This window comes from Cottoperca gobio, chromosome 9, assembly GCF_900634415.1.
Source record: "Cottoperca gobio chromosome 9, fCotGob3.1, whole genome shotgun sequence".
Lineage (NCBI taxonomy): Eukaryota > Metazoa > Chordata > Actinopteri > Perciformes > Bovichtidae > Cottoperca > Cottoperca gobio.
In genome coordinates, this window is record NC_041363.1 from 11,923,463 (window position 1) to 12,188,462 (window position 265,000).

Here is a 265,000-nt window from a genome sequence, read left to right on the forward strand (position 1 = left end):
AAGTTAAACAAGTATAAAAGGCTGACACATGTATACTACATGATGTACAGTGAACTGAAAAGTGCCGAGCATCACAAGGCTGTGCATAAGACAACAAAAACACAATCTTCAATATAAAATGAAAATTCCTATATTGCATACCAGAGAAAATGCATAAACAAATGGTTTGAACAAGTTAACAAGATGGGCTATTTATAGCACTGCAGGCCATCCTTACTAAAACTGTTAATTTAAATGTACTTTTCATTTAAATTCTTAAATAATATGCAAACGGAGGCGTTAAAATAATAGTATAGTATAAACGTATTAATTAAAAGTGTATTGGAATGAGTAGGAGACTTGAGCAGATGGGTTTACTTGCTGTAACCATAATCTATTTAGGAAACAGATATTATCAGTATTCGAAGCTCTATTTCAGCACTAGACAAACATATTTTAAAAAAACAGCTATATTTCATTCAGGATGCAGTGACGTTATGAGATGAGTGTGTATTTGACATGTTGTTGTCATTCATCATTGTGTGTGTCTGTCATCTGCAATGGGAAGATTGAGCAAAATGATACAAGGACAACAGTAATAAAGTAATTAATTTGGGGACATTAAAGCACTTGTCCTATATTAGCACACTGAACCCCACTGATTTACTGTTGACATATTTTTATGTCTTATCCATTTTTTCCAGGGAAGTGACAATGACTCTGTTGACTTGACCAGAACAGGCTCCCCAGTTCATCACAGAAAAAAACACAGCATGGAGTCCTCCAGATCTCCCAGAAGCTCCAAACACCACCATTCACGGTCAAGGTCACGCTCCAGGGAACGAAAACGTTAGTATTCAGTAACAGTACCCAGACAGTGCTGACAAGGCCAGAACACGTAGGGCCATGATATGAAATTCGTTAACAAATACACTCATGAGCTCCATTAGTTGAATTTGTGGAAAGATAAAAGACGCCCAATGCCACAAAAATAATGTATCCTAATATTTGACTGAGGTCTCTTCGCTAACATGTAGTTACATAAGCATGTGACAGTATGATCACATTTAACTACAATTATTGTTCATATAATAATACACTGTTGTGTTCTTTTTAAAAGTTCAGATTTAATATGTCCATAGAGTCGATAGCCCAACAGAAACTCCTGCACAATCTTGTCCACTAACTGCATAAAATACTCTATACGGTAGCTTTATTATGTGTTTGTGCTGTTCTCAACTTTGTTTGTTTGACTATTTTTGACGTATATATTTGTCAGCTCTCTGCTTTCTGCTGTTTTCAGGCGACAGAAAATACAGACGGAGTCGCACCAGGAGTAAAGAGGTAATTAATACATTCATTTCTAGAAACGCATTTGATGTGATTTTGAAGGCCTTATGTTGTATTCCTTGTTAGTTTTAGGTGAAGGTGAGTATGTTTTTATTAGGTTGAATATGTTACAATACCCAAAGTTAAGAACAAAATAAATAGATGGAAATGTGCTCACTCGCATGGAAAGGGTCCTTTTTTACCCTCCCGATGTTGACATGTCTCAAAGGAAGCTTTCATCCTTGGATATCTGTCATTGTTTATTACCATATTAAATGGTGAGGAGTAGATTTTTTGTTAAATCCTGTGTGTAGATCACATGATAACATTTCTATAATAAATCATACTCAGCGTGCTAATGCACGAAGAGACTGAACAGAAGACCCTGCTGACATAGCAAAATAATATGTCTACTACTGGGACAGGTAACTATCTGCCATTCAAACTCCTATTTATCTCACACTATTGGTAGAAAAAACAAAACTCTTGCATCGTTTTCAGCTAGGGATGGGCATAATTTCCAAACTGTGTTCCCATGACATACAGATGGTGTGACTCTTTTATACGAATTTGACACAAGATGGCTGTAGGATCTCAAACCTGGCAAAACAAAAAAACACTGTAGAAATGCATTAAGGAAGATAAACTGTGGTTTTTTTATATTAATTTCATCACCGGTGTTGTATGATTTGGATGCCGTAAGTAAAGAAGCTGTAAAAAAGTAAGTCTGATGCCCATCCCTACTTTCACCTTTCACTGGTTTCAAGTTCAAAGCAATTTGGTGACATTGAATTGTCGTTGTTGCTGAACTGACGGCTCACATTTAAGTTTTTTTCCTGAGAATCAGATTTTAGGAGTGCATGCACACTATTACACAGTTTTAATAATTACAGTACATTATTACAATACATTTATTTAGCTGACGCTTTTATCCAAAGAGACTTACAATAATTGCATTCAAACGTGGCTACATAAAGTGCAAGAATCAACTTCATCAAGTATCCTGATCTACTCCTAGTTCTACTTTTAGACTATAAGAGAAAGTGATTTGATTTTATGGACCACGGTGCAGTTTTCAGTCTGCGACGGAATTCTTATATTTACATTGAATTTCGCGTAGTCAAATGCGTCCATATTAGAGAAATGCCCACTCTGGCGATCATGTTCACAGGATGACATTCTGTTATGAAAGTGGATTTGAAATGACAAGGATTTTTTTCAACTTGTCAAAATATATTACATACCTTCTGCCCTAAGCCATGGTACTAACTCTTTTTGTTGCACTATTTTCCTGAAAGAGACAACTTCTTCTTAAAACAGGCTCGAAAGAGGGACTCTGAGAAGCCATCAAAATCACACAGAAAAACAGAGGAGCAGCAAGAGCCAGAGAGACTTTCAGCAGAGAGTGGAGAGGAGAGATCCAGACGCAAAGACAGGAGGCCCTCCAAGGGCCGGAGCATGTCCAGGTCACACTCACGAGAAAGGTTAGTCTGCTCAATAAAAATAAATATGTTCAGCAGGTCTTTTAACTTGTTTAATGACACAGAAAGAAATTCATTGTTGGCAAGGGGTTTTATTATAGTTTCTGGATTAACGATGCTTTGTCTAGAACTTTTGTTTTGATAACTGAAGCCCCACAAATAAACAAATGCATCATAATGTATTTTGTAGAGGTTCTGGTCTCATTAAGTACCACTCAATCATCTACAGTTGATCATCTACATCTTAACATTAACAAAGGATGAATGTATGGTCGCACTATGATTCATGCCAGTCATTTCTTTGAGTCACGATGATGGATCTTGTTGCTTTCAGGCGACCTCACAGTAAAAGTAAGGACAAACGACGATCACGTAGCCGGGACAAGAAGAAGAAGGCCAGGTCTCGCTCGGGTTCAAGGACCAAACACCGTCATCATAGCAGAAGTCGCAGTAAGAGCAGGTGAGCTTCATTAAACTGTCAGTATTTCTTTTACAAATTAAGTATTTTTGATCTATTGTCCTGCATGCTTACCGGTCTACTTGTAATTAACAGTATGCTCATTGATTTTTATTTTTATTTTTTCTACCAGGGAGCGAAAGAAAAAGAGTGAAAAAGTGCGCAGAAAGAGTCGAAGCAGGTCTGTTAATCCACCTGCCTTCCGGGGCCGAAACGCAGCTATGGATGCACAAGAGGCCCTGGCCAGAAGGCAAGGCAACAGTTTATAGGGCATTTACAATATAGATAGTTGCTCATCCTGTTCTGGCCAAATCCAAGCAATGGTAGAGGTGCTTATTGCATCTGTGTAATAGCAGCTACATAGGTTATCTTTTTCCAATAATAAACATACATTGTCAACTTCCACTGCTCTAATGCCTGACATTTTAAGAAGATGATATGGCTCGCAGGCAAATCACAGATTAAATAGCATTAATGGAACCAAACAGACTTAAACCATCAGCCACAGTTCATTCCAGAAGTTATTCAGATGAAAGTTGTAGACCTCTGGGTTTGGCTATAATCTGACTTCTCAACCATGTTGTGCTTGCCAGAGAGCATTTTTGTTCATAAACTGTCGTTGGTAGGGAAACAAAGGAAACATAACATTGTAATAGGTGGGGTGCACTTGTGGTCTAGGTATCTTAAGACACTGACCATGTTATTTTATGTAGTCTGGCCGGGGACCTTTGTTGCATGTTATTCCTCTTTTCTCTCCCTTGATTTCCTTTCAAATCTATACTGTCCCCTGTTCAAGGCAATGATGCTCAAAAAATACATATGAAAAAGTCTGGCTGATGTCTCCAACATGTTGAGCTATGATTGTTTTGCTTGCATGTCATATTTTCAGTTTTAGGTCCACAGAAGTTGGCACATTACGCTTTTAAACCACATTAGTTACAAGATCTCCTCTCTCTCTCTCTTTCTTTCCAGGCTGGAGAGAGCCAAGAAACTACAGGAGCAGAAGGAGAAGGAAATGTTGGAGCAGCAACAGCAGGAGATAGCTGCAGGTGAGAAGCGCTTATTGTGCTAAGTTTTAAAACCATGGTCATATCAGTGATGATTCAGTTACTTAGCTTCATTGTTCTGTGCATTTTGTTTCCAGTGGCTGCCCCTATCACATCAGCAGCTGCTGCAGCGGTCCCCTCAAACCCTGCCCTCAATGTGGCGGCCCTCCTGGCCTCTGGGACCCAGGTCACGCCCCAGATAGCCATGGCAGCGCAGATGGCAGCCCTTCAAGCAAAAACACTGGCAGAGACTGGAATTGCTGTGCCCAGCTACTACAACCCATCTGCTGTAAACCCCATGAAGTTTGCAGAGCAGGAGAAAAAGAGGAAGATGCTATGGCAGGGAAAGAAGGAGGGGGTAAGATTGGATTTTGCTTTTTTATTTTATTTTTATCCACCAGTTCGATGCCCTGCATTTCCACCGGGCTCTTAAATACGTACTGTATAGTAGAAAAGGATGATCTTTATCATTTCTGTTTTGTTTTTGTTTTTAAGGACAAGTCCCAGACAGCTGAGCTGTGGGAAAAGCTCAACTTTGGAAACAAGAACCAAAATGTTAAATTCCGTAAACTAATGGGTATTAAAGTAAGTATTTGTCATTTTACTTAAAGGCACAATGAGTAGGTTTTGTCAGTTGTGGTTTGTGAACACAACATTCAAAGTCGGCCCCTCCTTCCCGGTTCAACGAAGAGCACGGTGCTTGTTGGTGTAAGCCGGGTGAAAACCAACCTCAGATTCACGCTCCCTTTGGAACTAGCTTCGTCCGCTTGGCATTTTGCCTCGCTTTATTTGCGTTTTTTTGGCTGTGTCCGCTTTACGTAGCTTACTCTTGGGTGCAGGCTTAAGATCTGATACGTAGTTGCTACATTTTTACAGAGGTTGACTCCCAGGAAACATCCCGAACACAGCAAAATATGAACAAAAGAGAAAATTGAGGCAGAGGGCAGACACCGCCACACACTTCCAGGGGTCATAATTGATGATTGAAAAGGGTTTATACATTGTTTTTAATGAAAATCCTACTCATTCTGCCTCGAACCAATTGGTATTTGATACTGCTATTAAATCTTCAGTCCACCACTTAAGCTTTCTGATCTTTCACTTTTCAGAGTTAACTTGAATTTGCTTTCTTTACAGGATGAGGAAGAAGTCGAAGCCGCCAAACCGCTCAACGAGGATGGCTTGAAGACTCTTCAAAAGCAGGAGGAGATGTTCAGAAACCTTGACGTTCAGTATGAGATGGCTCGGTCTCAGACACACACCCAGAGGGGAATGGGCCTCGGCTTCTCCTCCTCATTCTCACGTGGAATGGATTCTATCTAGTGCCAGACATTGGCAGTCTTTGCCACTCATGTGATCATATAGGACCACCAATTCATCGCTAGCCCTCAAGCTTGCATGGATGTTGCTCTGAATCTGTAATTTATTTATAGACAAACATCTCGCATATTGGAACATTATAATGTAAATAGCCAGATGCTGAGTTTGTCTGTGTTTATTAATCTGTACTGTAATCTTTGCAAAAGGATGCATCAGTTTGACTAGTTGATACTGGTTAAAGTTAAATATGTTATTTGTTTGAATAATGTGGTAGTTTTTTTTTTTTTTTTTTTTACTCAAATATTTGTGATTGTTTGGACATTAACTGAATATAATGTGGTTCAAGTAAACATTGTTTACATCCATTTAGCGAAAAGGCATCTGAAGTCAATGTAGCATTACCAGAATCCCACATTAATTTCTCCTGATTGGGAAAAACAAAACAGTGGGTTGTAATGCATATTGTCTTCAGGATTGTGCCCGAAAGGAGAAATCACATATTTCATATGTTCAGAAATAAATTAGTTTTGTGTTGAATATGTTTTTTTTGATCCATCACCTCATTTGAATTTTTATGTTGTGATACCTGTGCGTTTTTACATTCAGTGTTAGGGAGTTACATAATTGTAATCCGTTTCTAAGACAAAATGTTTGTTATTACAAAGGGGTTACAGAATATATTCACCTGGGTGAAAAGCGTATTTGTAGAATTCATTCTGTTACTTTAATGAAATAATTCAAATCACAATGTAACTAGTAATTTGTAACCATTACATTTCTAAATTAACCTTCCCAACACTGATTACATGTTGGTTTAAATTAACTTAGTGTTGTTAGGATTGGGCATCAATGATAAAAGTATTTATTTATACAGCCATATTAAAAAGGAAAAATCATGGAATGAATGAATTGTCACCTGTTTTGTCAAAAATAACTTAATTCCCTAATTTTGTAACACAATAGCATAAAATGATCATGTCAGTATGATTCCACTGAAGGTCAACAAACAATATTGATTTGTAATGCAGCGATAATTGTTGATGGACGTATGTGCTGAAAAAGAAAAATGTCCAAAGCAAGAAATACAAGAAATGCACATTTATTGGAATACTGTAAATAGTTTGTGTTTGATGCCTGAATGGAAATCTTCCTCTATTTACATATAAGACTGGAGTACAGCACATGAGCCACACCAGTTATGAGGTTGTGGTTGGCAAACTCGAGGATAAGGAGCAGGATTGGGAACTCGCTGTGTCTCTTCTCCACAGTGGACTCCTCACTTAAGCCCATCCAATGAAGCAGCAGGGTCTGCATGGCTTCTGGGAATAGTTCTGTGGCTAGTTCCTCAGCAGGTGGCAAGTCACTAATACGTTCAATATGCTGAACTTTAAAGCCCTCCACTTTCTGGCTTATGCTGCTGTTTGCTGCATGAAACTGTTGGCCTAGCCAACGTCCTATACCACAAAGCAGGGAACTTGAATACACACAGCCCCAGTCTTGGGTCTTTAGCAGAGCTAGCACAGTTTCTGTCACATCCTTTTCTTTTAGATTCCCATTTATGTATTGATCAATGTTCTCCAAAAGCACCATGATAGTGTCCAGCTGCTCTGTGTAGCCGTGAGTCTCGGAGGAGAGTTTGTCATCCAAGTTGTGCAATTTTTTTCTCACTGTCGAAACAAGTAGTTGGCTGTGCTCAGTCTGCAAGCTCTGCTTGGGAAAAGAACAATAATCGTGATCTGCTGATGCATTACCTGTGTCACTGCCATATACATACACAGATTCCCTGCCAACCTGGCAATGCTGAGGTTGTGACATTTCCTTCCTTGATTCTGTATCATGCAGGCTGCTGGATAGTGCAAAGTCGAGCTGCACGCTGAGGCTGTAACTCATTTTCAGAGGGCTGTCATTTATCTGTGATTTCCAAACATCCTGCAAAGGAATGTAATATATCAAAAGATATATGTCGAATATATATCATGTAAAGACACGCACAATGTTAACTGTACTGCACCTGGAAGTTCTCTAGCACAGCAAGCTGCTCTTGCTTACTGTACATCTCAAATGCTACTCGAAAAAGTCCTTGAACGCTGTAGAACCAGAGGCTGTTGTTTGCAGTAGCTACCTTCAACCCATGGAACCTGAATGCTGCAACAGGAAGACAACATCGTCAAGTGTTGTGTACGTGTGTGTGCATTGGTGTAGGCAAAGTCATTGTTATGTCTTTGTGTTACTAATTTCTCTCGTGTATTTATTTTACCTGAGGAAAAATTTATTTTTGTTGCGAATCCTTTCTTGGCAAACTTGGCGTGGTATCTGGGGTGATTCTCTGTGCGGATGTCTGTGTTGGAGAAGAGATCAGCGCCTAAATAGAGAGGAACCACCGGACTCTGAAACAGATACAGAGATGATACACATGAACCCACCTGCATGTCTTCGATTGAGATAAGGACATACATTGTGAAATAACAATAATAATAATAAAATGTATTTCTATAGCGCCTTTCAAAACCAGACTTACTCGCTTTATAAAAACCAATGGTGGAAGAAGTACTCAGATATTTTACTTAAGTAAAAGTAGTAATACCACAGTGTAAAAATACTCTTTTGAAAGTAAAAGTCCTGCATTCGAAATCCTACTCAAGTAAAAGTACGTAAGTATTAGTGTACCAAAAGTAAAAGTAGGTAAGTATTAGTGAAAAGTAAAAGTACGTAAGTATTAGTGTACCAAAAGTAAAAGTACGTAAGTATTAGTGAAAAGTAAAAGTACGTAAGTATTAGTGTACCAAAAGTAAAAGTACAGAATTTCAAAATAATATATAAAATATTACTGGATTATATTTATTGATGCATGAATGTGTACATCACTTTAATGTTGCAGCCACTGGGCAGCTTAACCTATAATCACATATCGTAATTTATTAGCTGTTTTTATTTTTTAATAATATATCTGCAAAGTATCGAGTAACCAAAGCTTTATAAGTAATTGTAACGAATTAAAAAGTACAATATTTGCCTCAAAAACGTAGCAAACGTAGAAGTATAAAGCACCATTTTAATAATCAAATAAAGTACCTCAAAATTGTACTTAATTAGGCTGCAGTCTGTTTGCTACTATTTGAGTAAATTGGATTCATGTTAATGACACTACAAACAAAAAAGATGATGATGGCCAATATAGCACCCTCTAGCTGCTTTCAAAGGTTATGGGAAATATGATAACTAAAACAAAGCTATCATTAGACAGTAGCCTGCAGTAACAGCTTATATTTAGAGTTCATGAGTAACACTCACTTTGTGGGGACACTCAGTGAGCCTGAACGATGTCACATTCACCAGGTGAATAAAGCGAATTTTCCGTGAGCCCCCGTCACACTGCGGCAAAGTTAGGTGGATAGTTGGGCAACTTGACATTGCTGGAAGTAAAATTAGGCTTATCACTCAGTCACAATTGTCTCTTGTCCCGTGGAAAGACAGAATGTTTTACCAGAATAGTTAAACTAAAGTAAAAAAGTCCAGCGGCAGCAACAGCAACAAACAGCAATGACTAAACGGAACAGGAACAACGGGGTTTTGTAAGCCCTCGGTAATGTCTTAGGGGTCAAAGAAGAAGGCTATGACTCGTAAGCCCTTTTCCCACATGCAGCTAATTGGATTTCGTATCTCCATTTTAGAATAAAAATAAAAATATATTTATATAAACATGGAGAAGATGTATCTTGGAATATTTACAGTAATGTAATTATAATGATAAAGATACTAATGCTGAAAAAACAGAATATTTCTTGAAATGTATAGTGTAATACACCATACCAAGGTGATGAGATTATTGCACAGTTGAATATCTGCACAGGTAATATAAGTATAGTCCGTATTGCACATTTTAGGTATACATATCTACATATTTATTGTATTAAGTTTAATACTTTATATTTATTGAAAAAATTGTACATATCACACATTTTGACAATAAGAAACACAGTGCAAAATGTATAAAAATAAATAGATAAAATAGGAAAATAAATATTAAAAGAGTATTTAAGGCACAATTTGTGATTGTATATTTATATACATACTTTACAGGCAACACATACCCCAGTTTTTGTTTTTTTGTTTGTACAAGTTTTGATAGTTTCTGTAAAATAAGCTTTTATGTATATATAATGTGGCAAATTACATTTTCTGTCCCAAAATTAAAAAGGTTGCTCCTTTGTGTGCTACCTACAGATTTCCACGTTAGAAAAGGAGTGAAGTTTGATTAGTTTTACCCTTTTTCAATTTTCTGTCATCTGAAGAGATCTTTAGAAGCAGTTCCTCTAATATAGGCTTTATGTAGCCTGTAATACAATGTTATGGGCTGAGAAACCCTTTCACTAAGTCTGTCTATCACGTGATACACGGAGGACCAATGAATACGAAGAATAACTGATTTCACCTCTGAACCTGAATCCGTCCTGCACCACAGAGTCGCTAAAAATGGCTGAAGTTGATTTCGGCGACAGTGAGCTCTTTGAGCAGCTTGATGACTCCGCGCCGCCGACGGTACCGACACATATTCGCTTCACAGATGATGAGGAAGACCAGGCGGAAACGAGCCAGCTCCGTAGCCGACTGGAGAAGTGTGATGACCACATCCAGAGACTCACCGAGGAGAATATCCTTGTGTCAGTGTGTGCTAGCACTGTGGATGTAGCACTAGCTAACGTCTGCTAACACCGTGAGCCTCCTGTCTGTAACCAAAACAACATGAACATGTACGCTAATGGCTAGTTTGTAGGATGTCTGTTTATTTCCTTAATTCCTAGATTACATAAAGGTTTGAGGAGAAAGCTGAACCTTCTGACACGGCCAAGGTAATTGTTAGCTGACACTATGTTTGTTTCAAAACAAATGAAACGAAACTGATCATAACTAACCGTAATTTCCCTCTGATTTTACAGCGGCATCACAATTGAAGATGTCAACATCGACGGGCCAGCTCTTCAAATCCTTTATGCAAACAACATTATTTCAAAGTAAGCAGTCAAATGGGTTCATGTGCTCACTTGTGGTTTGCATAGTTTTGTCATGTCTTTCTTGGTTTACTGTCAATCAGCGGTGGAAGAAGTACTAGAAATACGTAATTTAAAAATACTCTGTCCTGCATTCAATTTCCTCAAGTAAAAGTATAAGACTAATAGCTTCAAAATGAAGTACCGAAAGCAAAGGTACTATTTTTGCAGAAACTTCAATTTCAGAATGATGTATATTATATTATTGGGTTATTATAATCTGTAATTTGATAGATTACTGCACGTATATTTTTAATGTTGGACCTAGTAAAGGTGGGACTAATTTCATTTGCTTTATATACTGCTGTGGAGCTTAATCTAAAATAATAATGTAACATTTTATTTGTTAATATTTTGTATTAATAACTTGAACCTGTAAAATATTTTTTTTAAATGTATGTAGTGGTGTAAAATGAACAATATCTCTCTGAGATATAGTGGAGTAGAAGTATAAAGTAATATAAAATGGTACTTAAGTACAATACTTAGTTACTTTACACCACTGCTGTCAATTTGGGGTTGTAATGGTAAAAAAATGTTTAACCATGTTTATGTAATTGGCAAAAAAAATTACGCCACCTGTTTTGGATTATACATTATGGCTAATAAGATGAAATGACAGCATTTTGATTACCTCGCTGTGTCTCATTGCTAAATTGTTTAGAAAAAACCCAACAATAAATATCTCCCCTTTTTAGGCAGTGTCGTCAAGAACTTGAAGATTGCATCTGCAGTTTGATTTTGAAGCACCAGAACCCGAGCAATGAAAAGAAAAACTCCATAATTCAAATGACACCTCAGGTATTTACCCAGAATGTTTTATTGTTATTGTGTTTTAATATCAAAACTGTTATGAATTAGTTCAAACATGTTCTATCATCTATGAAGAATTCCGCCTTTGCTATGGATGAAGATCTACAGAAGTCTTCTTCCGGTACCATAAAAACAACAACTGAAGCCTTTAAAGTGAGTATTTACTGTTATTTTCAGTGGTTTGCATATTGCACAATTTCTTACCCCATGGGAAAAGAAAATTGGATGTTTTCAAATATTCTACATGCCAAGTTAATGATTTAAAACATTTTCTTATGTTGCTTTCTTAGGTGGTTGGAAGTGTCTTATATTTCACTACATTCAGTGTTGATAAACTTGGACAGCCTCTGGTGAATGAAAACCCCCAGCTGACCGATGGATGGGACGTTCCAACGTATCTTTAAAATGGATAAATTGACACTTCATCAGAAATCGACGGTCTCGTCTGTCAAGTCATCTGTTTTGAACATGGGATCAGAATTTTCTCTTTCAAGTAAAGAGGTCCTGATTTGAAATGTGGCGATCTATTTTAAAATATCCAGCATATAAGTGGGACTATTAAGGTGTCGAAATAGAGAAGTTTGTCGCTTTTTGTTTTGTACAAACATGATAACATTTCCTGAATAGTTGCAAAGCTATCACCAGGTTTTCAACCAAGTCGTTGGCACAGATGGACAGGACCTAGAAATGAAAGACAAAAGGTATGTCAGGTTATTAATGAAGCTGTATTTAGTTTCCATCTTCTGATTATGACTTGTGTGGCATATACATGTATGATGAGCCCATTGCTGATCTGTTCCTTCTAGACCCAAATCAATGTGTTTCAACTGTGGTTCGACTGGTCATCAGCTGAGAGACTGTCCCAAGGTAAGAACAAGTTAGCAATATTATGGTATGTGCTTAAACACAAGAAGAGTCAGAACATGATTTACTACATTAAACATGTTTTCTTCCTAGCCTAAAGACATGGCTGCCATTAATGAGCGAAGAAAGGAGTTTAATCAGAACAGCAACCCGGGGATGAGTAACCAGCGATACCATGCTGATGAAGTGGAGGAACGCTTTGCTAAATACAAGCCTGGAGTCATGAGGTAGGAGTGTTATTTTGCACACAACAGACACAAACATCTAGGCCTGCAACCAATGATCATTTTCATTGTTGATGAATCTGCAGATTATTTTCTAGATTAATTGTTTGGGCTGTAAAATGTACTGAAAAATGTCCATCCCAGTTTCTCAAAGTCCAAGATGATGTTTTTGTTTTTAATGTCTTGTTTCGTCAGTCCACAACCCAAAGATATTCAGTTTAATATGATATGAAACGGGAGAAAAACATACGTGAGGCTGAAAACCGTGTTTTGGCATAAAAACTTAAACTTAACTAATTAATCAACTATCAAAATAGTTTTGTTTTCTTCTCGATCATCATTTCGTTGCAGCTCTACAAACCATAATTTATTCACATCTTATATTTAATGTACGAAATAAATGTAAATGTTGATGATTTAATGTTTTACACTGTTGTGCTTTTGAATAGTGAGGATCTGTTGACAGCTCTGGGAATTGAAGCCAACACCCTCCCTCCTCTAATTTATCGCATGAGACAGCTGGGCTACCCACCAGGTTGGCTCAAAGAGGCAGAGATGGAAGACTCTGGCTTAGCGATGTATGATGGAAATGGTATGTTTTTAAATGAAATTTAAACTTCACACTGATTTTCCTTTTTGACTACTGCAAAACAATGTTATCGAGTTGTCGAAATGTTTGAATCTGAATCTGTTTTTTCTGTTTTCTAGTTTCAAAGGATGGTAATATAAAAGACAATTCACAAAACATCTCTTATGATGTTTCCAAACTGGTAGACTTCCCAGGTTTCAATGTACCTGCAGCACACACAATGAAAGATGTAAGTTCTTCAATATGATCTTTTTCTTATTTATATTTCAGTCATATGAAGATATAAATAAAACATATTAAGTGTTTCTCATTAATCAGAAAGTATTGTTTTAGGATTTCTGATTCTTCTGATTCTTCAGTGATGATGTGATTACATCAGCATTTGTATGAAAATACTTGAATACTTGCATTTTAATCTTATCATTCTTATTATTTTCTGTCACAAAATCTTTATGAAAATACTGTAGTATGGAGTCACTTTGAACTACACCATGTATAAATCATTCTGTCTATTAAAGTGCTCTTTTTCTTTCGATTGTTCTGATCTCCAGGAGTTCATGCAGTATGGTTCTATTCCAATGCAGACCAACCACATGAAGCCAAACTATGCAGCTTACCTGTCCAACAACTTCCCTATGGTAATTATCTTAAAGTCCTGCAAGTGGTTACTATTTGTCAGATCTGAACTCATTGTCCATGATACCACTGTACACACATTTTTAATAGAAGATATTGAGTAACTATAATGTTACATACTATAAGAAATGTTGAAGGATTATTTTATCCACATATAAGATATTGCAGTGTTTCTTTGTTGTTGTTGTTGTTGTCCCTTTTCAACCATTAATTCTGCACTGGTTTGCTTGTCCCCATCCTCACTGCTCATTGTTATTCATTCATAAAATCAAATCATTAGGAAACAACCATAAAAGAAACGTACACAAAATAATATATTCCGCAAAAACAGGATAAGAACATTAGTAATACAACAGTCCATTCTGTTTACATGTCTTTTCTCTGTCATTCTATCCTCTGGATTTCCACTCTTCATCAATTAGCCTTTGGGAAGCGCCCTTAAATATTGTTGTTCTCCCTTGCCAACAGCCTGGTGCCACCTGCAACAAGAGACGGCATGAATCTGAGTCATCTCCCCAGCAAAGGAAGAAGACTAGGCCCAGTCCTGATCAGAACTCTGGCAGGAGCTCGGACATGGATATTGAATCAGGTAACTGTTCATCTCAGTCTATTTTTAAATGTGCGTCACAAGTTACTTGAACACAAAGTTATTTAGATAAAATGGAAGACGCCTGGCCACTTTATTAGGTACATCAGGCCACTTTTAATACAAATATCTAATCCTAGATCTGCTGAAGTTCAAACGAAGCACCAGAAGGGTGAAGAAAGGGGATATAAGTGACTTTGAAAGTGGCATGTCTGTTGCTGGTTTGAGTATTTTAGAAACTGCTGATCTATCTTTAGGGTTTACAGAGAATGGTCTGGGGAGAAAAAAAAAACCAGTGCGCAGTAATGCCTTATGTGTTAAAGGTAGATAACAGTCAAACACTCCTATGACTTCATAAAATACTGCTTTTTACAATGTTGCCATGTTGTAACAAGCAGGTTTTTTATTCATAGTTGAAATGCAGAATAATACACGGTAATACTTGAATCAGCTGCCTCTTTGTACGGGCCAACCCTTACTTTCTAATCTTTGCGTGTCTTCCCCCAGACCCAGGAACACCTTATAGTCATGGCCAAGGTGACTTCCAGTTTCAACCTCCACTGCCCCCTGGCTCCCCTTGCTTCAGTTCTCCTCCTCCTTTACCCCATGGCACTCCTCCAGCCACACCCACTCCTCCACCTCTCCCTAAAGGTACACCTCCTCCCACACCCACCAACGGCTCCCCAGCTCTGCGGGGGCGTAACTGGGTAGTAGTTGATGAGACTGTAGGGGGAACAGAGGATGAATTGTCATTGGAGGAACTGGAGGAACAGCAGAGGCTGATTTGGGCCGCTCTAGAAAATGCAGACACTGCCACTAATAGCGACTGTGAGACACCTGCAGCGGGAACACCTGTACCCAGTTCACCAAGTGTGTCCACGCCTGTACAAGTCGACACAGAAACGGAGGAGGTTGAAGAAACGATGGACACAACGAAACCTGCAGAAACTTGCCATAGCAGTGAAGATAAAAGTGAACCAGGGGCTAAAGAGATTCAGATTCAGACTCAGAGCCCTGAACCAGTCAAAGCTCAAGACGAAAGCCTGCAGAATCCAGGTCCAATTAAATCCCAGGATGACAGCCCGCAGAGCCCTGATCCAATCAAATGCCAGGAAGAAAACCCCCAGAGCCCTGATCCAATCAAATGCCAGGAAGACAACCCCCAGATTCCTGATCTAGATGTCTCTAATGGGGGAGCTGGAGATTGTGCTTCTCCTAACCATGACGAGAAGATAACAGCTGTTCCTCATCGGAGCAGATTTGCAGCTGGCATCGTTCCATTTGAAGATACACCAGAGTTCACTGAAGTTGCTGAAGCCACAGGGACATACCTTCGGATCAGAGACTTGCTTAAAAGTTCCCCTCGAAGTTTGGCGAAGAAAAAATAAAAATGTACTGTCTTCATTTGGAACACATGGATATTTTTTTAAACAAAAACTCTCTTTTTCATCTTCATGGCCATCCTATTAAGCATGTTTTTAGCTGTTCATTATTTTGTACCAAGTTGAATGTTTATGCTGTGTATATACATTTGATCTGTAAGCATACGAGGGGTGGGCATTAAGGCATCAATAGTTTGTAGGTATTGACCAGTTAGTTTTTTGTAGCAGTTATTCATGCTGTTCATTTTATTGTAAAATTTGTAAAATGGTAATTTCATGACCTGTATTAATAATTTTAATATGATGTTTAAATGTTTTATTTTCTATTTTTGTCCCACATGAATTGCTCTAAATTCATTAAGTAAACAGGCTTTCTCTTGCTTCAGTGCTTTATTGCTGCTGTCTGCCATGACAAGATGTGGGTTTGATTTAATGCTGTATCTTGGCCGCACAGATGGCCCTCTGTTACCATAATCAGCTCACTTGCTGATTTTGCTGCACATTGCAAATTAAATTGCATTTAATTTAACTGCACCTTCAATTAGAATTTTTTTCCTGTATGACTTTAGGAAGCTTGGTCTATATCTTGTCTTTATTAATTCATCAAATATATTCATATCACAGATGAAATAAAGTTCAATCTCCCCTTTCAAATTGATGTGCCAACAAAAAGGCATAACATGTTCAAATACAGATTCAACACAATTTAAAGGATCAATATGTTAAGACTATAGAGACTGCTTGGTGGGGTTTTCATTTGGCATGAAATAATAAAATAAATACTATTCTTATACATCAGGAGGACGCTTAATATAATTCATTTTGGAGCATGGAAATTTGTATTTCTAATTTCCAGATGTGGATGAAGTACTCAGATCCTGAAGTACAATTTAAGTAAAAGTAGCTATACTACAGAGTAAAGATACTCTGTTACAAGCAAAAGTCCTGCATTAAAAATTGTACTTAAGTAAAAGTACAAAAGCATAAAAAAATACTTAAATTACCCATTCTGTGCAACGTCCCATTTCAGAATAATATATATTATATTGGATTTAATTATTGATGCATTAATGTGTTTATCACTTTAATATTGCAGCTGGTAAACATAACATAGGATAACCTATAATATATGATAAATTAGTAATTGATATTTTGTATTATGCTGAATCCAAATCTTTACAGTAACTAAAGCTGTCTGATTAAAGTAAAGTTAAAAGTATAATATTTAGAAGTTTAAAGAAGCAGAAAATGGAAATACTTAGGTGAAGTAAAGGTACCTCAATATTGTACTTGAGTAAATGTACTTAGTTACTGTCCACCACTCATGATTTCACATCTACAATTGAGAATATATATTATTTAAAGCAAAAATATTGCATTACTGCTTCAAAGTTAAGGGAATTTCCCAACATGGGGAATGTTATGTGTTCACTCCATATTATAAACTCTTAATACAAACAATGAGCTGCTCATACATGCATACATACATCATTCATAAATACTCACATACACCTACATACAGTACATACTTATGCAAATATACATGCATACATACATCATTCATAAATACTCACATACACCTACATACAGTACATACTTATGCAAATATACATGCATACACAAACTCATGTGTCTATGTGCTGAACCTCTGAGAATGTCAAGAGAAGGACAGTTATTTATCCCCATGCAAATTAATGTGAAACTGATGGCGTCTACACTCAAAGCTATTACATTGCATTGCATTAAAATTAAGAAATTGAAGTCATGTCTTGGAATTTAGACTTATCTGTTTTAGATTTATCTGATCATCTGATTTTTCAGAATGTGCACAATTCCAGGTTTTATGATAAAATTCAGATCTGATTTTAAAATTCATAATTTGGAATATTCTCTGGAAAGTCTGAGCTAGCCAATGCTATGTCAATATATAGGATTAGACTGTGGGGTTAAGGGGTTAATTTCTCTACTTGCACATTTTATGCTTGAATAATAATGCCTGAAACATTGTTTGACAATATTTCAACATTTGACAAGTACAAACCTGTACTTAACATGAGCCAAATTTAACTTTTTGTTATATATCTGCCCATCCAATAAAAAGGTTTTGAGGGAATATATACTGTCAAAATATCCTAAAAATAATCATGTATCATCATACGAGGCTATATATATATATATATATATATATATATATATATATATATATATATATATATATATATATATATATATATAAATCTAAATTGTGTTGCAAGAAAGTGAAAACTACTGGAGATATACATTTTTGGAGATAAAAGATTCTTTATTCAGGTAAAAAAAAAGTTTCTTAATTTGAGTACTGTAAATGACAACATCCAGCAATAGCTATTTACATGAAAATATGTTGCAAATTATCATTAGAGTTTCCTTGATGTTCAGTACAAATTACAACCCAATCCAGTTAAAAATAAGCAATTAGTGAGACGTAGAATACACACACTTCCAAAAAACCATAACTAAAAAAGTATTTGGTTTAGAACTACATGATTTTGCAAGGTCCCCTGAGTTTAATAGAAGGTTTAACATGAAAATCCATGAAATTAACTGGGAGGTTTTATATGGATGCCCATTTCTTCCAATGTGATGGGGGAAAAGATCAGGTTTTTGTCATGTGAGAAACATTCTTGAAAAAAAGACTATCTCAGACAAACGACTTAGCAGGCTGTCTCAAAATCTCAAACTAATGACTTGTTGAATTGTAAGATAGTAACAAAATAGTAAGAAAATGTGTCAAAAACTAGAACTCAGTATCTCAAAATAAGTTTTCTTATTTTGAGATCCTAAGTCATTATTTTAAGATACTAAATCACTATGTGTCATTATAATAACTTAGAGGATGATTTTCTTCATCACAAGGCTAAGTTTTCATCTTTTTTTTTCTTTTACTGGTGTAAATGGGCTTTAATAGTATTAAGAAGAAGTTTTTTTGTGTGGAAATTGTTTTGCTTTCTCAGAAAAGAGGTAGTGTTCCATCTTACTGAACATATCATCTTTGGGCGGCACCGTCCTACCGTTGACGTTCCTCTCGGACGTTGGACAGACAGCTCGTACATTGGGCTGTGTCTGATCCCAGCAGTCGTCGTGGTTCTCTACTTAGCTTGCTAGCTGTGTATTTCCTGAGAAGACGTAGGCTGTACAGGAACATAACAGGTCAGTATTAGCTAACTCCGACGAGGTCGTGTAAACCATAAACTTGCTTGTCATTTTGCTGCCGATAAACCAGGAAATGAAACTCAGAGTGAAAGTTGTCGAGGTTACGTTAACGTTAGTGTTACTTGAGGTGTTAGTTTAGCTAGCTAACCTAGCTTACAAAACCTGCCTCTCTTGGTCCCGACCACCGGTTCGGGCCTCACAGCTAACGTTACTTAGCAACTAATCACGTATATTGTTGTTGTGATAACATACTGGGATTCATTTAAACAGGATATGTGACAGTACAGTCAATGGACTGTTAATAACCACATTACACGGCAAGGTATCTTAACAGGTGATCTAACGTTAATCTGTTACAAATGCTGACTCTAAACTTGTAGCAGCAGTGTGCCCTACTGGAGCTCCGGTGACATTGCGGAGACTTTCGGACTTGTGGAATTTGCTTCAGTCGCAATGGTGGTCGGGTTATTCCGATGTTATGAACACCTGCAAGTTACCTGTATAACTTATCATAAACAGGATATATGACTCACCCGACACGTCGATTTACCTAGTAAGGTAAGTTAGCTAGCTGCTATGGTAATATATGTATCTCATCTGGCTTCACTCTTACCAGATGTGCCACCTCATCGACAGCTCTCAATCCGTTAGCTACTGATAGAGGTAACAAGGCGAGGCACGTTCAAAGGCAAATCCGTTGCCCAAACTTCAGGATGACTTACTTGACTACACAGGTACACTGTGTAAAATGTCAGTGAAGCAACTGTGTAATAGAAGAGTCAATGCATTTGCGGTTTCAAGGTGTGACTTGGCTTTTAGCTTTTCTGTTTTAGACAAAATGCAGTTTAACTTGTTTGGACTGATTGACACGTTTACAGCTGTTATGGGTTGCAGTCTTGGGAATTGAATGCAATTACACTTGTAACTTTGAAATTCCGGTATTTTGCTACTCTTTAACTTCTCCATGTGGTTTTTAAACTCATGATATATGAGAGAAGGGCTAACGTTGGTGGGGAAGTCAGGTCATTTTACAGAAATATTATCTTTATTCATACATGTATCATATTAGTTGCCCACAGGAGTAGAAGCCATTATGTGTTATTTTAAATAAACTCTAATTAATACAAACACCCTAGCTGTTCTAGTGGAAGAGGCTCAATTAGTTCTGGAAAGTCTGAATTTAACATTGGGGCTGTAGTGGAAACTTTGACCATATATTTTTTTTATTATTTTAGGTTTCAGTTATGTCTAGGCCCAATTGCAAGTGTTGATATATACTAGTAGCTTGTTAATGTCTGCCTGTTGACAATGAGTGTTGTTAACTTAAAAACAGGTGGTTCTGTATTCACAGACACAGAGGACGCAGGATGCCTCCAGCTCTTATTTTGTGCTCATGTCCTGCTAGTAATTTTCTACACCTTCCTCTGTCAGTACTAGCAGGGGCCTAACAATCATCCCAGCAGATGTTTCCTCAAAAAGGAAGAACCAGAGCTTGTTTTGGCCTTGTGATGACAAAAGCAGGAGTGTATGAGGGTTACTTCAATGAATATACACCTCTGAAAATGTAAAGGCATACTAAACAGCTATGATTGTAGACTAAGACAATTCAGTCAATGCTAGACCTGCGGTAAAAAGATTCTTAGTAACAATATTGAACCAAGTACAAATAGATTTCCCGTCACTGGCTAATATTAGCATTCTGAAAAACAATGTGGAATGAAATGCTGGCTTGTGTAACCAGTGACACCCTCCCATCAGTTGACACATAGTTGGGAGGCTGAAATGGATGGATAGCAGTCTACTGTTATTACACAACAGGCAAGCAGATTCAGTTAACGTCTGTATCATAAGTGGTTTTGCACTTCTGGAATATGGAAGTTGAATATGTCTATGCAGTCATTTTGAGAAGCACAGTAGAGGCTCAGTTCTGTTTTACAGACTAACATCTACCCATTTCTATTTTTGCATTTACATCATGAAAAAACATTTAACCAGACTACATGGAATTTGGGAGTAGCTTAGTTCTAAATAACTTTCATATATTTAAAATGTTTACTTTTTAATACAACATTTATAATATTTCCATTTTAAACATCCTCAAAACATTAGTATTTGGCTTTCTTCCTAGCTGCAGATTAGAGTGAGAGTCAGTGGTAAAAGATTATTATTATTACTGTAGTGGGAAATTCTCCAGACTAAGTGGATCATATTCAGCTGACTGCTTCAGTTCACCAATCAGAACTGAAACATCCTCTGTTAAAGCTCACAAGACAGTCGTAGGCAAGCCTTGGTGACATTTGTCATATTCCAAAGGCTCGTGGGTCAATCTGACTAGGTATTGATAATATTGTTTTTATTTTGGAGTTTGAGTTATCCTTTTAGTTTTTGTGCAAATTGAATTATTCCAGATTTAGATGGTCACATAAAGGCGTAAAACATTTTTTTATGTGACTTTAATTTCCACCATGCAGTGTTCAGCCATTGAAGTGCTTTCTTTCAATGGCCTCTTGTTGACCTGAGGGCACTAATCAGTATCATTCAAAGCCACAGTGGGAGAAAAGTGGAAGGCTGCATTTGAATTAGGTCACTGCCTTCTGAAGGCCACCCTTTATTTTCTGCCGAGAAATATCTAGGAGAGTGTGGGACAGCGTGTCTTTGGTGAACCTACATACAGTAGCTCTTAGGCCCTTTCAGGAATGAAATGTATGTTTGTGTGACACTGTTTAACAAGTTCTATATTACATTTCTACCCTTTTGTGAGATCAAGTGTCTTTGCTGACTTAAAACTCATTCAAAACAGTTTCATTTCACAGGAGAGGTGAGAAAGCACTGGGTTTGTTAATTTGATATTTTATTGGTGTATTTCACTGTAAAGGAACTTTTTAAAGGGTCTTCCAAACAAGCACCCTTTTAGAAAATTCAAAACAGTTTTGTTACTCTGCCCCAGGATCCTTCACACGTTTCAAATCAATGATTAGGGTAATGACGGAGAATAATGAAACTATTTTTCCAAGCCATTAATAAATGCATACATGGCCTGTAGTAATATTCGGGATAAGTAAAAGCACTGATGGTGCTGGACTTGCATGCAGTGTGTCACACAATGATTCAGTTAACAATTATAGTCACACACCCTTATTAGTTCAATAAATAAGCTCTCTGTTCTCACCCGTAAGGCGCTAAAGCAAATTCCAAGTACAGAATTTACACAAACCCTGATCTCTAAATCTATCCAAAAGAGATGATGTTGTGTAACAGGGAGGTGATCAGCACATTGAATCCAATAACGAAACGCAGTATATTGAAAATCCTATGGTTACAATATTTTATGCATATTTTCCTGACTTATCGCAATTTATTTCTTTACTAATTGCATACTTTTTTAACCAAATGTAAGGTTGTAATATGGCGTCATCACAGAGGCATGTTTGTGCATATACACATTCCAGTAATTATTAGGTCAGGTTTTTTGACAAACAAGCTCATCCTTGCTTTAGGAATGCTATTTGTGTGTAGTTTTCTTTTACTGATTGTGGTCACACAATCAGGCATCAGCCTTGGTGTCCTTGACTTTATGTGCACCTGTTCTCTGCAGAGATCATGTTGGTGTGATACACCAACACCTCCTCTGAAATAGGCTGAGATGCTACAGATCTGACAGTAGATTGGTCTGAAACCTCAGTATCACATCAGTAGTTTTGTCAGTTTTGCTCTTGTTTAATTTAAAGACAATATATCTTTAATAGAATTGAAGGAAATGGGAGTATAAGAATCTGTCACGATGCCACACTGAGTGATGTTGTCAAACTACTGACAACAGGGGGACCATGCTTTAATACATTCAGACATTTTCTGTGGTGGGTTAATCTGACAAACAGGATAATCTGCTGCTGGTGGTGGTCTTGTTTCTACAGTTATCCTGTTTTAGGAAAAGCTGCCAACCAGACTTACACGATTTTATATGCCAGAATGATAGATTGAGTGAGAGACTGTTTGGGGTACTGCATGCATTGAGGTTAAGGTCACAGATGATAAGCTATTCAGAAGTTCATGATGGCATAACATAGACTACATGTCGGCTGGCCTTTGACAGGATATTTTTAGGTCTTAACTGTGACGTGGTGTGTGGTGAGCAGCTTGTTGTCATAACAGAAACAAAATGCCTCCATTAACAGAGTACTAAAAAACAAAGTTCATGAACATGCCTTAAAGGCATATCTGTAAATCTTATCTTGTATATCTCCAAATTAAATTATTGCTATACCCACAGCAGAGGAAGGAAAAGTCTGCAAGCAGTACATTTGTCTAAATTATTAATTTAACTTAGTTGCCCACAGGAGTAGAAATATCAAGTAATGTGTATTTTTTTCTTCCCAACAGGGTCCTGTACATGATCAGCACTTTTTCTCCCTCCTCCCTTTTCTTGTTTTTTTCTTTTTGTTCAACATTTTTTTTGTTTGTTTTTCTTTTTTGTTTAAATCATTTTGGTGAAGAGAGAAAATCGTTTATCATCAAAAACAATTGATGATCGGGGGTCAGTCTGTACCCACCGACGGACACAAGCCTTTTGGGTCTAACACATCACAGGAAGAAACATGAGCAAGCCCAGTGGGATCAAAGGGCCCAGCAAGATAGGTAGACCACCTGGACCAGCAGCCCCCAAGACCAACCCCAGCACAGGTAAGAATCTTCCCATTTGCAGCTTCTACATTTGCATTAAATCACAACTGATGTGAGAGCACCTGTTTTTCTGCACATTTTCAAATTGTGCAAATGAAATTTTGAAAAGCTCCTAATGTATCGCAAAGCGTTTTTGTGCTTTGTATAGATGGATAAGTTGGTGTATCCTTAAAATAATTGGGTTATAATTTGCGATACATTTGGATGGAAACCTGGCTAGTGAGGTTGGGAACCTCCTTGTTTTTTAATGCTCAACTAAACATGTAACCACAAAGAGAAAAATAAGTCATGTCTAATGGAGATTGTGGTGGATCCAACAAAGCAAGGATCATTGACTGGGCTTTTGGCATTTCAGAAACTTTCTTAAATCACTAGTTTTAAACTTGTGTGGCCATCTGGCAAAAGAAAATGACCTGGCAATTAAGACCTGAATTATGTGATCATATGTATTTTAAGACAATTCCCAGAGTGAATCAGATGCAAAATCCTATACATTATAAAAAATATATCAATATAATATAATAATAAAGAAAATATGTAACGGTGTTAAAAACAGATTTCTCTTGCTACAGCAGTATTATTGTCACTGTAGAATTTGTTCTAGAGACCGTGACAATTGGAAGTCCTGTATAAGTGTTCACAATACCTTTTTAAAATGGTAAGTGAACACATTTAGGCAGAGAAGGGATTACACTTGCATAGTATAATCTAGACATCAAATCACATGATATTGCAATGTTTTGCACTTCACCCATCTCACACAAGTCAATTGTGCAAAGGATTTTTATGACACTTTCGTCTCTTTCTCCTTATTCTTCAGCGGGAGCTAAAGTTGCTGCGGCCGACAAATCAGCTGCAGATGCCAGTGGAGAAGAGAGTGCTGGGGAGAGCTTTCAGGTCGGGGAGCGAGTATGGGTTAATGGGAATAAACCAGGCTACATCCAGTTTTTGGGAGAGGCACAGTTTGCCCCTGGACAGTGGGCAGGGATTGTTCTAGATGAGCCGATTGGAAAGAATGATGGGTCGGTGGCAGGGGTGCGCTACTTCCAGTGTGATGCCCTGCGAGGAATATTTACCCGCCCATCGAAGTTGTCTTCCACAGAGGGGGAGGCTAATGGAACTCAGACAGAACCCTCCTCCCGTGCTGCATCACCCACTCCTTCAGTTAGCAGCGTGGCTTCACACACACCAGCCACAAAATCAACATTACCCTCAACTACCACAGCAACTAAGAAGGCCTCCTCCACTACGCCAGCTACCCCAGCGATACCATCCTCCAACCTCGCACGCACAAACAGTGAATCTATCTCCAACCTCTCAGAGACTGGATCAGTGAAGAAAGGGGATAGGGAACTGAAGATGGGTGACCGAGTATTGGTAAAGTTTGTTACATTATCTAACAGAATTTTTAAAATATATTCTTTATACTCTTTATACATATGACTAACAGAACCCTCCTTTTCTACAATGGAGTAATCTCCGTTAAATGAGCACATAAAACATGGTCTCTTCCACTAAATGTCACCAAATGTCCACCTCTGATTCAATGGAAGTTCTGATACAGCACTGTTGAGTGAAGTCACCAACTGTGTGCAGTCCTGTATGTAAACCTGGCATTTCAATAATAGCAAGAACATTTTCTTTTGATTTCACATGTTGAAATTTTGGCCCCATTCGTTTCAAAGCTGGTACATGTTTGTTTCTGTTGCTTTGATGGGATTATCTCACTCAGGGTTTATTACCAGGCAAAGCTGATTGCTTTAGGCCTCTTTTATCTGTTGAGGAGATTAAATGTAGACTAACAGTTTAATATTTTTCTTCTCAGGTTGGTGGTACAAAGGCAGGAGTGGTACGTTTCCTTGGAGAAACAGATTTTGCCAAAGGCGACTGGTGTGGTGTGGAATTGGATGAGCCCTTAGGAAAGAATGACGGGGCAGTGGCAGGCACAAGGTACAAGAGCCACTGGATCTGTAAATAACTTCAAGAAAAGTTGTTATACTTGTTAACGACATGTTCACTATGACTTCCATTATCATAATTGTATTCCAATATGTGTCCCTAGATATTTTCAGTGCCAACCAAAGTATGGCTTATTTGCTCCAGTGCACAAAGTCACACGCATTGGCTTCCCTTCCACCACGCCAGCCAAAGCAAAAACAACGGTTCGGAAAGTAGTGGCCACACCATCTGGGCTAAAGCGAAGCCCTAGTGCCTCCTCCATCAGTACCATGAGCTCCGTGGCGTCCTCTGTTAGCGCCAAGCCCAGCCGCACAGGCCTGGTGAGATGGAACACACTTTTCATCCGTTTTTTTTAATGCTGTGTTTATTCACAACTCTGACGTTGTTTGTATTCTGTCTCTCCATAGCTAACAGAGACATCATCCCGGTATAACCGTAAGATTTCCGGCACCACAGCCCTGCAGGAGGCGCTGAAGGAGAAGCAGCAGCATATTGAGCAGCTTATGGCTGAGAGGGACACAGAGAGAGCTGAAGTTGCCAAGGCCACTGGCCATGTTGGAGAGATGGCGCAAGAAATTGGCCTGCTCAGGGACGATCAGGAGCAGGTCAGCTCACCCAGTGGTTCAGTAATACCACTCCGCATGAACCTGCTGTTGATCCTAAATTACTCTGAAAAATAGAGTTGCCTTGATGTCTACATGTTGTTTTTGTCTATTGAAGATGGAGACCAAGATGGATCAGTTACGAGCCTTGGTAGAAGCTGCAGACAAAGACAAAGTCGAGCTGCTGAATCAGCTGGAGGAGGAGCGTAGGTAAGGATTCCCAGAAGTGAGACTAGTCAAAGACGCACAGTCTCCCATGATAGTATGTCAGTATCTATTGTTTTCATTTTATGCGGTCAAGTTTGTTGAGAGTGAAAATTAATGGCGGCGAATATCAGAATACTGTTATACTATTACGGTCTTCTAAGGAAAGTTTGCTTAACCTTGCTCTTGATCATTGCTTATCAATATGTTATAGGTTATTAGTTCCCCATGTTGACACAACAACAACAACAACAACAACAACAAAAAGCTCAAGAAAGATCATTTTTTTCTGTTGAATAGGAAAGTGGAGGACCTTCAGTTCCGCGTAGAGGAAGCTTGCATTACCAAAGGCGACCTGGAGGTAAATGCACAACACAAATCCACACCATTGCAACTAACACACTTTATGGAATTTGTGTTGGAAATCCGACTGCAAATCAGTTATAGATATTTTTACATTTCTCCCACTGATTTTAAATCAAAATGTTGATATTAAGTCAGAAGCAGCAGGTGCTCCAATCACATTGCATCCTGGTTCCAACTCAGGATTTCAGTTCACATAAACTTTGCTCTATATCCATTACAATAAAGTGATTTCAGTTTTTATTTTTTTTTTTTATTTTTTTTTACTGTAAATCAGTGTGTCTGCAGGTCAAATGCGATTTAAGGGTGCTTTCACACCTGTAGTTCAGTTAATTTCCTCTGTGGCAGTACGCCGCCCGCCACTGGCTGTATGTGAGCTTGGAAAGACTCGCAGTTCTAGCCATACAGCACCCCTCACCTGGACCTTTCCACTTCCCAGGGCCGTGCTCGTTGCGCCACTTGAATACGATCTACACATGGCTTTATACAGATGGTAGTTTAGCTTTGAAATCATGCTAAAATCACACATCTGCGTTCATAAAATGACCTTTTCAGGAAGACTCAATTCGGTTGTTTGGTCCACAACAGGGTTCGATTGACAGCTTTCACATCAGCCTAAACAAACCGTACTAACTGGGCAAACAGACCAGAGTTGGAGTTGGTTAGGTGTGAAAGCACCCTAAGATTGCACAAGATTAACTGGTATCCCTTATCACAGAGCTTCAGTTCCAGACAGAGCATTTACATTATCTCTCCTTTATGTTGGCAGTGGAAACCAGTACCCACTCAGCAGGTGTTTTTGCATGGAAATGTATACAAATTAATAATTATATTGTCCTACTTAATTATCAAAGCTTGGGGAATTGTTCCAAAAGGCCCTGCATTTTTTCCTTCACATAATGTTAATAGAGTAATTTAAAACAGTAGGCTCTGATAACTCATTGTCGTCTTCTTAAGTGAGTAATGTTCTCATCCCAAGTTATGAAATGAAGAGTATTGGGGCCCAGTGGTATCTGTTTTTATATCTGATCAAAGGATTTGTTATTTATTCCACAGTGCTACACAGGGGACCATCTCATTTACCTCGAAGGCATCCAAGCTCAAAATAGATGTTTTAAATTGAGGGCTACAGGGCTACAGGGTTAGAATATCCCTTTATCTTCTTTTTAAACTTGTATACTAACAGTTTATTACTTACTCACAGCTGTGGAAATATTAAAACCGTGCATGAAGCTTGAAAGACACCAACAAAAAACTCAAAAATGCTTTGTTGACGTCAAGCTGTTGAAGGTGTACTAATGTTGTGCTATAACCCTCGGTGCCTCCCTGTTCAGTGATGTGATGTTATTGCTTCTTCTTCCTTCTCTTCCTCGTCGTTCATGTTGGTCCAGTGCTCAGCATGGAACCACTGGAGATGCTCCCTTGTCATTCCACTGCCCAGTCACAGACCTGAATTCTGTTTGCCCACTGCCATTTAAAGAGAATAACACTCAATTTAGGAATTCAAATGTAATGTATATATAAAGACAAATGTGCCAGGCTTCATTATAGTTGTTAAGTACTCCACGGACAATGAGTGCGCAGGGTATATAAGTAAGGAGATGTACAGTGAGCCCTAAAATGCCTCATTCATTACCTTTTGAGTGTGGTATATTAGTTAGTTAGACACGCATGACAGTTTATCTTGTCAGATTTTGTCAATGGAAAACCCAATATATGACCTGGGATAGGCTGTTGGCATAACATTTAAAATTGGTGCTATTTGCCTTTTTTCTTTTTATGAAACTTGAAGTTAACATACACTGGGTTACATGTAATACAAGAAGCACAAAGTTATATCAGGAAATGCGTCTGTAAGTTGCCATAAAACACTTATTCATAGAACACAATAGCAAGAGGTCAAATGGGAATCCTTTCTGTTTCTTGAGCCCAACAGCCTGAGCTTTTGCGTTACTGATTGATTTCTTTTAAGTTGGTCACACATCCTGCACATGGTGGTCTGATAACCTGTGGTTTCTTATACAATACTTACTATATACATTGTGGACAATGGCCTTATCACCAAAGGGAGAAAGCAGTGTGGTTATTGATAAGGCTACAGGCTTAATCAGATTATCAGTATAAAATCAAGATTGTTAAATACAATAAATGCAGAAATACGTTTTTATATTGACGTTATATTGTTGAAGCAATATGACAATTCTACATCATTAGATAACTTGTGTATGATGTAATGCATAGAAGTACAGGGGTCAGGAAACAACCTTCACTGCTTTCTCCTTATGTGGTGAAGTCATTTTTACTTTATTTACTTGCTGGCAATTCTCAAATCTTCTATGTATCGTAACAATCAATGTGCTGTTTTCACCAGGTGTCAATTTTGCATGGTTACTTATAAACTGCCTTTATCAACATACTCATCCTGCACATCCATAACACATGGCCCCCTCTTTTGTCGCTTGTCTTGTACTTCTCACCATTCTTCCAAGAACTTCCCTGTTTATTGCACAGCCTCAAAGTTCTGCATGGGGTGTCCTCATTTTCACTCATCCATCACTTCCCACCCAATACCCTTTCCCCAATACCCCAAATACTCACACACACGCAAGCACACACACGCAAGCACACACACTATCACACTATTATTGTTGTCCAAACCCCTCCATTCTCTCTCCTGTCTCCCTCCCTCTCTGTCTGCGTTGGGCTGGCATGTGATGGTGGCACTGGTGTGTTCTCTTCCTCTCCCCCTTGTTTACTAACAGACGCAGACCAGACTGGAGCATGCCCACATTAAGGAGCTTGAACAGAGCCTACTCTTTGAAAAGACCAAAGCTGAGAAACTCCAAAGAGAGTTAGAAGACACTAGGGTAATGAATACAGCTCTGCAGTGTGCTCCGTTGGAAAAGAGGGCCTGTGTCGGGGATAGTGGCCAAAACATTTGCAAGCGCTACCGAGTAGTACTGGGCAATAACCGGAGCTTTGCTTTGTATAAGCTTGTGGTGAACCCCACAAATGTATTTCTCAGGCTTCACATAAGCAAAATAATACTGATGATAAAATGAAAAATAGTAATACATAAATTAGGTTTATTTAAATGCTCAAATCAGTCTATCCAGTCTAGCATCACAATTTGTGGCTTCAGCTACAGAATCATTTTGTATAATCTTCCCTCACATTTAAATTGATCCACTCAAAATGATTTACGTTTAAAAGTATACATTTGACAACTGTCAAAGAATACAATTTACAACTCGGAAAAAGAACCACATGCATCTTTCAGCTGTCTTGAGTGAGGCTCTTTTACTTTTACTATTTTCCAATACGTAGCCCAACCTGAACTCACTCTTGCTTTACTGGTATCACTGCTTAACCAGACAGACAAGCTTGTCCCTTGTCCCAGCTAATCATTTTCTCAGTTATCCTGTTCTATTTCCCGAGTCCTTCCCAGCATCCATTTGTCCTGCTTATTTGGTGTCCCTGCGTTAGTCTAAAACCTGCTCCACCTCCCAGACTATGCATCCTTGTCTTCCCCGGGGGTCTTATAGTCATGAGGGGTGTCAGGAAAAATATATTTCTATTGTTTCAGGGCCATAGTTTTTACAGGTTCTCTTCTGAAAAAAAATGTTGAATTTAAATGAAATGATTCAGTTAACCAAGCTATTAAATAATAGGTTGAAGCAGCAAAAATAGATGCATGTTTGTGAACATTAGAATAAACAATTTGGAATATAGCTAGATTAACATAAACATTAAGTCATACTTCTCCTAAATCATTAGGTCAACATTAGTTTTAATTCAGTGATAAAGACTGTTAGTGTAAAGGATGGGGAGAAATGTCTTACACACTTCTATAGCTCCATACATGCTTTCAGTGTTCACTTTCATTATTTGGACCATACCCTTTATGGCCACAAGAGGTCAGTATAACACCTTGTTTTGGGGATTAATGTTTTTCATGCCCTCCTCATTTAGCAAGCAAATTAAACAGTTTCTCTGTCACAAACAGAGTATTACTATTACCAGGTGTGTTGTTTATAATTGCAGTTTAACAATCACAATAAAGTATAATTAAGTTTTTAACACAGTTGTGTCAGTGCACAGTTCTAAACTATGTAAGATACATCTTTGAATATAAGATTTCTGTTCCTAAAGGTTGCTACTGTGTCGGAAAAATCCCGTATTATGGATCTTGAGAAGGACCTTTCACTACGAACAAGAGAGGTAGCCGACCTGCAGCTGCATCTTGGGACCCAACAGGGCTCTGAGGACTTAAACTCAACTCTTTCTCCCCTTCTGGAAGAGATAAAGTCTCTGAGGGATCAGTTGGCTTCCCAAGAAGCTATGCAGGCAGAAGAGCTAGCAAAGTACAAGGAGAAGTTAGAAGTGCAAGAAAAGAGCCACAGTGAGGCAGCTGCCCAGCTTCAGGCTTCATCTGTAAGGCTCTCTGGTGACAACGAACAGTTGCAGATGCGCTTAAGCCAGGCTGAGAAGGAGAATGCTGACATTATTGAACTGTGGCGTTCCAAGTTGGAGAATGCCATTTCCTCTCATCATCAAGCCATGGGGGAGCTGAAGGTGTCCTTCAGCAAAGGCGCAGGTGCCCAGACAGAAGAACTTATTGAAACCAAAAGTGCACTAGAGAGGCTGAAGATAGAGCACAAGTTGGCTCTAGAGGAGGCTGGAGCCAAACATGAGGCAGATGCCGCAGCGTGGACTCGGGAGACGCAGGCACTGAAGGCACAGCTGTTGTCTTTGATTGAGGATAAAGAGCGACTGGAAGACTCGCTACGGTCCACCGTTGAAAAAACAGAGGAGCAACACCTTGTTGAAATGGAGGATGTTCTTGGAAAACTTCATGCTGCCGAACTTAGGGTGAAGGAGCTTGAGGATAAAGAAGTGATGCTGGAACAACAGGCCCAAGACAAGGATAGAGAAACCAAAGAGCAGATGTTAGAAATGGTGGCTCTGCGTAGCAAAGTAGCACAACGTAACCAAGATCTTTTGACCCTGAAGAGTGAATTAGAAACCGTTCAGGACCAAGGAAACAACCAGGGTGCCAAGGTGGGTTCTTATTCACCTCCTGACCATTTGTGTGTCTCATGTTTGAGACGATCTCCATATGTCTTCTGTTGGGTTATTATGGCATTTCTGGACAACAATTGTCATTGTTTTGTTTGTTTTTTAAGAATTTTTACTTGACATGTGCTTTAGGTTAATGAATTGAGCTCACAGGTAGAGAGCCAACAGCAGAAAGTCCTCTCTTTACAGCAGAGTCTGACCACTGTACAGCAGGAGAAGGACACCCTGGAACAAGAGCTTGGAGACCTGGTAAGGCGTGTGCGTGTGTTTGTGTCTCAACCCACCTTGATTATGTCTTTGCATTTCTCTACTGCAATTTCTTGTTACTTATCGACCAACAAATATCGATATATCTTCAATGAGCTAATCTATCTGCTCGTCCGATGTATCAGCTGGTTTCAAGACTAAACATAATTTGAATGCTGTAGAAACAAAAACCTTAAACAACACCTGAAATTTTGATTTGTAATTTAGTATATTGCTGAAAAATCATACACAAAAATGTGATGCTTAAGTATTTTCCCCCCACAGAAACAAAAGTTATCTGAAAGCACAGAGGAGCAGACTAAATCATCAAACACTATGCAAGGTAAATCAAATGAGCAAAAGTTCAGAATGTTTTTCCTTTGCCCTGCTACTAATTTGCCTCTTTCAGTCTTTAAAGGCTTCTAGGATCTAACGTGTAACATTTTTCCTTTTGCAGAAACACTTGAGAAGCTCAGTAAGAAGGAAGAGCAGTCCACTTCTCTGACCACAGAATCAGAGTCTCTAAGAAGTCAACTTGACGGTGAGAACATTAGAACCGCATTCATGTCATATAAGTATTATGTTTTTTTCCTTTCTGGTTAAATAATAACCTTAGAACATATGAATAAACTCGTTTTGTCTTTACTCAGGCCTGGAAAGGAAGCTCAAGGCTGCAGATGAAAAGCTTGAGCAGCTTTCAAAGGACAAAAGCAAGCTGGAAAATGATATTTCAGACATGATGAAGACATCTGGTGATAGTTCAGTAAAGCTGACCAAAATGAATGAAGATCTAGTACAGAAAGAAAGGTACCACACTTCATTATTCCCTGCTCCTATATTACAATACATTTCTTGCCTCTGTTTTATTCCATGCTACTGAACATCCTCCTCAAATGTCCTCTTTTTTTTTTGTCATCTCTCAGGCGGCTTGAGGAGTTGCAGAGTCAACTATCAGAGGAGAAGGAGAAGGTGGCACACTCAAAGGAACAACTCCAGCAAGAACAGACCCGCAAAGAGCAGGAGATGAAAGAGACCGGAGATGCACATCAATCTCAAATAAGTAGCCTTCAGGAGAAGATTGCTAACCTGGTTAGTATTGTTGGGCAGTCATGAAAAAGGTGTTTGTGAATTAAATGTCAGATACTAAAATAATTAGGTGAAAATCTTTTAATATGCTTCATATAGCTTTTTATATGTATTTATAATTACTTTAGGCTACCAGGTAGAGTGCACTGTGTTGTTTCCTTTATTGACAAATTTTCTTTGGTTGAATACAACCCTAATTAAAATGTGTATACTTTATTACTACACATTGGAAAATCAGTCACTGGCTGCTTCAAAACCAGTAGATAAAAGTTATTGTCTTTCTAATCTCCTGTATTCTAGAAGAAGACTGGTAAACAGGGTAAGACCTTGGTTGAGGAGCTCAAAGCATCACAAGAGAAATCCTTCTCTCAGGCTTCAGAGCTCCATGTGAAGGAACTTGAGGTTCTGCAGAGTCAGGTGGACACGTTGAAGCAGGAGCTCTCCTCATCCAAGGACAAAACCCAGGAGCTGGAGAAGATGGTATCTGAGCTGCAGCCATACAAGGAACAAGCTCAGGTAAGCACAAACCTCCGAAGGTACAGACACTTTAGTTGAAACAACATGTTTAAAATGTTCTGCCTGGAACTTGTTTCATGTAAGAAGGTTATTTTATTTATTACTGATTTTACTAATGTACAATCATTGGAAATAATCAGAAAAACAAACATAACCTTTTTATGAATGGACATTTGATACCCTACATTTTAAACGGTCCTTCAAACCTGTTGGATGTCAAAAACATCAACTCACAGACTTTGCACCAGTTTAAACACTAAAACATTTAACATTAAGGATTAATGTATATTACCACCAACATTTTCACTGTTAATTAACGTCATACAGATTATTTGTGATGAGTTTCTCATTTCCCCCCGACATGAAAGCTAATAACATCTTTTTTCATATTCATCTTAGCGATATATTGGATGGTGCCATGGGATATATGCTTGCAGGGGTACACCTGATTAAAATGATGTTTTCTAGGTTATTGGAAAAGCCAAATAATGTGTTGTAAAAAACATTTAACCAGTTGTGTTGTGGCTGCTAAATGGAAATGTATGCACTGGATAGGATCCAAGTTGAGATAAAGTTGAATCACTTGTTACTATTTACATACTTTTAGCTAATGATTTACATTTATTTCAAATTACATTAAGTTATAACTGCTTTTGCTTTGTACCCCTGCTAGCATTGTTTATTAGCCAGATCTTTCATTTAAGCAGAACATTTTCACTTTCTAACATAACGTTTATACAGTTTACGTTTTACCCTCATTTTTATTGTTAATAATGCACATAGAAAATACTTGTGCAATGTGGATTCTGTAAAAATTCAAGTAAGTGCTATATAAGATCCTGCAAGTGATCATAGTCATACACTCTGGCTTTCCAGTCAAATTTGTTTAATTTCATTAATACACTTATTAAAAGTAAGTAAGGGCTGAAGTGAAAATGTTCCACCTTTTTTACATGGTTGGAAGCCGCTGTGGTGTACGCTGTGGTGTGATCTTTTGCCATTTTTGATGCTTCTGCAGCTTAACCTTTCCAATTGCATATCACTTATGTCCATATCTGCTTGGTTCATTTTTGGATTCATCTTACTCTTCCCTGTATATATATTCCCCTCCTTTTTTTTTCTTTCAACTTTATTTTCCCAGTGTCTTTCTGCTGAGCTTGACTCCAACAAGCATGATGTTGAACATGTTTCCAAAAAACTGGAAAAGCAGAGTCTAGATCTGGAAAATAAGTGTAAGGAAAGCGAAGATGTTAAGGCTGAGAAAGACAAACTGGAGAAACTGCTTTCAGATGTGCAGAATAAGCTCAATGCCCTTGAGATTAGTCACCAGGAGCTTTCAGTCAAGAATGAAGAACTGTTAATGTCCAGAGATAAGCTTTCGAAACATCAAGAGGAACTACTTGCCAACAACAAATGCTCAGATGAAGAACGGATTTTATTGAACAAGGAGTTGCAGAAGCTCAAAGATCTTATTCAGGAAGTACAGACTGAAAACAAAAACCTGAAGCATGCTAAAGGTGAACTCCAGGCCCAAATTGAGGAGCTTCAAAAGCAAAATGCAGAGAAGAATGACTTACTCCTAAAGCATCAGCAGGACATCCAGCAAATTGAGGCTAAAAAGAAGAAACTACATGAGGACTTTGAAAATGTCTGCAAGGAGAAGAACCAGCTTAAAGACGACCTCAATGAAAGCAGGTCGAAGCTCACAAGTGAGAAGGACAATCTAATTTTAGAAAGAGATTCTGCTAGAAATGCCAAAAAATCTCTTGATGCTAAGAATGCTGAGTTGCAGGCAAAACTTAAATCCTTGAACTTAGAAAAAGAAGATCTTACGATGAAGAATACCCAGCTGCAGGCCCTCACAGAAACACTGACAAAAGAGAAAGTGGAGATGTCTTCTGAAATCAGTGGTGCTGTGCTGGATAGAAATAGCCTTGAGACGGTGAAGGAGGAACTCCAGAATAAGCTCATTATTACCAAGAAAGACTTGGAGAGCTCTGTCCGTGAATGTGAAGAACTTAAAGCCTCCAAAATGAGCCTGGCCCAGATGCTGGAGAAGTTCAAGACTAGCAGTCAGGTGACTGATTCTGAGAGGCTTCACCTTCTGCAAGAGAAAGAAGACTTACTTGCGATCCAAAGAAAAGTATGTAATGAGAAGGAAGAGCTCCTCAGAGACATGGAAGAATTAAAGGAGAAACTTCAAGTGTCAACAGAACAACTGTCAAAGTCCAACGAGAAACTTAAAGAAGCATTATCATCTTTTGAGCAAGAGAAGCAAGCTTTTCGCCTTCAGAATTCTGAAATTGAGATGGGTCTACATGTTATACGAAAAGAAAAGATGAGCCTGGATTCAGCACTAGAGCAGCAGAAAATGGATTATGAGCGTTTGTCAGGGGAGAAGGGAGAATTGGAAGAGAAGCACACAAAAACCGTATCTGAGAATAATGCTCTTTCTCTTGAGCGCGATAAGCTAGCCAGTGATTTCCGAACAAATAAGGACCAGTTGGATAGTTATTCTAGATCTAATGACGTCTTAATTCAAGAGAAGTCTCATTTAACAACAATGCTAGAGGAAACCAAAAGCCAAAAAGACAAAGTTGAAGTAGAAATGACCTCTTTGAAACGAGAAAAGGCTGACTTACAAAATGAGCTTCAGAAACACGACTCTGATATTAAAATTCTTGAAAAGGGCAAAGCTGAACTTGGTCAAGAGCACAGTAAACTAAAAACAGATTTTGAGAAGGCTAATTCTGAACTTGTTAAACAGGTTGATAACCTTACAAAAGATGGTCAGCGTTTGCAATCGTTACAGACCGAAACTGACACCAAAGCGCGCTCCTTGCAGAAAGAGAACCAAGGTCTGCTTCAGGATATCCAGGAGTTAAAATGTCAGACTGAATCAATGTCAGGGGCCAAGCACCTTCTTGAGACCCAGCTGCAGGCTGAGACCAGTGAACGAGATCAAGCAAAATCTGACAAGGATGGTTTCTCTAAACAAATTGAGGAGCTGCAGAAAACGTTGTTCAAAGTCACACAAGAAAATAAAGAGATTTCTTCTAACCTTAAAAACGCTGATGAGCAAAAGAAGTCTTTCGAAATAGATATGGAGGCTTTAAAAGCTCTATCGACGCAGCGAGAGCAAGAAACTAGTCAGTTGACAGCAGATAAAGAACAGCTATTATCTAAGCTTGAGGATATCGGCAAACAGATGACCTCCCTGGCCACAGAGAAGGAAGACCTTTTAGCTGGACAGTGCAAATTGGAGCAGAACATTTCTTCCCTCCACATAAGCCAGGAAAATTGGCTCGCAGAACGGTCAAGACTCCTTGGAGAGGGAGAGAAGTTGCACGCCAGCCAGAAACAACTAGAGATTGATGTCAAGGGCCTACAAACCAATAAAGAACTTTTGGAAAAGCAATACAAGAATGCTGTCGCGGAGGTATCTGCTTCCACCGTTGTGAAAGAAGAGATTTCCTCCAGCATCTCAAATCTCACAGCTCAGAATGAAGTCCTGCAGGTGGAGAGAGATGAAGCCACCCAGCAAGTCAGGCAGCTCGAGTCCCAACTCAAAAATGCCATTTCTAAGCAGCTTGAGGTATTCCTCCTCCGGTAGTATTCACTGACACACATACCTTAGAGTGGCTGGGGCTATGTCACCTTCTCACTGCATGCTTGCTAGTTTGTCTTCCCTTCCACTTCCCTTTTTATTTCAGTGTCTAACTTTCATCTTCCATTTACTAACTGCTGTAAATGACCCTCAGCTCCCAGCCTTTGCCTGTGGGTTTATAACGTGATCTACGGCGATTTTAAGGTGAAATTTAAATGACTATGTAGATCTAAACTGATCTGTAGCACACTTACCATGTGATGGTGGTTCATATTTCATTTGATTGTATAATTAATGTTAACAGACTTACTGACTAGTAGTTTTCCCCAATATAGTTTTTAGAAATTATAGCTCCAATAATCTGCTTTACAATGTCATTCAGTCCAATGTTTTAAGTTTTTGGTCTTGCAAACTCTTTTTGGTCAGAATTACACTTCAAAACATAGTTTGGACAGAATTGATGAAATGTGGACGTAAAGCAGCTTTCAGGGGTTATGGAAGGACAACTTACTTACCTTACAGGACTACCACCTTTTTCCTTATCTGATCTGATACACAAGTTAATGAGTCGTCAGATCCGTTCTGAGGCCACAGGTTGTAGAGCTTTAGAGTATATACTAATTATTTTCCTCCTTTAGTGTAATATTTATGTTGTTAATTCTCAACCGAAATGTACTTGACAATTGCAATGAACTGAGATTTGAATAACTGATTCTAATTTGGTAATTAAGAATACTCTGTAAGCATGCGATTTTAATTTATTAAAGAATATAAAAATCATTGGTTTAAGGTCAAACGATGCATTATGAGTAGCTTCATCAAATGACCTGCACATTTCTCAGTGGGGTTGGTTGAGGTCATTAGATATTGAGCTCAACCAACCATCTACTGCTCTTAATTTGAAACTGTTCTTAGCAAATCTCCTGCTCATGCACCATTTAGGCTACAGAGGTCTCTGGCAATACCGCTGAGGCTCTGCAACAGCTGACAAAAGAGAAAACCATTTTGATGCAGGAGAAGAACGAAGCCCAATCTTTGCTGAAAGAGCACCGGGGCTCCACGCAGAAGATGGAGACACAGGTAAGAGATGCTAAATGTCAGCTTTCAGTGGCTCTTCTCATCAAGCAATTTATGTGAGACCATTTTAATTTAGTGAAATCTTGAACATGCGTGTGCAATTTATAATAATAAGTACTTTTGTCGTTTTCTTTTAGCTGAAAACATTGAAGAAAAATAATTCTAAGTACCAAGAAGATCTGAATGTGTCCAAAGAGCAGCTTTGCATAGAAACTCAGAGGACTGAGAGTCTGTGCAAGGAAATGTGAGTATAGCCTTAGTTTAGTTCTGCTACAACAGAAGTCCCACTTGAATATAAGTAGTATGACTATAATTGTTTGGTTACAGTAAATCAAGAGACATGGGAGAAGGAATTTCTACAAACCAATATGTTGTCTTCACGAGTTGTCAACATTTCTTATATGATTTTAACATTTGTATTTATTCAGTGAGGAACTTAAAGAAGCAGTTTCTGGGAAGACGCAGTCCCTGCAGAAGCTGCAAGACGAGAACAATAAGCTGACACTTGAAGACCAGACTAATCTTTTGATGGTCAAACACTTTACTTTATTCAAAAACATCTTTCATGAACCTACAAGCATCAAACATTTTGTGTTTCAGCTATTGATCTGCTGACCATTATTGGCTTTTTCTTTCCTTAGATCAAGGATGAGCACTCAAAACTCAAAAAACAGTTGAAGCAAAGGTAAGGGGATGCATCATTTTGTGATTCTGGCAGTTTCTCAGATCTCTGCAAATTCACCAATATTTTGAAAGCCTCTTGTCTCAATAAACACAAATGCTTTCGCCTGTGCGACACTTGCTAATATGCAGTGCATTTATAAATAAGCAAATGGTATCTAATGCTGTTCTTTTCCTTCAAAGCCTGCCAAATAATGCCTTCAGGTACTTCACGCCTTCAGTACTATGTGAAGTGGGTCATCATCGTGTAATTGTACAAATATATGCACCACATTTACTATGTAGGCAGATAATTAGGAATAAGCAACATGTAAGGTCACGTTACGTTTCCTGTCACGTTTCTGATGCAGCTAATGAATACTCTTCTTAGTCAAAAGCCCCTTCCACACAGCCTGTTCAAAGCGGGACTGTTGAGCCCTTATTCCGCCTCGCTGTTCTGTATAAAAGGTATGGACACGGAAATGGGATGCAGCCCGCTGCTAGGCCGGAAGTGGAGGTAGTCACAGATTTTGACGTCTGGGGAATACACGCTCAAACCCACGAGACACTGTTATGCTACAAGGCACACCTCTTTTGCTCCCATAATGCCGGCATGCTATCTAAAATCACACACCGGGGCCGCAAATATTTGTAGTGTAGTGTGACCATTCCTAAAGGCCAAGCACAATACATGCTACGTCATTATACACAAACTAATTTAACCTACAGCCAAATCTCACGTGCTTAACATTTTCATGTGTTTTCACTACTGATTTTGCATGTTTGTTAGTTTGTTGCCGTTGTCCTCTGAATCTCCTTCTCCATGTATACCACATCGTTTGACCAAATGAGTGATTGAATTGGTTTTGTGTATTTGATAGTGAGAGCACCATGAAGGAGCAGTTTGACAAGGAGAAGGCTGCCCTCCAAAAGTCCATCCATAAAAACGGTGCCTTAATTTCTGAAAAGGACCTGCAGGTGGAAAACCTGAAGAGCGAGGTGAGAATCTACTCTCTTATTTTCAGCAGGTATGGCAGCACATTGACAGAACTGTTGAACATGCACAAAATGAATTCAAGCGAGTCAAGATTTGAGAGTGTGCACTCAAGCTTTGATTTCCTCATTTTATGCACCGTCCCTCGTAAGTCAAAATCTCCAGCCGTTGTGGCAGATTCTAAAGACGCAAGGGGGTGTTTGCCAGGACACTCCTGTTAAAGCCCAGATGTAGCGCAATCTACTTTCTAAAGTTGGTGAACGGATAAAACATTTGACCTTGCAGCAACATTTCTTACCAGAGCCTAACAGGATGTCTCTTCTAGGTCAGAAATGGTGTCTGGCTTTCGTTTTGAGTGTGCCTAACTTAAAACTTTGATGATTGTGATCAAGAAAACCAATTGCTGACGCAAACGTACTGACACATGTCTTAATGCAGTTTCAAAACATCGGTTAGGTTTCCTTTCTCATCAAACTTGTTTTGAACTTATGGGAACTGTGTCTCAGATCTCGAATTTGCCAATTACATTGTCAAATTGAACTTTTGCTTGTATTAGTGTCGTTGTCAATACACAATTCACGTTTGATCATAAGTTGATGTTTTAAAGGTATAATGTTTCATTCCGAAATTTTACTTTTAAGTTTAAATTCTGGCATATCTTACACATTGAACCTTTAAGAGTAGAGCTGCAATTTACAATTATTTACGTTATTTTTTAGATCAATCGTCAGAAAATAGTGAAATGTCCACTCAGTTTCTCAAAGTCCAAGGTTTAAATGTCTTGTTTTGTCAGTCCACATTTCTTTCCATATTGAATAATGTGGGTTGTTTTCTTCACAGCTGGTTGCACTGCGTGGGGAAAGTGCCTCAGTTAAGACACTGCAGGGTACAATTCAGGCCTTGGAGCAGGACAAGGCTAATCTACAGGAGCGTGCTCAAAGACTGGAGAAGGACCTGGCTGCAGGGCCTGACGGCATCAGAGAGTCCTCAGGTAAGAGTGGGCTTAACCCATGACCACTACTGATATTTCTGATTGCACAAAGGTCAGTTCTGTGTGAAGTGACAACCATAAGAAAACAAGATCACTTAGTCTACTCCTGAATTACATTTTTTAATTGACTGTTTCCAGGTGATGCAGTTCTGGACCAACTACGGGAGGATAAGGAGACTGCAGAGAGTCAGGTGTGTAAACCTTTCATCTCGTCCTGAATAATACTAATCCTAGGTCTGGATAGATTGAGGATTTTTGCCATTCATACCTTCAGTGTAAAGATGCTGCCCTACCCTGGCCCAAAGAATTGTCTGGTTTGACATTCACTCAATCTCATTTACATTTGTCATCATATTTGGGTCAGTGAAATGACTGTGCTGCTTTACCCAGGCATTTACTAACCAATACTGCGTCTGAATTTTACAGTTTATTGTTTACTCGTGTACAGTATAATATGGGTTTTAATTGATTTGAATCATAAAGCATACTGAGCTTCGGTCGGACATCCTCTCAGCTCTTACAGCGGTGACCGACATGACTCATGAATCGGTGTAACATTTGTATTGAAGCATTTCACACACAGTGTTGAGATGATGGTGTGTGTCTCAAAACCTTCATTTACGTCTCATTTCCTGCCTATGTTCGATTCTAAAATGTTATTCTGTATTATCTGTGTCAGTGATGACTTGAGTGTGTTGTCTGGCAGTAGGTGGGTCCTAATTTGAATCTCAAATTTTTTTTTATTCTCCTTCTCTTTCTTAAACTCCAACTCCTCTCCTCTGCCCTGTCTCTGATGTTGGCAATGCTTCAACACCATCAGGCAGCGGTTTGTTAATGTTTTTCATCAGCTTCACTTGTGCATGTTTGTCCGTCACTGTCACTTTAATGTGTCGTCCGGTGGATCACATGATAGTCGGTGTCAAAACTACAAACTGTCTTCCAAAGATGAATCAAGCTGGATGTCTTAATGCCTTTTTAGCGTTCAATAAACTCTCTGCTCTCTGCTTACATTCTTATAGAACATTACAGCTATTATAGAGGCTTAGCAGATCAGATCTGTTGAAGAGACAGTTCACCCCCAAATCAAAAATACATATATTTCGTCTTACCTGTAGCGCTATCAATCTAGACTTTTTGCTGAGTGTTGGAGATATCAGTCGTAGAGATGTCTGCCTTCTCTCAAATATAATATAACTAGATGACTGTCTCTGTCCAGAAACCAGGAACCAGTTACTCAAGATAATCCACAGATCTCGTTGTGAGCAGTGCAATTATTTTATTTTATATCGAACTACACACGGCAACCGTATGAGCGCGCAGAAGGAAACATGCATCTACTAATGGACGAGAGGTTTGGGCAGCGCTCGTGAAAGTGTGAGATTAAAACATTGAAGGCGTCCTCCTCGGCTGAGCTGAACGGTAGCCTCTCGTCCATGAGCACATGCACGTTTCCTTCTGTGTGGTGATACAGTTGGCGTGTGTAGTCCTACATGAAACCGCTTACAGCAAAGACTGGATAATCTTGAGTTAAAGGGTCATGATTTCAAGAAAGAGACATTGCGTTTGCTATTTTAGATTTAGGGGAGAATGTATTACTCTTACTTACTTAGTAAGACAATCATCATGTGGGTATTTCACTGACTTTGCTCGTGATTCATTCCAAGCTTGATGGGTTTTTTGGCTGACGACTCACAGTGACAATTCACCATCATAGTCAAGATTAGATAAATTATTTTGGGGATATGGCGGTGCATAGTTACTGTTATCTATAATAGTATTGAGGCAAAAATCTTGGCACATAATGCAATGTATAAATGTCACAGGGTATTGTATAAATACTGTAATGGATAATAGATGATCATGCACTAGCAGCACTGATGCTACTGTCGCGTATCTCCTTTACAGATCGAGTTCCTGAACTCGGTCATCGTTGACCTCCAGAGGAAGAATAAGGAACTCAAGGAGAAATTGGAGAAAATGGCAGCTGCTTCTCTCAATGGAAATAATCCAAATGAGCTGGATAACTATGATGGGTAAGTCCAATTCATAGCAGTCTTTTCAGACTTAAAATAACACCAACTGTGTGGCAACTCAATTTCTTTAGTTACACACTCTGCTTTCTTTTCTTTCTTTTTTTGTAGCCATGACCAGGAACCTGCGAAGAAGAAGCTTCCCCCGAGGCTGTTCTGTGACATCTGCGACTGTTTCGACCTCCATGACACCGAGGACTGTCCCACACAAATGCAGATGCCCGACTCCCCTCCACACACCACCTACCACGGCACGAAGGGCGAAGATCGGTCCTACTGCAACATCTGCGAGGTCTTTGGCCACTGGACCGATTCCTGTAACGACGACCAGACCTTTTAAGCCTTTTCCACCCTCGTTCGCACAATCAGTATATTTGCACATCATGTTAGAGTTACGCCGTGCTTTAGGGGTGCTTTGGTTTGTATGTGTGCATTTCGTGTGCTTGTTTTCGCGAAGCGTCTTTATCGTCCATGTCCTTAAGCGCTCTTATGGGAGAATGTCCTCCTCAGAATCTCTTCAGACATCAAGAAAAATATTATACAGCAGTTAACAATTTGTATTTGTAAATGAATTTAGAGCAAAACATTTTGATATCTTGTGTTTGTATGAGTGAGGAGATGCTGCAGGTGGATGTTTCATTGTGGGAGAAGCGATGATCTTCTTCGGATCGTTTAATTTATCCCAACATTGTTTGCACAGCTTGTTGGGGAGTCACAAAGATAATATAGTATCACGAAAGGTGTTTATTTGAAAGTGTAAATGACTTGATTGAAAACAAATATCAGTTTGCGCAAATAATTGGTGAGCTATAGTTTATTTTTTTATGCCTGGAAATACGATGTACTCTTTAAAGGTTTGATAGTATGTGTGTCATTTTGTGAAGGGTAATCACAGGGGGGAGACTTTCTCACTCTTGCCTGGAGTTCAACAGAGAAGCCCAGTGCTGTTTGGCTTTAATGGGAACCTTTGTTATGGTCTTCATGAAGGGAACTGATGGATGATTGTTCCAAGAAGCTGCAAAAAGTACTTTGAACTTACTGTAACCCCTCAGTTCCTGGGAAATGGCCTTTCCAAAAGGTTTCTTTGCAATTTTAAAAGAGCATTTCTGTATGAAACAATAAAATACTTTGGCATTTCTTAAAAAATGTTTTGAATATCTGTATAAAAATAAATGAAATTTATGTATAAATTAAAATCAAATATCTCTATTGATTGTTCAATGGAAAGCACTATGCAGTCTCAGTTTCTGACAGAAAAGATGCCATGAAGGAGAGTTCGATGGCATGTTTTAGATTGCGCTTTCACAAGTAGACCTCCGGCAGCTCGTTGCAGCGCTTATGATGGCTTCATCTTAAATTGGGTTGAGTGCCCCGAGTACATTTCTCTGTGTTATACATGCAGAACATTAACCTACATAAATAGCATGCACCATGACATTAAATAACTTTGAGATTTCAAAGCCAGATAATGTATTATTAGCAAGACAATTTTAATTTAGAAACTGTCTACGTGGACTATGCTACTGGGTTTGTGACATGATAACCTCCATGTGGTGGAAACAAATATCAATTAACTATTATCTGTGTATTCACCATCAGCATAATGTACAGAAGGTCAAACGGTAAATAAGTCAGAGATCCAGGCGCAGCTGCTCTAATCTTGCTTTAAGACGAAACAGGCTGTTTGCTTTAGGAGTGTTGATGTGGGAGCAGAGGTTGATGAGCTTCAGATGCAGACTGCCACTTCTCCAGCTCCACAATCAACTCCACAGTCGCCCGTTCCTGATGGACGGACACAGAGTTGTCTTTGCTGCCAACGTCCATCTCGCATTCCTTCCTTCCCTTTCCTTTGCCTACAGAGGACGATATCAAACAGGATTCATGGTTTCAGGTGATTTGAAAAGAAGAGTTTACTGATAAATCAAAGCAAATCCCTTTTAATTTGTCCTTTTACATTGGACGCCAAATACTTCTTAAAATGCTGCTAGCTTTCTTCATTAATATTCCCTATGAAATGTTAACCACATCATCGGCCAGCCTAAGAAAAGCACCGTTCTAGACATATTTTACAGTTTTTATTTGAGATGCAACGATTAGTCGGTTGACAGAAACATTATTGGCAACTATTTTGATATTTCATTAATCGTTCAAATAATTTTCATGCATAAATGGCAGAAATTCAGTCTCTCAAATATTGAGATGTTCTGTTTTATATCATATTAAACTGAACATCTTTGGGTTTTGGACTGACAAAACAAGACATCACCTTGTCCTTAAAGAAACTGGGACATTTTTCACTATTTGCAGCCTTAGTATTTATGTCAAAATAATTTTTAAATGAATAATCTCTTGTAGATTACATTATTGGGATGATTAACCTTTTAAAGCTGCTGTATTCTTCTGTTTAGTGCCGCTGTGTGCTCTCCGCTTTGATTCCTTGTCCTTCTTCTTGTCCTCTTTGATTTTCTTTCCCAGATCCTATAGAAAGAAATATCCCACATTAAAAGAATTATAATTTTTTCTCCCAATTTTAATTTGTTTCCTAATAATTCCTGTGAAATGCACCAGATAATTATACTATCTCAGAAACGGCCTGGCAGTTTAAACAGCTGTTTGGCACGTAAACTCGCCTTTTCAAGTGTTTGTGTAGCTTCCCCCTCAGACTCAGTGTGCAGAGCACCAAGGTCACAAAGGACATCCACCTTCTGATCTCTTTTGAACAGGCTTTGCAAGGGGACGTGAACGGAGCCAAGGATGCTTCTGATGGAGGCGTCCTGGACCAACTCTGGTACAGGTTTCTTCTTTTTGTCTTTAGACTTGTCTTTGGTGGAACCAGATTTGATTGGAGACTAAGGAAGATATCACAGACATGAAATTAGGATTTTTAGATGCTGTCTAATTTTGTCTCCCAAAACAGACTTGTTTGACAAGCTCCGGTGAACTTCCCTGCAGACAGTTTTTTAGGCCTTTGTATCTTAATGTGCACCACCAATGTATATATATATTTTTTTTTGTTTAACAATTTATTTAACTTTTAACTGCAAAGGAAGGCTGAACTATAGAAAATACATTTAGGAAGAAAATAAAAGATTCTGACCTGCTCGCTCCAAAAAGTCAGACTACACTACCGTAGAGATTTACTGGTATTGATTAACTGTGATATTTAAAATCTTAACTGAAAATAAGTGAAAATCTGATATCGTGAATGCCCTCCATCAAATCAAGTCCTGATCTTCAGCACTCTCTTCATCCCAATCGCCAAAGACTATTCACATTTCTCATCATCTTGTGCACATGTCAATACATTTTCATTCACTCAGAAATAAGTCTTTCTTGAAATCTGAACAGTCAAACATTCATTTTGAATTTGTCTTTTAACATCTGCAGATACACAGGGGGCATTTCAGGGGCATTATAGAGAGAGATGAGCATCAGGTCAGTGCTTCTCGTTCATTGTGAGGTTGCTTCAGGGCACATCAGTAGAATTGGCAGCTGTCGTAGATTCATTGAACGTTCTTGGGTCACTAGCAAATAACTGGAGCGAACTCAGGAATAAAGCTTGCAATCTTCTGGTTATTGGTCAGCCCAAGACTATCCAAAATGATAAAATATAAAATAAAAACATCTGTAATTATAACTATAATTTATGATATGTATAATACTAATAAAGGGTATTAAAAAAACAAGTGATTAACTATAATGTACGATAACTATAATGTGTAATGAGATGATACAGCCGAGGTGGTTTGAATGAGTGAGTTGGAGCATAGAAATGAGCCTGTGACCTGAGGTAAAAATCACAATACCATTTAGCACAAACAGTTTCTGTCCATGAGCCCCATTATGGGAATGAACAATACAGAAAACCTTTCAAGAGATCTGTTCACTCATTATTTTTCTAAAGCTTACTGACGCAATTGACGTTTACAGTTTGTGATTCAGTGAAACTCACTTCTTTCCCTTTACGGCATTTCTTCTCTTTTACAGTTCGGCTGGCTTTGCCCACCGGGGCGTCTTCAGAGGCTGCCGGCCATGACAAGACCTAAAATGTCAAATGCCAGAGAATGAGTCCTAACATTTTTTTTTGCATCTAAACGTTTACCAACTCAAACCATATTTTCTTGACCTTTTCCTCCTCTATCGTAAGATAAAGTCCTTGATTGAAGAATCTCTTTAAGCCTCCCAGATCACTCACAACGTGCGTTTGTGTGTCACTGAAGTCCATGCAGTCTGACCATGTCAGCTTTGATGTGCTGTGTCTTGACACTGTGGAAATCAGAAAGTGAACGTTTGGCACTCAGTGGCTACTGCATGTACAAAAACACAAGCTTTTGTTGAATCAGAGACACATAGTTGACAGAATAAGCAAACCTCAGATCGAGTGGAAAGTTAAGAAAAGTTACACATGATACTGTTTGATAACTCAAACATCAAGTAATCCAGATTCAGGGTGTGTACAACTTTCCACAGGCAGTTCTGACGTATGTTTCTCTGGAGGTAGGTGTGTTAATTCTAGAGAAACTGATAAGAAAAAGTTAATCCCATTTATACAGGATCATTTCTGAATGGAATCCGATCATCATACTGACATGTACAGTTTACTACTCCACTAAATGTCATTTTTTTCATTCTGTGCAAATCTACGTCAGCTCTATCAGCGTTTGTCATCTAACCCATTTTCCTGTATGAGGTCAAATGACGCACGCCCACAACGTGTTATTACCTTGTGCAATATCATGGCAGGTTTCCTCATTATCCACCATCAGGGCTTGTGTGTCTGGTTTGGACGATTCTTTCTCACAGCTTTTGTTTGATTGTAGGTCAGCAGCACTGGCGCAGTCTTCTGTCACAAGTGCTGCGTCAAATTTAGACTCACTGTCGAATATCTGTGAAAAAACGAAAGAAAGAAAAAGTGCTGATTTAAAAGATAGTTCCTTGACATGTTTACTCCACATCTGTCACATTCCCTCCTCGGTTGCTCTGCTTGAAGTTTCTTCCATTCCCCCCCCCCCCGTTAAATGTGGAGTTTCTTTTGAGGAGTTTTTTCTTGTGCGCTACAAAGGTCCTAGGACAGAGGGTGTCATATGCTGTCCAGTCTGTAAAGCCCCCTGAGACAAATGTGTAATTTGCGATATTGGGTGTATATAAGTAACATTTGATTGATTGATTGATTCCACAGTGTTTTATGTTTTTTAAGATAACCTTACAAATCAAGGCACACATAAAACTGATGTTAAGGTGCCATATAACAAAGAGGGAATTTCATACAAAAACAACTGAGACTTTGGAAGACGGATGACGGATGACTCCTAAAATAGGCATTTGGGCATATGAGTATTGTTTGAAGACAGACTTGAAAAAAATGTGAACTCATCTTTAAAGTTCTTGCATGTGCAACAAACATTATAACATGTGTAGGAAAGTGTAAAGTGTAAAGTGTGAAAAGTGTAGGAAGGATACGTCACCAGGTTGACAGTTTGATGACTAAGGAACTCGTATGTGATAAAATAGCTGTAGGTGACGACAGGGAAGTCAGGAGCGTTTTCTTCCACACTCATCAAAGCGGCTGGGATTCCCCTCATCCGGCCCACACTCACTCTCGCTGATGCCCGGTCCACTATCAGATCTGTGCATATGGATGAAATGACAAAGCTGCTAACTAAAAAAAGAAACAAGAGCCTACGTTCAGATGACTCAGATCTAATAATTAACAGCACAGCTCACGGTCTCACCACTCTTCTTGGCCATGCCCCTAAAACAATGTCTTTCCTCAGGGGAGATCCATGAGGCGTCCAGGCAAGAGAGCTGTGGGAGACTGTCTACAGTGAAGCCCGGGTAGGAGGAAGCAAGAGTGAAGGGGTTTCCTTCCAGCACCAGCGTCCTCAGACAGGGGAGCGTGCTCAAGGCGCTCAGCAGGGCCCGCTGGTCCTGAAACTCACAGTCACTCAGGTCCAGACACACCAGCTGGGGCCTGAGGTCAGAGAACATTTAACATATAAAGCTGCTTTTGTAATAGTAACTCTTATGTGCAGCTGGAAAGGAATTGTTTTGAAAGAGCACTCAAGTAACTTATTATTACACTTCCATAAAAGACACAACTTTTTTTTTTTTTTTTAATGACTGCAATTGAAGCAACAGAGACCCGAGATAGCTTCACTTATAAAAATACTGGAAACTACATTTCCCATAATCCGACAAGCATCTTTTATTCGACCCCCTTCTTCCTAAATGCCAGCTTGTTTCAAATGCCACAACTCCAGTAAAGAAATCACCCTGCAACAAAATGACTTCTGTTAACAGATGTATAGAAATACTGAGGTCCAAGCAGCATCTCCACCCCTAAATAAATTATATTCATTTTAATTTGTTCCCATTTCTATTTCCTTAAACTGGTCAAATGTTTTGTAATTTTTTGTATTCATTTAAAAACGCTGTATGTCCCACAGTACACGTACATGATTCTCTAAAAGTTGCTGTCCAAGGTTTTTCTCTGCTCCACCATGCAGGAATACATTCTTATCAAACTGCCATAAAATACACTATACAACTGTTTTCATAGGATGTGTGATGAATAAACTGAACTTCATGTGTTTAATTGATGGTAAAGAAGGAACGTTTAAGAAATGAATGAACCTACTAATATAATAACCATATTATATCAAGTAATCTGATCTGAGTGTTTACCTCCTGAAATTCATCATGAAACACAGGTCATTTTCTCCTCACTAAAAATACAAAATAAAACGTTTTGACCACCCATTGAAGTCCAAAGGTGCCTGAAAGCTTTAATATAATGCTTAAGCTGACCCATGTGCCTTCAAAGACGTTGCCATAATATTATTATATATATATAAATATTATTTTCCACTTTCACTGAGTTAAATTTTTAACCAACTTTAGTCCTTATCATAACTTCATTTATTTAATTCCAAAATGTAAAGCCTTTACAAAACAGAGAACATGGCTCAATTGGGTATAAAATAGTAAAAACTACAATTTTGAAGTCATGGCTCTAAATTACAAGCCTGATATAATATAAATTATGATGTTTTGCTGTAATGGCTGTGGGATAAAAAAGTATTTTGTGTTAAGGCTCTGAATGTCTGTATAATGGCTACACAGTTTATTATAGATCTATTACAGGAGCTGAGGTTGAACTTCCAAAATAAAAATAAAAACAAAAACTCACACCCTTGCTAAAATGAATGCAATATGCATTTCCACAGCCAAAATGTTAGAAAAATTAAAACGCCCAAAATTTCCCTAATGAGGCACAAAGAGTAAACGTTAATATTAGATGACGAAATAGGAGAGTGGGTGTAACTCCCCCTGAAACTACGGTGATGTGATAGGATCAAAAGATTCAACTGCTGTCATCGCCGCTGTGTCATCACCAGCTGCCCACTTTGGCAGAAAAACTCCCAGCACTGCCTCAGTAGGTGTAGTAAGGAAGACTCACTGCAATCAATCAGTACATGTGTGAAATATGTCACTGGTAGAAAAAACCTTCAATGAAGCACCAATGACATGACATTACATAACAATAAAAAGTACACATTTTAAAAGTGTGTGTGCGTGTGTGTGTGTGTGTGTGTGTGTGTGTGTGTGTGTGTGTGTGTGTGTGTGTGTGTGTGTTCGCCTCATGGGTACTGCCGAGGTGCCCTTGAGCAAGGCACTGGACCCCCACACTGCTCCCCGGCGCTATATAGTAGCTGCCCGCTGCTCCTAATACTAGGATTGGTTAAATGCAGAGTATAAGTGTGTGTGTGTGTGTGTGTGTGTGTGTGTGTGTGTGTGTGTGTGTGTGTGTGTGTGTGTGTGTGTGTGTGTGTGTGTATGTACACTTGTATTTGTATGCGTGCATGTTATCCTATATGTGAAGCACTTTGAATACACTTTTAATTAAAAGTATGTTTTAAAAAGTGTTATATAAATAAAATGAATACTATATTATTACAACAATGCAACTGTTTGGGGGCATAATATGCTACAGAAATGTGTGTCTGTGTGTGTGTGTATGTAAACATACCAGTGTCTTCCTGTAAGATAACATATGTCATCATCGGAGCCCAGACGGTTTGAGCCAAGGCCGAGGTACTGTAGGCGAAGAGGCGGGCCGTTGGTGGGACTGTTTAGAGCAGACAGCCGGTTGGCACGTAGCTCCAAAATCTAAAAAAAATAATAATTGCAATCAGTGTTCAACATCAGCACATCACAACGCTACACTTTGATGTGAGAGTTAAAACTTTATGTTGCGCTGACACACCTCAACCATTGACGTCACAGCAATGTGTTTTGGTTTTTCCCCTTTACCTTTACTCTTTTATGTTTCAATCATAAAATTAAACTTTGGGCCCCCTGGACCTGAGCCTTTAATGACAAACCTCAGCGGAGGAAACTCACCTTTAAAGTGCTTGGAAGGTTTTCTGCAGGAATTTCTGAAATGTTGTTGGCACTCAGCACCAATTCCTCCAGCTTTGAGAACTTTAACAGGCCGTCGTCGATGACTGATACCTGAACACAACACAGAAAAAATATCAAGTACAACAAATAAACTACTTCACCAACAAAATGACCGTTTGTATATCAATTACTCGTCCCGTGTTACCTTGAGTTCTGGAGTCAAACTTTGTTACATGCCTTCACAGTGAACAAAGAAGAAGAAAAAACAGACATTTCTTGATGAATTGAGGTAAATGGGGTCGACGTTTAACAACAGCAAATCTATATCAAAACATCTGTTTACGAACTCTCACACAACTCCTGCGGTATAATCCAAGTCTCATTAATCCAGTTGTATGCACAGTACTTCCCAAACACATGCATTTTCACTAAAACCTAAATATTCTCACGCTTGCACAGGCGTGCTACTCATCCGTGCAATACTGTGTTTTAAATAGTAAGGTTTGAGTGAAAATGCCCGTGTTAGGGAAGTACTGTGCATACAACTGGATTAATGAGACTTGGATTATACTGCACAAATTGTAAACGCATGAGGGCGAAGGGGCCATTGATCCCCCACTTACTTCAATTCATACAGACTCTTCTCATTTTCTTTGGATTCTTTGGTATCCATGGAGGCTTGCAAGTAAACAAAGTTTCCTTCAAGAATTTTAGGTAACACATTGTGAATAATTGATATACAAATAGTTCTGATGCAGAGCTGTCAGAGTCAGTTGGCGAGGTATACAGGAGTACACATACGAGCAATTTGACTCCAGTTACTGTTGTTATTACTCTCAATGTACATTTCACAGAAATATACAGACGGCTAAAACAAGGACAACAAAGCTAAACAAGTGTAAACATAAACATGTATCTATTATGTACATACAAGTGGGTGAAAGACAATTAATACATATCAAAAAGTATACATCATATATATATATATATATATATATATATATATATATATGTTTTCTGTAGGTTGTAAACAATAATACAGTAGTGCAATGGTGCAGAGTGAAAATATGCTGGAATAAATATAGAGTGACTGATGTACCAGGTAGCTTTATATACATGACGTAGGTGGATATATAGGCTACAGTATATGTATGTATACAGTTTATAGGTATATTCAGTATATACAGCAGCTAATGTTTATATTTGACAGCGATATGTACATGTTACACAACAAACAGTGCGTATTTCAACGATTAAATATAAAATATATAGTTTCATTTAACTGATGTTCAGTGTTCATCAGAGGCCGATGACTGTTGTGTGAAAACTTTATGACTCTAACAGACGGGTCTCTTGAGGTGCAGTCATTGGTGTAGAGGGAGAAGAGCAGTGGGGCGAGCACACATCCCTGGGGGGCACCACAACGTGCTAAATACCTAAGTTTTTACTCAGTGCTCAAACATAGAAAGTAAAACTAAATGCATATGCCAATTTGTATTGGTTGGTTTTTAAAAGCTTTTTAAATGCAGGCACTGACTCAGCTGATCTGATATTAAGGTGGAGTTTGTTCCACATCGTTGGAGTTAAAATAGTAAAAGCATGATTCCTGTTTTGTTTTCAAGACCTTGGTACTTTTCAATAGTTTAGATACTTCAGTCTGGACCAAAGTGACAGACTGACAAACCAACGCTAACATCCCTCAAACCATGGTACGCTGATAAAGTCATAAAGAAATGGAATAAGCCTACTTGTTCAACGATTTGAACTCCAAATAAGGCTTGAAATAAAAAGCCTGAGAATAACTTTTCTACATTGTGAGTAGTGAGTTAATTTAGGAAGAATAGTTTCTACCGTGGAATCAATGTATGCGGCTCTTAAATAACTGGAACATTGATGTATTTTTAACTCAGTTAGCCATTGCTAAATGATACTTCTAACCCTACTACACATCCTGTGGTGTTATCCACCTCAAAGAATCTTCGAGATAGGGTTCATGTTACCAGGAAATTCTTTATCAAACAAAGTACATTTTGAATTCTCCTGAAATTGGCAAAATTGGCATTTTAATCAAAAAACAATAGCGCTAAATTTTAACAACATTTTTGTTGTTTTGTTGTCTGATCTGGGTATAAAACATTTGTTTTTTTAAAAAGGAAATCAGTAAACTCACGCCCTTGTCCACGATGCGAAGTGTAGTAAAGAAATTGTAAATGAAGTTCGGGCGCAGACGTTCATGTCTAAGCACAGCCAGCTGTCTCAGGGCCGGAGCTTGAGGGCTCCATGCTTCATCATGCCGCCATGGAGAGTGAGGGCAGCTCAGCAGATCGAGGAGGGAGTCCGTCTCCTCTGTCTCTGTTCCTTCTGTACTACCTTTGCTCTTTCTCTGAGAACAAAGAATCTATTTTTACCATGTTTTTAAATATAATAAAATGTGACGTAAATCAGGCTGTGGATGATATATATGAACAAACCCCTCTGTAAAAATGAAATGAAACGGGAAGGTTTGGTGTATGTTACTGCGACTGAAGTAGAGAGTTCTGGCTCAGAGTTTGAGAAAAAACTCATTTTGGGAAAATGGCCTCCAATCTGTAGCCTATTGTAAAATTCCATACATTTTGCAAGACACTATAGGTGAGTAGGGTAAAACATGCAACTAATAAATATCACAATGAAACTTCTCCAGTTGATTACTGACATTAAGACAGTTATCTTTTGTAATAAAAGTTTTCTGAAATGTTATGTTATGCTAAAATGCAAATGAGGCATTAGTGAATGATAACTTTTGCTGAATGTAGGAGACATCTACAGATGCAAATCGACTAAATGAGGTAAAATAAACACTTAAATGTGTATTTTGGGTGTTTTCTTTCCACTAGCTTAACAGAAAAAATGTTATGGAAGCAAAATAACCCAAACTTTCACCTGGGCCCTTAAACCACTGAGTGATGATTTTTTTTAAGATAATCTAGAAAACCCTGCAACCAATTTAAGAAAGGAAAAACTCACCCAGGTGCCAAATCCACAAGGAAAGTCATCGAGACAGAGGCTGTGAATCTGCTTCTGTAACACCGCAGACAGCTTGTTTGAGCTCATGTCTGTCAACAGTTGTTACTGTATGACATGTCAATGTATGTGTTAAGAGAAACACAGCAGGTAAAGTTTTTCATTGGTTCGGTCTTTCAGGTAAAAGGTCCCATGTGTGTATTTATAAATGGTTGCCGGTTGCCTGGCAACAGCCGGGGCTCCCTCCAGGAACACCGCATGGAGTCGGGACTTCAGAATAAAGGTGGAGCAGATAAAACATGTTTCAGTTTGTAGCGGGGCGTATTAAACAAACATGATCGCTCTGAAATCCTCTCTAATATGCGTAGTAACTAAGAACATTTTTAGAATTTAAGAAGAAGAATTAGGAGATAAAAATGGAATTGAGCAATTTTCCTTTAAAGCGGGACATTTCTGTAGAATATTATGCCCCAAAACAGTTGCATTGTTGTAATAATATAATACTCATTTTATTTATATAACACTTTTTAAAACATACATTTAATTAAAAGTGTATTCAAAGTGCTTCACATGTAGGATAACATGCACACATACAAATACAAGTGTACACACACACACACACACACACACAAACAAAAATATTCCATTAAAGATTACAAATCCCAGCGTATCGAAACGTTTTCACCATAAATATGTCTCAAAACTATGATTCAGCAACGCGTTGAAGGGTCTTGAATATATAATCTTTGTTCTTATGTTAAACGTATGTATCTCAGGTTCTCACACTTTTGTCCCTGTTATGCAAGAAGAAAGTCGGACTTGATCTGACAATAAAGTCTTATCATCATCATCATACACCAGAAAACAATAATGAGAAAAAAGTCTTAAAGTCTAGCATCTATAGGCTGTGTTCAGACACTGCAGTTCTTTGTGCTAAGTGCTAACATGCTGATGTTTAGCAGGTGTGTAGTTTACCATGTTCACCAAAGTTTGCACAAAACACATTGTACAGCGGAGTCTGATGGGAATTCTGTTTATTTTGCAGATATTTGGTCATAAACTGAAGTATTGGACGAACAGAGAATTGTAATGGCGGTACTAGATGAAAGGTCAGTGAATTACCAAAGTGATTATATCATCTTGAGGGGAACATGAATGTCTGTACTAAATTGAATGGAAAGTAATATTTGTTGAGACATTTTGGAAAAAAACATACGTAACCTCAGAGAGACACTAGAGAGGAAACATCAGGCGGTGATTCATCGTCTGTGGACCATGAATGTCTTTCATGGCAATCCATTCAATAGTTTAGATACTTCAGTCTGGACCAAAGTGACAGACTGACAAACCAACGCTAACATCCCTCAAACCATAGTACGCTGATAAAGTCATAAAGAAATGGAATAAGCCTACTTGTTCAACGATTTGAACTCCAAATAAAGCTTGAAATAAAAAGGCAAAGAATAACATTTCTACATTGTGAGTAGTGAGTTAATTTAGGAAGAATAGTTTCTACTGTGGAATCTCTTAAATAACTTCTAACCCTACTGCACATCCTGTGGTGTTATTCACCTTAAAGAATCTTCGAGATAGGGTTCATGTTAGCAGGAAATTCTTTATCAAACAAAGTACATTTTGAATTCTCACGAAATTGGCAAAATTGGTATTTTAATCAAAAAACAATAGCGCTAAATTCCTCTGGGATAAGCAGGCTGACTGTCCCTTCCTTATACTTTTCATGCTGCTTTAACATTATACACTCTTGAGGTTTGATGGCATCGTGTCAACAATACCTAGAATACCCCTGCAACTGTTTTAGTTTTTTCATTCATCTGATAAACTTCAAATGTGTTCATAACTTTTTTGCAGTTTGCATTGCCTTCTCACATTAAACCACAGTGGTGCCCTACAAGTGCAAAATACAAACCTCTACGACAAGATCTTTTGGAAGATAAAGCCACAAAGGCGTCATCAACTCAATGATGCTATGCAACAAAAAACCCTCATGTTTAGATATATAAGCCACACTGTGTGCCAGTTTAGGAGCATTAACACAACAGCAAAGCGACAAAAGTCACACCATGTCTGTGGGTAAAGGTAAGATGATTTTAAATGAAAATGAATGATTTGGGATTATTATTTTCCCGCAAAGAGTAAGGACAATTGAAAACTTGTCAAACTTACTCTCAGCATCTCTCTGTAACAATGCTTTAAAGTGATTTTGTTAATTTTGTTGTGATGTCTAAAATCTGAAATAACTTCTAGTATAATCAGTATATATAATCTCTCAGAATAATCAGTTTTGACTCCTTGATTTTTGTAACATTTTGAGCAAGCAACCGGTTGACTTACTACGCAGCATCATTCTTTTTTGTGTATAACCTCCTGTAGAGATCCTGTTTTTCTGCATTGTGATGATGCACATCCCCTCTATGGTCTCCCTGTGCAATGAATTAAGGACTCAGTTAAACACAAACAACATGGTTTTCGCTCTGCGTAATCTAAGGGAAGCAGAGAAGGATTACGTAAGTAAACACATCATACTTTAACTTTAGAGTGCATTGGAAGTGAAGCAGCTTTAAGAAATGTATTCATAAGATGTATTCAGTGGTGAAAGCCAAACAATATAACACAACATAAAGATACTAAAAATGGAGGTTGCCTCCTCATCAGTGGTGGAATGTAACTAAGTACATTTACTCAAGTATTGTTCTTAAGTACGCATTCGAGATACGTGTACTTCACTTAAGTTTTATAACGCTACTTTATACTTTACGTCACTACATTCATCTGACCGCTTAACTACTTACTATTCAGATATCATTTCTTCATACCCTTGCTGTACAGTCAAATACATCTATCTCCAAATTTGGAGATTTTAAACAGGATTTTTTGTGATAAACTGAAGGATGAAGTTCCATTATGGGTTGAGAAACTTCTCCTGCTTCCTAAGAAAAGAACCCACCTCTTGGATTAGTTCAAGAAAAGTTGACTTTTTAGAGATACTTGGTTCTCACAGGAGAGCGACGCTACAAACATATGAGGATTTTAAAGAATATGATGCAAGGCTGTAGATTAAATGACCCAACAGTTTATAAAGAAGTTAAAATTAGCACAACCGTAAACATCTATAGCAGTGAAATGCAACATACACAGTAATGCGGCAGTAATATTAATACAAAAACATAAATAATAGCAAAACACTGACAGCCACCATTTTACTGCACAATGAGTACTTTTACTTTTCATACTTTAATTACATTTTGCTGATAATACTTTAATTTAGGTAAGGTTTTGAATGCAGGACTTGAAGTGGAGTATTCTCACAGTGTGCTATTGATAATTAAAACATTTAATGTAATCTCCATCACTGACTCTGTCATAATGACTCTCACTTCCTCCCCAGAACAAATTCATGTTTCACCGAAATATAACACCGGAATCCGAAATGAATAATCTAAAACTCCCTGAGGGAATATCTTTTGGAAACACCACCAAAGAAATCAATACCTCCATCAGTGCCATCCCCGAATACCTCGGCAACCAACTGCCGAAAATCCTCAAGAAACTCGCCAACAAGACGATCGAAGACCGCATCTTCAACAATGTCAAGATATTTCTTAATGTCTTCAACGCGTTTGTTGGAAGTTTAATAGACCATCAAGAAATCATCCACAGAAATATCACAGCTTCAAAAAAGTACAAATTGAAAGAAACTGGCCTTGAAATCATTCACTCTTCCAGGCGATGGGTGGGAATTTTCAGAGAAACAAATGTCACCTGTTGAGAACATCGAGAAAAACTCTTGAAACACAACATTACTTAGTAATGCAATTATTTATTTGTTGGTGTTTTATTTAAGGTTTTCTATATTTATTTATATATATTTATATTATATATTGAATGATGTCTTCCACGTTGTATTTCAGCCTTGTGCTTCATTCTGACTGGATGCTGTACTATATGATTATTTAAAATGAATATGTTGAAAATAATAAAATATTTAAATCAAACCACTTTTCTTTCTTTTTCAAGTAATTGTTTCATGTTTGATGACAATTTAATGGTTCTTCTACTTCATCATCATCATCATCATCATCATCATTCTGTTACAATGCACACACACACACACACACACACACACACACACACACACACACACACACACACACACACACACACACACACACACACACACACACACACACACAGCACGGTACTTTGCAGCCGTTTAGTCTCTTTTTTTGAACATCCCAAGGTGTTGAAGCCGTCACCCAGAAGGAAGGAAAGACCATAAGGCCAGCAGTCCGACCTCTCTCTCTCTCCTCAAACCGATAAGTAGTACAGAGCAGCTGCAGGATTTATTTATAATTACAATTACAATTATTATAATTAGTGAGGATTGTTTTTTACATAGGAACATTTTTGTATTATATAATCAATTTAAGCTGTATGCCTTACCCTTGCTTAATTCTGGAATAAAAATGTATCTTTTAGATTTAAAGTATAAATTGTGGACATTAAGATTGTTATCTTTATGAAGGTTTCACAAGGTTTGGAGCATTTAGTATCTTAAAGGTATCCAGAAAGGTTTTCTCTAGTCTAGCCAATCAATAGAACGTATCCTTGGGGCCTAATTCAGGTCGTTAAATTAAACCTAGTCATTAACAAGAGCACAGATCATTAGAGGAGAGCTGCCGTTGTCAGGCGCCACCGATATTATTCTCTGATTCAGGGCTATTCAATCAGCAGTGGTATCGACGCAAGCAGGGTAGACGCCTGGATGTAGGCAGTAATAGGTCACTATTAAGGTCACACTTGATAGGTATTAGGTTCGGACCCTTTAGACCAGGGGTGTCAAACTTGTTTTAGTTCAGGGGCCACATACAGCGCCTTGAGATTGCTTTTAGATTTGAAAGGCGCTTTATAAATACAATTTATTATTATTATTATTATTATTATTATTATTATTATTATTATTATTATTATTATTATTATTATTATTATTATTATTATTATTATTATTATTATTATTATTATTATACAGCCCAATTTGATCTCAAGTGGGCCGGACTAGTAAAATCATATCATAATAACCTATAAATAACAAGATCTCAAAATGTTTCCCTTTGTTTTAGTGCAAAAAAAGTACATTCTGAAAATGTTCACATTTAATTAACTATCTTTTTACAAAACATTATGAACAACCTAAAAGTGCAATTTCAACAATATTAGGCCTCAGTTTATCATTTAGTTGCATTACAACTTACAGATCAGTGTATCAGGCGCAAAACATTTAGTCACAGGTATCTGGAACAATATAGTATTTTACTTTATGATCAAAACAACTTGTCAAGATATAGAAATAATTTTAAAATTACATTAATTTCCACATCTGTGTAGTAATCCTGACACACCACACAAATATAAATACAAACTAAAGTGGCAACTATTAAGGAAGAAGGTTAAGTTATCCCCCTGCCTTGTAAATGTATATAATGTATACATGAAACATACATAAAGGTTGTGTCTCTTTGTACTGCAGCTGCTGACTGACATTATATTTCATATGTTCAATGTCTTTAAATATTTCCACAGTAAGTATTAATTTTCACAGAAATATATAACGTGCAAAAGTGTCTGAAGCAGCATTTGACATTAAGTAGGCTTACTCACTGTTTGCTCCTGAAACTTGGCATCTTTTAGCGTCACAAGTGCATCAATATCAGGCGTCAAATCCTGAGGAGCCAATTTCAGGATGTCATTTAAGTGCTTGTGTGTGAGCCTTGAGCGCAGCTTTGTTTTATTGATGCTCATTACAGAGAAAAGTTGTTCACAAAGGTAGGTAGTCCCGAACATGCACAAAACCTTTGCAGCGAGGGCTGTCAATGTGGGGTACCCTGGCAAGAGATGCTGATAAAAGGTGTCCAAGTCCGCCGAGGCAAATGTGTCCTTCAAATCTGAATCACACTGCAAGTTGATGACTTCAAGTTGGATGTCGACGGGCAGATCAGAAGCCTTGACCGTGAACGGCGAGCAAAACACTGCAGTATGGCTTTGATGCTAATGCTATTTCGCTAGTAATAAGGTAGCTAGCTTTCACTGCTGCATCGCCGATATCTCGGCTACGGGTAACAACAGACTGCTGTTTCTTCAGACCCACTAACAATTCATTTATCTCCTCAGTTGTCCTTGTTAGCTGTTGTATTTTTCGCCATGATGAGTCTCATAGTGACGCCAAATATTGTATTTTTTGAGCACTGAAACCTGCTGTGAACACACCGAGCACACAGCTTTCCCACTCACCTCTGTGAATGAATAGAAAACAGTCCATTTTTCTTGGAAAACTCTACACTCCGTGTCCACTTTTCTCCTTTTTTGACAAAGACATTTTGGGTAATGAGGCTGCGAGTGTAATGTTGACAGAACCCGTCAGCTCCAGAAGTTTTTTTTACCGGCAGCTCCAGCATGAACAGTTTGCTTGCTTGGCAGTGTTGTGTGCAACCCCCAGTGGACACATTTGAAATAGAAGTTACTTGTATTGAAAATGTGAAGTTAATGTCTTCGCTGTCATTTTTACACTTCAAAATCATCCCGTGGGCCGGATTGGACCCTCTGGTGGGCCGGTTCCGGCCCACGGGCCGTATGTTTGACACCCCTGCTTTAGACGGAGAGTTGGTCGAGACTGGCCCTAAATCCACCAGGGCGTAATCTACGGGATCTAACACCTCTTACGACCAACTTGTGAATGCGTTCAAGGCGGCCAAATATGAAATCAAGTAGTCCGCACCTATAACCCAGCTCTGAGATGGTATTTAGGAGTGGTTGGTCATTAATTTCTTTGGTCATAAAGGCTTCCTCTAGTGCAGGGGTCGGGAACCTTTTTGGCTGGGAGAGCCATAAAAGCCAAATATTTTTTAGTGTATTTCCTTGAGAGCCATATATTTAATAAAATTGAATGCAACTTTATGCGTGCATTTTTAAGTTTAACACGTCTCCGAGTACTAAAAGTGCTATCAGTGTTTCATTGAACAGGTGCTCTTTTATTAAATAAACTAAAAGCTTATGTTATTTATCTTATTTATGAGCATGTTTCAGTGTACAGGTGCACAGGTGTCAAACTCAAGGCAATTATATCCGGCCCACGAGAAAATATCATATGTCGATCAATACTGGCCCGCCGGTTTTGGTAATTAAATCAATGCATGGCACAACCACAGGGAAATACATTTTTGAGGAAGTATCTAAATGTGTGAGAAATGAAACTGACGGAACTGACGACAGATGGAGAGTCTGCGATGTGATGAAAAGAGCAGATTAGTGGGCAGGATGCAGTAGAAGATACACCGTCAGCTGCATTTTACACCAGGAAGCGCTGTGTTGTAAAGCTCTGGAGATGGAACATGTAATAAGCATCGTAACACAGAAAGGAAACGTTATAAGAGTCAATTTAAGTATTTTCTGAACATGGAAAGTGCTGAATAGATTTTTGCGTGAGGAAATATGCCAGTTTTTGGAAAGCAAAGGGAAAGACGATGTGAGCTGGACTGATGGACAAAACCAAGCATCTCACTGTTAAGCCTCCAGCTTCAGGGCCGTGTGATCACGGACATGTATGATGCAGTGAGAGCGTTTGGAGCTGCCTGTGGGAGACTCTGATGCAGAAGGAAACTTTGGTCACTGCGTGTTTCCAAACACTGACAAACCACCAGCTGTGTTCCCTACTGCACATTCTGTTCATAAACTGAGTGCATTTGCCGACTTTGCAGCTCAGGAATTAAAATTGAATTGCACAGCAATCCGTTTGCAGTTAACTTAAATATGTTCCATATCTTTTTGCACTTTATCCAATATGTGTATCCTGTTCAATAAATGTGGACCGTGTTTGGCCCTCGACGTAGTCCCAGTTTTTAATGCTGGCCCTCTCTGTGATTGAGTTTGACACCCCTGGCTGCTTGCTTTGCGCAGTTTCTCCTCTGCTCGGTTTCGCGAAGGGTGGGGCTTCGCTGCCGACACACACATGTGCGAACACCCCCACAGTCAGAGACAGGGCGGAGAAAGGGAGAGGGGAGAACTAAAAAACAAAAATCTGCTGCTAAAAGTTTACTTTAAAATGACACAGTATAATTAATTATTACTTGATAATCCAGCGCTTCTTAAAAAAAAGTGTTATTTAAATTTGACCATTAATAACACTTCTTTAATAAATATGATCAACCTATGTTTATTATCTGGCTGTGTACCACAGTCTTTCAAATACCTGTAATAAAACGTCTTCTTATAAAACCCAGTCTTGATCCAGAGGTTTTGACCAGCTATATTTAACCTTCCCTTTCCCTCTAGCATCCTTGAGAAAGCAGACGCAAAACAATTGTGAGATTTTCTACATAGCAATAGTTTATTTGAGGTTTTTCAATCTGGATTCAGAATTCCGTTTTTACCACCAAGCCATCAGGCTTCTCAACCTCCAGACCCACAGACACACCCTCTCACTGTCTGCACTACATAAATATAAATAAATATTATTATTTACAGTACTGCACAACTCTCCCTTCTTTTCATGTACATAAGCTATATTGTTTGTGTAATTATTGTTTAAACTTAAATTGTATAGTAGTACTCTTTTCTTCAAAATATTTGAGATATTTTATTTTATTTTTGACAGCTGAGCTGACATGCTGTCTCTCTCAGACACGTTTCATTGTACTGTTGACCCTGTGTTAACTTACATATGACAAATAACACTTGAAACTTCCCAAAAAGTCCCTTAAAGGTCCTACGAAATGATAAACATGAATTTCTACTGATGATAGTAAATGCTATTTGTGGTGTAAAATGATGTGTTATTTATGACACAATGATCGCAGTATTTAATAAATCACGATTTAGTATGTTGACCACCGATGTTTACATCGCCGCTATGGGAAACACCCGACGCCGTGTTCTGACGTCACAAGTAAAACACAGTCCACCAGTTGAATACACAGACAGCACGGCAGACGTGGCGATGTCGGACTCTGGCTCTGATATTTCGACAGAATCGAGTGACAGTGAGTCGTCAATAGACTCGTTGCACCTTCAAGAAGAGGAGTTTATTGAAGAGGATGCCGGTGTCGTAGATTTAGATCATGCGCCAGTTTAACGTGGTGGAAACAGAGCAGCTCGAGACACAGTGTTCAAGATGGAGACACAGACGGGAGCGAACATGCGGATGATGGTGACGGTGATCCTGGATTTGGGAGATCCTCTGCGGCAACAGAACACAGACAGGTATATACATTTGACTATAGTTCATAGAACCTCTCAATATATAGTAAATACATCATAATAAAACCTAACATTATACTCGATCTTAAATAGATCGCAAGCTATCCTATATCGAGTCGATAGCTTGGTTTCCTTGAATTGTTATGAACCCGACTGGTTGTCCGCAAATTGCTCGATAGCTAAATATTCAATTATTTCTCTACTGCTCTGTAAAGCTTGATAACTTGATTCTTTCTCAAAGTTTCTGCGGTTGAGGTTCTATCGTTGTGTCTGATGTCAAACGTCATTTATTACGAGGCTGTATATAAAGCAATAGCTATTAGCTAACAAACAGACCGGAGGACAGCGCTGGTTTATAAAGTATAGTCTGTATACTGACCGTCTCACCTATAGTGCTTACGAGCCTGTTGTCAAACACAGGCATATAAATAGTATGAAATTAAGAAGACGTTAATATTGGCCTTTTTCTGGATATTGCATATTGTGTACATGTCCTTACCACTCTTCTTTTGTACATTTAGGTGTACATGTGAAAACTGAACAATTATGGAAGCAATTGAAGAGCTGCTGCCAAGAAAAGGATGTCATGGAGGAACTCAATGAATATGAGGGACATGGTGCAAACAACCTGCATAACAGATCACCCAGGATTCAAATCAAAGTGTCTGGATGTTTGGGTGTTGCAGACAGCCTACCAAAGGTATTCGAAGAGGGACAGACAACAAGCAGGTGATCAGCCACGTAATGAGGAAGTTACTTGTGTTCACAAATGTGTAGAGCTCAGAAACTTTGATGTATTTTAGGGAAGTCGAATGGTCACTCTGGCACAGTTACAGAATACATAGATAAATAAGCAAATAAGGTTGAAGTGATTACCATTGACATGTATTATCTTGTATGTTACAGAATGATTACCATTGACATGTATTATCTTGTATGTTACAGAATGTATCACTATGTGGCAAACCGCCAGCTGGTGAGATTTTGTTGGGGAATACTTTGTAAAAACCACAGAATGCCATCATGTGCCATTCAAAAGATCTGTGCTACGTTTCCATCTGACAACTACACCTCGTTCAAGTATCAGCACTTTATTAGAGTCAATAACAAAACACAATGTCAGTTCAGTGATTGAATCTGCTTCTATACAGCACAACAGCACCCCTCTTGTTTGGTTCTTCCATCGACTGCTGAGTGGAGCTGGGACTTCGAAAGGTTCCTCATCAACATTGTCTTGGCACAAAGCATTGAAAGCATGTATGTATGTGTGTATATATCTAATAACATTCATAATAAAAGATGTGGTTAAATCGATTGAGAGAGCAATGATATCAAATTAAACAAATATATGAATTATGTACATGCATGTGGTGATTGTATGTTTAACACGTCATGTGCAGGTCTACTGGTACTACAACTGTAATGTACAGATGACGTACAGTCTGTATACTTACTGGTGTACAGCTTCCTCCCCAGTGTGGATGTCCAATAGATGGTCGCTGATCATACAGGTACCCTCAGTTCTGTCAGTGGCTTCATTCACCAAATGTTTCAATACCTCTGTAATAATAGGGTGATAGTTAAAAGTTAAATAGACTCACGCTTTTACTCAAACTACAGAATAAAATGGGGAAGCCTGTTATAAACATTGAATCTATACTTAATTAAGCTAATGAAGTGTAATTAGTTATTAATACTACAAACAATAACACAGATATCGGCTAGGGCCTGGTGTAAACTCGTTACATACAGTAGGCCTAGACCGATTATGGCTTTATGCTTGAAACAATAAATACAGACACCCTCTCCACATTTAAGAGCAGGCTAAAGACTTTCCTCTTAGTTCATAGTTCATGTCCAGCTCATAGTTATGTTGCTATAGGCTTAGACTGCCAGGGGACTGGACAGCTCTCTTCTCCTCCTTCTCTATGTCTCTGTATGCACTAATGTTCCATAAATGCATCTTACTTACTCAACATCCGGGGCACCACCTCAGGGGTGTTTGTGTCTCTTATCTGGCATGTTGCCCTTATTAAAGGTTACGTCTGGATCATGTATCATGGCTGAGCCTTTTGGCCTGGTCCTGCCTGACGCCCACGTTATTATTTTCAGAGGCACCTGGAAGCTTTATGACATCCTCCTTGATCCATCTTTTTCATATTCGATCACATTATCGTTTTTGTCATATGGGGTTGTTTATGTTGTAATTTTACTATGTTATTTTGTACACACGACATCTATTGCATCTCTGTTTGTCCTGGGAGAAGGATCCCTCCTCAGTTTCTCTCCCTGAGGTTTCTACCATTTCCCCCCCCCCCCCCTGTCTTTTGGGGAATTATTCCTCGTACGCTGCAAAGACAGAGTGTCGCACGCTGTACTGTCTTTAAAGATCCCAAAGACAAATGTGTCATTTATGATATTGGGCTATATAAATAAAATTTGATTTGATTTGAAATAATTTCTGTTTCTTTCCGTTCTCACTTTGTCTCCATCCCCTAACACACCACACACAAATTAGTTTAATTCATCTGCCAAAAAAGAAACAAAACGTACAATAAAGAAAGTTAAAGATGAATTTGACTGATAGCAGTATTTAAAAAAAGAATCTAATTTTCTATTGAAATCGTGATAATATCGTTTATCGTAATATCTTTTGGTCTGGCTTTTACTGTGAATGTCACAATGTACTCAAGCGCACACACACACACACAGGATTTAAATAATCGGATGCATCTATCTCACTATAAAGCAAGGAATTTCTATCCGTCTGTCAGATTTTCAGATTTAAAGATGTAATCATTGGTTGACTGAAGGCACGTTACGGTATGTGTAGGTGTACAGAGGGAACTCCCATGATGATAGTGTGAATCAATCCTGAGCTTGTATGACTTGTACTTCTGTGACAAATACACTGGAAACGTGCAGGGGGAATTGTTAAGATGTTGATCCTTATCTGAGGAGTCCCAATAAAAGGAATCATCGATAGAAAGATGGATCAGAGAAAGTTTCACATCAGAGAGAGACTGCTACTACACAAAACGTCCTGCTGTCATGGATTGCCGAGCTGGTAAGCATCCTGAGCACTCTCAAATCAGGCAATCTTACAACTTGAACTTCAGCAGGCAAAATTACACAACTCTGAAGCTTAGTAGCAGAGTGACTGAAGATCTGTCTCTCTCTCTCTCTCTCTCTCTCTCTCTCTCTCTCTCTCTCTCTCTCTCTCTCTCTCTCTCTCTCTCTCTCTTTATGTGTATGTGTGTATTCAAATCTAATTAATCTCCACTGTGTATTCTTTCATGTCACGTTTGCAGTTATAATCTTCCTGTGCCTGCTCATTGGACAAGCAGCCTGCAGACCTGTTCAAAGAGAGCCCTTGAACGAGAGCATCGATAAGATGCGGAAGGAGATAAATACCACTCTGGTCAAACACCTGGTAAATCTGTCTATTTTAATCAAAACAGCTCATATGGATATTCACATGCATTTCTATTTCCTGCTACTTATATACTTCTACTCCACTACTCTCAGAGGGGAATATCGTACCTTTCACTGAACTACATTTATTTGATACATTTAGATACTTTGAAACATAATCAACACATTATTAATCATGTATTATAAGAGGTTAAGATAAAACTTTATTGATCCCTTGGAGAAAATCACAAGCTCCCCGGCAGTAAATATAGCAATAAAGCTCCTCCTTTAGCAGCTGTCACATTAAAGTGATGGACACATTAATGCATAATTACAGGAAGGAAGTGGTCATACATAAATAGATCTTAGTAAAAGTGGTGCTGTTGCAACCACCCCGTCACCCCTACTTATCCTTGGGTATTACCATTAGCTACAGTATATGAGTTTTACTCACTGATATAGACACATACTGACCAAGTCTGTCTCCAGCAGGATTTCCTGTCTTCCAACATCCCCTGCGTCCTTAACACCACAGAGCTGGTCGGGGCGGAGCACCAGCGCTTAACCGCTGACCACCTCTCCTCCTTCCGTTGCCACATGAAGAAAATGTCTGACTCCAATCAGATCATGGCGCTGAATAAACGGCTGCAGAAACACAGCGAGCACACTCAGATTGTGGGGCAGCTGATGAGTGGCCAGATAAAGGATCTGGAGTGCAGCTTGCCCTCCTTTGAGAATCAAGTGCACCGTTTTTTACATATCAAATGTCTGCTGGAGCTTCTGGACCAGAAGCTCAGCAAAGCTACATTTTGATTTCACTGCATAGTATGAATGTTGTATGTATCTATTTAACACGTTTTTTTAATTATTGAAAAACATTTTGTAATCCATTTTTACATGGATGGAAGTAACTTTAAATGTCTTGTAACTTTTAAGTCTTCTTATCAGTATCTGATAAATTAGTAATATTTATTTAAAACAAAGTGACATTCAATGGAAATAAAGTAAGTCAAGATTTTCAAAACTGTTGTTTTTATTGTGATTCAGAATCATTTAAGGCATCTTAAAACTTGTTGCATGAAGACAGTTGGGAACTTCGGAAGAGGACAAAAAAAAAACACTCAGATGCAACACATAGAAAATATCTTTATGTCTTAAAACAAATGAAATTCAACACTTAATTGGGGGAGAACCAACATGGGCAGATCTAATCTGCAATGATATACTGTACATCATCAGGTACAAAACCCCCTCACAGAAACAGCAAACAAAAGTTGGAAATCCAACCTGTATGACAGACATTTTAAAATCAGAGGGCGAGAGAAAAAAACAAACCAATAAAATGAACAAACAAATGCCGAGCTGCAGTAGAACATAGGGGCTTTATGTCATAAGTTAAATAGGCCTATGGATCACTGTAACATTATTGCATTTTGATGACTGCTTTTCCCATCTTACTGTAAATTGAGCAGCCTGGACAGCGACAGGTAAATTAAAATCGGCCATTAAAAGACATCTGCAATCCACGATAAAACACACAAAAAGCTGCACATTCATCAAATAAGAACCATCATTGGTGCCATTTGCGACCATAAACCTAAAAGTAAACGGAGATGTTCTGCAGAAAAGAAGTAAAATCACAAAATCCCTGTATGCCTGAGGAGTACTGAACTGCAAAAAAAAGAGACAAAGACTAATGAGCCCGCAGAGATCACGGGTAAGGGCCATTTATTTGACCTTAAGGCTGATGGACGTCAGACATGGCGACTAAATCTGCACAGTGTCTTATACTCAAGCAGTCGACAGAGCAATGTCAGTAACACAAAAAAATAACTGAATGGACGGGTTAACTACATTTTATTATGTCTTTTGGTTGGTTTCTGAATGCTGCGTCTTTTCACGTGGCATTAACAGACGTTATAAATAACTAACTACGAGCAGAAAAAACATTGGTAAATTAAACCATGTGATCTAACCAACATGTTTTCCTGCTGAGAAGGACCCTGACTAGATTTGTTCATAGCTGAATGGAAAATAATTACGCTGACCAGCGCAGCCCTGAGTGACCAACAAAGACCTCTAAAACTACTGTGCTAAGATCTTGTAACACTGCACATGTGAAATATAGTGTGTGTGTGTATGTGTATGTATATATACTCTATATACACACATAATCGGTACTGCTATTTCAGTTATGCTCCCTATGAGGGATGTAAGCAATATGGCTCCATTATGCTGTGACCTGCCCAGTTGAATGTATGTAACATTCATACTGTATTTAAGATGACTGCTTTCTTGTACATTTTGCAGTTAAACTCACTAGAAATGGGCAGAGCAAGCACTGTATGAAGGAAAATGTTGAGCATAGACGGAAAACCACCAAGAAACCACTTTTTAAAGGGTAACTTTGGTATTTCTGTAACCTGGACCCCATTTTCTAATGGAGACAACCATTTCTGATATTAGTCATGCATTGAGGGAGAGCAGGCGGAGATGTAATCACAACGGGCAATTCACACACACCTATTCTACCTGCTTTACATCGGCTTCCCGTCAAGTTCATGATTAATTTGAAAGGTTCTTGTTTTTATATATATTTATATATAAAGCCATGCATGGTCAGGCTTCTGAGTACATCTCTAACCTGCTCCATCCTTACATCTCCAGGAGCTCACGTAGACCTTCTGACCAGGGCTTACTGGTCGTCCCTGGTGTGTTTCTAAGGTCTGTTGTTGTTAATGTTTTATTGTTCCTTTCTTTTACATATTTTGAATTACTGTAAAGCACTTTGTGATCTTGTTCTTTAAAAAGGTGATATACTAAATACACTTACAAATAGTGTTTGTCTTTGCAAATGACTGATTCAGAAGTCTTGAAAAGGACCATCTGGAGAAATAAAACATTTCCTCTTGACATGCTTTAGAGTGCCGGTGTTTTCAGAGTTTGTTGTGTTGGAGTACCAAAAGCGTAGCTTAATTTTATCTAAAAGATTTAGACAATGTGGATGTTAAGATTTCAGAAGGAGACTTTTCCGGGCGAGACAAACAGACCGGATCAAGTATTTTACTGTAGAGTCGGAACCATAACGTTGTTAGACACTTCTGAAAAACAATCTGAGTGGTCCGTGGCAAAAACGAGCACTTTTAGTGGACGCACATTGACGGTGTGTAATTGCCTTGAAGAACTACATTTAAGCCTGTGTAGCGACTGCTGTCTGCAGCGCTCTCCCACAATGCATGAGCAATTTCAAAACTTGTTGTCCCAATTCGTCACTTAGACACAAAAACATGAGAAAATAGGTTCCGGGTTGAAAAAGACCAAAGTTACCCTTTAAGCACAGACCACCTACGAGTGATCATCAACCTGACCGTGTTTCAGGCGATTCTTTCAATTCTGAAGTGAAACCTTTACGGGAGGTTTCAGAGCCTTCAAAAACACAGACTTTATTCACAGCCAGTCCTAAAAAAAAAATCCCACATTCACATTCCTAGCGAGAAAAGCATCCTATCCATACTCTTGTTGAAAACACAAAATGAACAATCACACAATATTTCCCTTTTCAACACAATGTTGTGCTTTTAAATCAAAGGTCATTGAAATTGAAATACATATTGTTGTTCAAAAAGCAAACAACTAGTACCACCTTCCAATAAAGTAATGAAGATCTTCACTTAAAGTAGGTAAAAGTAGTAGTAGTAGTTGTCATTAAAATACAATATGATAAAAGCCATTTTTGCACAAATGAGGCTGCACAACACAACACATGTCAGGCCATACAACATACAGAGTAAAAGTAAGCCTAGCTTGCATTTATAATTGTGTTTATTTTTCAGGGAAGCCGTGGATCTGTGGAAGACGTGGTGACCTTGCTGAACTTGCTGTAAGGTGAACTAGTGATGTCATTTTTATGATTTCTGTTAAAAAGTACAGTTGGTTTTTGGGTCGCCTCACCTCCTCTGAGAGTACGGCTACACATGTGTGTGTGTGACGGCCTGGATGGCTTCTTCAGGCAGGAGGGATGGATCACTAAGAATGGACGTGGTTGTGCTCAGCTGGCGAAGGGTACTCAGCACCACTGAAAAAACAAGAAACTGCATTTTAAAAACCACAACCGAACTGTCAAACACAGCATTTTCAAGCCAACTGTGCTACGTATCTTTACAGAGTGCTACACAGTAAGCATGTAACTTGATTCACAATTTTCAAAACTGATTGTGATTTGTACTGATCTAAATAATAAGACATAATCTAAAAAACTAAAATATTTGATATTTTCCAGGACGCCGTGGGCACATTTGTCATTTACCACAACTTTTTCATGACATTTAAGCATTTAAGGACAGTCACACACCACCAGTGATTTAACTGCGGGACATTATTCATCATCATTAAATTTGAGGGGACAGCCCCACTAGATATGGAAGCTGGAAACACAACCTCCTTAATTACCTCTACGGAGGAGGTTATGTTTCCAATTCAGTTTGTTTGTCAGCAGGATTTTTCAGAAAAACTAATGGTTTTCATAAAACTTGGTGGCAGAATTTCATTTTGGAGCGGAGTTTGTACACAAATTATTTTTTACTGTAACATTGCTAGTTAATGCATTTGGCCTTAGTAGAGGTCTGTTCTATCCGAGTACCCTTCTAGTTCTTTATGGTTTCCTGCAATGGTGAAGGCCCAGCCTCAAACTGCGACTTTCAAGATAAGAAAGTCTTTTGACGTCACCTTACATTATCAGATCCAATAAGTGTCATTGCTAAAGTCAGACTGAGGAAGGAATTAAACAAATCCAAAATTATTGGAAAGTGTGATGTCACTGTTTCTGCCTATGAGATTGAAAGTGTGAAAAAAAAAAAAAAGAGATGCACAGTTAGTTTCCTGTCATGCCATGGCTGCTTGATAACTGCCTAAAAAACCCGAGATAGTGAGAGATAGGAAGTCAATCTTTCTGTTGCAACCATAATCCCCTATCATATATGCACTGAAACCCTCAAATTGTCTAGAAATTAGCCAGTGGAGCTGTATGTGAGAATGCAAATGTCCAAATCAGTCAGACCAGGACATCAAACGGACTTCCGCCTGTCAGCTCCTGAGTAGAAGGTCTGTGTGAAGTCCGATTGAGCCCATGTGAGAATAGGCAAGACCTGATTCATATGAGAAAACAGCCACGGAGTAGGTGGGCTGGTGACGTTCAACATCTTTGTGTGTCTGTTGGTGCTGGATTTCTCAGAGAAATAGTCCTTTACTTACTGGGTCTGAGCGCTGGAAGGGAGCAGTGACGATCGAGCCATTGTAATGTGGTCTGACACAGCTCTGCCCTGCTTGTAGTTGACACCATCCCATTGAATGAATCAAAGAGTGGCTTGATAATGATGCTGAACTGAAAAAGGATAATGGTCAAGGATAAATCATACTGCAGAGTGAGACGAATGCAATTCTGCCTGAGCAACTGTTTGAGCCTCAGACTCGAACAGTCCCATCTGTAGCTTTACCACTTTAAGTATGCAACTCACAAAACTAGAGCTTCATTTAGGTTCCTTGGTAACTACATAAATGATCAAGTCATCAAAATACAGTTTCTACCTTGTCTTGGTACAATGTATTTATTACACACTTTTTATAGGGCGAAAACATGAGCTCTGTCTGAGATAATTAATGGTCACACACACACACACACACACACACACACACACACACACACACACACACACCTAGTATTCGGAGCAGCGGGCAGCTACTATATAGCGCCGGGGAGCAGTGTGGGGGTCCAGTGCCTTGCTCAAGGGCACCTCGGCAGTACCCATGAGGCGAACTGCTAAACACCAGGTACATATATATTGTGTGTTAGCAAGTTATGTAACACTGCTGTGATGTCTTGAAATGAATTACAACATGTGACATGCAACAGCGGTGCACTTCAGCCTCTTGTGGTCGAATTGAGTATTATAAGAACAAACAGGAAAGAAATCACCTGAAAAAACGATTCTTTCCACCCGTTTCACAGATGAAAACAAAATGTAGCTAAGAAAGATTTTCCTGGCAAAACCTTTTATTTCCACCTGTTCTTAAGTCATAAACACAGGAGAGAAAACTATTTAGATCGGGCTTAGAAACCTTTCTCACTTGCGATTCAGGACTTCCCTATCTAAAGGCCCTGTCACACAGTGCCGTATGGCAGAAACGTATGAAGGCGCATATGAAGATTAGCATATATATGCATATACCGTATACAGAAACTACTCATAGCGTATCACGTACTTATATAAAACGTATCAGAGCGAATGGCCAACGTATTTGACGAATGCCCAACAGATGCGTAACGCATTCCTAGCGTATTCTGAGGACATGAACATTTTTTGAGCATGTTCAAAGACTTTTCACGGCCTCAGCGTTAACAACGTACACCAGCGCATTGCCGATATTTCGTATATATCTTTAAAGAAGTTTGTCTATATAACCTGGACTAAAAGTAGCTTGGTTTTCTTCAAGATTTTAAAATGTTTCAGTTGTGTCACATTTACTGTCTATTAACTTTACTGTGCATGACACAGGATATAATAATGATGTCATTTATCGGTTTGATCTGAACAAACCAAATGCTCACACTGTATTCTGTGTTGTTAACAAGCAGCTAAATGTTTTGGCTCCTTTATTGAAGGATACAATCCAGAACTTCCAGTTCTGCAGAGTGCGGTTCTTCACATATTCATTGAACCTCTCTTGAATGTGGTCGAAGCGATGCCGCCTGATGGGCACCCCTGTCACAGGCAGCTGCTCCTGACACGAGCTGTGGTTAAGCAGAAAGAGTTGAGAGTTAATTTGTTAAGTATCTGTGCACCTCTTGTCTATCAGAAGAGAGGTGACGCATACACGATGTTTTGACGTACTTAATGGAGGTGTTGAGCTCCTCGATCTCCTCTCGTAGTCTCTTGACTTCTTCCTGCATCTGCTGCCTCTCCTGTTGGAGCTTCCCAATGTGATCCACTGTCTTTTGCAATGTGACTGCATTACTGATCTAGATTCACAAAGTTAATGAATATGGCAGGAAGGGAGAAAGCAAATAAAATATTTGTAAACTATATATGAAGCATATATATAGTGCAACTAAAGATTAAATTCATTATGGATTAATCTGCCACTATTTTTAATTGTTTGGTTTATAAAATCTAAGAAAACAGTTAAAAATATCCATCCCAGTTTCTCAAAGTCCAAGGTGATTTCTTAAATGCCTTGTTTTGTCAGTACAAAACTTGTATTTGTGCATGAAACATTATTGTAACGATTAATCAATTGTCAAATAGTTTATAGATAGATAGATTATTTTTCTGTCGATTGACTTGCAGCTCTAGTCCTGAATCTGTTGCAGATGTTTTATGAAGACACACAGGTACACATACTTACACTTGATTGTGACTTAAGAGTGGGAACCAGGTTGCAGAGTGTTTTAAAGCCAATGTTTATGTTTGATCGCCTCTTTTGCTCTGCAGATATGTGTGTTGTCCTTCGGCTCTGTCACACAACAGCAGTGGAAATGTTACACAGAGGCTTATTGAGATTGTGTCATAGATTACAGAGGAAAAAGGGAAATTCTACGGATGTAACTAACAGGGTTATGCATCTGCCAAGGCATTACATTCAGTCTTAATGCATTTTCAGCATCGTTTCAACACAAAGATAAACCTGTGAGAGGCCAGTATGTCTTTCAATGATAATAACTACACGAAAATGAAGCAATCATGCAAAAGCAAACCATTTATGTTATCAAACAAAACAAACCTGATTTTGTTCCGTCTTTACAAGAGGTGTACTGCTGCTGTTGATCAGTGACTGGGGACTGTGAACTTGATCTAAACCACACGGTGATCCTGGCTGACTCTGACCTAGAAAGAAAAAGACAAACACACTTGTACCAATTTGTGGGTTTGGAGTTAAGATGTGCTTTGTGGGTAGAGTGAAGTCTCACCGACACTAGAAGAGGCTTTCTGATTTTTGCGACTGGAAGAATAAGACTTTTCTTTGGGGACAATCGGTTGTGGAGACTTCTGAGACACAACGTGATATCCAGGAGCCTGAAAAACATGAAAAGAGAACAAATAGACAAGACATTTAAAAAAGAGGTACAAGACTGAGAAGCACTCAAATGAAACATGATCTTTTTTAACTTTAAAACTGATCACCTGAGTGTTAAGACAGGTAAAGTTTGAATTTCACATTCATGAATTATTCACATCACAGCAAAAATAAACAATGAAATGTAAATGTTGGGAGTTTTGTGATTCTCTATTTGCAACTCAAGTCTCGTTTGAGAACGAGACCCCGTGTCTCAATGAGATTACCCGTCTAAATAAAGGTTGAATGAAAAAAAATAAAGACCCACTGTGACGTCGGGGCTGAAACATACCCCTCCAAGTTGAGAAGGAGCGAGGACCACCCCAGTATCTGCTTTCAGAGGTGTTGGTGTAACAATTACAGCATTGGCATGACCTGGGAAAGGGGCTGAGAGGATGAACATGGACAGAAAGGCAATCAAGTGTTTGTTTTATGTGCATTCACACGTGAACATCCATAAATTAAACTGCCTTTTTCCTCAGTGGCTTTTCTGTCTATGCAGAAAATAAACTCTGTGGTTAACATAAGTCTTAAAAAGTTTTATTGCACAATTGAATATCTTAAAACCTAATTTTACAAAGTTAAGCTGTCCTATTAAAACAAAAGCAAGGGGCGCCTTTATGGCCAAGGGGGGTTAGGTTGTCGACCATGTACTGCAACCCATTGTTGTAGATATTATTAGCCTTAGATTAGCTTTACACAATATTAGAGCGATTAGGTATAATAACAGTTATTTAGTTGCAAAATATTGAAAGATATATTGAAAATGCAGTTTTTTCTGAACAAAATAAAGAAACAGATTGTGTTTGCTACGGAGTATTTTCCTGAATTTATCCAAATACTGATTCAGTTCCATTGGAAATCTACCAGCAGATGTTTTCTTCTGTGCATGCTAATAGACATGATCAGTGCTACAAGCTACAAAGAATACAAAACTTGTTGTAATTCACTATAACTGAATAAGAAAGGGCATGGCCGCTATCTTGTGGTATTTCTATTAAAGTGCCACGGCTCTACTGACAGATCAACAATATCAAATCCACACTTTCTTCAAATGCAGAACCAATATCTCGATCTTGAGATCAGAAACTACAGACCTGTGAGGATGAGGTGGGCGGGTGGGAGGGAGTTAGCAGGAGCAATCCTTTGCACAGGGCGGTTTTTGTTGGCACTGGATGACTGAAAGGGGCGAGGCAGGACAAAAGTCTGAGGGTGCTTGACAGGATTGGCTGGCAAAGGAGCCAAGTGTTGGAGTTGGGAAGGAGGAGGTTGTGTGGATATGGAGCTATACTCAGAGGCGTGGCTGAAGGTGGGGGCTGCATCGCTGGGTGGGACAACAGAGGAGGCCGAGTGTGTCTCATCCAGCGTTGAGGTGTTGTCCAAGGATGAGGGAACCATGGGTGCTGCTGAGGTTATGTCCTGACCCGGAAGGCACTGTGCCAGAGGATCACGAGTTAATGGCTGAGATACTGACGAAACTACTCTTTGACCACTGGGCGCCACCTGCCCAGGAAATAGAGGCATGTAGTTTCGTACATAGGCAGAATCACCACCGCCTGTTTGACTGGTATGACTGGCCATAGAAGCTGGGATGGGCAGAGACCCAGGAGGGGATATGTGGTTGCTTGTGAGCATTGAGGACATTAACTGGGCCTGGCAAGGGATGATAAAGGGAGAGGGAACAAACACACTTAGTCCTTTCAAGCGCAATATGAAACAGAAGAGACACAATTCTATGCAAGTTCATATTGTCGTGGAAATGTATCATGTAGTCTTCTCCTTATATTTTATCTCTATAAAGTTGTTTGGCCTTACAGTCACTAACCCTGTGTTTTCTCACAGTGGTCATACACATGTCTGATATCTGCTAGCATTTGACAGACAGTAAGGCGCCACTTTGACCATATTGTCAGGCAATTAGCAGACGGATGTTAACTGTTGTAATTAACATGTGAGATGTCTCTATGGCTTTTGTTCCCATTTAATAGACAGAAATGTGTATTACTGTATAAATGACTTGTGTTTCTGTATACTCGGGGTCAGATACTTGTAGCAGCTGCAGGTTATCTGACTCTTCATTAAATAACACCAACGCTCTAACTTCTATATTTGTTAATTTCTTACTGGCAGGTGATTAATTTTTTTATTACCACCACACATATTACCTGTAAATGTCAGAATTCAACCTCTCAGTCTGCCTGAAAGACCAAACTATGATTATCCAACTTACACTTCTGTAAGTGTTTCTACATTTAGCTAATGCTGATACTGTATTTATTGTATGTATTGTGTTAATTATCCCACTTCTATATGTTTCTGTGTGTTCTGCTAATGTTGTTCATTGCTGCGGTTATTATATATATATACACGCCTTTGAGGCATGCTTTGTGATATTGTGCTATAATAAACTTTGACTTTACTGGATGCGTTTGATTGACACTTTAGGATTACGCAATACATAAAAATGAAAGCAATAAAGGAGAAAACATGGCATCAGAAACAATAAATAAAACAAGGTCAGATAACAACATGAATATAATATGATAAAAGTTTAATAATTCAAATGATAAAATATTGATGAAACCCCAAAATATTAAGTAAATTGTAGCAATGTAGTAAAGATGTAGTGTTTTATTGGGCATCAACCTTGCGTTTATATGGATAGTGTCGGAAAAAATAGATTCCGTAAATGAGCGCCTGCACGGAGCCTGTGCAGACAGCGTGAGAGATGCAAGAAAATAACTTGTCTGTAGACGTGGGGTAAACCTTTCCTTTATAATTACTACTATTCATTTGTCAGAAATTCAATTTCAGTGGATTATGATTCAAATATTAATGAATAATAAAATAAAAAACTTAATTTTCCAACTTGCACTAAAGAAAACACTAGTTTTCCTTAGAGTTTCCTAAGAGGGGAGGGGAGGGGGGAGAGAGAAAGAGAATTGTGGACAAATCTCTTTCAAACTGGCTGCATTTATATCTGTGTTCACTTTCTATTCAACCAGTTCAGGCAGATGCAATACAAACATATCTTTGAAGTGTTTTCAGCCAAGTTAAAGTTAAAGAGGCCACATCACTGCCTCCACCGGCTTCCATTGAATTGAAGGACACCATTTAAGATTCTTTTACTTGTTTGAAAAAATCTGTCCATGAAAATTCCCTTAAACACACGAACATGCTGCCAAGAAAAGTCTTCTGTTCAGCGCTCAGATACAGTTTCTGTCACAAACTGTAACTGGACCGACGGTTAAGCTGTATTTATGGAACCAAAACAAATGACTGCTGGGAGAGCTTCAAGAATGAAAGAGCGGCATGAAAGAGAAGCTACATATAAAGCCACATTTTGAGTGTGTGTTTGATTCTCAAAGGAATATAAGTTTAATGTTAAGCAGTTTGAGAAGTAAGTCATGTATGAAAAGTGCTATGTAAATAAAGTTTAGTAATATTATTATGTTACATAGATTTGTATTGTGTGTAACTACAGTAAGACAGAAAGATGGTAGAAGAAGTGGCGGGAATTGACAAAAAAAAACAAAAAAACAAAAGTCCTTACATATTTCCGTATAACAGTTGAACATAATTTCATGGTGGTTGTGTGTGTTAGGGGCTGTGTCTTGGGTTGGTGTTTACCTGTGTCTGAGCGCTGCTGCTGGGTAGAGGGGTGACAGATGATGCAGTGGGTAAAACAGAGGGGAAGACGGGCGGACGGAGGCTGTGAAATAAGTCTGGAACAAGAGTCTCTATGTTAGCTAGAGGTTAGTAAAACCACACTACCTTGTGTGTTAGGCTAAGCCAACAGCTTTAGCAGAGTTACTAGAACATGTGCGCTTGATTGCTGTAAAGTGTGCACTATTAGTGTGTGTGCAGCACGAGTGCAGCTATGGGTGGTGCGTTACTCCTACCTTGCAGTGGATCAAAGGAGTCCATGAAGTCGAGGTTGGGTTGTAAAGGGATGAGTCCTGGTTGGATCATGTCTGCGTTCCCTGCATGAGCTGTGGAAGGTAAAGAGGCAAACAGAGGGAGAGTAGGGGGAAGACGGGCCGGCAGTGGCAACATTGGAGAAATTAAAACATTTTCAAATCAATATTTAAAGGAATATTTCAGCCCACAAAATGACCATTTGTATATCAATTCTCCGTTCACCGTGAAAGCCTGCGATTATTCATGAGGTAACACAGGTGATTACAAATGATCATTTTTGTGGGTGAATATTCCTTTAAAATCACATGTTGAGCACGTTTGAAGATTATAAAAATGTAATTAGGATGTCACTACTGATTTCATAAAATACACTAAAGATTTTCTCACCAATCTCCCTTGGATTAGGCCAGGCTATGTGCTGGTGCGAGGCCAACGTAGAGAACAACGTGTCTGTAAACTCAGACATCAGAACGTCCATGTCAAAGAGGGGGTCCATCTCCATAGGGGCAGGCGTTTCATTAAGTCTACGAGGCAGACGGCGTGCAGCAGTCTCTTCATCCTGATAAAAGGAGACACGGAGCATGTCTGGAGAGACTTCCCCAAACAGCGATAACTGCTCCTCTGGTCCCTTTGAGTGTTCAAAATGCAATCAGCAAGCCAGTTAATGACACACAAGCATGCAGTGTTGAGTACAGCAAACATGGGCTGGCACTACACTAATAAACAACACTTTGTCTCCACACTTCATGCACTAGTCTTAAAAAATAAATCTATATATGGATATATGAATATATACACAGTATTCTTTTTATTTAGCCTTTATTTATACAAGTAAAATGTCATCGAGACACAGGGTCTCATTCTCAAGAGAGACCTGATCAAATGGTAACAGTACCATACAAGTTACAGACTTACAGGACACTAAACACAGAGGCAACAGTCAAATAAAACATCATGAAAATATTGTCATTGAAAATGCACTTAACAAACACCGACAGCTGATTTCTCCAGATGTTTTAAAATGAGTTTAAAACGTCCCAGGGGGATCAAGCTGGAAAGCTTAAGTTCCTGCTGAAGCGTATATTTGTGTCTGTCAGCAAGTTACAAGATACCTGAAGTGAAACTAATCAAAAGGACTTTACATAGCCGAGGATGATCTATTGAAAAGTATATAATAATGTGAGGGGGGCCGGGTTAGCATGGGTTAATTCATGTTGGTACTAACAGCACTTTGTTGGGTTGAGCATGATGCAGTTTTGCATACCTTAAGCAAGCTTGACAGGTCATCATCCTTGTGCTTTTGTAACTATAAAGGAGATATAGAGTGTCACATTAGATAGTTATAAATGTTTTATGAGCAATAAAACAAACATATATAAAATGCACAGTATCCCTCTAAACAAGGGGGGGGAGCCTTTTTCATATCAAAGGCCATTTCTTTCAAAATTATTTTAAGACACAGCCCATTCATTTCACCTTCCTTTCATGGTGGTGGTCTACGCTTTCTCTGTTTTACACTCGCCATGCTGCGTTCACTGATGCCAATGACAGTCTCGTTTAATACTGAAGTTTTTTTACATGACGTGACCACGTGATGACACGTTCCCGCTCGTGTTGTGTTCAAGGACCCTGACCTTGGCCAGGAAAAACTGCAGTTTATTCTATTGCGGTTTTTATAATGTGTGTTTATGAATTACCTCGAGGGCCGGATCAAATGGTCTCGCAGGCCGGAGGTTCCCCACCCCTGCTCTAAACTATTACAGTGCATTGAGAAAGAACTGAACGATACGATACCCTTTTTTTAAAGTATGTTCTCCACTTGTGGTATTCTCTTATGACGATTTCAATTCTTCTTTTCCAGCATTTCCCCTCTGTGGCCTGCAGAAGAAAGAGGGAGATTTTAAATATTCTGACGTCCATAACTAACACACACAAAGAAAGGAAGTGACAAGGGAAACATAAAACTCAATGACAAGTAAGTGTTTGAGAGAGTGAACATAAAATAATCCATGGGAGGATTTCAGGGACAAGAAACAAAACACGAAGTCGCTATTGCTGCTCATGCACCATGTAATGTTTAAATTGTTGTGTCTTTACCGGTGCAGGACGATGGACGTCCAAGTCCATATTTCCATCAAGGGGAGTTGCAAAGTGGCAAACAGGATTATCCCTTTTCTCCACATCTGGGGGTAGAAAAACAACCTCAAAGTCACCCCCAGTCAAAATACACAGGAACTACAAATACAGTTAGGGATGAGGCGATATAGGATTTTATCGTGAATAACTTCACATTAGTGACTGGAAAAAGCTCGCTATCATGTGTGTCCCAGGTGTGATGCAATACAAATATTTGTTGTTTTTTAACTAAATGTAAGGTTAAATGATTCCAGTATGTTTTAGTGCCATTTTAAGAGTTTTAAGCAGATCGATTTTTCATATTTTCAAGATTATCGGGATAATATCATAAATCCCAATTATCTTGGCCATGACATTTTCATATCGTCAAATGCTTATTTACAATACAATAAAAAATTATAGCAACCACTGCTAAAAATGGACAAATGAACATTGATTGCTCAGCAAATAGCCCATGAACAGCTTAACCTCGTTTGTGTTTATTTTTGAGACATGAATGAGTGAAGCTATCAGTCACTGTCACAAAACTGCTCATGGTGTGTAAACAAGCCAATACTACTGCAGCAAGTTGCGAAGAGGCCACCAATAGAAAAATAAAACCCAGTTCGGTACTGTAGTAGTTCATGATTTTACAGATAATGTTGCAAATACTGTTAAGTGTAGACTGTATTAACTATACACCTTGGAACCGAGAGGAAATATAAAGCCTGGTGACATCCTGGATCCTCAAAAGGGAGATATTATGTGGCGAAATGTACATGTATCTATATAAAGAATAAGATTTATATCTGCCCACCTTTTCTGACTACAGCTTATTGAACCGGATCCTGCAGTCTACACACTCTATAGATACCAAATGAAAGAGGAACTCTTACACTGCATGTACCAGGCTCTCCATATGGCGTTGTTAAGGCGGATCTTGTCTCTCCAAAGCAGTTTCAGACCTTTGAAGTTCTTCCATTTGGGAGATACCAACTTACCACTGAGAAGACAAGAACATTTACAGTGAAATCATTTCCCAAGTGATTAGAGACACGAGACACTTTATGAAACAATAACGATGGCTTAACTTGAACAAGTACATCAATATCTCAACAATAATTAAAAACCTTCAAAGATCATAATGCTCTCCTCTGAGTGAGCAGAAGAAGAAGACGCCCTGGTATTCTAGCGTGTAGAGGATAAAAAACTAATTCCACAGACTTAAAAGAATTTCAAAGTTAGTGTTATTATAAATCTAATCTGCTCCACTTTAGAAACGTTGTCTCTGTAATACTGACACTTTACAATGACTCGACCCTAAATAAAATAAATAAATACAAAAGATATATAACTGTAACACTGAGCCAGCGTCCATCACTCAGGAGTTACATGTCTGATGACGGCCTGAATGTGAAAGTACTTTTCTCTTGCCACAGGAACAGGAAAAAAGCTAAACTCCACTGTGAGAATTTGAGTGTACAAATAATTATAAATAATACAAAAATAATAAAAAAGGTACAGGTCACATTGACCAACACTGGCAGTGTGGTGAAAAGACTTCAAGAGATAAAGCAAGCAAAACAAACAGGCAGGAATCTGCCAAGGTCACGCTCAGTTTAGAATAATAGTTACAAGTGGGATATGGAAACAAGGAGTGACATAAACAGAGAGGGGAAAGAAATGCGCTATTAAATGTAAAACAAGGCGACGTCGGAGGAATTCATCAGTGTGCACTGTTATGAGTATAGTATAACAGTATGTGAAATTCAGTATTACAGCACAGTGACATAACATTACTGGAGCCGTCTCATAAGATTTTGTTTAAGTCAAACAAACAATAATAAAAAGCTAAGTTGTCAAATATTTGGACTTAAACTTTGTGGACTCAAAGAATGCTTACATGAAGTTTAATGTATTAGTACTATTGCACTATAGCAGTAATATGCATCAACTTCTTGTGTAGAAGTCTTCTCCGGACAGTAGAGAATGACTACCAACAATGTTTTTTCTCATTTCCAATCTGCTTACATAGGGAAATGTTTATCACAATCCAAAAATGCTAACTCAGTTTCCCTTTTTCTCTCCTTCCTCTCCCGTTACAGTCTGTCCTTCCTGTCCACACTTTTCCCGTTGTCATTTGTGGTCCTACTCTTTGACTGTATAAGTCCTTGAGAGTTGAAAAAGCTGCTTCAATAAGTAGTCCGACTTGAATAGAGAAGAGGCAGTGTTATAGGGGGAAACTTTGCAGATCCACTAATGTATTTGTGGTGAGTAAAGGCTCTCTTGCGCACATAAATACTCATCCCTCGGGTGTATGACAACAGCAGAACAGTAACTGGTAGTAGTGCTTTCCTGCTCTATAAATAGTTGAGCCCAAGTTGCTGCCATTTGCAGAGTCAGAGGGAATCCTCTGAGCAGCTCTGAACCAGCTACAGTAACACTACAGCTGTTAACACAGAACCTTGAGTAAGATGAGCCCAACTTTTAATACCTTACCCAACTTTCATTTGCACCTTTTAGTTTGAGAATGACACTGCTTTAACTATCAGCTCATCAACATTCACAGGATACTGGGCTGCATTATAATTTACATCTTTTAATTGACATCACTCACAATATATAGACTAAATACTTTTTCATGCCGTTTGTCAGACTAAGTTAAATAATCGAGGACAAAGATCAGAGCTAACCAACTCTTCAGGGTCATTTATCAGTATTTGGGACATTTTATAGACCAAATGATAAATAGGAAATGATATCGACTGATATGTGAAACAATTATTTTCAGAGGGCGTGGTGAATTTGGGGGGGGCGGCAGCAAAACACATTTTAGCCACCTAAAAGAAAGGCTCACCTAAAAATAAAATTAAACCAACATCATTAAATTTAGCCTATATTTAGAATATTTTCCATGCTTTAGCTTCCCCTGAGACAGCACTTTATGAAGGGGAACTGAAGCTGTTATATTATTCATCTATGCTCTTGCCAAAGCCTCCAGACTCCATTAATCCAACAGTATTTCTTCCTCACAGAACAAGGGAGTTGCTGGTCTGCCGCTGCCTCGATTGATTAGTTAGTTTGTGGCAAAATAACACAAGCAAGCTAACCAGTAGAGTCTGCTGCCTCTGAAGAGAGCATTAATAGCGGTTTCAGTCCCCCGACTGAACCTCATACTTCACTTCAAACTATCCAAACAATCCCTCAAAATGTGAAAAATGTACTATACAAGTGTTGAACCAGAGTTTCAACAATCTAAACAAAGCCTATTTCTTCTGTCATGAAAGCAGGAATGATTTGTGTGATGAGATTTGCACAGCCTGTGGCAACTTTGACGAGACACGCTCAAGCTTTCCTGGCATCTTGTTTTGGCCCAATACCTCAAAAGATTAAAGTTTGTTCTTGAATGCTTATTAAACACGTTCTACCCTGAGTCAGAACAAAGACCTTTCTTTTTAAAGAGCAACAAGACAAGTTATCTGAGTTAATCAGGCCATGTCCTCAGTGCTCATAATGTCCCAAAACAAGTACATTTACTTAAGTACAAATTTGAGGGGATTGTACTTTACTTGAGTAATTCCATTTTACGCTACTTTGTACATTGTATAGCTCGAAATGACAATAAAGTTTTTTGATTGATTGATTTTGATTGAGGGAATTATTGTACTATTTACTTAACTACATTTATTTGACCGGTTCATTTTCAGAATATGATTTTTTTTTAAATTAAAAACATGTGATAAGCTTATAAAAAACAATGCATGGTTTAGGATGAAACCAGTGGTTTCCAAACTTTTTGGCTCAGAACTTCTCACGAAAAAACAGTATCTAGTTGGGGCCCATTTTCATGTTTAAGATGTCTATGTGTTGTTATCATTTCATTACATTACATTACAGGTCATTTAGCAGACGCTCTACAGGGACAGTCTCTCTGGAGCAACCATTACCATGTACTCTCTAAACTTCTCAAATTGCTTTATTCAAATAACTGTACGCACCCCAAAGAGGTAAAATTATGTGACCATTAGGAGTCCAACCCCTTAGTTGGGATCTACAGTACCAAACCAACTAATTTTTTATTACATTTAATTTGGAGATTTCCTGCTTTTTCTTTGAGAAAAGGGGATGGACATTTTGTTAACCATTTTCTAACATTTTATAGACCAAACGATTAATCTAGAAATAGTTAGTTACAGTCGTAGATTAAATTGTCTTAACCTTGGTTACATACAACAGTAAAATGCTTCCAATGCATTCATGCATTAGTAATAACAATCCGATATTCTTATATTTAATAATATATCAGTTTTACCTTTTATCTGCAGATTTTTGCACATTTACATCTGTATTTAAATTAAGTAAACTTTTGAGTGCAGCACTTTTACTTGTGATGGAGTATTGTTACTCTGTGGTATTGCTACTTTTATATAAGTAGAGTCAAAGTATTTCCTTTCGCACAATCCTGAGTGGTCAAGAAGGAAGTTACATTAAGGAGACTCGTGACAGCAATTTCACACCAGTGTGCCCCAGACACTGATTTTCTGATCCGCACAGGATTGAAGAGAGCTCAACATGAACTGTGTGAAGGGCTGCAGTGAAAATGATTGTGAATACACGGGGGGGGGGGGGTGTGTTATAACAACGTACCTGTACGCCAGAGTCATGCACTCAAAGAGTTTGGTCAGTGAAGCATCTATGGAGATGTGCGACATGCTCGCCTTGCCAAAATGATAGGTCTGACAGGTCTGTTTGTTGACAGTATCAAAGTCGTAGCCTTTCTTCGGAGGGTGCTCGATGTGCGGCGAGGACACCATGAAGTGTCCGCTGTGGATGACCTGAGAGTCCAGCCCGTCTGACCTCCTGAGACCCAGCTGAGTCTCCTCCGCGTCCGAGTCGTCATCTTGCTCCTGCTTTATGCTCGCCGGTGTTCGCCGGTAATTCTGCCGCAAAGACATCCCTCTCTGTCGGTAACCCACCAGACAAATAGCTAACGTTAGCCAGCAAGCTAGGACAATAAAAATCTCCCTTTCATGAGGCTTGCCAGTCGGCGCTAGAAGACGCGTTTTAGGCTGACTCTTCGTTAAAGTGTTTCAACTTCGTGCCATGAAGTCCAAATCCTCGGTGCACTCATTTTTAAAGCTCGCTGTAGGTAATTAATGGCCCAAGTTAACTTGTTGTTGTCTTGTTGGATAGTTGACGTAGCTAGGAATCGCAGCGACCAGCTGACGAAACAGTGCTTGAAGGCTCCTCTCTGTCCGGAAGTTCCTGTGTTGAAACGTTTCTGATTGGTTGGAGTCAGAGCCCCACCCGCCGGAGAACTCAAAATAAACCAGAAGCGACAGGTTGGACAGAGAGCAAAACAATTGTACTTGAAATGTGTCAAAATGATCTCGGCTTCAAATGACTACAGTCACGACTAATGTATAAGTAGTATTTGCTATCCGTGTTAATTATATAAATATATTACTCTTGCTTCTGAATGAAAACAACAATGAATTGATGGTCTCAGAGATTACCACTCCCTGATACTTCAAATCAAATCAAATCAAATTTATTTGTATAGCCCAATATCACAAATTATACATTTGTCTCAGTGTGCTTTACAGACTGTACAGGTTACGACACCCTCTGTCCTTAGACCCTCGCATCGCACAAGGAAAAACTTCCTTTTACATAAAAAACCCGGCAGTCTAAGCCTATAGCAGCATAACTAGGGGCTGATCCAGGGCAAACCTGAGCCAGCCCTAACTATAAGCTTTATCAAAAAGGAAAGTCTTTAGCCTGCTCTTAAATGTGGAGAGTGTGTCTGCCTCCCGAACACAAACTGGAAGCTGGTTGCACTGGAGAGGAGCTTGATAGCTGAAGGCTCTGGCTCCCATTGTACTCTTAGAGACTCTAGGAACTACAAGTAACCCTGCAGTCTGGGAGCGCAATGCTCTAGTTGGTTTATAAGGTACTATGAGATCTTTAAGATATGCTGGAGCCTGACCTTTAATTGATTTGTAAATCAGGAGAATTATATTCTGTATTTTACCGGGAGCCAGTGCAGAGCAGCTAATACAGGAGTAATATGATCCCGTTTCCTTGTTCTTGTCAATACACGTGCCGCTGCATTTTGGATCAACTGAAGAGTCTTAAGAGACTTTTTGGGACAACCTGATAATAATGAGTTGCAGTAATCCAGCCTTGAAGTAACAAATGCATGGACTAGTTTTTCTGCATCATTTTGAGACAGGATGCGTCTTATTTTTGCAATGTTACGTAGATGAAAGAAGGCAGTCCTTGAGATTTGTTTTTTGTGGGAGTTAAACGACAGATCCTGATCAAAGATGACGCCAAGATTCCTTACGGTGGTGCTGGAGGCCAAATTAATGCCACCCAGAGCTTCTATGTCATTAGAAAATGCGTTTCGGACAAACTGAGATCGCTCAGATAAATAGGACTTGAACGAGCTTAGTGCGGTTCCTTTTATGCCAACACAATGTTCCAGTCTCTGTAGTAGAATGTCCTGATCAACAGTGTTGAAAGCAGCACTGAGGTCTAACAAGACAAGAACAGACAAGTCCTTTGTCTGATGCCAATAGAAGGTCATTGGTAACTTTCACCAGTGCCGTCTCTGTGCCATGATGAACTCTAAATCCAGATTGAAAAACCTCAAATAAACTATTATTATGTAAAAAGTCCCATAACTGTTTTGCGACTGCTTTCTCAAGGATCTTAGCGAGAAAGGGTAGGTTAGATATCGGCCTATAGTTGGCTAAAACCTCTGGATCAAGACTAGGCTTTTTAAAAAGTGGTTTTATTACAGCTACTTTAAAGGATTTTGGTACGTAGCCCGATAATAGAGACAGGTTGATCATATTTAATAACGAGGTGTTAAACTTCTTTAAACAGTTTAGTTGGAATCGGGTCTAAAAGACAGGTTGATGGCTTAGACGATGAGATTGTTGAAGTTAGTTGGTTAAGGTTGATTGGAGTAAAACAGTCTAGATATATTTCAGGAGTTACAGATGTTTTTAAAATTCCGGAGGTTGAAGTTAAGTCATTACCAATTGAGGTCAGGAGGAGATTAATTTTGTCTCTAATAATTATAATTTTATCGTTAAAGAAGCGCATGAAGTCGTGACTACTGAGAGATATAGGAACAGAAGGCTCTGTAGAGCTGTGGCTCTCTGTCAGCCTGGCTACAGTGCTGAAAAGAAACCTGGGGTTGTTCTTATTTTCTTCTATTAAGGAAGAGTAATAAGCTGCTCTGGCATTACGGAGAGCCTTCTTATACGTTTTAAGATTATCTAACCAGACTAAACGAAATTCTTCAAATTTAGTGGAACACCATTTACTTTCAAGATTTCTCGACTTTTGTTTTAGTTTGCGGATTTGTAAATTAAGCCATGGAGCTTTCTTTTTCTCTTTTATGATCTTCTTCTTTAGAGGAGCGACAGAGTCGAGTGTTATTTGAAAGTTACGTTTCAATTACTCTTCTGCAACACTTTCTATGAAGACCACATCTATAGTGCATTAAGGGGGCATTCATAGTGAATTATAACGCATTCATTTGATTTACGACTAACCTATTAAACATAGTCCATGCCGTGTCATAAGATATCATTGTATTTATTAAGTAAACTGAAGTACATGTTAATGCAATTTACATGATAATGCAATTTATTAATGCATTTCCACAATGTAAATAAACCATGTAGATAAGTACAAGTAATACTTGTTCTGCTTTAGCTACTTTTTTTAAAGTCTTGCGTCTTTTTTTAAATTGAGCACTTAAAATATCATGGCAGCACATTTTAACAACACACTTTCCTCTATTCCAAATCACAATAATAGACAATTATTTAAATCGATATTCTATGTGTGTTTTAAAATTGTAGAACTTTACAACCCAGAATAAAGCTAGACAAAATGTACTTTGTATTTTTCTTACTTTTAATATATCATATAGGTTTTATACCTTAAGGTTCCATTCCTAAGCACACACATTTTTACTTACTTACATAATAATCACTTATCAACACAACTTCTCTTAGACAAGCAAACGGTTTCTTGCTTCCATCACTCTGGAGGGAAAGACCTGCCACTCTGCTCTGCTGAGGACGGGAAGCCCAGGATGTGAACTGTAAATGTCTCCATGGATATCTCATCTGGGATCTGCAGTGAATATTCTGAATCTCCAGCTGGACACACACATCAAAAAATTAAGGTGTTTTTTAGCTGTTAAGTGAATTCTAAGGTTATGGTTTGTGAGTGAATTTCTCTTTTACATACTGTCAGATTTATAAATGTCATCTTCAGAACGTTCCTCTCCTCCCGCTTCTTCTTCTTCTTCTTCTTCTTCTTCTTCTTCTTCTTCTTCTTCTTCTTCATTGAGGCCTAAAAGTGTAGTGAAACACTCTGCCACCTCTTCCTCTGTCATGTGTTCTCCTGTCAAAGATAATATCAACATTATGCATGTTATGATGAAAATGCATGTAGAATCTGAAACAAGAGGAACAAGATTTTCTTAGTAATGTGAAAGAATAGCCTGCCGCGTACCTCGAGCTTGTAGAAGCTTGAGCAGTTCATCTCTCTGCAGAACAGGCTGTCCTGTATTATCACGAGATAATCCATTGTCACCAAGGATGCGAAAAGCTTGAACAAGCTCATTGCTAGAGATGCCTAACGCTGGCCGGTGGTTGACATACAGCTTAATAAACTCCTCCAGGTCAATGTCGGTCACATATTTTCCTGTTTCTGCATACTTGCTGAACTTGACCTCGTTATGCATATGTTCTATCTGGTAAGAAATAATAAGGCAATTTGTTATCACAGGTCTGTTATTGTTAATGATTTTATATTGTCAGATAAAATTACATTTGCTGTTGAGAATTGTTGCTTCCTTTACACACATTGTACCTCTTGCTCAGTGGGGAAGTAAGCCAAAGCTCTCATTAGAGACGGAACCTCTGACAGGGGGATTTTGGTAGACAACTGTCGTTTCTCCATTGAGTCAGCGCCTTGATGGCGGACTTGGCAGTAATAGAAAAGGTTCTCCATCTCCTAAAGACAGAAAAAGACAGAAAATCTATGGTTAAAATGGTATCAAAAATGTCTAAAAGTCATAACTGAAGAAGAAATGCAAGTAGAAGCTAATACCTTGATCTAGTGGCTTTTTTGCATCCAGAAATACAATACATGTGTGAATATGAACAATATATCATATCATATGTCATAGCAAGTAGACAAAATGTGTAGGTTAAATGTTACATGAGTGTTATATTTCTTGCCACAAAAGATTCCACTGTCTAAAATAGACACCCACCCACCTTTTCAAATGTACTATAGTGTTTTACATTTCCATGATAATTAAGGTCATACTGAGGTACAAAGAGTACAAACTCTTACAACAAGTAACCAAAATAATTATGCAATGCCGTCATCTTCACTATCAAACAAGCAGATGTAAAAGGGAAATAAATAAGAGAATAAAATAATTATACATAAGGGTGCTTTACCAATACAAAGGCTCAATGAAACTCACTTTTTATCTTTTATTATTTTCCACCAGCAAACTCAAATGCTAACATGGACAAATGTTGACCACAAAAATGAAACCAACCAACGAAACCAAACCAAATTCTTAAAGCTAAGTAAATCAACATGCAACATGATGCATATTAACCTTGATGCCACTACATATTAGGGAATAGGACACATGCTTCCTCTTTCATGTTAATGGAAAACATTATCTGTGGCTGTTGTTCACCTAACACTTTGAAAAAACTTTGAACTGACCCTGTAGAACCTGCCATCTCTGCCTCCCTCTAAAAGAGCGTAAAAGGGCACCAAGTCCTTTCCTCCCAAGGAAGCTGCTGCCTCCAAAGCGCTGCACTCACAATAAGAGAGAAAATTAACTCCAGAAAAACATTGTCATACTACACTAATGCATTTCCCTTTGGTTCTCAGGTTGGTACAATTTAACCTTACTTTAAGCTGATCCCCCACGACAGGACAGTGCAGTCAGACCCTCCTGCAGTGAAAACAAACAGGCCATCGTAGGAGCAGGCAAAAGTAGACACGCCTGTCGGATGGCAGATCACAGCATTGGACTTGAAGGGGTTCCCATCCAGAGGCAAAATCTGGAGACCCACCTGGAAATATTAAACACTTCAATCATTTTGAATCACTGTGTCTTCTTACTAAAATCTTTTATCCATATATATTCAAGTTTCTACCACTGTTCTTACATCCAATGTGCCTACTTTACTCTCAACCGAACAATACAACACGACAACAAGCAATAGAGTAAAGAATTGGTGAGAATTAAAAGAGAAAAAGGTTTGCAGACAGTTTGTACTTTCAAAAATAAAATAAAATAAACAAGTTTTTGGAGTTGTGACACCACCACACTTATCCCGTGCAAATATGATCAAGTATATTTTATTAACACTGACAAGAACAACAACTTGTCTGAAAACGCTTATCAGTGTTACTAAAAAAACAATAATATAAATATATTACTTATTTGAGACCCAGAGCTCCATTTTGATTTTATAAAGCAGGTTATTTGATCAAATACCACAAACAAAATAAATTCAGCAATAACCTAATAATATAGTAGAAACAAATTCCTGCACTGACCTTGTCCTCTGTGATGTATGCCATATAATATGAGTTTGTTTCAGGTTCTTTACACATGGGAAGGACCACTGTTTTCTTAATGGGAGAGCCATACGTTGGGCCAAGGAGAGTTTTTCTATTTGGTAAAACACAAGTAATAATGTTTTCAAGTATTTGTGGAGACAACGCTTGGAGAAATACATTTCATAATAATAATCTGATGTTATTGTTGTTGTTGTTGTCAGTATCTCACAGACCTGCACATCTTGGTTGTGCTGTTGAAAAGCTTAATCTTGTATTGGTCTGAGGAAACAAGAAGAAATTGCTCTGCAGTGACAGGAGGATACCAAGTCATGCCCATTGGCATGTCGCTTTGCTCAATGCGCTCTGAGCTCAGGATGAGAAGCTTATTCACATCACTATTTTCCAGGTCATACTCCACCTATTAATCACAGAGAGGTGTGTGGCATTAAACAGTATCACAAAACACCAAACTAGTCCATAGTCCTACAACTTTGACAAAGCGGACTAACCAGTCGGCGGTCCATTCCCAGAGAGAGCAGTCTGGGTTGGGTGCTGTCCAGGTGAACCCCAAAAAGAAGGTCTTTGATGGGCTTGTAGTGGGAGTGGTATCTGCCCATATATGTCCAACGAGGCACAGAGCCTTTATTAGTCTGTAAGCGGAAAACCGTTACCGCATTTCCATCATCCTAAGAGTGAACAAGGAAATAAAACATTATAAATGTATGTAAAAACATAGAAGTATAGATTTGCAATATATATTATCAAAGCCATCAAACTATTTTATTTCGTAATCACAGCTTTAAATAAAAAGGCCAACATGATATCACAAATTCCAGTTGTAAATCACTGTTGCCAATAACTACAAGTTCAAAGATATTGCACTCAAAAAAGGATTTGCTCACCGCAGTGGCAAGATACTTTGAGTCTGAGGAGAAAGTGATGTGATGGATGCCGTCTTTAGTGTAATGGAAACACTCCTCTGGATGACTCTGTAAAGTGCTGGGATGCAGTATGTGAACCGCTCCACTGCCAAAGCCAACTGCCAGGTATAGTCCTGTTCAGAGACCACAAGGCGGCTCTTTACATTGTGAAACGTAATGACAAATTCATGCAGCAGCTGGGCAACACTGGTCATGTGCAACATTCACTGGTAAAAACAAAACAAAAAACAGTCAGTAGGCATGGTGGCTCACCTTCAGGGTCAAAAGTGACACACTGAATCTGCTTCTCTGTCTTGAAGTCCCTGCTGCAGATGATCCCTTTGTTGTTATAGTCCCACACTTTTAAAACACCCTTTTGATTGCCAATGGCCACAGTTGGCTGTTTGGGGTGGCAGGCCACTGCATGTATAGGCTCACATTCCTCATGTAGCAGGACGTGAGCGATGCCATTCTGTGTATTTACATGGACCACGGTGGAACTGACTGTGGACACAACGAAATTTCTGGAAAAAAAGTAAGGTTTGGATAAAGTACACATAACAGTTTAGACTGAAGACGTACTATATTGTATTTCTTCTACCTGATGATTAATGGTTTTTCCTCCAGAGAGAAGTCCTCCAGGTATCCCTCTGTACACTCTTTGGAAAAGGAAATGGAAACAATAGCATCCAGGTTGAATTTACTGTACGTAGTGAGTATTTTGAATTCTTCATCATAAAACGTGATGTCGCCTCGAGTGTCACCAATCACGATACAGCTGTGATATCAAAAGACACACAAACAAAGAGAAATTAAAGACCAATAAATACATGATACTTTTACGAAACATTATGAGTATTTCTCTTTCTCTCCGGCTACCTGTCAGTCAAGGTGAGAGCAGTGATCGGATGGTTCTGAAGGGTAATGACCCTGACTCTATCTTTGGGGAGGCTTTGGTTTGCAGATAATTTGCCCACCACATCCCACAACACAAGGCAGCCTGATGCAGTCGCTGTTAGGATCTGAGGCTTTCTCCAGTGAAACACAGACTGGCTCAGTGACCCGCCGGCCATGTAGCCAGTTTGAGAAGTGTCAGGAGGAGGCTGAGTGAATACAGCAGCATCAGATCCAGGGGTGGCGGTATCATTGAACTGCAATGTTGAACAGTTGAAAATTGTAATCATCAAAAAAATAATTTCCTTAAAAACAGAAACCTCTCCGACAATTTGATACCATCTTCCACAAAGGGTTGATGAATATTTTTACCATTTTAAGCTTCAGGGCGAAGTATTTCAGACTTACCCTGCTGTAAAATAACACCTGGCTTTCACTGCTGCTGAGCAGCTGAGTGCTATCATTTGGATTAAAAAGAATGTAGTCCTGAAAAACAATCCAACATTTTAACATTTGATCAGGTGAATGCAATATCTAAAAGATTAGGTGACGTTAACTTTTTAAAAGAAGACAAAATGTACTTACTTGGAAACCATGTTTAGGATTGAGTTCAGTAAACCACATAGGCTTATCTGTTTCATGTGTCCAATCCCAAATAGACACACACTGTAAAAAGATTGTCAAATGGTTAATAGATTGTGAGAAGATCTTTCATATTGTCAAATCGAGTATGCGATAGTAATCCTCTATGTTTTCTGAACATGGGGTTGTAAGGTTATATCTAGAAAGGGTACAGTCCTGAGATATTTACCATTTGATAAAAGGTTACATATTTTATATTTTTTTTAATTTATAAATGGTCCTGAAATCCTAAACCTAATCTTACAAAAGACAATAAAATCATGAAATAATGTTTAAAGATCCTAAATATATGGATAAATAAACACTATCATGTCATCAAGAGACACTTTTTGAAGCTCATACATTTAAAATGAGAGTAAGTCACACAGTGTTTGGTGGCGTCACGTTCTTGACCTTCATTTCGTAAAATAATTATCACTACTTAAAAGAAAAAGTGTCCTGAGTGTCTATTCATCATGAATGAAGACCAGAAGGTGCTACTTCGTAAAATCACAGATTATAAATGTGTCTTTATTCTTTTCTGGATTGTGGAGCAGAGAGTTTGTGCCAACTACAGGGGTATCACACTTCTCAGCCTCCCTGGTAAAGTCTACTCCAAGGTGCTGGAAAGGAGGGTTCGGCCGGTAGTCGAACCTCTGATTGAAGAGGAACAATGCGGATTCCGTCCTGGTCGTGGAACAACGGACCAACTCTTCACTCTCGCAAGGATCCTGGAGGGGGCCTGGGAGTACGCCCATCTGGTCTACATGTGTTTTGTGGATCTGGAGAAGGCGTATGACCGGGACCGGATACTATGGGAGGTGCTGCGGGAGTATGGGGTGAGGGGGTCCCTTCTGAGGGTCATCCAATCCCTGTACGCCCAAAGTGAGAGTTGCGTCCGGATACTCGGCAGTAAGCCGGACTCGTTCCCAGCGAATGTTGGCCTCCGCCAGGGCTGCGCTTTATCACCAATCCTGTTTGTGATTGTTTGTGGTTGCAGTTCGTTGGCCAGATGACGTGGTCCTGATGGCACCATCGGTCTGTGACCTTCAACAGTCACTGGATCGGTTCGCAGCCGAGTGTGAAGCGGTTGGGATGAGGATCAGCACCTCAAAATCTGAGGCCATGGCTCTCAGCAGGAAACCGGTGGATTGCCTACTCCGGGTAGGGAATGAGCCCTTACCCCAAGTGAAGGAGTTCAAGCACCTCAGGGTCTTGTTCGCGAGTGAGGACACAATGGAGCGAGAGATTGGCCGGAGAATCGGAGCAGCGGGGGCGGTATTGCATTCGCTTTACCATACCGTTGTGACAAAAAGAGAACTGAGCCAGAAGGCGAAGCTCTGGATCTACCGGTTGATCTTCATTCCTACCCTCACCTATGGTCATGAAGGCTGGGTCATGACTGAGAGAATGAGATTGCTGGTACAAACGGCCAAAATGGGTTTTCTCAGGCGTCTCCCTTAGAGATAGGGTGAGAAGCTCAGCCATCCGTGACCGACCGACCCCAGATAAGCGGTAGACGATGGATGGATGGACATTCTAGATTAAACAACACTGTTAACTTTATTATTATTATTATTTTTTAACTGCTGTGATACTCACTTGAATTTCCTGAGCCCCAAGGGTTACCAGATGTTTTGAGTCTCTTGAGAATGCCATTGCAATGACACCCACCTCAGGGTTGCAATCAAACAATGTATGTACAGGAATGCTGAAATATGTATCATTCATGTGGTTACCATCAAGAGCAAAGGTTAATACATAAAAAGCCTTAATACATGTAGAATCAAAAGCTACCCAGAGTAGGAGTCCCATATCATCACTGTACTTTTCAGCCCCTGGTCTGCTGTTGCAATCCAGCGTCTGTCTTCACTCACACACATACATGAGATGGTGTGGCAGTGACCCTGAGAAGATTGAGTATATACAATCAACACTGTAGTACATATATTATATCATTAGATCTGTATTACTCATGCATGAATGTAAAAGCAGGATTTTACTGTTTTAGTTGGTTGACGTGGACGTCATTTGAAATATTTTGTGAAATCGCAACAAACTGCAATTAATGATTATTTTCATTATGGATTCATCTGCTACTCTGCTTAATCTGTTATTTTCTCCATTAATAAATTGATTGTTAGGTTTGTAAAATAATTGTATTGAAGTAAAAAAGTAGACTACAATATTTCCCTCTGAAAAGTAGTATGCGGCATGAAAAAAGTACCTCCAATCTATACTTACGTACAGTACTTGAGTACTTATTTACAATTCTGACTTCCTTAAAGAAGTCAGTGGTATGATGATGTGATTTTGTTTTACCTGAAGTATGTGCTGGGAGTTGGAGGTGTGATTGTAGATGACCCCAACATGAGCTCCAGCATAGAGGACCACCAGCTGATCGTGGTCTTGCAGACTGAAGGCAGGAAGAGCAGGATTCATCCCGAACACCCATTCTAGTGACTGAAAAAGGAGCAAAGTATTGTTATGAGCCAGTGAAAGTTTTTCAGTTTCTTCTTTCTTCTTTCTTGACTCCAAGTGCATAGGGTTAATAATACAAATATTACTAATTGTGCACAAATACAGGCTACATAATCGACAAGATATGCTTACCAATGCATGTGTTCTAGTATGAGTTATCTTCTTTGAGAAAAGTGTGTCTCTGGTTGCAGTGTGGACTTGAGACTGCCCGGTCATTTCAGCCTCCGTTTCTTCTCTGCTAACTCCTGAACTGTTCCCAAACTCTTCCTTAGCTTCAACATCTGACATGATGTCTAACCACTTCACGTCTTGGACGATAAAAATATTTTTCTATATTTTCTAGATTTCATAGAGCCTTTTCCATTGTCCTGTCGAGCCGAAGTCTCTGTTTAGGTTACGAAACATACGAAATTAAATGAATAAAAAACGCATTAGTTTATGAAGTCAGCTCTTGTACAATTGGCCTCATTCGTGTCGAAAGAAAACAACTTTATATCTAGTCTTAACTGTTCTGGTGTATGAAAAAGCACAATCTCTATCATTTAGCTTGCTCCTACGAAGCATTTAGTTGCCTAGTAACCGTTGAGAGCGTGGGGGACGAGGGAAGCGTTTCCTGTTGAACCGTTTCAAAATCAAAGCACGATTAATAACTGAGTTCATCAGTTCGCTGCAGTTCCATGTTGCTTTGCGAGTTTAACGTTACATTCAAAACATGTAGGGCTTTATTTCATCTTATTATATTTTATTTGGACATCATAGCATTAGAATTGTAACATACATTTATGCGCAAGCATTAGATGTAGGCTTACTGTGTTTACAACACTTAGTACAACAATAGAAAAAAAGGAATGACGAATACATCTACAAACTGTCAACACTTAAGAATAATTGACATGCTCGTTATCATTTCTATTAGGTTGTAATCGCTTTAGTTCTGGTCAAAAAACAAAAAAACATAAAACGTATGTGGTTATGCACTGTGACCGCTAGAGGGCTATGTATACGCATGACTTTTATTAATTATTATTTTTACTCATGACTTTAATTAATTAATTAATCATTATTATTTTAACTCATGATCTTTATTTATTTATTCATTATTATTGTTATACTCTCATGACCAACATCAACCCCAGACGTCAAAATCAAGGCAGACAATAACATATTAATACTTCCGGCAAAGACTTTCAAAATAAAGTATTTATGTATTCAAATTAGGCAAAAGTGAGGATACTCAATGTGATTGCGAAATATGGAAAGTTATGGTCGAGGGGGGACGTGACGCTGTCTCAATGTTCGCGTTGTGCTCGTGATTCTGGCATGTTAAAGCGGGGGAATTGGTACAATCTTTCCGCGATACTTTTGCTTTGAAGGGTCGATGCCTTGTCGATCACCGCTTCCAACTTTAAGTATATTTCCACAAGGCTTTCCGGTTGCACAGGTTTGAAAGCAGCTGATTTTTCTCCCTGCGTTTTATTTAATACATCGTGAAGTTTCGGTATCTCTGTTTCTTACTTTTGTAACAACATCTATTTGACCGAGAGCTGAAGGATTATCGTTTTCATTGTACAAGTTATGATGAGTTTGTGACTGTTTATAAACCAGAAAGGGGGAAAAAAGCACTTCGATAAGGAAGCGGCTAACGTCAGTAATGATTTTACCAGCTGACAGGTGAGGTGGCATTTTGGTAATTTCGACCTTATCTTTACGGATATTTGTGTTTTACTGCGAGACAAGTTTAATTAGTTTGTACATTTAACCGAAATAGTTTTTAGCTTTAGCCACTCGACGTTAGCTAACATTAGCCAGTGATTCTTATCTCCAATCCCCTCAGCTGACAGTCAGCTCTTAAACTGTTTGCTAACAATTTAGCCAACAGTCATAAACTGTTATTGAGCTTTTCATAGAGAATGAAACCCCGAGGTCTAGCTTCTTTTTACATTAGGCTCCTGACGCTTTGATGTAGTATTATTATGTGTTATGAAAAGCTTCTACATAATAGTTTTAGCCAGACATATGAAAGAGTGAAGGCTATAAAAGCAAAGGAGAAAAAGGACAAACTCACTGTCTATTAAACTTTGTATGACTTAAGTATTTTAAAAATGTTATACGTTATTGGACAGCATTTCCTTTAAATGATGAGCATTTCTGCACCAGACAAAGCAATCTTTTGCCCCTGAGTGCAAATCTGCAAATTACTGAATAACAAACTAGTTGGTAATTTTCAGTCCAAAGCAAATTCTCCATGTAAAATTAGCAATATACACAACACTATATTTGTTAGTGTTTTTGATTCTTGTTTTCAGCTCGTTGTGAAAGTAGCTGTAGTTTTTATTGAAACAAAAATATCTAATTTAAACCAGTTTAAGCAAAAAATAACAACACAAATGGCAACACATTTAGAGATCATAACACTTTGAGCATTGGAAAGGAGCGTTCCTGGGTTTTAATGTGCTATATTGCAGCATTGTGTGTCCTAGATGACTGGATGATGCATCAACAGGGCCAAGTAAAGCGACCTGAGGTTATGTACCGAGTTTAGAACAACCAGGCTCTAGCGACCACTTGGATTTAGGTCCCTGCAGTCACAAACACAGGACAAACTGGGTTAAACTCAAACATTCAAAGCACTCATATTAGAACTACAGAGTATGTTGAGATGTGCTTGAGATATAAATGTTATGTCCAATAGGTGGGAGTAGTGTATGAAAGTGCTCTACAATGTGGACGGATAAGCAAAGAGGAATCCGAGTTTCTCAGGAGGAGCTGCTCTGCAAGAACGCCTGTGGGTATTATGGAAACCCTGTATGGCAAGGCTTCTGCTCCAAGTGCTGGAGAGAGAAAGCACATCCAGCTGGAGCCTCGAGGCAAGACACAAGGTACAATCATTACCTGTCATTCTGACTCGAAGGTACATTTAGATCCTGACATTTTTGTCAGCTGTGGTGATGTTATCAACCTAAAAGCAGCACATGATAGAAACTTCATAGTTACAACATTAATGATTACCTGAATAGACATTGTAGGAAATTATAACACATAGTAATTACACATATTTAGGAGAAAATGAAATACAATAACTACTAAATGTTTTAATTTATAAAGTTAATAGTAGTACCAACTGGATATGTAAGCGTAACTAGTATATTTACAATGACATAATTGCTACTACATATAATAAGTAACTATCAATGGACTCATCATAAATGCTTTGCTAATATAACTATCTTTTATTATAACTTGAGGCAACTTACGTGCTTTTGGTTTTAAACTGTGTTTAGATTTGGATGTCTAATGTTGTCATTCCTTGTAGGCCGAGAAATGATGGAACTCCTCTCACATTCTCCAAGTTTGAGGAGAAGAAAAGCACTGAGAAAGGTCGTCGAATCAACACAATGAGGAGACTCTTCTGGGGCAGCCCATCGCCTCCTAAACATCAAGGTAGTTCTGTTTGCTTTGTGTACTTCAATTCAGTGTTCTCTGTGCCATCGAGTCAAAAAGGAATGTTTGGTAGTGTTTCCTTGCAATACAAATCCCTTTATCGGCAGCTTTTTCACATTTGTTTAAAACATCAGCTGTATTAGCAAAGGCAACAAAAGCCCTAAAATGTCAAACCCAACCTAACTAAGAGACCTAGTCACTGACTTACAAAAGCAGAATAGAAAAGTGCAACCAATGTATGGCTCAGACTGCACACTGCTGCTAAATATATGTCTCAAAATCCTTATAAGTCTAGATCAAAGCAATAACATTTACTTTATTTTTCCCTGTGCCGTAAACCAGCACATTAAGCATCGCTGCTTCATGAGACAGAGCCCAGATATTTAACAGGAACACGAGGCACCTCCTCAGCACATGAATTTGAGGTGCCGTCATGTATGTTTTCCTCATGTGCAGATAGGGTCCCATGTGCATATGTATGGGTAGTATAGCGCCTTTATCCCTGCAGGTTGACAACTAACCACAAAAGGATTGAGGTATCTGTGGAGATTTTCTCCACCTGTTGACTCACTATTTTACCAAATGCAATGACTTGGCCGGCAGTGTTTCGAAAATATTGAGCCATTTTGAGTATCATGTTTTATCTGGAATAACATCCACCTCTGGTCCCTCTAGAGTCTTCTGAAAGCCATGCTAATGTGTTGAAAGCTTACCAGAGCCTCGAGGCCGGGGACTTCACTGGTTTCCTAAAGATACTAAAGAGCCCTTCCTCCCAGCGCTTGCAGTCCCGATGTACAGCCTTCCTCAACACAATGGAGGCTTACCATGTAATTATTAGTTTTAAAGATTTAACATTACACTTTCTAAAACTTCTCTTTGATATGTCAGAGCTGTTCTGATCGTATCTTCTTGACATCTTTACAGGATCTGCCGGTAGAGAAGCAGTCAGATCTTGTGCAGGATTTCTACCAGTCTTTTGCTGAATATTTTAACAGTGAGTACAGATCAGTTAAACATTTCTTGGACTGTTTATTGTTATTGTATTATTGTAATTACTTTTGAGTTTTTCTTCTATAACTATATATTTATTTCTTTTATTTTCAGGTTTTCCTGAGGCTCAGGTCACTCAGATAATGGAGCATGTAGAGAAGTTAATAATGACACGGTTGCACAAATGGGTTTTCTGCCATGACAGCTGTGATGACGAACAGAAGGACCTGGCTCTCCAGAGGAGGATACGGTAACCCTTAATATCTCAGAAATCTTGTGCTGTGTTTGAAAACTCCTAACCTCCACGCCCGTTTTGACACAGATTATTAATTTTCTAATACTTTTGCAGCTCCTTAAACTGGATCACTCCGCAGATGCTGAGCGTACCTTTTCCTGATAAAAAGACTGCAGTCACAGGCGACCCCTTTCTGCCTGCTATAACAGGTGATTCACAAGTAATCATTTGTCCTTTTGGGAAATATGCTTATTTGCTTTCTGGAGGAGAGTTAGATGAGAATATTGATATTACACTCATATCTGATGAATGAGAGAAAGGTAGGGGACGGCCACGGTATAAGAAGATCTGAGTAATGTTCCTATTCTTACATTTTGATTTAATTTAGGTCTCTGTTATTTAGTATATACATGTTTGTTTTATCTTTTGTTAATTCAAAACATAAAAAAAAATGCAATGCAGTGTGTTAATAAGTGAGCTTTGGAGGTGCTGGAAGGAAGATTGTGTCACCTTTGGACAGAGGCAGCTAGCTGTAGCCTTATATTTAATCGACAGACATGAAAGTGGTGTTGATCTCCTCATGTAACTGCCAAAAAGCAAAGTAAATTTCCTAAACTGTTGACAGACAAACTGCAACAAACATCTAGCGGCTCATAAGTGTTGATTGAGAGGGATTATTTATGTATGAGTCTATAATTGTCTTTTTTCGTAAAATCCTACTCATTCTGCCTTTAAGCTAATGTATGTAGTATGTTTCCCATATACTGTACTATATGCATCATTAAAAGGTCTGAATCAATAGTCTTTGACATTTTGTTCTGCCATCTTATTTTTTTAACAGCTATAATCGAGATGGATGCTAAACGAGCGCCTCAGGACAAACTTGCATGTGTGTCCAAATGCAGTCAGCATGTCTTTGAAGCGCTCTCCACTTCAAACAGTGAGCCTGCTAATGCTGATGACTTCCTGTCAGGCTTGGTTTATGTGGTGCTGAAGGCCAATCCACCTCGCCTGCACTCCAACATGCAATATGTGATTCGTTTTGGTCTCCCTCACAGTCTGATGGCAGGAGAGAGTGGCTACTATTTCACAAATTTGGTAAGTTTATTGCAAAGTTACTCATCCAGCATACACCACAGGATGCTGTGTAACATGGTCAGTTGATTACTTGCATCCTGTCCCCTGTTTCAGTCTTGTGCCGTGGCCTTCATCGATAAGCTAGATGGACCAGCTCTCAACCTCAGTCCAGAGGAGTTTGAGGGCTACATGCTGCGTCAGCGTGCTCCCTCTGTAGGAAAGAGGCAGCAGGTTGCCAGTGAGACACAACATCTGTTAGAAGACCTTAAAGGCAGACAGGAGAAGCTGGACCAAGGGATGGATTCTCTTAATGTGCAGCTACAAAATTGGGTCCATGCTGTTCATTCACAACTGGATGAGGCAACGGCCCAGTTTGCTCTGGGACAGAAGGAGATAAAAGCTCAGACTGAGCCCTCACATGATTCTTCATCCTCATCTCATGACTCATCACCGCAAGGCGACGACAAAGACGAGTCTGTGTTGAAGCTTACGGATCAACATGCAGGTTCACAAGATACAGACTGTTAGCTGTATTAACAAAAACACCTGATCTGGTACTTAACTCTTTTTAATCATCAGCACTAAGGAAAAAAACACAGATTTATATTCCAAACTTGTACACATTCCATTCCATAGAAAGCTGGGATTTGTAAGCCAGTTGAACATGAAGGAAAACTTCTTGAAGGAAACTATTTGCTTTTGGTAAATGAAGTGCATTAGAAATACATTCCAATTTATAATAACAGATGTGATCAGAATTCTTATTTAAGCTCTCAGGATGCACAACACTTGGGGATATCACTTAACACTTATTTGATAGTCACTTTTTTCTAATGGTGTATACCAATGTGCCTCTATGTAAACTGCTGTGAAATAAAAAGTAATACAAAATGATACAGGACAAAATGTTAGATGCCAGTTGTAGACCACTACAAGTCAGAGTGTATTGAGTTAAACTACATTTTTTTAGGTCTGTGGAACTGTTCTCAACAGGCTGCCTTGAAGAAGAAATAACTGGTGCAAAAGAATTTGCATCACATTTTTCCATCTGCGATAGTGTGCAGAAGGTTTGTGTATTTACAACTGTTGAAAAGTTTCTGAAGTAATTATAGGGGTTTATGCTATGATCAATTATTGTATTCAATATTATATTAAAGTTGACTGATTTATATATTAATTATGTGTTTTTGTGTTTTTTTTAAAGGGGATTTTTGAGCAGACAATTCTTTATAGAAAATTCGGAGTACAGTACATTTTTAGTTATTTGATTCAAACAGTTAAGTATTTTAATATCAGGTTAAATCAATTGCGAAACTGATATGTTCTTGAATGATGAAAATTGAATATAAATGTGTGTGTTTGGAATTGTTTTCATTTGACAGGTGTGCTTTAGCTTAGCTGTGGGAAGTGGAACAGAGGTTTTGTTGACTTTTTACTTTTAATTGTGGTAAATGTATCACTTAAAAAATTATTTTAAAGGGAAAACTTAGTGAACCTAACGATGACGTTATACTGGATATGCTTTTCTACTGCTTAAGTTATTTTTAATTACTTAAACTATTACATGTGTTATTGATGAACATACTATATATTAATGTACTTAACTGTGAACGTATGTGAAAATAAAAGCATATGATATTAGCAATCAGATTAATATAATTTTCCAAAAATGTTACACATAAGAATGAAAAGATTTTAAAATATATTTTCTGACTTGTTTTGTTTTTCCAGTACTGCACATCGACCGGTAGGGGGCAGTATAGCGCGAACACTGACTTAAACCCACCAGAAAGAAGTCCCAGTCCCTGGTTGTTGTAGCCCGGATGTACGTGCAACCATGAAGATGACAGGCGAAAACAGTGCTGCAAATTCGGAATTAACAATGGATGATGTTAAAAACCTTATTCAAAAGAAAGACGAAATTGAAGAGCAGATAAAAGCTTATTACGATGTTTTGGAAGACGTATGTTTGTCAATTAGACATATTATGTATGCGGCACAAAGCTAATCCAAAACTACAGACGTTAGTTCTGAATTAGCTAAATATGCTTTTCTCTCTTTATTTATGTTATGTTTACAGCAAGGTGTCGGAGTTGAAGGTACCTTGGTTGACGAAGAGGGCTTCCCCCGAGGAGATGTTAATGTATACCAGATCAGGACAGCAAGGCACAATATTTCATGTAAGCAGCGGCGTGTTTGTTGTTTTTAGAGTTTGCTCTGATACCAGGGGACATCTGGGCAACTTCGTCTGTGATGGTAAAAGTATTGAGATTCTTTACTGAATTTAAAAGTACTATGTTACAAGTAAAAATCCTGCATTAAAAAATGTGACTTAATTAAAAGTAGGATCAGGAAAATGTACTTAGAGCATTAAAAATAATACTATTCGATGCAGAAGAATCCTCATATTTGAGAAGCTGGATTTTCTTTTTACATTAAATAATAATAAACTAATTGATCAATTGGCTAATCAATTCAGTTGTACTTGTGGTCACGTATATTATTGTGCGGTTTATACAACATCCATCATATCTTATAAACTCTTCATATGTTTAAGGTGCTAAAATCCTAACGTGTAACTTAAACTAGTGATTAAAGCTGTCAGATAAATGTTGAATAATTCTTATTTAGAAAGTGGCATGAAAAGAAAAGATTCAAGTGATACAAAAGTACCTTAAATGTGTAGTGAAGTGAAGTACTTGAGTACTTCCCGTAACCCACATATTAACATAAGGTCTGTTTCAGCAGTTGGACTGATACTTTTTTAAGATGACACCAGTTTATACTTATAGTATGTCAATATATAAATAGATCGCGACTAATTAATATTTTAATTTTCAAATTAATGCTTTGATCTTGTCTTCCAGGCTTGCAGAACGATCACAAGGACATCATGGAGGAGATAGAAGAAGCCCTTCACAAGCTGCATGCTCGAGAGAAAGCCAAGCGGGCAGGGGATGCGGCAGAAGCTCAGGATGAGGCGATGGAGCAACAGGTCACTCTTCCGTCTCCCTTTGCACGGGTGGACGCTGTGACACAAGGCTCACCCGCCTGTGGAGCTGTGAGTGATGTGAATTCTGCTTTTGTATCTGGTAGTTGTTTCAGATACACCATTAGAATTATTTGAAGTTGAGACCTAAATGAACCAAGCTGTTTTTGTTCCTGAGATTGTAGTAACTGGTTGTTTCTTTTCAAAGGGGCTCAGAGTTGGTGATGAAGTCTTTGAGTTTGGTTCTGTGAACACGGGGAACTTTCAGAACCTCCAGAATATTGCTGCTGTGGTACAACACAGTGAGGGGGTAAGATACTCACATAATCTACAGCTGTTTATCATTTGTCACTCTAAAGGCAAAGTCAATCTGGGATTGGCTTTCACTCGCTGGCGAGCTCCTTAACCCTCGTTGAACTGGGAAGTAGTGGCCCACTTTTAATGTTGTTTTGAAAAAACGCAACTGTCAAATCCTCCTCATTGTGTCTTTAATTGTGTCGTGCTAATTGTATTGTCTTGTGATGCAGTTTGATGTCTAAATTAACCAAAAAAACACGATATTACTAACCCAGATTTCTTCTCAGAATGATTGGTTTGACTTCCATTCAAATGTTTTTTCTATTAGATTTATTAGAGTCCGATTATCTCAGACCTTTTGTTTGAAGAAAATGTCTTCTGGTAATCACGTTACAAACTTCTTCCTCATTGCCTGACCATGGGTTACATTTTGCTGAACAGACTTAGTATCTGGAGTGTAAACTGTAATATCGTTTCCTTTTACAGAAACCATTACGTGTTGCAGTCATCCGGGATGGCCAGAAAGCTCAGATGAGCCTGACTCCACAGCGATGGTCAGGCAGAGGTCTGCTGGGGTGAGTGATACAGACACAATCGGTCATATTCATGGACTGGCACCGATTTATCAGTTAAAGGTCTAGTTTATAAGATGATATTAAGATATCGGTAAGATAGTCTTTAGTACATCCACATTACAATGCTTGATTCCTGAATGGCAGGTATAAAATGGTTCACGTCAGTCACTAGTCTGTCCTTGTTCTCTTCTTCAGATGCAACATTGTTCCAATCCATCGATGATCTCTGACGTTGTGCAGAGTAACGCCTGGATGGTTTCAAACTGACTTTGTACATACTGCAGACATTTCCACATGTTAAATCTCAATATCTTAATCAAAACGGATTCTATTTTCTTTATACTAGGGCAAGTCTTCAGAATGTGATTTATGAAAATAAAGTGTCACAGTACTTCTGTTAAAGAGTTTACTGAATAAACATTGGTCCACCGATGTTTTTATTTTATTTCCGATGAGGATGTTTTTTTGTACCTGATTAAAATACAACAACTTAATAATTAGAACAAAAGGAGAATGAACTTAAATGAACATGTATTTAACACTGTTGTCTGCACAGATATCCACATCTCCTTGTTGCTGAGAGACAAAGAGCATTTGTAAACTTACATAAATAAAAGAATTGTATTACAATAGTGGCCTTCCCGGGTGTTGGCTCATTGAATTACTATAATTAATAAATAGTAGGTCTCATGAGTGCAGGCCTCGATTAATCGGTCTACCACCAAGTCAGCTGGTAATGTTTTCACCTCGTGAGTCCGTGTGTGTCACCATGGCAAAATGTGCTCCTGGAGACATTACTGTAGCAGGAACTGCCACGGAAGAGGTTTTGAGTAGTTGGCCAGGTGTTTATATTTCTGTCTCTCTGGATGTGGACAGATTTTAATCTACACAGCTATTTATGTAAAGCCCTAACTATAATGAGAAAGGCAAAGAACTGGGCGACACATTTTCTAGCATGTTTTTCTTTTTAATATATATAAAAATGTACATCACAAAAATGAGCAAGGTTTCTTTTTCAAAAGCAGTAACTCCATTTACATGTAGGCTCAGTGAATTATCTTTACCCAACAGCACCAACGACTCAATTGTGTGCCAAATTGTTTTGATCAATATGAACAAAACAATCGCACATAAATTAAGACTCGTAAACAATTGTTAAATACTAGGGCCAAATGTTTGAGTGCATGTTTTATACGTTAAATATTTGCATGTATTCTTATTGACTTGTATTTTTCTGGAACAATTGTTTTTACAAATAAAAAATATTTGTCAGGTTGAGATTAATTTATAATCTTTTTTTTAAAAAGTAAACTAAATTCCCTACATTAGTGTAATCCTAGCAAAGATCATGTAGGCTGCTTGAGTTTCTTCTTTTTGGGCTTGACCATCTTTGGTAGTTGGATTTTGAAGGCAGTCCTAAAAAAGAGAGATTTCAGATTAGTGTGCAAAGGAAAGAGGTTTTGTGTATATATATATATTTTCTTTTTTAACTCACTCGCAAGTTGTGCAGATGGGGCTGAAGTTGCAGAATACTTAGAGATACAGAGAAGACAGGAGAAAGCGTCACCACAAAAACATACGGTACTGTAACTGCAGCTTTTGCCAGTGATAAAGAATGTGGTCATGCATTTCTTTCTTTTAACCGGGAATCAAACTTACTTGACAGACAAACTGAGCACACGTAACCGATCTCAATGAGGTTCCTGTGGCAGAAGCATGCAGCTCTGTAGTCCACATGTACAGGCGGTGGCAGCACCAGCTGTGAACGCTGCTCAATGTCGGGCAGGAAGACCCACTGTTCAGAAAACACCATCAACGCTTTTTACAGAAACATGAGATGAATGATACTCAGAAATGTGATCATCTGTATTGCACTCTCACCAAAAGGTATTGTGCCAGAGCAACTTTCTGTGGTATCTTTAGGTACAATCCTCCAGTTATATCGCAAGCCTACAAAACAAACATCCTAAGGTTAAAGACCTGTGTATATAACACACACACACACACACACGTTCTGAAAGCCTTTCTTTTTTTTTTTTTACATTTGAAGTTTCTATTTAAGTTTTCAAATGTTTCATCACATTTTATCACAATAAAAAATTGTTTTAAAATCCTCGAACAAAATAGAATTTGAATGTCAAAATTATGAATGAAGCTTCAAACTATTCGTAACAACCCTACTGCAAACCCTATGCTGATGATATTAATAAATAAATATAAACACTTATAGACAGTATATACAAAGTGTTGTGAGAGCTTCTTAACATGCATGTTTGTCTTACTTGAATTCTTCCACAAGTTATCTAATATCATTGCATAGATTAGTTTGGTATTCTCAGGTTGAGCTTTCGGATGGTACTGGTTATTATGATGAAGGTTGTAGCATAAAATAACAGTATTGTCAATGTTGTAAAAATGTACCTGCTGAAGGAGACCAGAGTCTGAGTCCAACACACAGGCATCTATCAGGATGTTCTGTTTTAAAACACAAAACAAACGTATGTATTTATTTTAAACATGTGTACATGTTACAACAAGTAAACTGGAAAGAAAACACAAGCAAGATCAAGGATTTTACCTGCTTCTGGGACGCAAAAATGACATTCATGAAGTTCATGTACTGCAGGGCACAGTCATCGGCTGCTTTTATCACCTATCCAGTAAAATACAGAAGTTGTGTTCAAAGTCACGGAATAAAACAAAAGCACTCATGAAATAAGACCATTTAGGGCTTACCAATATTCTGGATTTTATCTCTTGTCCTAAACAAAGGGAAAAAAGCAACTTTAATAAGAATTGAAAGGAAAAACAGAACCCATTAAAGAATAGCATTAAGCTAAAAAAAAACATTTAATTACCTTCCAGATCATTTGAGACTCTGTTAATATCTGAATTTAAAGGATTAAGGAACATTTGAAAAACCCCTTCGCCGCTCTCAGCCACACTCTTTGCTGTGAACAGAAAGAAAATTAGCAAAACTGTCTGCAGACATTACTTTCAACTTGACCAGAAAAGGAATCCATCATCTAAGCAAGAGAACGTCTTAACATATAAAAGCAATACTTTTATCTTGGAACATATACACTTTAGTGATGCCATTCATTAAAGTGAATGTATTCATATGTTAGTTGCTTTACTTATTCTTAGCTGATCTTGATTTGTTAAAGTCCAAGTCATGTCATCAATGATAAAACTGTAAATAGTTTTTACTGAAAGGATACAGCACAGAGCTTTAGCAAGGGATCCCGCCAACAAAGTGTCCGTAGAATTTCCCTTCACATCAGCTGTAATCACATGAGAAGCATTGTAAATTTGAAGACGTGTCATTAAACACCTGAAATCAAAGCTATAATACAACACATTAACATATAACACATTAACTGTAAAGACAGCAAAGTTTTTGGATTTTAACATTTTGAGAAAGCCAATGGACTTAAATCTACTGTATATATATTCAATGTTAATGTTGCCCACACAAAAACAGACTTGTACTTACTTTTTGAAATAACCTTCCTGATCTCTTCTGCAATGAAGTTATTGGCGACTGACAGGAGTTCATATTTTCCATCCCCACTGGAGGATGCATCATCCCCACAGCTGTCCCCCGCTCTCCAGCTCTTACCGGGATACAGGAAGTGACTGAAATAAAGGAAGTTGGAGAGATGAGGGACCGGAGCAAAACCTTACATTCATTAAGACAGTCAGCCCTTCAGTCCTGGAAACTGACAGTGGTGGAGGAAGTAATCAGATCCTTACTAAGTTAAAAGTGCCAATACAACAATGTATAACTACTCCATTACAAGTAAAAGTGCTGAATGGCTACTGTCAGTGTTAAACTGTTATATTATGGGATCGTTGTTATTGATGTATTAATATGTAACCGGCACTTTAATGTTGTAGTTAGTTGAGCTGATTTTATCATTTTAATCTGTAACAATTATATTTTATATACTGATCATATGTTATGATCAAACTTTATTTGAGAAACTCTAAATAAATATGATGCAATAAAAAGTATAATATTTCTCTCTGAGATGTAGTGGAGTAGAAGTAGCAGAAAATGGAAATACTTAAGTAAAATAAAAGTACCTCAAAAACTGCAATTAAGTACATTAATTGAGTGAATGTACTCAGAAATGTTCCTCAACTGCATTAATGTGCTAGTTTGTAAGTGCAAGAATAACACTATTTACAGCAGCACTGTCAATCTTTACATATTGAAATATGTGTTAATATTAAGAATTCTCACATAATAAGCAGCACCGAATACATTATAATAGTCTAACAAACAAAGTAGTGTATTTTATTACCTCTTCATCTTGATTGTTTTTAATGTAAATTCTTCATCTGAAAAGTCACTACAGCTGTCAAATAAATGTAGTGGAGTTACATATAATACAATATTTCCCTCCCACTTCAGTATGTACTTAGTTACTTGTCACCTCTGTTAATTGTTACTATGATAAAGTTACCTGTCTTCACAGTGGCTGGCGATGACAGCCAGCTTGTTTGTCCTGGCCATGGCCATGTGGGAGTTCCCCAACACCATCACTGCATCCAGACACTTGGACAGGGTGAGCTAGACGAGCCAAGAGGACAGCACGTGTTGTTTAGCCATTTAAAAACTACAAACTGAAACCCATTCATAAAAAGGTCAGAATAATATCCGACTTAAAAAGCACTACCTCTGTCTCACGTTGAGCTTGCTGCCCCCACCATATCGGATTTACATCCACGACGATGACCAGCAGGTTGATTTCATCTTTTGAAGAAACGTTAGAAGTAATTTAACTTTATGCAGCTCAATGAAGAAGCTAACCAGCTCCTCTCTAAAACTCCGAGTGTAGCCTACAAAACATGCAAACTGCGAAATAAGTGTATTATTTTCATCACATACCTGATGCCATATTTGTTTGAAACGAAGAACCAAAAAGTGATAAGTGTTGTTCTCCTGGAGCTTTATCTTCTGGTAGCTTCCATCTTTGATCTGAAACTTAAAAAAAGTTTTTAAAAACTGAAATTATTGAAAATGCAGCCAGTTTCGTTGACTGCTGTTGTAACCCACCATATTAGCATTAGCATTAAAATTAGCCTGCTATGTTCGTCGTCTTCTTCTTCTTCTTCTTCTTTTTCCGGCAGACTTGGCACAGTTTAGTGCACTGCTGCCTCCTACCGGTGTAAAAAACGACATTGCTGTTTCTCCCTCTTTCTGTGGTCTTGAGGAAGTGTACTACTTCCCTGGCTCTCTCTTTTTGAGACTCCCCATCTCCAAGTAGTGTTCTAAAGGAAAATGTTTTCACTCCCAGTTTGCTTAATTCTATTAATAAAATCCTCCTTTCCCCTGCATAGAGCGGGCAGTGCATCAGGACATGTTGAACAGACTCCAGCACTCTCCAGTGTTCACAGTTGCCGTCTCTGTTTCCCCACTAGCATCGACTCACTAGCTAGTCCACAATGTCCCAGCTTTATCCTTGTGAATTGGATGTCATTCTTCTGAGGCATGTTCAAACTATTGCCAGGTTGTGTCAGGTAAATTAATCCATATTGGAAAGACTATCGTATGTATTTGTTTACCTCAATCAATATATATATATCTACACTACGAATATGTTTCTCTGCAATTATGTATTTTCTGCACTGAGTGTATTACAAACATAATAGGGGCACTTCCCCTTTAAGAAAACGGGTCAACAAACCATTACTTCCTGACTGCTGACGGAGGATCGTGTTGGCGCCAAACTGGGACCAATGAGGAGAAGGTCAACGCCTACTCCTTGTATTAGATGCGATGATTTCAAATGTTTCGGGACACACCTGGAGCGGAGCCGTGAGACCGCAACGATGGGGCTCTTGGAGCCATGCGGTCTATGGAAACGGCGACGCGAAATGTGTCCTCAGCTGAGAATATTTTCTATGTTTGACTTATCACGTTAAATAAATATATCGATTGAACTAGAGGATTGCTGTTTTGATTCGACATTTAAGCTCCGAGTTCTTAGCTTTTTCCTACCCTTTAGTTGCACTGATGGTTGGATGTTGTTTTTTCCTCGGCTGTCTGCATCCAATTCTTGTTGCCATTGAAGTCTCTCTATCCTGCCAAATGGCACCCGCACATCTACACTACCTCTGCCTAAACTAGCCTTAGCTGCCATATCTGCCACCTCATTGCCTTCAACCCCCAATATGTGCTGGCATACATAAGGAACACACACTACATCCCTGCCTCTCCAGTCTAAGAACCATCATTACTACCTCCCCAACTGTGTCTGGTCTAGCTCTGCCATCTGAGGGTATCAAGGAGTTACTACAGTTATTAGCTGTAGGTAAGAGATTTAAACATATTGACTCAGGGAAACATACATTTAACAATTTACTTAGGGAAAACACATTGCTGAGAACATCAAATAATTTGAAAGGTCTCCATAATGTGTCATTAAAAGGATATTGAGCTGTGGATTAGGATCCTGGGAACATATATAGATCCTGTTGGTTGAGGTGTAGCTCTTTTTGTGCACTGTGTACTGTTGGGTAGTTTAATATATTTTATAATCTGGTTCAATGTCTTGGGTTTAAGATCAGCAAAGTAATTAGTATATATAGTTCTCAACTTGTGTTTAGAAGAACTAAGATGTATATATATTGACAAATGACACAATGGCATCACAATGACAATGGGACATAAATATATTGTCTTTTTTTCTACCAAAAATAAACAGTACATTTGTACACCATTTAATAATTATAAAGCACAATATCCTGTAGCAGTCCCAGTTCAGTGTCAAAAACTGTAAAACAAGGTGCTATGAAATAGAGTAATTTCATACAGTAAATGCCAGAGAATTCTACATCATACCTACTGATTTCATCAATGTTTTTTGATCTTGCTAAAGCAAATTGTGTCCATCAGAGCAAGAGTACAGTACTGAACAGAGTACAGAGCAAAACTCAAAATGTCTCAATGTTCAATTGAAGCAGTGAATTCCACACATCCTGCAACTGCTGTTTAAATGTCTGATATTCATTTAAAATGAATCATACATTGTCAGATATTTCCCTCTTTGTCATAGTGACTCATACAGATCTTATTGGCTCACACACTTAACAGTTTAAAAAAACAAAACCACAGTTATTATTGTGACAAACAGATTCTGAAGGGTTTTGATATGTTTTCCAATAAAAAACAACAAAACATCCCACAATGTCATTGAAGCATTTAAGATGTGTTGGTTGATTAATCAAACACCTAAGAAATCCTCGAGTGTCCGGTTATTCATTGGACTTGGGTTTTGACGGAGCCTCTCGTAAGCCAGTCCTATATCTCTCAGTCTGGTAGCGATCTGACTCCATGGCCTCGCTGGAGTTGTTCAGTGTTACGTATACATTCCTGTTGACCTCAGTGACTTTGTGAATCCTCTGTTTGACACCCTTGGAGCACCAGTGTGTCCTCAGGGGTTTGGCTGTAGGGTTATCCACAGCTTGGTAAAGCCCTTCCCCTTCTGCTAGTGTGATCTTGTACTTGTGCCACGGACACACGATACACAGCCGTCCATTGAACTCCTGATGTTTGCACAGCATGAAGGTGAAAAGAGAGTTAAGACAGTACAGTGGCATTTTCATGATAACTTAAGAAAACACATTTTATACACAGGAAAGCTTAAACAAGAGCTTTGCAACAAACAGTAAAAAGGTTATAAACATTAAAAATCACGGCAATATTCAGATAATATGTAACTGACCTCGATGTCTCCATTCTGTAATGGACCACCTGAATCTGTAAGTGGAAAAAAAGTGTCATTATAGACAGCAGTGTTTCAAACATGTGATGTGCCATGGCAGAACGTAAACTCTGCACTTGCACAAAATGTGATTGATGAATGTCAACATCTTTATAAATGTTTAAACAGGACAAACCTAAAGGTGAGGACAGTTATAGTTTACAATTATATCTTTATGCATTATGTCAACACAAACAGACAGAGCTTACGGTAGCAGCGCACATCCATTGCATGAAGCTGTCCCTGGTGGTGCAGGACCAGTATATCTCTGCATCCATTCACCATCTTTGTCACACGTCCGGCCTTGACAATGTCCTCCTTCCTCCCGATGAAGTGGGAGGCAGGTGGCAGTGAGGTGGAGGGAGGGGAAGAGGAGCAAGAAGTTGATGAAGTTAGAGAAGTCTCCTCCTCAGAAGACATCTCTTGATCACTTCTTACAGCAGTTTTCCTGATATGAATAAGAATACAGTTTAAAAGTAAATGTCGTATTGAGGATGAATTGCAAAATAGAAAACATTTAATAAATGTTGTTTTATTAGACTTTCACTTTAATTCACTCGCAATGTAATTCACATGAAAAGCATACGCCACAGTGTTTGTGTTTGTCTAAATAAATCCCACTCTATCTCAATTACCACATGATGCTGAGGTAGAACACTGTGTTTTAAAAAGTGATGGTTTCTTTTTTAAATATAATTCTGAAGTAGATACAAAACGTAATTCTGCATAAACACAAACTATTCAAGAGTAGTTCCTCTTTATTTCAGCTCCTACAAGTTTAGGAGTAACTACTCATTCAAAGCATTAACTCCACATACTTGTTATGTCGCCAGTTTACTTTCCTGACACCTCTCAGGTCTGAGTGGCTTTGGCCGTCATCGTTCACGGGATGGGTCTGGTAACCTGGCAACTGGTTGCTGGTGAATATTGATGAAATACTTTACAATCATGAATATCATCTATTGACTTATTTGTATAATAAAAGACCGGCTATATTTATTTGGACATGGATTAAATTATAAAATGTAACCCAAACGTCTTCAGCGTTTCAAATAAGCTATTTGTCTGGTCTGGTAGGTTTGAGCAAAGACGGTTCGAGGAAGTGCCAATGTTTTAGTGTTACGCCCAATGTTGTCCCCAGTGAAACCCGAGTTGATGAACTTGATTCCATGACGTTTTTCCCCTTTATGACTTAACATTGTTTAACTAAATGTCAAACAGCTGTGTAGTGCAGTGGTTCCCAAATGGTGTGCCGTGAGACACATCTCGGTGTGCCGTGGGATTTTGAAACAATTAGGTCTATTGCATTTAACTGTACACAAGGTTATGAATGATTTTTGTATTTACTTCAGTGTTTCCCCTAGGTGTTCTGCTCTGCGGGGTGCTGCCTGGGCTGGATCAGGTCCGTGCGTGGTGCAGATTTTTTAAATTCTCTCCTCACCTTTCCTCCGCTCGGTCTCTGACTGTAAGTGTGTGTTCGTGTGTGGGTTTGGAAGCGGAGCTCCACCCTTCACGAAGCAAAGCAAAGCAGAGGAGAGGAGAGAATGTAAATACGCAAAGCAACTGAAACGTGCACATAATTTAGATAAATGACATAAGCTTTTAGTTTATTTAATAAAAGAGCACCTGTTCAATATGAAAAGTGAGTTGTGAATATATATTTAAAAAAAAGAACGTCTTGAATTTCAGGGGGGAGGGGTGATGGGGCGCAGCGCAGGGAAGCACTGCACTTTATCGGTACTCTGTCCTACACACTTATTTCACAATATAGAAACAATAGGTCTTATATACTTTGGCCTAAATATAAATAAAACAATGATAAAAAAAAAAGAAATCTGTCAAAGCGAACCCGTTTTAGCCATTTGCGCATGGTGGGAAATATTAGAGTGTGACACATCAAAGGCTCTCTGCTAGTGTGAAGGAGAATAGCTTCTTACAAGGACTAAATAAATGTTCACAGAGTGATAACAGTGATACGATGTGTTATAGAGGGGATTTTGCCCGGATATGAACACAGGTGTGTCTTGAGATTTTGGCTTGGTTTTTGGTGTGCCTTGGCCACAAAACGTATTGGAAACCCCTGGTGTAGTGTACCAAGTATACACAAAGTATGCATGTATATATTCGCTGCATGGATGTATAAATTATTGAGGTTAAGGTATATAATATAGCCTGCCAATATACTGTATAAAGGATAATGGCAGAGACTTAGGACCTATGAGGGTAAATAAATACAATTGTAATGATGAAAATAAAGAATAAACATTTTAATTATTACTAAATATCTTTACATTATGTAGTCTATATCAATCAAGCTATGTATGTATGTATTTATTTTTCAGGGGATAAACAAATAATTTGCCATTTTAGATTGTAGTGTAATGTACGGAGCATATAACCATGTTGTCTATAACCATGCTCTATACAATAAATTAAATTGCGCAAAAATAACTGTGTTTTATCATTAATAAACCCATAAAATATATCTCCATGCATTTCTTAGCTCTCTTTACAATACGTTGTAAAGCCAGTGGGGCAATTGTCCTAATGGTTTAGTCTGAGAAGGCTTTTTGTCTTAGCAGGTTTGTTGGTGGGCATTAAGCCCTCTGAGGGATTATCTCTCTTTCATTCTGAATTGGGCGTAATTTCACCGGCTGTCTTTCTGAATTCTGCATTTAAATCAGATACAATATCGTATCCTAATTTCTGCCACCTGGCAATTAAGGCCTGCCTGAAGAAGAGTCGTGTTTACCTACAGCGGGAAAAGAAAGCGCCCTCCCCAAACCGTTTTGGTTGCTATGGAGACCTACTTTGTGTACGGAAATAGTGATACTACTCAAGCCTGCAACTTTATCAAAAATTAATGCGTTTTGTTAGTTCTGTATGTTTGTTCAGATAAACCGCCGGGTTCACTCATTTGTCTTTTCAGGTAAGTTTTTATTATTTTTTTATATTCTTCTAATTTGGAGACACGTTACAGATTTACAGTTAGTCATTAAACTATTTGGGAAGAACAGGCACTCACTTAAAATAATGTATAATGTTTGATGTTTCTTTTGATTTGACAATAATATTAAAACCACAACAACCTGTCCTTTGTTTTGAGGTGTGGGTTTGTCTAACAACAGTCAACAACCCTATTTCGCTTTACTTCATGCTCTGTGGCTAAGCCAGCCATTAGTGTAATGTAAACTGCTCTGCTGGTTGTCTTCGTGTAATTTAATTAACAGTTGCTGACACTTAAATTCCACCATGTGTTTACTGTAGAGACTGTGGCACAGCCTGAAGGAAATATGAACCTCTAGGAGGGGGATGATTTGATGTGGTGTACTGTTTCAGAGATGAACAGCACTCTCACCTTAGCAAGCATATGAAGAGAGTCATATGGCAGGGACTATTGCAGCTGCCAGCCAATTTTACTGTAGAAGTGAAGCAACAGTTGCATGCCTGTGTCTGCTATATTTATCATATTTGCTACGACACAGACATGTGTGACATGATTGCACTGTGCTGCCATGGCTCCATACTGACCAAGTGTCAAATTTCAGTATCATACCAGTGTGCTTTGCTTGACACCACAGCTGTGCAGCATGGTAGTAATGACAAAGTGACCGACAGGACCTTTGGCCATCAGTCTCTGACAGGAATCACTGAGGGAGAGATAACAGCAAGGGCTTGCTGTCTTGGAAAAAAAGCAGTGTGTCTGCTGTGGGGAGCTTGTGTAGGGGGATTTAAGTTTGTAGTTGTTTTGAGTTATTATCTGTATGTTTAGCCTGTGTCATAGAATTACTCTAGTTAGACAGTCACTTCTTGCAAGCCTTTGCTTTGTGTGACCAACTGATGGAGAGACTAAAGCGACATGTCTGCCTACTCTCAGGGTAGATGGAGTGAAGGAAAAGAAAAAGAGAGAGAAAAGGGAAGGGAGGAAATGCCACTTTGCCTGTATGAGTGTCTGAGGGCTGTTGGGCTACAGCGTCACTATGCTAGGTAAGCTCACTCACATCACATCCAAACTCACACTTGCCCTGCTCCCTCCTCCTCTGACCATCTGTCTCCCTCTGTTTCCTATTCTTCAGGTTTACCTCAGTGGGTATTTGTCGTGCAGCCCACCTTTCAGTGCTGACCATGGAGGACTATCCTATCCTGGGAATCCGCTCCATGGAGGAAAGGACTCGACTCTTCCAGCTTGTCCAAATGGTCAAAACTCTTGACCTTGAATTTGAAGATGGTGATGATTACAATGCTAATGGTGGTGATGAAGGCTACACTGTAGCAGATAGTAGATTTACTTATGTTGGTTGTGGAGATGATGAAGATGTATATGAGAATGAGGATGAGAAGAGTGCTGCTGTGAGTAAGCTAAATGCAACAAGTTTTTCCAAACCCTCATGCGTTCGCAGACGACTTGATTTCAGTTGTGAAACCGTCGATCATCATCTGAAGCTATTTTCTCGTCCTGAAGGCACTGTTTATAATAGAAATGACGTGGCAGGGCAGGGCAAAGGATCGGCCCTACCTGTGCAGCTTGGCACGGAAAGTGCTGCGGTATATGGCTGCAAAGGGAAGAACCACTACAGGCTGGATTTCCATAGTCATCAATCTGGTCATCAAACAGGAACAAACACTGAGCCAAACATGATGGAGGGAAATTCCTTGTACAACTCTCACACCAAATTATCACCAAAATGTTTGTCATCCCACAAACCAAAACCCTGGCCTGCAACAGTGGCATCAAAGAAGTTCAGCAACAAACCAGTCGGGCACAAAGATAGAAAAGGAATCTCTAGGAAGGAAAAACTCAGAAGTGCAGAAATGAGCAGTAATGGTGCTACTGAACACATGGCTAAGCCACCACCTGTTTATGAATCAAAGAGAACAGCTGGCTACAACTACGGACTACCACTGAGTTCCCCTCCTGCTCCAAACAAAAAGTGAGTGGTAGTGGTTTGTGTTGTCTTCACTGGTAACTCCCTGCCAGTGCAGCTATATTATGTTAAATACATTTATAGAACATAAAAAACATTCAGAAAGTAATATCGAGTATCCAAATGGCTACGACGCTTGCATCGAGGCAAGGATGCCTTTGAATGCACAATGTAATTTATATTATTTTTTATTATTGTGTCTCTTTAAACTATAAAGTTTGCATATGAGCATTGTTTCCTTTGCTCATGTTCATCCTGATTTTGATTGTCTGTGATTATTGGTGTGTGTTACAGGCAACCAGGTGGGCAGCGGATCAGTGTGTGTGTGAGGAAGAGACCTCTGACACGCACAGAGTGCAGGAGAGGAGAAGCAGATGTTTTGACAACTCCGAGTGGAGAGTGTGTGATTGTCCATGAAAGCAAAGAGGCTGTTGATCTCACCCAGTACATACTACAGGTAGATATAATGTTCAGAGAGGAGACAGTGTTCCTACACAGCGTTTAGTCATACTGTACAGTTGGCAGGCAAATGAACACATTATCATCAAACTGTGATGATGTTAAATAAAGCCATTAACTACTGGAGTTGTGTTTAAGATGTTTTCATTGACTTTAACATCACCTTGTCAGACCGTGCCCCTTTGTCTTTGGTCCCTGCAGCACAGGTTCTACTTTGACCAGGTTTTTATGGAGGAAAGCTCCAACAAGGAGGTGTATCGAAGAACAGCATATCCGCTGGTGCAGCACATGCTCAATGGGTAGGTTAGCAATGATGTAGTGGTATTTATGGAGGTGTGTGTGTTGTCAGCCTACCGTCCTTTCTATCCAAATGCCCTGAAGTCCAAATCTGTTTTGAGGATTGAATTACATGCTTGTAGGTAGTTTTGGCTCTGTATTTCTGCTTATCTGTGCTCCCTAACTATCTGTATTTGTGTTGTGTATGTGTCCATAGAGGCAAGGCCACCTGCTTTGCATATGGCCAGACAGGTGCAGGGAAGACTCACACCATGTTGGGCTCTCCTGAGAGACCAGGATTGTATGCACTGGCAGTCCGGGACATTTTTGCTCACCTCTCCACCACACACATGCACTCACCCTTGCTGGTGTATGTCAGTTTCTTTGAAATATACTGTGGTCAGCTGTATGACCTGTTGGACCACAGGAAGAGGTGTGTGCTTGTGTCAGTGTACGTGTATGTGTGTGTGTCTTGTTGTTGGTAAAAGAGTTTAACAATGTTAAGAGGGTAATTATGTTTTTGGTAAAAGTGAACCTCTATCTAATACATTTATTTTATTTATTCTCCCTCTAAATCGCTCTCTCTTTTTCTTTCTTCCTTGATAAGGTTGTTTGCCAGGGAAGATGGACTAAAGGTGGTTCACATTGTTGGGCTGCGTGATGTCAGAGTGGACTCAGTCAGCTCACTATTGGAGGTTTGTCTTTAGACAAGAGCTAGTCTTCTGATTAGCACTAAAACTTTTTAAACACTTTAATACGAAGACTTTGATTCCAAAATCAGAGATCTACCATTTAAAAAAGAAAAGTATCATGGTTGAATGTTAAAATTGTGACCAATCCTGCTTAGCAAATTCATGGGAGATTACAGATTTATTATATTTATATGATATTATTGGGTTTAAACTGAGTTTTTGACCCCAAAATGATTTTATATCATGATATAATTAAACCTTACCTATTATATGTAGCTTCCTTTATTTAAGTTTATGTTCATCTCAATAAACACGATAGTACTTTTAGGAACTTAAGTATTCAGTTAAACACAACAGTAAATATACTTACTTTCAAGTCCTGATATCAACTCTGGCACCTCAGGTCATGTTTACACCCTCACAGATGCATCAGCAGACTCTTGAGTACCTTAAATACTTGAAATATTACCAAAAAAGAAACATTATTTTTCCTTTGTCTCCCTCCTGCATTCTTTGTTGCCCTCACAAAGGTGATTTCACAGGGTACAGAGGAGCGCACACAAGGGATGAGTGGGGTGAATCCACACTCCTCTCGTTCCCATGCCTTGCTTCAGATTCAGCTAAGAGATGCAAACCAGCAAATAGCTGGAAGGTGAGTAACAACACATGTTTTATTATATTATAGGTTTATTATCGTGTACACGATTTTGTATTTTTTCCTTAAAGCTCTACAAGTGTTACTGTATAGTAGAACAAATAAGCCCAGTAGTATTGGTGTGAAATGACTGAACTAAGGTGCGTGTGTTTGTGTGTGTGCCTGTAGAATGTGGTTTGTGGACCTGGCAGGAAGTGAGAGGGCATCAGATACCAAAGAAGACAGGCAGAGTCGCATGGAGGGAGCAGAGATCAACCAGAGTCTGTTGGCTGTAAGCCACACACACACACACACACACACACACACACACGCACACACACACACACACACACACACACACACACACACACACACACACACACACACACACATACACACACACACACACACACTTAGAGATCACACATAAAATAAAAGACATTCAAGAAGGTATGGTGGAATTTTACATATTTTTTCATTTGTTTTATTTCTCAGCTTAAAGAATGTATCCGGTCCCTTGATCAAGAGCAGTCGCACACACCTTTCAGACAAAGCAAACTTACTCAGGTACTAAGACGTTCTGTTGTGTGTGTCAGTGTGTCTAAATATCATGGTTGATTTTTTTCATCCAGTTTGATCAATAAACTCTTCTGTGTTTTGGACTATATTGTTCCCTTTCTAGGTTTTGAAAGACTCATTTGTTGGTGACTCAATGACATGCATGATTGCCAACATTTCACCTGGTCATTTAGCAACTGAACACACACTAAATACACTGAGATACGCCGACCGGTAAGTGTGTGTGTACAATACATGTGGTGAGATATGTAATATGGGATATGAATTGCTGGAAAGATTTTTTTTTTCTTACTGCCTTAATGGATTTCATTTATCCTACTTTAAATGGGGACTTTGGGAAACTTAAAATAGGAAAGTGTTTTTTAAATACAAAGTTTATTTTTTCATCTTGCTCCCAGTGTTGACAACTTATCCAGTCTTTATTTCAAAGTGTTGTGAGTGACTGTAGAGGCAATAATTAGTGACTGGTACCTGAGATATTACATCTTCTTAATTCTTCATAGGGTGAAGGAGTTGAGGGGACAGGGAGGACTACGAGGGGGAAGAAGGGGCAAGATAATTCCCTCCCCCAAACGTAACCTGTCCAACAGCAACAGCAACAGCAACAGCAACAGCAACAGCATCAGCAACAGCATCAGCAACAGCAACAGCAACAGCAACAGCAACAGCAACAGCAACAGCAACAGCAACAGCAACAGTGGAGGCAACAGCGTTGGCACCCGAGGGAAAAGTCCCCCTAAAAAGCCAAAGTTAGGGAGACAAATGGAGGATTTTGGACCCATCATGCCTACTATGAGGTTGGCGTCAGGGGGCGCAATTCTCTGCTCCACACCCAAAAACAGCAGATGGGGAGAGGAAACAACTGCAAGCACAAGAAAGGGTATTGGTGAACACATAACACCTGTCAAAGGTTTGCTGGGAATGGATGATAAGAGGGAGAGAAGGGAGAGAGCAGGAGGGAGGGAAGGTAGAAGAAGAGAAAGGTATGTAGTAACTGACAGTGGAGGCCACTCAGTTTGTGACCAAAACTCAGAGGCTGGGTTGGTCTTGGGACAAGCATCAGATGAGCAGGTCCACTTGTGGGAGGCACAGGGGGAATCTGGTTTCTACCACAGAGAAAAAGAGAACCAAAAAGATGAAAGAAAAAAAAAGGAAGTGGGAGGAAATAATGAAAGAAGAGTGATGGAACAGAGAAGACAAGTGGAAAGCACGGGACACACATGTGGTGAAGAAGAAAGGTTTAGGGAAAGAAATGTGCAAAAGGTTGATGAAAGGGATAAGAAAAGGGAGAGGCATCTGAGACAGTATCACCAGCAGCTGCAGCAGTTCATGCCCTCATCAGCTTCTTCATCTATCCTCTTCTCACCCTCTACATGTCCGTCTTTTTCTTCCTCTAATCGGGCCTCACTCTCTTCTTCGGTCTCTCCATCTTCCTGTTCTTCTCTCCAACAATCTTCCCGCCTCTCAGTTTCTGACCTTCAGTATCATGGCTTAGAAGAGGTTTTAGATGCATACAGAGCCAGGGTTGAGGTTAGGGCTGATGGTAACAGAGGACAGTCATCTTTCTTCCCCATTGGACAGATTTGCTTACCAAATGAAACCTCTCCAAGCTGCAATACAAATAAGGATGAGGTAGGTCATGGTGACTTAGGTGCTGTTGTCGAAGTTCTGAGGGGATCTAGGGGAGGAACAGAGGCAAGAATTGGACAAGACAGAGGTAAACGAGAGAAGAGAAGGTCAGTGAAGGCAGCAGGGGAAGTAGAGGTCAGAGTAAGGAGGGAAGAGTGGAGGCCATCTGGGATGGAAGGAGGAGGAGAGAGGAAGTGGGCTTGGGTGGCAACAACAGAGACAGAGCGGGCAGATAGGATGACAGGTGCAATCCCGGCTGATGTAGAAGCATTAGTGTCTTACAACTCTGACTCAGAAGAGGGGAAAGAAGTTGGTGAGGAAGAACATGAAGCTTCAGATGTCCCTGCTGATGGACTGTGGAGTGCTGAGGAGAGAGAAGGAGCTGACAGCCTCTTTAACCACCCACCTGTTGGGTCATCGCATCAACGAGCTCCAGCAGAACGACCCCTCTCCCCAGCCTGTAGACATACCAACGCACTCCTGACCCCTAATAAACTCAGTGATCTCTCTTATAAGTTAAAGCATACCAGATGCACCTCAAACATTGTGCCTCTACCATGGCAAAAAGCTCAACAGGGATCATCAAGTAGCTGTAAGCAACCATTGTTTGCTACTCATGACAATATAACTGAATTTCCAAATGCTCAAACGGCCACACTACCTCTCACTACTCCCATCACACAGAATGGATGTAAAATACCAGCTGAACCCCTAAACATACTGTCTGAAAGTCCAGCTTACACTATGGTACACAAGCATCAAGATGTCAAAGCCAAAATGTCAGCTTTACCCCAGGAAGAGACTGCAGATTATCTCAGGTACATCATGGACCCCCTCAGCATCTCCTTGCTTCCAGTAGACCAACAGGTCGCCACACTCTCTTTCCTCCAAGGGGAGCACAACAACGGCTCACTCTGTCCGCTTGAGAATAAAAGGGAAGAAGATAACAGAAGGGAAGTGGCAAAAGAGTGTCTCGCATGTGCTGAGATGGTAGTGGACGAAGACGTGGAATTAGACTGGTCCATTTCGGAGCTGCCACAAGAACAGACCCACTGTTCTCCTACCTCTGACACCATGACAGCTACAAATCTCACTGAGCGAAGAAAAGACATGTGTTGTGCCACGTATGACTATTGTGGAATAGGTACGTTGTGTGTGTTTTTTGATTCTTTGTTCACCGTATAGGCATGCAAGAAAAACCAAGTTGTTCTTCAAAACTTATAGGTAACAGGGTGAGTAATTAGTATACAAATGGTCATTTTGTGGGTGAAACATTACTTGACGAACTGCTATGTGAACATTTTAAAAATATTTTCCAGGTATGATGAAGCCTCCTATCCCTGAGGTTATGCTGGTCTCTCTCCGGGACCAAGAGAACACTCAGAAAGCCCATACGCCGGTTTTTGAAGTCCTGGGCAACAGAACCCCTGCATCCCCACTTAAACCCTCTACATGTGCTTCTATGCAAACTTCTGTCATGCAGTCCATCTCATCCTCTGCCCAGCAGTCTGGGAACACTGGTTCACCAAGCTCCAACAATCTAATGACAAATGGCGCCACCCAAATACCACCACAGTCAGAAAGTGCCTTGGGCCAGTTGAAAACAGTGCCAAAGCATTGTCAAACAGTACATTCAAACCATCTCAACTCAAACATCTCACTCAGACCAAACAGTCCTATAGAATCAAATAGTCAAGAGAGCACCAGCAATCAGCAAATTAGACCCATAATCCATCTGCCTACACTGGAAGAATTGGATCACGGCAAGTAAGTACCACAATTTTGTTTACACAATCATTCTAAATGAGTGTTTGAGAGGTCCGTGTACATTATAATGAGACACAGCTAGTATTAAACTACAAATAATGATAATACCCAACTGTGTTCAGGTGATATTGAGATCTGGTTACATGTTAATCCTACAAACATGATACAGACCTCTATTGATGACTGATTTAAAAAAAACCTGCTGTGTATTTCGGATTAATGGAGTAATCACAACCTACAGTTAGTTTTAACAACATACTTCTGTCTTTTTTCTAATCCAATCCAATTTAAGGTGGCGTGTTGTCCAGGCCCATTGGGAGCAGCTAGAAGAGATGGAAGCTTTATGTCGTAAAGAGGGGATGCTTCTGTGTCAGCAACCTGATATGGTCAGAATAACTCAAAGCCACATTTATTAGCTCCTTCCTTTTTCTAAATTACATTTGAACCCTTTCCCCCAATCCCCACCCCAAGCATTAAGGCTGCTTGTTATAACATTCTGCAACAGACACCATCACACATATATGTATTTATTGCTAAGTATTGCTGAGTACCATGCATTGTTGTGATGTTTTGTTTGGAAATGGAAGAACAATCCACTCGTCACTTCTATTACTGCCACGGATTTTAAGATGCATAATTGTTGTGTATTGTTGTGTATGTTGTGTGTTGTCTTATACTGTGTGACTGTGCCAAAGACGAATTTCCATTTTAAGGTAATCTAAATATATTTCAAATGTATTACACACTCGTGTCTGACCTTACTCTCTGTCTCTTTATCTTAACAGGCATTTGGGGATTATGTCCAGAAACTGGAGGATATCATGGAGAGAAAGGCTCAGTGTGTCCACATCATGATAGCTCAGCTGCAGCCATATCTTAAACCCAGTCAATCTAATGGACCACACCACCAAGAAGAAGATAATCATGATCCAATTACTTGAATTAACTAAGTTCATAAGCCATTAAACAGCAATATTTGGCATTTTTAAGTGCAGACTATATACTGAAGAAATGGCAGGTATGCAAAGCCGGGCTGTTGATGAGTGCTCAATACATTTTTCATTGACGACACTAGATACAGTATTAGTTATTGTTATTATTATTATTTATATATATATCACTTGATGTGTGTGACATCAAGAGATGTGTTACACAAGTGTTCTTTTTGGGAAACTTGTCAAGAGACATTTCCCCATGGAGATAAATACACATATTAGATAGAATCAGAAGGGAAAAGTATGTATAAAGGTATGTTTGTGGATTCTGCAAATTGATTTGTGTGTGTGTGTTTGTTATTTTCTTGCGTGCAAGTGTTGTTGTTTTTTCCTTTTTTAGATCCCCAGTGCTATATACATATAGTATATTTTGAAATTCTTACTTTAGTTCTTTGAATCATAATTTATTAAGTTCATTTTAAGATTGAGATGTATTACACTACTGTGTGGAAATGTAGATGACTGATATTTAGAAATGAAGTTATATTAATATGTGCTATTTTTGTACTATATATATATTCCAACAGGGTTGGACTGTAAGCCAGTCTTGGTCCAATCTAGAGTTTCTCCTCGTACCAGACTGATAATTTCCCCTCAGTTTTGGGTTTTTTATTCTTTCTTGAGTTTTTCCCCCATGAAAATCCCAGCACTTGATCATTTTGAGACAAGGCATTGGTATTGGATTTGATCAGGCAGTTTCCCTGGTTTGAATCTATGTGCTTTACCTGCACTCCCACTCTTATTGGACAGGGACCAGGCCAACCTGATTAGGTTTGGGTTTCTGTTTAGCTATGAGCTTTACTAAAATCCGGACTCTGGAATAATGATACACTGAACCAAAGATGCACAACTAATATTTTGCTATCCTACTTCAAACTTGAGCTCATGTTGTATACTGAGCTGTTTGCCTGGCAGATGGCAAATCGTTTTCCACTGCTTTTTTTGTTGTTGTAAAAAATGCAATTTTTTGTTTTGTTTTCTAAAGCAATAAGGCTATTTTGGTGTGTTTTAGATGTTTAACTGAGGCTATTTGTTGCTTTTTTTTATTTTAATAATTATTTAAATAAATGTGCTTGATGATCAGACCATGTTTTCTGTGTTGTGAAATATTTATTTCAGGTAGTGGGCAGATATGTTCTTGTTACCTGAATCTATTTGACTATATAAATAATATTTTATTATAAAAATGTATATGTCCACAGAAAGCAAAAGTGAATACAATTGGAATAGAATATGCGAGCCGAAATACAGTGCATTTAGTGAATCACCTCTGCTAGTATTACACATCTATCAAAGAATCTCACACAACCTGTTTTGACTCACAAATAAACCTCCATCATATGTACAATATCTGAACCTGACGTCAGAACTTACCTCCCTCCCCTACTATTGTAAAGCAGCTTTGAGGTCTCGAAAATTAAATGTATTATTATTATTATATCTGATCTCACACCAGCAAATATATCTGCCTAATCTAGCTAAATATGTGAAAATCACACCACATAAACTCTTTGTAAAGAAATGAGGGTTGTTTAACCAGGTTTTTACACGTCCTAAAACTGTGAAACTGGAAATATCACAGCAAAGCGCGCTCCCAGACAGGAACGGGCACGTAAGGGCACGGTGTTGAACCACGGGACCAGCTCGGTGGGATTTGGTTGGCAGTGTCATCTTCTCAACGTTGAACAACGGCGCGTTGGGTCACGTGACAGCATCTGCTGCTGCTGGCTGAGCGAAGCGTGTTAGCAGGTAAATTAAAGAATATACATTTGTTGTGGTAATGCTGTCGATTTAAAGCCGATTAAACGATCTACGCGTCTTATCGTCAACTTTTACATTAGTTTAAGGAAAACCAATCGGTCGATTCAGAGAAACCGTTCGTCCTTATCTGTGGTTACCTAACTAGCTAACTAGCTAGCTCGCTAGCTAGCCAGCGAGCCAGCGTCGTATGCGTAATTCATTGTATGCGGACGGGCCGTTCACATGCCGGGGCAGTTAGCCTAACGTTATTGCTGATATCTGTCGTAGCTTAACATAAACGGGCCACGCGTTTTTTCGACAACTTCCCCCCCACCACACCGTGTTACAACCATATTACATAGTATTGTATACCGGCCGTTGTAAATGTTTATAAGGCGGCGTATGTTCGTTTAGTTTCAGTTATGTTCGCTGCTGCTAAATTTAGCCTTGAGTCACTAACGTTAGCTTCCCTCTTGGTTTACACAAAAGGGTACATCGCCGCACTTTGTTTATTTTTTCCTTGGGTCTGTGTGGCTATACGAGCAAGGATCACGTTGGCGGGCCGGTTAACTAATTATATGACCACACTACTGATTTTTTGACATTAGTTATATTATGACATTTTAACGTTATGAGTCGTGTGTGTGTATTGCACACGGAACAAAGACCAGCGGTTGGTGAGGCTAAAGCTAGCCTGAGCTAACGTTAGTTGACATAGCTAACGCTGATGTGAAAGTTAGCCATTGCGGCTCACATTTCCACCGGGCTTCTTGTAACGTTCACCTAAATACGGTTACGATTTAGTCTGATCACAGCCGGTGGATCTCACTTGTAGTGTTTCTATGATGAGAAGTTGTCAATTGGTAGTGTTAGTATTACTACCTAAAGTCAGTCCCTATGTGTAATATAATCTAACCCACGGTAATTGTATGCTTGCAATTTCCTTAGACACCTTTAGCATGGCGTAATGACCAGGGTCCTTTGTTGTTAGGTTACTTATAACTTTTAATCAAATGCCGAATGGCGGTCGCTATCCTGACGTAATTAATGGGGGAAAAGTGTTATAATTCTTAATAGCTATAATATATGCTGGTGCATACTCTCTATGTTTTTGTGTTGGAGACTGAGGGAGGGTTGTAAATTGACACCCGGACAGTCCCCTCTTGGCTGGCTATATTTAACCGGGGTGGTGGTGGTGGGGGGCGACAGATGGGATTATAGTCTTACATGGTATACTTGACAACAGTAAGTCCCAGTCTGCTCATATTTAGTTTATTGTAATGGCATTAGACGTTAATTCAGTATTTTATTAGGAATGTTGATGCAATGTAACCACCACACAGTAATTTAACATAGCCTCTCCATCCTCTTTCTCTCTCCCCAGATTTTTCTATTTTGTACATACATTGTTTTGTATATACTGTATATGATGACTTCAGTGGTCAGCAATCCAGCCCGGGGCACTCGGGACAGAGCGCTGCCCACCACCACACAAACAACACAGCCACAGAAACAGATACAGGTGGGTTTACACCATTGTACATACAGAGTTGCATTCAGACCTAATGAATTGTCCTGCTCAAATATGTTTTTAGTTTTTTAGTACACTCCAAGGTTAGAAATGAATGTTATACTGAATAGGGATGGAATGATATGGGATTTTATCGCCGATCACGATAAACACAGTAATTGTGTTAATTGCGTTATTACATGAATATCCTCACGAATGACTCAAAAAAGCTGTCTATCTTGCCATCATTATAGAGAAGTGAAAAATAGTCTGGTTTAAAAGAAATGGGGATTATCAAGTACAAGTATTGTCTCTAACTGAACTGTTTGTTTACCAGGCCACAGCAGAACAGATTCGTTTAGCCCAAGTGACCTACGACAAAAATGATGCTGACTTTGAAGGCAAGGTCAAACAGGTAATGTATTTGTGCATGTACATATATAAAATATATTATGTCAAATATTTTTTCTGGATAACCAGCATATCTTTTTGGGATTCTTGAACATTGTGACCCCTTTTGCATCATGTGACGATCTAACAACACTGTTTCTGTTTACGCTCTCATAGCTGATTGAGGTAACTGGGAAGACTCAAGATGAGTGTATGGTAGCCCTCCATGACTGCAACGAAGATGTAAACAGAGCCATCAATTTTATGCTGGAGAGCACTTCTGACCCAGTAAGAGTCTATATACTAATTTACAAACCATTTTGATACATGCATTATATTTATATATATATATATATATATATATATATATATATATATATATATTTATTTATTTATTATTTATATATATATATATATATATATATATATATATATATATATATATATTTATATTATGATATATTTATTATAATATATTTATTATAATATATATATATTATATCATCATATATATTATATCATATCATCATATATATATTATATCATATCATAATATATATATTATATCATATCATCATATATATATTATATTATATCATATCATAATATATATATTATATCATAATATATATATTATATTATATCATATCATAATATATATATTATATCATATCATAATATATATATTATATTATATCATATCATAATATATATTATATTATATCATATCATAATATATATATAGTATCATATCATAATATATATATTATATTATATCATATCATAATATATATAGTATCATAATATATATATATATATATATATATTTATATTGTATCATAATATATATATATTGTATCATAATATATATTATATTGTATCATAATATATATATTATATTGTATCATAATATATATATTATATTGTATCATAATATATATATTATATTGTATCATAATATATATATTATAATATATATTATATCATAATATATATTATATCATAATATATATATATATTATGATATATATATTATGATATATATCTATAGATCTATAGATAGATAGAGATAGATAGATAGATATAGAAAGATAGATATATATACATAATATAATTATATATATCATAATATAATTATATATATATATATATATATATATATAGCATAATATAATTATATATATATAGCATAATATAATTATATATATATATATAGCATAATATAATTATATATATATATATATATATATATATATAGCATAATAGAATTATATATATATATAGCATAATAGAATTTTATATATATATATATATATATATATATATATAGCATAATAGAATTTTATATATATATATATATATATATATATATATATATATATATATATATATATATATATATATATATATATATATATATATATATATATATATATATATAGATTTATTTATATATATATTAATTTAATTAATTTAATTAATTATCATAATATAATGATGTATATAAATAATCGTCAACCTCATTCTCTATTTTACCCCTGTCAGAACTCCTGGGAGACTGTGGGGAAGAAACGGAGCCTTGGGAAAGAAGGAGGACCCTCAGAGATAAAAGAGAGCAGAGAGAAGAAAGGAGGAGAGAGAGAGGCTAGTCGCGGACGTGGGGTGTCCAACAGGAGGGGCAGAGGCATCAGTCGAGGGCGTGAAGGTATGTCTGTCTGGATAAATGGTGTCCTGTATTCAATGTTTTTGACAGTTTATTTGGAATTGCCAACTAAATGTTTCTCATTTTTTTTCAACTTTGATTTATCAGCGGGTTTAATTAAAAAGGCACAGAGGTCTTTTGCCCAGTTCAGTATAAAAAATAGTTTTTAATGTCTTCATTTCCTTGCACCTCTGTTATTTGTTGTGTTCCAGGTCGGTTAGAGGAGAATGGGTTTGAGGTGGCTCCTGGAGAGAGAGGGGGAGATCGTGGGCGCAGAGGGCGCGGCAGAGGTGAGCAATTGCACCTCTTTAATTAATTGAAAACACAGCTATTTTGTTAGCAATGACTCCAAAGGGGCAAAGTGATTATACAAAGATATCCATAAATTTAAGCTAATTCTAATATCATCTCTTTTTCTGTCAATGGGTAATTGTCTCAGATGTTGTTTTGATAATGTAGCTGGCAACATATCTATTTGTGTCTGCAGGCATTTAGAGTATTGCAGCACTCAACATGTTTGGAATGTGCTCAGTCCCTGCAGCTGCTTGAGTGTGGGTTTGGTGGGGCATGGAAGGTTGTCGATAGATAAAGAGATTACAGCAGGTGAAAGCAGTAGAATCTGACTGGATTTGTAGGATTTTTTGTAACTACATGTGATCTAAGAATGGTGAGGTCAAAGCTAGGTTCAGAAGAACTTGTGAGGTGGCTTGTTATGCCTTAACAGTGATGAAATCTATGTATTCTTGTTGCTTCTTTATTTATCTGTCTATTATTTTAAATCTTGAGTTCAAGATATACAAGCAGATCTTTTCGATTATTTAGACAGCCTGTCAACTGTTGCCTCAATGGCCCATGTTTGTTTATTTTGATTGATGTGATTTCATTTTGGTTTAGTTAACTGTACTATGACTTTGCAATGTATTACTGGTACTTATTGAGCACAATCATAAAGCAATGGAAAATTTTAGGAAAAAAAGGTTCATGGCTGAAACATTTTTTTTCAGTAAACAAAGAAAACGGTCAAAAAAATATTCAAGACTCGAGCCTGAAAGGGACCAATCAACTGAGTTAATCAGGTTGTTTCGTGTGTGTCCTCAGGGGCAGGGGTTCGCGGTAGAGGAAGAGCAGCGGTTGGCAACAGGTTCTCCTCCCAGGGAATGGGGTAAGAACGTGTGTTTAGTGTGAATCTTAAGCCTGAAGTAGGATGAGGAGGTAGTGATGTTTATAACAAGCACATATCTAAAAAACAAATGTGTAGATAAATTACGTTTCTGAATCTCCTCCATTTAGTAGCAAAAACAGACCAGACAGTATTCTCTTCAATTTCGCTTATCTGCTCCCCTTTCCTGTTGTCTTTTCTTTCCACTCTCTAATTCTTTCAGCACCTTTGATCCGGCTGACTACTCGGCTAACTCTCGAGCCCGCCAAGAGGCATGGGATGGCAATGAACCTGCTGATGGTACTGATATAAAATAACAGAATATAAGCTGTCACATTTTGATGCAGACGTTTAATTTTAGCTATATTTTGTATCACTGCTTGGGGCGGTTAATGGTGGCTGAGAACATGCCATGAGTATGTGTGAACATGGCAACACTGACTTGGCTGCTGTTTTCGTTTCTTTTCCTTTTTTCTTAGGAACATGGACAGGCAATGTTGAAGACTGGGCTTCAGAGGACTGGAATGAGGATGTAAGACTGCACTTTTGTAATGATCTAAAAGGGATTTGAATGGCTGGAGTTTGAGGGCCTACAGAAAGTTTTGTTCACTTAGGTTGCTACGGGCCTGCTTAATTAATATCTAGTGTTTTTTTAATTTGGATTATGACTAGTGGCGTAAATAGAATTGGTAAGAGTCAGTGATTTTATGTGTTGTGACTATCTATGTGGTTCTGAATGGTTGTGGATACACAACACAGCACATATGACTATATTAATCTGATGGTTGTTGGCGCTTCCTGTCCTTTTTTCCACAGTTGTCTGAGACCAAAGTATTCACTGCCTCTTCTCCTCCAGCAAAACACATCACACCTGGGCACAAGTAAGCCATCCTTCTCAATTGTCCAGTCAGCTTTAAAAACACTACAGAGAACAAGATTTATTTTAGAGTGTAACTTTATCTGTGTGGTTATATTCCTTGTTGACCTACTCTTTGTTTCCCCCTTCTTCCTGCTCTTATCTTCTGATTCCCCTCAGTGTGGACCTACTGCCTAATACTGGAGTGGCTGCGGGGGGTCCTATGGACTCTGACTTGGGGGCAATAGTCGATGGACCCTCAGCTGAGGATTTGGGCCAAAGCCTGGTGTTTACCAATTCCCATATCAATGGACGCACTGCAACACACAGCTACGCACACGCAACAGCCAACAGCTACGCCCATGCCGCCTCGGCTAGTACCACCTACGCACATGCTGCACTGGTACAGACAGCACCAGCAAACACATGTTTATGTGCCTGCACACTGATGTATGGTATCGGTGTATTCAGTTCTTGTTTCTCTCATCCTCACAGTCCTCTGTCCTGGGTTCCGGTTTTGGGTCCCTGAATGCGCCTAAGCCGACACCTGCCTCTGACATCAGGGCGTCGGAGCATCTCACAGGGGCTCGGCTTGGTCAGAGAGCCAGTCAGACGTTGGCAACCGCCAGCAGCATTGTTTCCAAAGATGCAGGGCCACCTCCAATACAGAACTCTGCTCCTGCCTCCGCTCCCTCTGTAGAAGTCAAGGCTCAGAGAGTGGAGAACGGCCCCGTTACTGCCCAACACTGTAAGTTTACATTTCCAAAATGTTACTATGTGTTCTTGATGACAACAATACAAGAGGACCAGTGCACTGCAGTGCTGTATACATATATTTATCTGCATTCTCTCCAGTGGCGATGAAGTTTCAACCAGAGCCATCAGCGGTGCTCAGCCAGCTGTCTCAGAGGCAACAGTCCTCCATCCTTCCCACCACAGAGCCTCTGTCACATGCTCCACAGGTCCCCACACCGCCAGGTAGGTCTTAACGGTTTTAAAGTGAATTTTATTCGGCGCTTTGAATGAGAACAAAGTCAATCATCTAATTTTATGAAACAACCTCTAATATAACCTTCTTTCATGAAACATTTTCAACTTTTCTTGAAAAGCCATTTTTAGCCTGCTATACAACTACCTGCTCAATGAGAAGAATGTTTCAGCCTACTTGCATAGACCAACAAATATTTATCTTGTGAAACATAAATGTAAAAGCGATTAGAAACAAAGCCGTGTTTCCCACACTTAGACTTTACTTGAGCGGCCGACCATGTGTATTAATGACCGACCAAGTTTATTTGGTGACCTATTTTCGTGCTTGTTTTTATCCGTCCTAAGAGAGCAACGCAATCCGTGGTCGATTTTAACTAGTGGTTGTGGGGAGCGAATGGAGAGCTCTGCTCCCTGGCATAACCTCGGATCTCTCTGCCCGATACCAATATTCACCCGATGAATGGGTGCCTCCCTAGTAGTAATAGTATCTGTTCTATAGATCATGGCAGTATAATCACATTCATTGTGTCTTGCTCTGACTTATTTTGATAATAGTGCTGTGTATTTTAACAAATTGTCAAATTTCCTTCAGGTCATGAGTCCTCCCTCCCTCCTATGAGAGATGGAGCTTCTCCGGGAGTAAAGTTTCCAGGCATGGAGTCTTCCGTCACAGAACCCCCTCAGCGGCAGCTAAAGACACAGAGACGCAGAGTACCTCCTCCCTCAAAGGTAAGCTCTTCCGAACCTTTTTATCTTGACAAAACAAGTGTGATAACCCCCATGCAACAGTAACAAAAGAGCAATGTCACTCACAAGACATGGTAGAAACTGAAAGTATTTTCAATAATTGATCTGCTGTCACATGCTTGACAAGACACGCCCACTAGTTGACTGGCTATGTGACAGGGACAGACTGAATAATGTAGTTTCCTCAAACTAAACTCAACTCCCAGGACTTTCTCATGATGAGAGTTAATATCTTGTCAACAAACACAAATGATGCAGATAAGTAAACGGTTCCCATTTCAGTATATCTATCTCGTACATGTTTTCTCCAGAGCATGCTTGCTCTCATGGCAGTTTTAAATAGTAACACTAGCCAGTTTCTACATTCTACATTCATTTTTGACTATAAATAACTTTGCACACATTTTAACAACTTGATTTCCAATATGCATTACACTTGGTCCAAAAACAAATTCAAAATAATCCAATTGGCTAAATATATTGGCAGAGTTCTAATTATTTCCCTCTTGTCCCTCCAGATCCCGTCGTCAGCTGTGGAGATGCCGGGCTCCACTGATATTCCTGGCCTGAATGTTCAGTTTGGGGCTCTTGACTTTGGGTCTGAGGCTGGTAGTGGAACGGTAGACATGGGACAGAAGGAGTTGGCCAGGGAACAAGCCCTGACTCAGTGTCCAGCTTCAGTACCCATGCCTGTCACTACTGCTATTCCCACACAGCAGCCACAGAACAGCCTGTTCTCAAAGCCAGGATCTGTGAGGTGTGTGTGTGTGAGAGTTGTTTTGATGTGATTTGTTGTTCTGTTTGTTTGTTTTTAAGATTTTAATTTTTGTGCAGCATGAAATCTTGAGTCGTACAAAAATCTCTGAATCCATGTACGCGCAATCCATCAATGAGATAAAAGAGTTTAGAGAATTATGTCTTCATTTTAGCGCAGTTACAGCGATGAAACCACTTATGTTTGAAATTAAACCAGTAATAATGTATCCCACTTCTACTACTTTCACATTCTCTGTATGTTTATTGTAAATGTATTCAAATGTCCCTTTCTTCCTTTCTCTTGGTCCTGTGAACAGTGATCACATGAGCAGCTTACCGACCTTACCCGCAGCGGTATCAGATCCCAGCTTCCCATCACCATCCTTAGGCTTACCCAGTGCCACGCGTTCCCCCTCCATGGGTCTTCCCAGTGCAGCCGCTCCACCTTCTTCTACAGCCCCTACCGCAGCCAGCCGTGTGGAGATCAGCGCTCCAAGTTCCATGTCGCCTCATCATGACTTCTCTCAGAGCAATGATGTCCCCTCAGCTGCTTCTCTCACAGTGAGGATAAAGCTTTTTCTCTATGAATGCATAAGGGACCCAAATGACAAGAGGATGTTGACTCAGGCTGACTTCACTGTTATTTCTCAAACTCAGTCTTTTTAATACCTGACAAAAAGCCGAATGATAAAACTAAGACTTTGATCATTTCCTCTTCTCATAGAATGGCTACAATGGCATGAAGACGCAGAGCACACAAGACCGTAAGTACACTCAGCAACTGGAATAGCAAATCAAATTTGATATGATGAATATTGAGTGCTAAATGCATCCGATAGGAAGTGGAAAGTATTAACGCATACTCAACCCATCTCCCTGGTCTAACTTTGTTTTATTTATTATGTTTTAGTCTTTTATTCCTTTCACAATCAGTTTTTAAAAGCAACACACAGATTTACGTCAAACTAATCTTTTTTTCTTTTATCCAGCTACGTCAACATCTAGAACGGTGATAACGGAGTCTCCCATTATGACGAGTGGCCACCACATCCCCTCCCCCGCAGTCACACCTTCCCACTCAACATCCATCCCCTTGCTCAGCAGGTAAGGCATGGGTCAGATACGCCGCAGCATCTTATATTGCACATTGATTCATGTTTTTTGTGTCCCCTTTTCCTGGAGATGATGATGGTTACAAGCACATATCTTAATCCTTATGTGGAAATATAATTTACTGAATCTCCCATCTTCCTGCTAATGTTTCCTGGGTAAAGTGATTTTGCAGGCTGATTGAATCATTTTACTCTTTCTAGTCATGTGACCAGTACCCACTCATCTGGATTGGCACTCGCCACAAGCTCCTCTCTCACTGTAAGTTACACAAGATTACTTTAACATGACTCTGCATTTGTGTCAATAAAAGGACATGGCATATTTCTGTCAAAGAATTAGACACTAGAAAACATAGTTTTATTTATAAAGACATCATGCCTTGACCTACAAAAGAGTTGCTGGTTTTATTCCCACTCACCATTTTTGCTCTTGTGCTATTACTCTAGATGAGTAATGAGGAGAGCAGCAGTAGCGGCAACCTCCATGCCTTTTCATCGTCATCCAGCCAAGCTATCAATTCCAATCCTTCAGCTCCCATGGCTATCAACAACTCAATCACCAATGGTCTGCACCACTCTGGAGCACCGGGTCTAACTCCTAATGGCACAAACGCTGCACTCTTAGCTGCAGGCAACCGCGCGGCCCCCCTTCTCGCCACCTCTGGTACGCTCATAGGTCGAATCACATCACTGTAACACAGAGATGAATTGAAATGAATAATATATCCTCTTCACACTTCATCTTGTAATTAGACTTTTTGACACTCTTCTAAGACCGTACGGATCTGATGAACAAACACAAGTTACAGGATGAGTAATTACTAAATTAATGGCCATCATTTATTTCAAGTCAAAAATTCTTGTTTCTCCTCTTTACCAGGTAAAGCTCCTCCTAACTTGGCCCAAGGAGTACCGCCTCTCCTGGCCAACCAGTACATCATGGGCCCCGGTGGGTTGCTTCCTGCTTACCCGGTAACTATAGACTTTCCTAAAACCAATTACGTACTTGTTTGTGTATTAATTAGTCCCCAGTGTTGGAGCACTAAAAACAGATGGCATCTAAAGGGAATAACCTACCCAGAACTGTTTAGCATTGCCTTATGTTAATGTTATTTGTACACCTTAAATAGAAGAGCCCTGTATTTATCCACGAGTTGATGCATTTAAATAAATTATGGTAGTGAGATATTCTGATCTATAAAACTTTGACGTGTCGATGATGACTGTGTTTTAGTAGGTTCTGATCAAACATGACTTCTAAGAAACGCGCTGAGACACTGATTTAAAACTGAGTAAAAGATGAAAACTAAAGTTGAGGTTTAGCAACGTCTCCAACATGATACTATATTATCACCAATTCTTCTCCATTATCTTTATTTCAACAGCAGATCTATGGATACGAGGACTTGCAAATGCTGCAGTCTCGCCTCCCTATGGTGAGTTCTTATATGGTGAGAATAACCCTGGTTATTCTGCTCTGTACCCTGCTGCATATAACTTTCTACTTTCTAGTATTTTTGTAAATCAGCAATGGGCTTTTTAAATATGTTTCCTGTATATTACATTTCTTCTACCCATAGTAAAGTAACCACTCAGAATATGTGTCCTCTTTTCAATTGCATGGCAATATCACCAAATTCCAAAAGTAGCAGTCTTAGATTTACTGATGGAAAAAGCAACAAAATGGGGAGGGCTACGTTTGGCATTAAAATCATTATTTAAATGTTTTCTTTCTACTCAGGATTATTATGGTGTAACATTCCCTGGTACTACGGCTGCTATGCCTGGAAGAGAAAGCCTGGCCAATAATCCATATTCTGGTAAGTCAAATTTTATGATGAGCTGTAGTTCTCCCCTCTCTTCGTGTGTGTGTGTGTGTGTGTGTGAGCACGTGTAGGTGTGTGTCAGCTGCGAAGCCCCGCCCTTTGCAAAACGGCGCGAAGGAGAGCATGTGAATGCGCAAAGTAGATGGTACAAACTGAAACGTGCACATAAATTAGATCAATAGCATAAGGGTTTAGTTTATTTAATAAAAGAGCACCTGTCAATGTGAATGTGAGTTGTGAATTAAAGAAATATAATTTTTTTTAATTCGAGCAGTGCCCTGCCAAGACAATGGTAGGGGAAACACTGGTGTTAACTCGCACTGAACAATTATAACGTTTCATGAAACGACACATGTCTGTCCGTACTTTCTTTAAAGACTATTTTATTGCAGTTCAACAGATTAAGTTTAGCACTTATTGATTACATCAATTTGGACATTTTGAGCCACCAAGTACTTTTTTTATTTTTCTGATGGCTTCTTTGATCATTTCTTATCTGCTTAACTGACTTCAGTTTTGTCTTCTCTGCTGTCATTTTCTGACCAGGTGAGGCCACAAAGTTTGGCAGGAATGATTCGTCATCTCCAGCTCCCCCAACCAGCCTGTCAACAGCTGGGGTGCAGTCACAGCCGCAGCAGGCTCCGCAGGCAGGGACACAGGGACAGGGCCAGGGGCAGCAAACGCAGAACCAGGCCTTCCTCAATCCCCCTCTGCCCCCTGGCTACGGATACACTGGTAAGGAATAGAGATGCGATGGTGAGGAAATTTTCCCACCAGTTAACAAAATTGTGACACCGCCAGTGTCGCCTATTTCACCAGACATTTTACAAGAAAAAATATTCGTTGATGACTCTCTGCGTGCTTACTTTAATCTTTAACATTGGATTTTTGACCGGTCTCTCTGGTCAAGCCTTCGCTGCAGAGCCCCATGTTTCTACCCGGCGCCTCAGCACCATGTTCCGGCAGAGACTGCTCCATCCTAAGCACAGCTTCATACCAAAAGTTTACACTCATTCATTGTATTAGTTTCACTATTAGCATTGGGTTTGTATCTGCAATACTTTTGACACCAAATCCTCTGCCATAAAATTTGACTCCTGCTACTCAGTGCTGCGACTATAGCTGCTGTACGGAGCAGACACTTTTTATTTATTTTATTGTAGCTCCGTTATCTGATTAGTACTGATGAGACACTTCACAAATTAGTTTTTTTTAATTTGATGAAGTTGGCACTGATAGTCTGTGAAAATTCTTCTTTTTTTTCTTCTTTTACGACCGTAGGGGTAATGTGCACGTAATGTAATCAGTGAATGCCTTAACACCGGTAACAGACTACTGTGGCAAGCCTAGTAAGGAAAAGTAAAATTATGTTTAATGTTGGCCAAATGTATTCCCAGTCAACTCATCCATGCACTTAGCATTTACTCCTTATGTTAATTGACACTATGCTAAGTATCTTTTTCTTAGTACTTTTCGCTGCAGAGTTAGACACCCTGGATATATCCTTCAAGCGCATATTGCAGACCCTTCTCTCTGTTTCTCTCGGAAATTGCGTCTGTCACTAACTGCTCTCCCTGAAGAAATATTATCTGTGTGAGCTGCTATGGTAGCTTCAGCAACTTGACTGAGTAGCTGCGGCGGGTGGGGTTTAGCGAAGGGTCAATTTGGGATGGGAATTGATCACTTTTATTGCATTTGGATCTTTTTCCTAACTTGCCATTTTACAGGTCTTCCATACTACACTGGTGTGCCGGGGGTTCCCTCAGCTTTCCAGTACGGCCCCACAGTCTTTGTGCCTCCTGCTTCAGCCAAGCAACCTGCGATGGGCCTGGCCAACCCTTCCAATCAGTATCACCAACAGCATCAGCCCAGTTATGGACAGCATGCATATGGCGCAGGTAAGCCCAGGACAAATCAAGAAGGCTCTGTCTCTCACTGCTCTCATTGTTTTTGGACAATTAACAGAGCACATTTGTTTTCAAAAAATGATAAAAAGTTTGAAGATTATATCCACTAGTTATAAGTCTGCTTTTTGATTGATTTAACTGACTTGTCTGTTTGACAAGCACAGGTTTATCTAAAATGATTACTGCCAAATTATCACAGTACCACACACTGTCACAGCAACTTGCCACGAAAAGTAGGTGGGAAACTTACTTGATCGACTTCTACAGTTGGACTAGTTATGGTGACATTAGTGGGTTATCTGGCTAGTCACTTCCGCCTGATGTGTTTTGATGCTCAAAAGTACACAAGCTCCTGGCTTGTAGAAGTGGAGAAGTTTGGCAGGAATGACTCTTTGTAATCCGTTATGGTTAACGGTACAACTGTATTTTAGAAGTACATGTATTGTGAGAGAGACGGGGTGTGTGTGTGTGTATGCAGAGACCTCGGCATAAACTGTCTGGAGAGTGTAGAGGGAGGCAAAATGTATTAAAATCTCCAACCCTTTTATACATGTACACCAAATGCTGCATGTGCGTGTGGAATTGGGCCTGTGTGTGTTTTTGGCTTGTGCTGCATGCATAGCTCAAACCCCCTGCTGAAGTTGGACACGGCTCAATATAGACACAGCTGCCATTTTAGTCAGGTTACCTTACTGCCTCTCTCTCCCTTGCCCCCCTCTTTACTCTTCCTTTTCTTCTCCTTATCTGTTTCCCGTCTTTCACTTCTTTCTTTCCTTTGCTCGCTCTGCATCCTCTTCTGTAATCCTCCTCCTCCTTCAGCCTTTGATGACCTATCTCAAGCCCACGGTGGGGAGTACAGTAAGGGAGGGTACGGAGGCTCTGCCCAGTCACAGGCCAAGTCAGCGGGCAGCGGCCCAGGGAAAGGTACATACACAACACATGTGCGCACACTCTAACGACACACAGTCAAAGTCAGTGGGCATTTCCCTGTGGGGAAAAACAGATGCACTCACAATTGCAGATGATTCTACAGTCAAGAGTGTTCTGGAGAAAGGTGTGTATATGCACGTGCGTGATTGCACTTTGATGTGCACATAAAAGGATACATGCAAAAGGGTGAGAAACATGCCTCTGCGCCTCCTCACTTAATATGCTTCTTCCTATTGGCTGGCCCCCCTCATACTAACAGTGGAAATGGACATTCAGTGCTTAATATTCAATCATCAGTGAAGTGACACAGTTGTACTTCTTCCCCCTTAACCCCTTTACTTTCCTCTCTATTGTGTCCCCCCCCCCCCCACCCTTCTTTGCTTTCCTCCCTTCCCTTTCCAATCTTTTCCCCTTTCCTATTCCCTGTTCTCCTTCTTTTCTCAGCACCAGGACTGTCGGTATCAGGTACCAGTGGAGGAGTACCTGACATGGGAGGTTCAATCTACAGCAAATCTCAGGTGAGTGACCTGTTGTATGCCTGTGTTTAGACCAAGGCTTAATTCTTCTGCTTGTTAGAATATTGTATTCTTAAAATAACCCCTCAGTGACCTATTCTGCAAATAATTACCTTATTTGAAACTAGAAAATATCTACACGTTAACAGCACATCATTTAGCCCCTTAAGTTGTAAATTAAGCTTGGATACAGAAACATGTTTGCATAAGCAAGCATCTTTATGGAAAGCTAAATTAATTTGGCATTTAAAACATTTTCTGAAACTATTGCACATGCATGTACGTGTTCAAGTTGACCTGTATTTTAACCTCTTGTGTCTTCTCTTGGTTCTCCTCAGACATTTGACAAGCAGGGCTTCCACACGGGTACACCGCCTCCCTTCAACCTGCCTTCAGCGCTGGGGGGAACAGGGCCCCTGAACCCCGGGGGTGCTCCTGGCTATGCCCCTGCTCCGTTCCTGCACATCCTGCCACCGCACCAACAGCCCCACTCCCAGCTGCTGCACCATCACCTCACACAGGACGGGCAGGTAAATTGAATTTTTTATGTATTACATCAAATTCTGCCCATCAAGGGTTTAACAACACACGTTTCCGTCATTAGAGGGGTTTGGCTAATCTGTGTGTTTTATCTTTGATATTGTCCATTATATAGACACTATTCAATATTCAGCAACTTAATGTCTTTACGACCAAATAGTTCCAGGAATGTTTCGCACCAAGAACTAAAAAGTCAGGCACTTGAAAGACTTTAGTTTGAGCTGTCCATATCACCACAAGGACCAAAACAAGATCTATAGGGTCCTGTGGGTTGTTGTGGGAAGCTCGAGCCCCTCAAAAATATTCCTGGAAATGTTCCTGCAGCTGTGAGGGCTTATAAACTTCCTGGGAAATTAACTAAACCTGTTAAGTAGTTGCATTGTTTTTGAACATTTAATTGACTGAACGGCCCTTCTCTCCCCCACAGGGTGGTCCGGGTCAGCGCAGTCAGTCCAGCAGCATGCAGCAGAAAACCCAAGGCAGCAAGTCCAGTTATGGCAGCTCCCCCTACTGGGCCAACTGAGGAATGCTTCCCACTCCCCTCTCCCCAAAAGGCTGTGTGTGCGTGCGTGTGTAAAAAGCTAAAACAAAAAAACGGAAAGACACACTACCCTCACAATGAGCAACCTTGGGCCTCCTCGCCCCGCTCCCCCCACCTCCACAAGTCCTCATAAGTCTTTTGGATTCTCTCTTCCCCCCCTTTTCAAAATTGGTTGTACATGTAAGATATTTATGTATGTATTTATATATATATACTGTATATGTAATAGTAGAACATGAAATGTGGTTGCTGCATTTTATTTTTGAAGGACTTTTTGTTTACTTTTTTCAAAACTGCAGAAAAAGATGTTGCATTAAGACAGAATGAGACGATAATGATGATGGTGAGAAGGCGAGTGAAGAGAAATTATCTAAAACTTCCTGTAAGGAACCAGAAAAAGGAAAAAGAGAGAGCTATAGCACTGATTGCGTATGAGGACATTTCAGATGGGGGTGGGGTTTATAATAACTAACTGCATCTGTCTCGTCTTTTTTCTTTTTTTATACATAACTTCCTGAATGACCAGGTTCATCCCCCAAACTTAATTTTTGTAGCTTCCTGTCTTTCCCCTGCTTCTCTCCCACCCTTCTGGAGGGCAGCCTACTCCTCGTGTCAACTCCTTCCCTTAAAAGACAGACCTGCCCATCTAAATTTTATATTTTTATTTAATTTTAACCCTGATTTCCCTCGAAATAAAAGTTCTGAGCAGTTGGAAAGCTGACTTGAGTTTTTTTTTTGTATTTTGTGCATGTTAGTTTTTTTGATAAAACACTATCATGTTAGCAAAAATGTTTTAGTATGCATATGTTAATTATTATTGACTTTAGACCATGAAAATCTTCAAGCCGAATTGGATATGACAAAAATCCTGAAAGGGATTTTCATTTCATGATTTTGAGTCAAAATGTAAAAATATATAATGCATTTGAACCAAATCTGCAACAAAATCTTCAACAGTTTTTCTTTGTCTAGGTATTTAACAGATTATGGCGTATTTGTGACGATTCATTAACGTACCTCCATGAATTACTCACTCGACCTATGTTATGCACATTAGCATAGGTTGAGTGAGTATTTCACATTGTCACATACTTGATTAAAATTGTTGAATCTCAACTAATAAACTGTTGAAACATTGCAAAAAGAAAAGAAGCACTTTGCATATGTACGGTAATATAAAAAAAACAATAACCTTGGGGCATCTTGCCTCAATAGGCCTAAGCAAATACAGAAGTCATTAAGCTGCAAAAACATAGGATGCTAATTGAGCAATGTAATTTGTATTACTGCAACTCATTCAATATTGCATTAGTTTTATTTAAAATCGTTACCTTGTGTGAGATTCTGCTGAGTGCATAGTTGTGTGAAATGACTCAAACAAACCTAGAAGAAAAATATGGAACAGCTCCCTAAAACTGAAATGAGCATTTTCTGTAACCTGGTTGCCATAAGGTTCTCTGTAAATCTTTTAAACCAGATGGCCATATGGTAACCCAGCTGGGGTGAGACACAGGTGGCTACATCATAAGAAACTTCCTGCACATATGATGCTATTAATTTAAAACTTACTACAAAATCAAAGGAAGGAAGACTAAACATTTTTTATTTTTTATTTTATAACTCCATATTACTAATTCATTTGTTCTTGGCTCATGACTCAGAACAGCACTTTTATTTCAAAATCTGAAAAGACGAAATACGACAGCTGGAGACTGATTGTGCTGATTCCCTACTGTAATTCAACACCATCACATTCACTAAAATGTGACACGTATGCAGTCATGCAGAACAAATGTGAATAGATGTGGAAAGAAAATGGGATATGAATTAAAGTGGGATATCACCCTCTGTTTTGGATTGTCACAGCCCCCTTTGCTTTTTTAAGAGAATTAGTAACGCAGAAGGGATGGGGATACAGTTTAAACACAATGTGCTCAGGAACAGATGAGAGTAATTCTTCTCCACCTGTTGAAGTGTAAATGATCATGAATATGAAAATATTGATAGAAATCAACTCTGATCTCCTATGTGTAATCTTATCAGTCACCACTAGATGGTAATGTATAGCTATGTCTTATGAAGTCAATTACTGGGGCCATACCATACACAGGAACATTTTTTGGGAAAAGGAGACCAGACCAGGTACATAGAAAATAAGTCCTCTTATTTAGAAGATATCTTTCCGTATTCATACTGCATAATGTTGACTGATTAAATGCACAGTTATGAGTCATATTTGGGACACAAGATTGAACAAACCTAGTAAACACAGCCAATTAATACATAAACTAAAGAAAGTCATGTAAACCACTCAAACAAGTATGTGTTGACCTCTGTGTAAGATAATAAAACACACTGTTCTAACATTATTTGACTTGTTTAGTTGATTACCATATTGAATGAGTCCCATGGAGATTAGAACTGACATTCCTCCTTGGATGCAGGAGACCAAACCTTTACTTGTATGGCTATACCACTCTGTGTCTCCCTTCTCCCATCTCTCTCCACAGAATGTATAGTGAGTGTGTGCCCCCAGAATAGCCTGTATAACACTGGTATGTGGCTGACAAAGGAGAGGGCGAAAAGAAGAAGAAGGGAACGGTAGTGATTGGAGGGTGAGATGCCGAGCAAAGAGGATGGAAAGTTGGTGAGTGGCAGGTGCTATTGTGGCCTAAGTGCAGGAGCCTACAGCTACAAGGTCAAAGGTCAAAGTGAAGTTGAAAGGTCAACCTTAACTCCCAGGAAGCCCACCCAGTGAGAGATACAGATAAGGGGGGTCAGAGAGCAATGACCCTGAGGAAATAACTGAAGGAACAGAAAGGTATATGAAGGAAAGAAAGAGGAGTAAAGACAAGATTTTGTAAACCAAATTAATTTGAAAACAAAGAATAAAATACAGACTATAAAGAAAAGAATGGATCCAGATTCATTAAAAAAAGAAGATGCATGCAAAGGAGAACAAAGCAAAGCAAATGATAGAACAGTGAAGCAAAAGCCATTCATGGGTAAACGTGGAGACATTAGAGAGGTATGCAGGAGCAGTGGTGGATGGGTAATCGCAATGCATGTAAATGCAAGATGGGCACACGTTTGATAACGCCCCGTTCTGATGGGACGAGAAAATCATGTGGGAGGTTCTCTCCGAGAAATGTTGGGCTTGATGCTGAATGAACAAATTAGCTGTGTCCTTGGTGAATAAAGGTAGTTGGCTGCAGTTTCCAATTGGAGCCTTCCATTGTGTCGTATCAGGGGGGTTGTGTGGAGTTTTTTTTAAAGTTGTGTTTGGCCTAAACACGCGATGCGCTCTGTTATTTAATTGAAGAGGTGCAGGAATGCACACAGGAATGCCCCTCAGACTGTTTGTTGACACTCATGACCGATCCGCTCTCATATGTTGACAAAGATGTTTTGTTGGGGTTCATTCGGTTCACTCCCAGGAGAAACTTCGGGGAGCTGTGAAGCTGTCACAAAGGATATCGCGACATTTCAGACCTGAATGGAAATTGGGGGCCCTGGTTCTCAAGGTGGCCTCGTGACCTGGGTACTTGATTTGGACACTCAAATCAATTTCTGCTGTGTTTTGTTTCCCCCTTTTTTTCTTCTTTAAATTACAAGCCCCTCCATCCGGCTGAATGAGAATGATCACTAAGTGTTTTTTTTTTACTCCCTTTCATCTCCATCTGGGGGACCATGAGATGTTCTTGTCCCCCCGCTTGTTGTGAGATGTGACAGCGGGGTCCATTCAGCGAGAAATTGGCTGCAATTAGTGCAATTATGCTGATTTTCACTTGTGTCCCATGCAGAACAGAGTTTTCGCTGTGCACAGAGACATCCCCGAGAAACTGCTGCAAAACAAAAACCCATCAATCAACAAAGGCCTTGAATGAAAGGCTCAACTACAGATAATACCGGGCACATTCCATAATGACAGCGTTTAGTCAGCTGTGACCTGTGTTGCGAGGAGGGGCATAACATCCAGAGCTTCACTGACGGAGGGGGAATATGCAGTAAAGCTGGTATGAAGGGCAGAGGGCCTGCATGGCAGTGGTGGACACCAAGGCATACATGGTTATCTGTGAGGTTGGTTACAGTATGACAGTGTTAAACACATCAGAGTTGAGCTCCTGTCCAGGGATTAAGCAGATGGTAAACCCACTCAATCTAATCCAGTCACTTTTCTGCAAGCAATCGAAACTATCAATCATGAATCATGACGGTCACAACTAAAATAATTATGAAATTGATGAAGTTGAAATAGGGCTAGGTGTTTTATGGGAGAAAGAATAATAATGTCATGTTCTTGTAATATATCTTTTTTGTGTGGCTGTTTCCAATTGGATAATAACTAAGGTAGAGGTCGTGGTTTACCTAACTTTACACTGGTATGTCTAAGTCAATATTGCCCAGGAGACCGACAGGCCTCTCATTCAACTGCAGATTTCAAGATGTGGGACGGGGGAGCAGTATCCAAAATGTAATGCATCCACTTGTTAACTGGGCTACTTTTTAAAGGGAACTTTTAGGAGGGAATACACCACTGCCCTTACTGTGCAGCGGTTTGTATCACGAGCAAACATACAAGCATCTCAGTCACTCACTGAAAACGAGCACAATGATTGATGGTTAGAACGTAACTCTGCTGTCTGTAAGATACTAACACAAACAAGTCTTGAAATCAATACATAGACATACTGTATGTTCACTGGTATTGTCTCGTTGTCTACAAACAAAAAAGAAAGAAAGAATATGTTACATGACTCTGCTCTTTGTACTTTATTAATTTCTACTTGATATCTGGGATTATGAATACTGTTAGACCCGGGTTATAGGGTCAGAGCAGGGTCAGGGTCATGGGTTCAGGGTTATGGTTACTCTGTAGAAATGCAAATCTACAAATTCAACCATATTGTAACTTTTGACGTCAGTTGCGATGTAATGCCTACTTGCTATGGAAATAGCCACAGTGACATGAAGAAGGTGACTGCATAATATACACATTGATTTAGATATTTTGTTTTATATCAAAATAAAGAATAATTCTTTACTCGAACTACGATAACTGCCAGACCGTTTGTTTTTAAGTAAATTATTCTTCATTTTCACCCAGGTGCCCTCCTGGAAAAAGTCCTTGAAGCTAGTCCCTAAGTGGCTCTCTGGCCCCCAGTTTGACCCCCCTGTCTGCGTCTGGCGGACGGCGGTCAGCGGTGGATCCGAATGGAGTGTCTTTAAGACCCAGCGGAGCTCGGCAGGGAAACCCCGCGGCTTCAGTTGTTTCTACTCTCCAGAGTGTCAGCTAGTTATGTGTGGGGAGGCGCTGTAGCCATTTCGCCACAAGAAAGCCCGATGAGCTGAACGACCAACATCCGAGTTGTTCGTGGAGAAGAGAAATCTGCTTTGGGGAGCTCCGCGCGCACAAAGACGTACACGAACTCGCGCGCACAGACGCACGGCGCGCAGACACGTACACTTCCTTCTCCTCCGCCGTGGAAAAAAGACAGAGAGAAGAACAGAGAGAGGGCACACGAAACGCAAACTTCCAACTCTCCCATGTGGAAAGCCGAGGTTTGAGGATAAGGTATATTTTTCCTCCTCGGGGCTCCGTTCCTCCCCCCCCCCTCTCTCCCCCTCTCTTTATCCCTCTTTAAGCGTTTTTGCCCGGATAGTTGTGTTTCTATGAGAGTCTTGCTTGGCGAGAAGAGAAGTTTGGTTGTTTGCCTGGTCGGCTGAGGAGGAGGAGGAGGAGGAGGACAAGAGTCGGGTTAAAAGTGGGGGAAGATGGTCCGCAACGCCGCTTGGAGAAGAAGCTTGCTGTGCATCCTGGCGCTCAGTCTCAGCTTTGCGTGTCCGCCGTGCAATGCTCGGATTTACACCAACCACTGGGCAGTCAGGATAGCCGGTGGACCCGATGTGGCCGAGTGGATAGCGGATAAATATGGCTATAGGAACATGGGACAGGTAGGTCGTCTATTGCTCCATCAAAAGTTGCCTCTTATTTGTATGTCTTTTGTCATTTTCTTTTTTGTCAATTACTCTTAAAAGTCTGGCATGTCATGATGGTTAGGGTTACCAAACGTCTATAGTCTGAAGTCCAAACCTGAGCCATGAACCTTCTCTGTCATTCTCTAACTCAGTCTGTCTTTCTGTAGCTCCCTGTCTCTCAGACAAGGAGAAAGAAGCGGCAGGGAACAATTAAAGAACACAGAGAGCAGGATGGCACAACAGGTGCCTCTTCACTGTGTTTCTGCGGATCATGTTTAGCCACAGGGAGCTCACTATCAGCCTCACAGCCACAGCAGTCTCATGTGCTTGGTCCTTCTGACACACAAGTGAGACAGCTACTGCTGTTTGGTTTGTGGGCTTGGAATTGACATCAGAAGGTCTTTTTTTATAACACTAAAACTGTATTTGTGCATACTATATATAAATGTTTGACTCAAAAACGTCCACTGACTGCTTTACTTGGCAATATTTACTTTTACATTTAAAAAATGTTTACATTACATACATTGCATAGAGGAAGAGATGGAGATCTGAGTGTTACACTTACTGAGAACATTTTAAATAAGCAGTGTTTTACAGTATTGTGTTAATTGCCAAGCATATGCATCCATCTACAGTGTAAGGTCCTACAATTTTCATTAGATATGACACTCAAGGCCAAATGCAAGCAATGTCTAAATTAAATCCCAACAGCTGTAAAAATATACACAAACGGGAGAAGGGGAAACACTTGTGTGACATTTGTCTATCCCTCTTCACATTATGTCATTTTATTATTCAACAGAAGTCTGCACAGGTCCAGGAGGAGGTGTTTTATTGGTTACTTAAACATGTGTTTTGACAAAGTTTAAGGAACAATTTTGTGTCTTTTTGTAGGGGGAAGAAATGCTCCACACAAACATGGACCCCACACATACTTCAGGGTATCGTGACCAAAATACGTGGGTAGTTCAAGCCTGCACTTGCTAGCGCTCGACGTGAAGACAGCGTGGAACAGAGGGGGGCATTCTGACAGGTTGTTGTGGGGTAGCCTAGTCAACAGCTATTGAAACCCCCCCCTCTCCTCTTCCTCTTCGCCTTATCCAGCCCGCCCACCCACTATACTCCCCAGAGAGCAGGCCTTAATGGCCTCGTTTATCCCCTCTCTTTGACGGGAACTAATGTGTGGAGTCCTCCCCCCCTTTCCATACCAGCCCCCCATAGGAATTCCCCTGTGGAGTGCAGTGTCGCCCCCAACCCCCACCATTCGCCCTAATTTCCATCTCAATATGGAACGTTCATTGGACTTTGACACCTCATAGACAAGAGTTTTACTTCACTTCCTGGTTTTGGGGTCAGCGGAAAGCCGCTCCCATGGGAGCGATAACAGCACACTCTGGTTTCCTAATGTGAACTTTGACATCCCCATGATTAACCCCCTCCCTCTTATATCAGTGCAGCACTTATACATATGGACAATGGATTTAAACTTATGGAGTGGGAAGACCTATTGCACAGTTGTTTTTGCAGTTGGACACTTATGTATATTGCAAAAAATACCCTACAAGTGTTTTTCAAATTAATTGGCTTGGGATATTTCTAAGCATTTGTAAGCATTGGACTGTTTGTGATAAATGATTTGGGGATATGACTGCTAAATGACGAGAGGTTTTATGTTGTAAAGGGAAGCAAAGTAGTTAAAGAGAGAAAACGGGGGATGGGTAGGAAAACATGTGACATAGGGACAATATGGTCTTCTTGACAGGGGTGTAAAGAGGAGAACAGACAAAGATAACCACACACTGAGAGATGGAGGGAGGAGGGAGCGAAAGAAGGGACGATAGATGGACGGATGGATGAAAAGAGTTGGCATGGAGTGAGCGAGCACCTCGTTGGGGAATTCTGGGTAATCCTCTTAACCATGGAGCCCCCTTCCCAGACTAAGACAGTGGCCCAAATTGAGTCTAATCAGCTGACAAGACCCTAGATGTGGATATCTGTTCAAACTGCTGTTTTGAAGAGAGGAGTTGGAGCCATTTAGAGGGAGAGTGACGGTTTGTAGCCACACATGGACAGGAAGGGGTTGCATCAATAACAAATTATGAGATTATTTAAGCGGGTTGATACGTCAATTCTTAAAGGCATCAGGCCAATGGGGTTGTTTTTGGAAAGTATCTTACTCATGCTGATCATTTCTATCATCCAGTGACTGTTATGACCAGTAAAACAATCAGTGTTTTTTTTATTATGCTTTTTGGTTTGTTGATTAATCCTGAATTGATGATTTGAATTCTTATTCCGGACCAGATGGGGCAAAGGTTATAGTGTGAGGGGGATATGGATGGAAGTTGGTGCCGATTTATTTTTGCAGTGTGACACGCCTGAACATTGTAGAACAGAATAAATAAATCTGAGTGTCAGCTTGCCTCTATCCACATTTGTATGCAAATACAAGTGAAGTGGAATAAATATTGTATCAGTTTCATCCTTGATGTCAATTATAAGAGTGTAGCTGTAATAACACTGCGGCAACTGCACCATGTAGCAGGAAGTAAGAAAATATTTATTTTGTCATTCCATTCACACTTCTGTAGAGCGCTCCTCTTCTTGCGTGATGTTGTTTTTGTATCTGAACCACATTTATTCTGACCAAACCTGAACCTGTAGTCTGACCCAGGTATGACACACTTGGTAAAGTTGTATCACCTTTAGCAATTCTTGTCAGGATTCTGTATCAAGTAACATAGAAAATACATCCAGGAAAGAAAGTCTGTGATGCAAGACAACATGAATCACTGCAGTTCCAGTGGTTTGGCTTCAACACACTTGTTACGAAATAATTCCCAGTAACCAAAGGTTATGCTAAAGTGAGCTATTGCATCAGAATGAAAGTTCAGTTGACTATATAACCCTGCATTTTTATTTCAACCTTTTATTAGGTTGCACCCCTTGAGAGGCACCACCTCGTTTTCAAATGGGGGTCCTCCGGCACAAAACGTGGAAGTTAACAAACATTTAAGCACATAGATAATAGTAATAATTAAAAAAACAATTCAAAAGCACAAACAATCAACAAGGGCATACACATAAGGGAGATGTAGTGCAACCCTGAAGAGGTGTTGAAACTATGATAAAGGTTGTGCGTTTGTTTTGCAAAAGACAGACTGTAGATGGCTTTAAAACGAGCGGTGCAGCAGAAGTTTAAAACTGGGCTTCAGGGTTTTAAAATCCTGTGAGTAGAGCTTTTCCAGTAGCTCCCCATACGCAGACACTCCTAGAGGGAAGAGTGGCCTGCTAATGGCAGTGCAGATGTTGGGTAAATTAAATAGGCACTGGAAGCACGATATGTTTAGACCTGTTTACACGGGAAGCATCCAAAGTGGTAGCCGGCTGTTGTGGAGGCACATTTTGTTAGTATGTACGTAGAATGCTTTTAAATCTGATTACCCAAGACCTCTGACGTGTGCTGCGTGTTTAGCTAATGTTTGCTGTTTACTGAAATGGGATCCAGCATGGCCTAGTGGCACTTTCTTGTTTTTTCATTTCATCAGTCTGGAAGTTGGACAATGTGTGTATGTGCATGAGCGTTGAGCTGAAAGCTGATCTAATGGGTTCTGTAGCGGTGGAGCTCAGCCATGGATCAGTGACGCACCACAGGACCCTTGGCAGCCATGACAGTTTGATCATCTGAGGGATTGTATGGTCTTTATCAATTATTAAAACTAATCACCACTGTCCAGCAGCTTGCCGTCTGCCTGTCATTGTCCGTCTGCGGATCCTTTGTCACTCAAAGTCTGTTTTTACATTTGTCTGACATTCAGTCCGTCTCTTTCTGTCTTCTTGAGTCTCTTTGTCTGTTTTTGTTTGACGTGTCTGACCTTTCTGTCTCACCTTTTAGTCCATGTGTTTTTCTCTGACAGTTTGTAAGACCTCAACAAAACTATGTATGACACTTTCAAGTTTATTTGTATAGATACAGATATGTAAAAGAAACCAATACCACACACCACAGCATTTATAGCCCAGGCTAATTTAAAATGCTCGTCCTTAGATGAGCATTTTAAAATACTGAAAATCAACAAAAATTACACATGAGACGTATAAAACACAATCTTAACAATAGCTACGTACATTATAACACAAGACTTTAGAATTCCACAAGAACACACAGACAAAACAAGACAAGACACAAATTCATACAATAAAGCTCCATAAAACAAGAAGCACCAGATGATTCATGACTACATGAGTCATGGTCCCTCTCTAAGATGATCCCAGTCAGGATCCAGTTCTGTAGGTAAGGAATTGTTAATCCCCAAACAGAAATTTGTTCATCCAATTGAGGATTTATGCAAGAGCACCATACAATTCCTGTTGGATGCTCCACGTGTTAATGAGCCCGAAGCTCTGAGTGGAACCACAAGGTCACAGAGCACCTGAGGAGCCTGGCTATGTAGGCATTTATAGATGAGTTTAAGATTATTGAATTAAATGATCAAAACTTAACATGCATAGAAAAACATGGACATCATTAACATAAACGGTCTAAACTTTACTACTTTCAGAGAATTAGTGACTCCAAGTACTTTAAAGTCACTTGCAACAGGAGTTTCATTAACGACTACGATAAACTCTGTCGTGTATGTATGATATATATATCTATATATAGATATATATATATATACAGGACATGTGTCTGATATCTGATTCAACTGTGGAATCCAAACATCTCTACAAGAATAAAAATGCCAGAGCAGTTACTCATTTTTAGGACACTGTTGAGGAATTTCTTTTTCTTTTTCTTGTCACGTATGATACTATAATGAGTAATGCCGAGGTAGAAAGGGTTATGGAATGAATAAATATGTTTCTTAAGTCTGTAAATGTGTTTTGCAGATCGGGGATCTCAAAGATCACTATCACTTCTTCCATAGCCGGACCATCAAGAGGTCGACGTTGTCCAGCCGTGGTCGCCATAGTTTCATCTCCATGGAGCCCAAGGTAAGCCTGTTGTACTGTTTTGTGAATAAATAAATGTCTGTTAAGTCACTATCGAATGCTGAATGAGGTAACACAATGATGATTGAGTCCTCTGATGAATACCATGCTGTGTGGTTGAAAGCCCTGGACAAAAGTGAGGAAGTGGACATGTCAAACTGCTTTTTCCAGGGCATAACATTTTTGTACCTGACAAATACTTTACTTGTTGACGTCTGCCTGATTGATGAGGTGGGTTATTTTATTGAGCAGGCTGGAATTTGATCCTGAAAAAAACCATTACAGTAAAACTCCTTAAAGATATTGTCTATTTGGGGATTTCATCCAGCAGCAGCAGTGTGTGTGTGTGTGTGTGTATGTGTGCGTGCGTGCGTGCGTGCGTACGTGTTGAACAGTGGATTCTAGGGAATGCAACTTTGTTTGTATCTGTGCATGCACATGAATGCATGATGACTACTGAGGAATAATAATGATGTGGAGATTATAAGAAGTGAGGATGAAATGGGAAGAACCGATCAAAAATGGTGAGGGAATCGGACAGAAAAGAAAAGATAAGACAGTGCCTGTCACCTTCTGTTATCAACTTATCTTGTTGTCCTCTATCTTCTTGTTTCTTTTTCAATTCCCTTTCCTTTCTCTACTTTTATTTTTTGTCCACTCAGCTTGTTTTGTCCACCTGCCGTCCTTACCTGTCATTGCGTTTCTCTTCCTTGGACTCCCTCTCCTATCTCCTTTTATCACTGTTGCTTTCAGCGCATACTCGTCTCCCTCCCTCCGTCTTTGGTTTTCTCGCTCTCCCGGGCCTGACACTGTGCCATGGTGGAGGACAGTTTGTGTCCTGATGCCAGCTGGCTGAGAGACTGAGATTTTAAAGGACTAGATCAGAGAGGAGAGGTTAAAGCAGAGAAAAAGGAGCTATTACAACAGAAGGAGAAGGAGAGAAACCAAATAAAGGAAAAACGGAGTGGAAAGGAATGCAGCTGTCAGTGTTTTCCTGCTGACTCGTTAGGCTTTCAGCGTAATCTGCGACCTGTCTGTGGACTTGGGATCAACATGACGACTAGTTTGGCACTAGCGTAGTCTGGCATACTGCTAATGATGTTTTGCAATCAGGTTTTGTAATAATGACAGCGTGTGTGTTTATGCGTGCGTGAGTCAGATGGGTGTAGCGGTGCCATGAAAGGCGCGCCCTGCCATCCACAGTACTCACGTATGTTACCATGGTGATGCAGCACAGCACAAATTACCACTTTATGGCATCTGCCTAACTCCATTGTCACTTGCCTCGCAGGTCAAAGACCACTTAATTTTCCAGGCTGGTGAACGACTGGAGAGTGTCTTCAATTTGACAGCTTCACGTTTTTTCCACCCTAAATTTAACGAAGTTCAAATTTAGATTTTAAGCCGGTTTATTATGATTACTAACTTTATGATCTCAAAATAATGAAATTACATTTTAATTTAAACATTTTAAATGATCAAACTTCACTTTACAACAAGACAAAATCATAGAACAAGTGTTTGTACTCGTTAGGTATTGTAATGTTACAGTTAAAGCTCAAATGTACAGTTCAAGTTTGTGTTTAGTTTTCCATTTGGTGTATCAATTTGAGAAAGTGATGAAAAGCTGCTGCAGCAGCGCCAATTAAAGCTACATATACAAACCTGTATCAAGAGATCTCCTCTCCGTGTCTAAAGCAGCACTCGGCTTGCACCTTGCACGGCTCTGCTGAAGTACGCCCATGACTCATTCATACTGGGAGTTCCAAGAATATTTGGACAGCCAGATCTTTATCTTGTAGCTGCACTGTTATTAGTTTTTGGTGTGAAATGAGTTCAAGTATACTCGGCCCACTTTGTTTAAAATCTATTTCCAGCTATTTCGAGTTTACTGTAAACAACAATTAGAGTACTACAGTGGTTGTTTCTTTTATTTTTTTATTTTTTATAATGTCCCTTTTGAAGTCTGTAGAGAGAAACAAGTGCTGAATGCACTGTGTCTGTCTGTCAATGGTGTTCTGTTGCAGGAGCACGGCGTTTCCAGACTGTTTCACTTAGCAAGGCTCTTATTTACTTGAAGTCATTTATCCAGACATGTGCATGAAAACTGAGAGCCAGGTGTGGTCCGCAGCTGAATCCTCACCGGGATACACTGAAATGCAAAATGACTTTGACGCCAAAATTAAATTTCAGTGTTTCGTGATGTTTGAGTTGCAGGCTTCTAGAAGTCATACCACATAAGGAAATATTTGACCACCTAGTAAAATAACTTGAAAGATCTCAAATCCAAATGTTTAAACAGTTGGAAGTCTGGAAGATTTATTTTCTTCATCCAACTGCCTTTAGACATCACTGATATTCATGAACATGTGTGGAACACAAGGACACTCGCAGCATCACGGAGAATACGCAAAGGTGCTATGAGGCTCTACACAGTCCCAGGTACAGATTTCCCAAAAATCCAGAATGCTTGTGAGACATTGTGCCACAGACTCCTGAATCTGTTTTTGCCTTGAATTAGTTTAACAGATGAACCATTAAGGAGGCGACGCCCTGAGAGGAGCACCTACAGCTGGCCAGCACAGCACCACAGGGCTCAATTTGTCTGTGAAAAGTTGTGCTGAGGTCCTGAATTGCACTTAAGAGAGCAAAAGAACTGGCTTCTCATGTCAGTCCAAAGGTTGTTGTGGATGTTCTTCTACACAAGTCTTTGACCTTTTTTTTTTTTTTTAACTCCCACATTTCAGTTATTTTGCCTGAAACTCAAACAACGTCTCACAAACAGCAGTGAAAGGGGATCAATTTGTTCCCATTTGTTCTTTTGAAGTGAACTCTTCCCCAGTTTCCCCTGGTTACTGACCCAGCCAGCAAGAGCCACCTGCTAACTCTTACACAGAGCGAATCAGAGTGAGGAGGGAGGAGGGGGGGGGGGGGGTGGAATGGGAGCGAGAGAGACAGACAGGCAATCTCAAAGAAAAATGGGCATCTGCAGAGAAGATGACCTGAAACTCAACCAAGGAGACACTGCAAGAAAGAAGCATATGAGGGAGTGAGATGAGAAAAGTAAAAAAGTGAGATAGGAGAGGGTGAAAATAAAAAAAGCAGGGCGACGCTAAAGGTGCTAGCAGATCATTCATCTGCTCCACCAAGCTCGAGTTCAAAAAAATTGAGTAGATCCAATCGCCATGCCTCAGAGCCTGCCCGCAAATTGGCATAGAAACTAAAGCAGTGATACATGGGCAAATTTTACAGGCAATAATAGAAGGCAATATTGTCTTTGTTTGGATAGGGATTGGCAAACGTGACACAATTGATGCGGATAACTGCAGGCTGTTACCATTGAGTGATTTTTTTTTTCAGCAGAGATAACAAAGGATGGCATTGCCCATGATTGCTTTAGAAAAACTGTTGAATACCATTTATCCACTTGAGGTCATCCTGCAAATAGAGGACAAATGTGTATTTTGTTTAAATAAATCCATGGAAAGAAATGCAAAGCCACCTAATAGTGACCGAGATTAAACATTAAACACAACCGAGGACCATGGAACAGTAAAACACATGCACACTGTGTTTTTAGTGGATACACTCTCCATCAGTTAGCGGTTACTTGAAGTATGTATTTATATGTTACAGGCTGTAATATATATATTTACTTCAAGTATGTGCTATGATAGGGGTGTGTGTGCGTGTGTCATGTGTTATTATTTTATTTTGGCTTTAGACGTGGTTTCTGTCTAAAATAAACCCTGTAAAGAGTAATTTTTTGGTTGGATAGTTTATTTTTCAGAAAGTGTCACAAAAGCTTAGGAAAGATCAGACGGCAAACCAATATCATATGGACTAAACTGCATAAAGTAGATGACCACTTCAGAGTTTCAGCATTAGAAAGGCGACATGACCCTTTTTTATTCACTGCACTAAGGCTGTATGTGGGATATGAAGTACTGCATATAGAAATAATAATGCCTGATCCTAAATTGCTTTACTTAGCATCTCCTCAGGGAGGATGGAAGTCATCATCTTCTGCAGAGCAGCACCTGACAGAGGTGGTATAGTGAGTCAGTGTCTTACTGAAGGACACGAGTGGATACTTGCCAGAACGCAGATGCATGAAACTTCAGCTTCTTCGGTTGAAGTCCTTAATCATTAGACGACTTCAGCAAAGCGTTGCGAAATCCTTATTAGAGACATCTGAGGTGAACTACACACTGATTGGGATCCAACTTCAGCAAACTCATTTATTTTTTCTGCCATCTGTTAGGTCTTTGCTTCGTGTTGTCGGTCTGTACAAGAATTAATGACGAAGAGGATTTGTGGCGAGATGAGAGGCAGCGATGCATCAATTGTCAGACCTTCATTGAATTATCAAGTTACGGAGAAAAGCAGTTAAGAGTTACACTGCGATCATAGATTGAGGTTGATGCGATGCTAATGTATGCAAATTGTAATGATACGCCAGTGCTTTTGCACAGACGCACAATTCCTAATGACAGTGTTGTTTTGGTGCTAATGGCGTGTGTAAACGGTTGCTTTGAAGCTGATGGTCCTGACAGAAGTTGCAGTGAAATGAGCTGAGACCTCAGCAGACATGGGAGCACCAGGCTCAAACTAAATATCTTCCTGTGCTTTTACTCTTCGTCTACGTCTCCTCCCTGGCTTGCCATTTATTTTTCTCCCATAGCTGATCTCTTATAAGGGAGGCCTCCACTCCCATGAGTATGTCATTTGAAGAATTGTTTTTTTTCAGCTCTCCCTCCTTTACGATCTATGAAGAGCTACATACTTGAGTTATTAAATCACTATTATTTATAAAATCAATCATCCTCTCTTCACTTGCTGTCTTTTGGTCTCACTTGTTATTTGTTTCTCTTTCCCTCCTCCTCCAGCTCGCTCTTTTTTTATTGACTCTCCTGGGACTTGTTCTCTTCAGCTCTTTATCACCTCTCCTTCTCTTGTCTTATCTTGTCTCGTTGCCTCCCTCTCCAACTCTCCGGAGAGCCTTGCAGATTATTTCAGTGCATGGGACCAGATAATCACTCTGCAGTCATTATGTCAGCTTTTCTCTCCTCTCTGTGGGCTGGAGCTGTATTGATGTGAAGACATGCTTTTTTTCTTTGCAGTTGGACATTGTTCACTAAAGCCTCAGACTTCTGAATCTGGCAAACTGAGCATCAAAGCAGTTTTTTTCAGTGTGGAAATTATTCTATTGATTGATCTGTTATGAGCAGATTTTCTTTGTGTGTGCATTATGCATAGAAACTTTTAGTTCACAGTAGATGGTGTGTTGATCGCTTCAGGAGGAGTGCACATTTCTTACTGTATAAATAAGCAGTAGCTCAAAACCTTTTCATCTGAACTAGCTATATTCGGGAAGAATATTGAAAAGATCCTACTGTAGTCTGTGTAAGCTGTCACTCAGGATGCTCTCCTACACCTTGACACGTTGTGGCAGCTTTATGCCTGCTAATATTTAATCTTTTGTTTTGTCATCATTGCTGGTAGCAGTGAACTTCTCATGGAGTCTCTTTCGACATATCAAGTCTGCAGCACTGAAGCTAGACTAAACACAAGATGTCAGGGTTTTAAGAAGAGGTGACCAGGGCCAAGCGAGTTGTTCAGATCCAACAATGCTGATTTTGATATAGGAAAAATTCCGCCTGAAATTGAAACGAGATTCCTGCCAAGGAATGCCTTGCGCCTTGAAGCGAGTCCATAACATTTGAGAGATTGATGTTACCTGAGAGACATTTATGTCTTCGGTGCATATGTGTGTGTATTAGTCTGTCCTTAGACGGGAAGAAATGAACTGATGCAACATTTCTTGTCCACTGCAAAACTCTTGTAGGCTAACACTGGAATGCATAGAAAGTCTAACCTTTAGCTAAAGATTCTGGTGATGCGGCGTCTACTTTATGTGCTATACCTTTTCTCAGTGTTTTTTAAATGTATTAAAAATAATAATAATTTGCTCCCCCTTGTTGGCTGAAATTACTTTACAGCTTTTTATTTGAAATGAAAATCACCATTACAAGTAAAAGACTGCATTTCTAATCAGCATGCCCTCCTCCTACAGTTAAAATGTCAGCTGGATTTGTGGCACACCCATAACAAAAATCGAATTCTCTTCTCCTGCCGGTCGGGTGCCACAGTACTAGCCATATCTATTCTCTGGAGATGGTCTCTGTGTGTGTGTGAGAGTTCTTCACATAAGGAGAGGAAATATAACCTCTATATATTTCCTTTTTTATTGAAGATGCAGCACCCATTATTTAAGAAGATCCCAGGTTTTCCAGAATCTTATATTTTCCTGAACATTGTGTTGAACCATGAACACATCATTTCAAAGATAGTTGGGTGAAATTCCTGTTGCCTGATTGTACTTTGTGTGAAGTAATTATACTACTGTGTGGTATTACTTGATGCCTACTCAGTTTTTGTGTGTTTCAGGTGGAGTGGATACAGCAGCAGGTGGTGAAGAGGAGGATCAAGAGGGATTACAAACCAGCCCCGCCCCTTTCCCTGACAAGCCCCGCCCAAAGCAACCCGGCCCAGAACAACATATTCTATAATGACGCCAAGTGGAGCAGTATGTGGTACATTGTGAGTACGCTGTATACTCGTGCCAGAGAATTTTACTGCACCAAAACAATGATATCACAAGTTCTGGGGAAAATGGAGCTCAATATAATTTAGAGTCATCTATTCTGTTTTCATCTATTCTTCTCAGAGGATTGTGTGCTGTTCTTTGCCCACATTTATCGAGTTTGTGGGTCAAAGGTCAGCCAATGTCACGGCATGATCCTGATTACTGCAGGGTCAGTGGAGCTGAGGGATTTACGCGTGTGTGTTTTACTGAATGAAAGACTAGAAGAGCTATAGTGGTGATATTTTTTGGTTTTCCTTAATTTGAAAGAATACAATTTAGGGTCAAGGTAAGATATTCTGTGTTTACTCATAAGTATTTGTCACAGGAAAGTCCACATCGGTAGAAACATTCAGGTCTTGGTGTTCCTGAATTTTCTTATTATTCGGCAGTGTTGTGCATGCCCCCATTCACACTCACACACAGAAGCACACACACTCGCACGGTACATTCAAATTCACATTGCAGATATTTGCAGGCTTATCACAAGTGTTTGCATACCCAGATCATTGATCTCTTAGCTTTGTATTCGTTTGTGCGTGGTTGAGTGTCCTCTGCTCTGTCAATCGTTAACTTAGTATAGATAACTCTTAATACTTTGACCAGAGGTTTTAAACATTTGTTTCTAGCTGTAGGATAGAATTCTCTGAACTTGATGTTTGTTTTCAGGTTTACTTGGAAACAAATGCTTCCTCTGGTAATTTCTAACAAAGCACCTGACATAGCCTACGGTTGAAACATTTCTGTCAGTGAAACGTTTTGTCCTTGTGTATATTTCTGTATCTAATTTCAAATGAATCGTGATATTAACCAGCATCAGTGACCTATGAATGAGTTTCAATTGCACTGAAGTTGCAAACAAATTGTCAGACATAACTTGGATTTTAGTGACTCAAGAGAAGTTTGATTCTGTGATTCAGTAAATAATATTGAAGTGCACAATAACTGAATTATTGTAAGCAACGTTTACATGTTTTGTGACGGGTTGAGAGCCACCCGAGTAAGATTTAAGGTTTTCCCAAGCTGCCTGAAAATGTCATGATGTGAACACACTTCTTTTTCCACTCTTCTGTTATTTATCACCTTCTCTTCCTGCCCACATCTCTCCAGCACTGTAACGACGACGTTCATAACTGCCAGTCGGACATGAACATCATGGGGGCGTGGAAGAGGGGCTACACGGGTAAAGACGTTGTGGTCACCATACTGGATGACGGCATCGAGAGGAACCACCCAGATCTCTTTCAGAACTACGTGAGTGCGTGTGTGTGCGTTTCTGTGGGCATGTTGAGGCCTAAGTCGTCAATGAAATTGTGTGAAAAAGTGTTCATCTTTTTACACGTGTGTGTTGTGTGTGTGTGTGTGTGTGTGTGTGTGTGAGTGTGTGTGTGAGGTCTGGGGAGTTATAAAATGGCTACATGTAACCCGCTTTTGTGTGTATGTGTGGCTATGAGAGCGCCTGATTTGAGGATTAAACAAGTCACATGCGTAACAGCATTACAGTTGTCTGATTAGAAATATATCAACAGTGATATAACGGTAGTATTAATAACAATAATTAGTTTGTTTTTTTAGTATGAATTAATGGAGTTTTTGAGCATGTTACTAAGCCATGTTACAGAAGTCAAATAATCTTACTAACTAGATTCCGATACTGCTTGTAATTTGGAGTAGATCGTGCGTCATGGATTACATTTCAAAGGAAAGCTTCCTCAAACCTGTGGGTGTGCAGGAATGCTGACATGTTTATTTGTCTGTGGCTACATACTTTATGTGCATGCAGAGGTATGTCTACGTCAGACCAATGCCAGATAGTTAGGCTTGGGGCAGCAGGTAAGACCATCAATCAACTGTGCAGATACAATTATTCACACCCTGTTTGACAGCACCTGCGTTGCTGTTATTAGCTACTCTTAATGCCTGGATTTGTTTATGCCGAAGGGTGAGCGGCGCAGCAGATTGAGTTTGCTCTGCATTTGATTTACAAAACTGTTGTGAGTGCTGCTAAAGTGAACAGTGTGATTGGGTTAGAGAAGCTTATTGGCGTTGTACATGTCTATTACTTATACATACAGACACACAAACACACGTTAGACCTACCGGTTGGATTTTCTCTCCCCCCTGATCATTATTGCAGTTGTCATTTTGGTGTTTGATGTACTTGCGTTGACCTCTGTGTGTCCTCCAGGACCCTCAAGCCAGCTTTGATGTCAACGGCAACGATATGGATCCCATGCCTCGATATGACGCAACCAACGAGAACAAGTAAGACAAACAATCTATACCAGATCTAATGACAAAGACTTTTAATTGTAACTGTGACAATATGGTTCAGGTAAAAATTGGGATGTAGATTTTGTGTTTTGGGGTTACGGTGTCCCCAAACAGAGTCAAACGTTCTTCAGGTGTGTGTTTTTCTGATTGATTTTTATTAGAAGTTCTTTGCCTCAATATGTTTGTGTTTGCTGAGCCCTGAACTTGTTGTGGGTGCAATGAGTTACACCAGTGAATTAGTTTGACATTAGTGTGTGTGTGTGTGTGTGTGTGTGTGTGTGTGTGTGTGTGTGTGTGTGTGTGTGTGTGTGTGTGTGTGTGTGTGTGTGTGTGTGTGTGTGTGTGTGTGTGTGTGTGTGTGTGTGTGTGTGTGTGTGTGAGAAGAGAGGTTCGCTTGTCGAGGCACTTTGTCTTGTGCCAGTTTGGCTTAGTGAGTGATTTTCTGTGCGTGTGTTTGGCTGCAGCAGCCCAAGTGCCTTGGCAGTGTCTCAGTCCCTGCTGGTAATGCATTGTCTTAAAGAGACATGAGGCCTACAGATGCAGCCTAATGAGCTGCTTTCCTTTTTTAGGGCTGAATTCATAGTTTCCTATGATGTTATGTGTGCACAGAAATCTATTTATATTACAATTTTTGTGTGTGAACCAAATGGTCAAAGCTCTTCATCTTTTACCATTCTCTAACAGAAAGTAAATGTTTGTCTCCATATAGATCTAGAACCATAAATGTTCCCCAGTGGCCTGCCATACTAAAACCGTCTGGGGGGAAAAACAAACTACCAGAAACAAACTAAAAACTACAAAAGAATATACTGAAATTGTATTAAAGAAAGCTGAGGCAGAGGAAAAGCACAGCTATATAAAAAATGGATGTGTACCGCAGAGAGTTAAGTGTGAGTTTAAGTGGCTGATTCCTTTGAAACTTTCAGAAAGTTCAAAAGTGTTTGCATTTCAACAATTACTCTGTGTGAGTGTGTATCGTTCCGCCTAAATATTATCCATTGCGCAAACATTATATGGCTCTGGCTGATCCACAGAGAGATCCCTGAGTGACACAGATGTGTAGAAAATGGAAATTACAGGCAAACACAAAGACTGGAAAGACGGCCAGAGAGACGATTTTATGGATTAGTGGAGTGAGGACTGCTGAAGTGCTTTGAAAGAGGGAGCCAGCAGTTTGGTTCATTAACCGAAGGTGCCTATCACTGATTTGCAGCCATTTATTATGTTACAGCCTACTTTAACCCACAGTTTAATTTTTGTTAACGTTTCTGTAAACTCTTGAGGTCATTCATACCCTACAGAGGATAAAGCTCTCCATATTTATACAAAGGCTGTCACATCTATTATGTAAACTGGATATGAATTTAAAATGAATCCTTGTTGAGTATTTTCAGTTTGAAATGTAGAAAGGGTACTCTGATATCTGTGAATTTTGGAATGCCAAAAATCCAGTTAACGGCAAATACCTTGTAACACAAGTGATCAAAGGTGCTGTTGACTGAATAATTAGTGACTTTAACTGATTACATTTTTGGGGATATAGAAGTAATTTTTCCTTCGCAGCTTTAATACCGTTTAGGCAACACAGAGAGAAGGTCAAGCTAAAGTCATTTAGTCAGGAAAGGTTGTAAAACACACTGATTTCATGATAAATTAAAGGAAAGTGATCAAAACCTGGAAGAGTATGTTGTGCATTTTACTTGCCTTTTGTTTTGTATTGCATCAGTGTAGAGGACTGTATAGCCTGTAATTCTGGGACAGATTGTAGGCGAAGAAAAGTTAAATAAGAGATTTAGAATTCATACTTGTGAGCCTTTTCTATTAGATTTTTTTTAAAGAAGTTGCATGCATGGATGTTACAGTACACACCGCTAAGCGAGGACAGTGATGCTTCAATATTATTAAATAAATGTTACCTTGAAATCATGAAGTTACTGTGAAACGGGGAAGTTTTAAAGTCCAGGGAAGCATTTGGACTGAGGACAATCTGTGTCTTCCCCGGGGGTTTGGACGGCTAGATGCTGGGTTTCTATGGCAGCGGTCAGAGCTGTTTCCGGGGGTGTTGTGATGCAGATGTTCTCTGCAGGAGGTACGTGTGTCTGAGTGTGTTTGTGCCGATCCAGAAAGTGGTGTTTTGAGGAGGCGGCGCACGCAAACATACTTATGTTTGTTTGCGCTGGTTGCTGACTCTGTGTGTGTGTGTGTGTGTGTGTGTGTGTCTGTGTGTGTGTGTGTGTGTGTGGCAGGATGCGCAATATTTGTTAAAGGCAAAATATGCGTCAAAATACCATTCTTAAATTTAGAATTGTGGAGCTGCAGAGATGTCACGGACTACACATTGTATTTTGAAGATCAAAGAAATGTAAAAATATTTCGTACATATCCTTGTAAAACAATCACACCATGATCATTTTTAATATGTTTTCAATGAGAATAATGACGCAAAGATTATAATTCTCTCTAATATTGCAATTGCGGTACGATTTGCAATATTAGAGAGAATTATAATCTGTCAAAATAATCGCAATTACTTATTATTTCCAAATCGTTCAGCCCTAGTTTCAGCTATCGTTGTTTTTGTGTCTTTATGTCTGTGTGCGCATGGCTACTCTACTCAGATAAAGTCCAGAAAAGATCCAAACTGTGCCTCTGTTTGTGTGTATTTGCTCATTTGAGGACTATTGTCATCGAAGAACTCCACATTTGTCCTGACGGCGTGAAAGATGTTGACTTCTTCTTCTGTTGTCTGTTAGCACTATGAGGGGAAAAAGTAAGAATTGTAGAAATATGTATAAGGTTTGCTACATTTGTAACACTTATTACTCTTAAACAATTTTGTTCAGGATTGCTTCAACAGGAATGTACACGTCTATCTGTGAAAAATGTGTGTTTACGTCTCCTTGCTTTCCACTTCAAAAGCTGCGTGTTTATCTGGTAGTTTGTGTGTGCTCTCCTACTCGTGTATACACAACGTGTGTTTTAGATTTGTGTAATAAGCTTCTCATTCCCGCTCTTTCCTCAGGCACGGGACACGGTGTGCGGGCGAAGTTGCTGCAGCCGCAAACAACTCCCACTGCATTGTGGGAATTGCCTACAATGCCAGAATAGGAGGTGAGTGATATTTATCTGGTTATAATTCCACCAATCTGGTTTAATTTAAATGATCTCTGTGCGTTACGTTTGTCATTTTGTCCCTGATTGATCACATGCTTATGTCCCACACACCATTGAGATGTTGTCATGGTGGCATCTGACTGCTTCTGCACACACGCAGACTTGTGAACGGGACAACTAAAAATGCTGTCAATCTGTTACGGTCACACAGTATGCACACAAAACTGGATTTAAGTTTTCAGATTTGGATTTTTATTTCCATGAATATAACCATAATTATAACCATATAACATCAAAAACAAGTTTAACACGACAATTAGTTAAAAAACACACATTTTATTGCTGACCCACCTAAATGACCACCTGTGGGCTCCGAAGATTTACTACATTGAAAACCTATTCACATCACTGGTTATGTGGGACAAGCATACTGAAATACTTGGTAATTAATGTATTGATTATCCTAATTAATAAATGATTTGCCTCACTGTTTAATTTATTATGTTAATTTCTGTTGAAATCCATAGGACATACATTAAACTAGTTTGTGCATGTTTTATTTCGGCGTGTGTTAGGTGTGCGAATGCTGGACGGCGATGTAACCGATATGGTGGAGGCCAAGTCTCTGAGCCTCCAGCCGCAGCACATCGACATCTACAGCGCCAGCTGGGGACCTGATGATGATGGAAAGACCGTGGATGGACCAGCGTCCCTGGCCAGGCAGGCCTTCGAGAATGGCATCCGCATGGTAGGCACATGAACACCTGCATACACATTTACATAAAGATCAAGGTGCAAATGAACATGTGCTTCATTGCTCAGCCAAGACTTGGACATTGGTATTCATATGGTGAGAAAAGATATAAACACACACTCCAACCAGATGTGTGTGTTTCACGCTCATATACTCTTATCCCAAAGTCTTCCCTGGCTATCTCTACCTGTGAAGCTCCTCCTGACATTACAGAGCTGCCCTGGCCTATTAGCATATATTCATTTACATATTCATAGATTATTTTGCATAACTGCAAGCTGCCACTGTGTTGTTGGCTGAGTAAAGTGGAAAAGCTATAAAAGAGGTTAAGAGGGGTGAAGTCATTTACTGGTCACGTCTTTCACACACACACGTACATCTTCCCATTTGCAAAGTTTGCTACGACTGGCTTTCTTCCATTTGGTTAAGCAACCTTTAAGGAGCTGAGACAGAAACTGAAAACTGTGACTTGAAGGCTGAGTGCCTGTGGCATGTTACAAAAAAGAGACAAGAGAGAGTAGAAAAGGGACAGACAGACAGGTAGGGAGTGTGAGTAGAAGAGAGTGTCCGTCGCCCCTGACAGGCTGGCCTTTTAAAATGACAGAGGTGAGGGAGATATCTGTCCAACTGTGTGTGTGTGTGTGTGTGTGTGTGTGTGTGTGTGTGTGTGTGTGTGTGTGTGTGTGTGTGTGTGTGTGTGTGTGTGTGTGTGTGTGTGTGTGTGTGTGTGTTGTGGCTTTTGAGTGGAAATGACATGCTTGTGAGTGTTATATGTACTTATGTGACACTCTGAAGAGACAGTTTATCACACAGGGCCGAGGTGTTAGATGGCACTGACTGCTGTGGAGAGGGTTGTGCTCGGCTTGTCCTGCTGTGTGTGTGAAAACTGTGAGAAATGGTGTGTCCCTGTGTTACTTATACACAACATGTTGTTGCACAACTGTTTTTAATAAAGCTAACCCTGTCAGTGTTTATATAGCTCTCAATTATAACAGTGATGTCCAAAAATATTTATTAGTTTAAAACTCTTTTTTTAGGGCATTTGGAAAATAACTTCAACTAGGGATTATTTTCATTGTTGATTACCCAATTTTCTGACTTACTGTACAATCAGTTTTTATATATATATATATATATATATATATATATATATATATATATATATATATATATATATATATATATATATATATATATATATATATATATATATATATATATATATATATATATATATATATATATATATATATATATATATATATATATATATATATATATTATGATATGATATGATATTAGAGACAAAAGTCGAGGAAAGCTGGAGCGACTTGGTAGTCGAATGGTTACATTGCATGCCATATAACAGCAACGTCTAGGGTTCCAGCCTTGGAAGCTTTGTTGCATCTCATATCCGTCTGTAGCTCCCATTTCTACGCTGTCCTTTACTTGACATTAAGCCAAAAATGCCCCCAAAAAATAATTAAACAATAAAGAAGGAAAAAGCAAAACAATCTACGAATGTTTGGCATTTTAGTTGGATAGAAATGCCAAACATTCATAGAATCAATCATTGAAATAGTTAGTGAGGAATCTTCTGAGAACTGAAAAATTTATTAATTGGCAATTTCTTGAAGCAATAAATCTAATAAACCTTTTATCTTTGCTCTCTTTCGATCTCTTGATTATGATTGCTATCCATCAGTTTCACATTGTGTTTCACCTCTCCTCTCCTTCATCGTCCTCTCCCCCTCGTCGTCTCTACTCACTGTTTCATCGTCCTCTCCCTCTCATTCTTTGTCCCCTCCATTCTTTCAAAGCTTCATCGCTCTCATCTGTCAGTGTTTGCTCTTGTCTGATCCCCCTCTCACTCAGAGGGCCTCCACTTGCTTATCTCTGCCTGACAGAAGCCCCCTTTTGAAGAACTTAATTCCACCTTTTATATCTTTTATATCTGTGTGTGTGTGCACAAGTGTTCTTTAAATGTGTGCCTTGACAAACGGTGTGAATTGCAGAGTCAGTCAGTTTGTCAGATGTCGTTTTTTGCTGAATCCTGGCTGAACTTTGCCTTCACAACTCAGTTGGACATCACCAGCACTGTTACCAGCTCAGTGTGTGTCCACCAGGCCTGGGTTTAGATCGTTTTCAACCCTGCCAACTTTGGACGTACAATGTCTAGTTAAATAGTGAAATGCATTTGACTTGAGAAGGTTTCCAATAAAAAATAATTGAGACTAAATACTCAATTGAGAAGCATCCATTGAATACATCTAGGATGAGTTAAAAAAAACCAAAAACATTATAACCACTTTTGGAAACCTAGATTTAAATATTAAAAAGCTGCCTAGCTGCAAATGTATTGGGCGTCAGTTATTACAAATGTTCGTATATGTTTCAGCCAAAACATAAAAATCATTGTAAAAACACTCTAGTCTTAACTGCTGTAAAGATTTAGAAAGAAAATGTTGCGGAAAACAAACTCTTGTCTTTACATGCAATATTTTTGGTGTGGCTTTAGGAGGAGATTTAAAAGATGAAACAAAAAAGTAAAGTACAATAAATAATATATATATTTTTATATATATATATATATATATATATATATATATATTAATATTATATATATTTATATATATTTTAATATTTTATATATACATATATTTTATATTATATATATTTTTAAAAATATTTTATATATATATATATATATTTTTTATATTATATATTTGTATTTATTTTTTCTTTTATATTTATGTATATAGACGAGATTAAATTCTTTTTAACCTATATTTCAAGAGAAGAGATGGAAATGCACCTCAGTCTGACATGAATCCTCTAACGCAGCATGGCACTCATGTCAACTTTTAAAAGGAAAAAAACCACCACTATATTTTGCCCAGTTGAAACATTATGATTACTGAACTCATATTAAATCACTTCATATCTGTTGCCAGACACTCACAAGACGCTGAGGATTTACATAGTCTTTGCTGCCAACTGATCTTTTCATCTTTATACTGTTATTTCTGAACACAGAACTTGTTACTCTGCCTTTTGACAGACATTAAAAGAACATTTGAAAATAAAGCCAAAACGAAGTCTGGTGAGGAGTAATTGCCTCTAAGTACTAACTCAAATCTGCATCCTCTTACTATTTCCTCTCTACATCTTTTCCTGTCAGGGGAGGAAGGGCCGTGGCTCCATCTTCGTGTGGGCTTCAGGCAACGGCGGGCGCAGCAGAGACCATTGCTCCTGCGACGGCTACACCAACTCCATCTACACCATCTCCATCTCCAGCACAGCTGAGAGCGGACGCAAGCCATGGTACCTGGAGGAATGCTCGTCCACACTGACCACCACCTACAGCAGCGGGGAGAACTACGACAGAAAGATTGTAAGTACTGAAGAGTGTGTGTGTGTGTGTGTGTGTGTGTGTTAGATTTCAAGAACTGCTGCTGAACGTGCACACACATAAGCACATTAGTTCTTGAAAGGAGCACCAGTACCCATGGCCTAATTTTACTGCAGGGCCAGAATTCTTATTCGTTCGTCACTGATGTCCAATTTGGACAAGATTTCTGTTTTCCATCTTTAAATGTGTGACATGAGACATCCGTAGGTACATCTCCCTGTCCTAGATAACCATTAGTTTACATTGGATACGGCCCATGTTTTGATTTGGAGCTTAAACATTAAAAAGAAATTGCACATGCAATATATAATTTCAGTTAAGAATACAGCATGATACTATTTGGCTTTAACCTGGCCTTGTTTGTGTGCGCTTGTGGGTCCAGTGGTGTGAGCTGGTTTGACCCAAATTGACCAAATCCCTCCCATGATCCAATGGGATGGACAGTGACAGTTGTCCACTGTGAGCTACCTTGTCTGGCAGTGTCTTGCTACATTCCTCGTACTGATGCTTCAGACGGTTACACACAAACATGCAAATACGTTCATTACCGTTTCCCTCAGGCATTGTACACTTACAGTAGAACCTCATATATCTGAATGTCAGTCTAATCTACTTGAGCACACACTGTCCTGTCTACTAAATGTTATTGGACCACTTCCACTTCTTACTAGACCATTTTAGATTTTCTGTGTGTGTGTTTTCAGTCAATCCCTCAAACTCCAGGAAAGGCCCTTTGATGAGGGCTCAAACTGGAAGTCAGCCAAGCTTTTCTTGGCTGACTGACTGTCAAGCTGTCTGACTAGTTGGCTGTCTAAAGTCCATACAATCAAAGCGAACATAAAGCACTTTAACAACATGTTTTACTACTCCTTCTTCCTTCGTACTCTTTGTCCTTGGCTTCTCCTTGGGGTGGGGCTGTACCGAATGTCGTTTTTATACATTGAAAGTTTCTACGGGGGTTTTTAAATGAAGCGCTGAATGTCTTTCGTCATATTTTATGATGTAATCGCCCTAAAAACTTTTTTTTTCTTGAAGTTTCTTGAAAAAAATCACAATAAAGTGATTCAGCTGATTAAATTATTTAATCTTTTTAAAAAAACGTTTTATTAAATCAACTTTCTTTAATGAATATAGCTCGTCAGTGCCTTTCTTTGTGTGTGGGAGAGCAAACAGTGGCCGCAGTGAAAATGTTGTTTTTGAAAGGCTAAACAACCAACAAATATGGATTGAAGCAGAATATTTAATTAGATAAAAACATGTTCTGATTACATTTGTCAATAAGTTTTAACTTGAACCTTCAACCAGTTCTGTGTGTGTGTGTGTGTGTGTGTGTGTGTGTGTGTGTGTGTCACAGCTGGAATGTGAGTTTCCAGAGTTTCAGCAGTGTCTAAATCCTTCTGGCTCTCATGACTTACAGCTCTGTCTGTTTCTTTCTCCCCCTCCTGCCATCACTGTCACTATTTTCTCTGCTCTTCCTCCACCTCTGTAACGGTCTACTCCTCCCCTTCTGCATCTGTTTTCTTTTCCCTCCTCTTTCCTGTAATTCGCCTTCATCTCACTCTCCGCCCCTGTCTAACTCTGTCTTAACTCTCCTTCTATCTTCAGATCACAACAGACCTGAGACATCGATGTACAGACAGTCACACAGGGACATCGGCCTCGGCTCCCATGGCTGCTGCCATTATTGCTCTGGCCCTGGAGGCAAAGTAAGATCCACTTAACCTCATCCCTTTCCTTTATCCCTTTGTCCCGCTCTAACCTTCTAATGCCCTCTTGTCCTCTGGCCTCATTGATATATAAGGGGGAAACATGTGAAGCATTTTCTCACAAATACCGCAGTGGAGATGCATTTAAATACTTTGAAAAGCTATCTTTTTTAAGTCCGTTTATCCAAACAACTTGTGCAGAGATGCATGTATACCAAAGACGTACAGGGTTTCAGAGGACTTTACATAGACACTCCTGCAGGACATGCATACTCACAGATCAGGGTTTGAGCAGTGCAACAAATGTAAATAGACGGTGGGCTAGAGAATGTAATGCTTAGAGCACATTAGCTTAGAGAAGTACATTATACACCTGCATCCGGTCTGTATAAAGACAGGACTCTTTCTGGTTTGTCTGGAGAAGATTTGAGTGTCATAAATATCATTTTAATAGCTGATTGTTGGGGCAGATGGTAAAATTGAAAAGCTTGAGTTATCAGCTGTTAAAAGTTACCGGGTATTCCGGATGCCAGGCCAACGTCAATCGTGGACAGTGTGTTGGGAAGTCATTCTTCTGTATTTGATGTGTTTTTGATTGTTTATGAGCAAACAAAGAAGTGTTGTGTTTTATTGCTCGGAGCATTTAAACAACATGTTGTTAGCTGTTTCTGTGAATCTTCCCAGTCTGGATTCTTTCCAATTATTCTGATACCACATGAATGCAGCACAAATGCCTATCTCGTACAAAAGTGAAACTTAATGCTGTTATCCAGCCGTGACTCGAATCTGATTAAAAATGTAATGGGTTCTTCCTTGGACCATGTTACACCCTACCTCAAAGTTTCTTGAAAAGAGTGCAAGTAGTCGCTCCTTAATACTGCTGATAAACAAACCAAACTGAAAACATAACCTCTTTGGCGGAGGTTAATATCACAGTGAGAAGCAGAGACTGGGGTGTTTGTCTTTTGCTGCAGACATTTGACATCTGAATTGTTCTGCTTTCTGTTTATGACTGTCCCAGTGATGGCACATGGCACTTTGGTACACAGTGTTTCATCTCATGTCTATAAAAATAGTCCATGTCTATAAAACAGAAGGCTCTTCATGAAATCATGGATAGATTGCTTTATGTTCCTGGTTAATGTGCGTTCTAAAACATACGTTTCAGTTTTAAAGGTATAAATGTATCGCAGATGGTTGTCTTGAGATATATCTCTTGTAACAGAATCCTCTGTATAGTGATGTCATCCTCATTGTGGGCGAAATATTGGGATATTCATTTCCAAACCCGATTTCCCCCCTTTTTTTGGTTGCTTTTAAACATATAAACCATTTAGATCTTGGTTTTGTGGCAGAATTTCATGCCGTCTTTAACGAGCAAGGCTACCCACAGACATTTTGGCGCCAGATGCTTTCATGCCAAACATTTCTGCTAGAGGGGACTGGAGTCAAGAGTGCCAATTTCTAAGTTGGCACTTTGAAAGATGAGAAAAGTAAAACAGATTTTCAATTACCATAGTTTCAATGTCCTGTCTTGCCCCTTATGCTTTCTAGATGACTTGATGCTTTTTTTTGTGTCAGACACCGCAGATGCCTGCCCCACATCCTCGTTGAAACTTGTTGATTTGCTTTATTTCTGATAAATGCATTAATTGGAAAGAGTGCAGTGCAGTTGCAGAGACTCTGAATTGGGCTTTACCCCATCATCACATGGTGAGCGGCTCAATTAGCTCAGGTCACTTCATTTAACCTGGATAATCCAATCCAAATCCTCCCCTGTAGAAAATATTCTCAGTTTCCAGGCAGTGCTGGGGACATAAGCCTGTTTCCTCAACAAGATTATCACACACTGCTTCTTGCCTGTCTGCTTTCTTCTCTTCTGCTAGCTCTCACCTTTTCTCTGTCGTGCATGCTGCGCCTCCACCCTCACGATGGTCTTTTATTTTCCCTCCAAGGCGAACGCTTTCCTTCTATCCTTTCATTCACTTTCTCACATGGATAAACTTGCATGCATGCACATGCAGGAAGAGCGGCGCGGATGAAAGAGCGAGAGGGGAAAAAGTTTAGACAAACTCTGGGCAATACCGATCGTATCTGCTCTCATCTGGTGAATGAAGGCGAGCAAACTCTGTGATCAACATGTGGAGACGCCATTACGCTAGACTTCTTTAAACTCTCTATTGCGAGGTCCTTCCCCTTGGTATGAGAGTGGATTGGAAAATGTTACTTCAAAAAACTGTCCCATGCTCTGAGGATTTTGCCAAGTTTAATATGTTTTAAGTCGGCACATGATTTATCCCTTTATGAGCTGGAGTCTAGCACGGCAAGCAGCAACGTTTAAGAGCTTCAGAAGCTTTTATTTCTTTCCCCTTTCCCTTTGTCCTTGGAAGTGAAGAAATGGAAAAGTGAACATTTGAGATTTTAGAAATTAGGAGGGATAATCAAGAAAAGAGCAAGGATAACCCACCATAAGAATCTCATTTACTGGGAGGTTTTAAGCAACCAAAGCAGGGAGAGATGAGCAGAAAGAAAAGTCGATTTCTTCTGCATTCGTCTGCTTTAAAATGCAAACTAGAGAGGCAGATTTTACAGTTAAAAAAGATGATTATAGTTTAGTGGGTAATCTTCCATCACTGGACGGATCAAGGTGAGATGGAGATGGACTGTTGAAATAATTTTGCATTTCTCAGTCTCTTCCTTTTCCTCCTTCACACCCCTCTTTGCTTTCTCCCTGCAGATTACCCATGTGTGTTTTCATCCATAATTATACTTATAATTAGAAGCACCACGTAACCTATATTAGACATACTGATTTGCTGCTGGTTTTCCCTAGTATGCAAGCTACTCCATTCATTTGTATTGGCTTGTTTATGGGAAGGCTGTCGTGGCCTAGATAACGATGCCAAAGTCACTTTTAATTAATGACCATAAAACATGTATGGAACCATAATTACACAGTCGCAGCTAAGCCTATTAATATTGATCTGAACATTAATTATTCTGGCTTTTCATACCACATAACTGTGCTATCATCCTTTTAATTTGGTTTACTTGATATTTTACTTTCAGCTATTTAGTCTATGTTCTAAAGTTGGATTTGACAAGTCTGGGCTCAATTGGTGAATTTTGAACACGTGTAACAGCCATTTTTTGTGTCTTAGCTACTGTTGTATTTTGGGCATCACTGGGATGTGATATTTTGGATTCACTTCAAGCAGGACTTCCCATGAATAGAAGAAATCTTCTTTCAATCTAATCCTGACCTCATCCCTAAAATCAGAAGTTTGTCTTAAATAAAAGGCTGACCCGACACACCTTTAAAAGCCAAGAAATGATGATCCACTAATATGAAAAGATATATAAAAGCTATTTTTCAGCGCTGTGAGAGATTGAGAGCCAGCTTCCAGCGTTGTTCTGCTCGTACTAAAAACGTTTACTACTCTGTGTAAAAAAAAATAATAGGGCAGGTCAACGGGGACAGTCGGAACATATTGTCTGTAGTGTGCAAAAGTTTAGGAATCAAAATCCTTATGTCCTAAAGGTCGGAGACTGATCTGAACGAGATCCTGCAGCTTGACATGGTTAATTACTAAAATCACATCACACTTCTAAATATTGCTGGCTTCAAATATCCATGAAAGGATACACACTCGGCAATCAACCTGGGATTGTTCCATATGGGAGAGATCTGACTCTGATTAAAGCAAGGCATTTTCGTAGAGCACATTTCATTACAAGTAGATTAAAGATTCAAGAATCAAGATACCATGTTGTCACTACCATAGTATACGCTTGGCATACATGGTAATAAATAGGATGTTAAGAACTTGTGCAATAAAAAAAGGGTGGGGGGGGGGTGGAAGGCTGAACAGTAAAGCCATAAAATATATAACGTAAATATATGCATTGATCAATATAACACACAAGCAAACGTAGCAGATGAGCGATGAGCAGATAAAATTGCCAGAACATTTGCGGAATAAAATGCATATGTGAAGGATTTTGGCTTTAATCTGTGAAAGTCAGCAGCTAAATATGTGATGCTCCCAGATGTTAAGGATTTTAAAAGTCTTCTTGTGCATTTTTGGTTTAAGAGATCACAGGAAGATGTGAAAGAACCTGCTCTTATGCAAGCTGCTCAACAGGCAACCAGACAGTGTGTTCAGGTTGGACTCATGTTCGCTTTCCCTCTTTTACCGGCATATCTTCTTGAATTCTAATATCCGAATGTTGGGTTGCAAACCTTTTTAAAAATGAGTTTTAGGTCAACCGATTCAGAGTAGTGCATACTCTGGAAGTCTCAGATGGCGAGGGAGTGACATGATGGGAGGGAATGGAGCATCTGGCCAGCATATGAGATGGAAGGGAATCCCAGGAAACTTGGTGACCCACTTCTTACTGGTTTTTCCTTTTTAATGTAGCGTTTTGACATCAAAGCATTTGAGGCACATGGCTGCCATCTCGTAATGGATCTCACGTGAGATCTGAGAAACTAGGGATGGATGAACGGGCATCTATGCTCTCCATCTATGCCTCTCTGTAATTTTCTCCCCCAGTAATCTTCTACCTACTGTTTATTACTATGTTTTATTTACCTTGTTTTACATTTCATCTGCTTTCTTCCTCCTTGCGCGGTGTTTTTTTTAAAACTTCTTTTCCCTTTTATCCTAAACTTTTAATGTTCCTCTTTCATCTACCCATCCTCCCCCATGCTCTTGTCTGAGTTTACTCCCTGCCCAACTGTCCATTCTCCCTCTTTTAGTCATTTGTTTTTCCTCTCCATGTTATGCTTTTACTTTCATAACATATTGAATTATTCAAAACATTTTCTCATCATTCCCGTTTTTAAATCGTCCGTGCTGCTTGACTATGTCATTTATGAATGTGCATGTGTGTAGATTATCATATTTGTTATTTCAATGTATGCGTGTTTCAGTATGTGCATATGAAAGCAGGTCTTTGTCACTTAGCTCAGTTATGTGTTCCTACTCCTTGAACGTTTTCCATAAAAGTAAATATGTTAATGTATATATATGTGTGTGTGTGTGTTTTTTTTTCTGATAGTCCTCTTCTGACATGGAGAGATGTTCAGCACATAATCGTAAAGACCTCTAGAGCCGGACATCTCAGCGCCCCTGACTGGAAGACCAATGCTGCTGGTTACAATGGTACACACACACACACACACACACACACACACACACACACACACACACACACACACACACACACACTGTCTATCTATAGATCGATATAGATGCAACTGTTGCACCTAAGATTCATAGTGGGGTGTAGTGTGCTTGAAAGAAAAATACAAAACAGTTGCAGAGAAATGTATATGCAGTATCATTGACTCCTGAATAAGTTTTTTCCAATCAAAAGAGGGATGATGAGCTGTTCCCAAAATGTTTCCCTCTTGCTTAACTACTGCGCCACCAGCTGCCATCTGTCAGGCTCCATGTGGTGGGTGCTGTTTGTGAGTTTGTGTTTAAGTGTGTTTGCATACCTGTGCGTGTGAGCGTGCAAGGGAGCGAGCGTGCGAGTGAGGGACAGAAACCAACACAGTGAGATCTTGGGGTCAGCCAGGCTGCAAGCCCAGTGTGCCTGGAGATTTTCCAAGTGACTGTTTTTTCAAAGAGGAACTAAAGAGAAACAGAACAGGGAAGGAGGGGAGGGGGGAGGAGTATGGAAGGAATTCATATTTGAGCTGCTGTACCCATAAGTTTAGCGGGTTCCAATCTACTTTATATGTCCTCAGTATTTTCATCCGCCAGTAGAGAATACCTGGTAAAACAATTGATGCTGTGAACAATTCTTTGGACCTAGACAACAGTCTTTACTATAAATATATAAACGGTACAATACTAATTGCCTGATCAGCTGTGACTTGTCAATGTTTCTTACAGTCAGCCACCTGTATGGCTTTGGTCTGATGGACGCTGAGGCGATGGTGAAGGAGGCGGAGCGATGGAAGCAGGTCCCTAGTCAGCACGTCTGTGTGGAGAGCGCAGACCGACAAATAAGGTAAAACGAACAAACACGCAGACATATCCTGACATACTAGCTTGCAAAAAACAGTATTACATTTCAAGTGCACGTTCATCTGAAAACCCTTTGCACCATCAGTCTGCTTTTGCATTTCAATATACCACACATGGCCAAAAGTATTTGGACACGCAGACATTTCACCAATATGTCATTGTTTAAACCTCTGAGCAGGCAAAGCAATGGAAGGGAGCTCGCCAAACTAATACTCTGGAAGCTGTGCCACAATAATGGATGGCTATTTAATCTACCAATCAGACTTGCACAACCCCCCCCCCTCCATTATATTTTTGTATTGTATGTTATATGTTTGAAATTTAATAAAAGACTCTATATTAATAACAAATTAATAAAATATAAAAACATGAAACAAGTAAAGGCTATCAAGATGATCCTCAATATATAGTGAGGAAACACCAGAGGCAGGATTAGATATAGATAAAAACTCTAACTTAGTACGTACCAATGTATACCACGAAGCAAAACGGACTATAATACATGAATAGATGGACGGATAAATAAATAAATAGTGCTCAATTAAAAGCCAGACTAAAAATGTCAAATATAATAAGACAGATAAATAAATAAATCTCAATTAACAGCTAGACTAAAAGGTCAAATGCAATAAATAATTGGACAGATAAATAAATCTCAATTAAAAGCCAGGCTAAACGGGTAGGTCTTGAGTTTACTTAGATATTAACCCGCTGCTGCCTTCAGTAATTCTTTTGAAATGTCAGATAAGCGAGTCAACTTTGAGACCAACATAAGTGACAATAGATCTTTCGTTCTCATTTTTTTCTTTCCCTGGTGTTTTATGCACCGGCATGTGTTTGAGATTGCGGTTGTGCAAGCTGTACCTTGATAGGGGCCAAGCATTAGTTCTGGCAGGGTGATTCTCGCATAAGACCTTCACTACGCGCACACACACACACAGACGGACACACACGCACGCACGGACACACACACACACACACACACACACACACACACACACACACACACACACACACACACACACACGGACAGAGCCAGGGATCCACAGCTTGTTATTCTTGATGCAGCTGGAAGCCTGAGCACTGTTCTGTGTTAGGCTGACTGAACTTGTCCCTGAACTGGTTAGCTTTCAGTCGAAGGCTCGATGGCTAGCGACTGCAACATTATCAGTGTCATTCTGTCTGTTCTGCTCCAGTGGACAAGTCGGTCCATATGAGGCTTATGTAAAATCCAGCTTGTGTCAGAGGCAGTCATGCTCAGACCTCCGCACTCATGTAATTTGTTTTGGCTCGTGGAGAGATTACCAGTGTTATTGTGTGAAATAAATAAAACGAACCCCATCATTTTTGCCTCCTTTTTCCATTTGTAGTTTATCTATGAGTAGCCTTAGAGATGTGTGAAATGGTTAGTCACACATTTGTCCAGTGCTGGGAGCTTAAGCCATGTATGTATGTATGTATGTATGTATGTATGTATGTATGTATGTATGTATGTATGTATGTATGTATGTATGTATGTATGTATGTATGTATGTATGTATGTATGTATGTATGTATGTATGTATGTATGTATGTATGTATGTATGTATGTATGTATGTATGTATGTATGTATGTATGTATGTATGTATGTATGTATGTATGTATGTATGTATGTATGTATGTATGTATGTATGTATGTATGTATGTATGTATGTATGTATGTATGTATGTATGTATGTATGTATGTATGTATGTATGTATGTATGTATGTATGTATGTATGTATGTATGTATGTATGTATGTATGTATGTATGTATGTATGTATGTATGTATGTATGTATGTATGTATGTATGTATGTATGTATGTATGTATGTATGTATGTATGTATGTATGTATGTATGTATGTATGTATGTATGTATGTATGTATGTATGTATGTATGTATGTATGTATGTATGTATGTATGTATGTATGTATGTATGTATGTATGTATGTATGTATGTATGTATGTATGTATGTATGTATGTATGTATGTATGTATGTATGTATGTATGTATGTATGCTTTGTAAAGCCTTACAAATACGTACGTACGTATTTGTAAGGCTTTACAAAACAGCCCTTTAAAAAGTCTGGAAAATGATTTTCCCTTTAACAAACGACTGTTTTTGTAGTAAAGATTTTTGTACAACTGTCTCTGTGCTCACTTGCATCATGAACATGTGACTGTGCATCTACAGACATGTGTGTGTTCTGTGCTTCTAACTTGCTACACGAGTGCAGCCGTCACCTCACTGCTGTGTTCCCACACACCCTCTGGCTGGCCCCTCTGACTGCATTTGGTAATGTCTGTCTGCAATCGCTCGCCTCACTCCACTTGGAGCACGCACCAGGAAAACTGCCTGATCTGTGTGCAATCAGGCTGGTGGTAATCAGCTGTGCATCTGCTCCGCTCGGTCCCATGCGTATGGTTCAGTTATCTGTGTTGTGTCATGGAGAAGTCAGAGCTGTGATATCAACCCGAGACGCCCCAGCTATTACTGCTGTCCGCTTTCCAAACAGTCATCGACTACTTACAAATGAGACAATCCGTGTTTTCTCTCCATTAGTCATTCCCTCACGTCTGCTTGAGCTCAAGCAATCTTCTTGCATATTTCTCTGTTTTCAGTTGTTTTAATGTTAATTGTTTGTATTGACCAATTGTCCCTCAAGAATTATGTAAATGATTAGAGATGGAGTCGAAGGACAAATGGAGAAATTGTTATGGATTGTTTACCTGCATAACGCTCTCCTTTAAATAATAATAAACCCGTTTGACTCATTTCACTTAATACTAATTTGCTGATTGAATTGATATATGATGGATGAATTTGTTTCACTAGTGTTAGGAGTTTAAAATACACTTTAACAATACATTTCTCAAGGGAATTCATTAAGTCAGTCTTGCTGGCAAGTTTTGGCCTTTCACAATCAAATTGGTATATTTATCTGTAATTAATAATCGACAAACTAATTCTGTCCAGTCAACACAATAACACTCAGACTGTTACATTCACACGAAACCTCTGAGAAAACATTTAGCTGAATGATTAAATCTGGTATTTATGACTGTAATTGAACTCTCTGTGGGTCTCCGCACTATTTGTTCTAAATAGCAAAAGAGAAAAATGTTAGTAATCAAATACGCCATCGTGTTGCGCTTTGTCTTAATTAATCCTTGAGCCAAGTTTGAGTAATATTTTGTTCCAAGAAAAAAGCCTCATCTTCATTGCAACAGCTTAAGGCAATCTCTACCAGCCGATGATTGTCTTTGGGTTATTTTCCTCTTAATGATAAACATCTGTGCTGTATCACTTAGGCCCTAAAAATGTCATCACCGTCATTGTAACCCTGACAACAGGGAATCTAATAAAACAGTTTCCAATACAGGATCAAACGGCACCAGTCACTGGCAATAATTGTCTTTCAACCCTCCACCCTACAAAAAGATAATTATAGTAATCCTTTTTATATGCCTTTTTGCTAGGAAGTTTAATTCAACAGCTCTGTTTTAGTTTCCAGCGAACAAACCCTTCATGTAATTCAGTACTGCAGTGAGTTAATGTGTCGAGTTGGCTCAGCTGCTTCATGTGCAACAGTGTGCAGCAGCAGCATTATAGGACAAGCAAGATGCTTGTTGTCCCCCTGTACGGGACCTGTCCATGTTTTTACTGTTTTGGTCATTGTACTGCTGTTATATTAGATTATACTACAGATGTTATTCAAGGGGTCATTGGATGTTTGGTTTGGCTGATCGGTGATCTTTCTGTTGCTGAGCTGTGCATAGCAGACAGAACAAATAACCTTCTTTGTCTTTCTTATCATGCTCATGGTTCTTGGTTTCTTTGGCTGGTTGAAATGGAAAACCTTAATATGGACTTTTGGTTTTTGGAGAAGGTTAAATCAAAGCACACATGACTGCTTTTAGGGAAGCCTCAGTGTATTGAAATCTGATATTGAGTGTTGTTTCAGCCACGAACAGAATCTTTGGTGAGAGTTGACGGAGCAGAATGTCTCCGTGTAGGGATTCAGCCACAGTCCCCAACCTCACTCCCTGAAAGAAAAACCGGACTGCTGGTACATTAAGGCTGAGGGCACACAGAGTTACATTCAGCAGCTAAATCCTGCGTTTCAAGAACCGCACAGTTTAACTTTAAACAGCTGTCCGGTGTAAATCTGTAAACGACACCTTGAAATGACAGCTCTTGCCAATTAGTAGCTCAAATCCACAGTTCCCCTTAAAATGTGTATCACAGGTAGAGCTGCACTGATTAGTTGTCTAACCTCTTAGTTGATCCACAGAAAAATAATCTTCAACTCTTTTGCTAATCGACTAATTGTCAAAGTCATTTTTCATGTAAAAATGGCAGAAAATGCTGTTTTTAGCCTCCCAAAAATGGAGGTTTCCTCCTTTTTTTCTTTTTTTAGATCATAATAAACTGAATATTTGTTTTTTTGAGTGACACAAGGCATTTAAAGACTTCACCTTGGACTGGGATGGATATTTTTCACTTTTTACTGACATTTTATGGACAACAAATCATTTGTTGCAGCCTTTCTTAAAAAGACTAGTTGTATACTCCCTGAAGCTACTGTAACTAGAGCACCCGTTTTATCTTGAGTGATTTGTACCTTATCTTTGATAATCGTTGCTGCAACGAAATGTACTTGTACACCCAGTTCTTGGTTAATGTCACAATGTCCATGTTATGGTTGTTCCACCCTTTGTCAGTGGAGTTGTTTGCTCCCAGAAATGACTAACTGTGGATATTTCTGTCTTAGTGAGTTGTTTCTTCACATTTCTACCTTTTTGATTGGTTCCCATCTTGTCCTGCAGAACTATCCGTCCGGAGCACGTGGTTCGGTCGGTGTACAAGGCAACAGGATGCACTGATAACCCCAACCACCACGTGATCTACCTGGAGCATGTGGTCGTACGTATTACAATCACACACCCTCGCCGTGGGGACCTGTCAATCAATCTCACCTCACCCTCGGGGACCAAATCTCAGCTGCTTGCCAACAGGTAAAGAGACACATGTTGAGATTTTATCTGCAATGTAATGTAACAAATGAACAGGGAAGACGATGTAAAATAAAATTGTCAGGATGTCATCAAATAGAATTACCCATGTATATTAAACTGACTTTTATTTTTTCAAATTACTTTTTACAAATTACAAAATCATTAATGCGACAAGAAAATGTGCTTTCCTTGTTGTGACTCATGGGGTTAAATACTTACAGAAGCTAAATTAGATGTTTTTGTTATACATTTAAATAAATTTGCATTATTCTCTCTAAAAATGTGGATTCAAAAGAATATTTTTTAATCTGGGCTGAAACACCATAAAATGTGGTAACCTCGAGGGGATTAGATTCTGAATGTAGTGTAAGCGCTTTATGTAGCTCCCACATGTTCACCTCAAATAAACTACAGTCCTGTACTATGTCTGCCTATGGTTCATTACAGACTGTTGCTTGAGATTATTTATTTGCAGTACTTGAGTTGTTTCCGCATCCGATATTTTGTGTGTGTGTGTGTGTGTGTGTGTGTGTGTTTGATGTGCAGGTTGTTTGATCACTCCATGGAGGGTTTTAAGAACTGGGAGTTTATGACCACCCACTGCTGGGGAGAGAAAGCAGCAGGCGACTGGGTCCTAGAGATCTATGATTCACCTTCTCAACTCCGCAGCCAAAAAGTACCCGGTATGACACTGTTGCTCATTTCTTTAATTAAAAAGGGAATCATCAGTCTGCATACTCTTTTGTATTTCTTCTACAGAGACAGTAGAAATAGAAGACACATGGGAAAGTTTTGCCTTGCAGTGTAGGACCAGCAGGAGCACACATGTTGCTCTGGAGGCAGTGAACTTAACTGCTCAAATGACCCACTAATTTAACAACATAATAAAGTCTCAAATGGAGAGTAGCAGTTGCTAAAAAGCTGTTACGTCGATTGTATACGCCCATGTAACTTTTGCCTAGCTTTCTCATGTGTATCATTATGATGTACTTATGGTAGCTGAAAATACCTGAGAATATAGAAGAATTTAGAGAGTGGCGAAGGTTGAACTGCCCCCCCCCCCCCTCCCACAGCTGCCTGACATTACAGTTTTCTTTGTGGACCATAAAGACAACTCCATGTATCAAATATACAAATCAAATAGATAACAAAGGGTGTTCAGCTGCTCGCCATCAGGACACTGAAGTGGATCTGTGTACTTTTACAATGCTTCTGTTTCCTCAGGCAAGTTGAAGGAGTGGTCACTGGTGCTGTACGGCACCTCTGCGCACCCGTACTCGTCTCTGCGCAGCGATAAGCCCCGCTCCACAGACATGCTGACGCCCACCGATGAGGAGTTCACAGAGGAGTACATCGGTATGTAATGCATCCAGAACTGCACACAGATAGGGTCGCCACAGTAGCAACATTGCAAATTACGTAACTATTCGCCAGCTGCTATTTATTCTGTCCTGTCACAACGATAGCAAGGTGTACTGCCACATTAGGAATAAGGCTATAATTAACATGCAATACAATTTAATTAATAAGTCCATAAAGTCAGTTCATATTGACAAAGTTATTACACTATAAAACCTACTCTTACGGTCGTCATCTCTTTACACTGTTAGTTGCTTCTGTGTGTCTCCAGGCGCCTGTGACTCTGAATGCAATGAGAACGGCTGTGAAGGCCCCGGACCCCATCACTGCATCAACTGCCTCCACTACTTCCTCAAGTTCAAGAACAACACCAGGTCAGAATACATAAGAAATCGGTATTATGTAGAATATTGTGTTGGATATCAACAGAAGGTGAATTAAGAAATGATGGCAGCTTTTTGCTGACGTGCCAGAAAAAGGTTCAGTATCACAATATAACATGAAAGGTTTACTGTCATATATGTTCATGTTATTATGACATACAAACTTATCAGGTAATAACAAGAAAGTTTCTGTCTTCATAAAAAGAAACATTTCTTGTTAAAACAATATAGTATTTATCTTGTTATACCGTAATAACTTATATTCTTATAACATCCAATGTTTCAAGTTATATCAAGATAAATTGTCTTGAACGGAGGTGGACTCTGGTTGTGAGCTGGCACTTTGCTCAAGAGAAATGACGTCGGACTCATTCTTCCTTCTGTACAGCCTCATTTTAAAATGCTTCGTACCTTTCTAGATCACACATTACAACAAAATACAAACGCAAGACATAAGGTAGAGACACAATGTGTAAACGGGTGGACTCTTAAGGTTTCCACAGTGGGAGCCACAACTTTAAAGGAACAAAGTTAACGTTCAGTACGTTGTTGCTTATCATTATGTCACAACTACAGCTTTTGTAAGAGCTTTTTGTGATATCCTGACCCTGCGTCATGTCTTGGTTGAGCTTTTTGTCCTGAAAGTCACATAATGTAATCTTTTTGATAATAATAATAATACAGACTTCTTGTAACTCAAAGACTGATGTATTCATCAGTGCTACAACTTGCTCTGGATAATTTGGAATTTCCATTTTGCTACATTAAGGTCACAGGTCAATGCTTGCCCCTGTTAGTTGTTGAGCTTAATGTGAATAAGGTTAAGAAACAGCGCAGGTGATGCCCTGAATAACTTGAACTTTTCAGTCTGATAACAGAGATGCTGTTTCCTGGCTGTCGTATTAGGTTCAGTCTCTCCCTTCCCCCTTTTAAAATGGTGTGTGACTATGTGTGACTGTGTGTGTGACTGTGTGTGTGACTGTTGTGTGTGTGTGTGTGTGTGTGTGTGTGACTGTGTGTGTGTGACTGTGTGTGTGTGTGTGTGTGTGTGTGTGTGTGTGTGTGTGTGTGTGTGTGTGTGTGTGTGTGTGTGTGTGTGTGTGTGTGTGTGTGTGCCCTTAGGATCCCATTAGGATCAAAGTCTGTTGTAATTGCCTTTGTGTCGGCGGGTCTCTGCACTAATAAAAGGCAAACAGATGCAGGTGCATGAGAATGTGCAAGCTTAGGTGCTGCCTTATCATTAGGCCACTTTAGAGGTGTGCTGCCCTTTTCTGCCACCACAGGGAGCAATTGATGAATAAAGATTGGGGGAGTGGTGGGAGGAAGGAGGAGGGATGCTGGTGGTGTTTAATGTTCGGATAATTACACCCCTACATATGTGTTTGATGGTCTAGACTCAACAAAAGGTGTGTGCGTGGGTCTTTGAGTGTGTGTGTGTGTGTGTGTGTGTGTGTGTGTGTGTGTTCCTTATTTTTCTTATTTTTCTTTGCCTATAAGTGGTCAAACATAATACCTTCTATAAACTCTATGTGCAACTTTAAATGACTAAATGTAAAGCGCATGTTCCAAGAAAACATAGTGAGGACACGACCCTCTTTGGGTATGTTCATGAGTATGAAAGTGTTTCATGCATTTGTAAAGTAGCTCAATTCAGAATATATATTGTTGAGCTTTATTGTCATGAAAGGTAAGCTCATGTTTGGCTTCAATAGTGATTTACAAACCCTGTGCTTGTCTGACCACTTGTGTTTCTTGCCCTGTTAAAAGAAATGTTGCTCCGTCCCCAGATCTTAAGGACCTGTCGCACATATCCGTATGGCAGAAACGTATGCTGGCGTATATGAAAATTTGTCATTTGCCAACTTTTCATCGGATCGGATCAGAAAAGTGAACATATACAGATACGCATGTCTAACCTGTTGATAGCGTATCATTTACTAATACAAAATGTATCAGACGAATGCATAACGTATACAAAAATATGGCGTATACAAAATATCGGCAACACGCTGGTGTACGTTGATATAAGGTAAGGTATAAGTAGTATACGTTAAGAGCACGCACTGTTACGCTGGTGTACGTTGATGTAAGGTAAGGTATAAGTAGTATACGTTAAGAGCTCACTGTTACGCTGGGGTGCGTTGTTGAACGCTGATGTTTTGAGCATGTTCAAAATTACCGGACGTACCCGACGTGTGCTTCATAAGATATGCAGACGTTACACATAAGTTACGTTACGTTAGACATGCGTGAATACAGAATACGTAGGTGAATATTTACCTACGTAAATATAGTACGTGAATACCTACGTGAATACCTACGTGACTACGCTAGAGGTACGTTAGATATAGGCTACGTCGGTTGACGGTGAACCCTACACCCAATTTATTGATAACGAGTGGATAACCTATTCCTAACCTATGTTAAGCTTATCCCTGACGACAGAGTAACTTATTAAACGTGTTTCTACAGTACAGCTAGGGTTTTGGGAGCTTATTGGGTTTGAATATAGTATATAGGGTCCCTATGAGTAGCTCATCCTCACTTCTTCACAGCACGTCTTGATGAATAGATCAGCCAGCATCAGAGAGCATGAACGATGCTGAGAGGCTGCGGCAAGAGTACATTCCAGCCGTTCTCCAGCATCAGCATGACGTGAACCAAATGGCACTTTTCCAGCTCCGTTGTCCAGACGCTCTTGATACGTTTTGTATAAGTAAGTGATACGCTATCAATAGGTTAGATATACGTATAATAATTTGTTATGTATACGTCAGCTACAACACCGCTGTGGAAAAGTTGGACGTATTTGGACTCTGACACATTTTGAGCTAATCTTCATATACACCGGCACGTTTCTGCCATACGGAACTGTGTGACAGGGCCGTATGTCTGGCGTGTTCGGCGTATCGTCTGCGTCCTTCAAACGATCACAACATACCCTTAATTTATATCAACCTATTGCCGATATTTCGTATGCGCCGGCATACGTTTCTGCCATACAGATATGTGTGACAGGGCCTGTAGTAATGAATACAAAATGTTATGTTGGGGAAAAAAACCTTGACATTTTCCATTTCAAATGATTTTAGCCCAAGAAGGACTTTTCCACTCACATCTGCTGACAGTGTGGTCAGGAAAATGCTGTTTAAAGTTTTTCTCACATTTAGTGGTGTCCCTGGTGTAGGCGGTGCATTATAGTGTTTTTGCAATCTTTATTGGTTAAATAATCATTTCAGCGGAGCAGAGAAATGGTACTGAAGCTGAAAGGACAAACGTAAGGCAGTGTATACGTGCACATGTGGATTATGTGTTTCACACGTGCTATATGTGTTTCTTGGCAGAAAACTCTGTAGAGTGTGAATAAGACTTAAGTAGTGTGTACACATGTGTGTGTATTTTGTGCTCCTGAGGATTTTGGAGATCTTTTTCACCTTTTAGGAAGGGGGGAGCCTCAGGGTGAAATGAGGGGGTGACGGAGGGCTGTGAAGTTATCCAACAGATGCTACACCTGTTCACCATATAGCACCGGCACGCACACACTTTGTCCCTCTACTTCTGCTTGTCCTAACTCATTATGTGCTATTGATACATGAAAAACAGGTTTTCGTTTACAGTGGGTGATTATGAAACAATATCCTATAAAATGATATTCTTTACTCAAGTTTATATTTATAATGGCACACAATATTTTATGCCCTCACACAAGAGGCATATGCTTTTTGTCAGACATATGTTTTGCATTTGGAGCCTGCTAACATTATATTGAGCTGCGTGATAGAGGGTGTTAATCTTGGAGCAATGAGTTCGATTTGGTTTTTATTATGTTTAACAGCGTGAACTGAACACGTCTGCAAGAAATACAAATTGTCCATTCTTTGTGTTCCACTTCTGCCTTTTTATGATGCTCTCTTTCTGTTGTGTCCCTCCTTGCTCTCCCTTTTAATTACCCCTCTCCAGGATGTGTGTGTCGGAGTGCCCCAGTGGCTTTTTCCGTGACGATAGGAAGCGCTGCAAGAAGTGCTCCTCGTTGTGTGAGACATGCGTTGGGAGCCGTAGCGACCAGTGCACCACGTGCAGGGCTGGTTTCCACCTCAACGAGGGCTCCAACACGTGTGTCGCCAACTGTGGCGACGGCTTCTACCTCGACCTTGGTACGTGTCACCGCCGGCCAAATTCTACAATGTACAGATTCTTAATTAATTAATGCACGCATGACAGCACAGCACCAAACTCTTGGTTTTCTTTCATTGTTCCTCGGTCTCATCTTGGGGATTTTCTAAGCTTCTCCTGATTTTAATATCGTTTTCTCGTTTGCATCTGTTTTCTCATAGTGCAACAAACAACATTTAAACTTGACAGAACGTAACAGTCTTGGGGATGCCTTAGAAAAAGCACAAAACACAGCCGTGATTGCTACATGCCCACGCAGGATCAATGCTTTATGTTAGTCTTTTGCTGCCCACTGATCAAATTCTCAAAATGTGAAGTTTGTAAGTTTAAAGAAACGCTACTGGAACCATCAGTGCTGTAAACAAACTGGACAAACATCTGTGACCTGCATCACAAATAATGATGTTGTTTGACGTAACGTATAGCCAGTTGTTTATTTTTATGCACTTGCTGAACTGAACAGGACTTGAAAGGACTTAGTAATGAGCAGATTTCTTTAACCAGTTCAAAATGTTTACGAGAAGTCCGCTTGTTTTCCGGGTTTATAATAAACAGGGTAGTGCAGTGGCATAACATACAGTATCTACTGTATGAATATACTGTTTTCTATTGTTCAAGATGTATGCCAGCCTGAATGAAGAAAAAACAGGAATGAGAGATTGAAACTATGTATATCTTATTAAATTATGTATATTGGTTTGCAGCCAACACAGTGTAAGTCCTGGCAACCCTGAGAGTCTCTGGCAGTAGATCTGATGTGATCTGTTCCAAGTTCAATCATAACATTTCAACAGGCCAAGATGTAGTGGATATTTCTTTCTTTTCAAATGTTGGCACCGCTGAGTATCGTGTTGTGTTAAATGAGCTATCGAGAGTTAATTTTCTCTTTGCCAAGTGCGACAGCAAGCCGACGTGAATTCCTGCCTTTGTCAACACTTTCATGTAACAATTTCATTACTGGTCAAAATGACTTTTTATTTTAGAGTTTGACAGCCTTATTATGGAAGAATGTGTGTCGTGTGTGTTATCAACTGAAGCAATATTTGACCATTAAAAGACCATGTTAAATCACCGTCTGTAAGCACAGTGTGGTACAAATCTTCAACCGGGATTGCAACTATTTTGAACTTATTTTCCTCATTGATTAATTGATGCAGTGGTTTATCCCTCAATGTGTATATATCACAATTTCCCAGAGCTTGTTTTGTGAAACTGTCTAAAATGCAAACAATACTGTCTAACATACTGTGATAAAAAAGCAGAAAATCTTCCAACAAATGTTTTCCATTTCTGAAACGACAAATAATTAATTATCGAAATTGTTGATGAATTTTTCTTTTGATCAATTTATCGATTTCATCAACTCATCATTTTTTTTTCATCCTTTAATGATTTTCAGATTCCTGAAACTCTAACCAACAATCGTCACTTACTCTCATGTCATACATAAACGGTTGTGTCTTTGGAATCTATTTGGCAATCCTCATCACTGCTGAAGGCAGAAATGTCCATGTGCATTGTGCCATTGCCTTTAGTCTGCCTTTTGAAATATTCACCTACATTCCTATCCTCCCTCACCAACAGTACAATCTTCTTTTTCATCCCCACACCTTTAGCCTTTTGTCCTCCTGTTTTACTCATCTGCCCCTTCTTCTACTTCTTCTCTCTCCTTTTCTCACTGGTCTTCCTCACTCTCTTTTACCCTTTCTCCTCCTCTTAATCCTGTGCTCCATTTCTTAATCTCAAATGCAGCCAGACTTCTGGTTCCCATTAGCCACTGTGTATGACTGGCTCATCCTGTATCTTTCAGATTCCAACATTTGCAGGAGATGTCCAGAGAACTGTAAGAAGTGCACTTCCTCCAATATCTGCACAGAATGTAAACCTGGGATGAGGTAAGCTGGGGGTCAAGTCACTGATTACTGTTGATCCTTCTAGTGTCTTGACAGGAAGGGATTTCAGTCATGCTGTGTCTGTTTCTACATAACTTGTCGTTATACACCCTATAACCTTCAGTGTTTACATTTTTACCATAGTAACGGTATAGTTAGAATCGCTTCAAACACATTAAAATCACTGCATTTCCTCTTAACTGTCGCAAAAAAAGTTAAGATCAAAGTTGCATTGTGGCTCCATTTCAACTACTTATCCACTTTGTCAGTCTGCTTAAAAGGAAGTGCTTTTGTGAGTCTAAATCCCCCGCTCCTCACACCTTTCTGTCGTTAGACATAAAGGGGCTGCGTCTAAGAACTTTTGTAACTTTCCAAAACCAACAGTCCAACATTAACGCCCTCTTGGCGAGCTGTGTGGAGGCGAAAAAGTAAGCAGGGTTTGAACTTCTCTCTCAAGCTTTCTCTATTTATACTTCACACAACTAGTTTTATTTTTTGTATAAATGCAACAGTTTGAATTTCTTCAAGGAGAGATTCTCACTATGGCTGGGTGATAATCCAAAATGATCCTTTATCGTCTTGCAATAGAATTGCATTGTGATGAAATCATATAGCGAGATATCGGGACACACAATAATGTCGTCTAAATAGATAATAATAATAATAATAATAATAATAATAATAATAATAATAATAATAATAATAATAAGCACATACCAACTCAAATTTCTCAGAAAATCTGAACAAACTATAAAATCAAAATTGTGTTTTAATCTGATTACTCTCTATTTGTGTGCATTCATGTAAACATAGTGAGTGTAAATCTGGAAACATTTATTTATTTATTTTTGGATAATAAAAAAAAAAATAATAATCTTGAAACTTACCGCCAAGCCCTAGGCCGCACTGTGATGGCGGGCTTTTTCCGTCACCTTTAAGTGTGGCTGTTTGGAACAGCTAAAAACACGTCTGTCTATAAACGTTAATGTTAATTGGCTGCACTTAACTAGCGCTTTTATCCAAAGGCCTTTACAATTTACCATGCCACGTGCTGGCCTAACAACCGGGAGCAACTTCAAAGGAAACTTCGACACAGGGGGAGCTGGGGATCCAACCTCCTGAGCCACAGCCGTCCCTAATGTTCCCTATATGAACAGTTTTGTTCATGTGCAACTCTCCTTAATATATGGTTTAAATGATTTATTAATTATGTTGAAAATGTTGGCACCATTGTGCCTATGGGGCTCTGGTCTGGGAAAAGCCTTTAACAGTCAAGAGGCAGTCAGTCCTCTGTCATACTAGTACAATAGCTCAGGTTTTTCTTTTTTTGCATTAATTTGGCTTGAATTTCAGTGCTGTGGTTTCAGCATTAAAACCTTTTTGTGTTCATCCTCTCTAACGCTGCAGGAACACAGTGTTGGTAAGAAGCACATTGTGTTGCTCTGTGGTTTGAGGTCACAGCATGAACCAGTGAAACCAGGGCTTCCCAAATGTTTCCCACTTGGGACCAAATTGAGTAAACAGAGTTTCACCCTGTGACCCAGGCTTATTAAATCCCGCATATACTCATGTCATGCGGAGACCCACAAGAAGTGGAGCTGTTGACCATTTTGGGTTGTGGTACTCACTTTGAAGAAACTCCAATCCAAGCAATTTAGTTACCCATACAGACATGTTGCAGTTCATTTTATGGCCACTTCCACAGCAGCCTCTTCAAACCGCCCTAACTACACTTGACCTGACAAAGGATAGGGCGTTTCAAAGTGCTGGAATTCCTGATAGGTCATGAAGGAAACACTTGTGAAACGTTTAAAACATATTGCGGTCTTGAACCCAGCTTTAAGTGTTCAGTGTAGCCAGAGGTGGAGGTGGGGACACTTGTAAGCCATAATTTCCTCTGAATGCCAGCGAGACCACAGTAAGACACACACACCACACACACACACACACACACACACACACACACACACACACACACACACACACTCCTATTCAGTACTCCATTCATGGTCGGTTAGGAGGAAGAGAGGACCAGACGAGATCGTTTCTGGGAAACGTTAGCTAACACAGACCAGCTGTTTTTCAGTTTAGCGCGGTAAGCTCACCAACCTGTCCTCACTGTGACTTTACAGAACTGACTAAATAACCTCCACACCTACTTCCTAACTGACCTCTACTCCTACATGTGAAGTCTGTCAAATGCTCTTGTATATATTTATTCTAAAAGATGTTATATTCCTGTACATCTGTGCAAAAAGTGAACTAGGTCAGCAGCTAATGTCTACACCCACATGTTATCACTGAGGCTGCAGTTTTTTTTTTTCTTCATGCTTCCTAAATATTTGCCCAGAAAGAAAATTCGAAAGAAAATTGCTCCATAGCAGCTGGCTTTTACCGGCAAACTTTAACTGATTTGCAGCAAAATATTTGCAAACATGAGTGTTTTTACGCAGTTTTACTTTTCTTAAACTCACTGCTGCCTTTATAGATTTTATGTTACTTACTTTTCCCCCTGGTATTTACTTTAAAGGTATGAATGTGTATCTTTTTCTTTTTCTCCTTCCAGTCTTCAAGGAAACAAGTGTCAGATGACCTGTGACCCTGGGACTTACTACAACGGCCACAGAAGGACTTGTGAGCCCTGTCATCGGGCATGTGCCACCTGCGCAGGTAGAAAGACTTAGAATCACATTTATTATTTATTATTATGTAGATCAATGTTTAATTTAGTTGTTTAGCTATCGCGATGAATAATGTGTTTATCATCTGATTTTATAACGCCGTAACAACATTCCTGAAGTGTGGGTCGATGTGTTTTTCAGGCACAGGTATAGAGGCGTGCACAAAGTGTGCAGAAGGCTACTTACTTGAGGACTGGCGGTGTGTGTTGACATGCAGCACTGGCTACTACCTGTCAGAGCAGACCTCAGACAACGGGCAGGTGCAGAGGTCCTGTAAGAAGTAAGTCAGCACACCTGCCAACACCTCAACACCTCTAAAGACAAACAAGGAACTCTAAAGATTTAGCAAGTGAAGTGCAACTTTCCTAACTATTCCCAGCACTACTTGGTCTCTCTGCAGTGCCATGCCTACGTTTTGAGTCCGGGCGGGGGGGGGGGGGGTGACGTTGCCTTCGATGCGTGCGAACACGTGTTAATGTTTAGAGGAATAACTGACTGATGTAGTACATTTTCTATAGTTAAATCTGAAACCTCTGTGTAAATAATATTACAGCAGGATAAACCGTATGATTCATATAATCAAAGGTATTTAAATCTCCAACAGGCTCAGCTGCTGCTGACTTACTGCATTATTAGTGATGCCTCATGTTTCAGATATTTGTCCATCCTGTCCATTTCTCGTTTTTGTCCACAGAATCGGCATATGTCAGTAATTTCTTTGGTCTCCTTAGCACAGGTCGATAGTGGGTTATTAGCTGCTCTATGTGCACGAGAGGACACAGAGATTCTGTTTCAACAAATTAGAGAACACTTGATTTACAGGCAAAAGGTCGGCACCTCGCTTCCAGCCATCTTTTCGTTTTTTAATCGGGTAAAGGTTCTCATTTAACAGTCTGAGAAAGTGGCCAGCAGATGATTCAGACACCGAGCCGTCCTATGAAACTGAAATGTTGTTGCGCTATATCCGTATTAAAACTGGGACTCAAACAGGAATGATGTCATTTGCTTTGGTTCAACAAAATTACAATCATATCAAGTAACAATAATAGTAAACCTATTGTAGAGGACTTTGTCTCTGATGTGGAGTTAGTCTTAAAGCATGAGACTGGTTCTCCTCAACTGTTTCAACTTTGATGAATTTGCGCCATTTTAACAAGTCGTTCAGAACTACCCTTACAAGAGCGTTCCTTCCCTCCAGGTTGGTGAAGACACCAATGTTAACCTGGAGGAGGGAAGGAACGCGTTAACGTACTCCTATTCCTGTTTGATGACTACTTTGCCTCCTATCACACCCACAGTCAAACTCCTCCACAGATTCAGACATTGGCTGCTTTTCTTATCCTTCCTTGAAGTGAACTTGCCTTCCTGATATTTCTCTCTCCCACCTCAACTTATTAATTGCTCACTTGATCCTTTACCTTACTTGATTTCTTACTTCGCTGTCAGCTACCTCCTAGTCAGATCATTTCCGATAAAGGCGTTGACCTATTTTCACACTAAATGTGATAACTGTGTTGTCTTGTTGCCTCATGTAGGCCCTCTGCTCATAAAGAATGATTTCAGATACAATCCAGTTTCTCTCGTGATATCGACAGTTTTTGAAGAAATGTCATCTGTTGCGTCACTTCCAATTCTTTGCAAGCGTTAACTCCCCAACACGCACTGAAAGGGCCAAAGCAATTAACTACAGTTTATAAATGAATTTAAGCAGATAGTATTAAGTTTTGAGCTGAGGTTGAACATATAAGAGTAAACACTTTTAATATGCTGGTGGGTCTGCTCCTTTGTCCCTGGTTGTGTTTACCCACTTCCACAGTTTATGATCCACACAAATTATATATGTTTAAATCTTTTCTTGGGACACAAACGGTTTTCTCTCTTTGCAGTTGGCATGTTTGCCAAATCAGATATGGCTGCATTTTATGCTAAAAATAATTCAAAGTATATTTCAAAGTCCATACAGATTTGTGTTACTGCGTTAAAACAATGTTTTGATCTGTTTTTGGAGCTTCATTATTGGAGACTGCGTTGCTCAGTTTCCTTGTAGTTCAGTGGTTTGAGTGTTCATAGGATAGAAGCAGATTGGACATGTGAAAGCTCTGCAGGGACAAAATAAGTGAAAATCAATCACTCTAAAGGCAAAAACTAGCAAATGATCGCTGACATATCCTTAAAGAACAGTTCTAACATTCAAGAGGATGTGTGAGCGCAGTATAGTGCTGCATAGATTATAACATAACTAATTCTTCATACACCCATCGACAGGTGTGACCATAGCTGCTACGAGTGCTTAGGGCCCGGTGAAAGGAACTGCAGCAGCTGTGTCAGTGGTTACAATCTGGAGGCAGGAGCCTGTGTGGTCAGCACCATCTGCAAAGATGGTGAGTTGTCAGCTTTCTTATCTAAGATGGCCTCAATGTGTTTATTTTACTTGTTGCATTGCCTCTCAAAGGCAGTATAGAGTCATTATGCATACTAGTATAGTCCAGAGGGAAATATGTAAAAGCTTAAACCAGCTAGATCATTGAATTAAACAGAAGTCACAGAAGAAAGAAAAAAAAAGCTTTATAATGCAATTTGATTAACAACAACGCTTTTTCAAATTGTTTGCAAAAGTACACACATTGTGGTCTAAATGATCCTAATCAAAGAGCCAAAGAACTCAGAGGTACCGATTTACATCTCTACTCTCTCTGAGACGATTTTGCACCTCCAGATGAATTGAATTGAGTTGTATCCCGTAGGGTGTGAAAAATTAAAGCAGAAGGTAGTTTTGTGAAGTAAAAGCAAAGGATTCATCCGTGGCCTTCTTTTTAATTTTTAAGCTTTGTACTAACTCCTTGATCAAACTGTTTCAAAGCAGGAGGACGGTCTGTCCTTGCTTTTTCCTTTTGTGCTCTTTAACTAAAGGTCTCATTCATGTTTTGCAAACTACTAATACAGCATCACTCTGGGATTACACACTCACACAGTCGTGTTGTTTTATTTTTGACATAAACTCACACTATTCCTGGTTTGTACTGTCCTTTACTGTCACTCTGCATAAGCTGAAAAGTTTACTTACTCTTACATTTGTCTTACTTTTCAATGTTGCATATAATCTGCTCCTCTACAACATGTTCCTTATTTTTTATTTCTATCCTACTATTCTATACTATTTGTTTGTCTTTTCCAATTTGTGCACGTTTGGCTTCTGGCTCTTTTAGTGTAAATATTCCTGTTTCTCACTAACTGCATGAGGTGATGATCTGATTATGAGGCTTTGACTGCAGCGTGTGACTCGCCGCTCTTGTTACGACCTTCTATTTAAAATGAACCCGTGGCCGAAAAGTTCTGAGGAGAAAAATGTCTTTACTGTGTGACCTTTCTGTTGATGAATACTTTACTTAAAGTGCACACTCAGTCTGTTTACAACATTCCTAAACCAAAGCTCAAAAGTGTTAATAAATGAAATAATTGGCTTAAAGCTTTTACAGACTGGTGGTCCACTTTTAAGTTTTCTGTGATACACCAAGTTTTGAATTTCAAAAATCTTCAATTTGCTAATTGTGTGACGTTTGTTTTTCTCTCTCTCTCTGTTTTTCTCCCAAATCCTTTTTTATTTTACACTCTACTCTACCGACGTGGATCCAATCACTCCACTGGACGACAATAATTTTCCACCTCGATGAACATCACCTGTGATTGGATCAAAAAACTCTTCCTGTCACCTGAACCCTCTCCTGACCAATCACACGGCTCTGCCTGCCATTCAACCATTTCTAATGGTTCTGCCCTGTGTGTTTTTTGTGTGTGTTTTCCACATGCATTGGTATGTGTGTGTGTGCGCATGTTTTCCCCCCTCCCCTCCTTCCAAACTCCCCTTGTATCTCTTCTTCCTGGTCTGTGGAAAGCAAATGAAGAATCTTGGGCGGAAGGCAGTTTCTGTGTGCTCGTTAAAAAGAACAATCTTTGCCAGAGGAAAGTGCTGCAGCAACTGTGCTGCAGAACGTGCTCGCAAAAGGGCTGACGGGACGTACTCACTGGGCGTAAAGGGAGTGCGGGGGGGGTGTGGAGGCACAGGGGGCACCCCTCCTTCTCAAACCCCCCTGCTCACTCATTCACAGTCACATAATTTATAAGAGAATCTGTGCCTCTTAAAGGGACTGCATCGGAGGTGCGATGGCAGGACTACAACAAACCTACCTTTTTCTGTACTGGGACACACACGTGGTCAGGGTGTAAAACGACTGGGACTTATTTCAAGAACAAATGAAAACAAAAGTGAAAACAAACAAAAGAATAAAAGTGTCGGTATTTTGTGACCAAAGCATCGATGCCAAAATAATTGAACCTTCTTTTTTGTTGCCAGTGTAGGAAGCATAGCTTAAAATGGAGCCACTTAGCCTGTGAATCTCTGAATACATCTGTGTGCATTTTTATTTTGGCTCTTCTTCTTCCTCGCTTTCCAGTGTTAACGATAAACAGATGGGAAGTGAATATACAGTAGGAAAGGCCCTGGTTTTTCTGCCTGTAAATATACATAAAATATATTAAAAAAAAAAAGAAGATAACTCAGTAATGTGAAAATAATGACTGTCTGGGCTGACTTTGGCTGTGTAGGAAAGGGAAGACAAATTCACACACAGGTATACATGCACACACAGACAAAGATACATATGTACCACACACATACTCTAATAAACATGAACTCGGACACATAAAACAGCCACCACGAAGTTACATACTAGAGTGTCACCGTATCCCAAGACTGATGCACGTTACTAACCAAAATCACCTCATTTCATTTATTTAAAAACATAAACCTGCCCTCTGAATAGTGTGTGTGTTTGTCTTTATTGGTGTGCGTAAGTGAATGCCATTAATTCTTAATGTAAGCCCAGACAGCATTGATTCATTCCAGAGGTTCTACAAGACGAGTCGATAGTCAGTCCTTCCGGAGCTTTCTGCGGGAAAGGAAACGCTGCAGTGAGTTGTAATGAATTTGTGGTACTAGGGATGCACCGATGCCTATTTTTCACTCATGATGCAGATTCTGGATTCTAAACATTTTCCCAAAACTGAGTATTGATTCCATCCGTTATTGTGACAGAACAATTTAAAGCTCCACCATTACTTTGTTGTCACTGGATTTAATAATTGAAATATAACTCGTATTTGTTACAGGGAACTGCAATTCTTCTGTGTTGGTTTGGTTTCCCACATGCCATATGTAACCCCGATAAAGGGAATTTTGTCCAATAATTATATTCGATCTGTATCAGTGCATCCCTACATGTTACTGTTCTGAAATAAAATAGAGTTTTAGAAGGTTCTACTCTTCGTCATTCCATATAAAGGCAATGCATATCAACTGAAGTATTGCTCCACACTTTCAACGCAGAAGGTCCGTGATCGGCACAGAAAATATTCTGACGTTCGCATGTTTCATGTTCAGGTAAGGTCTCTGGCAGGCAGACAGACGGCAACCTGCTGTGGTGCAAATCAGAGCTGTGAAAGTTTAGCTTTTAGGTGTTTCAGAAATGGGATTTTGGAAATGTTGATATCGTAACACGTTTGGGAGTAGAACTTTGGATTCTTCAACTGAAAACAAACCCAATGAGTAAATCAATTATGTTCTATTTACATTTTAACCTTTGGAACTGAAAGTGAACTGACGGCATCGCTGCAGAAGATGTGTCTGAAATGTTAAATCATTAAATCATTCAGACAAAGCTGTACTGGTGTTGAGGCTGACGGACTGCAGATGTCTGGTTTCTCCTTCTGTCTGTCCCTGGACCTTACCTGATGAAACTCAAATGGTTATTCTGGTGGTGCTGGTTTCTCATAAAGAACCGCAGTTATAATGTTTAAGATTCTTATTCTATTTGTGTGGGTTGTCACACCTGCAACTTGAGCATTTACAGTATTAGATGAATTGTTGTGCTGTCAACTGGTTATGGTTCTTGATGATTTGTAATAAAGATTGATGACTCCCCTGTTTTGGTTAACAAAAACTTATTCTTGGTCATTGTTTAAGATGACTTGAATTGACTTTAGATTGTGTGGTAGTAGAGGCACACAAACACACACACACACACACACCCCTCGTATAAAAGCTGTTTTTAATGTGTACCTGTGACATATCTGTGACGATGCATTATTAATGTTACTCAAAGTCCTAGTTTTGAAAATCTTTTTTTACTTAAGTGTTCTTATTAAAATGTTTAATCTGTTCATGTTTTTGTTTTGTTTTCAGTTTGTATTGATTACGTTGACACTATTAATCGGTATTATTTCCCCATTAGCATTTTGGTTCATCAGCTTCTCTCTTCTTTTCCAAAACATGTTTTCACTCCAATGGGTTTTTATTTATTTTTTACAAATTCATGAAAGGGAATAACATCATTGAAATTCATATCATTGCTTTCAGAAACCTTTAGTTTTCCAGCACTCGATCGGATTGATTAAATGAAAGTCCCACATGCCCCAGGCAGAGCACTTAAAGGCAGCCATGTGCACTCACTGACAATTAGGTGGAAGTTAAAAACAGGTCAGCAATGCAAGAGTTTGCTGCTTCATTATAGTCGCAATTTAGTTACTCTCTTTCAGCATTTTGTCTTCTTGCAACGCAGCAGCAATTAATATTGTAGCGGTATGTATATATATATCAACAACTGCAAGGCTATACTTTAACCTGTAAGATCTGTATTGTGTTAAATAAGGATATGAGTAGTAATATTAAACATTCATCCAATAGCTTTCCATGACACACGTCGATGCTAGCCTTGATACACTTCCAGTATATAGGATATGTGGTGTGTTTTATAACTAGAGCCGTACCATTGACAAATGTGTAACGGATGCTGTTAAGGTTACACTGTCATATTCATTTCTTTCACACTGAAGCAGGGATGTCCGTGACATTATTTGCAGAGTATGAAGTTAATATATCTGCACACACAGGTGTCGAGTGCCAGTGCCAACTGTGAGCAGTGCCTCAGACTAATGCACACACTCTTCATAAGAGAGCTTGTGTGAGAAAAAAGCTCCAGTGTGATTCTGACCTATTTTATGAATCCAGCGAACAGCGCTGTGGCTCAGTGGTAGATCAGTTTCCATACCAAAATACATTATTCGGTAATAATCCTGACATTCACCTTGAACAAGCCATTGGGTTACTAAATGGTTAGGCTAGGTGGACAAATGACCTCACGGGGATTACTAATGTCTAATTTAACTCTGGTCAAGAAGAAGGAACACTTCCCTGTGGTAATAAATGCACAATATTAGATACATGATGTGATTAATATTCTCTTGACCACCTGGGGGATGTAGTGAATATATCTTTTTTCTTGTACTTTCTTGGGCCAAGTATGTGCAGGTATCAGGAGGTGGAAGGGCTAGGGAATTGGGATTCAGGGCCAGATGTGTTGAATGTCAGTGTGATATCTGCCAACAGCTTTCTCTCCTGACAGAGTAGACTGTCAATGTCCTCCCAAGGTCAGCCGAGTCCATAACAGAGGAAAAGTTTTACTCCCCTGAGTGACAGGCTCTCTTTCTTCTACGCTCCATTCTTCTTCTGTCTGGCAGTGGGAGTCCAAAGTGTCTGCTTTTGCTGAGTGGAGTTGTGCAGCTTTCCGTCCCTTGAGAACTTGGCTCCCTGTTTGTTTGTGTGCGTGAGTGAGGGGGAGACAAACAGAAAGACAGGGAGACAATTTGTGTGCGTGTGTGAGAGAGGGAGAGTGACGGTGTTTATTCGAGGGCTGTTTGAATGGTTTCTGCAGAGCTCTACTGAATGGGAAGCCACCGCCTGTTGTGTTTGTACACAAAGAAGCTCTTTTGTTTTGAAAGGAACAATTGAGCTTTTCACAGAAAGCCAGAGAGCACAGACAACCTCGCCGCTGCCTTGTAGGATGCTCTCGCACACACACACACACACACACACACACACAAAACCGGCTCGGCTCCATCCTTATGCCTGAGCCTGTCACCTTTGTCTAATACAAAGGTGGGATAGGAGACAATGTTTACGTCTCTTTTGTTTTGGCTCTTTGTATTGTTGCCCATGTGTAAAGCTGAAGGTTGATGGCTTTTTTGTAACTTCTTTCTCAATCCTTTTGCAACTTTGGTCACAATAGTTGCTTAATAGTTGCTATATATATAGTTGCTATATATACAAACATATACAGTATATACTGTGTGTGTATATATATATATATATATATATATATATATATATATATATATATATATATATATATATAGGATGTTTTCTACTTCTGCATATTGCAGAATTTCAATAATGTATCTATAGTGTGATAATGCTTTTGATAAATGTTAGTGAATCAACAATTGCTTTGCCAGGTGTTGAGATTTCTGGTTCTATTTTCAGCCTGTACTCTGTTATGCAACAAAAACTTTCCAACTTCCCAAAACCTTTGCACATTTTCAACAGTAGAGGATGTGGCCATTGGGCTGTAGGACTGCAGGTCATTCCAGAATAATACATTTGCGATATGATACATTTTTTAAGAATAAGTCTTCATGATATGGTAGATGCTCATGTTGCATGTCTGCTCTAATTAGCATGCTTACTTCTCCTTTAAGTAGCAGAAAAGTGCTGCTGATGTTGCCATTACCTGGTGACTCTTACTGGTCATTAAAAGTATTGCATACTAAATGGCTCTTTAAGCTCAAAGCTAGACATTTTGTAAAACACAAAGAAGAATTTCAAACCTTCTCGGGTTGTGCTGTTCCAGGTCTGAGAAAGGCCCCAGTGAGATTCAGGGTGCACAAGACAAATATATTCAGGAATAAATTAGTTTCCAGTCCACCTTAAACTGCATGTCTTTGGACTTTGTAGGCAATCCACACAAACATGGAGAGAACATATGAAGTCCCCACAAAAAGGGTTTGAACTTGTGCAGAAGCTTTCAGCTGTAAAAACGTTTAGCCGCTACAAAAATGGTCCTCTCAGTTTAGATATAGACATACATTATATCTATAGATGTTTCTGTATGATGAAAATCGGTCATAGTCTGTTTGTTTTGAAATGTCTTGAATTGTTTTGGAAATCTTCACCTCGCCTTCTAGCTCCAAAAAGTCCAACAAACATTGCATCTCTGTTTACTGTAAAAACACACCGCAATTAGAAAGAACGACTAGGACTGACATTTTCAAAATCGACTTTTTCAAGGATGTTTATAAACCTGTGAAGTGTATTTGCACATGAAAACAAGACAAAGAGAAGAAGACAACACAAGGAGATAAAACTGTTATTGTGCGGGAGATGTCAGAAGCCAGAGGATAATGAGCGAGACCTTCAATGAAATGAAAACAATAACGACTAACTGTTGGTTATAATTGGGGCACATCAATCACAAGCAAACACGCAACACAGCTGTGAAAGAAATCTGAAATAAAGCACCTTATTATGAAATCTCTTTAAAAAAAGTAAAAAGGGGTTCTTGGAAGAACTTGAGGCAGATGTGAGGTCATTTTCTTCTCTGTTGCTCTCCCTCTGTAGGAGAGTACATGAGTCGACATGGAACGTGCCACCTGTGTTCTGTTACCTGTCTGCAGTGCATGGGTCCGGAGAGAGAGGACTGCACCAGCTGCCCTACAACACGGTGAGAACCACTGACATACAAACATCTATATTCAAAAGATGCAAAGTCATACTGCTGAGGATGGAGTCTTAGTCCTTGGTCCTCAAATACAAATGTAGAAAGCAGCTTATTACAAGCACTCTTGTTAGTGCAATCTTTTTCAAGTCTATTCTAACTTTTGGAGTTGAATACCAGCCCATTATCAGTGGTGATCAGCGTCCTAGACATGGGTTAGAAGGGGCTTGCTATACCGTTCAGAACGCCATTATCATCCATTCACATGGTTGGTCTCTGATGTTTTTTCTGAACCTAACCACATCATTTTAACAAAACTAAAAGTGAAACCTAAAGGCCCATACATACCAAACAGACATCAAAGGACTAGTGGCGACGGAGCTGATTGTTGCGTCGCCTGAATTTGGCCAAAAAGTCGCACTTGAACACACCGCAAAGACTACAGCCAAAGGTCAACTAGCACAAGCGTTCTGCGCCTGTGTGACAGGAAATAACTCTGCATAACAGCAGGCGGCGGTATTCTGTTTTCGCCAATCAAAAAGTAAAACCGGAAGACGTATGACTGCAGATATACAAGCCGTTGTTATGATACGCATATTAAAACAAAGCCGTGTTTGCCGACTCTCACTCACCACCTAGCTTAATTCTAGATGGCCTAATATCGTTGTGTATTGGAATAATAATAATAAAAAGAGATGAAGATGAGAAATATAAACAGCCTCTGTGTGTGCCCTCTTGACTTTAGTTGTTTGCTTGTTTTCCTCACGTCCGTTTCTCTTCTTGTGTACTTATTCGCTTAAGCGGAACAGCCAATCAGAGCGTTTTTATCTCACTGACGGGTTCCGCCGCCGATTCAGCATGTTGACACGAGACACACCGCAAAACTAAGGTGACGGCCCGACACTGACTGACGGCTGACCGTTGTCTTGATGTCTCAGGGCTTTAACGAAACTGCAACCCTTTCATAACGGGTACCTTCACCTTCTCGTCTGGGTGCAGTTTGCCCCTTCTGAAGAATTAGAGCGGTCGTGTAAACAACTGATAACAGCCATTAAATGACCTGATAACACTCAAAACGAGTGCGTTGAGAAGTATCATATTCAGCTAAGTAGATAACTCAAACTTATCATGGTTACTTTAGTGTTTTGGTCGGTTTGTACTGAGGGAAACAGTCGCACTGTAAATATGTATTCTACTACTGATTTCTCATGTTATTGTTAACCACATCTCCACCTGCAGGCTCTTTGATGATGGACTTTGCGAAATCCGCTGCCAGACGGGGCGTTATGCCATGGGGAGGCAGTGCCATCTCTGTCACCACACCTGCCATGAGTGTACTGATGAGGGACCTGACAACTGCACCAGCTGCGACAGAGGTACATCAACCTGGGTCAAGATTTGAAACCACTATTTTTTAATAAGGAAACATTTCTCATTGCGTAAATCACAATTGCATCAGTTTAATCAACAGGATCAGTCAATGCATATAATACCATAAATACGATCTTATGTATTGAAACAATTCCCTCTTTTTCTTTCCCACCATAATAAAACTTGCATGCTCTTATAGCATTTGAGTAACACTTTATAATAATCATCATGAATATTAAGTTTTCTGGTCCATCTGTCTATGTAATGTTTATTTTACAAACAATTTCTTAAAGGTTTCCAAATCATGACGCAATCACTAACAAATACTTGATATAGTATATAAAATGTTATGTGTGCAACAATAACTAGTTAACTAATGTAATCAGAATGTGATTGTTGTCGTCTCTTATCAGCTATGATACGATATATCATTTATAAACTAATTATTTCAAGCTACATACATTAACGATGAAATTACATAGATTTACTAATAATTAGTTAACTATGATTTAATTGTTTGTTAATAGAAACATAACTACTAACTAAAGTTAACTATCAATTTACCATTAATTAATGATGGTTATTGTAAAGTGTTACCAGCATTTCAAGTCACACAGGTTGGTTTTTGCAGAGGTGCACTGGTGTTCACTTCAAAATACATCTATCTAGCTGTGACTGGAGTGTAAGTGAAATCGTGCTTTCTCGTGACATCACATGGATCAAGCCACGGCTCATTTGTGCCAGACTCCAAGAATCAATCCTCTAAAGGTAAATGAATCTAATTAAAGGAGTAATTCAGCCAAGGCCTGCTGATAAATGTGCTAAAAGGGGGAATCAGTCATTTGTTCGTTGTATCCTCATGCAGAGGTCACTGCACATCTCTAAGCCCTTAGCTCAGTTAAAGGACACGCTGTTTCTAGATCAGATGTTTATTTTTTGTTTATGTAAATTTGATAATCTAAGCATCCTTCAATTAATCCAAAGAAAAAACAAATCTTTTATCAGTGTGAAAACAATCGTTATGATGAAACCCGGACGTCATTAGAGGCTCACAGCTGAAGAAATATCTACTTTAAGTTGATGGTAAAAGCGGTGTTTATCCCAGTGTCAGAGACTGTATTATGGCTGTAAGATTGAATGTATTTACACTGGGGAGATTCTGTTACGCACCTACACACACACACTTTAAGATACCAGACAGCCAAGGAGAAAGATTAACACCAGATTTCCCCTTCACAAACTCTCTCTTTCTGTCTCTGTCTCTCTCTCGCCCTCACGTGTGCACACACACACTCTGAATTAGCCTGCACGTTTGTCAGACTGTGTTTGCGAATGTGGTTCCATTTAATTGCAGGTCTGTCTGAGGCTCAATGAGACATAACAATAATAACATGAAGAAACCCTCCATCTGTCTCCCCCCGTGTAATTTCTCTCTCCAAACAACCTCTCTTATCTTGGCCAGTCACCCACACACACACACACACACACACATACACACACACACACACACACACACACACACACACACACATACACACACACACACACACACACACACACACACACACACACACACACACACCCACACACGCCCACATGCATACAGCTACATACTAAGCAGACCATTCTTGATTTTGACCTTTGATAGTAATGTGAAGTCTTACACTCCTGCTGTCTCTAGAAGGGGGGAAAAAATGAAAGAGCTGCAGCAGGGAGTGTAAGAAGAGGCGAAGACATGAAAAGAGATGGCTTGTCAGAAATATGAAAGTGTCTATTTCAAAATACTGATACACAAACAAACACACAAGCCCAGACATGCATGAAATTACAGTCACACACACTAGTACAGAAGTTTTCATTCATGTCATGTTTCATTTTTATGGAAGCAAAAGACAAGCTGGAAAGATGTCAATGTTATGAGCAATTGAAAATCTAATCATGAAATGTAACCACTAAATAGTTTATGTTGACATTTAAATATCACTTCATTTATAGCATGGAAATATTTTACTTTTTTATTTATTTATTTAGAAATGCATGTCTCTTCAAAAGATCAGGTAGCTTTAAATTGGATTGGTGAAAGTCTAATTCAAAATGAAACTTGGACATCTGGACTCCTAATGATAAGCAATGGAGCCTGAATACATTTCTACTCTCTGAAGTGTGGGACTGTATGTATAAGTGTTTGTGCCAAATGTGCCAAAACATCCATATAGTGGCTTTGCAAAAAAATGAGCTGTAGTATAAATGTTTTGTCTGCTGTAAATGTGTCACCATCTGCAACATTACGCTGCTCATATATAGTTATTAACAGACAACCTGTGCATGTGTATGACTCCCTGTCTGAGTATGTCTCACATCTGTTTTGTGCATCAGGACTCTTTGTTGTTGATTTCCTTTTCTTGTCTTGCTCCATCTAGATAGGTTTGGGGCGACCAGGTACCTCTTTCAGAGTCAGTGTCGGGACGTCTGTCCAGAGGGGTTCTACCACTCTTCCAGGAGACTGTGTGAAGCTTGTCCTGCAGACTGCATCATCTGCTCCTCAGCAGATCACTGCCTCCACTGCAGCCCAGGACACAAGCTCAAAAAGGGCCAGTGTGTCCCGATGGAGTGCAGTGCAGGTGAGAGATTTTTTTTATTTCATTTTTAACAATCATATATACTTAAAGCTCAGGTACGCAGTGCACGCAGATAGGTAGACAGGCAGGACGGATGTTTCTCTTTTTCTCTATTTCAGAGACTGCTGAGATAAAAGTCAACTGTATATTAAAAAACACCCCTTAAAATCAAGAAGGCCTCGCGACCCCCCGTTTAACTTTGGCAACCCCTACAGGGAGTCGGGTCCCGCAGGGTGCGAACCAGTGATCTACATCTCACCATTGATGAATAAATGAAGAGTTTGGGAAGGATTGTAGCTGCCACTGTTGCTCAGCACCGCTGTCACAGAGCTGGGCTGAATTTGGCAAACGTCACCTCAGGGAACATACATGCAGCACGGTGACCTCATTTTAAGAAAGTATTAAAATTCAAATATGCCAAAAAGAAATATGCCAACACCCAGGGCTCTTAGCAACAATTGCATGTAATATATAATATGCTTAGATTGACCAAAGAAGAGGAAACTATTGGCTTCTTTCAACTAGCACATGAAACTAGAAGTGTGCACTTCAGTGGAGGAATTTTAAACTTCTGAAGATAATTCATAAGGTTACAAGTTTAACTCTTTACAACTTAGGGTTGCACAATGACATATGCTGTATATACAGTATGTAGCCGCTTCAAGCTATACAGACATAGAACATATATACACATATTTAGATTAGAATAGAAACTAAAATAAATAAATAAAATGTATCCATGAAGGGATTCTGTGTTCAAATTAAAAACTGTATGAAACAGAGAACATAATACAGTCCTCTATTCAACTCAAGAACATTTGCTGAATGTATTTAATATCGTCAGGGAGATTGTGATTATCTCATCTCATGAAATCAAATGTGAATTGCCAGCCAAAGGAGGATTGAGATGAAATACTTTAAACGAGATGCTTTTTTAAAAGATATTTCCTGTAAGGAGGAGAGGTGGAGGGAGTTACAAGTTCACGGCATTGAATGTGAGACGGAGGTGAAGGATAATGATGAGAGTTCGCATGTGAGGATATAAAATGTATGAGTGTAAGGACGAGACTAAAGTCTTATCATATGTAGCAGGAAGGTCTCCTACAGAACTCTGGAGTAGGCAAAATATAGCTAGAGCTATTCATTAGTTTTTCTCTTCTCTTCTTTTTCTTTTCTCCTCTCCTCTCCAGAGCCACGACACCACATTGATTTAGTGACATAAACATGTTCAACACATAAACATTACAAAATGAAGCTAAAAGGTAAAAAAAGATGGTGAAGTGTGTAATTCTAAAATAAGACAAGCACCGTTAAACTGGCAGCGTCTTTTTGATTGATGACACACAAAAAAACATTACAATGGTAATTTATGAGACAGGTAGTAATTGGATTGTCATTTCTGAAAGATAAACTGCACTACACTTAAAACATCTGTGAGTCATTTGTTGTAACAAACAAACAAACGCACAGGCTTGAAAGTAGCTTTAAATACAACCTAGTTTTAAACAACTGTGTCGTCAAGTATCGAGCAATTACCATGAACTAAAATACTTTTCACACCATAAACACATGCTATTCCATCATCACTTTCTTATGTGTATTCGTAATCCACTGTTGTTTCTGCTGCTTTCACCAGGTGAGGTTGCAGATGCAGAGAAAGAGGACTGTGTCCCCTGCTGACGAGGGCTGCAAGCAATGTGAACGCAGTAAGTAGACCACATGTTTTTCTCACTCCTCACTTTCTCTCTCCCTACCCCTCTCTCCCCTTCTTTATCAATCAAAGCGTAGAAATATAACCAAGTGCACTATAGCTTCAGCAGCAGCCATATGCCGCAGCTACATGGCACACCACAATATCGTCAAAGTGACTGTAGATGAGAAAAACTCAAGTTTAAGTGTTTTCCAAATTGAAGACTTTTATCATTTCAATCCTCAGGAGTGAGATACAGTGCAATGTCGGGGACGCTTGTAACCAGGAGGATTTACTGTACTTGTAGCTCTGAGGTGTTGCTGCCCTCATTTAATAATGATGCCGCCATTGATCGTTGTTACACCTCACTTGTTTGTTCTCTCTATCACTGCATATACATCATCATAAATTAACTCAAATGAGCAGCAAAAGTTATTTGAATATCATTTGTTCTGCAATTAATGAGCATTTAGTTTATTCCAATAAGCCTCATTCATTAGGGAAGTCATTTGAACAAACCAAAGACTATCTCAGACACCTTACCCCATTAGAAGATACCAAAGAAGTATTTGGAATCATATAGGTGCAGTGCACTTTTTGCAGGACTGATGATGATTATGTTCCTGAAATCACATTATCTATCCTGCAAAGGGTTAAAAACAAATTGATTTTCCATTCCTGGGTAAATGCTGCCGGTAATGATTTGGCCTTCCACTGCTGTTTCCATCCATACTGTTATTAAATATAAAAAAATCAACATACTGTAAAACAGGGCGCTAAAAGGCTCTTTTTCTGAATGGTGTTTTGAATACAAATTATGTTTTTTTTGTCAACACTGTGAAATATAAAAACTTATAAACCAGTTGTATGAAATCAATATAAATCTCATTCCTTCATTGCTCATACACCTCAGCCTGTCCGCACAAGCCTCATGAAGACAGCACTTCCTTTTCCCAGAGATGGTTACCACATACCATAGAAAGTTGTTGTTGTGCTGAACTAGTGGGTTATTATGTCATTATGCATTCTGGGTGGAATATCTTTCTTCACCGTCACCCCCACCACAGCCTCCCTGCCACCCACCCGCTCTTAGTAATCACAATTCTGCAAGATAAACAAGTCAGTCAGCAGATTAGAGATTTGAGATGATTGGCCCTGTGAGGTGATGCTACGGGCTAAAGTGAAGATGAAACAGAACGTGTAGTGTCTGGTGTCTAATAAGTGTCTGCTTGCTTACACTACGCCCTCACTCACTTCTAAGCTTATGAAAGCCAGTTTTAGATATTTACAGTACTGTAAAGACATGTTTGGGATCTGAGGCAGTTTTGGCTGCCCCCCCCCCCACCCCCCCACACTTTTATAGGGGTTCTTTAGGGTTAGGGTTAAAGTGTAATTCTTGAAAATATTTAAATATTTACGATTACATATCCGTAAGAATTAAGGAATGCAGTATTATGTATTAATATGAAGTTCACATCAAAATGTTATCATTATCTTTTTAGGCATGTTTATAAAAACATTGCACCGACTGGTTCCAAAAAGGCAACACAAACGATACATGTGTTCTGAGGCCAAACATGACGTTTGAGTTGTATTTTTATTTTGGGTGAACTATATATCTCAGATTAGCTCAGCAAGTTGCTTGCGTGTTAGGTTTTTAGTGTGCTGTATCTATGAGCTCGCCAGCCTGGATAAGCTGCAGCAGCCCCTCCTCAGTCCTATCGCTGCCATTCAATTACATTTGTACTTCTTTTTGACTCATCATAGGTTTTATACCCATTAATTTATACCCATTAATCCTATTTGTATAATATACTCTTTAATCATGGGATAAAGGTGCGAGAATATTGTAGGCAGTGTGTTTTATGCTGTGCAGATTGTGATTTGTGATATTAGGCTATATAAGATATCAATAAATTTGACTTGACTTGGCGGTGATGCACATGTCTTGTGTAGCCCAATGATATGAGCGCTCTCAGGCTGGCAAAATCCCCAGAAGTTGTCTTGTACCTGAGATAAAAAGCCTTCAGTATCTTGGCCCTCCTTAGCACACGGCTCCATGGCTTCCTCTGTTAGGGAGCAATACTGCCGACACATCTCTGATCGGTCCGTGTGCTCTTCTGTGTTCACATTTTCTGTGAACTTCACCAGTCCTCTCTGGGCGTCTGTGCCTTTACTTCTTTCATTCTTTGCTTACAGCATCTCAACATGCTTTTTCTTTTCATTGAGGAGCTTAGAGTGTTCAAGACAAGATGATACAAATACTGTGCAATGCACCATGATTTGTGAACTTTGTTTCAATACCAACTACTATTACTGATCTTTACAAGTCATAATAGAATTCAGGAAAGAAGTATTCTTTACCGTAGAGCTGGACTATAGCTGCTCGGAGGCTGTTGGCCCCCTAAAGCTCATCTCACCTCCAGTTCTCAGCTGTTTGGATACTGTGTGGCTCATATCTGTGCTTGACAAACGCTGCCTTTCTCGTGAATGTTTTGCTTCATTATGTTCACACATCTTTTCTGTTTCTCTCTATCAGCAATCCACTTCTCCAACACTTCTTGTTAAACACACTGTGTCGCTTTCTCAAACTGAAGTGATGATTAGAGGTGATAGTGAAACTGAATTCATCCATTCCCACTCCTGACTTTGTATCACCTCTTATTACTGAGACTGTGCATGTATATCATGTGTGTGTGTGCTAGCGTAATATGTAGCTTGCATTCCACAAGTGCATACTTCAGGATGTGTATGCCAATTTAAATTCTGTTGAAATCCCCCCTCCCCTGGCTTTCACAGTTAATATTTATGCAGGAGCTATTTTCTCTCTTCCCATAGACACAGCCTGAAGGCATGATTTCCGGCTCCACTGTCCCTCCCACCTTTCCTTTGTCCCAGTCTCTCTCTGTATGAGTAATTGCTTTCACAGGTAGTGGCTTGTTGACTGCATTGAAGTGCAAACCAGTGCAGTGTTAAGTTGTAGGTGCTGGAAGACGACTGAGAGAGGAATGGGGTGTGGGGGTCGAATGGAGGCTTTTCTGCAGAGTATGAATGTCCCTGGGGAAAGTCTGCAGAAGGGGCTTTTTTTTAGTAGTTATTTCCATCTCTTTCTCTCCCGTCCTTCTCTCTCTTCTTCACACCCTCTCTTTCTTCCTGTGTGATCCTTTCTTTCTCTTCTTCTTGCCCCCCTTCTCGCTCCCACTGTCCTTTGAGATGTTTTGACATTGTTGGACTTTAGGGATGACAAGGTGGCTTTTCCTCAGTTACCAGTTGGATGATTTTGATTGACAGCAGGAATTAATTAGTGTGGAAAGAAAGTAAAGTTTCTTCCCTGGTGTGTGTACAAAAACAGCCTCTCACAAACACCTGGATTACTTATTTATATCCCCTACATAGGTTTCCCGGGCTCCAGTAACAAAAGAAAACACATTAACATAGTATTTTATGTAACCTGTAACACACACACACACACACACACACACACACACACACACACACACACACACACACACACACACACACACACACACCACTGCAAAGTACAACAGAGCTGCAGCATCTGACTTCTGACTTCTTGAAGATGAGAGAAACTTACAGACATTATAGATTTGAACTGAAATGGTCGTAGAGACTCTTTGACTTTGACTTTTGTTTGAGGGCTTCCGGGTTAGATTAGTTTGCTAGTTCTACATTGATCACACTCACACGGATGATTGATCTGTGAGTGCCACTCAATTCTACAGTAACTCAACACGTTCAATGTGTGTTGTCAGAGCGCCTCCTGCTGGTGTTAAAGGAAACTGTTGTTTTAATGTATTGTGACGCTGCCTTGGGTGCAGGTAGTTGAAATTAGGCATTTTTCCTAATTCATATTATTTTGTTATTTTTCCCTTTTTCAGTATGGAGAGATAGACATTGACATTGACATATTTAAATGTGATTTGAACAGAAGCTGCAACAACTGATACTAAGGCTGATCTTTTTTGTTTCGCCTTGAGATTGCAAACAGAACTATTTCACTTAGTCCAGAAATCACAATATGCCTGATCTGCTGTAAATGATTTGTTTAATTTCTGCTCTTCTCCACAGAGGATTCAGAAGATGAGGCGCAGGAAACGGTTTGCCTGAAATGTGAAGATGGTTACTACCAGGTAAGTCTCTTCGGTTGAGAGTTTCATTGAATTGTACCAACATATTCATATGCACTCATATTGATTGGCTTCTGTCTGTCTGTCTGTCTGTCTGTCTGTCTGCCTGTCTGCCTGTCTGTCTGTCTGTCTGCCTGCCTGCCTGTCTGTCTGTCTGCCTGTCTGTCTGTCTGTCTGTCTGTCTGTCTGTCTGTCTATCAGGTTAGGCACAGACTGTCATCAGTCCTGTCCCGATCGGACCTACAGTGCGAACGTCACCATGGTGTGTGCTCCGTGTGAAGACAAACAATGTGTAGTCTGTGACCAGTCTCAGTGCTACTGGTGTGAAGAGGGATTCTACGTCTTTGGTAACATTTCAACTATTTATAATTCTGGGTTATGGTGTGAATATCAGCTAGAGACATTTCTGGGGAAACTGTGATTTGCACCTGATTTTGATATCATTGATGAGCTATCCCAGACAGTACTTTAAAAATGTGTTTTTAAAGAGCTGTACACATCACAGTAACAGTCCCCATCTGTTGGCATCTATGATCACAAGTAAAAGAAAGTCTCACAGTGTCAGATTATCTCTTTCAATAAAAGATTACTAAGTTTAGTGGTAAATAGAGGAAGTGAAAATGTGTATTTGTGTGTCCAGATGACAAGTGTGTGGATCACTGTAAGGAAGGTTTCTTTGTGGATGAGGAGAGCCGGGACTGTGAGCCTTGTCACCGCGCCTGTCGTACCTGCGGAGGGCCACAATATGATGACTGTGACTCCTGCGAAGATAAACTCACGCTGAAAAACGGGGAGTGTTTAAAGAGCACACAGCTGGCTTCCTGCCCTGAGACACACTTCAGAAACAGTACTGGCAAATGTTAATTTGATTTTAGGCTACTAAATGTTGTCAACACTACCTACTTGTTTCTACTTGTACTTGTAAAGTGTGATGCTGACTTTTTACAGCTTTCCTCACCTAAACATAAAACCCAAATATAAAGCGCTGCTGTTAAATACTAAAGCATGCTGTGAAATATATTTTTCTATCAATCATTAGGTACTCAATAATACATCCTTAAGTCTAGTTTCGTGGTGCGGTGGTCCCCTCTCATTTCTTCCTCTCTTCCATCTCATTCACGTCTACATATTTTGTCCTGGTTTCCGTTTGCTGTTAACCATCAGGTCAGGGTGAATGTGAGCTGTGCCACTCCTCCTGTAAGACTTGCTCTGCGGAAAGGAAGGAGGACTGCAACAGCTGCTACTCAGGTAAACATTTGCCGTCTGTATGCCACATTATACTGAGCTTCTGAAACTACAAAATGTCTTAGATGTTTTGAGGCAAACTTGCTATAAAAGTACATGTTTTTCTTTAGCATGGGAGAAAGAATGATAAATAATCTACCTTAAATTTAAACAAGCTGTTGACCACTGACAATCTTTGTCCCCTGTGTTCTTTTTCTTGTATCAGTGGTGGGATTTGTTTTCTGTCTTCAGGTCGTTTTTTCACTTCCCGGCAGACCTGCATGTCACGTTGTCCAGCTGGCACTTTTGCCAACAAGATGTCGAGCCAATGTGAAAACTGCTTGAAAGGATGTATCACGTGCCAGGACGCCAAGCAGTGCCAGCGCTGTCGCAGTGGGCTTTACCTCCAAGATGGAGTGTGTGTGGTGGATTGTCAGAGGTGCTTGCCCCGTTTCCACATTTTTTGACTTGCACATGAACACGCACCATCATAATACATCAATGCTACCTTATTCTCTCCTTTCTCTGTCTAGAGGGTTTCCTCAAGGTGGTTTATGCAATCCGTGCGCCCCAGAGTGTGCATCCTGTCAGGGAAATTCGTCTCACTGTCTGAGCTGTGAGAAACAGTTCTTGCTGTTGGACCACTCATGCAGGTCTCACTGTCTAGAGGGCTATTACAGCAGCGAGACAGAATGCCATCGCTGTCCAGCTCACTGTAGAGAGTGCAGTCAAGATGGCCTGTGTAAGAGTAAGTACGCTGGGAGGGGCAGTGGAGGGGCAGTGGAGGGGAGAGAATTGGAAGATGTGGAGAGGAGGGTTACAGAGAGGTGTTGTTTTTGAAAAATCCAATGATGAATATAAGTTTGGGAAAGATAAAACAGATAAAACCAACATTTGTCAGGGTCAGAGTCGCTTTAGAAGTAATTTTGAGTAATATGTACATAGAAAACATGTACAATGAAGAATAAGCCCGTTTGAGGACTAGGAAGTGAGGGCTGCCTGAGGGGATGGAGAAGAGATTTTATTTTTGTTGCTTCAGTTTGGAAATCCCAACTTGTGATTGGATGTGCACGAGTAAATAATGTGGTCTTTGTTGTAAAAGAAACTAAAGCAAAACTAAAAGTCTACTTTTAATATTACATTCATTTTAAGTCTGTTAAATTACAATTGTCATTAAATCAACTCAAAACATTGTTTAATTGACTCATAGGTTATAGCAGTAATTGGTAATGTCTAGTTTGGAATACTAATATTTTTAGTCACTGGCCTAAATGTCTTTTTGTTATTTTGCAAGAAATGTAATCAGCCCTGCTTCTTAAACTTATCATGATTTATTTCTCTCTGCCAGAGTGTGCAAAGTACTACTTCCTCCATGAGGGTAAGTGTGTGGATGATTGTCCCATTGGCTTCTTTGCCAGCGAGAAGCAACAGGAGTGTGTGCGTTGCCATGCTGATTGTGCCTCTTGTGACGGACCGGGTTTTGATGACTGTGACGTGTGTCGCCACCCGAAAGCTGTCCGCTACAACGGAGAGTGTCTGGCTAAGTGTCCCAGTAACACTTACTATGATGCCACTACCAATGAATGCAGAGGTAGGGAAGGTGGAAGTTTATTTTAAACATGCAACAAAAAATGAAAATTCTACTCTATTCAATTGATGATTCTTGTTTTCCCAGATTGTGACAGATCATGTCTGACCTGCTCAGGTCATGAGCCCTCATCCTGCCTCAGCTGCGACACCAGCAGGCGTAAAGATGCCAGCGGACACTGTGTGTGGTTCAGTCAGTGCTCTCTGTACTCATACATGGACCATAATGGGGAGTGCCAACCGTGTGACAAACTCTGTCATCGCTGTTCTGGGCTGGGCAAAGACCTCTGCCTCAGCTGCAACGAGCCACACTTCCTACTGAGTAAGTTATCGCAATAGTAAATGTTATGCTTATCATCCAGCAAAAGGGAACTTCTCCTTTTAAAATTGTGACTTTGTGTCCATCAGACAACACTTGTGTGCAGGAGTGTCCTGTGGGTTACTACGCAGAGGACAAGGACGAACGTGTGTGTGAGCGCTGCCACTTCAGCTGCAAGTCATGTGTCGGCCGTCACAGTTTGCAGTGTGTCAACTGTAAATCGGGATTCTTCAAGCAGGGGAGCAGCTGTGTCGAAACCTGTTCAGAGAGGTTAGAAGAACACACAGACAGCCATAGTTTCCCCCCCCCCCCCCCCCCTCTCTCTCTCTCTCTCTCTCTCTCTCTCTCTCTCTCTCTCTCTCTCTCTCTCTCTCTCTCTCTCTCTCTCTCTCTCTCTCCACATAAACTAAACAGATATCCTCTCTCCTTTTAAGTCACTTTGGCAACACCACCACCATGGCTTGCGAGCAATGTGACCCCTCTTGTAGCCAGTGTTGGGGTCGTGGTAACAGAAACTGTCTGAACTGTCGGGAGGACTACGTCTACCTGAGGCAGAGGGGACAGTGCCTGCAGAGCTGCCCTTCAAGCTACTACCAACACCGCCACGCTAAGACCTGCCACAAGTGTCACCCCACCTGCAAGACCTGCAGCGGTAAAGGAAGCCTGTCATGGCTTATTTCTCCCTTGTGTTCTTTTTTCTTTTGGCATATTATGTCAATCAAAAACACAGAGAGCACAATAATACACTGCACACATCATTTTCATTTCCCCCCCTCAGTCATTCCCCCCCATCCAGTTCATACCTCCAAAAATCCCCCAAACAACATTAATGAGCTTGAATTGTTGTCACAGTTTCCTAAACCCTTAACTACCAGTACACAGTAGAAATATTTTACATCACATGTCTGCATATATTCTCAATATAGTGTACAATGTGTGTTTAAGTACTATTATAATAAATGTCTTATCTATCATAGTTTTCCCCCAAACTAAAACATACTCCGGTTTTTATCTGGAAATTCCACTTCAGCCATGTGATGACGTTTCTCTCTCTCTCTCTCTCTCTCTCTCTCTCTCTCTCTCTCTCTCTCTCTCTCTCTCTCTCTCTCTCTCTCTCTCTCTCTCTCTCTCTCTCTCTCTCTCTCTCTGTGTGTCTCTCTCCATCCAGATGAGGGCGCTCTGACCTGTCAGTCCTGCTATGAAGGCTACAAGTTTATGGGAGGCATCTGTGTATCCCAGTGTCTCTTAGGCTTCTACAGTTCACAGGTGACAGACCGCTTGTGTGTTACCTCTTTTACAAAGAGTATTTTTGTTTAATATTTATTATTCAACTAACCTATCACATCTGCCTCATGAAAAATTAACAACACATCAGAGCTATAGCTGCAGTTTGAAAAGGCTGCTCTGTAAGTCATGGAGCAGTAGTTGGAGATAAAAATGTGTGAAAGTGACACTGTGTGCGGCTGCTGTGTAACAAATTCTTCTGTTGCTTTAGGGCTCTGAGTCCAAGAGCGATGAGCCAAACTGCAAGCCATGTGACCCATCCTGCGTGGACTGCCGGGGTCAAAGCATGTGGAGCTGCACAGTGTGCCCCGCACTCCAGATCCTCTCTGAAGATGGCCGCTGCTTGTCCTGCTGTGGAAATGAGACACGCTATGACGATAAACCAATACCCTGGAAGTGCTGTGACTGCAAGGCCTCACGAGGTAAACAAGAACCCACACTGTAGCACAAGCTTCCAACAAAACACACACAACTACAGACTGTATTGAAGCTTGTTACGGGAAAATAGCGTCATCTGTCACATTCTTTCAGGGCATCTTTCATTTGAATTGATTACTCTGTATAATTCCAGTAATTGGTAGCCTTCCCACTGTATAGTCATGAGTTTCATCTTTCTGCCAAACAGGAGTTTCCAGTATTTCAGTATATTTATCAAGCTTTCATGGCCTCAAGCCGTCACATACAACACTGCATTTCAGTGAAACAAGAGTATTGTAAAACAAACTTGTACGAGACAAGGATTCATGAAAAACAAACTCAGTATAGAAATGAAATGTTTGTTATTGTGACCTAACGGTGTGCTCCATCTCCTTATTCACAGTGGAGTGCATCGAGGGCGTCAACTTTGTGTTGATGGAAGCTGGAAATTTAGAGGCTCAAGGCAAGACCGCTAAACTCTTTGTCATTGCCTGTGTTATACTTATCGTCTTTGTGGGCGGGGGGGTCTTCCTCTTCCTCAATGCTCGATCTAAATCACTTGCCATCGCACCTAAAACCAAACCTGGAGGATATGAGAAACTGGACAGCAATACAGGCATCGCCTCACAACCCACCACCTCTTCATTCGGAGAATACAATGACCGAATCATTGAGTGTGAAGATGATGAGGAAGACAACGATGATGGTGATATTGTGTACATGGGACAAGATGGGACAGTGTATCGGAAGTTCAAGTACGGGCTGTTGGATGAGGATGAGATTGAGTTAGAGTACGATGATGAGAGCTACTCATACAGATGAAAAGAAAATAGTGAAGACCTGACTGGAGAGAAGCAGCTCCTCCTTACTTATCTTTGTATTCTAGACATGTTGTGACAATTGTTTCTCACCATCCCTCAGATACATGATGTCTATTTAATTATAGTTTTTTTTAAGTTGGTGGAGCAATCAAGGGTGACAAGCACACATAATGGCTTTACATTTCAAATACATTTTAGTCACACCAGCCAGGTACCAATCAATATGTTATATATTTATGACATTTACGATGGCTGGTAAAGTCATTGTGACTGTCATCCGAGCCATTTGACAGATACGGCTGCTGTGTCAAGCTGGATGTTCACTTACTAGTGGTCTAGTCTCAATTTCAATAATTCAGATTTACTGTTGGATTATGCAACCTATTCTTTTGATTGGGAAGAGGAGTTATATTTCTTATTACAAAACCTCAGGGGAAGTTGTGAATGTACTGACAATCATATTCATTTTTCATGTTTTTGTTTACATTTTTCTAGAATAAATTGTTTAATTTGAAGAAAATATTGCATGTTTACACAGTGGTTATTGTCCGCTTATATTGCTTAGAGAAAAGACAATCTTACACAATAATACATATTAGGAAGATTTTTGCAGAGTTAGATTTATATCAACAAAATGTGGATATAAACATCTTATAAAACACAGTGACATGTTATAAATCTCATTACGTTTAATTGCACATTTCATGTTAATAACAACCCAGTTTACTCCACATTTGGTCAGAATGCTAAAGTAATATACTTCCTCTGTTTCTGCATCATCTGGTTTAAAGCTCTGAATAATCACTGTTGTAACATTAGTGTCAGTATTTTCTTTGTTACACTTTGTCTTTGTTTGATTTGTAAGCTGGACTGTGTATCGCACTGCTGGAGTCACATCAAAATCCAAAGCAAACTTTACACTGAAGTACAATCTGTAACCCTGTGTGGTACTGTTTGGATCTTTTTAGTTTAGTTCACACAGAGAGGAAAAATCTTTTCTCAGTGTTTTTTTTAATCTTGTTTAGGCCTTGTCTGTACGTGTTTCCAGTTAACTGCTCAAAACAGGGCAGAAAGTTGCAGGTGAAGTGATTTTTCAAGGACTTTTCCCTCAAATATGTTTCTTTTAGCTATACTCGAGCTCTGCTTTGACTCCAGGGTTGTGCATTTGCCTTTTATTGCTGTCTGCCTGAGATAAAAACAGGCCTGCGACCCACTCACGATAGTCGATAGTGTGAAAAGTAAATAATTAGGATCTTTCTCTGTACTTGGTTGAGGTGAAATGTGCTGTGAATCATTGTTTCATAATAAAGTTGGATTTGGATCTGAGTTGTGAAAATGGTGTTATGAATTAATCTGCTATTTTACAAAGGTGAGTTTAGGTGCATGCTGTTAGCTGTTCCCTGTAATTGTTGAGCTGAATTAATGTATACTACATTTAAATGAGTACAAAATCATTATTGTTGATTTATGAAAGTCTTAATTTAACTGCTTCCTCATCTGTCACAAGTTTTTTTTATTTATTACATTACAGTTCATTTAGCTGACGCTTTTGTCCAAAGCGAGCACATTTCCATTGTTGTCTAAAATAAATCTTAACTTTCTACCAAAAGACAGCTTTTAAGGTTGCAAGTTGTTCTAAGTTAATTACTAAATTGCTTACGCACTCTTATGTCAAACTAGTTTCATGATAATCATGATTTCATAGTTTTTGATAATCAAATCAAATCAAATTTATTTATATAGCCCAATATCACAAATTACACATTTGTCACAGTGTGCTTTACAGACTGTACAGGATACGACACCCTCTGTCCTTAGACCCTCGCATCGCACAAGGAAAAACTTCCTAAAAGAAACCCCATAATTAAAGGGGGAAAAATGGAAGAAACCTCAGGGAGAGCAACTGAGGAGGGATCCCTCTCCCAGGACGGACAGATGTGCAATAGATGTTGTGTGTACAAGATAAACAACATAGTACAAATACAACATCCATTTGACAGAAATGATATTGTGAACTTTGATCTAATATGAACTTTGCACTGAATCCCCCACAGAGCAGAGTCCAGTGTCTTATCTAATACTAGACTCAACAAATAGTCAGATAACATTGACTCAGGAACATCTGCCACTGTACCACCTTCCTTAAAACGCTTCAGACTTTAGTTTTTGTCCTGCTGTGATAATTATCTACACAGTGTCATGGAATTCTGCCGATACAAACTAAACCAAAGGGTTGTGAGAAGTGAATCTATGATACTAAAATAAAGATACTTAAAGAAATGGAACAATACAACAGAGTGTCAAACGGTCTACAATGAAGTTCAAACACTCTACCATGAAGCTCGACGAACAGAGAATACAATTAGTTTATATAGTCACCAAGTGGGTGACGATGTTTACAGACAATCGGCTGTGCAACTATGCACATCTAGCTGATACAAGAGAGACACATCTAGAGATGCAAGAATACAAGCTGACACATCTAGATATACAAGAATACAAGCTGACACAGCTAGAGATACAAGAATACAAGCTGACACATCTAGAGATACAAGAATACAAGCTGACACATCTATAGATTCAAGAATACATGCTGACACATCCAGAGGTACAAGAATACAAGCTGACACATCTAGAGATACAAGAATACAAGCTGACACATCTAGAGATACAAGAATACAAGCTGACACATCTAGAGATACAAGAATACAAGCTGACACATCTAGAGATACAAGAGATACAAGCTGACACATCTAGAGATACAAGAATACAAGCTGACACATCTAGAGATACAAGAATACAAGCGGATACATCTAGAGATACAAGAATACAAGCTGACACATCTAGAGATACAAGAATACAAGCTGACACATCTAGAGATACAAGAATACAAGCTGACACATCTAGAGATACAAGAATACAAGCTGACACATCTAGAGATACAAGAATACAAGCTGACACATCTAGAGATGCAAGAATACAAGCTGACACATCTAGAGATATAAGAATACAAGCTGACACATCTAGAGATGCAAGAATACAAGCTGAGACATCTAGAGATACAAGAATACAAGCTGACACATCTAGAGATACAAGAATACAAGCTGACACATCTAGAGATACAAGAATACAAGCTGACACATCTAGAGATGCAAGAATACAAGCTGACACATATAGAGATACAAGTATACAAGCTGACACATCTAGAGATGAAAGAATACAAGCTGACACATCTAGAGGTACAAGAATACAAGCTGACACATCTAGAGATACAAGAATAGGAGCTGACACATATAGAGATACAAGAATACAAGCTGTCACATCTAGAGATACAAGAATACAAGCTGACACATCTAGAGATACAAGAATACAAGGTGGCACATCTAGAAATGCAAGAATACAAGCTGACACATCTAGAGATGCAAGAATACAAGCTGACACATCTAGAGATACAAGAACACAAGCTGACACATCTAGAGATGCAAGAACACAAGCTGACACATCTAGAGATGCAAGAATACAAGCTGACACATCTAGAGATGCAAGAATACAAGCTGACACATCTAGAGATACAAGAACACAATCTGACACATCTAGAGATACAAGAACACAAGCGGACACATCTATAGATGCAAGAATACAAGCTGACACATATAGAGATACAAGAATACAAGCTGACACATCTAGAGATGAAAGAATACAAGCTGACACATCTAGAGATACAAGAATACAAGCTGACACATCCAGAGATACAAGAATACAAGCTGACACATCTAGAGATACAAGAATACAAGGTGGCACATCTAGAAATGCAAGAATACAAGCTGACACATCTAGAGATGCAAGAATACAAGCTGACACATCTAGAAATACAAGAACACAAGCTGACACATCTAGAGATGCAAGAACACAAGCTGACACATCTAGAGATGCAAGAATACAAGCTGACACATCTAGAGATGCAAGAATACAAGCTGACACATCTAGAGATACAAGAACACAATCTGACACATCTAGAGATACAAGAACACAAGCGGACACATCTATAGATGCAAGAGTACAAGCTGACACATCTAAAGATGCAAAAATACAAGCTGACACATCTAGAGATGCAAGAATACAAGCGGACACATCTATAGATGCAAGAATACAAGCTGACACATATAGAGATGCAAGAATACAAGCTGACACATCTAGAGATACAAGCATACAAGCTGACACATCTAGAGATACAAGAATAAAAGCGGACACATCTAGAGATGCAAGAATACAAGCTGACACATCTAGAGATACAAGAATACAAGCTGACACATCTAGAGATGCAAGAATACAAGCTGACACATCTAGAGATACAAGAACACAAGCTGACACATCTAGAGATACAAGAATACAAGCTGACACATCTAGAGATGCAAGAATACAAGCTGACACATCTAGAGATACAAGAATACAAGCTGACACATCTAGAGATGCAAAAATACAAGCTGACACATCTATAGATGCAAGAATACAAGCTGACACATATAGAGATACAAGAATACAAGCTGACACATCTAGAGATGAAAGAATACAAGCTGACACATCTAGAGATACAAGAATACAAGCTGACACATCCAGAGATACAAGAATACAAGCTGACACATCTAGAGATACAAGAATACAAGGTGGCACATCTAGAAATGCAAGAATACAAGCTGACACATCTAGAGATGCAAGAATACAAGCTGACACATCTAGAGATACAAGAACACAAGCTGACACATCTAGAGATGCAAGAACACAAGCTGACACATCTAGAGATGCAAGAATACAAGCTGACACATCTAGAGATGCAAGAATACAAGCTGACACATCTAGAGATACAAGAACACAATCTGACACATCTAGAGATACAAGAACACAAGCGGACACATCTATAGATGCAAGAGTACAAGCTGACACATCTAAAGATGCAAAAATACAAGCTGACACATCTAGAGATGCAAGAATACAAGCGGACACATCTATAGATGCAAGAATACAAGCTGACACATATAGAGATGCAAGAATACAAGCTGACACATCTAGAGATACAAGCATACAAGCTGACACATCTAGAGATACAAGAATAAAAGCGGACACATCTAGAGATGCAAGACTACAAGCTGACACATCTAGAGATACAAGAATACAAGCTGACACATCTAGAGATGCAAGAATACAAGCTGACACATCTAGAGATACAAGAACACAAGCTGACACATCTAGAGATACAAGAATACAAGCTGACACATCTAGAGATGCAAGAATACAAGCTGACACATCTAGAGATACAAGAATACAAGCTGACACATCTAGAGATGCAAAAATACAAGCTGACACATCTATAGATGCAAGAATACAAGCTGACACATCTAGAGATGCAAGCATACAAGCTCACACATCTAGAAATGCAAAAATACAGGCTGACAAATCCAGAGATACAATAATACAAGCTGACACATCTAGAGATGCAAGAATACAAGCTGACACATCTAGAGATGCAAGAATACAAGCGGACACATCTAGAGATACAAGAACACAAGCTGACACATTTAGAGATACAAGAATACAAGCTGACACATCTAGAGATACAAGAATACAGGCTGACACATCCAGAGATACAATAATACAAGCTGACACATCTAGAGATACAAGAATACAAGCTGACACATCTAGAGATGCAAGAATACAGGCTGACACATCCAGAGGTACAAGAATACAAGGTGGCACATCTAGAAATACAAGAATACAAGCTGACACATCTAGAGATGCAAGAACACAAGCTGACACATCTAGAAATGCAAGAATACAAGCTGACACATCTAGAGATACAAGAATACAAGCTGACACATCCAGAGATACAATAATACAAGCTGACACATCTAGAGATGCAAGAATACAAGCTGACACATCTAGAGATACAAGAATACAAGCTGACACATCTGGAGATGAAAGAATACAAGCTGACACATCTAGAGATGCAAAAATACAAGCTGACACATCTATAGATGCAAGAATACAAGCTGACACATCTAGAGATACAAGAATACAAGATGACACATCTAGAAATGCAAGAATACAAGCGTACACATCTAGAGATACAAGAACACAAGCTGACACATCTAGAGATACAAAAACACAAGCTGACACATCTAGAGATGCAAGAACACAAGCTGACACATCTAGAGATGCAAGAATACAAGCTGACACATCTAGAGATGCAAGAATACAAGCTGACACATCTAGAGATACAAGAACACAATCTTACACATCTAGAGATACAAGAACACAAGCGGACACATCTATAGATGCAAGAATACAAGCTGACACATCTAGAGATGCAAGAATACAAGCTGACACATCTAGAGATGCAAGAATACAAGTGGACACATCTATAGATGCAATAATACAAGATTACACATCTAGAGATGCAAGAATACAAGCTGACACATCTAGAGATACAAGCATACAAGCTGACACATCTAGAGATACAAGAATAAAAGCGGACACATCTAGAGATGCAAGAATACAAGCTGACACATCTAGAGATACAAGAATACAAGCTGACACATCTAGAGATGCAAGAATACAAGCTGACACATCTAGAGATACAAGAACACAAGCTGACACATCTAGAGATGCAAGAATACAAGCTGACACATCTAGAGATGCAAGAATACAAGCTGACACATCTAGAGATACAAGAATACAAGCTGACACATCTAGAGATGCAAGAATACAAGCTGACACATCTATAGATGCAAGAATACAAGCTGACACATCTAGAGATGCAATCATACAAGCTCACACATCTAGAGATGCAAGAATACAAGCTGACACATCTAGAGATACAAGAATACAAGCTGACACATCTAGAGATACAAGAATACAAGCTGACACATCTAGAGATGCAAGAATACAAGCTGACACATCTATAGATGCAAGAATACAAGCTGACACATCTAGAGATACAAGAATACAAGCTGACACATTTAGAGATGCAAGAATACAAGCGGACACATCTAGAGATACAAAAACACAAGCTGACACATCTAGAGATACAAGAACACAAGCTGACACATCTAGAGATACAAGAATACAAGCTGACACATCTAGAGATGCAAGAATACAGGCTGACAGATCCAGAGATACAATAATACAAGCTGACACATCTAGAGATGCAAGAATACAAGCTGACACATCTAGAAATACAAGAATACAAGCTGACACATCTATAGATGCAAGAATACAAGCTGACACATCTAGAGATACAAGAATACAAGCTGACACATCTAGAGATGCAAGAATACAAGCGGACACATCTAGAGATACAAGAACACAAGCTGACACATCTAGAGATACAAGAATACAAGCTGACACATCTAGAGATGCAAGAATACAGGCTGACACCTCCAGAGATACAATAATACAAGCTGACACATCTAGAGATACAAGAATACAAGCTGACACATCTAGAGATGCAAGAATACAGGCTGACACATCCAGAGATACAAGAATACAAGGTGGCACATCTAGAAATACAAGAATACAAGCTGACACATCTAGAGATGCAATAACACAAGCTGACACATCTAGAAATGCAAGAATACAAGCTGACACATCTAGAGATACAAGAATACAAGCTGACACATCCAGAGATACAATAATACAAGCTGACACATCTAGAGATACAAGAATACAAGGTGGCACATCTAAAAATACAAAAATACAAGCTGACACATCTAGAGATGCAAGAACACAAGCTGACACATCTAGAGATGCAAGAATACAAGCGGACACATCTAGAGATACAAGAATACAAGCTGACAAAACTCAGAGATGCAAGAATACAAGCTGACACATCTATAGATGCAAGAATACAAGCTGACACATCTAGAGATGCAAGCATACAAGCTCACACATCTAGAGATGCAACAATACAAGCTGACACATCTAGAGATACAAGAATACAAGCTGACACATCTAGAGATGCAAGAATACAAGCTGACACATCTAGAGATACAAGAATACAAGCTGACACATCTAGAGATGCAAGAATACAAGCTGACACATCTAGAGATACAATAACACAAGCTGACACATCTAGAGAAGCAAGAATACAAGCTGACACATCTAGAGATGCAAGAATACAAGCTGACACATCTAGAGATACAAGAATACAAGCTGACACATCTAGAGATGCAAGAATACAAGCTGACACATCTATAGATGCAAGAATACAAGCTGACACATCTAGAGATACAAGAACACAAGCTGACACATCTAGAGATACAAGAATACAACCTGACACATCTAGAGATGCAAGAATACAGGCTGACACCTCCAGAGATACAATAATACAAGCTGACACATCTAGAGATACAAGAATACAAGCTGACACATCTAGAGATGCAAGAATACAGGCTGACACATCCAGAGATACAAGAATACAAGGTGGCACATCTAGAAATACAAGAATACAAGCTGACACATCTAGAGATGCAATAACACAAGCTGACACATCCAGAAATGCAAGAATACAAGCTGACACATCTAGAGATACAAGAATACAAGCTGACACATCTAGAGATACAATAATACAAGCTGACACATCTAGAGATACAAGAACACAAGGTGGCACATCTAGAAATACAAAAATACAAGCTGACACATCTAGAGATGCAAGAACACAAGCTGACACATCTAGAGATGCAAGAATACAAGCGGACACATCTAGAGATACAAGAATACAAGCTGACAAAACTCAAAGATGCAAGAATACAAGCTGACACATCTATAGATGCAAGAATACAAGCTGACACATCTAGAGATGCAAGCATACAAGCTCACACATCTAGAGATGCAACAATACAAGCTGACACATCTAGAGATACAAGAATACAAGCTGACACATCTAGAGATGCAAGAATACAAGCTGACACATCTAGAGATACAAGAACACAAGCTGACACATCTAGAGATACAAGAACACAAGCTGACACATCTAGAGATACAAGAATACAAGCTGACACATCTAGAGATGCAAGAATACAGGCTGACACCTCCAGAGATACAATAATACAAGCTGACACATCTAGAGATACAAGAATACAAGCTGACACATCTAGAGATGCAAGAATACAGGCTGACACATCCAGAGATACAAGAATACAAGGTGGCACATCTAGAAATACAAGAATACAAGCTGACACATCTAGAGATGCAATAACACAAGCTGACACATCTAGAAATGCAAGAATACAAGCTGACACATCTAGAGATACAAGAATACAAGCTGACACATCCAGAGATACAATAATACAAGCTGACACATCTAGAGATACAAGAATACAAGGTGGCACATCTAAAAATACAAAAATACAAGCTGACACATCTAGAGATGCAAGAACACAAGCTGACACATCTAGAGATGCAAGAATACAAGCGGACACATCTAGAGATACAAGAATACAAGCTGACAAAACTCAGAGATGCAAGAATACAAGCTGACACATCTATAGATGCAAGAATACAAGCTGACACATCTAGAGATGCAAGCATACAAGCTCACACATCTAGAGATGCAACAATACAAGCTGACACATCTAGAGATACAAGAATACAAGCTGACACATCTAGAGATGCAAGAATACAAGCTGACACATCTAGAGATACAAGAATACAAGCTGACACATCTAGAGATGCAAGAATACAGGCTGACACATCCAGAGATACAAGAATACAAGGTGGCACATCTAGAAATACAAGAATACAAGCTGACACATCTAGAGATGCAATAACACAAGCTGACACATCTAGAAATGCAAGAATACAAGCTGACACATCTAGAGATACAAGAATACAAGCTGACACATCCAGAGATACAATAATACAAGCTGACACATCTAGAGATACAAGAATACAAGGTGGCACATCTAAAAATACAAAAATACAAGCTGACACATCTAGAGATGCAAGAACACAAGCTGACACATCTAGAGATGCAATAATACAAGCTGACACATCTAGAGATACAAGAATACAAGGTGGCACATCTAAAAATACAAAAATACAAGCTGACACATCTAGAGATGCAAGAATACAAGCTGACACATCTAGAGATGCAAGCATACAAGCTCACACATCTAGAAATGCAAAAATACAGGCTGACAAATCCAGAGATACAATAATACAAGCTGACACATCTAGAGATGCAAGAATACAAGCTGACACATCTAGAGATGCAAGAATACAAGCGGACACATCTAGAGATACAAGAACACAAGCTGACACATTTAGAGATACAAGAATACAAGCTGACACATCTAGAGATACAAGAATACAAGCTGACACATCTAGAGATGCAAGAATACAAGCGGACACATCTAGAGATGCAAGAATACAAGCGGACACATCTAGAGATGCAAGAATACAAGCGGACACATCTAGAGATACAAGAACACAAGCTGACACATCTAGAGATACAAGAATACAAGCTGACACATCTAGAGATGCAAGAATACAGGCTGACACATCCAGAGATACAATAATACAAGCTGACACATCTAGAGATACAAGAATACAAGGTGGCACATCTAGAAATACAAGAATACAAGCTGACACATCTAGAGATGCAAGAACACAAGCTGACACATCTAGAGATGCAAGAATACAAGCTGACACATCTAGAGATACAATAATACAAGCTGACACATCCAGAGATACAATAACATTTACCTGTAATGTGCTTTACATTTACCTGTAATGTGCTTTTCATTTACCTGTAATATGCTTTACATTTACCTGTAATGTGCTTTACATTTACCTGTAATATGCTTTTCATTTACCTGTAATATGCTTTACATTTACCTATGAAGTTTTCTTTGTTATTTGTATAAGTTGGGATAATTCTAATTGTTTAGTTTTGCAAAAATGTGTTCATTTACAATAAAACTAAATCAAACTACATGCACTGGATGCAGTGTTTTATTTTTTAATGTAGTGTCTAATGAATGCTCTGTAGGTGTTTCTATGTTGACTGGAAAAGTGCATGATCTGAAAGCATTGTTTGATGAGGAGTCTGTGGTTTTGTGAATGTAGCTTGAGTTTTGTGTTTAAAGTTTAAAGTTTTGAGAAAATGGGGGAAGGTTTCAAGAAATGTGTTTTAGCAATTGTAAAAAACTGTAACTTATTTGATGACACAGCAGTTTCAAGGGGTAAACAACAGGGGAGAATGTAGAAGATATATGTTTTAATCTGTGGATATTTAGACACTAACAGCATTCAGGTGGGGATAAGCCAGAGATGTCCCACTATGGCCAACCATGTGAACGTCTTATAATATTTTGTCATCTTTTTTATGCTTTACAAATTTAGAATAAATTGCATTCCCCTTGCATCTTACCTTAATATGTGGAAATAACAAAATGGACTAATAAATGTATTTTATTTGATTATTTGAAAAAAAATTAAAGGTGTTGAGCCTTTAACTCAACATGCAGTAACCCTGGTCCAGTGTAAACTACATTAAATGATTGCAATATTTGACCCCACTGTCAAAAGTGTAAGGGTTACGTAAATGTCCCTTAGAAGTAACACATCACAATTCAAAGTTACACTGAAATTTATTCTGTACATTATGCTTTAGAGGATGAAGATAATGGATCATATTGTAGCATTCGTCATGAAAGAAAGCTTTATACAGCAGTGAATATGTCGACATGATTACAGTGAAGTGCTTCCAGTATTGATTCTGTCATTCATTTCCCCGTCAGTCAAGAAACTAAGCCGATTAAAAGGAAATGTACAGAAACTACCAGAGTGAAAATATAAAGGGACCGGGAAAAACAGCTCTTCTTGGGAGATGAACATAGTTACTGTTGCATGATAAATGTCAACATTTATTAATTGCAGTCATATCTTTTACTCCCTAAATAACTAAAATACAATACAGACTTAAAATCAAAAATCACATAGCTAGACTCGTATATTTCATTAATTTAAAACAATTATTTACAGGAGTTCAAATAATTTTACACACTTATAGTTATGTTTGGTTTTGTATCATCTTCTATGTAAGAGCTGAACAGGTGCACGTGCACACACACACACACACACACACACCTAAGAAACCCTGTTTCCAACGGTGTCCGAATATATTTGTAAATTTTTTGAAAGGCAGAATAAAAGAAAAAAATTAAACTAAATATAGAGATCAAGAATGTTTCGTTTTCTGTAGGTTTTTCTGCATGATCATCCTTTCACATATTTATGGTATACATTTGAGTTCATACACTTCAACGACTGTTGCCCTTTGTAAATATCAGAGCAGGGTACAGGAACTGTGGACCTTATACTTCATCCCATATCATCCATCAATGTTAGACCTTCTGTAACAAACCCAGAGTAGCAGACAGTAGATATGAGCTTCAGGCAAGCTTAAGTGAAAAAACACCAAAAGGAACATAACCATTTGCTTGATTATTTAGCCTTTGCGTTCCTCGGATTATCTACAACTTTCTATCGACATCTAGTGTGAAAAGATTACCGATCAAACCCAGTGTGTGAAAAAAGGTTCAACATTTTTTAAAGCCTATCCATTAAAACATGTTTTTGTACACATTTCATTTGACAAAACCATTGTGCTGGTTATTAAATAATTCTAGTAATAAGATTTTTTGTCTGCATAATGCATCAAAAACCCTAAATCTAATTTTTAGTACAATGTAATAGGATCATTCTTTTTTGTTTTAGGGCAGTGATGAACAGTAGAGGCCCTGTGTCACACTTGAAGGGAAATAAATTGTTTCAAGAGGAAAATAAGAAAGATGGATACTTAATACCATTAAATAAACATCATTTTATAATTTAATCTCCCCATTTTCCTACAGATGCCTTCATTTAGCCACATTGTTGCATAAAGTCATCTAACAGTGCAAAACAGTGTTTTTGTTACAGATAATATTGTCAAGACTTTTTCTCTAACCATCCGACACAGTAACAAATGTCAACAGAAAAGAACACAATAGATATCGTATTTTCATCCTTGGCTAGATGGTGTTCACAGATTTGAGTTTACGGTCCATTAGTGTCTTTCATTATACACAGATTAATACACAATTGCTTTGACTTTTTGGTCACCCTTATCCCAAAAGCTGTATTTTTAGGTACCTTCTCACCTAAAAGATTCCAAATATAGAGCAGGACCAGTGAGAAGAAAGAGACTTTTACACAGTTATGCTCTTAGATGAGACAATCTGGTGTGTATGTATACAAATAAACATCCAATAAGTGATTGACTGCAAAAAAACCATACATGAACTTCCATAGCTGAGACACATTGAGGAAGTAAAAGAAAGTAAGAAAAAAGATTGGTTGTTTATCATTATGTTCATGAGCAGCCATGACGACAGCTTAGATATCTCAGAATGAGGCTGTGCAGTTTAACGAGTGCATACACCTGTGTGTATATAGAAACTATTGTGTTTCTTCGGTGTGTGTGTGTGTGTGTGTGTGCACAGAAAGGGCTACAGTCACAGCCAGCTGTCAGTGACCATTCATAATAGTCTGTGATGTGGATGCGGTGGTGGGGGGCAGGGCTGATGACGAGCTGGGAGTGCTGGTGAAGAAATTGTCGTCTTTCAGTTTGAGGGGCTCTGGGAGCTCCAGCTTGACCTTGGCCTCCTCAATGTCGTTGTTTATGGCTGCAATTAGCGCTTCTGTTAAGAAAACAAATGAGATAGAGATGAAGACATGAAGAACAGAAGTAGGAAGGGGGGAATCATAGTAAGATCAAATGTGGAACCATGGGAAATCTTAGACCTTTGAGTGCAGGCATACAGAAATGGGAGCAGGGGTTAGTGAGTAATACAAAAATAATAATAATAATAATAATAATAATAATAATAATAATAATAATATCAGAATGAAATACTTTATGAAATTTGATTTGTTAATCCCAAACTTAACAGCTACAGGACAGTGAAAAACTAAATATCGTCACCACACACATTTATATATTGTATTTTATCTGTATTGTGTTATTGCTAATATAAATGTTTTATTGCTAATATTACTGTTTTTGTGTATTGCATTTGTGATCAATTTATACCTTGATGCTTTGGCAAAATGTTATTTTTTTACATTCATGCCAATAAAGTGTGTGAGTGAGTGAGTGTGAGTTTTTATACCAAGTGAGTTGTAGCTTCTCTCCGGACGGATATAGCCCACCATGACAACACTGAGAATCTCCCCATAAAAGTCCTCTTTGAATGTCTGAATCACATGGGTCTCCTAGAATAAAAGAAAAGTCATATGTACAAGAGTACTGCTACTGTCAAATGTAATGTAGTACATTACTCTTGTTGTTTTAACAAACCAGAGTGTATTACAGTGGCTTGCATTCAGCCCTGCTTCTGCATCTGAAATTAATAAAATGAGGAAATTGCAAAATAAATGCTGAAAAAAGCGTGAGAAAAAAATGAGTATGGAGTGTGTACAAAGTAAATAATTCTATTTTAGTAATAAAAAAAGCCATAAGACATATTTTAAGGACTTCAATTTGACCGAACAAGCCCGTACTTTAGCCCGTATTCTCTTCAAGAAATGTCAACACATGGGGTATTCATTTTATTTTATTTAGCAGTTATTATTATTTTATTTTATCCAAACATGTGTTGTCCCACTGTGGGAATGTTGAATACCAGTGTGACCACAACCTTGTGACTATAAAATATAGGCCCGTAAAACCTTGCCGAAAGACTATTTAAATAGTTTACATAGAATTACCATGCACACACTTTCCAAAAGCTTGACTAAAACACCAAGCCGTTTGCAGTGAATGCTGCTTTTTTTCTACTGACCATGGACTTCTTGGTATTTTTGTAGTAAGGGTTCCAGCCTATGCTCATCACCATCTTGTAGACATCACCATTACCAACACAGGCCCAGCCATAGTAGATCCCTGTGCCGATATCTGCAGGAAGATTGTCCACTACTGAGTCAGGGAAGTTGGCTGAAGATGGGAGAGAGAAAAGGTGGAAGAATCAAAAGAAATTAAAACAGTTAGATTTTTTTTTGTTAAACCAGGGAACTATTTTAGAGAAACATTTTAACTGGTTGTTAAGATAACCAAGGCTAGAAATTAATCCACACATATTTCTTTTCATATTGTTACAAATGTATTTGTTACAGTGGTTGACACACTAGGTACTTTAGGACTTCACTGTTTAGACACACACCTCTTCTGTAAAAGCTGACATTATTTTGCTTAAGAATGATATATTCTTTATATTTAATAAAGTTGTGTGTTCCCTGCAGTGGTATAAATTAAGCAACCTGTCTTTGTTTAAACGATCTTTCATGAAATGTGTTCAACCCCACACATGATTTACAATAATTACAAAAAAGGGTGCACTACCCGACCCCGGATAAGCGGTAGACGATGATTGGATGGACTAAAAAGGGTGACTTACCATATGGTTTAATTTTCTGGGAACAAGACAAACATTATGGTTTTTGAATCTTGTGCCTCAAATTTTTGTGTTAATGCTGATACGGAATATTCTTAACACAATTTGAAAATATTAAACATATGCTGTGAACAACAACAAAATGCTGTTAAATAAAGCCCGTCAGGCTAATAAAGATTCTAACGACAATATAACATTTATAATCAGATTTGCTTTTCTATAGATTAGACACTTGAATGATATTCTTTACGTGACAACGTCAGGTGATTAATTTATTCTATATTAAATTTGCACGCGCACTACACATTTCTGGAAACAGCCATCGTCACATAAGACCTATTGGTACACATAATCATTTCAGTAAATAACATAACCGTCAAGCTCTCTTACTCAACGAACATGTACCGCATTCAAAACAACGACGTGCGCTCGTTACTTAAGGAAGCTGTCATCAATGCAGTTCAGCGCGAGAGGGTAACTAACCGTCAGCAACGCTCGTGAATAATCAATAAAATGGTATCTGCAGAATCATCCGAGTGGAAATTTAGCTCATAATAATGACATATTATCAATGTTAATTATCTAACGTTACTCTGGACCGAGTCAGACTGACCTAACGTTATCTACGTAAGCTATGTTAGCTCTTCACAAACTCATACAGATTAATGGCAGATGATTCACTCACCTGTGGGAATTCCCAGTTCTTTGCTTCCTCTCCCGAAGCCTCGAATGACCTCTCCCCGGCAGAAATATGGAAGGCTCTTCATGACCGTTAGCTTCCCGACAACAACTGGCTAGATGGACGCTACAGAATGACCTCGAACGAAACAAGGAAGTCAGACTGGCTAATCAGCCAGCACAACCAACTAGCAACTCTTTGACAGTTAGCGACACTGAAATCGTCCCCTTGCAGAGTTCAAAGTCCACCTTTACATGTAACAGTAGCTTTACTGCCTGGTTCGCTCGAGTTGGATAACGTTAAAGTTGATGGCCACTCACTGAGAAGCGATGGCAAAAGTTCACCTGCTATGCTAGCTAAGCTAGCTACTGTTAGCGTCAATAGAAACACCCTGCTCCTAAAACGATTTTATCCAAAGGTTTAGGGTGGACAGTGCTCAAAAGAGGACGGTCTCGGGTTCACCTAGGTCCACTCACAGTATGACGGTGAGAATGAAGCGATTTGTAATGTTACATGTGTAGTACACATCTGCGCTCGTAACGCTTCTGCTGATGTCATTGACCGCGTGATCAAAGCGGGAGGGTGTCACATGTTGTGTTCAGATGTTGTAGGAAATATAGGAATTACAAATGAGGCATTCACAGACCTATCTAGGGAGATACGACGCAGATTTTCATCGGAATGTTTAATTGACACCCGAAAAAAACAAGGTGATGGGAATGCACCGCAACTTTTAGAAAAGGCAAAGCTTACTATCGTTATTTAATACTGCTTAGCGTTTTGGAAACATTAACTTAATTTGATGTATCTTACCTGTCTTAACTGTAAGGTTTGTTGGTAGCTTCCTGAATCAAACCACAAGAGGGCGACAAGAGGACTATCCTTTCCCAGGCACCCAAAACCATGACCCAGACAGCAGCCCTACATAAAACATGTTTGCCTAAATAACAATAATAACAACACCAATAATAATAATAATAATAATAATAATAATAATAATAATAATAATAATAAGTGACTATGTTTCTGCATACTTTCTTTTGTATACCTAGTACAGTCAGCCCTGCAGGTAGCACACTAATTCTGAGTAAAACTGTTAGGTCATCTAACACTAACTCATTTTATGAAAATGTTTTCACTTTTTCAGTGAAACTTACCTGTCCATAGACTTCTTTTAAACACCTTGGAAAGTAGCATTCTCTAGCTTAAAGTCATCTGAAATATCTATATACTGTATATACTGTATATAACTATATAACTATATATATATATATACTGTATATATGTGTATATATATATATGTGTACATATATATATATATATATATATATATATATATATATATGTATAATAACTATATATATATATATATATATATATATATGTATATGTATATATATGTATATGTACTGTATATATATATAGTGTGTATATATATATATATACTATATATATATATACTATATATATATATAGTTTTATATATATATATATATATCTATATATATATATATATATAGTTATAGTTATGTTACAGTAGTCCAGACGGGAGGTGACGAAGGCATGGATGAGGACTTTTGCAGCTGTGGAGGAGAGGGATGGACGGAGACGGGCGATGTTTTTAAGATGTAAGAAGGCTGTCTTGGTGAGCTGTTTGGTGTATTTGTCAAATGAGAGGGTTTGGTCAAAGATAATGCTAAGATTCCAGATGTGAGGGGAGGTGGGAACTGAGGAACCGTCGATGTCAAGGGTGAGGTTATGGGTGGATTTGGTGAGTGTTTTTGGTCCAATGATGATGATTTCGGATTTTTCACAGTTTAGTTTTAGGAAATTGATTTGTAGCCATGATTTTATTTCCGTTATGCAGTTTGTTAGGATAGAGTGGGTAGCGGTGGAGATTGACTTGGTGGAGATGAGGAGCTGGATATCATCGGCAAAGCAGTGGAATTTGAGACCATGACTGCGGATTATGTGACCAAGGGGGAACAGGTACAGAATGAAGAGGAGGGGGCCGAGAACTGAACCTTGGGGGACATCTTAGGGATTTGCAATTATTAAAGGAGATGAACTGGTGCCTGTCAGAGAGGTATGATTTGAACCAAGATTGGGGCAGTGCCGGTGATGTTAAAGGTGGTTTCCAGTCGGGTGAGGAGGATGGCGTGATTGATGGTGTCAAAGGCTGCGCTGAGGTCGAGGAGAACAAGAATATTGAGGTTTCCGGCGTCAGAAGAGAGGAGAAGGTCGTTGGTGATTTTGAAGGAGTGCAGTTTCAGAGCTGTGGTTGGAGCTGAATCCAGATTGGAATGTTTCGTACAGGTTATTGGCAGAGAGGTGATGTTTAAGTTGAGAGGCTACAGCGCGTTCCAACACTTTGGACAGGAAGGGTAGGTTGGAGATTGGTCGGAAGTTATTTGGGGTGTCAGGGTTGAGACCAGGTTTTTTCAGGATTGGGGTGACAGCGGCGATTTTAAGGGATGGTGGGACAATGCCGGTTGACAGGGAGGAGTTTATTGTTGTAGTGATAAGTGGTGAAAGGGCAGGAAGGCAGGCATTGACAAAGCTGGAGGGGATGGGGTCTAGGGTGCAGATGGCAGTTTTCATTCCTGTGAGGAGTTCAGAGAGGTCAGTAGGGGAGACTGGGGAGAACTGAGACAGGGGCTGGCAGGATAAGGGGGGACAGGTGGTTTGTGGGGGAGCAGGTGAGGTGGTGTTTAAGCTGTTGTAGATTTCGTATACTTTCCTTTGGAGAAATGAGAGGAAAGACGTGCAGTTGTCGACTGTGAATGACTGGGAGGTGGTGTCCAGGGGGCTGAGGAGCTTGTTTATTGTGGAGAAGAGTGTTTTTGGGTTTCCGGAGCCAGAGTGAATTATTTGAGAGTAGTAGGTTGAGCGTGCGCGGGAGAGGGCATCTTTGTAGAGCTGCAGGTGGTCTTTGTAGGCTTGGGAGTGAATTGTGAGACCTGTTTTGTTGCGGAGTCTTTCAAGTTGGCGTGCACGGAGTTTGGGGGTAAACCAGGGAGCAGAGTGGGTGAAATAAAATGTTTTGGTTTTTATAGGTGCCAGCTGGTCAAAGCAGGAGGAGAGAGTGTGGTTGTAGTAGTCTGTGAGGTCAGAGGGGCTGCGGAGGTCAACGAAGGGAGAGGTGGACATTTTTTCAGAGAGGAAGGATGAGAGCGAAGTAGGTGAAACAGAGTTTAGCCTACGGAAGTTGATTATACGTTTTTGCCTTGGTGCTGGGGTGGGAATGTTGACGGTCATGGTGATGGCTAAGTGGTCGGAGAGGGTGGGGTCGGAGCCGGATAGATGATGTAGGGTGGGAAAATTGACGTGTTGAGTGAGATTAAAGCAGTTGAGCAAGTCAATGAAGTCGGCGGTTATTGTGGAGTCAGTGGAATCCATGTTGAAATCACCGAGGAGGAGGATTGAGGGGGAGAGAGAACAGAGCTGGGTCAGAAAGTCGCATCACAACACATATTTAAACAAAAAATGCATCCAATTGACATAATTGGAAAATTGTGCAGTTATAAGCACCATAATTTATATTTTTTGAAAACAAAAGGTATATTAAATATTTTTTCTTTTAAAACAACTTTTTATGGTGTGATGGAAATGATGATTTCCTCTGACTGTTTTAATAAAATCACAAAAATTGTATATTATTTAAAGAAATTCAGTATAGCCACTATCAGGAAGTTGTTATGGGTACGTCCAGAGGAGACCCAGGCACAGAACACTAGACTCTGGAAACGGAGTAAGTTTAAATAGTTTATTTATACAATACTCTCCAGTAGGCAGAAGGTGAGAGAAAAATGGTAAAGCAGGCAGGCACACACGCAGGCAGGTAGGCAGACGGGTAGACAGACGGGCAAACAGGAGTTGAGCGACAAGTTATGCAGTGATCCTGGAAAGAGCAAGACAACAGGTTATACATAAAATGCAAAGTAAACTCAGATAGTGTCTATACTGAGCGGCCGAGATCTAAGCTACCGGGGTAGTAGACACAGTGCTGGGATGAGTTGATGGGTTGAATGAGATCAGCTGCTGAAGTCTTTGGCCGCGCCTATGCCACACACACACACACACACACACACACACACACACACACACACACACACACACACACACACACACACACAAAGAGACAGGGAAAACATGGACAGGAAAACACTAGGGATACAGATGGGACCGTGACAGAAGTGCTACGCTACATCTATGCTACACTCTAGTCTATACTAGTCATTTTTAAACAGTTCGAGAAACACTTTAAACTTATAACATATTAATTTCAAATGTGACATTTTACCAATATACTAACGGACCAGTAGCGGTCGCTCACGGACCACCGGTGGTCCGCGGACCACTCTTTGAGAAAGACTGCTATAGATATTTAAAATAAAACAATCTTTTCAGAATATATTTATTTAGAAAGAATTTCTATTTGCAGTTTCATAAAAGCCAGATTGATGAGAAAAACACAAATACAATAAGCTAATACAAATATTTGCAATATATTATTCAGTTATGTTTCTGCTAATCCAGGATTATATTTGCTCATTTAAAAGCAGACCATCAGTCGGTGAATGACATCAATCTACTAAAAAGCCCAGATGAAAGAGTCCTTAGGGCAATAATGTAAAAACGCCATCTCATCAGATGCTAGTTAGGTTTCTTGATGTGCGCATGTGCAAAATACAAGTAAACCAACAGGAGAGCCCTCTGCAGTGTGCAGAAGAACAGTGTTTTGGGAGAAGATCTATTTTCCAGTAAAACAATGACACCAAACCTACACAGGAATGACAAAATAACAACGTTATTGTGAGTGGGGAAAACTCTTTACTCACAGTCCCCATGCAACCTGACAGAGCTTGAGCAGGTGTGCAAAGTGTCCTCATTACACAATGAGGGAAAATTGTTGTTGATACTGTGTTTTTGAATAGGAGTTATTTGTCTTCACTTTGACATTACAAGATGTCAAAAAATGATTAAATAATTCACTGATTCAATGTTAAAGAAAAAACAGGTCAGTGAGGGGGGTGTACTTTTGATTATTATGCAATAAGAATGTGTTTCTTGTGATGTATGGTATAGGTTACTTTTTGAAAAGACTGTCAAAGAGGAACACATCTTTAATGAAGTAAAACATTTGACATATTTTACAACAAATGAATACCTTGCATTACCTTGCAAGCCACAAACAAATGTTTACAAATTTAAGAAAAAGCAAATAACAGTGTGCAAACCTTAACCTCCTTCATCACTCACCAACAACCTCTCTCTCTCTCTCTCTCTCTCTCTCTCTCTCTCTCACACGCACACGCACACACACACACACACGCACACACACACACACACACACACACACACACACACACACACACACACACACACACACACACACACACACACACACAACCAACATAAACCATGACTAAAATGAGACATTCTGCTTTTGGGTGAGTAATCACATTAGAGTAATCTCAAACTATAGCAACGGAAAGCATGCAACACATTACTGCAGCTACTGATAACTATGGTGGCCCCAGGAGCTCAATGCACTGCAACTTAAGAAAACACAAGCAAATAAAGAAAGCCCTTGTTTCTGTATGTGCTTGTGTTTTCTGTATGTGCAGTATGCTTCTTTATTTGCAGCATGTTTCTGTATTAGCATTGTGTTTTCTGTATTTGCGGTATGCTTTGGTATTTGTTTGGGTTTTCTGTCTTTGCTGCATGTTTCTGTATTTGGTTGTGTTTTCTCACTTTGCTGCGCATGAGTTTATCCAATGAATGTTTTCTTAAATTGCTTGTGTTTTCTTCATGTGTTTTCTTAAGTTGCAGTGTGCAGAGCTCTCAGGGCCATTGTAGATAACTGCTATTTTGTAACTTGATATGATTGCAAGTATTTTCACAGTGACGTACAGTGTTAGTGGAACAGCCAAATGACAGCCTTTTAGATTGTATCAGGTAAAAAACCCACCGTCACAGGAGCCATCTAAACCATTGGAAACTATTCAAAACCAGTTTGGCCACTCAGTTTCATGCCATTACAAACATAACAGACGTGTACAGTACAGTTTAAATAGAGTATCCCTTAACATTACAGTCTATAGACAGAGTCACAGTACAATAACATCCCAATTGTCCAGGCAGCACAAATGTTTATTTGTGAGCAGATGGGCTGTAATACAACTTATCTTTGCATGTGTTTGGTTATTAGGTGAACGTCATGAGCTTCAGAGAATCCACACTTATTATTACCATGGTTTACAAAAGGTACAGATGGCAACTGACAGTATGGATCAAAACATGAAATAAAAAAAATCAGTTGGTAATTTCTCCAAAGTTAATTACATAAGAATCAAAGTATTGTTCAAATGAAAGATTAGGTCAAAGAAAATAAAAGCTACAGAATATGGAACACGATCAAGTTCTGTGTAATGTACAGTAATACAGGATAACGCAATTTCCCTTCAGCACAGTGACAGTCTCTGCCTTGTAAATACAGTATTAGGTTCAGCACCCTAAGGTTAGTACTTTGTTGAAATGAACAAGCAACTGCCTGATGTGTTGTACCACAGAATCTTCCTTTCCAACCCATTGTTAGTTGTTGGTGTAACAACTATGTGCCGTACACGTCATGCAACAAACTGGCTTATATTCAGATATACTGCGGGAGGGTACAGCACAATGCAGGGAGAAGATAGGCAGCAGTCCCGTATCTTGTATCTGTCAAACAAAAGAGTTCCCCTTCCTGTCGGCTCTGAGTGGGAGAGAAGATGAGAGAAAGAATTGTAGTACATCTTTGTAATCGAGGCATTACAATTAAACATTTAAAGCAGAGGGATTGCCAACAAAAACTGTAAAATATGTGAGAAATAAAAACATTAGTCAGCAAAAGCAAAAGCTAAACTAGATCTGTAGCAGATGCACATATTTTATGACCTGTAACAAAAATAGGACATGAGATATGCCTATTGACATTCTATAGGTCCATACATGGACATGGACCTGGATTGTAGATTGTTATTTTTATATATTTATTGTTGTGCCTTCTTTTTTATACCTCTTTTATGTGTGTATATGTATATATGTGGGTATGAGTATGTTTGTGTATATATATATATAGATATATATAGATATATATATATACAGTACATGTATATATTTCTATTTTATTTTGTTATTTTCTGGGACTGTGAGAAACTGGCATTTCGATCTCCCTGTTTGTATCACACACAGAGAAATTGACAATAAATTTGACTTTAAACTATATATTACGTTTTTCTGTTAACTGCAACACTAGCTACTAGGCCTGCTCTTACATCTTTTCACTGTGGAAAAGATGGTTTAATCTGTAACTAATGTACCTCAGAGTGGTGCGCTTGCTCAGCAGAAAGGGCCCATACCTATTGTTTTTTTGTTTTGTTTTTCCTATTCATTGAATACTGGGGGAATATTCAGCAAGTATTTCCATCTTTGTCTCAATGAAAACAATGGCCCACTACTTACTTAGCTGATGTGTCTTGCAATTCTGTATCCAGTCTGGTTTAGCATTGGGTTGGATGGCAGAGAGCAATGGTTAGTGAGGGAGGTAAACAAGAGACAGGGGGGCAACCATATTGTCAGTACACATGCAGTTGCTGGGAATTAGTAGCCTGTATCGACACTACCATAGAAGGGTGAATGAAAGGAAAGGAAAGGAAAACAAGCATCAGTGCTATAAAGTGGGGGTGTTCAAAGTAAAAGGAGTGATCCACAGATTCACTGCAATGCATAAGGAGCAATACAACAATTTCCCAACAAGAAACCAGTCAACATTTGAACAAATACTTTTACAAGCACTGGGTCTATATCAATCTCTAGTTTTCAGACTTAAGACATGGCACCTTAGATAATCGATGGGAATACAGTTGGTAATTAGATAACTTTCATTTTTCTATGGTCTCTTATCTCCACTCTATTTCTGCCAAAGCACCAGCAAGTGTGTGAGTGTTTTAGGCAACCTGTGAGCTGCAAACAAGACAGATACAAATCATAAAACATAAAAATATAAAACGTCATCTTTCATATTTTTCATGGTGTCCAGTATGCTAATAGCTGTAACTCATCTCACTGGAAATAAACATTACACAGCTGCAGTTGAAATACATATTATTTTATACTTCTGTAGTATTTTGCTGCCAATTATGTGAAAGTCCAGTCTCTGCTGCTGGTCTGTGCGGTCCACTGAAACTCTGAACCCTTGCAACCATTCATGCTGACATTTCCTAAAAGTCTGCCCCATTACGTATTGCACGTACATTGCACAATAAACCATCAGACCTGCCTAGCTTTGGAAGTCACTTTGTGTGTCTGGTTCATTACATTTCTACCTAAATGTCACACATGAGAGGTGAAATCAACACATTTAAAGGGATAGGCATATCACAGACTGAGTGGAGAAAATCAATATCTTGCTCATTTAATTTTGGATAAGAAAACAGCCAAAGGTCAGTCAAAGGTTAGTCCCGGCATGAAAAAAATCAAAATAGCGTTGAAGGATTTTTCAGGGAGACTTCAACACAACCAACTGATCAATACAGAGAGGTTAAGTGATTTACCTCATGCATGCAAATTTGTGTATACCCTTCTCCTCGTCATACCTTGGGGCAGAGTGAGAGATTTTTTAGTCCACAAACAGCCTCCAGCAACAAACGATTCTATGACTTGTCTAAAATTCTACAGAGTTGAGAAACAGGTTTTTTAATCTGTGGGGATTAGGGTGACAGACTGTCACCAAGGATAGATCAAAGGCACAAGGTTTCCTGACAGACTGCCATTAAATGGTTTTGTAAGCTTTCAAAGTAATCAAATAAATACAAACAAACTGTTTTCAAACAAGAAGAAAATATGTTATTGTTTTCATCTTGTGTGGCCACCAAAAAGTGATGTGCAGATTATGTTACACTTTAATAAAGATGGACTCACTTTACAATGCTGGGTGGAATGTGGACATACTCCATTGGGATGATTTCTCCAAGCTCCTGCAGACTGTTCACATACTTGATCTTACTGCTGAACTTGGAGCTGCACAGAACAGAAATCACAACAGTTTGTATCAGTAATGTTACGTGCGTGTTGCATTTCAATTTATGGTGGTGTCAAGTGTTAATACTTCAAAAAGTATGCCCATATATGCAGATAGTGAAATACTGCATCCTGGAAACTGTGATAGCATTGTGAGAATGTATTTCCAGTATGTACTGGTGGCATGGATATACATTAAGAGTGCAATGTGTGCATTTTATGAAATTAAAACCTGTGATGTACATCCTGTCAACTCCTGTGATGATGTGTGTGTCATCTAAATGTTAGGTAAAACAAAGAGACCTTATGAAGGGTCTGGTGATGCCCAGCAAAGTCCGTATGAACCAGGAAGGATGGACAATGATGAACATCTTAAGATTTTTCTTCAGTCTGTGGGACAAGAGGAGAGGCAGAAGTGGTGTCAAATGATTATCATGAAATGAATGTTTTATTAACTATTACTTACTATTAATTCCTGCTATCAGGTATTAGGTATACTTTAGAAAAGGAGTAGAGTGGCAATAATAGGCAGACCACATGCTTTTCACATTGAAGTTGTTCAGCTTTTAGAACATAAAAACAGCATGTGTAGTAGTTGAAAAGAAGACGGCTACTTACTGAGCTCTTATGATTTCATTGTACCACTGACATTATTCAATGGGTGAAATGTAGATATTCCCATAATGGAGTGAGAAAATGATTGTCCATGGTATGTACACTTCTTTCTGTTAACGATCCCACAATGCAATGTGTTGCATTTTATAGATGTGCCCAAAAATCAGTGATGACTCAAAATAATGATTCATTCAGTGTCAGGGAGTAGTGAATAAGTGAACGAGCGAGTGTTTTTTACACAGCGTATTATCAGTGATATAACTACAGTATAAAAAAAATTCAACTTAGTTCATCACAAATGTGTTGTTCAGCATTAGAAACAAAAAGGTTTACAGTACGTTTATCCCAGTTGGTAAGAACGTATGACAGGTATGCTCCCTGCTGGGAAACTAATACAGAACAAGCAAATCAGCAAGTTAAAATGTTACATATTAATGTAAGTGCATGGTTTTATTCATATAAACTGTATTGTGTATTTAAAAAATAAAACTTAAATTCTGATATTGAGTGAGAGATCATTTTAAAGTATCTTTCATACACGGTGTTGCAACGTTTGCTTTTCTTCAAACAAATGTATTTGAACTTCTTGATTAGTCTGTTTTAGACATTCTGCATAATATAATGTCTCAATCAACTCTCTATCTATGTGATATGTAATCAAAATCATGGTCCTATGTAATGAGATCAGATCAGATCAAAAAGAACACTAATATCATTATTAGAGACAAATACACTGTTTGAAGTCAAGGAAGTTTTTTGTGAGAAAAAGAAAACAAAATAAATTGTGGAGAAAGTGTGTGCCAATTGGGTGTTTAATGTGGTCGGGGAACATGAATGTTTGTGTGTGTTTAACATAAGACTTACACAGTAATATACATTACAGTTTCTGTGCACTTGTTTGTGTGAATATTACCTTCTGTCTATCATTTGGTAGCACTTTTTCATCCAGGTGAAGCCGGGCATCCTCCTGCGAGGTGTGGCGCCATTCAGGTAAACAATGATGTAATCTTCTGCCACCATTAGTTCTAACGTACTTATTACATACCTACACAGACAATAGAAATAATATTTTAAGACGTTAATATATAAGGACTGTAACAAAAGCAACACAAGCCATTTTCTTGTTAATTGAATGGTAGAATATACATTACATAATCAATTCCAAATCCACATTTAAGTGTACCGTTCTGTTTTTTTTAATGGTTTAATTAGGCCTCTTAGGTCAGATGAAGGAACATTTAATGCATGATATCATTATAGACAAAAGAGTTGCTTTGAACTTTGTAGCAACAGTTTGGGGATTGAGACCCTTTCTGGTTTCAACTGCACAATGATGACAAAAAACATTAGAGGACTGCAAGGAAATGAAATACCCAAAAGTAATGTAAAAAATAGACGGCCATAACATTAAAAAGACAAAAGATGTTGGCAATAACAAAATGCAATATTATAAAGTCAAGCCGTATTTAGGCCAACATAAAACTACATCATGTAGCATAGCTTTACTTACAGAAAAAGGTTTTCCATTACATAATTGTAATTGTCACAGTCGCTGTCTGGCAGGAAGCATGCTGCAAACACGATGATGGCATTCTGTTCAGCATAATAACCTGAAAACAAAAAAAGAAAATAGGTCTAACTTCCAGTGCATGTACACAAACCTGTGCTTGTAGAAAACTGTTTTCTCAAAAACATTTGAAATTGCGAACAGTTTTCCGCCCCTCCACCTCCACTGCAAAAGGAGCTTACTGTATACGGGGAAGTACAGAGCAGAGCTTTTAAACCCGGCGTGGTACGTGTGCCTTGAGTTTCCAAACAAGGACATTTTGAGGTAAAACGCTGAAGATTTCATCACAGTAAGATACAACTGAATTAGGAGCACCAAGAGTCAAAGGTATGAAACATACAGCAGAAACAGGTATGGCTTTTAATAAGCATTTGTATTTGCGTACCCCCATGAGAAATGACTCTTTTATATGGCTCAATGCACTTCATATCAATGCGATGCTCCTGATCTCCAATCACCACGCTCCTCCACAGCCTGTTTTCCCTGCTCTCCTCAGCTGCTCTGTGTCCTGCAATAGCACCACTTGATGCTGCTCCTGCACCCATGTTAGACTCTTCTGAGTCCCCTGTTTGAGCCATAAAGAAATGTTTTACAAGACGACATAACAACAAATAAATATGTCTACTGCACTTTCTTTTTGACAATATACAATGTGCAATGTCAGTGTGTGTGTGTGTGTGTGTGTGTGTGTGTGTGTGTGTGTGTGTGTGTGTGTGTGTGTGTGTGTGTGTGTGTGTGTGTGTGTGTGTGTCTGTCTGTCTGTCTGTTGTATCTTCAGGTGTGTGTTTAACCGTTTCTGTTGAGCTCCAGTAAGTCAGCCTCATCTGGTGTGTCCAGCTCATCTATGTTGACATCCAGGTCATCACCAGTATCCAAGGCCTCGTCCTCTGTGTCCAGGGCATCTTCTGAGTTAAGAGACCCTTCACTGCGGTCCAGAGACACATTCATTGGTGGGGCTGCCAACTTTCTTCTCTGATTGGACCCGCCGGACAGATCAGCAGAGGAGGGCGGATCTAGTTTAAGAGAGATAGTTTCTTTTTCTTTTTTTTTTCAGAGAAAGGTCACTGTAACTTCCCCTCATGCAACTACCCTTTAAGAAGCATGTGTCTTGTTTCTATAAATTAAGGTACATTTACGTTGTCCTTAAAAAAAAGGTATAGACCCCTCTCACTCATCTCGAAAACAAGGGCAAATCGGGAAAGAATAATGATGAAAGAAGATCATTAATTTCTAGGGTGAACACAGAAAAGTTTAGTTTATCTTGCCGTATATTTACCTTCACTGTTATCCATCTCCTCAGCAGCCTCCTCACTGGAGGCCATCTTCAGCATAATCCCTGCTTCACTGTCTCCCTGTTGGGAGTGTCTGCTCAGAGGCACAGAAACACAATAATGATCCACAACATAAATTATCAGTGCTATCACCACTGCCACCATAGGCACACCAAGCATAGTATTGGGCCAAACAAGCCAAAGACAATCATCTACGAAGAAAAATAATCAAACTTTTCCCATGACATTGAGTTTCAAATCGGTTCATTTGACTTTGGACATAAAAGATTACAGAAACAGACGGAGAGAAAGCAACTCACTGCTTCATTCCCAGGCTGCACGTGTGGGCTGAAGAAACAATACTGAGCAGTGTTGCTACCTCCCCCCCAACCAAAGCCCCTCTAACAGACTCTGATTACCATAAGGCCTGTTAACAATAGAGGGAAGCAGTACAGAGAAACCAGTACACATGATTATAGAAACAAAGACACACACGCACACACTCTCTGTCTTGGACACCTACCTTTCCCTCACTCTGTCTTCTCCGAGCAGAGAGACTGAACCACTCTTTCCACAATCAGGTCACGTGACCACTTGATTATGAAAAGGTCTGCTGCGAATGCCCGCAAACACACAGAGTAAAAGACAGGGGAGGGTGGTGCATCCAAAGAGGGGGCAGGTCATCAGAATTACAAAGTGGGGCAAAACAATTACCATGATGCAACGGCCAGCAAGGAACAATTAAACTGCAGTACACACACACACACACACACACACACACACACACACACACACACACACACACACACACACACACACACAACTTTTGGTCCCTAGTATGTGTCCTGTTTTTCCCATAATGCAACTCAATTGCATATTGTGTTAGGCCTTTCCTGACTGACAAACACCCGATGAGTGTCTATACTGTAATATTATTATGTTGTTCTATTCCGTACACACGACATCTATTGCATGTCTGTCTGTCCCGTGAGATATATCCCTCATCAGTTGGTTTCCATTTTTTTCTGTTTTCTTCTCAAATGTATCTGAATCAATTTGCAAACAATCAAACAAACGTGGCTTGAATTTACTTGACATTCACACTTTACACCAGCAACTTGGAGTGGATTCTTTTTTTGCATGGAACGAGGGCCGTGGATTGTGTCCCCCATCGATTTCATTGGAAGTTATGTTAGGAGGGGATCTTGTAATGGCTGGTGTGGACATGAGACGTATGGGCATGTCAGTATTGTTCTAAGACAGAGTTGAAAACATGTTAATGTTAACATAGCCACATTTCTGTACATTTTGCAATCTGTACATCTGAAATGGATCCATTCCGGCTTCTTTAATCCTTTTTTTTTTTACTTATATGTATATCCTGTATCCTGTAAATATTTGTACCCATGCTCATTTGTGTTTGACATATCAATCCTTGACTGCTATGGTACAAATATAAATGTTGTAAGATATCTGAAGGATTGATCACAGTTATAAAATGATCTGTGCTGCCTCTCTGTGGTAAATATCAGTAGTGCAGCTCTTAGTTCTTGCCTCTCCCTCTCTTTCGCATATTTATAATGATAAATGATATTACATTGTCTTGCCGAGGATATCTTGAAAAGAGGATGGGCCTTTGGCTGATACAAGTAGGACAAATATTTAGATCACAGAGAGCACTAAGAATTTAAGTTTTACACAGTGTTGGGTCTGTTGAACCTACTCAGAGTCAAAATTGAGTCTGTATGAGCGAAAGCTCACCTTGAGAGGAGAAAGTGAACATATCTCTCCGGCACATGATCTTCCCTCTCAGGGTAGGCATGTGATTGGTAGAATGGCTGTCCGTCAAACTGATAATGAGAGTGGTCGAACTCATACCGACTCTGGCCATCAGCTTGATACTGAGAGGACTGGAGTTCAGAGGCGCACATGGAGTCGGGAGTCATCTCCATACTGGCTTTCAGCTACATATTGCAACTTAGAACCTTGATCATCCAAGCTGTACTTGGCATTACCTCCAGGTTCATAATAGCTCTCAGCCTGCTCAGATCTGTAATGTGTAGCTGTGGCATCAGTTGTAAACTCAGCATAGACATCTATGGTGTTTTGCTGGCTGTTGGATATAGTATCTACACAGGCTGGGTGGGCGCACTGGTTTTCAGTTCTTTGGTCAATGTGGTGGTAGTTCTAGCCATATTGGGTTTGACCCTGAGTTACATTCTCACTTCCTGTCCACTGGTATGAAGCGTTGCTGTTGGTTGGCTGATAGGAAAGCTGTGATGTCACATCTCTTTTAGGGGAATAGGAGATTGGGGATCAGTGCAGACAGAAAGAATTGTAAATACAAATGGTATGCAGTGAACCTCATCCATTTGTGTCTGGGATTTTGTATGGTCCATGTATTTTGAAAATGTACAAACATTTTTTTTTTATACTAAATTTAGTATATTAAACAAACATTTAAACTGCTCAGTATACACTAATTAGGAAAAGTCAGTGGCTTGCATGACCACATTTTCATTGGGTAAATTCTGTTCTTTAGATTGTATAACAGACTGATGAGTTTAAATCTTAATCTTAGCTTCACATTAAAAGGTAACCTGTGGAGTTTTTGACACTAGTTGCACTATGGAGCAATGTTTTTACAAGTTAAGCGCGTATATGAGGACTGTAATCTGTCTGTAATACGCCAGGAAATGCAGCACTGCCCCAGCAAAAACAGATCTCCAAAGTTACAAACAAATTTGCTTTGCAACTGTTTTCTTAGGAAGGAAATATATTCAACAGGTTTGTTAGGCCTCAAGGACACACACAATGTATTTTGATGAGAAAACTGATGTAAACAGAAGGTTTGTTTACAAGAAAACTCCACAGGGCACTTTTAACAATGTTTAAATCCACAAAACAATGAATTTAATAAGATTGTGCTTCACAACTCATCATCAAACATAGAAGTAAACAGTCTGCTTCACATACAGTATATAAAAAAATAAATACACAAAAGCTAAGTAGCAAAACAGATATAAATATGTTATGTAGACGTTGCTAATGTAAAGGTGAAGCTACGTGGACAAACCTTTATTGACTGATACATTGGGTATTACCTATGCACACATTCACACACAGGCTTGCACGCATACACTCGTACCCACACCTTGTGAGCGAGCTAGGGGAGCTGTTTCCATTAGCTGTGGTGGGGCTCCAGCTGTAATGAGGCAGGTAATGCATATTTAATGAGGCGTAAACAGATTTATACACACACAGAGAGCCGCAGATCAAAGCTTGCTGCCGAACACATGAAATACACCCACATACAAATGCAGTTTGTTTACTACTCGCACATTCACACACACAACTACTAACACTAATATTCATTTTCACATCATCTCCGACAGTCTTAGTCTGTCAACTCACACACACACACACACACACACTCACACACACACACACACACACACGCATACACACGCTCAGGAGGGCCTTCTAGCTCGATTTTGACAGTCTCTTCAGTGATGCTATTATTCCTCTGACATACAGACCATTGAGAAAGCTGTAGAGACCCAACCGAGAACTAAGCAGGAGGGAAGGGGTGGTTGGTGTGTGTGTGTGTATGTGTGTGTGTGTGTGTGTGTGTGTGTGTGTGTGTGTGTGTGTGTTGGTAAGTGCAGGACAGCCATATGTGCGCACAAGCATCTTCATTCACTGGTTGTTAGAAGCCTGGGAATAAAAAGCCTGTCATAACAAAAGAAAGAATGCTGGAATGATACTTCTACATTTTACACTGGGAGCCTATTAGCACAAACTCAATTCCCATCACTAACACTGTATTAGTGTGGAGGTTGAAATCTCAGAGATGGATATCTCAAAATCCTGCAAAATCAAACCATAACCATCTGTTTGGCTACAATAGACGTCCATGACAAAACGTTACGTTGTGGTTTTTCTAGCAATTTGGGATAACCAAACTTTAAAGATGAGTATATTGTTTGTTAACTTCAATGCTGTCTATTTTTATGAAAAGATGTAATGACTTTTGAATAACTGTAAATGTGACACAACTAGAATAGAACAGAGCTTAAGACATATGATTTGAGTTGCATTGCTTACCGTAAAACAGGTGAATAGCTATCTTGAGAAGATTCATGATCTCCAATCCGTCGTTCAGTCAACCATTTATCACAATCATCCGTCCGTATAGGTTGTCCATTATAGTACTCCACTGTATTCTGTAGGAACCTGTCCCTCTTAGGCTCAAGTCTTTGTAAACCTGTTTGTTGAAATGAAGAACCTGCAACAAGCTCTTCAGTGAAGCTTAGCAGATCAGAAGATCCTAACTGTTGTCTTTCTTCCCTCACACTGTGTACTTCTGTAGTCAATTTTGGCAGGGCCGTGCACTCTACATCAGTTATCTCCTGCTGCTCTTCCTCATCATTGTCCTCTTCCATCAAATCTCCAGAAAATGGTAATCCAAGTCCTCTGTCAGTAGAAATACCAGGTTCACTTAATGGGGTTCCAATCAAAGAGCTGGTGTGTGAGACCGAACTGTTGGTAAGTAAAGGAGATTGTGGTTCACATGTTGTTTGCGGTGCCTCCTGTCTCGCTAACTGACCCCCCCAGACTTGAAAGCCTCCCAAAGAAGTAGGGCATGGTGGAGGTGCAGAGGGTGACTGCCCACCCTCGTCTGAATCTTCCATTGAGATCTGTGAATGGACGTAAACTTCCTCTCTGGTTTTCAGGAAGTGATCTGATGGATATCTTAATGATGGAGACACACTTCTGGCCACAATGCTTGATTTATCGTCATAGTTGCCTTCTTCTACCTGTGTTTGATTGCAACCTGTTAGTCTTGAATCTGACTGATGAAAAGCTTCAGAGTTAGTTTTTGATTGGCTGGGACTTATAATTTCTGGCACAATGTGATGGCCAGTGGCATTATCAAGACTTGCTTGGTATTGAGTGCAGGAGACAGCTTGACTTTGTTCTGTAAGTTTGCGCTCAGTACCTCTAATCATTTGGTTTTGTTTACTTTGTTCGTTGTTCTCCTGGTGCTCTCTATTTGCTTGGGCCTGGGCTTGCAGAACTGTGGCCGCATAGGAAAGCATGCTAAATGTCTCCATAGACTTTCTTGTACCTTTTGATTGCCTGCAACCCTGTTTCGGCCTATCGTGCCATTCTCTCTCAGCTTCTTTTACTGTGCCAGACACAATGATGTAATCCATTTCTAGGCCTGATGATGAATCTCCATCAGAATTGGACCTCAGTTCGTCTCGACTACCTGGGTGAAGGCTGTCGGGGCTATGCTTCAGTGTGTCTCTATCCCCCCCAGAGCTGGAGCTTAGAGACAATGTTTCTGTTGTTTTCCCCACCACATTTCCCATGCTCTCATTGTCAGGACCACCTTGGCATCCAGTGGCTGGCCCATCTTCATTTTGGTCAATTGGGAACAATAGAACATGTTCCTTGGAAACAGGATTGTCCCACTCAATAAGGCTTGGGGATAACGATTGGTCAGCCTGTATTTGAGTATCAGCAGCTTCTCCTGGACTTGAATAATGATTGGCTGAAGTGGTCTGAGTTACAGTCGAGCTGTCCACCAGAACAAATGGGGAATGATCACTGTGTTGCACTATCCAATCAACTTCTTCTGATCCTTCTCCCCTTTTTTTGTCGTACATACTCTCAATTGAACTTACCCCACTGCTGATCATGTGGCCCAACTCGCTAGTTCCCTCAAATAGGAACACCTGGTTGGTTGGCTGATCTTTGTCGGAAACTACAACTCTACCATCCAGAGTATCAACCTGCTGGTGTTGCTTGTGCCTCTCATCTATTTGAATAGGTTTTGTCACAGCTACAAAAGGGCTAGACTGCTCCTCTAGCTGAATCATGTCTACCACATGGCTAACATAGGTCTCAGGGGAGGATGTCAGGCTCCAAGTGCTAGCTCCTACATTGTCATATTCTGAAGTAGAGGTGACCATGCCAGGCACCGAAAGGTCCCACATGTCAGTGCCTTGGTAGGGGGAAGACTCCTCTTCTGAATGTTCAGATGCCAAGCTCTGAAAACTCTGGATGTCATCATCACCCGTTTCTTCACCCTGTGTTCTACCTTCTGCGGCCTCTATGACTATTTTCACATTGTGTTCATAACCTCTCCAGCCCACTTCTTCAGGTGTCGGAGTAAGTACTTCATTTATACCTCTCTCCTCTTCAATAGTTTCTTCTTCTACCTGTGTCTCAAGAGAATTACTGGTGTCTAATGATCCCATGTGACTAAGGTCCTTTCCATTTTCAGGTCCTTCAGGGCTTGTTATTGTGGAAGAGCTGTCTTCCTGTATGGTGGTGTTCCACATCACCATTCCACCATCAGATAATCCTTGTGGACTTTCAACAGATGCGGCAGGCTCAACATTGGGGTTCAACTCACAGAAAGAACCTGAGTTTCCAGACAAGTTGTCAGGGGTCGTGAGAGGTGATAGACTGTCTTCTCGGATTGTCATATTCCACAAATCTAGTGATTCAGGGTAAGATGTGATGGTTACGCTATCTGATTTGAGAAATCCCTTCTGAGCTGAGTACGTCCAGAAGTCTAGGAGCTCAATCTGTCTGTCTCCTTTTTTCCCTTGTACACCTTCATCATCTTCTTTAGATCTGTCTGGCGTTAAAGTATTTAGGATTGCTTTCTTTCTCGACAATGAGGATGTTTTTTCCTTCACTCCAATGATACCAGCACTACATTTTCCAATTACTTCCTCCTCCGGTGGTGTCAATTGCAGACAAGCCAGACTAATGGGGTTCCAATTATCCTTACATACAGAATCTGGGTTCCAGGTGTTGTATGATTCAGTCTGCTCAGTGATCAGACTAAGCTGGGGCTCAAGGCTCTTTCCCCTCTGGTGGGTATTTTCCGATTTTAAGATCTCTTCTGTGCTTTTTTGTTCATTCATATCATCAACTGTCTCTTTCCCTCTAACTTCCTCTACAATATTAGGTGGGCTCTCAGATTCCTTGGTCCTATTCCAGGCATTATTATCACTTGAGGACATTGCTCCTTGTGTTTCAAAGCCAAGTTCATCCCAGGTCTCTGACAATGACGATGACACGCTGTCCTTGTGCTGCAGGCCATTAATCCTTTCAACTACATCTTCTGGGAAGAACCTGACCCCACAACTGCTGGGTGGGCGGCTACCTACCACGCTGTTGACTGGAGTTGGAGGAACCACAGTGTCCATCATGTCATTCCCATAGCTTTGACCATGATGGTCAACTGAAGAATTTCTACTGTCAAGCCCACCCAATGAAGCAGAGAAATCCAGCAAGCTTAGCTCTTCAAGTTCTGATAAGCTAGAGCTCCCTGCTCTTGCTTCTACTTCATCTCCTTTTACTCCGGAATTAGCCAATTCCAGTCTTGTGGGAATAGATTGGTCACTGCTATGTAGTGGGTCAAAACTAAACAAGTCAAAGGTTTCACTCTTATTTCTGCCAGAGCGGTTCTTCCTCCTCTCAGGTGGAACAGGAGGGGAGAGGGATGACACTCCCAGGGGAGATGGATTTCTCAGGAAGAGTCCTCCTGGCCCTGCAGTTGGCCCTCCTCCTGCTATAACTTCCCCGACTGGGCTTTCATCACTGAGGAACACTGAACTCTCCTTGGAGGAGCGGCTGCTGCGGATGGTGGTCATACCACTGTCAGGGCTCACAAGCTCCCCACCAGCACTAGCTCCTACACCGCCTGTGTCTTCTTCACCACCATCTGCCATCACTCTATATACAGAGATAAAACAACACCATCACTGAATAAATAATATTAAATATCAGATTTCATGTTTTGATGATTATCACTGACACTGGATGAATCAAAATCAAAGGGTTGTATTCAATTACCTCGCTATTGGCACCACATCTCCACTGCCTCCCTCGGCTCTCTCGATGTCAGAGCCATCCATGTCATTGATACCAGATGATCCCTGGGAGAACTCCACACTGCCTGCCACTCCCTCCGTGGAAGAGGTCCTACTGCTGGGGTGGCAGGCCAATACAGAGCTCCGCCGGTCAACAAAGTCCTTGAGGATGCCCTTTATTTCTTCTACCAGCAGAGGAGGAGTACCAGAAGTTAAGCAGGTGTTTATAGGAATGTGGTAGATCTGGAGACTCTCACTGGCCTCCAGTTCACCAGAAAGAGACCAGCTGGAAGACTCTTCCAACTCACAGCAGATCTGCAATGAAAGCCATCGTGTTGTAATATGTAATGTTTTTCTATTCTGACTTTTTAAAACAATAGTTATAGAATAGAAATACAGTATGCTTATTTGCTTTCTTGACAAGGGTTAGATGTTAAAGTCGGTAGGCTACCACTCCAATGTCTGTCCAGTAAATAAGGCTACAACCAGCAGCTGGTGAGCTAACAGGGGAGAAACAGCTGGCATTACTCTAGAGGTGGCAAAATCTGCCTAACGATACTTCCAAAGCTTACTAATTAACACAATAGATCATGTTGTTTGATTTGTTTCGATTTTACAGGGGGCTATTTATCAGACTATTTCTTGGCTGGGACCTGCTAAGCTAAGATAACTGGCTGCTAGCTATCTCAGTTGCTTTAGCAAAGGTAAAATCATTATTAGGGATTCAGAAAAATTGATAAATCAATAAAACACATCACAATGCCTATTTTCTATTTAAAAAATGTTCATAGAGTTGTGTTTGTCAAATAACCACTTTCACTCAAGACAGGTGTGTGGCTTTGTTCTATTTGTTTTTACCTGATTTAGGAGATCTGTGCTGTTTGAGTATACAGCCACCTGCTGGCGGGGATGATGAACTGTATCATTGATGGACAGGAGAACCACCAAACCATCATAGCCATGGCGATGGCTGAATGATTTCAGCCCTTCCACATAACTATGCCAGTCCTGGGAGAGACAGAAAAAAAGACAAATAAGCAGAAAGAAAAAGGGGGAAGGAATCAAGATATATAATATAATGCAAACTACTTTAAAGATGCAACTTTTTTTAATTATATTATTAATGAACTAATTGTGAAACAAGCAATAATTGAATTTTATCGTAGTAGTCTCAAAATGATTATTAAACATTTTGGTTACAGCTGTATGGGAAACTTTGTTAGACCCCTGCCTTTTATTGCGCATATGATTTGATTTTTTTGTAAAACTGGTTTCAAGGAAGCCTTCATCTGTAGCAATGAGAGACGGAGCTGTCAAAACGCACAGAGGGGTAGAGAGACACTTTGTGATTTATTGTTTGGAAATTAACTGTTTGCTCTTAAAACAGCCACCATGCACAGATTATGGTAATTCTGTGACACGCACAATGACTGATGGATGGAAAGTTGCATTAATTAATTGTTTTGCTTGTCAAGGGAACTTGCTTTTTCTTTCTTTCTGAAATGATTAACAACAATGTTATGGCAAACATAATTTAAAACACAGGGTTACATATAAAGTGATACTTTTGGAAACATATTTGCTTGATTGATCTAGATTAGTTGTACAACTGTTTGTTTTGTGAAGTTGTCAAAATTGTTGTTGTGTTTATTTAAGTAGAACTTTTAAACAAAAGAGAAACTGTCATTTTGGTAAAGCTAATAGAGGCAGTCCAAGTTTGTGAGCCTAGTATTTTTGAAAACGTATTTTGTTCATGTTGCCTGACTTGTCTAAATAGTAAGATTCTGCCTGGCTTTGAAAGTTTGTATTTTTTTCAGTGCGCTGTATCTTACAGTGTGTGTGTGGTCCTTCTGTCTGCTTGAGCCTGTGTGTGTGTGCGTGTGCATGTGTGTGTATTTGTATGGGTCCACTGGAAGTGATTGATGATCGCTGCAGGCACTGTATCTGCCCAGGCTGTGTCAATATTAACCTGTGAGGATGAGGGGGCTACAACACTCCTCCCTCTGTTCCACCCTCCACCCCTCCATCCTTCTCTCTCTTCACAATATGGTTGCTGTCAGACATGGGCCCATCAATCCTAACACACACACAACTGTCGTTTCACTGACACTGCCATTTCTCAACACTGATATCCTGATGAGTGCAATGAAGCCTCCCAAGATTCGTTATAACACACATATTCACTCACATAAGTACAAACACACAAGTAAATGCACACGTAACCGTGGCACATGCAGATACACACATAAATCCGCCTGCAGTCCTCTTCTGTAATCTCAGTGTATGAGCAAACATGTACCAGTATGTACACATATGAGCTCTGGTAAAGCAATAAAGTCTTCATGATTTACAGTACAATAACAAAGCAATGCTCAAATGATTCTGATACTCTAAAGCTACCACCCAACTGCGTGCATATGCACACAAAACTGCACACACACACATTCTCACACACAGGCAGGGAAATATAGTCAGAAAACGAGCAGAGTGCAAATCTCCGAGATAACACGCAGGGCGACAGTCTGTCTGCCATTTGGCTCTTAACTTAGTAAATTACTACTCATATTGCCTGCCCCTCCTCTTTCTCCCTCTTTTTGCCACCCCCAGATACACAGATTGCCTTTTCTTATAAATTACCAACATGTTAGCTATAAAAATCCACTTGCTAACTGTCTCCAAGAACCTTAGGATCCGGGCAAAGAAACATGTTTCTCATTTGTTGAGCCTTTGGTACACTGAGATATCCCAAATAAATAGTTACCCTTTAAACCCTTCACTTTACTTTCTTTTTTATTAACTTTCTTCTTTATTTAGGAGCAAACACTCACTGGAAACAGTTCTGCAGCAAATATTAACAGTTTTAATTCTTTAAAATGCATCACAGAAGAGCTTGCTGTTAACAACATGGCCGTTTTGTCATGTGCTACAGATGAGCTACAGTTGATCAAAAAGTGAAGACTATTACCACTTGTACTTGATAATTTAAGGTTTATAATAAAAAATGTAAAACTTTGAAACAAAAACAATTTTCCTAAGTGTTCAGAGTAAATAACACTAAACATAAAAAGCAACACAAACCAATAACATGCAACACAACGCAAAGATAATTACAATCTTTGTGTTGTGGGGGGGAAAAACACTATCGCTGCTTGTGATGGTGATAGTGTCCACATAAGATATCTGACCTGGCTTTGTTTTGGACCTTGTTTATCCTGAGCTTTAGTAATGTGACAACTATGAAAATGGCAGAACTACTTTGAAAAAAGATTCTCTTCTCTGTAGATATGACTTCTGATCCTCTCAGTTATGATTTTGGATTGCCATGAAGCTTCACTGCCATTAGAACACACGTTTTCTTTCTCAAGTACTTTTAATGAAAAAGGACATTTGAGGACTAAGTATTTACGAGTGATCGATGGTGTGAATGGGCAAAACAGGTTGAACCCATGTTCAGTATTCCATGTCACAGAGAATTTGTGCATAAAAAGGGGAATTATTCTCCCTTTAATTTAACTTTGTGTGTTACATCTTGTTTCTTTTCGAATGGCATCCTTTCCTTTAGGTTTCCTTTACCCTCATCTTGTTTGTTTATCTCATTTTTCCCTCCCTCACCTGCGTCTTTTGTTTCCCTGCCTCTTCATCTCTTGCTCTCACTTTGCAGCTTCATCTTTCTCTCACACTAGGCCCCAATCCACACACACACACACACACACGCGCGCGCACGCACGCACTCACACCCTCCCTTTCTCTTTGGTTGTCTTTGCTCCACAGGTAGCAAGTCTTTAGCGGCTGCTTGCAGTTCTCCCAACCTGCCATCATTATGCACAATAGCCTTAGGTACAAAACCCAGGCCTCATAACTCACGCCCCGCGCGCGTAAATTCCCGTGCAAACACAGTCAAAGCAAAAACACATTTCCTGCTGTCGCCAACATCTCCGGCAAAGAATTAATCAAGCGTTCATCCATTTAGGCTCTTTGCATACCCTTTCCGTCAGAACACAGAACGCTAAGAGAGTTGCGAGTTCTTCTCAGGCGATCGTTTCGCCACCCTGATGAATCCATCAAGCGAGGTTTGATTTATACATCTGTCTGTGATCACAGCGGTACAGCTACAGCAAATGGGGTGGCAAGGAGCGAGCTGACACCACCCTGCTCAAATACACACATGCAAATGCACGCATACGCTTGCAACATATACCAAATGCCACACACACACACACACACACACGTGCACAGCCAAACTCACACATGCATGTGCTCACAAACCAACAGTCATACGCTCTCGTTCACACTCGTGCGCACACACGCGCACACAGAGTATTACTGCTTATGAAGTTTTTGGAGAGACAGAGGGAAAATGGGAGGGGGGTAAAAGTTTGTAGAGAAAGAAGCCCAAATGTCTTCCTGTCTTTCTCATATGGGCCTTCTCTGCATGCTTCATTCGTTCAGCTCTAAGTGCAGGGATTTGGGGGCCAAGATGCTAGCACTGAGTCTATAAATGTTTTGTTTTGTTTATTTGTTTGCCCTCATAGCCTAAGGAAGCCACAGGGGGAGAATGAAAATGTGAGAAGAGAAAGAATGAGAATTTTGGAGTAGATGATGAGGAAAAAACATCAGCGCATCAGTTACTTTTTTAGATTTTTATACTTAGGATACTTGTTTTTTACAAACTTGTTTAAATATGTATATGAAACTATTCATATTATAATGTATGTTACAGCCAAACAAATTTATAGCAACATATTTTCACAGAGCAGATAAAAGGGATGCTTCTTTGGTTCCAAATAAAGAGCTACAACACTAAACAGACTTAAGAAATGTGTGCTTTAGTGACCTGATGGCATCAACTACTCTCAGACTATTGTAAATGCTATGTCATGTGTAGATTTAGAATCAGAAAGTTCTGAAGTGGCTACAGCAGTATGCACTTACAGTAATGGATACTCTCACCAAGAAAATCACTGAGGAGCAAGAAATAAAGAAACAGGAAGTCAGAGAGGAATAGAAAAAATGAGAGATGGAGGGGCGGTGCACCCTGACTTCCTGGTCTTCAATCTTAGTCCCTGGGAGGCCCACCCTGCACCTGCTGTCTCCTAGTGCCTCTCATCAGAAAGGCATTTACCGAGTGCCGTGGCTGCGGGCCCCTTCATTAGCAAGCATAATTATTTGTGCAAGTGGCGTAGGGCAAAACTGGCCCCGCATAAACAAACAGAAGGGCCGGAGGACTGTGAACAAACAACACATTAGAGACAATCAACGTTGCCAAAATGAAACCTAAAGCATACCTCAGATAGAGAGATGGACACACACACACACACACACACACACACACACACGCACAGAAAGAATAGAACAAACAAATCTACAACATAAAATATTATAGCAAGGAAAACGGAAAAATAGTAATCCACGTTCAAAATAATGCCGTAAGTCATATGCAGATGCATTGTCCTATAAACAACATTACAATTATTCAGATATCTCGGTGGAACACTGGATTAGCTTGTGTTCATTTGAGATTTCAAGATCAAACCAAAAATCAAACGTTTACTACTTTCCCACTGCTCCCTCTCTAAAGTCTCAGTAGAACGAACAGCTTTCAAAAGACGGAAAACAAAAACTCTAAAACATATTGTAATACTTAAATATCCACGTTAACATGCAAAAAACACATTATTCACATTCATGACTATGTGTGTGTGTGTGTGTGACTGTGTGTGACTGTGTGTGTGTGGCTGTGGGCTCCTGTCCTTCTCACAGTTCATCAACTCCACAGCATGATAGCTCTTTATCCGACCAATGTTTCATCTGCCAGTGCTAATTATTGAGCCATGAAAACCTCTGATACACAAACACACACTCGCTGGCATGAATATGTGAATAATGTGTTTTTAGTGTGTGTATTAATTTGAGCTTCATGTAAGTGTTACACAAAACATTTCATACAAGAAAGAAAAGACTTCCAACTTCTATGTTACCTTGAATCAATTTAGCTACTAGCTGTCTTTTTTCTCACATCTACAGGTGACGCTGCACAATGACTGTGTGCCCTTGAGCAAGGATCTTGACCCCTATTGGCTCATGTAGTGTCTCTTCTGCCAGCTGACACAGTGCAGCTATTAGACAATGTGGCACGCTCTGTGTAAGGGACAAACTGGTGACTTTAAAATAAAGAATTGGCTTGACCACATAAAAGTAAATACTACTGTGCGGGTGGAATACTTTGTCTTGTCTGCAGTGAGATACTGAGAAACAACAGCAAATACTTTTTTTTAATGATGCATAAGACACAATACATTTCTGACATAGCATAAACAAACTGCCACACAAAATAGATGTAAATAATACATAATAACAAAAAATTATTATAAAGGCTACTGATAATTTCTAATACAGAATTTTACCAATTACTTTTATTTTCTAAGTTTCCTAGAAAAACTTTTAAAGAGATTATGATTTTAAAGGAGTATGTACCTTTATTCTTCAAATGTATACAGACTTCGCAAGCTCCAATGGACGTATGACCACTGCAACTCATAAGGAGTGCACAAAGTGTCAGTTATATATATGAGTATTGCTCTTTATTTATTTACTAAGTTACCAAATATCAGCTCAAGTTCGTAGTAATTGCCACAAAATTGTTTTTTGAGGCTACCGTAGAAACTATAGGTCTGAGCTTCTTTCACAATAAAATACTAAAGTCACAGTTGTGTTTTTAAATGCGGAAATATTTTGAGGTGATGCACTGAGATGTCGACTTTATTTCATTCACTAATATTCTTAAGCTGGTACTCGTTAGACATTGTCTGCTTCTGGAAAGCAGAACTGCTGCACACCGAACCTTAAGAAAATAGATGCACGGGCAGCAGCAATATGGGCAGTTGTAGCAGGACTGAATGAAACAATATTTATAATATGCAATAAAGCAAAGCGGTCAAGGTTGCATTGCAAATATGTAACTTACTGCTTACACAGCTTTATCTAAACTGTACCAATTATATGCAACGTGACACCTTCAACAAAGCTGTTTGTAAATCGATCTACAAAAAAAGGATCACATAGCCTCACAGAAAAGTTTATATAATTATTATGTGCAGCGTCATTTTTTTAATGATAGTTCTTGAGCAGTATGTTGTGCCATTGTTGCCAAACATGAAACTATTGTTTGAGGAACTGATAGAATATTTTTCTATATATATTTGCATTTACGGTTTCTGAAACATCCAGACAAGCGTTGTGATTTCATTTCTTTTCTCTTCCATAAAAAAAAGGAGCACACAGACTGACTAATGTATGTTTGTACAGTATACGAAAATACATTAGTCAGTCTATACAATGTGTCCTTATCGTTACACCAAACACACTCTGAAGCTTTTTCTTCTGCTAACTAGGCAATCACAGCCACATTTTTTGTACTTTTTGTACTCAGTCCTCTTTAACTGCTATCAAACACACACACACACACACACACACACACACACACACACACACACACACACACACACACACACAAACACATACACAGACAAAAACCCACTTTGACAAACACATAACACATAAACCATTAAAGACTAATTGAATCTAATTTATTTAGTTTTCTGGAAAGAATCATTTAAGGCAGAACTTCCCTAAGCCCCCTCAATAAATGACACTCTCATACCGTTTTACTCTCTTTTCAAACACAATTAAAAAATAATATATAAATATATACACACTGCAAATGACATGCATATAAGGAGTTCATTTTGGAGCCTGATCTCAGGTCATTAGTAACCCACCATGACGCTGTGGAGTTGGAGGGTCCGCTGGCGACACACAGGCCCCTGGCCATTTATTCTATATTAAGTCTCTAATGGGCTCTCTCTCTCTCTCTCTCTCTCTCTCTCTCTCTCTCTCTCTCTCTCTCTCTCTCTCTCTCTCTCTCTCTCCTGACACACAGCATGCAGGCACAGCGCTGGTAAAATATGCACAGAAAGTCCGGTGCGCACACACAGACAAAGCCATTCAAATGAATGGTTATTTATTCGCTAAACGAGGATCTGGGTGTTTAATGTTCCTTGGACGTTAGGTAGTTTTCTGGGGGAGGCAGAGCCATACCCCTACGGCTACAGACATCATTTATTTTACACATAGCCTAATACCGCACGCTAGGCAGCTGCTGAGAAAAATGGGCTTTGGAAGTAAAAGGGAGATATAAAAGAAATAATGAATGATTTTTTTTGGGGGGGGTAGTGGTGGTGATAGGAGGGGGGTGAACACATTAGAAGTTGCAGCAGGGAGAAAAGCAAGGGGCTTATAGGGCTTAAAGCACCCTCTGTGTGTGTGTGTGTGTGTGTGTGCGTGTGCGTGTGCGTGCGTGTGTGTGTGCGCGCGTGTGTGCGTGTGTGTACATATGTGTGTGTGTGTGTGTGTGTGTGTGTGTGTGTGTGTGTGTGAGTGTGTGTGATTGCAAATGTGAAGAGGAAGAACAAGAGAGCAACAGAGATAGAAAGATAAAAAAGTCAACACAAACATTCCACAATTGTGTATGGAAATGTGTGTGTGTGTGCGTGTGTGCGTGTGTGTTGGATTTTAGGATATCAGTGGGGAGGCAGGTGATACCTGGTCGTGTGTGAGGCTCTCAGGCCTCCATCTGCATCTCATCCAAATGCAGAACATCACAACATCAGAGGGGCTCCTCTACTTGCATAACAACACTTCCCCAAAATGACACAGCCCCAGTGTGATGTATCCAAAACAAAAAAAACATCCAAAGTAACTTTTTACAAAAGAGAGACATTGTTTATTCATTTATACATTATTGTTAGCAACATGTCTACATTTTTATCTCCCAGCTCTGTATTAAAATATTATACAAGTTATCTTTGAAAAACAACTAACAAAGGGAAGTGGACCGCATTATATCCGAATATAATCACCATGATATATTAAAAAGAACCAGTCAGGCTAATGAGGCCATTAATGTAAGTAATAAGTGCTTTAATTAGCCACTATTTCTAAGTCAGCACACAAGCTTTAAGAATCCACATTTGCATAGTTTTAAATTGTTATCATGTTAGAAATATCTCATAAAATAAATACTTGGAAGAGTTTCGATTTAATCCTGGCGTGAAATGGACATATTTAAAATGTATTTAATGGAGTTGTAAATTGTCTTTAAATCTTATTGACATGAAATGGTTCTTTAAACCTGATGCTCTGCCAGTTAACATGATTCATCGACTGAGCTTCAGATAACTTCATCTTTATTGGGTTTTCTTATCTTGCACAGCTGAGTTAGATTTAACAGTAAATAAAGAAAGCCTGTATTGAACTATCTTCAACATTAAAGCATCCAGAAAGATCTTGAAATGTTTTAAAAGGAAAGAAATCCTAGAATTTCATTGGTGAATTGGTTTGTATTTATGTTTTAATCAAGTGAACAGAAACTAAATGGAATCTGGCATTTTAAGTTTTTTTTATGATAAAAACGTACCTCCTGATATGTGGTCACTGAAGTGA

General features: G+C 39.4%; 18 protein-coding genes across 39 annotated transcripts in view; 10 read left to right on the plus strand and 8 right to left on the minus strand.

Annotated features, from left to right (window-relative positions):
* Positions 1-6,156, plus strand: part of rsrc2 (arginine/serine-rich coiled-coil 2) — a 6,860-nt gene extending 704 nt beyond the window's left edge. Inside the window, exons 2-10 of one of the 2 annotated variants that reach the window (XM_029439962.1) lie at positions 684-828; positions 1,283-1,323; positions 2,629-2,792; positions 3,124-3,249; positions 3,380-3,496; positions 4,219-4,295; positions 4,391-4,650; positions 4,788-4,877; positions 5,430-6,156. In XM_029439962.1, coding sequence (XP_029295822.1) covers positions 684-828; positions 1,283-1,323; positions 2,629-2,792; positions 3,124-3,249; positions 3,380-3,496; positions 4,219-4,295; positions 4,391-4,650; positions 4,788-4,877; positions 5,430-5,615 — 1,206 coding nt within the window. In that variant the 3' untranslated portion in view covers positions 5,616-6,156. The remainder of the gene's footprint in view (positions 1-683; positions 829-1,282; positions 1,324-2,628; positions 2,793-3,123; positions 3,250-3,379; positions 3,497-4,218; positions 4,296-4,390; positions 4,651-4,787; positions 4,878-5,429) is intronic. The other variant, XM_029439963.1, reaches the window with a different exon arrangement.
* Positions 6,157-6,695: 539 nt separating this feature from the next.
* Positions 6,696-9,206, minus strand: LOC115013568 (uncharacterized). Of its 3 annotated transcripts, none has more exons than XM_029439966.1 (5): positions 8,904-9,206; positions 7,870-7,999; positions 7,624-7,757; positions 7,364-7,541; positions 6,696-7,279 (listed from the first exon to the last, which is right to left on the minus strand). In XM_029439966.1, the coding sequence occupies exons 1-5, from the start codon at positions 9,021-9,023 to the stop codon at positions 6,765-6,767; spliced, it is 1,077 nt and encodes a 358-aa protein (XP_029295826.1). In that variant the 5' UTR covers positions 9,024-9,206; the 3' UTR covers positions 6,696-6,764. The 3 variants fall into 3 exon arrangements, with proteins under 3 accessions (XP_029295826.1, XP_029295825.1, XP_029295824.1); XM_029439965.1 differs by having other exon boundaries at positions 6,696-7,319; positions 7,404-7,541; positions 8,904-9,205; XM_029439964.1 differs by having other exon boundaries at positions 6,696-7,541.
* An 843-nt stretch (positions 9,207-10,049) lies between these two features.
* Positions 10,050-16,134, plus strand: zcchc8 (zinc finger, CCHC domain containing 8). The gene is made up of 14 exons (XM_029440733.1): positions 10,050-10,263; positions 10,420-10,462; positions 10,550-10,624; positions 11,359-11,461; positions 11,549-11,626; positions 11,764-11,867; positions 12,109-12,174; positions 12,280-12,340; positions 12,431-12,564; positions 13,011-13,153; positions 13,270-13,379; positions 13,702-13,788; positions 14,255-14,375; positions 14,880-16,134. Exons 1-14 carry the CDS (start codon positions 10,086-10,088, stop codon positions 15,758-15,760), a joined length of 2,184 nt encoding a protein of 727 aa, XP_029296593.1. The 5' UTR covers positions 10,050-10,085; the 3' UTR covers positions 15,761-16,134.
* A 2,662-nt stretch (positions 16,135-18,796) lies between these two features.
* Positions 18,797-44,267, plus strand: clip1a (CAP-GLY domain containing linker protein 1a). 5 transcript variants are annotated; one of them, XM_029438840.1, is made up of 28 exons: positions 18,797-18,943; positions 23,327-23,626; positions 24,447-25,003; positions 25,452-25,576; positions 25,689-25,905; positions 25,993-26,190; positions 26,306-26,397; positions 26,692-26,752; positions 29,517-29,621; positions 30,907-31,815; positions 31,966-32,082; positions 32,365-32,422; positions 32,537-32,620; positions 32,730-32,886; positions 33,003-33,168; positions 33,466-33,681; positions 34,823-37,276; positions 38,231-38,368; positions 38,503-38,609; positions 38,794-38,896; positions 39,007-39,050; positions 39,230-39,250; positions 39,907-40,024; positions 40,860-41,010; positions 41,149-41,201; positions 41,831-41,836; positions 42,916-43,043; positions 43,152-44,267. In XM_029438840.1, exons 2-28 carry the CDS (start codon positions 23,542-23,544, stop codon positions 43,378-43,380), a joined length of 6,699 nt encoding a protein of 2,232 aa, XP_029294700.1. In that variant the 5' UTR covers positions 18,797-18,943; positions 23,327-23,541; the 3' UTR covers positions 43,381-44,267. The 5 variants fall into 5 exon arrangements, with proteins under 5 accessions (XP_029294700.1, XP_029294701.1, XP_029294702.1 ...); XM_029438841.1 differs by lacking the exon at positions 41,831-41,836; XM_029438842.1 differs by lacking the exon at positions 39,230-39,250.
* Positions 44,268-44,555: 288 nt separating this feature from the next.
* On the minus strand, positions 44,556-54,536 carry LOC115012959 (leucine-rich repeat-containing protein 43-like). Its single transcript, XM_029438845.1, has 12 exons — positions 54,450-54,536; positions 53,614-53,826; positions 51,444-51,554; positions 51,070-51,209; positions 48,773-49,011; positions 48,506-48,666; positions 47,764-47,926; positions 47,167-47,306; positions 46,993-47,082; positions 45,671-45,889; positions 45,419-45,518; positions 44,556-44,893 (listed from the first exon to the last, which is right to left on the minus strand). The coding sequence occupies exons 1-12, from the start codon at positions 54,534-54,536 to the stop codon at positions 44,730-44,732; spliced, it is 1,827 nt and encodes a 608-aa protein (XP_029294705.1). The 3' UTR covers positions 44,556-44,729.
* A 13,717-nt stretch (positions 54,537-68,253) lies between these two features.
* On the minus strand, positions 68,254-86,514 carry mlxip (MLX interacting protein). Of its 3 annotated transcripts, none has more exons than XM_029439994.1 (17): positions 85,920-86,514; positions 82,169-82,275; positions 81,255-81,340; positions 80,952-81,035; positions 80,422-80,463; positions 79,545-79,716; positions 79,139-79,228; positions 78,867-78,961; positions 76,334-76,889; positions 75,505-75,623; positions 75,091-75,196; positions 74,904-75,007; positions 74,529-74,636; positions 74,015-74,142; positions 73,791-73,914; positions 72,378-72,507; positions 68,254-71,202 (listed from the first exon to the last, which is right to left on the minus strand). In XM_029439994.1, the coding sequence occupies exons 1-17, from the start codon at positions 86,225-86,227 to the stop codon at positions 71,096-71,098; spliced, it is 2,466 nt and encodes an 821-aa protein (XP_029295854.1). In that variant the 5' UTR covers positions 86,228-86,514; the 3' UTR covers positions 68,254-71,095. The 3 variants fall into 3 exon arrangements, with proteins under 3 accessions (XP_029295854.1, XP_029295853.1, XP_029295852.1); XM_029439993.1 differs by having other exon boundaries at positions 75,529-75,623; positions 79,545-79,785; XM_029439992.1 differs by having other exon boundaries at positions 79,545-79,785.
* Positions 86,515-88,935: 2,421 nt separating this feature from the next.
* On the minus strand, positions 88,936-97,343 carry cfap251 (cilia and flagella associated protein 251). The gene is made up of 19 exons (XM_029440451.1): positions 96,953-97,343; positions 96,662-96,802; positions 96,137-96,246; positions 95,942-96,050; positions 94,304-94,384; positions 94,127-94,204; positions 93,704-93,975; positions 93,426-93,602; positions 93,098-93,348; positions 92,807-92,958; positions 92,414-92,590; positions 92,138-92,322; positions 91,902-92,016; positions 91,248-91,411; positions 91,056-91,146; positions 90,177-90,320; positions 89,817-90,057; positions 89,550-89,705; positions 88,936-89,458 (listed from the first exon to the last, which is right to left on the minus strand). The coding sequence occupies exons 1-19, from the start codon at positions 97,106-97,108 to the stop codon at positions 89,337-89,339; spliced, it is 2,922 nt and encodes a 973-aa protein (XP_029296311.1). The 5' UTR covers positions 97,109-97,343; the 3' UTR covers positions 88,936-89,336.
* A 729-nt stretch (positions 97,344-98,072) lies between these two features.
* On the plus strand, positions 98,073-103,740 carry LOC115013890 (rab5 GDP/GTP exchange factor-like). The gene is made up of 9 exons (XM_029440450.1): positions 98,073-98,491; positions 99,513-99,699; positions 100,134-100,261; positions 100,937-101,088; positions 101,186-101,255; positions 101,366-101,501; positions 101,601-101,695; positions 102,328-102,584; positions 102,678-103,740. Exons 2-9 carry the CDS (start codon positions 99,542-99,544, stop codon positions 103,089-103,091), a joined length of 1,410 nt encoding a protein of 469 aa, XP_029296310.1. The 5' UTR covers positions 98,073-98,491; positions 99,513-99,541; the 3' UTR covers positions 103,092-103,740.
* A 631-nt stretch (positions 103,741-104,371) lies between these two features.
* psmd9 (proteasome 26S subunit, non-ATPase 9) lies at positions 104,372-107,056 on the plus strand. Its single transcript, XM_029440438.1, has 6 exons — positions 104,372-104,526; positions 104,644-104,743; positions 105,431-105,624; positions 105,761-105,862; positions 106,336-106,424; positions 106,620-107,056. Exons 1-6 carry the CDS (start codon positions 104,401-104,403, stop codon positions 106,645-106,647), a joined length of 639 nt encoding a protein of 212 aa, XP_029296298.1. The 5' UTR covers positions 104,372-104,400; the 3' UTR covers positions 106,648-107,056.
* A 314-nt stretch (positions 107,057-107,370) lies between these two features.
* gtf2h3 (general transcription factor IIH, polypeptide 3) lies at positions 107,371-111,551 on the minus strand. Of its 2 annotated transcripts, none has more exons than XM_029440435.1 (14): positions 111,490-111,551; positions 111,322-111,411; positions 111,110-111,186; positions 110,897-111,003; positions 109,921-110,063; positions 109,646-109,708; positions 109,283-109,312; positions 109,161-109,186; positions 109,003-109,077; positions 108,846-108,899; positions 108,306-108,374; positions 108,084-108,219; positions 107,920-107,956; positions 107,371-107,840 (listed from the first exon to the last, which is right to left on the minus strand). In XM_029440435.1, the coding sequence occupies exons 2-14, from the start codon at positions 111,329-111,331 to the stop codon at positions 107,771-107,773; spliced, it is 897 nt and encodes a 298-aa protein (XP_029296295.1). In that variant the 5' UTR covers positions 111,332-111,411; positions 111,490-111,551; the 3' UTR covers positions 107,371-107,770. The 2 variants fall into 2 exon arrangements, with proteins under 2 accessions (XP_029296295.1, XP_029296296.1); XM_029440436.1 differs by having other exon boundaries at positions 111,322-111,417; positions 111,490-111,526.
* Positions 111,552-112,755: 1,204 nt separating this feature from the next.
* Positions 112,756-115,670, minus strand: LOC115013579 (Rieske domain-containing protein-like). 2 transcript variants are annotated; one of them, XM_029439987.1, is made up of 5 exons: positions 115,641-115,670; positions 115,018-115,116; positions 114,409-114,647; positions 114,161-114,195; positions 112,756-113,981 (listed from the first exon to the last, which is right to left on the minus strand). In XM_029439987.1, exons 3-5 carry the CDS (start codon positions 114,617-114,619, stop codon positions 113,691-113,693), a joined length of 537 nt encoding a protein of 178 aa, XP_029295847.1. In that variant the 5' UTR covers positions 114,620-114,647; positions 115,018-115,116; positions 115,641-115,670; the 3' UTR covers positions 112,756-113,690. The 2 variants fall into 2 exon arrangements, with proteins under 2 accessions (XP_029295847.1, XP_029295845.1); XM_029439985.1 differs by lacking the exon at positions 115,641-115,670 and adding an exon at positions 115,547-115,600.
* A 2,388-nt stretch (positions 115,671-118,058) lies between these two features.
* LOC115013712 (kinesin-like protein KIF24) lies at positions 118,059-123,877 on the plus strand. Its single transcript, XM_029440183.1, has 11 exons — positions 118,059-118,186; positions 118,276-118,549; positions 119,785-119,882; positions 120,077-120,292; positions 120,467-120,554; positions 121,082-121,203; positions 121,375-121,477; positions 121,681-121,752; positions 121,868-121,977; positions 122,268-123,534; positions 123,689-123,877. The coding sequence occupies exons 1-11, from the start codon at positions 118,059-118,061 to the stop codon at positions 123,875-123,877; spliced, it is 2,667 nt and encodes an 888-aa protein (XP_029296043.1).
* A 465-nt stretch (positions 123,878-124,342) lies between these two features.
* LOC115013805 (uncharacterized) lies at positions 124,343-126,332 on the plus strand. Its single transcript, XM_029440326.1, has 4 exons — positions 124,343-124,537; positions 124,713-125,160; positions 125,453-125,546; positions 125,946-126,332. The coding sequence occupies exons 1-4, from the start codon at positions 124,381-124,383 to the stop codon at positions 126,099-126,101; spliced, it is 855 nt and encodes a 284-aa protein (XP_029296186.1). The 5' UTR covers positions 124,343-124,380; the 3' UTR covers positions 126,102-126,332.
* Positions 126,333-127,762: 1,430 nt separating this feature from the next.
* LOC115013317 (ubiquitin-associated protein 2-like) lies at positions 127,763-144,097 on the plus strand. Of its 3 annotated transcripts, XM_029439527.1 has the most exons (29): positions 127,763-127,904; positions 129,280-129,417; positions 129,743-129,820; positions 129,973-130,083; positions 131,341-131,500; positions 131,710-131,787; positions 132,596-132,659; positions 132,880-132,956; positions 133,136-133,188; positions 133,473-133,537; positions 133,693-133,915; positions 134,008-134,260; positions 134,368-134,490; positions 135,095-135,231; positions 135,768-136,006; positions 136,323-136,566; positions 136,730-136,769; positions 136,995-137,109; positions 137,319-137,376; positions 137,565-137,781; positions 137,998-138,089; positions 138,503-138,553; positions 138,859-138,937; positions 139,490-139,678; positions 140,671-140,841; positions 141,670-141,774; positions 142,225-142,298; positions 142,634-142,825; positions 143,263-144,097. In XM_029439527.1, the coding sequence occupies exons 2-29, from the start codon at positions 129,322-129,324 to the stop codon at positions 143,356-143,358; spliced, it is 3,480 nt and encodes a 1,159-aa protein (XP_029295387.1). In that variant the 5' UTR covers positions 127,763-127,904; positions 129,280-129,321; the 3' UTR covers positions 143,359-144,097. The 3 variants fall into 3 exon arrangements, with proteins under 3 accessions (XP_029295387.1, XP_029295388.1, XP_029295389.1); XM_029439528.1 differs by lacking the exon at positions 141,670-141,774; XM_029439529.1 differs by lacking the exons at positions 127,763-127,904; positions 129,280-129,417; positions 129,743-129,820; ... (1 more) ...; positions 131,341-131,500; positions 131,710-131,787 and adding an exon at positions 132,021-132,164.
* A 4,547-nt stretch (positions 144,098-148,644) lies between these two features.
* On the plus strand, positions 148,645-200,047 carry pcsk5b (proprotein convertase subtilisin/kexin type 5b). Of its 5 annotated transcripts, none has more exons than XM_029439325.1 (21): positions 148,645-149,331; positions 154,252-154,356; positions 160,804-160,956; positions 162,110-162,253; positions 163,188-163,264; positions 166,296-166,384; positions 166,963-167,135; positions 170,323-170,535; positions 172,159-172,259; positions 177,324-177,427; positions 178,166-178,283; positions 183,155-183,343; positions 183,890-184,026; positions 184,568-184,699; positions 184,974-185,076; positions 189,046-189,239; positions 191,069-191,153; positions 193,717-193,820; positions 193,973-194,111; positions 196,097-196,212; positions 197,725-200,047. In XM_029439325.1, exons 1-21 carry the CDS (start codon positions 149,152-149,154, stop codon positions 197,838-197,840), a joined length of 2,772 nt encoding a protein of 923 aa, XP_029295185.1. In that variant the 5' UTR covers positions 148,645-149,151; the 3' UTR covers positions 197,841-200,047. The 5 variants fall into 5 exon arrangements, with proteins under 5 accessions (XP_029295185.1, XP_029295186.1, XP_029295189.1 ...); XM_029439326.1 differs by having other exon boundaries at positions 197,734-200,047; XM_029439329.1 differs by having other exon boundaries at positions 148,645-148,951.
* A 13,427-nt stretch (positions 200,048-213,474) lies between these two features.
* LOC115013227 (proprotein convertase subtilisin/kexin type 5-like) lies at positions 213,475-220,196 on the plus strand. The gene is made up of 12 exons (XM_029439330.1): positions 213,475-213,610; positions 213,904-214,110; positions 214,428-214,511; positions 214,740-214,926; positions 215,021-215,235; positions 215,836-216,078; positions 216,163-216,396; positions 216,483-216,663; positions 216,828-217,045; positions 217,562-217,659; positions 217,889-218,099; positions 218,498-220,196. Exons 1-12 carry the CDS (start codon positions 213,523-213,525, stop codon positions 218,914-218,916), a joined length of 2,385 nt encoding a protein of 794 aa, XP_029295190.1. The 5' UTR covers positions 213,475-213,522; the 3' UTR covers positions 218,917-220,196.
* Positions 220,197-230,541: 10,345 nt separating this feature from the next.
* rfk (riboflavin kinase) lies at positions 230,542-235,681 on the minus strand. The gene is made up of 4 exons (XM_029440293.1): positions 235,092-235,681; positions 233,798-233,949; positions 233,126-233,228; positions 230,542-232,654 (listed from the first exon to the last, which is right to left on the minus strand). The coding sequence occupies exons 1-4, from the start codon at positions 235,171-235,173 to the stop codon at positions 232,482-232,484; spliced, it is 510 nt and encodes a 169-aa protein (XP_029296153.1). The 5' UTR covers positions 235,174-235,681; the 3' UTR covers positions 230,542-232,481.
* A 4,512-nt stretch (positions 235,682-240,193) lies between these two features.
* Positions 240,194-265,000, minus strand: part of LOC115013169 (uncharacterized) — a 35,175-nt gene continuing 10,368 nt past the window's right edge. For 2 of the 5 annotated variants that reach the window (XM_029439205.1, XM_029439210.1), the window contains 14 exons: positions 264,975-265,000; positions 256,358-256,507; positions 255,483-255,814; positions 251,709-255,362; positions 247,607-247,695; positions 247,122-247,343; positions 246,716-246,895; positions 246,274-246,373; positions 245,677-245,808; positions 244,452-244,538; positions 244,050-244,148; positions 243,683-243,724; positions 242,592-242,624; positions 240,194-241,842 (listed from right to left, as the gene is read on the minus strand). The exon at positions 264,975-265,000 is cut by the window's right edge. In XM_029439205.1, the coding sequence (XP_029295065.1) occupies positions 241,812-241,842; positions 242,592-242,624; positions 243,683-243,724; positions 244,050-244,148; positions 244,452-244,538; positions 245,677-245,808; positions 246,274-246,373; positions 246,716-246,895; positions 247,122-247,343; positions 247,607-247,695; positions 251,709-255,362; positions 255,483-255,814; positions 256,358-256,507; positions 264,975-265,000 (5,177 nt within the window). In that variant the 3' untranslated portion in view covers positions 240,194-241,811. The remainder of the gene's footprint in view (positions 241,843-242,591; positions 242,625-243,682; positions 243,725-244,049; positions 244,149-244,451; positions 244,539-245,676; positions 245,809-246,273; positions 246,374-246,715; positions 246,896-247,121; positions 247,344-247,606; positions 247,696-251,708; positions 255,363-255,482; positions 255,815-256,357; positions 256,508-264,974) is intronic. The other 3 variants (XM_029439207.1, XM_029439206.1, XM_029439209.1) reach the window with 3 other exon arrangements.

Bases quoted from the DNA above. Each gene is read 5' to 3' on its own strand.
- pcsk5b (XM_029439325.1), top strand. From the start codon at position 149,152: ATGGTCCGCAACGCCGCTTGGAGAAGAAGCTTGCTGTGCATCCTGGCG. The intron at 170,536-172,158 runs GTAAGTACTGAA...TTCTATCTTCAG, and splicing joins AGAACTACGACAGAAAGATT to ATCACAACAGACCTGAGACA. The intron at 172,260-177,323 runs GTAAGATCCACT...TTTTTCTGATAG, and splicing joins GCTCTGGCCCTGGAGGCAAA to TCCTCTTCTGACATGGAGAG.
- psmd9 (XM_029440438.1), top strand. From the start codon at position 104,401: ATGAAGATGACAGGCGAAAACAGTGCTGCAAATTCGGAATTAACAATG. The intron at 104,744-105,430 runs GTAAGCAGCGGC...CTTGTCTTCCAG, and splicing joins AGCAAGGCACAATATTTCAT to GCTTGCAGAACGATCACAAG. The intron at 105,863-106,335 runs GTAAGATACTCA...TTCCTTTTACAG, and splicing joins TGGTACAACACAGTGAGGGG to AAACCATTACGTGTTGCAGT.
- LOC115013568 (XM_029439964.1), bottom strand. From the start codon at position 9,023: ATGTCAAGTTGCCCAACTATCCACCTAACTTTGCCGCAGTGTGACGGG. The intron at 8,000-8,903 runs GTGAGTGTTACT...TATCTGTTTCAG, and splicing joins TCACTGAGTGTCCCCACAAA to AGTCCGGTGGTTCCTCTCTA. The intron at 7,542-7,623 runs GTGCAGTACAGT...ATTCCTTTGCAG, and splicing joins CTGTGCTAGAGAACTTCCAG to GATGTTTGGAAATCACAGAT.
- LOC115012959 (XM_029438845.1), bottom strand. From the start codon at position 54,536: ATGAGCTCAAACAAGCTGTCTGCGGTGTTACAGAAGCAGATTCACAGC. The intron at 49,012-51,069 runs GTATGTTTACAT...CTCTGACCTCAG, and splicing joins TATCTTACAGGAAGACACTG to GCCCCAGCTGGTGTGTCTGG. The intron at 45,890-46,992 runs GTGAGTTTCACT...TATCTTCCTTAG, and splicing joins AATGCCGTAAAGGGAAAGAA to TCTCCAATCAAATCTGGTTC.
- cfap251 (XM_029440451.1), bottom strand. From the start codon at position 97,108: ATGTCAGATGTTGAAGCTAAGGAAGAGTTTGGGAACAGTTCAGGAGTT. The intron at 93,603-93,703 runs GTAGCCGGAGAG...TTGATATCACAG, and splicing joins GCTCTCACCTTGACTGACAG to CTGTATCGTGATTGGTGACA. The intron at 92,323-92,413 runs GTTAGTCCGCTT...TGTGATTAATAG, and splicing joins TGGGAATGGACCGCCGACTG to GTGGAGTATGACCTGGAAAA.
- LOC115013805 (XM_029440326.1), top strand. From the start codon at position 124,381: ATGGTAGTGGACGAAGACGTGGAATTAGACTGGTCCATTTCGGAGCTG. The intron at 125,161-125,452 runs GTAAGTACCACA...ATCCAATTTAAG, and splicing joins GAAGAATTGGATCACGGCAA to GTGGCGTGTTGTCCAGGCCC. The intron at 125,547-125,945 runs GTCAGAATAACT...TTATCTTAACAG, and splicing joins TGTGTCAGCAACCTGATATG to GCATTTGGGGATTATGTCCA.
- LOC115013579 (XM_029439987.1), bottom strand. From the start codon at position 114,619: ATGTCTTCTGAGGAGGAGACTTCTCTAACTTCATCAACTTCTTGCTCC. The intron at 114,196-114,408 runs GTAAGCTCTGTC...TTCCACTTACAG, and splicing joins AATGGATGTGCGCTGCTACC to ATTCAGGTGGTCCATTACAG. The intron at 113,982-114,160 runs GTCAGTTACATA...TGCAAACATCAG, and splicing joins TACAGAATGGAGACATCGAG to GAGTTCAATGGACGGCTGTG.
- mlxip (XM_029439992.1), bottom strand. From the start codon at position 86,227: ATGTCTTTGCGGCAGAATTACCGGCGAACACCGGCGAGCATAAAGCAG. The intron at 81,036-81,254 runs GTAAAGACACAA...TTTCTTCTGCAG, and splicing joins ACGTCCATCGTCCTGCACCG to GCCACAGAGGGGAAATGCTG. The intron at 76,890-78,866 runs GTAAACACCAAC...ATCCCTTGCCAG, and splicing joins GCAGCAGCGCTCAGACACAG to GCCCAGTTAATGTCCTCAAT.
- LOC115013712 (XM_029440183.1), top strand. From the start codon at position 118,059: ATGTCTGCCTACTCTCAGGGTAGATGGAGTGAAGGAAAAGAAAAAGAG. The intron at 118,550-119,784 runs GTGAGTAAGCTA...TGGTCCCTGCAG, and splicing joins AGGATGAGAAGAGTGCTGCT to CACAGGTTCTACTTTGACCA. The intron at 121,978-122,267 runs GTAAGTGTGTGT...AATTCTTCATAG, and splicing joins ACACTGAGATACGCCGACCG to GGTGAAGGAGTTGAGGGGAC.
- LOC115013317 (XM_029439527.1), top strand. From the start codon at position 129,322: ATGATGACTTCAGTGGTCAGCAATCCAGCCCGGGGCACTCGGGACAGA. The intron at 133,916-134,007 runs GTACAGACAGCA...TCATCCTCACAG, and splicing joins CCTACGCACATGCTGCACTG to TCCTCTGTCCTGGGTTCCGG. The intron at 137,782-137,997 runs GTACGCTCATAG...CCTCTTTACCAG, and splicing joins CCCCCTTCTCGCCACCTCTG to GTAAAGCTCCTCCTAACTTG.
- LOC115013890 (XM_029440450.1), top strand. From the start codon at position 99,542: ATGTGGACGGATAAGCAAAGAGGAATCCGAGTTTCTCAGGAGGAGCTG. The intron at 101,256-101,365 runs GTGAGTACAGAT...TTTTATTTTCAG, and splicing joins TTTTGCTGAATATTTTAACA to GTTTTCCTGAGGCTCAGGTC. The intron at 102,585-102,677 runs GTAAGTTTATTG...CCCCTGTTTCAG, and splicing joins GCTACTATTTCACAAATTTG to TCTTGTGCCGTGGCCTTCAT.
- rfk (XM_029440293.1), bottom strand. From the start codon at position 235,173: ATGAAGAGCCTTCCATATTTCTGCCGGGGAGAGGTCATTCGAGGCTTC. The intron at 233,950-235,091 runs GTGAGTGAATCA...TCCCATCTTCAG, and splicing joins AGAACTGGGAATTCCCACAG to CCAACTTCCCTGACTCAGTA. The intron at 232,655-233,125 runs GTATAAAAACTC...TTTTCTTAACAG, and splicing joins GAGAAGCTACAACTCACTTG to AAGCGCTAATTGCAGCCATA.
- clip1a (XM_029438840.1), top strand. From the start codon at position 23,542: ATGAGCAAGCCCAGTGGGATCAAAGGGCCCAGCAAGATAGGTAGACCA. The intron at 32,083-32,364 runs GTAAGGCGTGTG...TTCCCCCCACAG, and splicing joins AACAAGAGCTTGGAGACCTG to AAACAAAAGTTATCTGAAAG. The intron at 38,369-38,502 runs GTAAGAGATGCT...GTTTTCTTTTAG, and splicing joins CGCAGAAGATGGAGACACAG to CTGAAAACATTGAAGAAAAA.
- zcchc8 (XM_029440733.1), top strand. From the start codon at position 10,086: ATGGCTGAAGTTGATTTCGGCGACAGTGAGCTCTTTGAGCAGCTTGAT. The intron at 11,462-11,548 runs GTATTTACCCAG...TCATCTATGAAG, and splicing joins TAATTCAAATGACACCTCAG to AATTCCGCCTTTGCTATGGA. The intron at 12,341-12,430 runs GTAAGAACAAGT...TTTTCTTCCTAG, and splicing joins AGCTGAGAGACTGTCCCAAG to CCTAAAGACATGGCTGCCAT.
- gtf2h3 (XM_029440435.1), bottom strand. The intron at 110,064-110,896 runs GTAACTTTATCA...CCTTTATTTCAG, and splicing joins GCCAGCCACTGTGAAGACAG to TCACTTCCTGTATCCCGGTA. The intron at 107,957-108,083 runs GTAAGTTTGATT...TGTATCTCTAAG, and splicing joins GTGCTCAGTTTGTCTGTCAA to TATTCTGCAACTTCAGCCCC.
- LOC115013227 (XM_029439330.1), top strand. From the start codon at position 213,523: ATGGTGTGTGCTCCGTGTGAAGACAAACAATGTGTAGTCTGTGACCAG. The intron at 216,397-216,482 runs GTAAGTTATCGC...TGTGTCCATCAG, and splicing joins CGAGCCACACTTCCTACTGA to ACAACACTTGTGTGCAGGAG. The intron at 216,664-216,827 runs GTTAGAAGAACA...TCTCCTTTTAAG, and splicing joins GTCGAAACCTGTTCAGAGAG to TCACTTTGGCAACACCACCA.